This window comes from Myripristis murdjan, chromosome 21 (assembly GCF_902150065.1).
Source record: "Myripristis murdjan chromosome 21, fMyrMur1.1, whole genome shotgun sequence".
In the NCBI taxonomy this organism is placed as follows: Eukaryota; Metazoa; Chordata; class Actinopteri; order Holocentriformes; family Holocentridae; genus Myripristis; species Myripristis murdjan.
The window spans coordinates 19,362,501-19,629,402 of record NC_044000.1 but is presented as its reverse complement, the minus strand read 5'-3'; the positions used below and the strand labels follow the sequence as shown (position 1 = coordinate 19,629,402).

The 266,902-nt window shown below is 42.1% G+C and overlaps 19 protein-coding genes across 31 annotated transcripts in view; 8 read left to right on the top strand and 11 right to left on the bottom strand.

The window, feature by feature from the left end:
- Nucleotides 1-316: 316 nt before the first annotated feature.
- Nucleotides 317-30,967, bottom strand: sytl5 (synaptotagmin-like 5). Its single transcript, XM_030081509.1, has 18 exons — nt 30,858-30,967; nt 14,539-14,941; nt 14,212-14,427; nt 12,718-12,833; nt 12,475-12,607; nt 11,804-11,944; nt 11,091-11,193; nt 10,782-10,911; nt 9,139-9,239; nt 8,375-8,470; nt 4,748-4,813; nt 3,586-3,764; nt 2,975-3,077; nt 2,731-2,892; nt 2,531-2,639; nt 2,156-2,294; nt 1,823-2,031; nt 317-1,269 (listed from the first exon to the last, which is right to left on the bottom strand). The coding sequence occupies exons 2-18, from the start codon at nt 14,655-14,657 to the stop codon at nt 1,127-1,129; spliced, it is 2,265 nt and encodes a 754-aa protein (XP_029937369.1). The 5' UTR covers nt 14,658-14,941; nt 30,858-30,967; the 3' UTR covers nt 317-1,126.
- Nucleotides 30,968-32,042: 1,075 nt separating this feature from the next.
- On the top strand, nt 32,043-37,677 carry dynlt3 (dynein light chain Tctex-type 3). Its single transcript, XM_030081431.1, has 5 exons — nt 32,043-32,174; nt 34,951-34,992; nt 35,112-35,235; nt 35,360-35,437; nt 36,730-37,677. The coding sequence occupies exons 1-5, from the start codon at nt 32,148-32,150 to the stop codon at nt 36,804-36,806; spliced, it is 348 nt and encodes a 115-aa protein (XP_029937291.1). The 5' UTR covers nt 32,043-32,147; the 3' UTR covers nt 36,807-37,677.
- A 256-nt stretch (nt 37,678-37,933) lies between these two features.
- xk (X-linked Kx blood group (McLeod syndrome)) lies at nt 37,934-45,971 on the bottom strand. Its single transcript, XM_030081507.1, has 3 exons — nt 45,556-45,971; nt 41,113-41,375; nt 37,934-40,438 (listed from the first exon to the last, which is right to left on the bottom strand). The coding sequence occupies exons 1-3, from the start codon at nt 45,798-45,800 to the stop codon at nt 39,504-39,506; spliced, it is 1,443 nt and encodes a 480-aa protein (XP_029937367.1). The 5' UTR covers nt 45,801-45,971; the 3' UTR covers nt 37,934-39,503.
- Nucleotides 45,972-47,416: 1,445 nt separating this feature from the next.
- Nucleotides 47,417-51,177, bottom strand: LOC115380361 (lanC-like protein 3). The gene is made up of 5 exons (XM_030081503.1): nt 50,514-51,177; nt 50,249-50,372; nt 48,496-48,693; nt 48,155-48,362; nt 47,417-48,051 (listed from the first exon to the last, which is right to left on the bottom strand). Exons 1-5 carry the CDS (start codon nt 51,045-51,047, stop codon nt 47,892-47,894), a joined length of 1,224 nt encoding a protein of 407 aa, XP_029937363.1. The 5' UTR covers nt 51,048-51,177; the 3' UTR covers nt 47,417-47,891.
- A 6,391-nt stretch (nt 51,178-57,568) lies between these two features.
- Nucleotides 57,569-60,778, top strand: LOC115380360 (gastrin-releasing peptide receptor-like). The gene is made up of 4 exons (XM_030081502.1): nt 57,569-57,682; nt 57,786-58,190; nt 58,778-59,123; nt 59,584-60,778. Exons 2-4 carry the CDS (start codon nt 57,799-57,801, stop codon nt 59,896-59,898), a joined length of 1,053 nt encoding a protein of 350 aa, XP_029937362.1. The 5' UTR covers nt 57,569-57,682; nt 57,786-57,798; the 3' UTR covers nt 59,899-60,778.
- An 819-nt stretch (nt 60,779-61,597) lies between these two features.
- Nucleotides 61,598-65,841, bottom strand: asb11 (ankyrin repeat and SOCS box containing 11). Its single transcript, XM_030080801.1, has 7 exons — nt 65,708-65,841; nt 65,149-65,228; nt 64,594-64,701; nt 64,286-64,436; nt 63,991-64,125; nt 63,576-63,764; nt 61,598-63,028 (listed from the first exon to the last, which is right to left on the bottom strand). The coding sequence occupies exons 1-7, from the start codon at nt 65,802-65,804 to the stop codon at nt 62,904-62,906; spliced, it is 885 nt and encodes a 294-aa protein (XP_029936661.1). The 5' UTR covers nt 65,805-65,841; the 3' UTR covers nt 61,598-62,903.
- A 2,610-nt stretch (nt 65,842-68,451) lies between these two features.
- Nucleotides 68,452-73,845, bottom strand: piga (phosphatidylinositol glycan anchor biosynthesis, class A). The gene is made up of 8 exons (XM_030081487.1): nt 73,712-73,845; nt 72,011-72,517; nt 71,626-71,896; nt 70,834-70,966; nt 70,613-70,745; nt 69,626-69,832; nt 68,890-69,167; nt 68,452-68,837 (listed from the first exon to the last, which is right to left on the bottom strand). The coding sequence occupies exons 2-8, from the start codon at nt 72,470-72,472 to the stop codon at nt 68,810-68,812; spliced, it is 1,512 nt and encodes a 503-aa protein (XP_029937347.1). The 5' UTR covers nt 72,473-72,517; nt 73,712-73,845; the 3' UTR covers nt 68,452-68,809.
- A 6,295-nt stretch (nt 73,846-80,140) lies between these two features.
- On the bottom strand, nt 80,141-85,926 carry LOC115379407 (sodium channel subunit beta-4). Of its 4 annotated transcripts, none has more exons than XR_003930246.1 (4): nt 84,510-84,539; nt 83,301-83,609; nt 81,855-81,985; nt 80,141-81,611 (listed from the first exon to the last, which is right to left on the bottom strand). XR_003930246.1 is itself a non-coding variant. In XM_030080049.1 (4 exons), exons 1-4 carry the CDS (start codon nt 85,637-85,639, stop codon nt 81,573-81,575), a joined length of 609 nt encoding a protein of 202 aa, XP_029935909.1. In that variant the 5' UTR covers nt 85,640-85,926; the 3' UTR covers nt 80,141-81,572. The 4 variants fall into 4 exon arrangements, 2 of the variants coding, with proteins under 2 accessions (XP_029935909.1, XP_029935911.1); XR_003930245.1 differs by having other exon boundaries at nt 84,418-84,538; XM_030080049.1 differs by lacking the exon at nt 84,510-84,539 and adding an exon at nt 85,510-85,926.
- Nucleotides 85,927-88,521: 2,595 nt separating this feature from the next.
- appb (amyloid beta (A4) precursor protein b) lies at nt 88,522-104,409 on the top strand. 2 transcript variants are annotated; one of them, XM_030081688.1, is made up of 18 exons: nt 88,522-88,779; nt 92,166-92,333; nt 92,598-92,727; nt 92,824-92,936; nt 93,290-93,480; nt 93,568-93,809; nt 94,053-94,220; nt 96,835-96,968; nt 97,151-97,225; nt 97,943-98,101; nt 98,637-98,765; nt 99,119-99,218; nt 100,058-100,125; nt 100,635-100,773; nt 101,088-101,141; nt 101,482-101,573; nt 101,690-101,836; nt 102,009-104,409. In XM_030081688.1, the coding sequence occupies exons 1-18, from the start codon at nt 88,720-88,722 to the stop codon at nt 102,108-102,110; spliced, it is 2,271 nt and encodes a 756-aa protein (XP_029937548.1). In that variant the 5' UTR covers nt 88,522-88,719; the 3' UTR covers nt 102,111-104,409. The 2 variants fall into 2 exon arrangements, with proteins under 2 accessions (XP_029937548.1, XP_029937549.1); XM_030081689.1 differs by lacking the exon at nt 94,053-94,220 and having other exon boundaries at nt 88,525-88,779; nt 102,009-104,406.
- Nucleotides 104,410-104,488: 79 nt separating this feature from the next.
- On the bottom strand, nt 104,489-111,060 carry gabpa (GA binding protein transcription factor subunit alpha). Of its 3 annotated transcripts, none has more exons than XM_030081692.1 (10): nt 110,922-111,060; nt 108,904-109,008; nt 108,513-108,657; nt 108,044-108,128; nt 107,637-107,861; nt 107,333-107,527; nt 107,139-107,195; nt 106,542-106,667; nt 105,637-105,829; nt 104,489-105,319 (listed from the first exon to the last, which is right to left on the bottom strand). In XM_030081692.1, the coding sequence occupies exons 2-10, from the start codon at nt 108,978-108,980 to the stop codon at nt 105,097-105,099; spliced, it is 1,326 nt and encodes a 441-aa protein (XP_029937552.1). In that variant the 5' UTR covers nt 108,981-109,008; nt 110,922-111,060; the 3' UTR covers nt 104,489-105,096. The 3 variants fall into 3 exon arrangements, with proteins under 3 accessions (XP_029937552.1, XP_029937550.1, XP_029937551.1); XM_030081690.1 differs by having other exon boundaries at nt 108,904-109,005; XM_030081691.1 differs by lacking the exon at nt 110,922-111,060 and adding an exon at nt 110,489-110,880 and having other exon boundaries at nt 108,904-109,005.
- A 2,366-nt stretch (nt 111,061-113,426) lies between these two features.
- On the top strand, nt 113,427-120,504 carry u2af1 (U2 small nuclear RNA auxiliary factor 1). Its single transcript, XM_030081475.1, has 8 exons — nt 113,427-113,531; nt 114,358-114,445; nt 116,413-116,479; nt 117,418-117,467; nt 118,109-118,207; nt 118,301-118,434; nt 119,899-119,991; nt 120,136-120,504. The coding sequence occupies exons 1-8, from the start codon at nt 113,488-113,490 to the stop codon at nt 120,263-120,265; spliced, it is 705 nt and encodes a 234-aa protein (XP_029937335.1). The 5' UTR covers nt 113,427-113,487; the 3' UTR covers nt 120,266-120,504.
- Nucleotides 120,505-122,746: 2,242 nt separating this feature from the next.
- cbsb (cystathionine beta-synthase b) lies at nt 122,747-138,823 on the top strand. The gene is made up of 15 exons (XM_030080870.1): nt 122,747-122,862; nt 127,361-127,795; nt 128,395-128,501; nt 130,530-130,664; nt 131,013-131,092; nt 131,744-131,948; nt 132,066-132,157; nt 132,954-133,079; nt 133,323-133,407; nt 133,490-133,595; nt 135,227-135,304; nt 135,424-135,558; nt 135,654-135,762; nt 135,888-135,972; nt 137,252-138,823. The coding sequence occupies exons 2-15, from the start codon at nt 127,368-127,370 to the stop codon at nt 137,392-137,394; spliced, it is 1,914 nt and encodes a 637-aa protein (XP_029936730.1). The 5' UTR covers nt 122,747-122,862; nt 127,361-127,367; the 3' UTR covers nt 137,395-138,823.
- An 18,993-nt stretch (nt 138,824-157,816) lies between these two features.
- On the bottom strand, nt 157,817-169,056 carry sik1 (salt-inducible kinase 1). The gene is made up of 14 exons (XM_030080784.1): nt 168,611-169,056; nt 167,844-168,049; nt 167,618-167,734; nt 164,498-164,561; nt 164,146-164,307; nt 163,447-163,571; nt 163,209-163,332; nt 162,881-163,101; nt 162,292-162,441; nt 162,071-162,181; nt 161,373-161,598; nt 161,021-161,275; nt 160,686-160,875; nt 157,817-160,570 (listed from the first exon to the last, which is right to left on the bottom strand). The coding sequence occupies exons 2-14, from the start codon at nt 167,994-167,996 to the stop codon at nt 160,036-160,038; spliced, it is 2,433 nt and encodes an 810-aa protein (XP_029936644.1). The 5' UTR covers nt 167,997-168,049; nt 168,611-169,056; the 3' UTR covers nt 157,817-160,035.
- A 27,179-nt stretch (nt 169,057-196,235) lies between these two features.
- On the top strand, nt 196,236-214,611 carry ankrd10b (ankyrin repeat domain 10b). The gene is made up of 6 exons (XM_030080300.1): nt 196,236-196,652; nt 197,481-197,633; nt 199,274-199,365; nt 210,292-210,566; nt 211,315-211,422; nt 213,951-214,611. Exons 1-6 carry the CDS (start codon nt 196,437-196,439, stop codon nt 214,190-214,192), a joined length of 1,086 nt encoding a protein of 361 aa, XP_029936160.1. The 5' UTR covers nt 196,236-196,436; the 3' UTR covers nt 214,193-214,611.
- A 718-nt stretch (nt 214,612-215,329) lies between these two features.
- Nucleotides 215,330-219,717, top strand: ube2al (ubiquitin conjugating enzyme E2 A, like). The gene is made up of 6 exons (XM_030081142.1): nt 215,330-215,551; nt 217,213-217,293; nt 217,421-217,446; nt 218,176-218,265; nt 218,356-218,444; nt 218,890-219,717. Exons 1-6 carry the CDS (start codon nt 215,508-215,510, stop codon nt 219,016-219,018), a joined length of 459 nt encoding a protein of 152 aa, XP_029937002.1. The 5' UTR covers nt 215,330-215,507; the 3' UTR covers nt 219,019-219,717.
- Nucleotides 219,718-220,638: 921 nt separating this feature from the next.
- Nucleotides 220,639-225,523, bottom strand: ing1 (inhibitor of growth family, member 1). Its single transcript, XM_030081072.1, has 4 exons — nt 225,135-225,523; nt 223,140-223,319; nt 222,480-222,628; nt 220,639-221,617 (listed from the first exon to the last, which is right to left on the bottom strand). Exons 2-4 carry the CDS (start codon nt 223,276-223,278, stop codon nt 220,985-220,987), a joined length of 921 nt encoding a protein of 306 aa, XP_029936932.1. The 5' UTR covers nt 223,279-223,319; nt 225,135-225,523; the 3' UTR covers nt 220,639-220,984.
- A 99-nt stretch (nt 225,524-225,622) lies between these two features.
- On the bottom strand, nt 225,623-233,633 carry naxd (NAD(P)HX dehydratase). Of its 6 annotated transcripts, XM_030081065.1 has the most exons (11): nt 230,638-231,800; nt 230,075-230,521; nt 229,618-229,768; nt 229,453-229,498; nt 229,246-229,334; nt 228,552-228,660; nt 227,776-227,826; nt 227,558-227,662; nt 227,324-227,444; nt 226,977-227,097; nt 225,623-226,826 (listed from the first exon to the last, which is right to left on the bottom strand). In XM_030081065.1, the coding sequence occupies exons 1-11, from the start codon at nt 231,149-231,151 to the stop codon at nt 226,676-226,678; spliced, it is 1,905 nt and encodes a 634-aa protein (XP_029936925.1). In that variant the 5' UTR covers nt 231,152-231,800; the 3' UTR covers nt 225,623-226,675. The 6 variants fall into 6 exon arrangements, with proteins under 6 accessions (XP_029936925.1, XP_029936927.1, XP_029936930.1 ...); XM_030081067.1 differs by lacking the exons at nt 230,075-230,521; nt 230,638-231,800 and adding an exon at nt 233,586-233,633; XM_030081070.1 differs by lacking the exons at nt 230,075-230,521; nt 230,638-231,800 and adding an exon at nt 233,001-233,022.
- Nucleotides 226,081-266,902, bottom strand: part of col4a2 (collagen, type IV, alpha 2) — an 80,481-nt gene continuing 39,659 nt past the window's right edge. The window contains exons 5-49 of the mRNA XM_030081063.1: nt 263,156-263,290; nt 263,022-263,066; nt 262,797-262,913; nt 262,596-262,664; nt 262,424-262,459; nt 262,167-262,220; nt 262,007-262,042; nt 261,822-261,863; nt 261,569-261,640; nt 261,335-261,379; nt 261,093-261,140; nt 260,963-260,998; nt 260,799-260,843; nt 259,486-259,546; nt 259,179-259,292; nt 258,545-258,694; nt 257,415-257,486; nt 257,020-257,171; nt 256,809-256,881; nt 256,494-256,600; nt 255,258-255,441; nt 254,769-254,813; nt 254,405-254,479; nt 254,191-254,289; nt 253,809-254,030; nt 253,454-253,615; nt 253,133-253,303; nt 250,020-250,163; nt 249,786-249,911; nt 249,509-249,690; nt 249,069-249,132; nt 248,873-248,947; nt 248,681-248,788; nt 248,422-248,529; nt 248,188-248,259; nt 247,625-247,750; nt 247,330-247,446; nt 246,378-246,539; nt 245,856-245,954; nt 245,572-245,718; nt 245,366-245,482; nt 244,698-244,889; nt 243,437-243,723; nt 241,882-242,261; nt 226,081-226,092 (exon numbers count right to left, since the gene is read on the bottom strand). Coding sequence (XP_029936923.1) covers nt 242,007-242,261; nt 243,437-243,723; nt 244,698-244,889; nt 245,366-245,482; nt 245,572-245,718; nt 245,856-245,954; nt 246,378-246,539; nt 247,330-247,446; nt 247,625-247,750; nt 248,188-248,259; nt 248,422-248,529; nt 248,681-248,788; nt 248,873-248,947; nt 249,069-249,132; nt 249,509-249,690; nt 249,786-249,911; nt 250,020-250,163; nt 253,133-253,303; nt 253,454-253,615; nt 253,809-254,030; nt 254,191-254,289; nt 254,405-254,479; nt 254,769-254,813; nt 255,258-255,441; nt 256,494-256,600; nt 256,809-256,881; nt 257,020-257,171; nt 257,415-257,486; nt 258,545-258,694; nt 259,179-259,292; nt 259,486-259,546; nt 260,799-260,843; nt 260,963-260,998; nt 261,093-261,140; nt 261,335-261,379; nt 261,569-261,640; nt 261,822-261,863; nt 262,007-262,042; nt 262,167-262,220; nt 262,424-262,459; nt 262,596-262,664; nt 262,797-262,913; nt 263,022-263,066; nt 263,156-263,290 — 4,848 coding nt within the window. The 3' untranslated portion in view covers nt 226,081-226,092; nt 241,882-242,006. The remainder of the gene's footprint in view (nt 226,093-241,881; nt 242,262-243,436; nt 243,724-244,697; nt 244,890-245,365; nt 245,483-245,571; nt 245,719-245,855; nt 245,955-246,377; nt 246,540-247,329; nt 247,447-247,624; nt 247,751-248,187; nt 248,260-248,421; nt 248,530-248,680; nt 248,789-248,872; nt 248,948-249,068; nt 249,133-249,508; nt 249,691-249,785; nt 249,912-250,019; nt 250,164-253,132; nt 253,304-253,453; nt 253,616-253,808; nt 254,031-254,190; nt 254,290-254,404; nt 254,480-254,768; nt 254,814-255,257; nt 255,442-256,493; nt 256,601-256,808; nt 256,882-257,019; nt 257,172-257,414; nt 257,487-258,544; nt 258,695-259,178; nt 259,293-259,485; nt 259,547-260,798; nt 260,844-260,962; nt 260,999-261,092; nt 261,141-261,334; nt 261,380-261,568; nt 261,641-261,821; nt 261,864-262,006; nt 262,043-262,166; nt 262,221-262,423; nt 262,460-262,595; nt 262,665-262,796; nt 262,914-263,021; nt 263,067-263,155; nt 263,291-266,902) is intronic.
- Nucleotides 232,970-256,657, top strand: rab20 (RAB20, member RAS oncogene family). 2 transcript variants are annotated; one of them, XM_030081073.1, is made up of 3 exons: nt 232,970-233,245; nt 233,294-233,481; nt 237,020-238,311. In XM_030081073.1, coding segments are annotated over exons 1-3 (789 nt in total). In that variant the 5' UTR covers nt 232,970-233,243; the 3' UTR covers nt 237,619-238,311. The 2 variants fall into 2 exon arrangements, 1 of the variants encoding a protein (XP_029936933.1); XR_003930290.1 differs by adding an exon at nt 256,628-256,657 and having other exon boundaries at nt 232,972-233,481; nt 237,020-237,796.

Sequence of the window (266,902 nt, the reverse complement as noted above, 5' to 3'; positions counted from 1 at the left end):
GTGGCTCACCGGTTAAGAGCAGCACATATCATGTATCAGGGCCTAGACCTGATCACAGCGGCCGGGGTTCAAATCCGACCTCAGGTCCTTTGCTGCATGTCGTCCCCTCTCTCTTCCCTGCCTTTCCTGTCTATCTCCAGTGTGACTGGCAAATAAAGCAGAAATGCTAAAAAAAAAAAAAATCTTAAAAAAAAAATAGTTCCCAAAGAAATTCTTCATCCCTTAGAGCTGTGGATTATGCAGGGTATCCATGTCATAAATTTAGAAAATAAATATAAATACATACCCATCCATTGTGGCAGACCGAAAACCTTGCCAAATCTAAAAAACAAACAAACAAACAAACAAAAAACCCCCCAAAAAAACTGTCTGAATGCTAGACTGCACAAGAGGCAAGAAGAAAAATCATTAAAAATACATTTTTTTTAATAGTTTGGATGCACTGTTCCTTTAAATCATAGCTATTTTCAGTATTCACTGTTGACCTTGTGATTTTTCTCCCAAGTGGGTGAAGGGATAATTGTCAACATGTGCTTCATTGTGTGCTTCAGGAACGTAGGTATGTATGTTTGGTTACCTGTTAAGGGAATGTATTAGTCTGTGCATGCATTGATCAGCGCCTCGCCTAATGCCTTGTAAATGGTCTCTGTCAGCTGCTACCACAAGCAGAAATGACTGTTGTACAGGAACAGGAACCACAGAGACGTGGACAGACAAATCAGGGGTCACACCATGTGCTTAGTCAGTACAGGAAGTTACATACAGTACATGTATCTAATATACAGTAGTAAGTAGCAGTGCTTGGTCATGATTTGATGCTTTTGGGGGAAGGGGGAAGCATGAGGACGAGCGTGTAAGGCATGACTGGCTGTTCTGGACGGGCGGAGGGATCTGAACGGGATAGGGAGGAGGGACTGGAATGGCATCAGCTCTGTATTGCAGAACAGCGCATCAAACTCTGGCAGCTGCCGTTTCCTCTCTCAGGTTTCTCCGTCCGGGTTTGTTCTTGGATCCTCTGTTGTTCCACTTCCTCTCGCTCCCCAGCCGTCATCGCCTGATTCACCTCTCCACCGACGCTTTCTCCTCGCCGCTCTCTTTTTACTCTCCATTTCCGCCTCAGTTCGCCTCATGTGCTGTGCTTGTGCATGCTGGATCTGAGCATCACCGTGCACTCCTGAGGAACTTCTGGGTGCTCAATCATGCGTTGCCATACCCGCTGTTCCTCCCCAAATGAGTCCATCCAGTCCACCTCGTTCCCATAGCTGTTTCCTGAGGGGGGGAGAGGGGTATGGATGAGAACAAAAAAAAATCATTTGTTCTATTTTATTAATATGAGAGAGCCCTGGGGAAACTTCATTATGAGTGCTATCACAACACAGTGGAGCCTCCAGCAACTGAGACGTGCCTCGCCTGGATAGCAGATTAATTTGAAATGCATGATAAACATTAAAATATGAAGAGCAAAACTGTTTGGAGGGGCTGGTGCACAAACACAAAAATCTGACTAAGGGCTTCGCTTTCCAGCACAGACACACATATACACACCACTGCAAAAAAAATATCTTCACCTTCAAGTCATCAAATTACTTAGTCTCATATTTAGTGTTTTGAATCTTATTCTGCCTTGTTTCAACATTTATACGTGTTTCCAGAAAAACACCTGAAACAAGTGAAACTGCATTGGAAACAAGAGGGATTATCTCCTCCCACTGACAGATTTTTTTCACTTGTCTTAAGACAGACTCAATATGACACTATCACATGTTAAGATGGAGATTTTTTGCACACACACACACACACACACACACACACACACACACACCTGTGCCAGCTCCCAGTCGGACTCCTCCCAAAAACACATTGCTGGCCAGGGCTTCCTTGTCCCAGACGGTGAGCTCCAGACAGACGTTGTTCAGGTCTCCAGGCTGCAGGCCGCAGTAGGTGAAGGTGTGGTTCCACTTGGGGTTCACCGTGCGTCGCTCCACCGCCGTCTTGTGCTTTGTGGACTTATTATTATCAGGGAGCAGGTACCTGGGTTAAAAAAACACAACTTTGATGTAGCTATTTCACACTTTTGTATGAAAACATGCATGCTGAATGCTAAGGCTGTTTTTTTTGTTTTTGTTTTTTGTAACTGCATCATATTGCATCTCACCCTTTTACAAAAGGATCCGAAGTGCCTCCAGACTTGACAGCAGTCAAATTCCTGGCCTCTTTGACCAGCAGCTCAACCATGCCCCCTTTAGGCAGTGTGAAGCTGCTGGTTTTCTTTCCTTTCAGGAATCCTTTCTTTACTGAAAAGGAAGGGAGACAGAGGAATGTCACTTAGTGAAAGAAAAAACCCTCTCAACTCAACATGCGCATCTGCCAGTCTGTCAGCCAGGCATCTCACATCGGCACCGCCATTTATTTCACTTCATTTATAAACAAACAGCCGAAAAAGCATTTCCCCATTCAGATTCCAGACAGAGTTTAACAAACTGTGAGGCAGAGTGTGATAGAAAATGCACATCGCACTGCAAAGATTTACCTTGCACTTGGTCCAGAGGCAGCATGAGGTTTTTCTCTGCAGGAATGTACTTCAACACGATAGTCAGTTCTCCTTTATACTGCATTGTGGAGTCCATATTGCTCTCCGCCTGCACAAACATCATTCACATACCTCTCACACATTTATCCTTGTGTTTATGTGGGAAACACAGCACATGCAACCCTGACTCCTGTTCCTACCTTGGGCTGGAGAGAGTACCACTCCTCGATCTGGGAATCAAACTCCCAGGAGTCAAAGGTCAGCTCCACCTCGCCCAGGAAGCTGTTGTGCCCAAATCTATCGTGATGCCACACAGACACCTGCAGGGTTCGTGTCTCCAGCTGCGAGTGGCTGATCACGTACTGCACAGCACGAGAAAATGAGAGTTTTGAATTCAGTCAGGCCTAACAGAGCTATGCTTATTCAGACTGAACGGCGCTTTACCCTCAGATTCTCATTGAAGACAGGGTTAATGGTGTTGGCCTTGATGCTCGTCTTTCTTTTGCTCTGGCGGGATTTGTCTGGCAGCAGGTAAGTCTTGACATAACTGCAACACACAGGCAGCAACAGAGTCATGGATGTTTGTTCCCGTAAGGCTCTGGCTTAATAAAAGACAGCTACTGTTAAGTTGCCTAAGGATGCCAACTAGCAAGGTGCATTAGTGTGTGCACTGAAAAAACAAAATAAATAAATAAATACATCTTAACAAGCCATTTGGTGTCATATTCCGTCTTAAAGTCTTGGTTTTCTTGCAACAACTGAAAAAAATGAGAGAGAATGCCACTTGTTTCCAATGCTAATCAACATGTTTCCAGAATTTTCTTAAATCAAGTCATTTTGATTGATATTATTGAACTGGTCTGCCTTACTCTACCTTGTTTCAACAGATTTATTGAAACAAGTGAGACTACATTGGGGAAAAAAAAAACGGATTATTTAAGGAGTAATCAGATTTTTTCACTTGTTTTATGTAAAAAAAGATTTTAAAACTGAATACAACACTTAATGGCTTGCGAGGTTTGTGTGTGTGTGTGTGTGTGTGTGTGTTAACTCACGCATCCGTGCGTTGCTTCCTCTCATCCCCCGTGGCCAGGTTGTGGCACTCCTTCACCAGGACGTTGAGTGCACCAGTTTTGTAGCTGTAGCTGATGTTCAACAGTATCTCGCCGCTCACCCTGGCGTTGCCATAGTCACCGGTCTCACTGTAGATGCTCATCATGCTGTTTATACTGCTCTGTTAGGCAAAGACAATAGACAGACACAGAGATGTGAGAGGAACAGCGGGTCAGGAGGGGAGCAGAAAGTTGACGAGGCAGGGGAATGAAAATGGAGATGCGAGACATGCAATACGGAGCAGAAAGAGAGAGAGGAGATGCACAAAACAAAGGAAAAAGGGAAAGGTGTCATAAGGGAAAAAAACAAGGAGAAACTCTGAAGAGAAACATGAAAATAAAGACAAAAGCTCCTTCCAGATGGCAGGTTTTTACACAGGGAGTGTGGGAAAAGTGATAATTGCTTTTAGTGTGGTAAATTTAAATGTATTTCTGAACATTTTTATTATTACCAGAAATACCCAGAGAACTGACATGGCGTGTATCTGACAGCAGCTGAGAAGAACGGACCTGCAGGCACTTTTTTGAGTCTAACAGATTATCACAGTGAGACTCAAATGTGAATGCCACAAGCCCTGGTAGCCTGAAAAGCAAATAAATTGTGCTGCCTCATTTTGTGTGCCTTCAATAGTGAGTGGGAAAAAGCTTCATGAATGTAAAAAAAGACAGTAGGTTATTATTACTGGGGTTTGGTACAGAGGCTGAACCAAACAAAAACCACTGATGCGGTTGCTCTGGACAGGATAAAACTGGTTGTGCACAGGAAAAAAAATACAATCCATCCAGCTTCCCTGGTAATAATATTGCTGTCCAGAAAGGGATTAAGTTGGGAGGGCAGAATGGAGCCATGCTGTGCTACCTCAATTGTAAAGTCTAACTCATTTATTTTCCTAGGGAGTGTGAAAAATGACCAGGTCAGTCTGGGGAGCTTAGTCTTGATGGAAAATTATGTGGCTGCTATCCCATTAGAAAAGATGTACATTACACACACATGCACACACGATGCAATAAATAATATATTTCTGCTCCAGTAATGTCTATGGGGTTTGTTGCTGCTGTACTTTTTATGATGATGTTGAACGTAAATGTGCACACAAAAACTTACAGTCTCGGCATCCGAGTCAGGGACATTGAGGTAGCCCCACCTCCGCTCTGAGCCAGGAGTTGAGGACTAGCAGCCAGTAATTCAAGAAAAGAGGTAAAGCGTGAAGGAAAAGGAGAGAGAAGTGAAGGAGATGTGACTGAGCTCCAGCTGGACCCCGAGCACAGACCCCTGGCCCCCGAGGAGCCGCTGCAGAAAACCCGTCTGCAGCAGCCTAGCCAGAAACCACATAACTGGGTTACCATGGTGACTATCAGATGAGACTGTCGAGATTACAAGTCATCTGGCATCGACTGTGATACAAGCACAATGGACATGCAGGCAACACAAGCAAACACACAGCAAGGCCTTGGAAAAATGTTCTCCAGTCTATCGCAAGTCATAGGACACAGATGGTGGAAAGTGAACAAAATCCTCTTCCATCGTATACATGATGTCTGCTTGCCCAATTATTAAAAATTTCCTTTAATTCTTCCACAATATTGTCTTGATTTATTGTCTCCGCCTGCATTTCAGTAAAGATACCGAGTTTTCTCAACTCATGAGACTGTTGGAGCTGTTCTGTTATTTGCCCCTGCTTGGTCATTATAACCACTTTACTAACATCTCTTGTATGCAAATAACTTAGAAAAGCACCAAAAATCATCCCTACAATATTGTCGCATCAATATTCCACTGCATCACCTATGACTATCATACTGATGATAGGTTAATAGTTTTTGATGGTAATGAGAGTCAACTTTTCATTTTCCTAAATATTTGAACTCTATTAATCTCAATAATAGGCTCTCTATTGAGTACTCAGCATAGCATTATTTTGGGGGATTTAACTATTTTCAGAAGGAGCTGAGGGACAGGTGGGTCAAGAACCTAATGCAACAGCCCCGCCGCCTCAAAGAAAACACTCCATATGGCCGAAAAGCAATAGCATATTTGTGATTGAGAGGCTGATTCTGTTGAACCGGCTGAGGCCATGTCCAGTTTTCAGATCGAGCTTACACACCCAGGACGATACAGCCGGCACAGTCACTTGAGCAGGATACTTTTCTTTAAAGACAGATGTGAGCCTGCACGTGAGCCTCGTCTTTGTCCCTTTGTCACCATGTACGGTACACACGCTGGACAAATTCGAACACATTGTCAAAAGAAAATAAGCCGTCATTGAGAGCGACGTCCTTTTATATAAAGTTTTCCCTGGACGCCCTATTATTTCTTTAAGATGCATCCCACCCTCAGGGACAGAGCCGTGCACTCACATCTTCCAGCTGATAGTAAATGACCAAAACCTGCTTTCAAATGTCTGCATGGCCCTCACTGTGATAATGTGCTATCTAAATCAAACAAAATGGTTTCATTAACTGTAACACCACTTTTACAATGAACCGCCTGTCTCGTGGAAGTGTGGAGGGTTTTTTCTACACAGGCCACAGAGAAAGACGCCCAAGGGATGGCCTTGCCGAGCATAAATATGCCATTAGAGTTAGAATCGATTAACCCGTGGCTAGACACTTTAGAGAATTTCACAGCGCTAATGATTCCTTACTGTGTGTGTGTGTGTGTGTGTGTGTGTGTGTGTGGAATATAGAGACTTAACCAGGCTTTAACCAGCTTTTTGGATTCATAGACTGGCTGTGTTAAAGTATCCTGTTCCCAATGAGGATATAGCCTTCACATGATTTCTGCGATCATTTCTGCATGGGCCCTCTATTCATTTATGTTCTACATGTGCATATTTCTGTGTAATCTTATTTTTTGTTTGTTTTTTCATTATTTCCAATTTGTTTATTTGTCATGATATCGTCTGGGTCGCGTGATTGCCTCCCATTGGCTGTTGAATCATTTTGGCCTTTTAATGAATTACTTGCTACAATAAAGCTTTTCCTTCCTTGTGGTTCATTTTCTTATATTTGGAGTGCCTGGATTGCCTTTTTGTTTGATTCGCTCTTGTTTTCCAAGAGCACCCGACATATTTTTTGATCCGTGTTTCATCATTTAGAGCCACCAGTCATGTTTTTCCTTTATTCTGTTTGCCAAGACATTGTGATATTTGATTTTGTCTATATATCTCCCAATTCGCCCTATTCTGAAGTTTGAGAAGCTTTAGAAGAAAAGGTAATGGTTTACAAAAATAAAAGCAATTTCATCTGTGCTCCAAACCCCAAACCCTCCATAAAGTGAATCATTTGACACCGGGCAGAAAATAGAGCTTGGTCCAGCAATAACAGACTCATCCATCTGCATAATCTTCCTCATCACCTCCTCCCGTCCATATTGACAACAGCGCACCACAATGACTGCTATTAGTCATCGCTGCAATGAAATGATAAATGTCAGACAAGCAGGATATCTGTGTCGCATGTTGACCTATACAGTACAAGAAACGGCCCGCACACACACACACACACACACAAAAGCAAATGGGAACTCAATAACTAGAATGGTGTACACAGCATGATTTATGATATAAACCAATTGTTTAAGTCATTTGTATAAGTAGATTTGGAGCCAGACGAGTAATAATAACAGTTACACACAGACACACATTCAGCTTTGTTAAAAAAAAAAAAAAGTTAGTTTAGGCAAATGTAAGCGTGCTGTGTCAGCAGCAGGTAGCTGTGACACAAGCCGGCTGCCCCTGAGCACTGAGGCGAGCACCTTGTTTATACAGACAACAAACTGGCTGGGACATCGAGCACTGACTCACTCATCAGGTGATGATGAGTGTAAGTGTATAAACACAGTGCGCACGTATGTTTTCAAATTTCACATGAAATCCTTGTCAATTTTTCAGGAACAAAGAAAAATAGACTCGATTTGATTGATCACCATGCATTTTTCACTTTATCAAATGGGGTTTTGAAAGGATTTCATACTGTAAGCCCGACGATGGTCGACTCATAAATCCAGTCTTTAAACTACAAAAAACAGAGTCAGACGGATTGTCAATAAAGCCAGTTACACCGACCCAACCAGCTTTAAAATTCACGGACCTGAAAGATTTTTTAAATGGCAGAAATGATGTTCAGAGCTGTTTTCACCAAGTGAAGGCTGCCAGGGGCATGTCAAGGTTTGAAATTTGTAGGTCTGAAGTGTACAAATGTATAAAATAGATTTGGATCAGTTTTTTGGATCAGAGGTTAAATTGTGAAATTTATGTAAAAATGAACTAAAGATGTGTTGCACATTATGTTAAAAAAAATCTATGTTTTACAGAACAAATGAATGAACAATGTTAGGAAACAACTGTGGTATTTTTTTATGTTTTGCTTTTGTTCGGTCTTTCTCCATTCAAGGATACTGTGGCAGGAAATTTCTTTGTGAAGGACAGGCGTAATAAGCTTTGGCTTCAGCCTGTACCTTTTTGGTCAGTCGAAATTTTTGTTGCTTTTTTCAGTATTTATCTCGACTGATGAACTATTGCTAATGAATTTGAATGTTTAAACTTATGCTGAACTCTCTAATATTGTACAACTGACCAAAATGAGTGAACCCAAACTACAATTCCCCCAAATTGCAGTCATGAGGTTTTCATATGACAACACTGATGTATTTGTGTGTGTGTGTGTGTGTGTGCCTCCAACTGTTGTCTTTAAACACTGTGTGTTGTGTTTGCACGAGCATGGGCGTTACCGTGGACACTGCATTGCTGAGGCGTCGGCTGGCTGTTTTACTGTGGGCCGACATCAGAGCGTCGATGTCTTCCTCCCCTTCCTCGTCAGAAAACTCCTGCAGACAACAGCATTCAGATTTAATCAAAAGGCAGACAGCGACTTGGGAGCTGGCCGGAGATCCTTTGAGCTAGTGCGATTCACGTTAAACGTGGCGTATCTGCGTGGGCGGATGCGGCCAGCTTCTTTAAATTCAATGAGACAAGTCAGAGCAGAGTATGCTCATTTGTTTACTCTGTTGTCACACACAAAAAGCTGGAGCGTACAACACTCAGCAGTGCAGGTCTGTGTGTGCGGTGTGTGTGTGCACATGTACGTCTGAGTGCATCCATGTGGCTGTTTTTGCACAAATAGCTCTGGAAGCAAATGAACACAAAATACAGAGACAAAACAGTCCAATGTTGAGTGTCAGATGTTCCACCTGTTACAGGCTGCAGCCATTTCACCGCTCTTTGAAGTGAGCTCTGAGGCGAAATTAAAATTCAGCCGCCTATCTGATGCGTCATGTCGACTTAATCAGCTCACAGCCCGTGACGGTGATGGATGTATAGATTACAAGAGGTCTGGAGGGTGTGTATTCTGAAAACATGAGGGACTTTGTTGAAACCTGCACAACACAGGGTTTGATGATGTGACTGTGGTGAGAGCTGTGGTGGAGATCAAATGTGTCCTACAGCGCACAGGGAGAAGAACTAAGTGGAGGAAGAGGGCGCTGAGGCCGCTTACTGTTTCGTTGAGCCCGGGGACCGAGCGGCTTCTGAGGCTGAAGGCGTCATCGCTCGGTTCAGAGCCGGGAGCTGACAGGTCCATCTCTGAGCGACTGTGGTCTGTCAGAGAGAGAGGGGCGAGAGGGCGTTGGGGAACGGCAGAGGAACAAAGAGGAAGATTTACTTTCATAGATACCGTTTGAAGAGGAGAATGAGCCCGGGAGAGAACGGGAACCTAAACACAAAACGGAGAAACAGAGACAGACAACACCGGGGAGGGAGGGAGGAAACAGTGAAATTCATGATGCGTTATCTGCTTAACCTCTTCAACTGTGCGGCGCCCACGGGTGAGTTTGTCATTGCTGCGTGGAAAAGCTTTTTCAAACCCACAGAACTCTATTTTAAATTCTAGTGGAGAACCCAAGGTTTCCAAAATGTGTCCTGCTGAATTACCAGGAAATGTGTATAACATGATGAACAAGACATATACTAGATATTAGGCATTTTCTATTTGATGTAATAGTGTAGCCTTAAAACAGTGGCATCGTGGTCTTTAACAGCTTACTCAATTTAAGTGTGTAAAGTTAAGGTTACTTTGTTGTTTCCCATAAGAGAAAATTGTGTTGGATTATGGGAACTGCTGCATCAAACCAGAAATTAAAATAAAAACACATTAAATAGTGCAAACATTAGCCTGAGATGAAACAACCGAACAAATTAGTCACACAGCCATTCGGATGGTTAAAACTTACAAAGATTGGAAGGCATACTTCTGTAGCTTTTATATGTGACACTGTCGTACAATATGGGAAAATTTTTTTTTTTTTTTCTAAGCTAGCTGAGGGGTAATTTAAGGATAAATCAGAGTTAAAGGCATTAAATAAATTGCTGAACATCATAATGGCACACAAGTGACTCTGAGTCTGCGACCACATGCTGTTATAGTGTCTCTGATGCAGATCCAATGCATCTGCAGGGGCAATGAAACACAACGAAAAGCACCGCTCACGATTAAAGCGTGCGCGGGAGTTTCTCTGTGTATATTAAACAGTAAACATTATCATGCATGTAACATCTGTGCACACAAGCGGAGATCCGGTCCCTCAAGAGCCTCTGGGGCCTCGGTAGATCTTTCACAGCTCAGGGTAACGACACTAACTGGGGGAGTTTGATATGTGCCAGAGCGCCATATGCTGCTACTAGAGCCAGCTGTTCCCGCCGGAGATAAGAGTCTGAGTTAGTGACACCAGGAGAGACGAGGTGCACAAGAAGAGGAGAGTTTAACGCACAAAGACAAGGCACGGACAGCGACGGGGGATTTTGCATAAGTGCAGAGGAGATATCTGCCCCTGACAGGGTGCTGCTTAAATGAGACATTTTGGCCTTTTACAAGATACTTAACAGTCCGGGTTGAGGTGCGAGCTCAAGCTTTAGTCGGACGCTCTACCCTCACCTCAGACACGCTCCGTTTTCAAATCACCGCTGCACCGCTTGCAACGAAACAAAACTGTGACTCAACGACTGAAATGTTTTTACTCGAGCCGCGAAACTGTGAAACAAAAGCCGGCATTCTGGACAGACACGTCTCATTCAGATAAATAAATTAGTAAAAATATGACAGGCACTGGGTGTGAGGAGCCTGTTAGGTTGTCATGGAGATACCTGAGGAGACCGAGGCCCGGGACACAGAAATGGTGGGGGTGCCAGATTCTGTCCTGCGATGCCCAGCAGCCGACTTCCCGGACACACTGTCACTGGAGTGAAAGCTGACAACGCTCTCTGCTCCGTCCGGCTGAGTGCGCACACACACACACACACACACACACACACACACACACACACACACATATATACCTACCATGTTAAAATAAATACTCGGTCTGTGTAGCTTATTTTCTCATGATATGTCTGTGTGTGTGTTTGTGTGCGTGTGCATGTGTGCTTGTGTGTGTGTGTGAGTGAGTTGCTGACCCTGACCCTCCGGCTGGGTGTGGACGATCTGTCCGGAGTTGGGGTTCGCAGGTTGTTGGGCACTGTGGGCATCCCTGAGGACTCCAAGGCCACAGTGCTGCCCCTGAGCACAGAGCAGAAACCATTTAAACACAAGCAGACAAATATTACCCTTATTACAAATATCAAACATTTAACTGAGTATTTACGATACATTATTTAACTAAAAAAAAAAGGGGGGCCCCAAAACAGGAGGAGCATTCTGCCTAAGGCACTCATGCCGACTCATTTAGCATCACTGACATCATTTCTTCACATGAAACTCACTTTTCAATTTTCCAATAATTGTCCTCGACCTGGCTTTTCCAGCTTTACTTCTGTACCAAGCTCTGCTTACATACCAAGCAAGCATTTTGACATCGAACAGATGCTGAAACAACCACCTGCACCAGCTATGAAAACACCTGCACTGTCAAAATTAAACCTGACGCGGCATCCATATCTGCTAGACTAACTTCAAAACAGTTTCCAAAGCAGCAATCTGGGTTGCATTTTGCTTTTAATGTCACTTTTTTATTTATTTATTTAATAATTACTGTGTACACTATCTTGTCGCTGTGTTTTGAGCGGTGTTATGAATGCAGGTTATTATCTGAGATCTGAAACATCTGTAACTGTTTGCTGACTCATGGTTTACCCAGTCTGATGGCGGTAATGGTGATTTAAACAGGCACCTTTGTGAGTGTGGAACAGGAGCAGATCGGACACTTCGTACGCTGTGAGTGTCTCCATCAGGGACACAATGAACACTACCGCTGTCAACTCCATTTTCTGGTTTCAAGCTGGGCCGGCTGCCCCTTTTATCCATCTTCAGCCTTAATCACACACAAACACACACACATTTAAGCTTGGAGGATATATTCAATCACGCTCTTAACTGCATAAACAGGTTCATTACACTGTGTCTCTGCTCCCTCTGCACTTGTTAGTATCATCTAATCCGCTTACAGTTTGCAGTTTGCAAAAGAAAAGACGCTCCAGGGTTCATCAGAGCTCAAATGCGCGTTCATTCCAGAAGGTGCTTCTGTTTTATGCGACTGCATTGTTTGAGACGCGGTGTTTGGAAACACTGACATTACCTTTGGGAACTATAATAAGTGAGTGTGCAACCAAGCCAAGCGCTGAAGTTTGCAGCGGGACTTGAAGAAAATCCAATTACAGCTGTGTTGCCATACCAAATGTGTTTTAAAATGACATTTAGGGGTTTTGAAAAATCCCATATGTCTGCAGGCGCTGCTTATGAATGCTTTTGTAGAGCAGTGTGTCCTCTACACTCTGCGCATTTTTACAAATTTGATCAAATTTAGAGATGATTTTACAAGTTTTGCATGCATCAGCTCTTTACCCTTTCCTCCTGGCCCCATCCACGAGGCTCTGTATTGCACTTTTGCCTGATTTGGGTGTGTCCGACCTCTCCGATTCAGTGGTGGTTCGTTTATCTTGGGTTTGCACGCTCTCTGGAGACTTCTTGTCTGAAGCTTGTGATCAAAAACACCAATGATAAATTCATGAAGCCTGCCCACATATGATTTCCAAAATAATCATCATCGCTTGAGTACCTTTGCAGTACATTAGTGGTCACACTCACCAGTGGGACTGCTCATGATCGTCTGTTTGACCACATCGCTGCTGAGCACCGTGCCCTGCTCAAAGCGCTTGGACCGCTCCTCCAGGAACCACTCGCCTGTCACCACCTTCAGCTCCCTGCCAAACACATCAGCCCCGTCAGGCTCACACTGAGTCATTTTGTGATCAAGTATTATAATTTGAATTTTTTGGCAAACCCACTTTCCCTCAATCTGCTGAGTTCTATTCAATTGTGGGTTTCTACTGTGTAGGTGGAGAGAGCAATAACAATACTGATATCTACAGTTTTTGTTGAGGTGAGAATGGTATTTTATTACTCAAAATGCAACATGTTTTGCAACTACATGAAAATCTGGTCTATTAAGGCTTCTGTTTTTGTTTAAGGGTTTTTGGGAGGATTTTTCCTTCTAAGTATGAACCCTGGCTCTGAAAAACCTGATGCCCTCAGAGGCACACGCACACAGATTTGGTGTCATTAAGCGTCCAATCCAAACCATCTGGAGTTGATTCTAGTCATGGAAGCATTGTCCCAATTCAGGGGCAGTCTCCCTCAAAGGTCGCATTTCAACACCACATGTGTCACTCAACAAGGCCGCCCCAATCCAAAGTGTCCTTTCACTGTGACCCAGTTATGCAGCCTTCTTTTGACAGAATTTGGAGGTCATTAAATCCATTTTGCACACTCGTCACTGTGGAAAGCTGCAGTGGCAGCAGGTGCAAAGGGAAAGTGAAGACTTCACAGACAAATGTGAGTCGCAAATGTAGCAAAGGAGCAATGTAAGCAAATTGTTTTTTTTGTTTTTTTTTTTATGAGGTTAGCCATGCTCATTTAAAATAAATGCAAAATCAAAAGATGAAATTTGTAACCTCATCTCACCTCTGTCATTAGCCAAAGTCAAACCCGCAGTACAGAACGTTCCAGTTCTGTATGATTTGCTGCTGCTGTGACAGTACATTAAATGTGTGAAAATACTCCTCTGGGTGTTTGCCTTTAAGCCTTCATTTGCAAAGAGACAAGGTAATTAGCCAAGTTATAATTTCAGCTATACAATTCCCGTGGATATTGTGAGGTGCAATTGTGATAAAACACATCACTAAAAGTCAACTGTGCACTATGCAATGATGCAAAATGCAGGGAGATTTATTGATGGGTGATCATTATTGTGTGAGCTTGTTTGGCATTAAATTGAACATTTATTTTATAAATCCTATTAAGATTTCATTGATCCTTTTAATCTTTTTTAAAGCTTTAACTTGCATAAATAAAAGTTAAGGTAGGCTAAGGTAGTGATTAAAAGCTGTTAAATTTCAGTTACATCTAATTTTTGAGCGTCAACATAATTTTTTTGCTGGGCAGCATTACAAAGGTGTTTCATCCCTGACACACTGGGAATCATCTAAAATAGCAACTAGCTAGAAGACTGCATCTTCTCACCTCATCCTTTGAACGAGGCATTCTCTGACGTGGGACAAAGCTAGAGACCATCACACTTACGAGATCTTGGCGCAGACGTTACACTTCCACTGGCGTCCTTTGGGGGGCGTCACGCGGCACTCGTTGCAGACACGCTGCTGACACTCCTCACAGAAATCTCCACGGTCGAAGATCAGGCCCAAGGTCTTCAGGCAGCGAGCACACTGGCGTTCCCCGACCTCCTGGGGCCGACGGGAACCTTTCCGTTTGATCTCCAGCAACTCATTCTTCAGCTTCCTGGCGGCGGTAGAAGAGGAGTGAGAGGAGAACAGGTAGAGGTATTAAGAGCGGTTTCAAAAGCAATAACAGCATAATCATAGGCTTGCGATAGTTAATAGCAGCTCTCACCGTATCCTCTTTTCCTCTCGTTTCCTCAGTTTCTCATCTTTCTGGAGCACCTTCAGGATCATTTCTCTCTCGTGTTCCAGCAGAAAGGAGAGATTCAGATCCTGCGCGGCCTGCTCCATTGGTCCGTCAGTCTACACCCAGACAATCAAACCAGCCAATGCAAGGTGTGATGATGTCACATGCAGGGAGTCAGAGGGACCTACATGACCCTTTAAAGCACTTAGGGTATGTTATGCCCCGTTAATGCTTGGGTCGCTGTTCTTCTGGCATGATCATAGCCTGAATCTGCGATTTGGAAAGCTGCCCAGGTCCCTCCAGTTCTCCTCTTCTGATCACAGGCGGAGTGTTTCTCTGGCGTGGCAGGGAAATTACAATCAGCAGTCACTTTCGTGTCGCAGGAAGCCTAAACAGAGTCAGACACAAGGGACATGGGCTTTAGTCAGTAAAATCTGGTTAATGTTACCGACTCAGAAAATGCCGCTGACGGTTAATCGCGGCTTTGCAGTGCAAGAGCTGCCGGTTAGCGTGCTTGTCTTTTCACATCGCCGGTGTGAAAAGTTCTAATTAAAACAAGACATTGATTGGCAGGATTACAAGAGGAAGTACAATTAATTGGTGGACATCTGACAGCTCCTCCACGGCGTAGCAACCTCCCAATTAGTCTCTGTGGCTGACTTTCACAGCCCAGCACCCACATATCTCAACCAAGTACAACATTAATCAGCTTCTGTGAGTGAACTGCTATCTTTCCATAAAATTGAATACAAAGACCAGTTATTATTAGTGCACACATGCGGGGACACACACACATGCCAGTCTTGTGTTAATTATTTCCTCACTAGTGATAAATGATCCACGGGGTACAAGGTGTTAAACAGTGCAAATGTCACTCCTGGCGCCGCTGTGGTGCACTGAGGGAATGTTAACTGGGCCCTTTGTGGAATACCTCTAATATTGCTGTCAGTAGTCAGGCGATCGCTGTGCTTTACACGCACACACACACACACACACACACACACACATACGAAATTCTCTATCAAACTGCACAGTCTGATTAAATACAGTCTCAAGATGGTGCCGTGAAAAAGACTCTGTGATGCCTATTATACAGAGAGTGATCTGTGACCCTCTAGGGGGATGAATGGAAATGGTATCATGATTTGTTTTTCATGTCTTTTTTTTTTTTTCTATGACAAACCGCATAAAATGTCAGTACGGTTAACGCCGCAATTATGATTCAGCATTTCAAGTGCCACTGTTCCTCTTTCCAGTATCTTTATGAGGGAGGAAATGAGATGATGATGTAGCAGCAAAACACAAGTGGAAAAAAAAGAGACAATGCTCTGGGAGAGGCAGGCGAAGGAGGGTAGATGGAGAAACTGATTACGAGAGTGAGAGAAGGAATATTCATTGAACAGACAGACCTAGGGGAAAATGGGAGGGTGAAATGGGGGAAGTGAGACAGGCTTGGGTTTATTCATGGACTGGGAGAAGTGGAGGGAGGCACAGAGAGAGAAATCCTGGGAGGATTCATATAATTGGTCTAAGTATAGCCCTGATAAGAATAATACTCCTGCCTTATCATTAATCTGAGCAAACACAGTAAAATTTACAATGCTGCAATGTGATTTATCACTGTATTTTAATGAGTCAGGGACATTATGCAGTGAGGTTATGCTGACATTGATGTATAGCTTGAGCAAAGGGCTACTGACAAAGGCATATGACTTTAGTAAATGCATAATAACACAAATAACCACTGACGTTTGAGTTAGCCATACAAGGAAAATTTCATATCACAGTGGGAATGGGGCAAAGTTTGCCTCTGCTTGTAACTCGAGTTGAGATGAAATGATTGGAGATTAAAAGGGAATAATATAATAAGTGAACAGAGTGGGGAGATCTGCAGGAGCCCACGCCAAATCTCCCTCAGTCCTTATTCATTACTGTCTCTTTCATCCTCATCCTGTCTTCTCTTGCCTCTTCTCTTTGCTTTACATGAATTACTTCTAATGAGCCGGCAGACACTCTTCAAGCTTCAGTTGCAGCCCAAGACACATCCAAACATCAGTAATTAGCATTTTAAGCTGCACTGCAGCTGCATTGTAACTGATGAAGAAATATTCCTTTCTCTTTAAGAGGCGAGGCGGGGGTGAAGTGAGCAAATAATGAAGATTTACAGATTTATCTCTTTAAACCAACAAGACTCAAATTGATTCATACAAAACTGCCTTTCTACACTATTCATTCCCTGTATCTTGATTTGGAAGAACAGCACAGCTAGATAATGAACACTGTTTTTGCTTCATTTCTTCCACAGTCACTGAGTTTAAACTCACACTTCACAAAACAAACACACACATGAGCATGCAGTAGCTACCCTCAAACAAACACAGGCTTTCAAAGACTGATCTACAGTCCAGGTGACTTCAGGTAAACTGAACCACCTCAGCAAACATTCAGACAATACACCCAAATGCGTCATGAGAGCATCAATAAAAATCCACAGCTGAGTGTGAAACATTAGTCTACCTTCTGAGGCAAACTGGCCACGATCTGAAGTTAGGATTCACTGCCATCCATCCAGCATTGGGAAACCTGCTTAGAGTGCAACTGTTTGTGTAAACACTCCACCATATGGACAGAGAAGTATGTCAAAAATGTGTTTCATAATCATGTAAAGCTCAGACACAACATGGAGCAATCTGAACAGCTGCACAACTGTGTCACATGATGCTCCTGAGACAAAAAGTGCATATGACTAATGTTGGATCAACAGTGTCAATCATTTGAAATCAATATTTGTCTCAACTGGCATCACAGCTTTGTCATATTGCGAGAACCGTTCTTATCTCAGAGTTTCAAAAGTGTGCTGCAGTGGGCGTGGTGTCCTGACAGAGCCCTCCCTGAGTACACACAACACACATTCCCGCTGCCCTTCCCTCTGCCCTGAGTAAATACAACACAGAGGAGCTGCTGAAACCTCCGTGTGTAAGCACAGGAAATGCACTCAGTCAGGCCTGCACTAATAATGTAGCTTCAAGGGAAGCACAGTGACTCACTGCTTTCTCAATGGAGAATAGGAGAGGTATTTATCTTTTTCACCATGTTATGTTTTTCAACAATATGGTTCCAGCAGGAGTGATTTGTCTTGAAGTCTCTGCTACATCGAGTGCACATAAAACAAGAAGGCACTATAAAGCCAAGTTATGGTCTTCCCCTCCTTTTATCATGGTCTTTAAAGACGTTAGGCTTCCTCCTGGTATTTATTCTATCACTGCAGGGTTTATAGCACCAGACTTGTGCTTGAATCCAGGACTCAGACTCCAATCGACTTTTTGTCACTCGTGACTTTATTCAGACTCGAGTACCGAGGACTCAGACTTGGACTCGTGCATCAACTGTCGCTGGACTCCGCTGAGGCAGTGGGAATGACATTTATCTGTCAAAGATGTCATGGTTTCCTCTTCCAGTCCTGTTTTGTGAAGCCTTGTCACCTGTGTCCTGTTAACCCAGTCTGCTAGTCCCGCTTCCTGTGGCTTCCTGTGTCTCTGCTTGCCACCTGTGCCTGCTTGTGTTAATTGCCCTTGTTTGTATTTAAGCCCTCTGTCCAATCATTGTCTTTGTCAGATCCTACTGTTTGTCTTTCCAATGTATGCCAGTTGCCAGTTTATCAGCCCAGCCTGTTCCCTTTGTGTTTCCAGACTGTTTTGCATTTACTTAAGTATTAAAGTCATTTTCACAACTCATCCTGCTGCTGCTTCTGCATTTGGGTCCTCTTATCAACACTCAGTGTGACAGAAAGATCTGGCAAACCACACATCCGGCGGAGCAGTCTCTCTACATAAACAGGGTTTGGAGTTTGGTGAAGCCGCTGCGATGGCTACGTCAAGACCAGCTGAGGGAGACCTATGACCAGATTTGGTAGTTCAGTACCAGGCTTTCCCCGTATTATGGCATCCATCATGACATAAGTCTCTAATCTGAACTCCGGACAAGCCTCCCCAGCTCCAGCTCAGCCAGTGCTCCTAAGCCCTGCTCCTTCAACTCTGTCAGTGACTCCAGAGACTCTGCTTTCCAAAACTGCAGTGGCCCCACTCCCACGTCTCCAGTGGCTGCACTCACCAAGCCTCCAGTGGCTCTGCTCATCGAGCCTCCAGCGGCATCAATCTCTTCCTCCAGCTCGGTGTCCTGGGTGCCGGCACACTGGCCGTCCCCTAGAGCTCTGTGTCCTCAGCCTCTGGCACTTTGGGCGCACCCCCCTAACCTTGTCTCCCCAGCCTCCAATGCCCTGGTCAACCCCCTGTGTCCTATCTCCCTGGGAGGCCGGGGGATTCCTGTTAGCCCAGTCTGCCAGTCCTGCCTCCTGTCTTCCCCCGGCCTGTGAGCTCTCGATGTCAGTTCCCTGAGTCACTCCTTGCCACCTGTGCCTACTTGTGTTAATTGCCCTTGTGTGTCTTTAAGTCCTTTGTCAAGTCATTGTCTTTTGTCAGATCCTACTGTTTGTCTTGCCAGCTTGACTCTCTAAATCTTTAAAAATCTGTAATTAAGAGATAAAACACACCCTCCACTAAGTATGAGCCAATGTACCAATGACGCTGACATCAGTTAACAACAAACAGAGCCGCTCCAAGCCCAGCTCGTAAATCAGCTCAGATACGGAAGGTGACTGAGGCTCAGGTAATGCAGACCAGACTCGGATGTGACCGAGACACAGCGCTGGTGGCTTGGACTCCACTCCCACACCGAGGACTTGTGACTTGACTCGGACTTGAAGTCTAGTGACTCACACTGAATAGTACAACCACAGACTTTGGCATTTTATGTTCTGCTTAGTTTGGCTGTGAGGGGCAGTTTTCTGCAGGGAGCCAAGCTCAGTGACAGGAGAATCAATCTGGCCGTTAAACACAACAGGTGTCTCAGAGCGTGGCTGGGCTCCAGTTGGCAGGAAGGCAAAAGATACACGGATGACAAAGGGATAGAGGGCGCCAATAAAACACTAATTAGTGACCATACAGAGGGTGAACAGAATAACTGAAATACCGAACATGTACATGATTTTCCAGTAAAGGGTGGGGCTCTCCTTGGCCTTCAGAACAACTTAATTTCTCCTTGGCTCTCAGTTAAGTTCCAAACAGTGTGAAGCTGGATATTGAACTGTTTTTCAAGAAGGTAAAAGTAAATGTCTTTGAAGGATAAAAAGTGTAGACACACTCTGGAGTCCAGATTTTCCCAGAGAGGTTTAATGATGTTTGCACCTGATAACTGAGGAGGCCACTGAAGGTGTTTGACTTCATCCTGGAAGCTATGAAACCAGTCTTGAATTTGATTAGTGATGTGCACGGGAGTGATATTATCTTGGAATATGGGAACATTTTGAGAGAAGAGATCTTACCGCTTTCATAAAATGGCCTCATGTCCTTTCACCCTCTCATACCCATGCAAAGAAATCATCGCACCTAAAGACTCCGAGATGAGATGGCTGCTGAAGCCCCTGCAGATCCATGTTCACCAGCTGGTCACAGACTTTTACAGGCTGAATGCATCCTTTAGCTTCGTCCAAATGCAAACCCAACCAAATATAGAAAAAACGGTGACAGACAACTCCCTCAAAACAATTTTATTTTCATTACTCAAAGGTTCAATTTTTTGAACTTCTCACACCAGGTTATGCAACTTTGCGCATTTGCCTTGCATCCACGTAGTTTTGCAAGCGGCAGCCCTGTTATAAACACCAGCTTCGTGAAGCTTGAAAGACACAGTTTTGCTCAGACTGTATCAAAGACGTGTTGATGATTAACTCTGGGAATTTTTGAGGCAGTAGTGTTGTGGGTTTCAGCTGCTGACATACAAAGCATTTGTCTATTTCAGTCGCCGAGCTTTGACTTGTGATTTCTGTTGGTCTTTGCTGATGCAGCTTGTCCATGTTTGGTGCACTGTCTCGATTTCAGGCACTGACTGTTTGGCCTCTTTGGAGCTCGTTATCTGCCTCACGCTGCTTTGAAAACTTACAGATAAAAGTGGTGATTCTCAGGCCTCAGCTGGTACATACTGCTAATTGAAATTCCACTTAAATGACTGGTTCGTCTAACTGCCTTTGTAATAGGAGTGTAGTTAAAGCTGCATGATACACTTTTATGTAAGTATACAATCGTATACACTCATCTCATCAGCCTAAATCACCAAATGAGGCTGCAATAAAGAACAGTGACCCATTCTGCTAATTGAGGCCCAAATGAGATTCTGGTGATGAGTATGGCCACTAGTTCAACATCATCTGTATGTGCATGAAGTCATGAACTGAAATATAATAAATGGAAATGAGCATTCGATTAGGAAAAAGCTGGATTAACAAGCGTCTTTTGCCGCTCTTGTCCCTTTAATATACTAAGGTAGTCACTCTGGATTACACACTACATAAGCATTTACAATAGAACCACACATTTTCCCCTACACCAGATGCTCTCGTCTTTGTGTTCATCTTGTTGCTGAGCTTCCTTCCTCTTGTCCTTTTTTCCCCCCATCTCATCTTCAATATGCTCTCAGCCCCCTCTGGGCACTGCAACAACCTCTGGTGGAAAGGCTATGAATGCATGAAGCCTAATGCACCTTTTACTCCGGGTGAACGAGTGTGCACAGCTGTGTGCATCTATGAAAGAGTTAAAGCAAAATGAGGGGGGGGTGGAGAGAATATTATATGGGGTCTTACAGGGAGTTGGTGTGTGTGAGTGAGTGTATTTGCACAGGAATGTGGGTCAGCCTCCATCCGCCACCGATTGAAAATTCAGCTTCAGTAGCAGCTTTAGCCCAGTTATATCAGCAAAGATCAGCAGAGAAATCTGACTTCAGTGATCTATGCCTTTAAAAGCAGTGGTCATTTATAAATAAAAGATACAGCAACTCAGCCCTGCTTTTACCTTATATCAGCATACTCTTTATCTCCCCGGAGGCTGATATTTTACCACATAATTTCCCTAAGGGCTACCATTACTGGCCTGTACAGTATCACCCAACGCTCTGAGAGGCAGAGGAGCAGCTGGAGGGTTTGAACTGGCAGTTAAGGTCATTAATAAATGATACTACCTGCCTTCTCCATTCAGAGCTCAACTGATCCACTCTACTAAACATTACTCTGGTCTTCGTGCGAGGTCTAGAGAAGGTTTTGCTGATGCTTGTGCTATTGTAGAAAGTTTTTGGGAATCAATCTTTAATGCACCATGGCTGCATTGTTTTGCTCTTATGTATCGCTTCATGGTAATTTGCACGCCGTTGTGTGGTTGCCTCCTTAATCATCTCTGCTGACCGCTAAATGGCAAGAGGCCTCCACTCTGGCTGCACCACTGACCACAAACCTCTTTCAGATGGCCAACCCAGCAACAGGGTGACAGGCACACAATGGAAATGGAGGATATGATGCAACTGTACAACACATAAATCATTCATCAGCATATGGCCAATTACGGCACAGTGCACAATTCAGTACTTCCAACTGAGCTGTGGCATATAATATAGGACATAAAATACATCCAAACAGTGCTATTTTCTGGTTCAATTAGTAGGAACTATTTTCAGGCCCCCTGTTAAACCTGGGCCAGAATTCTCTACTAAAAACATCCATTACTTGGCCACCGCCTCAAATTATGCAAGATAGCAGAACGAACTGGACTTCAGAGCCAAGCAGGATGTTTAATGGCTATACATCCTTTATTCAGGGGATAAAACTGTCTGGAAATATCACGAGCAATGACAGATGGAGCAGTGGGTCATAGCACAGCAAGACTCAATAGACATAAAATGGCATTGCCCTCCTCAGCGAGATGACATGGAGCACAAAGCCCTCAAGATGGATTTCTGCAAATAAAACCCAGAGAGCTGGGCCGATTTGCCATGAGTGATTTTAACACTGTGTCAACAGACTGGGAAGGTCATTTATAAAGCAGCCAGCGAGCAGGTTTGCTTAAGCAGTATCTTTCTTAATGTGTAGTTCTGCATGTGCATGGATTCACACACACACACACACACACACACACACACACACACACACACACACAAATGTCGACCTTTTAGACCTGTCTGTGGAGGGTTGTTTGTGGAGGTCGACCTTTTAGAATTTCCTTAGTGGAAAACAAGCAACCTATATGGCTGGTATGAGGTCTCAAATTGGTTCTCAATTCACTCATCTCTCTACTTTATCTAAATGTCAAGGAAATGAACCAAATTGAATTTATCCCGGTATCTCAGCTGTATATCTCGCTGCGTATAATCCACTTCCTGGGATCGGACGTGGACCTCTGTGCACAGCGAGGTGAAATCAATAGGCAGCCTTTGCAGACAGCTAGAGATGAGATCTGGCTTGTTACAAGAGATTGGAAAGGCGTCTGGGAAGGGACGTGGGTTGGGTGTGGGCACGGAAGAGACACCACATTCAATGATACATGACATGTTTGTCCAAGTGGAAACTATCCCTGCCTCTGTGTACTGTGGAACTATGTAGGAAGCTCTCTCTTTTTCTCTTGCTCTCTTGTTTTTTTTTTTTTTTTCTCATACTCCCTCTCTCCTCAGCCTTGCCCCTCTTTGTCTCTCTCACAAACACACACACACACACACACACACAAACACACACACACACAGTGCCTCAGGCTCAGAACCGATAACACATCAGCACTGGTGCACTGCACAAATGACCCTCTCTGCTGCTTGGAGACCCATCAGTCACACTCTCCATGTCACTGCCAATCAAGCAAGGCCCTGGCAGCACACACCCATCACTCCTGCTCATTCTGTGGGAGGTCTGCATGTCAGTAACTCTGGAAAAACAGCCTATCATACTTTGTCAATCAGAATTCAATATGAAATGCTAATTACTTTGACACCTCCTCAATGGAAATGAAGCGGCGTCAGACTGTGATATGAATAGCTCATCCCTTCCAAGGCCAGGACTCTGTGTGTGGCGGTAACTAACATTCTTTCCTCACTAGATCTGGCCTTTTGTCTCTGATTATGAGCTACGGAGAGGGCACCGAAGGACAGCTGAACCCACACAGCAGCAGGCCCCCCGATCTGATCTCATTTGCAGCCGAGTGCTAACCAGCAGTCAGATGGCTGTTTAGCACAGCTCTCCTCCATGTTCCCACTGGAACGTCAATATGTGTGCAAGGCAGACAGACATTTTGTAAAACATGTGGCAAAGGCAAATTTAAAGCCTTTTTCACTGAGGACTACAGTCCTGGGCAGACTGTAGTTTCAGAATTCAACTTCAAATATGGGATGTATCCCCACTTTTAGCCCAGGGCTTACTAAACCAATCTTACTAATCTGTATCGGGTTATCTCAGTTCCCAGTATCCCGTTTTTGGTGATATCCCAGATTTTTTGGAGATATCCCCAAAAATCAGCACAAAAGCAATCAAAACTGTGTTACACGAGTTCCTGAGACAATAACCCTGTGCTTTGATTTTCAAGTGTAAATCCTAACCTGAGGCTTTACTGTTAGGTCTGGGTTAACAAGTATGACTGTGAATCAAGGTTAACCTAAGCCCTGGGGTATAGTAAGATCGGGGCTTAGGTTAGCCAGGGTTAAGATATGAGTGTGTGAAAACGGCTTATGTCTGGAATCCCAGGAACAAATGTCACTGTAACATTACCCATCCTTTCACAAATGCCAAGCATTTAACCATCACCTTTGCTGAGAATGACAGGCTCAGCCATGACACACAGAGCAAGCCCTGCCCTTTCAGCCATGTAGTGCGCATGGCACAGCCACAGTAACATTACAACTCTCAGAGGAGCCATCATCAAGAATATAACCCATCAGACCTGCAGGCCTCTGCAGTTTCTGACAGGGCTCAATGGAGCAGAAAATAGGAAAAACAAACCAACTGAGTGAGCACCTCTAAAACCTTATCTAGGACTTGCTGTGTCACCTGTCCTGCCGTCCTCACAGCGCTCCTCCTCCATGTCATTTTTCACTCTCTGTGACCTCTCTTGCATTCTGCTTCATTTCTATCATCCTTACCTGCAGCCTGTGCCACTGGCAGAAAGCAGCATCTTGCCCAATCATTGATATGCTGCTTGTGCGGTTTTTCCCACTAATTGAGAAAGGCCAGTGTGAGCGCAGGCGTCCTGTGATTTTCAGAGATGGTCTCACAGCCACAGACAGAGGGTTTTCTCCTCCAACTAAAACCACACCGATAGAGGTGAAGAGCAAAAGACTGACAGGTAAAGTGGGTGAATTGTACTTGTGGTGTTGGGGGTGATTGGTAGAATAAAGGCTGCCAGGCAGAGAAAGGCAGAAATGGATTGAAAGGTGGAGGAAGAGGGAGGGGAGGAAGGAGAGTTAAACTATGCGCTAAACAATGGCTTCTGCATCGCTGAGGTCTAACCTTGAATCATTATCCATGCCTCTGGACAAAGCTCAGTGCATCAGAAATGCTACAAGTGAAGCTCAAGACTTTTCTTTCCTGCCTCAAGCCGATGAAACTGAACTATGAGGAAAGAAAAAATGGTATTATCATCGCTGCTGCATAACACATACAGTTTATGTTAATCCAATATATTGATTTTTTTCCACAAACACTTTGCAGTATATCAGTTTATAAGTATTTTTTGCTACAGCCTCGTTGCAGCAACTTAACTGTGTTACAAAAGCTTGTCATTTTACAAAATAAAACAAATTTGGTATCTAGAACTGAAATACGTCCATCAAAGAGGAAAAACAGCCCACACTCATAATTACTATAGTTCAGTTTACATATTAATAAATAATTCAAAAACTGAAAACAAACTGCTTTTTCAATTTTAAGAAGCAGCCGTTGCATTTTTCCGTTATTACAGCAGTGACCTTGAAATCTGTTTAGATCAAACACGGAGCTGATGACAGCAAACCAAACTACTGCAAAGGAAAATAAAAGAGTACTATAATAATTATCTTTTTAGAATAAATAATTAAATAAGTGCTTATGATTAATTAAGACATAACATGTCATATCAGGGACCCCGTGTGCTCTAAATTGAGACATCCTAGACATGTTAGTTTAATTATGCAGTCCTTTATTTTTCTTCTCTCTCTTTTTTTTTTTTTTTTTGGTCTTTATATTTCCATTAGTGCCTTCCGCGCTGCACTCAGACCTTTAACAAAAAGGCATGCAATTAAAATCAACTCATATAATTCTTTCCCTCCTTGCCTACTTCTCTCTCTGCGATCAATCTGCATCTTTCCCAATGCATGTTCTAGTAATCAGCTCGTACGGTTATTAACTGTGTTAATTACTCACATAATGAGAGCCTCTGTGTGCGAGGCGACAGAGACAGGAATACTACACACCAAAGAGTGGGGTACTATAATTGATGACTGCAGGGACCCTTCCTCCCTCAGCAATCAATGTAATCAGCCATTGCCATGTCCATCCTGTGAGATACACTACAGTGATGTCTCTATCGGAGAAAAGGAAAGGAGCAGTGTGAAGGTCCTGGTCACCTGGTTGGTTGTCCGTCCTCATCTAGACACAGTCAACTTTCTACCCAAAGGATCAGGCACCATTTAGGATTGCAAAGCAAAGTCTAAGCAGAGCCAAGTGCAGCCAAGGAGGCTGGTTGTTGGATAAACGCACATCTACACAAAATGTAAAATCTCCAGCTTTAGAGAATGAAATTAAATGCTCTTTTGCCTCTGAATGGACAGCTCCCCAGAAGAGGAAAGATGGAAAGATGGAAGCCAAATAACTTAAAGATTTATAAACTTCTGGCGAGCACATCCTTGAGGACCCTGGTGAGAAAACAGCAACCTCTGAGCAGCGGTAAGAGGTTACGAGCAGTAATAAAACTATAACCGAAAAGAAGGCTTTGTGTACACCTTTGATCTTTTACGGCGTAAGATGCGTCTCTTCTGAAAACTTAACATGACGAAAGCCTTTGTTCCTCAACCAAACATCTAATGATCACTGTGCTGTTGCTGTGTTCTTCTCTTTTGAGTGCTTTCAGAACAAGAGATGAGAGAGAAACACAGACTCTGGATCTTATTAACCCACTTTCAGGGACGGCTTCTGCTGCTGCCTCACAAAGAGACGCCGTGGTTATAAACAGCCTCCCCTCTTTCACCAGCAAACCTGAATATTTCATAGGAGTCATCTCTGTTTTACTGCTGCTTGCCTGGTGCTTTTGAGCAGAAGCAGGGCTGATGGGGAATCCTCTGTGTCTGTGTCCTAAAATAATCCTGTCATTATTACTGTGCTGAACAGCACGTGGATGTTTTTTTTTTTTTAGATTAGCTCTATGGTATTTCTGCTTCATTAAACTGTATACATTAGAATTGCAGGTGCAGCAAAGAGAAGAGTTAAACAGAAAAAGACAAAATGTACTGAGCACATGAGAGGCACCTTGGCTGGCTGAGCAACCAGGACAGATCAATGAGTCTTTGCAGCCAAAACAAAACTGTTGCCTCAGATCAGTAATTCTTGAATGTGGTCCTCGGGGTCCAGAGTTCTACTCCTTTTCTATTCTGCTGGGTCAATAATTATGTTTTCCTGTTGAAACTACCTGGCAGAATCATAAACGAGCTTTACTCTAGAACCCGAGGGCTGCGTCTGAGGATCACTGGTTTCGTTTCAGAGGTGCTAAAAATCTCAAAGTTGCAGCTAACATATGCGCTGTGGGTATGGGGAAAACAAATCTGCTTCTCGCTGAGTCCAACACAGCGCCTGATGTTCCAACTAGATCTCCAGCTGGAGGATGTTGTGCATATCAGTGTTAAAGTCTGATGTCAAACCACGCTTTGAAGTTTTCAAATGATAACAATATTTCTGAATGTCTGTTTCTCAGTCCGTTATACTTGAAACATCATTTTGCTGGTGAAATAGTTTTTAATAGTAATTTTAGAAAGCACAGTCACAGTGTCATCATATCATCATGATGTGACTGTGCGATAAGACTAAAGTATAACCTATGTCGCTGTGTTTCGTTATTCGTTATAAACTCTGCGTGTTGTCACGCTTCGCTCAGCCGACTGCTTGTATCTCCTGATGTCACTGCAGCTGGCCTTAATGTATCGTCACTGCTGCATGGCCGTGCTTTGCTCAAACACACACACCTTTATTTAAATTCCAGTGGACATCCCAAGGTCTCCAAAGTCACCAAACATATCCTGCTGAACTACAGGGAAATGTGTATACAATGATACACAAGACAACAAGATATTTTCTACTCTATTATCTGTTTCTAGATAGATAGATAGATAGATAGATTTACTTTATTGATCCCAAACTGGGAAATTCCCATGATGGATTCTATGATGGAGTGCTGCATCCATAAAACATCTTGCCATCTTGGATTGGATATTTTACTCAATATAACTGTGATGCAGCTTCAGTGACGCGTTGTTGATTGTTAATTAGACGTCATCACAGTTTATTATGAGACACCTTGAAATGCATGCATCACTGTTGGTGAATGTGATTAATGATGCCTTTAATGTAACTCACACACACACACACACAAACAACTCCCCGTCCTCTTTCTGTGGGACGTGTCCTTAGACATTAGAGGTTGGGAGAGGGTGACAGCATGGCATCACTCCCTGAACGGGGACCTATTATCCAGTTGAGTCATTCCTCTCTGCACCACCTCCAAATTACATTTCAGCTTTGGGTTTTTTTTTTTTTCTTCTCCTCATCTGCGGAGTCCGTGTGGGGACGGGGTTCCACTGATTGCCTGGCTGTGGCTGCGATTGAATGGGGACGCGACATATCTCTGAGCCCGCATGGGTCTACAGGCTGCATACCAAATGGGCACGCTGCATGCACTTGAGAGTTGGAGTGCGACGGATGAAAGCGGATCAGGGAAGCATCAGTGAGTGGGAGGGGAGGGGAAACCCAGCACAACATCGCGAAGGCACAGACACATTTCAACGCAGCGGCACAGCAGATGTATGTAATGCATTTCGAAAACTCATGTCAGCGATGACTCACGCAGCGTTTTCCTCTGCTCAAGGCAGGCTGAGTCTCCACCTCCGTAACTCCTGTCCACCCATAGCACCAAGAGTCATTGTTTGTGGAAATACAAGGAAACGTCCAGAGTAAATAGGATTTGTGTGGCAGACTGAGAGAGTGGCAACATAACCTCATTACATCAGACTGGCACCATTGGTAGCAGCATGTCTGGGTTAGCAGAAATGCCTGCCAAATAATGCTTACATGTGTGAATGCATGTGCGCACTCACTCACAAAACACACACACACACACACACACACACACACTTCCCACCCTTCTCCCTCTTGCAGGATCTTCGAGAAGCTGACCTCTAATGCTATGTGACTGCGTTCCCTGGGGCTGCTTTCTGCTGCTGTGCTGGATGTGCTCTCGGCTTGCCTGCGTGTACAGAAACCAGGGAATCCCTTTTTTCCCCTGTTCCTCTCCTCCTTTATTCACCCATTTCTTCTCCTCTAGCCTTGCATGTGTGTTATAAAAAAAAGCTCAGTTAATGTCGAGGGGAGGGCGCTTTATGTGACAGTGATAAATACCCTCATCGTCTTCAATATCAACAATATCTCTGGCTCATAAGGACCAAATGAGGCAATTTAGAGACGGCTTACAATCACAAATTATATTCTGGACAGATAACATAGATAGAAAAGGCTTGGCATTTATGAAATGGACTTGCCATGTAACAAAACGAGTTCAAAGTATTTGTTAGGGATATTCCTTCAATCAGTCATTCTCTTTTTTTTTTGGTTTCAAATAGCAGCAAATAGTTGTTTGAGCTTTGACATTTCCAAGCAAGGATAAATTCACATATCCAGACGACTGGTTAGTTTAAAATGTCATTAACTTTCATTGCTTTGTAATAAAACTAATGACAATGCCTTAGCTCCCATTTGTCATTCATAACCTGAAGGAGAACAAATTCATTTTAACTTCCCCGTCTTAAACCCATGGATTTTATACCTTGCAGCAGAGCTCAAGGCGAAATTAATGAGTAAGTTAATGAATGAATTTTGGCTGTGATGAGCTTGTCAATATTACTGGTCGCTTTGTAAAGCAACCAAGCTGTCTGTCAAGACTAAGAGCCATGAAGAGAGATTGAATCAGTCTTTTTTATATTAAAACTGTTGTGTCTGCTAGGAAATCCAACTGGCAAGTAAAATCTGAATCCAAAAGCCACTGGAGGAGGGTACGTAATGAACTCTATAGATTCCTGACGCACTTGAAAAATACACTGTGGGATTAGTTGAGGTGTTTTGACCAGAGAAACGGTCAACTCACGTTCACCCAGGAAAGCTATCACGATCAGGCAGAATCCACGCTGCTTCACCTGTGCCACAAAACCTATCCTGCAACCATTTAGCAGCATCCCAGGAGGAGAGCTACAGTCTGCAGGGCTTAACAGAGACACACTGATAAGAGGACTGCCTGTCTGTCACCTGTTCCCCTCAGCCAAAAACAACTTGATACAGCAGCAAGATGGCTCAGTAGATCTCATACAACATAAGAACAGTAATCCTTTAATACATTTCACCATTGGGATTTAGTGGTACCACAAAACAATAGAAAATACAACAAATTAAGACAAAGTCACCATAAATCTCCTTTTAAGTACCAGCCAAAATTATAAGAATATTACTGAGATTTCTTATTGGCTTTTTGGAAATGCTTAAAGAGCAAATTCCACAAGCTAACCCAGATTAATATTTGATGTGAACGACTGCAATTTGGCTTTAATAATGCAACTGGAGCAATAAGAAGCCAACCCCGCGGAACTGTGTGTTGTTACTTATTGTTATGACAATTATAATAATAAGTAACCCCCACCCGGTTAGGCTATGGTTATAGGTTAACTGATGGAACCTATTCTCAGCATGAGTCAAACATTTATTTTCTCGCCTGGTTGATGGATTAATAGTTGGTTAATGTGCGGTTAAACCAGCGGAGCTCCGCCGGCGGAAAAATACAAAAAATGAGCTTTTTGCTGCATTGCACCTGCCCAAATGCGCCTATAACTTTGGCTGGGAAGTGAGCTGTCTGGTCCCACGGACTTGTGATTAATTCTGAGGTCATTGTTGTGCTGGTGTAAAAAAAAAAAAAACAGGGAAAAAGAGAATACTATTCACCCAAAAGCCTCGGCTCCACCGGCGTCAACGGGAAATCCAAGTGTAATTCAACAAGCTGTAAACGGGCTGTTTGCGCTGTCGGTGATCGGCGCCGCATGTCACCACGGAGAGAGAGACATGTTACAGTGTCAGGCTGCATGTTGACTGTGCCATATGCTAGCACACGGGCTGGGTTTCGTGTGAAAGTAAGGCTAGTAGAGGCACAGAGCGGGGATCTTACCTGGGGAGCTCAGCGGGCGGTGAGGTGCCACCGGAGCACGGAGGATTCAGGGAGCGGGCGGCTCACGACACACAGCTGGGTTGCGGATGTTGGTGCGCCTCGGCACCGTCTGAACGCAAAAATCCAGCCAGGGTGTTCCCGAGAGGAGGGGGCGTGGTGTGTGTGTGTGTGTGTGTGTGTGTGTGTGTGTGTGTGTGTGTGTGTGTGTGTGTGTGTGGGAGAGAGAGAGAGAGAGAGAGACTCTGTGCGTACAAGTGCAGGCGATGTCATGCAACGCGCACACTCAGTCCCTATAAACGGACTTTACATCTGACAATGCGACAGCTGTGCGTGCAGCGCGCATTCTGGCTCCTGTTGTCCATTAAAAACTAATTAACATTAAAGGAGAACTCGGGCCATAAACGCCCAAAAAGGCACACACGTGGGCTACATCATCTATGTTGAATTAAAGGCAGATGTGCAGGTCGAGGAGATGTAGCCTATGTGATGCTCCCTTCTCCATGTACTGTTGTGCCAAAAGCTCCAGTTTCCTCAGCACCTCACCCAGACAGCACTCTGCCAGAGCATTTCATATTAACACTTAATATGATTTTCCAGTTGACTGTGTGCGTGTAAATGCGGTGGCAAGTTTGTGACATGTAGAATAATTGAGATTACTCGATACCATCTCAACAACGATAATAAAAAAAAACATGGGTGGGTCATCCAGGACGGGCTGTGCTGCACATCCTCCTGAGCACAGAAGCCCTGGAGTCATGCTCTGAGCGACTGAAGTTTGTTTCTAAGCTGTGAGCTTCCGGGGTTAATTACAATATAAATAAACATTTGGATAGCTGGAAGGAAGGTTGTTGCACCATATAAAACGGGATGTTTCTATCATACAGAATGCATCACTCACAATTCATTTGTTCCTGAAAATTTTCAAATGGGCTACAGGGAGCGCAATTTCAACAGTGCAAATCTAGGCCTATCAATAAAATAAATTATGTAAAAAAAAAAAAAAAAAAAAAAAAAAAAAAAAAAAAAAAAATTGAGTGCGTATTTTGTTTAAATGTTTTCAATGAATGCCCTTTAATGCTGTCTGAGGGTTTGCCTCGGAGAAAATACTTGTAGTATTAAAATTCAGCCACTGGGCGGCGATATATATTTTAATCGTCACTTATCAGACGGTAGCGGTGTGTGTTTCCTCCGCTCGTTGACTTTGCACAGAAGCAGCTCAACAGGAACAATACAGCATCCTCACAGCGGTGTTATTGTCACAACCAGCAGGGAAAGACTGTGTCAGTGAGAATGGAGGAGTATAATTCCGGAGATGAGGTAAAATTATTACAATAATACAGAATTCAGATGAAGCTCATGTCAAGTGCAAAGAGAGAAAAGCTGAAGCCGAGCGGCTTTGTGGGCTAACAACAACTGAAGCTAAGCTAACGGGATTATCAGGGCGTGGTCTCTCTGCTGTCTGTTTAGCCACATGCAACTTGTATTCATTCATTATTACACCTCTTAATTATCATCTGTCTTAATTTACACTCATAACGTACTGTAAAGTTGTGATATACGTGTGTGAGCTACGGCATGCTCGACATTCATGTTCCTAAGTTACAACATGGCCAGGTTAGTTGTAGGAAACATAAATTAGAAATTGTAAATAATAGGTGCCTGATTTTGTCCGATTTACGAGTCGTGGCCCTGAACGTCGCACCTTGAAACAGGTCCTCATCTCTGATTGGTTGAACCCTTAAAGACATAATTGGAAAGAAAATTCACTCTTATGTCAATGAAGGATACATGAATTGGCTTCTAGGGATTATATATAATGTGAATTATTTTTAACTGTATGTTTTACTGATAATCAAGTGTCAAATGTTTAAAATACTGTTACAGTTAAACACATGTTCACTGTAAAAGCTGCATAGATTCCATCAACAATCAACTACCTTAAAAAAGCAAGTTTATGTGTTCAGGATGTCAGTGTGGTCAACAGGTTGTGCTGTATAATCATAAAACTAATTTAAAACATGACGTCACTGCACTCCACTGTGCTAAAACCTTCATTCATTTGCTGTAGGTATTATTTTTACAGGCACTGGTTTTGCACACAGCCGTTCACTTTTGCTGTCTTTGCCACGTGGACAGCTCTGATTGGCACATGTCCTCGCTGTCTTCCCGTGTACATAGATATAAGAAACCCGTGCATCACATGCCCAGAAGATTTTAAAGCTACACTTGGCTCCAGTTGTTCATCAGTGGTCACAGTCACAGGGGAGGAACCACTGTTTGCAGTTTATAGGGAACAGATCACATATGTGGCTTAGAGTTTGAAAGAAAAGAGGAGAAATGAAATAAATTACTTATTGCACAATCTTGGTTTATCATCTAATGTTATGGAATAAAATACTTATTTAGATAGTGTTTTTCATATCTATACATCTTTGCAAGGACACTGTAAATGGTTTAAGAAACTGAAATAAAAGCAATCACTCAATCAGTAAACACATTCTGTGCCTGAAAGCTGCTGTGTGGTCAGTTTGCCAGCAGTAGTCTCGTGTCTTTTGTCATAAAACCCCAGGAAGCACTGAATATCTTTAAATCTGGTGAGGCCGATAGTAGCCTTGTACATTGGAGTAGAAAGGGGGGACTGTAAGCAGCTCCTGTCTGGATGCATCACAACTTCTATCGCTCCCTGCTACACGAGCAAGGCCGATGAAAGCTGTCAGCTCATGTCTTGTGTCATCCTTCCAGCTGGTGCAGATCACAACCTCAGCAGTTATGTCGTCTGTGGTTAACAGACTGTGATGAACCATCTTTCAGTGATGTTGTCATCGGCCCTGCTGCAGGCCCCGGACAGCTCCTCATTATATTACAACTCTGAGCAGGAGGCAACTCAGTCCTTCTGTTGTCCTGCTGAGGCGGTTTTGCCTCCTCTGTCCTGCACAATACCTGGAACACCTCTCTGTTGCACATCCTGAGGCACATAATCTGGATTATAATCCTCTGAGCTGCTGTGTATCTGGCAGCAGATCTGTCATGTCATGCTCTGTGTGAAGAGAGACGAATAAATAGTGTTGAATTGATGCAGCCTGTTCACGTACACTATATTATTACTGTGTAATTAAACCAGCATTAACGTGGAGTGTGGGTTAGGTTTGATGGGATACAGTGTCAGGGGGTTAGGGTTAGAAGTTGAGTGAGAATTTAGGATTCCAGGTACAGGAGCTCACCACCGTGCTTAAACTGAGCACTGAGGACGTAATGATCATTATTAAACTGTCGGGTGACAAAGCTCATTTGCTTCTCGTTAAATTAGAACAGAGTGGAAAATGAGTACATGATAAGTTTTACTATAACGGCCAAAATCCATGTCTATGAATGTAATTTTACTAGTAAAAAAAACCCTGCTTATTGCCTTTAGTATAGAGTTCAAACAATATATTTATTCAATTTCACACTATAAAACAAAATTAAAACTAATAGCTCATGTTGTGTTAAAAATCTTTGTATTGATCTGTATTCCCCTAGTGTAAAAATATGTAAATTGTTCATATGTATTTTATACGTTACATACATTTTGTTTGTACTATTGTTAATTTAAAGGAAATAGCACAAACTGAGCAGTGTGTAATGTTACATCTTAATCGGTATTTCATCACTTATTTGAATTGAAGAAACTTATTCGGTGGCTTAATGTAGGTGTTCGATTAGAGAAACACGTCCTACATAGCAGAAAAACTGTAGACTGCCTACTCATCGGGTCTCAAGAAATGTCTCTGTATTTGGGTTCACTTATGCTAAAGGAACCACTCATCTGCAAGGCACACACTTGACATTCATAAAATCTGAAAAGTTTCCTCCTATGCAGCAGCTGTCGTATTAAAATATGACCCATAGTTGTGAACCACTTGCCGCCCCAAATGACACTGATGAGTAATTCAGTCTTCCTACCCATGGCACAGTCACTGCCTGACTGTAAACATTTCACTCTCTAAGACTCTGTGTCTCCAGGCACCAGAAAAAGGAAGCAAAAATATCTCCATGGTTACACTTCCCACATGCCGCTAATTAATCACTTTTTTAAAAAAAATTCCTGTTGCAGGTGCTCTTCAATGCTGATGAGGCCAGCGCGTCTGTTAAAGAGGTAGCATTTTTTTTTTTTTTTTATCACTGGAAGCCTTCATAAAACATTGCTGAAGCTTTTGTGTATCGTAAAAGCACTCTTTGATATGATGCAACTTTCTCTCCATGCCTTTGTCTCAGTGTATTGAAGGTGTCATCGGTGGGACGGATTATAACCAGAACAAAGTGAACCAGTGGACGGCCAGTATAGTGGAGCACACTCTCACTCACCTGGTTAAACAAGGGAGGTCCTTCAAATACATAGGTGAAGCACCCAGCTGTTACATGCGGGGTCAATATGATCTCAGCAGATGATGTTGACAAAATATATCTCTCGTACTAACAGACAAACATGGATGCTAATGGCACTGCTCTCTGGTGTCTTGCAGTAAATTGTGCCATCATGCAAAAGAGCGGCGCTGGTCTCCACACGGCCAATTCCTGCTACTGGGACACTGCCACTGATGGTGAGAGGCAACACGTAGTAGCAAGGCTTCATTCAGCTGTTTCTTCAACGGGATGATATGTTTCTGCAAAGTCTGTTTTCCGGAATTAGATTTGCTCTAATGAGAATAGATGACCATGATAATGCAGGTCTGGATTTTTTGTTTACAGACTAAAATATTTAACCAATATCAAAACCACTTTGACATCGTTTGGCAGGCTTTACATGGTGCAGCCGATGAAAATCACATGTTTGGGGTACATTATCACCTGGAAGGTTCAGATGGGTTTGATGATTTATGCCTTGGGATGTGAAGATTTTATTGATATCAGTGCTGTTATTGATTCTGCTTATTGGTCCGATTCCGTTGTTGATTCCTGATCAATTTTCTGTGTGTGGGGGGGAAAAGGCCTACAAAGGTTTTCAGTGTCAACACAACTGAAAATACACAGGCAGTGCCTCTGTGTTTTCCCTTCTCCTGGTGTTTGAAATCCTCCTGTAATCAACCTTTTTTTGGTCCCTGGGAAAAGGGAAGCTGCAGAGGTACTGCCCTCATTTTTCGGTGCCTTTTCCCCACATACTGGGAGAAGGGAAAATACGGAGGACATGCCTGTGTACTATCTCCCCCTCTCCAGTGCTTGGACTCGGGCAAAAAAAAAACTCCTTCCTGGCATTTAAATAAGGAACTGATAAGCTTGGAGGGAGACAGCTCTGGTTCTCAAGTGGAACTGGTCGTCTCCACATCGTACAACAACTGAGAATCTTGTATTTGTCTTAAAGCTCTGATATATGTGACTAGATGGCAAAAAACATGGACGTACCTGGAAAATGGTGACCATTAGATCACCATTTTCACCATTAGATCACATTAAATAAGCGAATAAGCATGCATTTTCAACCAGCAAACTAACTCTGGCTATCGTAAAACTGGGCATGTTTTGTTGAATTAAGGGTTTATTAGTGTTACATTTTGGCGTACAGTAGACTTTAAGAATTGTAATGTTAGCTGACTTTACTTTCCTGCTCATTTATTTCCCTTTCCAAATGACTCAAACTCTTACAAGTCATGTTGATGAGAGTCTTTCTGATCTCTACCTTCCTTCCTATGTGAGGTCAAGGTGGCAGTAGCAACACGAAATCTTTCATTTGCAATCTGCCAGTAATTGCTGGGAGGTCATGTTGTGTAAACTAAAGCCAGCCTTACCCTTTTCTGTCTTTCATGGGAAACTGACTCTCTACTAAATTATGACTGGGAAAGTTGTTCTTCCCTGATTCCCTAACCCCTGAATGGCTCCTTTTGCGATTGTTTCCTAGGAAGCTGCACAGTCAGGTGGGAGAACCGCACCATGTACTGCGTGGTCAGCGTCTTCGCTGTCGCTGTGACTCTGTAACGGAGCAGATCTACAGCTTGCTCTCCTGACGTCCAGAGCTGCACTTTGAAACGGCACGCACCGCGACCAACAAGCCTTGAAGATCCTATGTTGATAATATATGATTGAAATTAACATACAAGTAGCTTATCTCTCCCCACAGGCATGAGCAGGTGAAAGCTATGGTTTTTATGAGTTGAAAGCCTGTGTCTGTTCCTCTGCACTTTGAGAAATTGTAGAGCTAAAACACGCTGCTGCTCTGTAGGGACCAAGGCAGGGGCACAACCCGAGCCTGACGCAGACAACTGCTTGGATCAACAATTGTAATTTGAACATCTTGATGTTTCTAGAAAGGGCATATTCTCTTGATCAACTGTTTCCAGTTGTTGCTATCATCTTTCCACACTGTAAAATACAGCATTAGTTACTGTCATGTTGTCTGGTTCAGTGCATTCCCAACTAGGTAGGTCCTTGTCAGCTGAGCTGTAATTTAAGAGTACTGTATAGAAAAGCTCACTATTTATTTAAGGAACTGCCCCTTTAAATGTAGTGTTTCTTGTTTTATTAGGTATTGCCAGCTTGCTACTTGTATAAAATGTTTTTATTAGACCACATTGACATTTTAATGTTTTATATTGACTTGTAACTTAAATGGTTTATTAAGATTTGTGTTTTTATGGCTGTGTTGATGTGAAGTTACAGGCCGGAGTCCAACACTGGGGATGTTTTTATGTCGGATCCTAAACGGTCTTCTCAGCTTTTCCCTGCAGAATTTCTGGAACTCTGTTGCAACCAAACACTATGTGTCTTTTCCTTTGTGGAGGCTGTTTGATGAATTAATTGACGAAACATGTCTTGTGGTCAGTAAATGTATTTAACAAGATACAAATTTTGCCTTGTGTCAGTGTTGATCTTTGCAAACTAGGAGTAGGAATTGGATATTTTAATGGGACATTTTTTTTTTTTTTTTTTGCCTGACTTGGCAGGACAGTGAAGGGAAAAAAAAGTGAGCTGGAATTTAACTCAAATGTGAAAAAGCTCTCATGAGATCATAGGAGCTAGATGAATTCCTCAAGTCAAAAAAAAAAGAAGTGTTTGCTGTGAAAAGTTTATTTAGCTGAGGTTGAGTCAAATGTTGAAATGGTGTCAGATGGATGGCTCTATTTCTGTTTTCCAGGTGGGGTCCCATATCCAGCTGAGTCATAGAGGGTCAGGCTGTCTTCACCAGACTGCACTGGCACACAATTTATTACCATTACCAGTGAGAGCTATTTGTGCTGTGGCCACTAGAGGTCACCATAAGGCAGTATGAAAGGTCTGACTGCTCAAAGCAAAACAACTCAGACAGTTTTCACATATAAATATAAATTTTACTTCGAGTTTTCAGTAGGATTTCCATCTTTAAAATACCTCTCTTTAACTCTTAGCATGTATGAGAATGTTCACAATGTGTACATAATAGGCTTTAAATATTCTGTTTGGCTTCAAAGGATGTTTGTCTTATTTGTACAAAGGAGCATTCACGTGATAGCCGAGGTTGTCATCCCTCTACAGTGACATTGTAAAAAAAAATATATAATAGTGTGAAAAGGAAACAACAAAAAAAATGACATTCACACACAGACAGGTATACATTACAGGTTGATACTAAGACACTTTACCATTCCAAATAATGAAATGTTTTCAATTAGATAATACCTAATTTTATGTGTAGTCAGTGGAAATATCCTAACTAATGAAACACACTGGTACTGGTGTAGAAAAACAGACTCAGAGCTGACAAGAGACAACACAGCGTGAATTAGCAAAACCCCAAAACATCCAAACAAAGCATTTCACATCAACAACTGGTGTTGCTGCTCAAGGTTTGAACCAAAGCCACTTAAATCCCTTGTAAAAGTGCAAAAACATGACAGAGAAATGCCCATGCCTTCACAACAACGTGTTGAATGAGAGAATAGGCTCTTAACATACAATGGAGTGTGGAGATTCACAACTTGTCTTTCACTGCAAGCACAAATACACCACAGAAGCAGCGCATATCAATGATAAAGCTCTTATCAAGAAGTAAAAAAGCAGATTTGCTTGCAGCCATAAAACTAGGGAGGGTTAAGAAAAAACCTTGTACAAAATAGACTCAACCCCAGTAAATTATTAACAATAATACAGCGCCCTCGTTTGACGCACCGCACATGCAAACTTCCATGCCAAAGTGAAATACTAAATACAATCAATCCACATTCATGGCTCCTTGTGATCAGTAATGCAGCATATATTGTAAGTGGATACTGTTATGAGAACTGAATATTTTATGAACCTAGGAAGAGTTATGGTACTGGACAGGGGCTTTCATTTGATTTAAAAGGCTGCAGTTTCACAGGTTAAAGTCCCTGGTGAGACGAGTGAACACTGCATCGCCACTATTTCTGATTGTACATTGCCTGCCAAATTCAAGTCATCAACACATTGTGTCTTTGCAGCCACTATGCGTTTCAAGTTAAGGTCACATTTGCATCATTTCTTTGAGGACAGCAAGGATTATGGAGAGTACAGAATCAAGAAGGATACATGAGATTAAGATCATTCCAAGTGTAAACTTAACTGATAGCACAGAAGGATCCATGTGGCACTTAAAGGGTTACGGAGGGTAAGATACCGGTCAGAGTTTCTCCATGCAACTTGGCTCCTCTGAATGGCACATCAAGCAAATGTGATGCTTTAAGGATTGCAGGATACACTGTGGCTAACGCCACCGTTCATTTCACTCCCTATATTATGACCCATGTCATTAGGAATGTCATAGATTGTGTCATTGAGCATGTCATAAGTTGTGTCATTGGGGATGTCATAGGTGGTGTCATTGGGTGTCTCGTAGGCTCCTTCATTTGCTGGCTCTTTAGGTGAGGTGGGGCTAGGTGGCTCCAGGGCAGCGTTTCCTATTGGCCTGCTCTGTGGTGAAGGAGTGCAGAGCAGACAGAGAAGGGAGGGGCAGTCCCAAAGCCCCTGGGTCATGCTAGAGGAGAATAGCTTCCGACATGGATGACAAAACTGATAGAACACCAGCATGAAGAAGATGGCGATGGCATACGCCACCAGCAGCTGCAGCACCAGCAGCGGGGCACAGATGAACTTGTAGAAGTCTGTTTTATAGACGTACCAGAGCAGCAGCAGCGAGGCGTTCTCCACAAAGCGCAGCATGTAGTACACAGCCATGCGATACCAGTTCTGGGACTTGTTGATGAGGTCTGGGTCGTTGAGTTTCAGCTGCACGGCCGACCAGCAGAACATATTGATGCCGGCGTAGAGGAAGGTGAGCAGGCAGAGCACGATGGTCGTTCCCACCCTCGTCAGAGTCTTTTCAATATTCTCAGGGAACGGCGAGTGGCTCTTCCAGAACAGGACCCAGGGGTAGAGGAAGAAAATGAGGAAGTTGAGCAGAACCACAGGCAGGACCCAGAGCTGCAGCACAGAGCTGAACAGCACCAGGACCACTACACGTGTGGCAATCTCAAAGCTCCGCCACAGGAAAATGCAGAAGTACGCCATGGGCCGGACATCGACTTCATAGTCATCATATTTAATCTTGATGGCCAGGATGTTGCAGCGAAGGGCCCCGTACACGATGGACAGGAGCGAGATCACCATTAGCGTGCCTGGCATGAGGAGATACAGAGAAATATGAGGACAGGATCACAGAGACTGTGCTCACATTCATCACATTTAAGTTGTTACGCTGGTGAGCGTGAAATAGAAGTGTCAGACTGATACTAGTAGAGAAAATAATGGCATGGGTTTTGAACATCTTTTTAATATTTGTCCTAATTCTAAGACCAGATGTCCCAGTTTGACTTTGTGTGAACCTTTACTTAATCTCTCAATCCCTCAGGAGTGGAAGTACAGGCTCCAAAATACACAAATAAACACACTCACACACACACATGCACACACACAGATAGCCGAACCCCAGATCTACATCAGTTGGCAGACAGAATCACTGTTTTCCATCCTCAATATCCGAGGTGGTTATATAATACCACTTTGACTCATGAAAACACCATCCTCTTATTTTCCAATATGGCACTTAGCTAATCAGCCCACGCCACAGTGAGGCTGCTTTGTGGTGACTGAGGGACAGACTGCCGTCTCAGTGGAAAGGGACGGAGGACACTGTGGTGGCTGCATCCCTGCGGAGGGGACCGGCTGATAACTGTATCATCAGCTCTGAGGATGAGGCCACTTCAAGTTAGACACATGAATGTAAACAGGATGACGGCTGGAGGAGGGAGAGACGTGCAGGGGCAATGAGTCAGACGTGTTTGGACCTCACCTCTCCCGATCGACACGCCTTGTTGCAGGACGCAGATGTAGAGCTGCAGGGTCAGCTGGGGGGCAGAGCCCAGGAAGGCTTGAATGACAGAGGTGCGGGCGAAGGCTGCTCGGTGCGTGAACAGCTTCCCCTCCGCCTGCCCCACCTGCCGTTCCACCTCCTCAGACTGGCCCCCGCGAGGCATCTGCTTCTTCCTGGTGATGCTGACATAGGGCTCCTCCACTCGGCCCACGCTGCCATAGATGCAGAACGCCTCCAGGCACCTACAGCGGCAGAGAGGGGGGGACAATGGCGGTCATCAGCTGATGCATTCTCCTCTTTTGTCATTTCTGCTGAATGTGAGGGGCAGTGAACACAACACGAACCCCCGCAAGCACATACCGACATGAACACCCACACGCTCAATATAAACAGCTACCACACCATGCATTTAGAAACAGTGAAGTGCAGCCACCAGGATTAGCTGTACAAGCCCAACACCAACGAGCATCATCAATATCTGTGATTAGCAAGCAGAGAATACCTCATATATTTATCACCCAAACAACATTTTAACATGCATGTCCTCGTTTAGCAATCTGCTACTCTGCAAAACATATCCACTCTAACAAGTCCTTTAGTGTCATATTCAGTGTTGAAATCCTGTTTTTCTAAGCGGAAAAAAACGAAAGTGAAAAAATTAGGGCTGGGCAAGTTAACGCGTTATTATCACGTTAATTTATTAGACTATTGACGCCGATATTTACTTTATCGCGCATTAACGCACGTTGCTCACATGCTTTTATTTTGTAAAAGTCTGTTGCACTCACATTACCTAAAGGCCAAACGCGCCCAAGCACGATTGCCCCCGGTGTGCACGTCATCACGTTGAAACAGACACAGGCATGGCCCGACGACATTATAAATCAGTGTAGTTCAAATACATTCATCATGTCTTCCTTTTAACTAAAAGACGTTTTTGGTTCTTTTAATCAGACATGGGATGTTTATTTACCGTGACAGTTTCGGAGGTAACTTCCTCCTTCTTCAGAAAGGTCCAACTGACAGCCGGAGCGGCACCTGGCAGATCCAGCAGAATAGACCTGACCGGGTTGCCCCACACCGCGCGGTGCCGCGGCCGGTGTTGGCCGGTACTGACGCGGTGCCGGCCAGCACCAGGTCTGCCGGATCCCCGCGCACACAGACTGCTGTACTTTCATTATAAACAGACTTTTGTTTATACGCGGTTGCAGCAGCACAACGGACAGCGACACAGACAACATGGTTGATTATTGATTGCGCAACAATCGCTTGTGAAAGGTTGTTTTCTCTTGCTGGTCACATTGTGCAAAATAAAAAAGAGAGCTTCTTTATCTTATGAAAATGTAAATAATCGTGTGTGCCTTAGCAACTGGCTTAGTGCAGAGGAATAGAAAAAAAAACAGAAGTCCAGTAAAACATGCGCTTTACATTCTAGTCCCCTGTAAAGGAAGTTTCAGTAGTGAACTTTTTTGTGCTTCACACTTTGGTATTGAACATAGACTGGTAATGCTGCTCCCTGTTAAAAGTTTCTGCTGTTACCTCAGAAATTGCCTGTTTGTCCTGATTGTGGCTCAGGATTTTGTTGGTAGATTTTTTTTTTTCATAAAGAGAATGTCCTGGCAGTGGCAATAAGCTTTAATTTATTATTATTACTATTATTATTTATTTTATTTATTTATTTAATATTATTATTATTATTATGACATTTTTTAAGTTGAGATTTACACTAAATATGTGTTACTGATAAGTGGTGATGTTAAAAGTGTTTGCACAACAAATGTTATGGCACTTTCGTTTATATGGCAGCAGAACATTGAAATAAAAGTGCTCTTTACACTACTTATTGGATTTTGCGAATACAATGCGATTAATTGTGATTAATCAGGCAAATTATGCAATTAATTGCGATTAAAGATTTTAATTGTTGCCCAGCCCTAGAAAAAATCAATGTGTCCCCTGCAAAACATCTTACAAGCCATTTACTGTCATAATGAGTCTTGAAAATCCTGTTTTTCTCAGAATGAGTGAAAAAAAAATCTACCACTAGGATGAGATATCCCAATTATTTTCAATAGTTTAACTTGTTTCAGATTTTTTTTTTCTGTGAACAAGTTTAAATATGTTGAAACAAGGAAGAGTAAGGCAGACCAGCCCACTAGTATTAGGAAAATGACATTTGATTCAAGAAAATTCTGGAAACATGTTAAATAGCTTTGAAAGTGGGATTATCTCATCCCATTGGCACATTTTGTTTTATGAAAAATAAGATTTTAAGACTCAATGTGACACTGAATGTCTTATGCTACAGAGGCTGTAGATTTTGAAACAGGATGTTTAAAAACCTCCGTGTAACAATGACTTATGCTACAGAGGCTGTAGATTTTGAAACAGGATGTTTAAAAACCTCCATGTAACAATGACTAGAGGCCTGTCCTCTCCCAACGTGACACTAAAGAGACTGAAGCGCTGAATGTGGGCAGAGGGCCAAGGGCCAAGGCAATGCTGTCAGGGTAAAGCAGCACTGATCCACAGTGCAAATAAAAAAAAAAGTAAGGGGGATTTAAACCACAGGGGTGGTAAGGGACAGACTGTTTATCAGCCTAAACTCCACTGGGGCAGCACACACACACACCCAAGCTGCACTGCTGCTAAAAACACGGGCAACACACTTATCAAACAGGAAATTAAATGGACTACTGTCTATGAACAACTTTTGAAATATCTCAAGGCGTCTCAAGGATGATGAGATGAGTAATCATCCCACGCTGTCTGTCAGACAGATTCACTGTTTTTTTAGTGTTAATGGATATGTGTATGTGTATGTGTGTGTGTAGGTGCAGGGGCAACTCTAGACTGCAGACAGTAGATAGAATACATGTGTAGTGCAAAGTAGAAAGGAATGATTGCACATGCCCAACCATGACCTAATTAAGAGGAACTGGAGTAGGGTTGGAAAATAGGGATAATTCTAGAATTAAAAATTTAAGAAGTAAACCAGCCAGTGTGTTATCTGCATAGCAACGCTGCGTATGTCGCCATGATGGCAAACTAATGAAATCCACTCCAGGCTGACATTAGAAGAGTTGCTTTGTATGTGACTTTCACTTTGCGAGGAGGAAATGCTACAATTCTGGCAAAGTTAGAGACGGACATTCCCCTCTCTGGTTGTGTTGTCAAGAGATAAGAGACCGGCAGCGACACGTGCTATTCTTAGATGTGCTCTTCACTTGGGAAGAAGCAGAAACTCGCACACTAATCATTCGACAGCACACTGTAGGGGAAGCAGGGCCTGGCAGGGTCAGGTCCTCGGAGGCCCTTGGTGGGGAATCAACCAGTGTGCTGTGTGAGATACGACATCACATGTTCATCTGTTCGAACTGGTCAACAAAACATAGGCCTGCAGCCTCAGCAAAGTCCAAATTAATGTCACTTAGATGAAGACCCTCACTTGGATGAGGGTCAAGATAAACATTATTGTCTCTTGAGTGAACCAACTGGGTCAGAGGGAGGCAGCGAATGGATTTTACTGCTTTCTCTGGTGGGGGTTTATCACAGCCGGACCTCCTGTTGGTTGTACATTCAATGGCACTGTGATTGCCATATTGCATAGATGTGAGTGGGCTATGGGGCTCATAGCCCACTGTGGGATTAGGCTCAGATTCCTATAGAGAGCAGGAGCAGATGGCCCGGACAGTGCAGGGCTTATTCAGGGCAGGACCAGGCCTTTCATGAGCCGGGTTAACAGAAACTGAAAGGTTCCTCCATCACATATCAGGATATAACCATCTGATGTCATCTTCCTCTTTGGCTCCAACTGGGTTTGATGATGGGCCCTTTCACATGACACAGCATTATGAGGAAATCAATGATCATCAACAAAGGAGACCTACAAAATTACAGAAGGTGACAAAAAAAAAAAAAAAAAAAAAAAATGCATCCTCCAGTTTGTCTAGACGTGTGATCCTGGCTCTATGAGAAGTCAGGGAAGTGTTCATGGAGCCAGTGAGTGGCTGAGCAACATATAGTAGCTTGTTTGATGCGGCAGCTGTGAGTTGCGTTACATAGATTAGACTACCATCGATAGGCAATGGGCATATTGATCAGTGGTGCCTTTATTTCCGCACTAAATGGGGCAGACATACATTGCACCAGCCGGGATACATGCATGTGACAGACCAGAAAGGGGAAAAACAAAGACATGTGCGTAACGAATTCATCAAACACTCTGTAAGCAGCTTATGGGCACACAGGCCGGATATGTTATACAGAAAAAACAAAAAATTATGGGCACCGCACCTGTGGCCAATAACACACCCTCCATTGTGGGCTTCAGAGATATCAGTGGGTCTGCGTGTGACTCAGTGCCGTTTTGGGTCGAGAATTTCTCAAGATAAATAAGGGAGGACTCGACAGCTCACTAACCTGACGATGGGTCCGAGCTGCAGAATATGCAGCAGAAGCACAAGCGGCCTGTCTCTGCTCAGGTCCCGGTGGATGAACGTGAGAGTCAGCTGCACGAGCACGGACGGTACGAGCGTAAAGAGGAGCGTGAGCCCTTGCCAGATTTGGTCGCCCGCTGAGCGGTACGTGGAGCTGAGGTAGAGAGCTGCCGTGGTCTCGGCCGTGAAGAGAGACACCGACACAAATATGGAACTGGGGAGTCGCATCCTCACTCAGTCCGCCATCGGGGAAAGCGGCGCGCTGCTTTCCTCACGGTCCACAGATCCATAACATCCAGCAGACGCCAAAAGACAAGACGGGCTTGTGTCGGACGCACGCCGCCGCAGCGCATCAATTAGAAATGGCAGGATGTTTTCCCTGGCAAATGTTGCTGTCCCGCAGAGAGCCTGCAGGTGGCGCAGCGGGCGCCTTGCGTGACAGGTAATGCGTCCCATTCCCATGAGGGATGCAAGACTACGCCCTGCACTCAGTGATGCGATGGTAATGAAAGGCAATTACCTTATGATATTCACCCGGTCATAAGGAAATACAAACACCAGTATAAAAAATGTGGCGAGTTGTCAATAATGTGCGATGTATGTATTTTAAAGACCTTACTGATTTGATATCACTTAGGCTACTCTGATGCGTGCTATCTACACCTGTCTTTGAGGTTTAGCCCTATTAGTTAGATCATTATTTTATTGACACAAATATATAAAATATTTAGGTCCAAACAATATACAAAAATCATATATAAAATAAACTGAATAAATCCATTATATGCCAGAAAGTAACTTCTGCTAAACAAATAAGAACCTGAGTTCACATGTTTGCCAAAAGAAAACAGACTTTTCCTTCCATCTTAACACTTTAATACTCATCATCATTGTGACAGATATCTCTGACTGCAAATGCAAAAAGCAGCACACATACAGCTTATAAATACATTTAGATATTTCAAAATGTTCCACAACAGGCACAATAAGCATTGGGAAACTGTTTTGGTTTGGTAATTTCACAGGCCTATTTTCCCCAGTACCAGACACAAGTCCCAAACCCAGCCCGAAGAATTTTCAGTTTCCAATGTCGTCTTGTCATTTAGCCTACTCTGAAAATATGAGAAAGAAAAGAGTACTAATATTCAAATGTTAGAAATTTGTTGTTAAGGCCCCATTTTTAGCATTTATGTAAAGAACTGATTGATCATAACTGAGCTGCAAAATGTATCTTAAATAGATGACTAGCCTACATTGGGAAAAAACTGAAATTCTCCTGATGTTGACGTGTTTGCTCTTACAAATGTTTTCAGCCCCCCAACCTGCTGGATAGACTTTCACGAGTCTACAGTCTAACATACTCAGTTTCTTTACACAGGGTAAACATTTGGGAGTGGTAACAAGTCACAAGAAATAGAACATTTCAAAGGTCCCTAAAGCTAACACAGTTTGAAACATCAAATAGATACAAATAGATAATGTAACATTTCTGTGCGGTGCAACCTTGGTTCAGTTAATTCAGCTGCTAATCCTTAGGGACAAAAAGCTAAATTTGACCTATTCTGTATCTCCATCAGCATCTGTTCGTTGTACCTCTGTCTGGCCGATGTGATTTCGCAACGTCATTGCCCCAAACCTTGCAAGGTCGTCAGTATCTGGTGATCAAGTATCGTAATATCAAAGGACTTGTATCTCATATTGATTTGAAACTTGAACTTAGTGAGACGTCAACTCAAAAATTTGGGATTGGATCTAGACTGAGCGGTGCTGAGCTGGTGAAGTGGTAGAAAATTTTAAAGGCATTAATGTGGTACTGTAGTGAGTGTTTTTTTGTTTTTTTTTTTAGTCGGTTTTGCGTGAATTAGGTGCAACTACCTTTTTTCTTTTTTTAGATACATCTATGCTGTGTGTTTTTCTGACCTGAGAGCAGCATCAAGGCAGAGTATGCTGCAATTCATCCACCAAAGCTGCATACCACCTCCAAAACTCCCAACACACAGGTTTTAGTGCAACTGCCTACACTGTAAAGTGAAGTGAGTAATGTTAAGTGAAATAAATATACTGAAGCCTAGAAGCTGAACATCCACTTCATACTAGAGACAAAACGATAACATATTCTACTCTAAGCCAGGCTTAGACCAAATGTCATCTTCTGAACCCCACACAGATACCATCCATCCCTCCACACCTGTTCTAATAACCAATTAAATCTACAATCTAAAATACTAACTTTTTGCCAGTCTAGTTGTTAAGTTGAGGGAAAGGAGAGAGAGAATGATGTCTGATGAGGCCAGCGAATGCCAGTGACCCTGGGTCCGTTCAAACAAAGACACTAAAAAGAGGGAACTCTGATTGGTCGGGCTGCAGGAGGTCGACCAGGAAGCAAACTGTCCCTGACAGGCCTTCAAAGAGACTGTAAACACTGGTCACCGAGCAAGAGCCTGCTTTGAACTCCTCGGTGTACAGGAACTCAGCAAACCTTTGGGAAGGAAAGAAGAATGGAAACAGTGAATATTTAAGTAGACACAATACAGTTGTAGAAGAAGGGAAATGCAGCCAGAATAGTAGCTCAGATCTCTTGCCTTTGAGCACGGTAGATATATTTGGAGTTGCCTGTGAGGCGATAGAGCAAGAGGAAGACATAAGCACTGCCTGCAACGCCATGACAAATCCCCGGTCCCTTCTTCAGCAAACCCTTCTGCCACACCATCTCACCACTGCGGATACATGTGTCCAGATACTGAGGTTTCTTATTGATCAGATAGGCTTTTGCAAAAAGATATGCCACACCTGCATGAGGAGAGAAAAGTGCAAATACAGGGACAGTTTATTATCTGAGATATGAATTAATCTTCTGTTACCTTGATTACAAATGACAGGAAATGCTGAGACGTTTCATTTGCATGTGTGTTTGTGTGTGTACCTGGTGCTCCGTGGCACCAGTGCACCAGTTCGTTCTCCCTCTCGATCATGGCGCCCAGCTCTGCAGGCCAGTTGCAGTTCTGCTCCTGGTTCATCAGGAAGTCGACACTTTGCCACACCAGGTCCTTTTCTGACGCGCTGAGCACGTCCTGGTAGCACAGCAGCATCTGCAGCACTGACGAGAGGCCGTGGGCTGCACCTGGGAGGAGGCGGTGCGGGGACACACATGCACCCACCCAACCAGGTATGCAAGGAAGCATCATGCCAAGCACGCGCAAACAGACAGCACTCTAAGCATACGAGCACAAAACATCCACAAAGCACTCCTAAAGGACTTTTTTTTTTAAACTCTAGCTCACTATACATACTTGACAGTGTTGTTCAACAGCAAATATTTGGTAAACAGAAAAAAGATGACTGGTTGCTCCATACGATTAAGATCAATAATTTGTTGGGTGATCTTGGAAACAGGTCTTCTACTTCAGGCATTTGCCCTGGTCAGTACAGCAGCTGAAACATGTAGCTTCTACAATAAAGGCTTTTTAATATTTCCTTCCTTGTTGAAATTTTTTCTTACATTTGGATAACCTGGATTGCCTTCTTGTTTGAAGCAAATGCATGTTTTTCCAGCATTGAAGAAGTCACCTCAATTCAGAAAGTTAATTATAAAACCATAATCTTGATAATTACCAGAAGAGCTGAGCTCCTGTCAAGTACATAAAGCAGCTGCACAACCATCATCCAACTAAAGCACAGTTACAGACCACTCTGTGGGGATGCAAATTAGATCAGAATTTAAATACTGAACTACAGATTGAAAAGATCAGAAATGAAGATAGGTATTATTAAAGTGTATGGGTAACCAATTAATACATAATGACTTTATAAATAGTTGTCAAAAACTGTTAGAATCAAAAGGAAATTGCGTCTGTAAAATGAATGCTAGATTTCTGAGGTTGGGTGAACTGAACTCTTTGAGCATGACTTTGTCTAATCCCTGAGAGTGATCGAGTCACACACATGCTTTCATGAGAAAATGCAGGATAAAAATTCAGAAAGTAGAGCAGCCCTTTGTGGCCATCCGTTGTGGACACATGCAGGAAATCACGGCTCTCAGAGACAGGAGAGCTTGTGTGTATGTATCCCTTCTGATCTGAAGCTCATTTGTGTATGAGCAAATGAAATGAGAAAGCCCTTGGTGAAAGATTTTGACAGTACAGGCAAATCTCAACACATGCAACACCCTTAACCGTGTGTACACATCAACATCACTACATTGTTTAGATTCAAAATGATTCGGTATTTCACTACTTCACTTCAGATTCCTCAGTGTCCTCATCCTCAAGGTAGTTGCTATATCCATGCAAATGTGGCCACAGGGGCTATGCTTACTATGAACTTTGTGTTGGTGTGATAGTTACTGAGGAGCTCCAACCCTGACGGATCTCTTCGTCTGATGCAATCAAGGAAAAGGAAAGTTAGCTTCACATAGCTTAGTACACCAGTACTTCAGCAACATCTCCCTCTAAAGTCTTCTGAGTGACAACAGATGGAAGAAGACCTTCCCGATGGTAGTAGGATAGTGGGCAGCAAAACCTATCCTATAATCTTACTCGCTTAATGACAGTATTAATTCTCACTGGGACTCACAAAGGATACAGGATATCAAGGGAGGTCATTCACAGACTGATAGGAGGGGGATACATTTCTCCATCAGCAGCCTAGAATAGCCTGCTCAAAGCCACTTTTCTTACCAAGGTACTCCGTTCCATAGTAGGAGTACATGAGGGGGAAAGGCTTTCTCTTTCTCCTGGCATATTGTTTTCCCGACTCAATGATGGCATGGCAAATAGACTTAATCTGGTCCTTGCTCAGAATCTGCAAAATAACAACAGCACATATTGCAAAGTGCGTCTCATGATGTAAAAACGAGAATAGGTAAATGGGCGTTGTGTAAAGAGGTTACATCTTTGAGGATGGCATTAATGCTGCACACCATCTTCATCTCGAGGTGCTCACCTCTATGCCCAGCTTCTGTTTGAGGACCAGGGCAGCGCACAGGTACCCTGCCCGTCCCACAAACAGCTCATCCGAGCCGCACTCCAGAAAACTGATGGGCGCGCACACCTCCCACAGGTTACGAAATTTGGTCAGGGGCTTAACGAAATCAGCCAAGCCCATGGATTTGTAGATCATAGCCGCGACCGCGTAGATGCCCGCCCCGCCGAGGAGGAAGGCGGCACGCATGTTTTTGTCCTGCTCCGCGTCCACATATCTCACGGACACGTCGATGATCTGCTTGGCTGTCTTGAGATAGGCGTCCCTCTGCTCGGAGAACAAAGCGCACTCGCTGACATGAAACAACATGTAGGCCACCCCGGCCGGCCCATCGTACAGCCCTCCGTCGCAGTCGCTGGAGTCCAGGGGAACCTTTTTAAGGATTTTGTCAACGGTGGCGATGACGGCGGGCACCACAGTTTCGGCGCCTTGGCCTGGGAGAAGCGCACCTTTGTAGTCGGAGAAGCGGTTGGCAAAACAGCGGGTGTTTTCCATCACCGACGAGAAGACGACGAGCACAACACCGCTACAGGCCCACGCAAATAACGCAAGATGTGTTGTGTCAGCCTGGGCTCAAGGTGTCTAGGGATGGATACAAAAAAAAACTTTGATTGCTCATCCAATCCCGGCGACCCCTCAGCTGATTGGGTGTCGGTGAGAAGCGGGTTGACTTAACTGCACCCGGAAATAAATAAAAAGCTCTGGCAGATGAGAGGAGCTGCCTCCCTCCTCCACCCAGCTCTCCAATGAGGTGCAATTTTTGGGACAACGTTTTAATCCTAAATCTATCCGCAGAAACTGATTTGAATGGTTGGATTTGCTTCGCCCTGTGCACATAACAGGAGAGGGCCAATAAAGACAAACATTTAGCAAATATTTAGGCTTTGAACAGATATTAAAAGTAGACTGGAGAAGTTTGCTGTTGTTTGGGATATTGGAAAATAAGATAAAATAAAAAGGAGCAAATGTCAGTATGCATAGCTATCGTCTACACCATATAAGATATGCAAATAGCAAAAATATTGCAAACTATGGAAAACTAAAGTTTCAGTTTTATTTATTAGTCGATGTATAGAAGCAGCGCGTATAGGCTTTGGAGAAACTATAATTGTACATGTTTGAATTGATTTCTATACTTGAAGAGGGGTAAATTTGAGTTTAATTTCGAAAAATAATCTGTGAGAGTCATTTATTTAGTTAGTTAGTTATTTTTGGAGGCATACAGATCTATAATCTGGATGTAGGCCACTTTGTTTCCTTAACACCCGCTGTTTGACACTTGTTCCATGTTATTGTGAGTGTTTTTAGACATAAAAGTGTGTAATTAGCAGGATACAGGACAGAGCAAAAAACTATAGCCTACCTTTTATTTGGACAGTCTGTTGTTAATACTGAATAATCAGGTGGCAGTAAGGTTATTTTTCTGGTGTCTGTCTCGTGCATTTTTGCACTTTCCCCCATCTTGCTGAACCGGCTCAGTCATCAAGACCTTTTACCGCTTTCGGCGCCCTGATCTCCCCAGAGGAAAGAATAAAGTTTGAGCATGAAGGCTGTTCACTTTGCAGCATCTCGCCTCAGCAGCAGCGCCGACAGATGGCAACAGAAGTCCACAGGGACCGGCGGCCGCTGTCCGCGGTGCTGAAACCAAACCTGCAGCTGGATGTCGTTTGTAGTTTTCAGTGAAGTATCCGGTGAAGACGTTTATGAACTTTTGATATCCTGCCGCCGAGGCTTCCTCCTGCTTTGAATTGACCTCTAACATGATATTCCTGTCACCTGCCGTAGCCGCGCTCCTCTTGACTGAGCAATATCAGGCTAGCGCACTTCTAACGCCTACAAATTAAAAGATGACCCCAGGAGTAAAGTGTGGGACAGTCTTGACACTCCTGACAAACACGCCAGTGCAGGCAATGACATTTTTTTACTGTAATGAACAAGGGATGCCAGGCTTTTGTTGCGAGTATACACTCAGATTTACAGATGATGCTATAATCCCGACGATATCCCGTCTTATGCAGGGGTGCCTGCTCGAGTTTACAAAGCAAGAAAGGATAGGGGAAAATGCAAAAGGACTTCGTTTTTCATATTCTTATTTGTATAGCCTAACTAAGTAAATAAATAAGATTAGTTGATAATTATTGTATAGGAAAATAAAATCTTTATTTCTTTTCAAACGTGTCCTGGTCTGATTACAGCTGGACTGCTTTGTTTTTTGTTTGTTGTGTTTAGCCAAGGATTATAATACCACTTACTTCCAATACTAAATTCAGGCTCTAATTGCTCCTATAAGCAACTATGAATTGGAATGTTGGTTGAAAATAAGATTTTTTCCCCTGCATATTGTACTTTCTATCATCTCTAAAACTAAAAATATATCAAACTTCATTCAGATGCTTTAGGACTTTTATAAGTTGCAACCAGTGTCTATTACTGCCTGATCACACCGCCTGACATTTCTAATAAGACAGAAGTGATGATGTGAGCTGAGATTATGTGCGGAAATATGGAGGACTAAAAGGGACAGAATGAAATAAATAAATACATCTTTAAATAAATACTTAAAAGTGTCATTAATTAATTAAAATGGGAATTAAATAAATAAATGTGTCATTAAATAAATAAATATGTCATTAAATAAATAAATGTGTCATTAAATGTGTCATTAATTCATTAAAATACCAGTTCATTTAATGTAAAAACATATATATAATTATTTCATTATTTATTTAATTATTTCATGGACCGGTGTTGCAGTGCTTCATGAATTAATTTTATCTGTCAAAGTCACCCATCAAAGTCAGTGGGCGGATCCTAACACCTGATTGGTTACCCAGCACAGCAAGCCAAGACAGATCGACTTCAGATAATCGATTGATGCAGAGCAAGTAAACATATTCTAGAGTGAAAGTTTTTAACTGTTTTGCTTAACCCAGACGCTCAGGTTGCATAACCTACAGCCGAGAGACTTTACTAAACATCAGGTAAAGCACGCTGCAAGAACTGAGGCACTCTGCTTTGATGTGGACACACTACGCCAGCACGGGATTTTACCTGCGTCTACACCGGCCGTCACCAGGGAGAGGAGGGAGCGCAAGCGGTGCAAACGTAGACAAAGGAGGGGGAAGAGAGCCGGGATCCACGCTAGGCTAAAGGCTAAAGGCTACAGGCTACAGGCTAAAGGCTACAGGCTACAGGCTAAAGGCTATAGGCTAACCCCTCCAGACCAGCAGGACCGTGGCTCTTGCTCTCTAATGTTCGCTCCCTCGACAACAAGCTGGACGAGCTCCGCTTGCTAAGAGACACCCGCAGGAGAGAGACTGCTGTGTGCTTGCTTTTGCGGAGACATGGCTCCATGGAAACATCCCATCCCTGCAGGAGTAGAGCACTGAACATTGCCAGAGACCCCTTTCCCCCGCTCCACAAATACTTTGAGCTGCTTCCATCAGGCAAACGGTGAAAAGCAAAACCGCTAGAATGAGCAACAGCTTCCTCCAGAAAGCTGTTAGACTTTTAAACTGCTGACTTTACCATCAGTCAGGGATCCTAAGTGAAAAACTCTATCTCATTTTGTGTGCACTACTACTGTATGTGTAGCTTAATGACAATAAAGCTTGATTTGATTTGATATTCTGACACACTTGGTGGCGCAACCTTTACTCGGTTCAAGCAAATGGGGCACCTGCAGGAGCAAATGTTACTGCGGTGCGCGATGCGTGCTAGATAGGTGCAGCCACAAAATGTCGAGAAGTTGCCCAGAACTACTCAGAGAAGCAGTAACTTTAACTGGAGAGGCTCTCAGCAGAACTCCTCCGGCTCCGGCAGACTTCCAGGCTTCAGACCTAAGCAATCGATTGGGCTAGATTCACGTTAGTCCCGCCCACTGACTTTGATGGGTGACTTTGACAGATAAAATTAATTCATGAAGCACTGCAACACCGGTCCATGAAATAATTAAATAAATAATGAAATAATTATATATATGTTTTTACATTAAATGAACTGGTATTTTAATGAATTAATGACACATTTAATGGCACATTTATTTATTTAATGACACATTTATTTATTTAATTCCCATTTTAATTAATTAATGACACTTTTAAGTATTTATTTAAAGATGTATTTATTTATTTCATTCTGTCCCTTTTAGTCCTCCATACGGAAAGCTCTGGATCACATTTTCATTTGAAACTGATTCTTATGCCGCCGTGGTGTTATGAAGAAAGAGATTAGACAGGTTGAATGGCATGGAGATTTGAATGTAGAAGCAAAGGTCATCTTTTAAATGTAATTTACAGCATAACCATACAGTATCTGTAATTAACTCTCTGACCTTAAAGCTGGGAATGATTTTCACACGTTTTCTTTAAAAGAGAGGAAAAAAAACCTTTGAACAAATCCTGCCTGTCTTTGACCTTTGTTTTTAAGTATTTAAGCCTTCCTTGGGCATGTGCAAGATTACAGTGAGACAGTTCACACCGCAGCACAATGTTCATCATTTGGTTCAACCTGTGCCACCCAGTGAAGACGTCATGTAGCAGGACAGGCGCTGGCACCAGTGTCAAATTTTGTCAAGTGTTCCTCATCAGTCAAGTGAAGGAGAAATCAGCTATTATCTTTCAACGGACCTATTTTGAGTTCCTCGGTCATCCTGCATCAGCAACTGCACCAAATGAATTGTATCCATTTGAAATTAATATTTTTTATTGTGCGCTAACCACTTTGCAACCATTCTATTGAGAGAAAACATAATAAAGAATAAATTAAGCGATTTCAATTAAGTTCAAAGACATGGACAACAGGAGAGCTAGAAAAAATAAATAAATAAAGTGAGTCATGCATAAGATGACAGAGTTGCACATCTCTCATAAAAGCATATTTGCATCTGTCACATCCATTGTCTTGATACTGGAAAACTCAATTTGCATTTATATTAGATGTATTTGGTCTTGGAGCCATCTGGGTGCATGACTAAGACATTATGACCCTCCATGCTCCATATGTCTCAGATATGAGATGGGGGGGGCAGGCATCGGGGCAGTGCATCAGAAATAAGCACTAAAATGCAGGTGAAGGGTTTAGTGGAGGCTTTAACGCGTCACTGTTACTGCTGTCTGGATTACTTTTCAGGTAACACAGACAAAGACAAGGGCTCAATAATGAACGGAGTCTAATTCTTCCTTCTCCCTCATGGGCTGACACAGCAACAAATTTTAGTTGGATTTCATCAGGGAATAATGCTAATAGGTATAAGATAGCTATTGGGCATAAAGCAACTGGTTCACAGGATTAAATTCCTTATTATTTATTCAGATTCTTGATTTGTGTAATCATATAGGCATCCTGTTCAGCCACTATCACTCATCACACACTTTCACATCTTACACCAAAATGTTGCTGATTCATAGGTCTATTAATTAGAAGTAAATATATATATATATATATACACTATATTACCAAAAGTATTCGCTCACCTGCCTTTACTCATACTATGAACTGAAGTGCCATCCCATTCCTAACCCATAGAGTTCAATATGATGTCGGTCCACCTTTTGCAGCTATTACAGCTTCAACTCTTCTGGGAAGACTGTCCACAAGGTTGAGGAGAGTGTTTCTAGGAATTTTTGACCATTCTTCCAAAAGCGCATTGGTGAGGTCACACACTGATGTTGGTCGAGAAGGCCTGGCTCTCAGTCTCCGCTCTAATTCATCCCAAAGGTGTTCTATCGGGTTCAGGTCAGGACTCTGTGCAGGCCAGTCAAGTTCATCCACACCAGACTCTGTCATCCATGTCTTTATGGACCTTGCTTTGTGCACTGGTGCACAGTCATGTTGGAAGAGGAAGGGGCCCGCTCCAAACTGTTCCCACAAGGTTGGGAGCATGGAATTGTCCAAAATGTTTTGGTATCCTGAAGCATTCAAAGTTCCTTTCACTGGAACTAAGGGGCCAAGCCCAGCTCCTGAAAAACAACCCCACACCATAATTCCTCCTCCACCAAATTTCACAGTCGGCACAATGCAGTCTGAAATGTACCGTTCTCCTGGCAACCTCCAAACCCAGACTCGTCCATCAGATTGCCAGATGGAAAAGCGTGATTCATCACTCCAGAGAACGCTTCTCCACTGCTCTAGAGGCCAGTGGCGGCGTGCCTTACACCATTGCATCCGACGCTTTGCATTGCACTTGGTGATGTGTGGCTTGGCTGCAGCTGCTCGGCCATGGAAACCCATTCCATGAAGCTCTCTGTGTACTGTACTTGGGCTAATCTGAAGGTCACATGAAGTTTGTAGCTCTGTAGCAATTGACTGTGCAGAAAGTCGGCGACCTCTTTGCACTATGCGCTTCAGCATCCGCTGACCCCTCTCCGTCACTTTACGTGGCCTACCACTTCGTGGCTGAGTTGCTGTTGTTCCCAAACGCTTCCATTTTGTTATAATAGAGCTGACAGTTGACTGTGGAATATTTAGGAGCGAGGAAATTTCACGACTGGATTTGTTGCACAGGTGGCATCCTATGACAGTTCCACGCTGGAATTCACTGAGCTCCTGAGAGCGGCCCATTCTTTCACAAATGTCTTGTTTCACAGTCTGCATGCCTGAGTGCTTGATTTTATACACCTGTGGCCAGGCCAAGTGATTAGGACACCTGATTCTGATCATTTGAATGGGTGAGCGAATACTTTTGGTAATATAGTGTATCTCTAACACAGTTTTACAATACTTTTAGTCCAGAGACCACTTTAAAAAAAAAAAAAAAAAAAAAAAAAAAATGATACTGAAATGTTACCCTTGCCAAGAAAGCTGAGTGACTTTGTTGCTGTGACCTTCAAAGCACCAGAAACTACTTGTGTGCCAGCCAACCCGGGATCCCTTTACATGTCACAAGATTTAAAAATAACACTTTAATTGTGCCAAAATGAACTCTATCGGCGAGAGAAGCTCTGAATGTGAAGTCTGTAAGTCCTGGTCCAGTGGAAGAAGTTATTGTCAACATGCTCAAACCTGTGCGACACTATATTGTGAATGTAAAAGTAAAAGTTCGGCTCGGTATGTTTCCTATAGGCGGCTGCACCGCTCTGTCGTGCTCATCATGACACTATAGGCTGCGGCGCAGGCGACGCACGCAGCAGGTGGTTTATAAAGCCCGTCCACACCAGACGCATCAGTTGAGCAGCTGGAAAATTACCGCAGATTTCAGGAATTCATATAATTTATGAAGCTCTTTTGTTTCAGCTTTTAATTTGCGATGTCTTTGGAGGATTCGTTCGTTTTAAACCCCGAGGAGAACAGGCTCTGGTCCACTTTGAACCACACAGACCTGCAGGAGTACATCTGGCTCCCCGGCATCGGGATTGCTGCCATCTATGGACTCATCATCCTCATCGGTCTGATGGGAAACGTGACTTTAATGAAGACGTGTCTCTCCGTCAAGTCCATGCGGACGGTGCCCAACTTGTTCCTGTCCAGCCTGGCTCTCGGTGACCTGGTCCTGCTGGTCACCTGCGCCCCGGTGGACGCCAGCCGCTACCTGGTGGACGAGTGGCTCTTCGGCCGGGTTGGATGCAAACTCATCCCGTTCATCCAGCTCACATCAGTGGGGGTCTCAGTCTTCACCCTCACTGCTCTCTCCGCAGACCGGTACTCTATAACCATAAAGTGTTTGGCAATCTGGTGTAAAAGGGCCAAAATTGTTGCTCCTGCGCAGTGGTTTGGCTTTCAGAATGTGCATTTTAGTAAATATCAGTTGGTATAGATGGTTTTGGATTCTTATCGTGATAGCCTATTTAAACTGCCTTTTAACAGTAGTTTGGTTTACAAATGATAAAAACTTGATTGAAACCATTATCTTTGAAATGTTCATTCTTTTTAATTTCCATGGCTACAGCTTTCTTTAATGTGAAGGAGCACTTGGCAGCGTATTCCATCTTTTTGGAGAGCTGCACATAAATCATGAATAAAACTACATCTTCCTGCAGCCTGCAGCCAATTGTCTTTTATCTTTGACTGCATGCACTTTTCTTTACAGTGACCAGTGTCCATTCTTCCACATAATCTGCAGACTTTGATGAAGTATCAACTTTGAGATAGGAAGAATTTTGTCTGCACAAAGTAAAATGTTGGATTTAAATCCTCTTTGATGATCTAGTCATTATAAACAGTAGATGTAGTACCCTATAAGCTTTTCAGGCTGCATGTTGGACCATAGATTTCTCCTCTCCACCCAGATACCGAGCTATTGTCAAGCCCATGGAAATCCAGAGGTCTACAGCCAGTTTCTATTTCCAGGCAGCTGTGATCTGGCTCATCTCCATCACCCTGGCTATTCCTGAAGCCGTCTTCTCTGACCTGCACACTTTCAACATCAGCCAGACTAATGAGATGCTTGTCACCTGTGCTCCATACCCTCACGCCGGGGAGCTGCACCCTAAAATCCACTCCATGGCCTCCTTCCTGATCTTCTACATCATCCCTCTCCTCATCATTTCGGTTTACTACAGCTTAATCGCCCGCAGTCTGCTCAGGAGCACCTTGGGCATACCTGTGGAGGAACACTTGCATATAAAGAAACAGGTGAGGAAGGCTGTGCATGTGATGATGTGTGTGCCACTGCAAGGGTATACCATTAAACAAATTCATACTCTGATTATACTTTTTTATTTGCAATTTCAATTTCTGACCCAGTCTTTACATTCTAAGAGCATTCATTAAAAAGGAATAAAAGTAACGAAGCAAACACACACAAAATATAATTCTCTCCATATAATCTTGAATATACAGAATATTTTTCATATGCATCCAGTTTGCACCCCCACCATGTCCCCATTTATCTACACACATCCTCACTAACAAGTTATAGTTCAATATTTTTCAACCTTGTTTGTACATTTTATCACGGCCAAATCTCTTCCTAGATCTGCACTTAAGACGGCTATGAATTTAGAGATATTATACATATTATGTGGATTCATTTTGTTTTTTTTTTTGTGAGTCAGAGCCACTGATTTCATCTCTCTCTGCTCTCTCCCCTCAGATTCAATCGAGGAAGCGTCTGGCCAAAACCGTGCTGGTGTTTGTAGCGTTATTTGCTGTCTGTTGGCTCCCCAGTCATGCAATCTACCTGTATCGCTCCTACCACTATAGCCAGGTGGACACGTCACTCGGCCATTTCATCGCCAGTGTGTGTGCTCGCATCTTGGCCTTCACCAATTCCTGTGTGAACCCCTTTGCCCTATACTTGATGAGCAAACGCTTCAACAAGCACTTCAACAAGCAGCTCCTGTGCTGCCGTACATCAACTGGATTTGACAGCCACAATCCTGGAAGTACAAATATAACCTCCGTCTAAAAGTGTTTCATCACCATGTGGGCAGCTCTGGCTTCATCTGTTTTTAGGGGGATTGTGTTGCTGTGTTGATGTGATGTGCCAATCTGTGAATATTTTCTGAAAATGCTATTCTTACATCGACTCAAACAGGCCGCGTGTTTTGCTCTGACTAAGCAGCTTCAGTGTGAGCTGTCACAGGATTACATATTTCTGCAATATTATTCAGACCTATGAATGTCTACAAAATATGCACTAAATACTGCAGAAATGTATATATTTAATGTCTCAATTTTTGATTGGAAACAAAAGCTATTTAACTGTCTATTGCAGTGATTGTCATGTAACAGGGATACAGGAGTTGATACAATAGCATTCAAAGAGATTGGAGGAAACTTTTCATTAAAAGAAAAAAAGACAGTTGCATGACATATAAAAAGTCATGATTTGTATAATTACTCTTTATATATCTTAATATGTTTGATATCGAACTCAGAGCCAAACAGATGCAAAAATATACAATATATCACATACATAAAGTCAGCATGATGTGATGTCAAAGGGCACTGTGTCAGAGATATAATAAATCATATATACTGTATGTAGAGAGGTATTTGTTAAATCTAAAAAGCTGTAGCAAACCACATAGGATAGTAAATAAACTCTGTTCTGTTTGTTGGATTTGATTACTTCTGTGTGAGAACAGAAGTTAGCAATTCCTTAGTTTATTGAGACAACAGCCTGTTTAACACTAAGTTTCATGTTGATGCTTGTTAATATGTAATATACTGGTGCTATAATCATTTATAGTTTATCAATGTGTTCACAATGTAAGATAATACTATATATATCTTGGACAAATTACAGTGTGTAGCAGCATGTGCTCATTTCTTATTATTGTGATTTTTTTTTTCATGTCTTCACCTTCCACAGGTATTGACAGGTGAGGGTTTTCTGTAATAGAAAAAATGACCATGCTTTGGTGAAAAATCAGATCCATTGAAAGCTGTCTCTAATGTCATTGAGGCCAGGATTATACTTGAAATTTGAAATTACCACCATCTACAAACATGCTGTCCATGGTCTTTTCCCTCTTGGTCTGTAGTTTGTTGCGGTAAATATCAGAGAATCATCGCGTTAAAGATACTTGAATGCTTTTACACCTTTTAATTTTCATGTGTAGCACCTTTCGGTATTTATCTTTATTAGTAATCCCCATTGCATCAGTCAGTTGATACAATGGGGATTAATCAGTTTATTCTACTGTGATTTTAGGATGAAATTGTAGGACTCAAGGTGTTATTGTGTCAGTTTGAGCCTAACCTGGTCCTTCTTTGGCTGATTGGCCACTGTGAACTGTGGCCTAATAGAAACAGGAGAATATCACATGGTCACACACACTGCAGCTCCCATTTTGTAGCTTTGTTGTCGTACCTGAAGTGATTTTCCCTCAGACTTGATTGACTTGACTGAAATCAGTCAACATCCAGGCTGCTTGATCATATGTGCCATTTATATATGCCACCTCTGAATGTCAGTATTGTCATGATGTAAAGTTCAATGAAGATGAGATTATGGACAGTCAAGTCATGAATTCCTTCATTTGCTCACTGTGAGATAACTGGAATGGATGCTGTCAGAACTGGGCATGATTGTACATTCAAAAGCAAGAAACCCATTAACACATACATAAAAAAGCAAACAAACATGTGTCGTGAGGACCTATTTTATTTTGTTTTATTTATTTCCTATTGTTTGGGTAACGGTGTGTCCAGGTGATCAAGCTTGTGGGTGACCTTCAGTGTGAATATGATATATTATGGAATATTATATACTCAGTTTTTCCTCCTTAATAGCACTGTGTGTGTCTGTTTTGACAAATGTTATTCCACCTTGGTGTCTTTCTGTGTGTCCTAAGCCATTACAGAGCCACTGTAGCTGCTTAAAACAGTCATGAAATCCAGCTTTGTGCTCTTTTTATTGCCTCCATTGTGAAATGAGTATCACTTGCTACTGCATGATATCACATAATATCACAGTGTTAGCGCCTTATATGCATTCTAGTACAATGGAAAACTCATTAAACATTTTATTAAAAGTATAAAAATACATTACATTCATTGGTGAAGCTGGTTTGAATGAACACAGTATAAATGTGACTTGACTCACCAGCTCTAACTTGTTATGTTTGTGTCCGCAATATTTTCTTAGAGTCAGCTTTACAAGGCTTAAATTAGTAACCCTAATGTTATTATAGTAATTAAAAAACAGCAGTAATTGACAAAACAAAACTAATAAAACCCTTTTCTCATTCCTAGAGGAGGTGTAGAGGCACCTACATAATCCTCCTTGTTCAGGAGCAGCTTCACAGAAGAAAGGACTCAGAAAGATGAAGAATGTAATTGCACACCTGCAGCTCTCATGTGAAACTCATTATTCTGATGGAAACCAGCAAAGAAGTCTTTGTCAGGGCCATCTAGTCAGACCTGGCCCTTAACCCTTTTAGACATGACAAGACAGATGCTGGTGATTACATGGGCTAATAAATGAAGATTACACATAGAAATAAAACATTATACTGCAAACATCAAAGAGCAGTACAATGTTAAGCTCATACAGATGCTGAGATACTTAGCAAAGTGTATATTCTGGGCAAGTATTGTGTAATATAGAAAACTCTGAGGTCTTGTGACTGCAATATGCGACTTTTCCAGAGTGTATATTTTTGTGTGGTAATTTCAAATTAATGGACTATGTGATCACTGGCAGCTGTCTAGCAACTAGACAGCACATGACCCATTTAAAATGATTAAGAAACGGGTCTGACTCAGTTCTCCTAACAAGATGTTGAAACGCCGGCATCCCTTTGGATAATAACATTTTTTGCATCTGAATTATGGGTATGTGTCTGCTCCCTTTGTCTTTTTCAGCCCTTGGTAAGTGACACTGCAAATATGTAAGACACAAACTAGTGTATGAGGCACCCAGGCAAAAACACAGATGGTCATGCAAGGCAGAGTGGAGGAGTCTCACTGGAAGAGAAGGAACTCCGTCAGACTGTGAGGAAGGAAGAGGCTGGAGGCTCTGTGGAGGCGGCTCCGTCCCAGACTACGACGAATGGAGAGCCGACACTGCTGAGACAGAGAGCAGGGGCCTGTGCGGGGTCACAGACAGAGAGTGGAGTTGTTATTCTGTCTTACTTTTCCCTCATGAAAACTTCCAGTTTTGCTTGTGTCCATCATGAGTGTCCAACATTTCATATGTGAACATTTGAATTTCACAGGTGAATTCACCATTTTCACATGTGACTGGCAACATTCGCATGTGGACTAGTATTTTCACATAATGTCACAAATTATGTCACATGTGAATTTGAACTTTTCATCGTGATTTTCAGTTTGCACGAGAAATAATATGTAGTTCCAGACCGCATGTGGAAAAACCAACATGGGAATCACATGAGAAATAATGAAATGAAATGAAATGTGGTTGTAGATCTCATGTTCCAAAACAACATGCATTTTATTTCATGTGATTTCTGTGTTATTTTTTTCATAAAGTTAAACATAAAATTGACAGACTAAGAGTCAATAGTGTGAAACCTATGAACAGAGAATTCGTTAGGGGACTCTCTGGAAGCCCCTCAAGGACCCATGGGGGTCCACAGACCCTGGGTTGAGAGCCGCTGCTCTACAACATACCTCTTTTCTGCAGTACAGTCCTCACTGTGCTGTTTGGTGCTGCCAAATCCAGAGGAGTCTTTCCTTCTGCGTTCCTACAACTCCCATCAGCCCCGTAATCCATCAGCAGCTCCACCACATCGGCTCCACCTCCTCGAACCGCAGCGTGTAACGGGCTGTCCTGCCCACACCCCAGCCGAACATCTGCTCCTGCAGGTAGACATGGTTACAAATGGTTAATTATCCTGACCCAAAGCAGTTCACCAGCAGTTGCTGGAGATTTGAAGAGAGAATTGAAATCAAAAATCCCAAAATGAGAGAAAAGTGAGGAGCAACTCTTTGAAGCAGGTCTCATTAGAGACCTGCATTGTCACTCAAACACTTCTTGTTTAGTTTGATGGAGGCATGTCCCCTGTTGTGATGTAGTTGTTCTAACCTGAGTGCAGCAGCCTCTCCACACACTCTGTGGCCTGGGCCACACAGGCAGAGTACAGCGGTGTCCCCACGCCTGGCAGCTCCAGGTCAATGTGAGCTCCATGGGACAGCAACAGCTCTAGACACTCTCTGTGACCTGAGGAACAAACAACTTTGTATTAAAACTCAGCAACTGACATACAACTGTCCCTGCTACCCCAACTCGAATACACATTCACACACACACACACACACACACACACACACACACACACACACACACACACACACACACACACACACACACACACACACACCTTTCTTTGCAGCTTCATGAATGGGTGATGCCAGATGGTATGTAGTGTGGACGGAGGAGCTGTGCTGCAAGATCAGCCTGACACAAGCGGCACTCCCGCTGCTGCAAGCGTTGAATAGAGGTGTGGCGCCATCTGTTGATACTGTGTCCACCTGTGGAGGGATGTGTGATGAATGCTGTGATTACTGGTATTCACGCCAAGCCGGATCTGTGGTATCCATCATTTGTTCTGTTGTTTCTCTGTGTCTAGATCACAAAGCCCCCAAACAAGTCCCTCTTTGTACATAGAAAAGACACAAAACACCTTACATTTGCACCATGATCCACTAGAAACTTGGCACAGGCGTAACGGCCGCCCAGACATGCCTCATGCAGAGGAGACACTCTGTCCACGGTCATCATGTCCACATGGAAGCCCTGGAGGGGACATGATGGGGGACAATGCTGTCATAACAGGCTTTTGTTTGTGTTTCACAACACAAGTAAATGAAATTGCCTGCAATTTTATTTCTTGAGTTTATGGAGAAAATGTTGCAGGTGTGTCTATTCAGAAGCTCCCAAAATGGAAAGGAACTGGCACACAATTAAGAGGCTTCATGATGCCAAAAGGACATAAAGTGATTTATTCCATAGTGCTGTTGTGACAAAACGTGCAAAAAAAATTGTCCTTTTGGCCTCAGCTGGCCTCTTTGCAGTGTATGGGTTCTTTTTTTTTTTTTTTTTTTTTTTTTTTTTTTTTCTATTGCATGATACGACCATTCATTTCCAGCAGGCTTCTGTGTAACTAAGTTGTCTTCTTAGTTGTGTGTATTTGGTGTAGACCTACATGCAAGGAAAGTTAAAAAGGAGCTTTACTGGCTTTACCTGAGCAATGAGGGTTCTCACGTTGAGCAGTCTGCCCTGGTAGGCTGCTTCATGGAGAGGAGTCCTGTCTGACCAGGAGTCTGAGACACAAAGACACATTCAGAAAGCACATAGATATGCGCATGGCCAGTGCCTCTTGCTCCCATTTTGATGTTAAGCTGCATTTATTCGAAAACATCTTTATCTTGTTTCAGGGTCATCCCAACCCAGAGCAAAACTGGCCACACTGGAATAACAAAGACTGAGGACTCTGTTAGCTGTTGGGGAGCTCGCTGCACAATCTTTGTAAGCATATTTTTCAGGTATCGGTCACCCTGATCACAAACATTTAACTTAGCTGAACAAAACACTGAAGGCTCCCTGCACAGAAATGGAGACCTCAAAACCAAACCAGACATCTTTAGTTTTTTTTGGCCATGTTTGTTTAAAAAGATAAGAAAAGTATTATTTGTCTGACTACCTGTGTGACTCCTTAGCTTTTGCCATCATACAACTCTGCAGAACTGTTAACTCAGTTCTCAAAAGACTCAAGAGACTCAAAAGACAAAGAAACGCTTACCAGCCATGAGGGAGTTGCACGCCAGCCCGCCATAGATGTGGAAAGGCCTCAGCCAAGGTTGGGAGCACGGAGCGACCTCTGTTTGAACAACAGCCATGATGAAAACAAAACAGTAGCAGACTCCTCTCTCTTCCTCAGCTCCACTGTACGCAAACCTGGGCTCGGCCTTCCTCCCCATCTTATCACCTCGGGGTCACCTCCCCCACACCACCGCACCCCGCCCACTCCTGTCCCGGGCCATGGAGGTCCTGCATGTGCATAACAATGGATGGTAGAATGGGGGTCCAACAACTGGAAATGAAGGATACACACACAGACACACACACACTTGTACAGTCTTATATAGAAGAAGGGACACTGGTTTGGATAATTTTATCATCTTGTAAACTGCGTGATAAAGTAAGAAAATTTCAGCTTGCCCATTCCTTAAAAGGGTTAAATGGAAAAAAGTGTGTGTCCCGTGGATGTGGGCCATTTCCTTTTGTAATACATATTCTCAGCTGCAAGATTTTATCCCTGATAAAGAATCTTTTTTTTTGTGATCAACTTTTTCTTCTAATTCTGTGACCGTATGGAATCTAAAATTACAGAAACACGGAATTAGCATTCTTTCTGTAAACATACATACAACAGGCCTGAGACATGAGAATGTGTCATGGGATGCAGTAGAATTAACAATAATGAAAAACCAAATAACAATTTACAAAAAGGGATAATTAAAGAAACTGTGAAAAGAAAAACAAGGCACACCGGCACATACATAACACACAAATACACACACACACACACACACACACACACACACAAACAAAACAGAGGAAACTAAACGTCTCAACACTAAATTGAGAAGCCCAGTGAGGAATCTAGAGGTGAAAATGTTGAAAAACTCAAATCCCTGCTTCACTCTTACCAGTTGCCATAGTAAATAAAACTATGAGTCACTATTTATTTTATCAGATGTTTAACCTTTTTGTCCAAAATGGCTTGACCTTGCACTTGAAAAGTTGCAGTCACTCACGTCGAGGTGAAGTCTTGTTTTCATGTCAACGTTCAGACCCCGGTAATGACGATGTGCAAATGGAGCCTCATTGTTTGCCTTGAAAAGCCACGCATCTCGTCCTATCACCTCCCGTTTCACAGCTATGTTTTGTCTGGCATTCCTGCATTTCAGAGCGCCCCGGCTCTTTGTAAAAAAACAGTTTCAAGGAAAGCAGTCATTTACTGTTCCAAACTGCCAAAAAGATTGTCAGTGTCAGGAAGATAAAACTGTCACGAGTTGAGATAACATAATAAAATATTGGGAAAAGAAATACAAGGGAAACAGAATGAACTTTATCAACAATGTTTTATTTTCCGGAGTAGTCACTAGCTTGTGACCACAGGATCATGTCAAAAAACCCCATGATCTCATATAAATAAGCAACATCTTAGAAGATAAAAATGAAATCATACAGAGCCATGTACAAAGAATACATCGTATCAAAAGAAGGCAAAAGGAAAACATTATGCATTGCTATTAAGCTGCACACAAACAATGAATTTGATAAAACCGTTGTCCTAAATGAGGTGTGCATTCAGTGGACCAGTCGCAGAGTTTACATCAGCCTTATACTAGCCTTTTCTCATTTCCCCCCAGCTGTTGAGTTGATTTTAAATTCCTCTTTAAACTTGTAAAAACAGACTGCATGGTCAAAATCTCATTTACATAACTGCTGTGGCCTAAAAGCCCGACTGCGTCATATCTTCCAAAAGCATCTTCAACTTCATTTTCACTGGGCTTTTGTAATTATCACATTTATATTATTTGTATTATGTTATTACACTTTTATTTGTAGCACCACTGCACATTGTTTGTGTTCTATTATATAGCGCCTCGAAGCAATTTGTACTCTATTTTCTGTGCTTTTCATTCTGAGCTCCACTTGCTAACTTAGAGGCCACTCACACTGGCAAGTTTGATCCGCGCCCAAGCACGATTGCCCTTAAAATCCGGATTCTTTGACCAGTGTGATCGCTCCGTATCGTGCTTGAATACAGTACACTTCCCCCGCTCTGGCACGGTTGGAAGGGGTGTGCTTCAGCGCGGTACGGGCGCGTACATGAGCACATGCACGGTCACGCACGCAGTGCGCGGACGTAAATCATGCAACTTTCCTCCTGCCTCTGCAAAACTGTTTAATGTGCGCAGCGTGATTACCGGCGAATGGCCGCGTTGCGCAATCAATAATCAACCATGTTGTCTGTGTCATTGTCCGTTGTGCTGCTGCAACCGCGTATAAACAAAAGTCGGTTTATAATGAAAGTACAGCAGTCTGTGTGCGGAGATCCGGCAGACCTGGTGCTGGCCGCGGCACCGCGTCGGCACCGGCCACCCGGTCACCCGGTCTGCCGGATCTGCCAGGTGCCGCTCCGGCTGTCAGTTGGACCTTTCTGAAGAAGGAGGAAGTTACCTCCGAAACTGTCAAGGTAAATAAACACCCCATGTCTGATTAAAAGGACCAAAAACGTTTTCTAGTTAAAAGGAAGACATGATGTATTTGAACTACATTGATTTATAATGATGTCGGGCTATGCCTGTTGTTGTCGTATTTCAACGTGATGACGCGCACACCGGGGGCAATCGTGCTTGGGCGCGTTTGGGAAAAAGGCAATGTGAGTGCAGGCCAGCCGGGGACTGGAGAGGGGGGGATTTTGGCTTTAGCACGATACGGACTCAAACTTGCCAATGTGAGTGGGCCCTTACTGCTGAGGCTATAAGAGATTTATTCACTCATTGAAACTTTATCCCCATATAGCCACACCATCTACTTGGCATTGTATAAGTCTGTGTACAATCAACGAGCCTTTTTTTACCGCATCTGTGTGTAGTGCAATGCAATACACAACAAAAACAAAACAAAACAAAACAAAAAGTGCTTAACAAAGCCCAAATGGGTGCCATGGTTTCCCAATTTTATCAGTAGTATAGATTCCAAATGCTCAGTGCTTTCACTCAAGCTCTATCAAGTCCCTTTTTACAATAAAATGTAAACAATATCCAAGTTAGGATGAGTAGATTCCACATCTGATATTCAGCATGATATAGTGGTTAGGAAGATCTCCTCAGTCGCCATAATGAAGACTGAAGTCTAAAACCAGGCCAGCAGCTGAGAGTGGAGAGTAGATGACTGGATCAGTGCGATGAAATTTCTGTTTCTGCTGTTGGCATCCTGGCCCATTTAGAGTGAGCTCTTTTTTCGCAGTCCCGTCCCGAGCTCCACAGTCCACGAAGGCCTGTGGCGTCCACAGCGACATCCATGACCCGGTCTGGCACCAGCCACTGGAGGAGGAGCAGGAAGAGGAAGTCTAAAACAGCTACAAAAGCGAAGATGGAGCCCGCCACTGGTCCACAGTGAGCCCGCAGCCTGAGCAAGCGTCTGTCCAGGGGAAGCACCGCCTCCCCGGCCACCCTGTCATAGACCTGAGAGGGAAAACACTGAGATTAGAGGCAATAAACACTTGACAAGCTATCGATTCATGGGAACAAACATAGGGATCATTCAACTGTGTGAACTTTGGCTCAACATACTCTTCTGCTAACAAAGGATCCAATTTACCCATTTCTTTTATTTTTAAAGATATAATCAACAGGCTAAGTTCATAATGCATAACATTAACAGTTTCAAAATACAAAATGACATTCGGTCTGTGGCAAGTTTTCATCTTTCATCATCTTATTCTGTACTAATTCATAAAGACATTTAAATGCGCTTCCTTCCAGAGAACATAAAAAAATATCAACACAGAACAAAAAAAACTGTTAATTAAACGCACATTGTCAACTGTAAATTCACTGCGTTTGAGATAACACAGATAGCTACACAACAGCAGACACTGGCTTATAAATTAAGAATGTTAAAACGTGCTGGTGAAACTTGCCTTTTCAGTCCTCTCCGCAACATTTCTCCAGGTGTAGAGGTTTCTCACACGGGCATGGACAGAAGCGGGGGAGGGCACAGACCCTGAACGCTGCCTGGCAATGACCGTCTCCAGACCAGCACACAAAGACCGTACAGTAGGCTCACACAGAGTGATTAAGTCTTCAGGCAACACTTCAGGAATTCCCCCGACACGGGTGCTGACGACCTAAACGAAGACGAAAGCCAAAATCTGTATGTACACATCCATACATGCACAAATCTGTACTTCACCTTTAACAGAGAAAGTAAACTTCATATCTGAATGCTGCTGACAACGGTTGTCTTATCAGGATTAAGATAACACCGGTTATCTAGTAAGGTCACTGATATTAGACTAAAATGAAGTGTCATCATCAGAGATATTCATCCCATGCAAATACCTGATACCAAATGCCTATGTAATATGTGAGAAAAAAACTTTATTGTCTTTATTTCCCACATTTCCGAACCATGCATTTCCTAAATGGTGCGAAAAAGAACGATTTTATATTCCTTTACATTATTTAGTGACCCAGAAGTAATCATCCAAGTCTCACTGTTCTGTAAAAGCAATGGATCAGATCAGCACTCGGTATCAGCATTGAAAAAAGTGGAACTGGTGCATCCAAGTTCAAGTTCAAGTCACATTTACCAGCTGTCCCAGGCTCAATCCTCATAGCAGGCGAAAGAAAACTTCCACCAGGGGAAAAAATGGAGGAAATGTTACCAAGGACCATAGAGAGGGAGACCCCTTCATGGCCAGACAGGTGCGCGATAAGTGCCAAAGTATTGAGCAAAAAAACAAACAATAAAGTCACCATGCAAAGGAAGAAAAAATAAGACAGTAAGAGCAGCAGGGCAGGTACAGCAGCACAGGAGAAGAGTGGTGTTGGTATCCCTTCTGTCTTCAACTCTGTGAAGGACACTACATTGTCAGCTGAGTTACTGTATATAAATGAGATCAAACCTGCAGTCCACAGCTGGCTCCCTCTACTATGGCCATGCAGAAAGCTTCAGTCAGAGAGGTGTTGAGGAAGATGTGACCCTGCACCAAAACTCCACGTACATCTTTATGCTCCAGAGCCCCCAGGAGGCGAACCCTGTGACAACACCATCGGGAAAGTGACTTAGGCACATCTAAGAGTTAGTCACCATATAATATCAGGAAACAGGAGAAACCAACGCTACCTGTCATGCAGCTGGTATTTCTCTCTCACTTCTTCCAGCACGATTCTTTTCGGCCCCTCTCCGCCAATTAGGAAGTGCAAATCAGGATGTTTGAGACAGAGCTCTGGGATTATTCCACTGAGAAGATCAATTCCTTAAAAAAGGCCAAATGAAGAGGTGAAGTTACTTTCACAATTTATGTACAATGTAACATTTTATCAGTGCTTATTGGGAAATTCTCTATTAGGTTTGTCTATGCAGACTGGTCATAATGCAGGGGCAATAACAATGGCAGCCCTGTGACCGGAGAAGATACTTCAAAACACGAAACAAAATGCAGTGTTACAAACAAACCAACTGTAAAAGAGCCATCTAACCTCACACTTTGCTGATGAATAAACAAGTATACCGCAAGTATTTTTAAGTTTGTTTTAAATAGTCTAGGTACACTTTTGCCTTTGGAAGAATATGTGCTGAAATCACATTGTTATCTCAAATCTCTGGATGAAGAAAGGCATTTTTGTAAATAAGACAAAAATACAGAGAACATTAGAAATGGTGGTGTTTTTTTTTTTTTTTCCTAAACAAACCAAACCAAAATCGAAATCATGACCCAAAAGCAGCAATGCAAACCAAACCATGGGTTTACTGAACGGCTACACTTCTACTTAAGACACGTGAATGTTTGCAGAAACGATGGCTTGAACCTGGGTCATCTAATTGAAGGATAGTCTCCAACTCCCCGCAGCACCCTGATACCTGTAATTACAGCCTGTACTGTAATTTCTTGATGCATAAATAGCCTGTTCTCACCTTTGCGGTAGACAAGTCGACTAATCACAACAATAGTAATCCTGTCGTCTTGGCGCTGAGAGGGGTCAGGAGTGAAGTCTGTGGGGTCGACAGCATTAGGAATGACAGACACTATCTCTGGGTTGAGTGCTGCACGGAGGACTGTGTTCTCCTTGCTGGTGTATGACACACACACAATATGGTTGGTGTCACACAACGACACAGTCAGAAGCTTATTGGTGAGCACCGAGCTCACATCCGCAAAGCCAAAGAGGGAGTGGTCAGTGAACACCTGTGGATGAGAATGTTTAGGCTTAAATCAGTGAACTATGTCTAGATGTTGTGATTTTAAACACACCAGCAGGTTTGTAATAATTCCTGTCCTGGTTCATTAACAAATACACACCGTGTTAAGGCCCATTGTCTTTGCATGGAACAGTGCATCATGAGCCATGGCGGAGAAGGAGCTGTGCGCGTGCACAACAGTGATGCGCTCCCTGACAAACACACAGCGCAGCAGCGGCAGGCTGTGGAAGCAGGTGGTGGCTGTCGACTGGTTGTACATGACCTGCAGGGGGAGGTAGTACACCTTCAGTCCATTGGTCAGGTAGCGGATGCCCTTCCTCCTGCCATAGGCGTGGGTGGCTATCACCACCTTGTGTCCCTTTTCGATCAGGCACTGGGACAGCTGGTAAATGTGGCTTTCCACTCCGCCCATATTGGGATAAAAGAAGTCAGACACCATGCAGATGTTGTGTTTCCGGGTGGTGACCTTGGGGGGGGCCTCTGTGAGGTCTGGGGGGACAGTCTTGGATGAGGGGCCACTGACATCCGCCCCCCTCCTTCGACGCCTCGAAGTTGATTCCATGTGTGGCAGAGCAAGTCACTCATACGCAGTCTGCAAATCATACACCTGGAGGAGATACAACAGCTAGTCTCACTTGATGTGCATGTGTATACTGATCACTTTTTAAAGTAAAGATATCGCTATCATATGAAACTAGATGACCTAAGAAATCTGTTAGCCAAAAGCATGTCATGTTGCAGCAAGGAGATTAAATATCGCTCTGAAGTTAGGCTCAATTTTGGCAAGGGAAAATCTGGCATGGCCGTATTCAAAGGGGTGCCTTGACCTCTCACCTCCAGATATCTGAATGAAAATGGGTTCTCTGGGCACTCATGGGTCTCCCCTTTGCAGACATGCCCTCCTTATGCTAATCCCATGAAGTTCGGCACAAAACCATGCAGGATTTTGACTGCAGTACAAATGTGTTACTTTCACCTTTAAATACACCATTTTAAAATGGTGTATTTCTGCATGATGGGACCTAAACAGACTTGGAGGTTTATACATTGGGTTTGACTGCAATGTTGAGACTCTTGAGGTTTCAGTGAGCCCATTTTAATTCATGTGTGATGATGTTAGATCCCACAGTAGCCTCTTAACTATAGTGAGACCATTAAAACAAACAAACAAACAAACAAAAAAACTTGACATCACTGTATAAATAACCCACTGTGACCTTTAGGATAATCAGAGCCTCATGAAACTTTACAACCACAAACTAGAGGATAATTCAAAGTTGCAATAAATCGTAGCATCGAATCGCAATACATGTAGGACAGCTAATACTTAAGAATGGCAATACATATCAAATCAGCACCCAAGAATCATGATCGTACCGAACCAGGAGAAAGTCAAATCGTCCCAGCCATAACCCTCCTCCTAATCATTTTGGTTTGCATGTTTCCATTGTTATCGAAGCAGATCTGCATGATTTCACTTCCACTGAAGGCTCTGTCACTGCGATCACAAACTGAGCAGAAAGCTGTTTTGTTAAGCTTGTGGGTTGACATTTACTGAATGTACAGGATCAAGCACCACACAGTTTTGCGGTAATGTTACTTGGCTATTTAAGTGACTAAAATAGGCGTCCATAGCGCTATAATGATCAACATTAACAGTAACCAGCTCCCTTCGTACAAGTTATCTTCCTTAGCTAAGTCAGCTAACGTTAAGCTAACGCTATCCGACTGATATCCATGTCCACCACTTACATTTTCACCACCGGAACATACAAATAGTTTATAGCTACAGTGGCCTTACCAGGTACAAGAAGTACAACTTGTTTCCACCTGTGGGAAAACATAGCAGCAACTTTTACATGCACAGAGTTGTGGAATGACTAGCTATTTAGCTGTATGTACTAATCACTTCCTGTTCCTTGTAGCGAACTTCTTCTTTCCGCTATTCCGCTAATCTAAAAGCCCATTGGTGTGATGCTGCCGCCAACAGGTCGTAATGGTGAACGACAAGTCTTTTCAGAAAACCAAAAAACAACAGAAATACTTTATTTATCCTCTAGGGGAAACTGGGTCAGCCGCAGTTAACCAAATTCTCAAAATAAGAGTATATTATAAACTTAAATTAAAGTGCAGTTAAAGGCCTGGTTAGATATCTCTGTTCCTTTACATGCAACGCTCATTTCCAATGCATAGGCCTATATCACAGAATGACAAGGAGAGACTGTTTTCAGTTTGCTTTATATTTTTCTCTTTATTTGCAGTGAGTTATTGAGTGTTTTCTTTATTATAAGTCTCCCTTGTGTGTGTATATGTGTGTGGAGGACCTCCCCTACTTGACAGCAGTGCACCTGCTACCACCTACCCAATCAAGCCATGATTACAGGACGGACAATTAAAGGCAGTCGGGACACAGGTGCGAGGCAGGCTGGCTCAGGGACAACCACAGACGAGGGCAGAGAGAGTTACAACGGAGTGTGCGGGACGGAACGAACCGCCAGGACTGATAGAGGCGAGTAACCAAACCTCTGGATTTGTTTAATGTGCCTCCTGCTGTGAGCCGGTGCGGCACGTTTACCTGTGCTTCGTCCCTCTCTCTTTTCCTCCTGCCCGAGGCTCGACCGCTGCGGACCCAGCGCGGAGTCGGGCGGCTCGCTGTCTCCGCAGAGAGCACCGACCCTGGCCGCCACCTGAGGCTCGCCACAACAGCGACCCTGCGCGCCCCCCGCTTCTTCCTTCCTTCCCCTGGAGCTAAGGACTAAAGACTCTTTTTTTCATTTTATCAAATTGAACTTTCAGCTACTGTGTAAACTGTTTTTTTTTTTTTTTTTTTTTTTTGGACTTGCTTCCAAAACCTGTGACACATATTTCCATTTTTGTTATACCAAAGTATTAATCACCACTTCCTCTCCCCATTGTTTCTGCCACCACATTTTTTCCCCTTAACAACTGACACACTCATTTTTTTCACAGGTGAACAATGGGCTGAAGCTGTCTCACAGCCAACGCTGTGAGAAAATTCCTGGAATTCCCCGCACATAATTATTGCCTGTGTGATTTCACTTTTATGTGCAGCAGTCAGACGTGAGCATGGGATCCAGACTGACTAAACATGTTGCTATCTTAATGTGGCTTCTTAAAGCATGATTTAATCTTCAACCCTTGAACCATTTGTTCTCCACAAAAATAGGCTTCACAGTCGGGATTGTTGCACGTCCGTGGATTTATTGACACATACAGGAAACACTTTAACTTCAGTTTGAGCAAAGAAAAGTTTACAGACACACACACGCACACATAGGCTACACACCCCTGCCCCCGCTCAAACGAAGCCTTGTCTTGTAAACAGCGGCTCTGACTCTCTGATGATGGCTTCAAGATGCTGATTCGGAATTAAAAGAATTAAACAATGGAGAACACGAGATCACTGGCCCTCCTGGCCTTTCTCAGGCAGTCTCAACAAGACTGGATCTCCAGATGCTTGTGTAAGTGATATTGAGCAATGTTTACTCCTCAGTTAACTCAAAACATAATGTCTCTTGTGACACAATGCTAAACCAGATTCCAGATCCCATGAGAAGGTGCTCTCCTCATGACCTCGCATAATCTACAACAGACCTTTAAAAACTGGAGGAAAATGTTGAGACATGATAATCCACCACTTCTGCAGCAAGAAATTACAGGCGTGCAAACAGCAAAAAAGTGTAAATTCAAATGTCCATGTTGACTCATTTACATTTTGGGTATCAGACCACAGACCACAATTAAGACATGAGGGCAGGAGGAGCCCAGTAGAAGTTCATTTTAATCACAATTTACAGAATATTACCTCAGATACTTTGCCTCCATAACCGGAACAGGACACTTTTTAAATTAGACATCCACACAACCCATTTGAATAAGCACATTGATTCAGGATCACCACCATCCCTCTTTTTTTCTCTAATAACCTAAAAATCTTCTGTTTTACGTTTATATTCTTATTTGGGTGGTAGACCTATAGAGCCTCCTCTAAGAGACAGGAGAGTATTTTTACATTTTGACTGTAAAAATAAGATTGTGATGGTTTATGTAATGTGACGATAATCTCAGATAATGTCCATGCATACGAGGCATTTTATGAAGAGTATATCATATTTGTGAATGTAGCACACAACACATCAGCTCGCACTGGCGGCGGGGATTTCTGCTGTCAGGACACACCTTCGGGAATTTCCTAGGCACATTAACTAAGACTCCTCCCGCCGGCCCGAGAGAAACAAATGAACGTGCGAGGTCGACCTTTGGAAGACTGAGGGAGTGGATCAACAACGATAGTCGCTCCTAAGGTTTATATTAACCGCAATGTTTTATCGCAGTTCTCAAATATTTATGATGCCGCAAGGATAGGAGATAGAAGCGACCAACCAACAGAGAGAGGAAAATGACATAAGCCAAGATCCCATATCCATGTAGTTTTAATGGAAATTTAACCCTTCTGTACTGTGCTGTACTCCGCACTACCTGTGTAGAATAATAATAATAATAATAATAATAATAATAATAATAATAATAATAATAATAATAATAATTGAAAATTCAAACCTTAAAATCAGTGCAGACCACATTAGGTACGGTTCTGTGAGGGTAACTGCCTTCCTTTGTTTTTGCAGCCTCAGCTGAAATTTGATCAATACATGCGTCATCATTTATTAACAACGTATGTCAGCTGAACTTTCGTTTCCTGCTTAGGCTAATAACCGACGTGTCTCCTCAAACACCAGGCTTACACCACAGAGGGGAGCAAAAGACGCACATCTACGTCATGCATGCGCGTGGCACCCTGTATGACCTGGTAATCCACATCACCGGTAGGTCGGTAAGTGTGGCCAATTGTACAGAGGGACGTGAATGCAGCGCAGCCTGTTGTCAAGCTAAGTCAAGCTTAGTAGAATTAGAACAAGACCAGAAATTTAGGGATACTGCCCTCGAACAGTAAGTGAGTAAGACAGTAAGACAGTAAGTAAGTCGGTATAGGTCAGTAAGTAAGTAGGTAAGTAAGTAAGTCTATAAAGAATTAAATCTGTATAAATAAGTAAGTCAGTAAGTAAGCAAGTAAGTCTGTAAGTAAGTAAGTAAATATATGTGTCACTTGAGAACAAAAATACAAGCGTAAGTCAGTCTGTTCAGTAATCTGTCAAAACATCAAGTAGACTTGTTAAAGGTAGGTAGAGTGGTATCACAGGTGGCACTGGTAGATTACTCTGTGATATGATTGAGGAAATTGACATTTTTTATTTAATTTTGAAAAACATGTCTGGATCTGTGACGTTTTGTTATTCTGAGTGGTTTTACACATTCACTGAATGGCACCCCTCTGTTAACCAACACACACACACACACACACACACACACACAGACAAATATCTGAAATATGCATGACAAATCTGATGAAAGTATCCGCCGTTCTGGAGTGTTTGCCGGTTTAGATGTCAGTTTAGTTGGAATTAAATTTATGCTCTCCTACTGACACAACTGATGTATCACCTTAGCCTAACACATATTATATATCAGCCCGGTGACTTGGCCAATGTACATTTCTTAATTGATATTACAGCTGATAATGATTTGATATTATATTGATCACAAAGAAATTGGGCTACAAATAATTATTGATCAGAACAGGTTATCAGTCCAAGTCCACTGCACCATTTCATACTTTTTTTGCCATGCAATAGGCAAATCCTTGTTTTTTTCATAGTTAATGTTTGCTTTAAAGAACAATTTTGACCCCATAAAGCAATCAAACTGTTTTATAAATGCAACGTGATGTGAGATCAGATGTGTATTGGATACATTAGTAGAATATTTGTTGTTAGGCTAAATAAAAAGGCCTGTTTAGAATAAGTGCATAGCCATTTGTCATGAGGCCTGTGTGTGAGTGGCTGAATGGACTGACTATGGACTGAGTCATACAGAGAAAATTTGCTGAAGACAAACAACACACTGTATTCACTTTCTACTGTTTACAACTTTTTTCAGCTGTGTATAATCTGGCCATCGCCCACAATAAGGATGGTATCAGGATACAGGCGATTCTGCTATATGCAATATATTGTAGATAATCAGCCTAAAATACAATGGAAAAGGCTAAATATTTTCTTAATAAGTAGGAATCAGTTATGTTTTCCAGTGTTTTAATATGCCCAGCAATATGTACATGACAGAGCAGCTCCACTTAAAATACCAAAAAGCAGGGAACACACACACCTCATAGTAACTTGAATCTGCATCTATGCAAATTAAGTTGAAAACTCAAATATTGATTCTTGGCACAAGTGTATTGATAATGTATCACAAGACAAAGTATCACAATATATTGCATATCAATTTATTGCTGCATTCCCAACTATTACCTTTATAAATGTGGTTAAAAATAGAGAAGCTCATTCTGTCATGTAAGAAATTACTGGAATTGAAATGAACTACTATAAATATGGATCAAAGTAGAGTAGCTTATAATGAGCAGCCATCACATGTACATAAAACACACACGTTTATCACTTCTCAACACACATACACACTTTGTACACTGTAGCTAGTGCATCCCCAGAGATTTCAGGTGCACCCTTAATCATTTTGTTGTGGAACTGGGCCTGGGCCAGATTAGCAAATACCAGCAATCATCCCAGGAAATAGTGTGACCCCTTTGAATCAGCAGGTATTTTTACTTGTAAGAGGCAACAAAACATGGGCTGACTGCACACAATTACAGCTCCTTTCTCTCTCACTTTCCCTCTGATCTCCAGCGGCTTTTTGACTGCAAGAACTTAACTGAGCATTGCCGTGCTGTGCCATGTTGTCACTTTCACTAGTTCTGAAATCGTTCAGATTAAGTTCCTCAAACCTGATTTAATCCCGGCTCAGGATGAGAAATTTACATCTGAGTTTCAGGAACATTCAGCAGCGCCACTGAGATTGAGGACAACCTCACTGGTGCCTGCCAGCACACCACTCAAGTATTTGGTTAACGCTTGAGGACTGCAAGCAGCCAGCAGAGAACAAGCTGCATAAACAAATAGCCAAACAGTGCAAACTGCAAGTTGTACTAATAGTTTCAAGCCCTCATCAGTATTTGAATAGAGTGTCTATCTTGAATGTCTTGAGTGCACAGTTTCATGAAAGAAATTATAACATTGGAGCGATTGATCTATTTATCTATGCATGCACACATATCTACATACACGCATTGTAGATCTATGATAAAGATCAGTGATTAGAAATAAAAAAACAAGAAAAAAAATCACTGCATTTGAGAACAGGGTGTTCAAAAATACGGTAAAAATACGGTTCAGTTTTCAAAAAGATAAATTCTGGAGCACTTTCAAGTCTCTATGCAATGGGAAAGAAAACCAAATGCAGTGTCTGCCAAGAGCATTCCAGACCTTCTCTGTTGACAACTGGAAAGAAGCCACATCTGGTAAGCTGTGCGTCACACATGCTGTCCTGTATCACAGATGTCCAAGGGGAAGTGAATTAGGGGAAATGAAACAACTTGCAAAGGGGAGTGTTGCAATTAGCAGATTCTTCTTCTTCTTCTTTTTTTTTTTTTTTTTTTTTTTTTAAATTAGATCCAGTAATATCAGAACTGTATGTCAGGTACAGATTATCTGCAGTAGGAGTGTAAATGTGTCATGGGACAACTGGGCGTATACAGGGAAACTAGTCCACGCATTTGTTACTTCCTCCAGCTATCAGGCTTCTTTTCTGTGGAACCATCTTCTTTATACAGCCCTGTGTTGAACTTGCATCGTTGTATGTCCGCAGTCTGCTCCTCCCTCCTCCCACCTCCCTGCTCCCTCTCTCTATCTGTCCATCTCTCAACCCCTCCGGCAGACGGCCGCCCACCCAGACCAGGGTTTTTGGCCCTGTTACAAGGGTTTTTCCTCACCACTGTCATCCTTGGGGGGGATTTGCTCCATGTATTTGGCCAATATCTCCTGGGTTTCTGTAAAGCCCCTTGACATAACTTTCGTTATGATTTGACTGTATACAAATAAAATTGATCTTAATTGAATCAAATCCCATGACAGTGGGTGCAGCTGACAAGTGAATATCCCGAAAAAAATGACATAATCCTTTAAGAAGCTACATTATAAAAATATGATAAAAACAAAACAAAACAAAACAAAATACTCATTTCTGTTCTGCAATGAGCTGAACTGTTCCATACAAAGTAACTCTAGGGACCACAACATGTTGATACTTTTTATTAATACAAAAGGTGTGAAAGTAAAAAAAATATATATTCAAAAACACCACAAGTTTTATTTGGACAACATCATTCATGTAGTTATTGCACGCACCAAATAAGTATATACTTATAAGCCAGTTGTCTATAGCCACTAGTGCATTATTCAGATGAATGAAACTACTACAAACAGTAACACATAATGACTTTGAATTTTAGCGCACAGCATTATGAGGGAATGAATGCAAGCCTAACCTACCCATGCTCTAGCAAGTATTACCCATATGAAGATTAATCTCATCACAGTAACATGTTTATACAGGGGAAAAAATGATATTAGCTGATGAATTCACAGGTAAGGACAGAAGGATGGCAAATGATTGGAGCAGTAACTTCACTTGTTGCTGATGTCACACAGGAAATAAAAAAAAAAGCTGACCAGCAGCTGCCACTAGAACTGGGAACTGATGTCAGGGCCAACAGCAATAGCTTATAAAATTAGTTACAATCATCCTATTTTTTTCACTGTTTATGAGATCTGGTCTACATCTAATTGCACTACAAAGTGCAGTCTACTTGTCTTAAGAAGGTGACAATAAATAGTATGGATACAACAAGTAGTTATTTTAGTTCACATTTCAGAGGGGAAATTCATTGCATGTGTTTATTAATGAATGTGAAGTTTTGGTTAAAAATACTGCATTAAATCAATCACTCTATTTGTGCTTTACAAATCTGAATAAAGTTGTCCTATGAAAAGAAAAATCACTCCAACTGATCAATAGAGAGCCAATTATTCATGCCCCACAACAGCTATGTACACAGTATCTTTGTCTCACATTGTCAGTATGATGTGTATGTAAAGATAATTCACAAGTTTTTTTTTTTTAAGTCAGCAGCATAGCTGAGGGTCAGAGAGGAATTTCACAATTACAGTCACCTGCCCCAAGAGGCCCTCTTCCTGCCCAACAACCACAGAGAGCTGCATTAAATGACTAGATGCATTGCTATTGACAATTATAACATTCAGCAGTCAGTAAGGAAATACATCACAATCAGGTAACACATTTTTTGCACACTTAAAAAACAATGTGTGATGATTTCTATATATGTGTTTTGAATGTAGATGATAATGTTTACAGTACATGACACCATTCATTAATTCACCATTCAGCATACACAGTATGGTGCCATTAAGGACCACTGCCCCATTGGATTATGAGCAAAAATGCACAGACATGTATGAATGCACAAAATGGCACGTCTTTCTTTCCCCAGAAGCAACTTTCCATGACCAGTATTGACACAAGAACACAACATGCCTGCAAAGGGACTGTGGCACGATGCCCGCTTCATGATGAGTTTGTCTCTGTCCGAATTAAATAGAAATCACTTTCAGGCTTTGGTGTGCACTGATGCGTCAATCTTCTCCAGATCAGATGATAAAATTGTCTGTGTTCTCACGCTTTGCTCTCTTGAGAGATAGAAGATAGAAAAAACATCAATCAAAAACCCAGTGGCAGGAAATGTTGAATCAGAAACTAAAGCTGATTGTGTTGAAGCTTCATATCTGCCCTTACCATCATGCAGGCTGTCAATTCAACATTTAAGGATCACTGGTTTTAAGTGCCAAAACAGAATACTTTTGATACTTTGTGGCAAACTGAGAATGAGTAAAGCCTTCAGGCGTTATGACAGACCTATGACTAAAACTTACCAATCTTTTGTACGTAATGAAAGAAACTACAAGCAGCAACACGCTGGCAGCCGTAACTGATGGGATGATAACCGAGGCTTGTAGTCCATCAGCCTTGGTGGCCGGGTCCTGCATCTGATGGTAGGAAACGTCTGGTGGTGGAAAATAAAGAGAATGAAGAAAGCAAGTATAGCAAGTATAGCCCTCTTTTAAAGCAATCACACTCCATCATGCTGAGTTAACAGTCAGTATCCCTACTGAATTATTTGATGTTAAGGACTTTATTTCAAACATTAAGTTTCATTAAGTTTTTTTTTTTCAAATTTACTGTGTTGTAACATAATTATCATTATTATCAGTAGCCACTGTCTTTGCATTTGTGCCCTAATCTGCGTAATTTAGGTATAATCCTCGTAGTATAATCCAAATCACATCATTTGACACCCATGAAAAGCGGCGGACCACTTCCTGCTTTTGTCATGTAAACTGAGAACAGCAGTGTCATTCCCTGCACCCATCTCACATTGCAACACTCTCTTCTGGGCACTTACTGTCTGCTCTTTTTTTTTTTTTTTTTTAAAAAAGGTTATTTTTCCAGCATTTTATTTGACAGTCACAATGAAGATAGAGAGGAAGGGCAGGGACAGGGAGGGGGGATGACATGCAGCAAAGGACCCGAGGTCGGATTCGAACCCCAGTCATTGCAATCGGGACTAAGCCCTGGCACATGGTATGCACTCTTTACCAGTGAGTCACTGGTGCGCCCCTACTATCTGCTCTTGACTGCCTGCAGGCAATCCAAAATATTGCTCACATTATCCCTTTACCAACAACTCTGTGCTGGTACAGCATTAAACATAAAATTCTTGCTCTCACTTGTGGAGCGCTGCATGGACAGGCTCTGCATACCTGTATGAGCAACTTTAGCCTTATTCACGAGCTCACACTCTTAGGTTTACCACATCAAATCTGTTATCTGTTCTACACACCCGCCTCAAGCCTATTTATATCTATATTTACTGTGCTTTTATGTGTACTTGACGCAATGTTCTTTTTATGCATTATTCTTTGTGTTTTGTATTTGTATTACTCTCTCTGTAATTCTGTGATGCCACTGTAAAGCACTTTGTGACCTACGTCTGTGAGAGGCACTATACAAGTTAATCTAATTATTATCATTGTTATTATACCACATGACAGAGTCCCATAGAGGGATTGGGATGGGGTTGGATTTTTGTGGAAGATATTTTGAGAGGCTTTCTGTCCAGGTGCCACTGAACCTGGTCCTCTGCTGTGCCACCTTACGCTGGAAGACTTTCACTTTTATATTACTGTTTGAATGACATGTCAGATGCTGTGACTCAATGGGGGGACCTATGTTAGTATTGTGAAATATTTTATAGATTTCCACTGTTAAAGAATAGGTGAGTGAACAAGTGTGTGAGTGTAAATGAATGAATGACTTACCAGAAACATTCAGAGTAACATATCTGGTTGTCAATGGTTTGCCAAAGTAGCACTCGTATTTCCCTTGGTCACCAAGTGTGACGTCTGACAGGAGGAGAGAACAGTCAGTGTTGTTCTTGGCCAGGAATATTTCTGCTCTCTTCTTGTAAGACTCAGTGAAATCTGATGTGGTCTCATTGTATATGACGACTGGACTGCTGTTGGAAAACTCAACCTGCCACTGAACGTCCACAGGGTTTGGGCAGTAGCATGGCAGAATGATATCCTGTCCGGAGACGGCACTGATTACCACTAATTTGTCTTCATTACCTGGAACAGAAACAATTCAGGTCTTAAGCTCTCTGCAGCATTTATGTTTTCAACAGAAAACCTTTTCTGATGGTACACGAGAGACACACACACACACCACCCCCGTTCTTAACTGGAAGGATGACGTTAATATCTCTCATCCTTCCTCTCTCAGATACACACACTCACACACAAATGCACACCGATGCCCGTTTTCAATTCCCTTTATGCTTTTCCCAAGAAGACATTTTTGCTTACCAACACAATGATCCTAGCACTCTAAAATTTGTCTGTTGTGTCAAACTTAACCCCTTGAACTCTGATTTCCCCTTACATTTCTTCTAAAGTAGCTTCAAAGTTAGAAGAAAAAAACCCCTTCTTTATTGTATGATGATGCCTATATATTCTTATTCTATATCTGCTGGCTGCAATGCTTCACTGAATTTACATCACACTTCAACTGAATGAAATATTAAAAACAGAAATGCTACTTATTAATGTCTGCACCATTGCATCACACTTTCCAGTCTCTGTGTGTGGGTGTTTGAATCCGAGTGAATGGGTGTGTTTTCACTGACTTAGTAAGTGGACATATGACTCACTCCACACAAACCTTTGTTCAAATTTGGGTCAAGAACCATCACAGTCATTAAGTAAATGATTTACTCCAAAGCTGCCCTGGTCAAGTAAAATATGCAGTTCAATAACACAATCGCACGTGACTGAAACAAACCCAGACCTTACCCATATTTAGAAGGGAATCAAAGTTAATTACACCATTGTACAATCTGGTAAAGCTTGTTTGTAATCCAAACTCATAGTCACATACCAGGAAATAAATGCCAACTGTCACTGGCACTGTTTATCACTGGTATGTGGCACCAAGCAGGAACACCTAGATCAGGGGTGTCAAACTCGTACCATGGAGGCCCAAGAGGCTGAAGGTTTTCATTCCAACCAAAAACTCCACCAGGTGATTTCACTGATCACCCTACCTCCAAACAGAGAGGCGGGACTAATCAGTGAAATCACCTGGTGGAGTTGTTGGTTGAAATGAAAACCTGCAGCCTCTTGGGCCTCCATGGCACGAGTTTGACACCCCCGATCTAGATAAATGATGTGACCTAATGGACTGGCCAGCCAGTCAGCAGCGACACAGAGTAATGGCATGCATAATACTGTTACAGTCACTGCAAAACACATAGGGCCTACAAGGACAACAGCAACTGAACCATATACATAAAGGAATATGTTATTGTACATGTATGTTTTCTTACCTTTGGAAAGCTTGTCAGACTCATTTGCATGTTGAAAACCTTAATATCTCCATGTATGTGTGTGTGTGTGTGTGTGTGTGTGTTTGTGACAGTCCCACTGACCAACAGACGTGGTTTAACTCTATCTGCTTTAGCCCTGATACAGACCAGCTCTCACCACCCATGCCTCTAACCACCTCCATTTATTAATGTGCCATTGCTGTTCAATTCTCCACTTGTTTTAATTGATCTACTTTACATTCTTTGTTGCATTGTAATTTAATGTAATTTTTTATGGTAAAGTGTCTTTGAGTACCAAGAAAAACCCTATACAAATAAAATGTATTATTATTGTCATTATTATTATTAAAGTTTTATTGATTGATTCATTGCTTGGACTGGTCTACATAGAGAACCGTGTTAGACCATATAAGTAAGGCATTATCAGCCTCCGTTTTTGAAAATGCATTCAAATGTGTTTCAGGTATTAGACATATTTAAATGTCTAATGCTCTAAGCACCACCGTGTTTACAGTACAATTGTTCATGCACACACTGATTCAGTTTGCCGTTTCTCTCTCCAAGCATTTTATTAATTTTTTCCCCGTCTGGCCAACTGAGTATCTCTCAGCTCAAAAAGAAAGAAAGAAAAAAGGCTGACTTACCTGAGACAGTAATTGACATTATTAATAATCCCAGGAGCGTCCTCATGACAAACTGCGCTCTGCTGCTGAGGAGAGCTGACTGATCAGCAGAGTTCCCTGAGTAATACCGGTGGTGTGAACACATCGTCATTCCTTAGTCTGCTCTATATCATACTGACATTTACTCTGACACTACACACTCTGTCAGGCTGTTGCAGACTGTGGTGTCGCTGCAGCCCGGCAACGTTTGAACCGCAGCCTGTCTAAACCGCGTCCTCCAACTCTCTCAGTCCTGACCGCATGGAAACTTAAAGGAGCACTCACGACACAGCCTTGAAGCCGATAATGCCACATCCACTGTTATTTCCGGGAAAAAAACATGCTCTGATCACCGATGATACCAGCAGAGCCGCATGGGAATCCGCCGCCTACGGTGGAAACTGTGTTGCATGCTTTTGCCATATCTTGTTTATGTAGCAGCTCGCCCCAGGGTCTTACGTCGAGTATGGTAATGGTCACAATCTGGTAAAAGTCAAATACCAGTTTATAGCCTGCAATACTGCCCGTGAACCTACAATTTCTTCATTGTATGAGCACACTAGATGGCAGAGTAGACTCGTCTAGAATTAATCCTGAAAAGCCCGAACCATCAAATAAATGCCAGAAACTAGAGTGTTTAGTGAACCTACTGACAAATTAAACAAACAAACAAACAAACAAACAAACAAACAAACAAACAAACAAACAACTAAAACACTCTACACATAAGAGTTTTGTTTTGTATCGTATTTGATACCGAAATTTATTGCAGTTTATAGTGCACAAACAAAAATATTCAGAACATTTTTAACCCCTTAAACTCTGAGTTTCCTTTACATTTTTCCTGCAGTAAGACTTTTTTTTTTTTTTTTTTTCAAATTGTAAGACAATGTCATACATATTTTCTATCTGCTACACTGAAGCTACCTCACCCCTACATCACATAAACTTTTTCACAACTGGCAAAAATATCCATGGAAAACCAGGATCGGTCACTGATTGACAGAAGCCTCTTGTTCTGCAGTGCATCGATCATCCACCAGGGGGCAAAAGACGTATCAGTTTGTATACATTTTTTTTTTTTTTTTTTTTTTTTTTTTTTACCACACTGATGGTGTCGAGTTCTCAGAAACTCATGTATCAAATATACTTTATGTGGTGTCACAGGGTTACCACGTAGGTTAGGATTTTTTTTGTGTGTGTGTATCTCACATGTGCTTTATTCTGTCATTACAGTTTTTCATGACTGTCAATCATTTTGTTTCTAAAGACTTCATATCATTGTTTTCTGTTTCTGCTTTAATTAGAGCTTTTCAAAAATACCAGTCAATTTGAAGAAGACATGATCTCACCACCTAGCAAAGACAGAGCCGTCGATTGAGGGTTGAGGAAATGGTGGGACGATTCCTTACAAAAACAAGTGATTACATCCATTTCTCATTTACAGCTGAGTTTCCTCTGTTTTCCCTGGGCCGGAATGCGGGGGCGTCTCATTGCAGAGGAGGTCTGCTGGCAGCGGGAGGAGCTGCCTCTGCTCCCCCACAGTGACTGCTCAGGTTGCCTCCTGCTGCTAGCTGGGAAAGCATTCAGCCTGCAAGTGGCGCTAGAGGAAAGCCCATGGAGCCGTGGCAGAGGCGTTTTCCTACAGGATGAGCTCACCAAAATTGTCAGGTTTCATCCCCTCCCTGGGCAAAGCGTTGTCACCAAATTTCATGGCAGTGCAAAAACTTTAGATATTAGATATTTTACAGTCAATGTTATCAGTGTGGTTATTAACAGTTTGACCTGGTGGCGCTAGAGAGTCCATCATACAGTCACCAAAAGATTTTACTTTCTGGCCAAATTGTTGTCACCAAAATCCATGGTGAGCCATCAAAACTGATAAGAGACTGACCGACATAGAGACTTAAAATGAATAATGATTTTTTTTTTTTTAAAGGCTAAACTCCTGTACTATCAGAACAGAGACAGCCCCCCGTTTTCAGTTCTAAGTTAACAAGTCATAACAGATGAAAGTCAGAATTCTGACATAAATTTGCAAATTTGTGGGGAAAAAAACTATCACAGCTGCAAGAAAAAAAAAAACAAAAAAACATCAGACTTTTGAGACAGAAAATCTCAACTGTGAGGGAAAAATGCACAGCTCTGAGTTATAAAGCTACAACTGTGAGAGGAAAAACAAACTCACACATCACCCGTTTTTATTTTTATTTTTATGTGGTATGAATGGACTCAAAAGCTCGAAAAGAAACAAGGCTACAACAACCAAACAACTGTGAAAATGAAAAAGTTAAAGGTGCAGTGTACAAAAATGCAGAGGTTAGATTCAAGCAAAGAGCCTTTAGACCCAACTAACAAAAAACGAAAACAACAAACAAACAAACAAACAAACAAAAACAAACAACCAAACCAAACAAACAAACCAAAAAAGTGGAATAAGCCTGTAATTTGATGATTGGCTCTCATCTTCAGTTCAACTCAGACGGATTATGGCTTATTCCACTTTTTTGTCAGTTTAGTCGAAATGGTCCTCATTTTAATTGAGCCTAACTAACCCTAACCCAAACAAAACAGATCAACACAATGAAAACTACCTACCCTAAAAAAAAATCTATCTATAAAGATAGATTAAAACACCTCTGTGAAAAATCCAAAATAAAGATGTATTACAGCCTATAAGCTCAAAGGGTAAATTATGGGGCTAGTTAAGTTGGTGGTTTCTTGCAGCGTCTTCCATTTGGTAATAATTTAAATAAATAATAATAATAATAAAACATACAAACAAACAAACAAACAAACAAAAACAAACGAACTGGCAGACACCATGACCAAAATTCGACCTCATGGAGACGGCATATAAAAATACCATCAGTCATGAAAGAGTGTCTTACGGATATTTTTCCCCAGGCATGAAAAAAAGTTTGAAACCCCTAACCTTAACTCCCCTCCTCCCCCGACACACAGACACACACACAAACACACTCACACAGACGCGCGCGGTCAGGTGACCACCTTCGGAACGGCCGGCCAGCCTCGCTCTCGCTGCGCATCATCCAAACACATCCCCTCACCGCCGTCACCGTCGGGACTACAGGATCTGAGCAGTTCATCCGCAACGTCAATCCTCCACAATTAGCTTTTTAAAAAACGGAAATAGCGAACACATAAGGAGCTGGATACAAGGTGGACGGCATGGGGGAGCACACGGCGTTTATGCTGTTACTGCTGGCGACCTTGACGCTCTCGTCTGAGGTGAGTAAACGTGAGAAATCTCAGCCTGGGAGCTGAGTGAGCCATTTCCCCTGCTCGCCTGCAGGCCCAGAGGACACATCAGAGGGGAAACTCGTCCACTCCCCGCCTCAAATTTGTCCAATGCACACTGAAACGAAGAGGAAAATGTAGCCGTTAAAGGGTTGTTGACGCTGCGTAGACCCGTGTTAAGACTGATTACGCGGAGGCTACAGTATGAGTGCGCAATCCTGCTGCCAAAGATAGCAGTATCACTGCACTCAGCCCGGGCCTACACCCTGGACACACAGCCTAAACCGATTATTTTAACCCGTTTCACACGACAGTTTCGTTTGTATTATTCAATGAATGTTTAGGACTATGGTGTCACGTTCACATAAAGGCGTAAAATATCACCGACAAACCAGGCGCTAACGGCACCAGGGCCACCAAGGCCTACCGTTAGATGTCAGTGATTGACAGCTTGGCACTGCCATGGTGGACATGTTTTGTTTTGGGGCTTTTTAAACTCTGACATGTCGTTTTTGTTAAATACGTAGTGTTGCATATTTGCTGTTTGCTACTGTTTAATATTTGTTTCTCACCGGTAACGCAGTAAACAGATAACGTTAGAGGCTGAGGGAGCTAGCCTTTGCTGGAAAAATCATCTAAATGGCATGCTAACGGTACTCGCCTGTATGAGCAGCTAATATAACGTCAGTAGAGTTGACTTTAAAGTGCTTTTTTGTTCAAAGCGTAACAATCAAGCTTGTCAGCATGATAGTGTTGCCAGGTTACGCCAAACACCCCACTGTGTGAAATCTGCCCTTTCAGCTGATGGTGGCAGTCTGTGTCGGGTGGAGGTTTAGCGCTTTGCTCGGCTCATATGCCTCAGTGTTTGTGCTGCGTCGACCGAGCCCAGTTGCTCCAGCTCTCCAGCTACAGGCTGCTGATAGTGCTGAGGAGAACGGAAAAGGATGCAGCCTGGCTTGACACAAGCAAGATGGCGTCTGCTGCTTGCTGCTGCGCTGGACCACGACAAAACACTCTGCTCGGTCCCAGCTGGAGGCAGCGTGCACCGGGCCTGCCCTGCAACACACGAGGCGTTAGATGACTATTTTTGTTTTCTCACTTGTTCACGCTGGGTGCGGGACGGAGTGTTCCTGGAGCTGCAGGGTCAACATAATAACATCCCTTGGTATATTCCCAGCCAAACCCTGCATATTGCAGTAAAACAATCTCTACTGGGGAATTATGCAGGAGGCAATCACTGTACGAGTCCTATAATGTTCCTCTAGAGACAGAGTGTCCCAGTGGGACTCAGTAGTGGGTTCATAATGACCTTATCCTATTTCTATATTTATGCCTCATGTTAGCTCTGTCACAATTCCTAAAATATTACTGTAGGTTATGTGTTGTTTATATTGTACTGTTTGTAAAGTATGCCTCTTAAATGTGCTAAAGGATAACAGAGGTTCTTTATAATAAAGGGCATATGATGCTAATACAAACAAACAAACAAACAACAACAAAAAAAGTGTTTCGCATAGTGTTGTGGTTTGGGCGATAATCATATTTTTGTCCCATTTCTTCCAGTGTTTGTGTCTAAGTTATGTTTCAAGTTGAGGTTCTATTGTTAAAATGTTGCTCATACTACAAGTAATAAATTCATTAGTTCTGGAACATCTGGATTAGACTTTAATTCAGTTTTAGGTAATTGTGAGAATAATTACAGTGTTTTATTTTAAATTCACATTTCCTCTTACTGTAGTGGTAATTTCCTTGCTGTGGTGGTGCACCGCTGCTGTAGGACGTCTGCAGCTGATCTATTCCACCTCTCAGACTTGAGCGTCAGGTATAGGCTGAGTCATGCTGGACGGACAGAGTGGTACCCAGATAACCTCTGCACATTGCCAGAGCCTGCCGTGCTCCCCTAAAGTCTTAACTAGATCTTTTTTAGTATTAATCTGTTTTTCTGTGAGATCAAATTGGTTATAAGTCACTGTAGCACAGGAATAATTTCCCAGTATAGAGTGTCTGGGCAATTAGACGTTGTGCTATATCTATTTCTGTTGTGAAGTGACATCAAGACTCAGGCCATACCAGTGATAGGGTTTGCATTTATTTAGAGGGTATGGCATGTGTCAGGTGTCAAGGCTATCTCTACAAGATTTTATTAGAAATGAGTTTAACACAATTATGCCTGATATTCTGTGATGAAACAGACAGTCTCATAGGCTAACACTCACTGGGTTCAGCTGGTGCTTTGTTCATGCACTCATTGCTTATGTTTTTGTGTTATTGTTGTTGCGATTTAAGCAGAAAGGGCAGAATAGTTGTAATATATGATGCAACGCATGTGAAAACAGAAGAGATGCAAACACAGTCTGCAGTAGGGCACAGTCTGCTGCAGGCTGATAAGGTAGGAAGCCTGGACTTTCTTCAGAGTGTGACATTGGGCAATCCCATCATGACTCACAGGAGGCTAATATTACACATTACATTACAACCAAATACACAGCATCAACTCTGAATTAGTCATTTTGCCACCAAATAGGCAACAGAAGGCTTGGTGGCTAGCATTATGTCAGCTTGCAACAACAGTTGTTTTTTTCTTTTTTTTCCTGACGTCTGCTAGAAAAATAGACGGCCCAGAAGGCGAGGCACATTGAGACTTCCTCCAATTGAATCTGCAAACAAAAAAAGGAAAACGAGAGTAGGGGGTTTCATGTCCCGTTGGACACAAGAAGGTAGATTTTTCTCTTGTGGCCCATAAGGCCAAAGCGAGGTCAGTGGGAAGAAGAGGTTGTTTGTGCCTTATATGTATTCATAGCTTCATTCTGGTAGCTTATAATGCCTGTAAAGCTGATGACATTCTTTCCTCTTTGCTGTGGTAGTCTATATGATATAATGTGATATTTCTTTCTCTCTGGACTCTCCTATTGCCTCTCATATGGGCAATAAATAAAACCTCACAGATTTAGCCAGACATGCTAAGAAAGCATAGTTATAATGCTGAGCTGTCTGGTCTTTGGTCTCTAAGTGATACAGCAAAATGCCTTGCCTGGCTCAAACTCAAAGCAGTGTTTATTAATTAATTTATTTTTTGTAGAGTAAGTGAAATACTCAGTGGTGTTAAACTAATTCATGGAGACCCTGACCCATATAGCCTTCTAATCCTGATGCTGCATAGAGAGGCAAATTTATGCGCAGGATTGTGTGTGATAGATAGAAATACAACTAAAGTGAAAGGGAATAAAAGCTAGCTAATACAAGCTAGTATTTAAAGTCAAAATACTTGTTTGCCAAACATTTTTTATGAACTCAAGACTTCTCTCTCCTTCTTCTGTTTCATTTGTTTATTTAGTCCCCATTCACCTTCACTCCTCTCTTTTCCCTTGTCTGTCTAGGTGCCTGCTGATGACGCTGTGGGTCTGCTAGCCGAGCCCCAGGTGGCCATGTTCTGCGGAAAGCTCAACATGCACATCAGTGTGCAGAGTGGCAAATGGGAGCCGGACCCCTCTGGCACCAAGAGCTGCATCGGCACCAAGGAGGGCATCCTGCAGTACTGCCAAGAGGTATGAAACGAGAGGGAGAGAGGAGTACAGGGACGCTGAAACAGAAAGAGACTGTGAGCAGAGAGGGTCAAATGAGGTGAAACGGACAGAGAAGGAAGTCCGGAACAAATGACATGGGGGTTGTAAGACAGAGGATGATAGTTTTAGGTCTATATGAACAATGGAAGTATGAATAGGAAAGCTGGGGGAAGGGGAATCAAAAGTAGAGACTGGATAGGGTGTTTGTGCAGAAACCCAGAGCGCTCTTTTTTTTTTTTTTTTCAGGTGTATCCTGAGCTGCAGATCACTAACGTTGTAGAGGCCAACCAGCCTGTCAGCATCCAGAACTGGTGCAAGAAGGGCCGCAAGCAATGCCGCAGTCACACACACATTGTGGTGCCATACCGCTGTCTAGGTAAGCATTTTTGATGCTGTGCGTGTGTGTGATATCAAGTCAAGTGTGTGCTCGTACAAGTACCTGAGAAGAACAAAAGCATGTTTTTTGTCGCAGTCGGGGAGTTTGTGAGCGACGCCCTGCTCGTTCCTGACAAGTGCAAGTTCCTGCACCAGGAACGCATGGACCAGTGTGAGAGCCACCTGCACTGGCACACTGTAGCCAAAGAGGTGAGGAAGGGCAGTATATTGTGTGGAATGCATGGTAGCATGCCTCCTACCATCATAAAATCTGCTTGCCACCCTTATCTGTTGTCTATTGTCTTCTAGAGGAGTCAGCTCTAGTGACATTGCACTCCTTCTGTCCATCCACCCACAAGTCATATCTGCTCTCAACTTGCTCTACCACCTCATTCTGTTCGTTTCTCGTTGTTCATTCACCACAACAATCCCAAGTTCTCACAAGGCTTGAGATTGTGATTTATTATTTCACATTTTCATTTTGGATGCCGTTGATAGATGACTGGTAAAAGTCAGTGGAGCACCATAAGAGCAGTATGATTAATGGCTGTTATTACAATTAGTCCTGCGGCGACCGCTCCATGAATCTCCATGACTACGGGATGCTGTTGCCGTGTGGTATCGATCGTTTCCGAGGGGTGGAATTTGTCTGCTGTCCAGCGGAGGCGGAGCGAGAGTCAGACAGTGTGGAGCTGGAGGGGGAGGAGTCAGACGTCTGGTGGGGAGGAGCCGAGACTGAATACTCTGATAACAGGTATCGTCATTCACACATGTGACATCATCAGTCCATCCAATCACATGATCACCGAGACATATTCACTGACAGTCACTCTGTCCACAGCATGTCCCGTCAGGCTGATACAGAGCCGGCCACCACTGAGGACGACGAAGATGAAGATGAAGAGGCCGAGGCTTTCGACAGGGATGAGAACGGAGATGGTGATGAAGATGATGAGGACGATGAGGAGGATGAGGATGAGGACGACACAACTGATGAGCGGGACAGTGATGAGCGCAGCGCTAACTTTGCCATGACAACCACCACGACCACCACCACAGAATCGGTCGAGGAGGTCGTTAGAGGTAAGAACGCGAGGAAGGCTCATGCGTTTGAATGCACACTTTTTGTTTACATTTTCTCATTTGCTCAGTTTTGTTTTTTCATCCCTTTTGTGTTGATCTTAATTTGATATCAGGTGGGATATTTTTTAAAATCCTTTATGGTTTTCACATGTTGCATTCATTTTTTTGTTTGTTTGTTTGTTTGTTTGTTTTTTAATATTTGATTTGCGTGTGTGTGTTGCTGCCTGTGTGTACACACCTCAGCGGTATGTTGGGCACGTGCTGAGTCCGGCCCATGCCATGCCATGCTGGAGCGTTGGTACTTCGTGCCTGAGAAGGGTCGCTGTGCCCCCTTCTTGTTTGGGGGCTGTGGGGGCAACAGGAATAACTTTGAGTCGGAGGAGTACTGCCTAGCTGTCTGCAGCAGCTCGTGTAAGTCCAGGAGCCGGAGCCGTGTGAGACCTGAACTGTCCACGCCGCTAGCTTGATTCCTCTCATCAGGCTGGTGCAGACTGTCTCTGTCACTCTCATTCACTCTCTCTCCATGGATCTTCTTGTCTATTTTCTGAGTGTCTGATGGCTCTTAACCACTCGGAGCACTGACAAGCGTGCCCATTTGTTCAATCAGCTATTGAAGTATAGCGTATTTTAAGACTTACTTGTCTTTGGATGGAGGGGGAAAGGTCGAAACACTGATGAATACACTGCAGGAAATAAAAGGATGGCCCCAAACTCTCCCCTCCTCGTGGAATAACATTTATTGTTGGTATACCTTTCATTGAAACCACATGAAAAGGCATTGAAAATTTTCTCATTTCAAAATTTGAGATACGACCCTTTGCTCGAGAGGTTTCAACAGCAGATGTCTTTCTCTTGATGGGGACAAAAGGTTGGCTAGTGGTGATTAAGCACTCCAGTGGTAGGAAAATCAAAAGAAAGATGTGTATTCAAGTGGATTGAGCGAGTGTCCCTGGTGGGAAGCAGCCATGACGCTCAGGTCTTTCACTCTCACATGAAGCATTCATTTGACTCAATCCATCTCTCCATCATTTACTAACCAGCACGGTAACACAAACAGAAATTTCTTACAGTATGTGGCCGAAAGCTGTGTAAACACTTAACTCTGTGTATCAGTATGCATTTGTGTGCGTTTGTGCACATGTGTATGTGTGTATGTGCATGCACTGCAGTGTATTGTGTATTAGTAAGCTCTCATGTGTGCAGCTCTGGAGTAGACTCACCTGGCAGTTGATTGTGTTTATTAATGAGGTCATCATGTCTTAACTAGCTGAGTGGTGCAGTGTCTGAATAACCACTGTGTCTGTATATGTGTGTGTGTGTTTGTGTATGTGTGTGTGTGTTTGTGGGAGGAGAAGTAGGGACAAGGGGTGAATGAGTTGATTCTTTTCTTTTCCCAGTTTCCCTCTCTTCTTTTTTTTTTTTTTTTTGTTCTGGCACTTTCCATCCAGTTAAGCACAACACTCCTCAGTGGGAGAGGATGACGCAGCGCCTGCCCTGATCCTGAATCAGCAGTTTTTCATCTTATCTCAAGTCTCCCACATAAAACAAAGACAGACAGGACAGACAGACAGATAGACACAGACATGCTTTCTTGGAAGCTGAACCCCCCACCCCCGTCCTCTGATAACCTGTCTGTGTTTTATACCAGTATGTGTGTACTAATTTGTGTTTTTGCCTAACCTGTTATATGTTTTACTTCTGACATAATGATGTTCTTACTAACTGTATGTGAACGAGGAATGGTTAACCTGCCTTTCTCTCTGTGTTGAGTAGGGTTGGGTATTGTTTGGCTTTCATTTCTTATTCTGATCAAACCTGGTTCATATCAAATCTCTGTCTCAGTTCTTATGATTGGGGAAAATATGCAGCTTTTGAAGAACCAAAACTACCATTATTCATTTTTTGATATTTACAGTAACTACAAATGAAATGTACTTAAATAAATAACAGATGAATGTAATGCAGTATCACAAAAATCTAATTAGACACCACTGGTTAGTTGTGTGATTTATTTAAGTACATTCATATCTGTCCCTCTCAGTTGACTTGGATGCAGGAGGGATCAAGAAGGATTGCTTTTTGCAGTGGGTGACCTTTTCATTCTGACAATCACATCAAGGATCTTTGCTTTCTATTTCCCACAGGCTTTATTTTGTGCGTAAACTTGGTGCCCCAAGATGCAATACCTGTGCAAAACCTGTCCAGTTATTGTTATATCCATATTGTATGCATCATCCACAGTAACAGACAGACCTTGTTGTAAATTATTAGATTATCCTCATCTGCCACTACCTCTAAATGGTTATTTGTAATTATCTGTAATTAATCTGTAATAACAAAGGCCAAAATATCAGCTGTTTAAGTTCGTGTGTGTGGGGTGCTACCAGTAGCCGTATCTGTAGTCTTTTCAGATGCCTGCAACATGTCAAAAATTGCATTTTGTTAACTTTCAGGTCATGCTGGAACAATATTCTTCATCATATTCCCTATTCGCCTCCCCCTTGCAGAAAATCATCCACTGCAGGTGTTACATTTGGTTGAATCTTCATCTTTTTCTTGAGAGTCCCAGGCAGACTTTCGGTTACTTGCAGTGGTCAGCAGTGGTGCAGCATGTACCTCAGCTAGTAAACAGTCTCACATGCTAAGTCGACGCATGATGTAATCAGTGGTGTCATGTTAGGTCACTCTAAGGATTCAGTAAACAGACTCAAAACTCTTATTTCTCACCGGATCCTTGGTACTTGACAATTTAAAACCTGTCTCTGTTATTGAACCAGTTCTTGATACCCAACCCTAGTCCTTTAGCTGAAATCTAAAAACTGAAACTTTTTTGTAATGCAGTACAGGTTTTAGACTCGAGGGGATCAATATGTTTCCCCCTCTTTTCCCTTTCATCCATCATTCACGCTTTCTTTTCCTACCATCCTTTGTGTCTCTGCTTTATTTTGTCCTGTCTGAATTTTCTACCCCTGACTCGACCTTCCTCTACCCTATCTTTGATTCCTCCCTCTTTGTCGTCCTGCAGTGCCCACCATGGCTCCCAGTCCTCCAGATGCTGTGGATCGGTACCTCGAGTCTCCCGGGGACGACAACGAGCACACCGACTTCCAGAGGGCCAAAGAAAGCCTGGAGGCCAAGCACCGTGAAAGGATGTCGCAGGTATGAGTGTGCCAGGGCTAAATTTGCCGCATAGCCATTAGTGTAAGCTCCGTGACTCACTTTAATTCCCGTCACCTGGTACATCGTCCTGTCAGGGCACCCAAAAAGTTTGTGTATCACAGCCTAAATCTGGAAGCAGAAAAGGTTATATTTTGCCCTGACGTGACACTCTGTTTGTGTAGGTGATGAGGGAGTGGGAGGAGGCTGAGAGGCAGGCCAAGAACCTTCCTCGTGCTGACAAGAAGGCTGTCATCCAGGTAGGACACACACACACACACACACACACACACACAAACATACATACAGCATGGTGTCCTCTGTGTTTGTGTATGATTTTATATCAGTATTTTTGTATGGGCTATCACTGCTATATTTTTTACCTGTTGCATTGTTAAACCCATGGGTGTAACCAGTGGTATAGTGGACGGTGTACTTGGGGATACAGACTAGACGCAACATTTTTTGGGGAATTTAGACTGTACCCACCTATCAGCCTCATACCCTATAAAATATATTGGAGAATATAACCACATTCTTCTAAGTAATTTATCCTCCCACTTAGTAATATACCCACCTCATCAACAATAACACTGGGGTGTAATCATTTATTAATTGTATTGATGCATCAACTGTAAATTCTGCCAATTCAGCTGCATCAGTCTGCTAAAAGAAAGAAACAGAATGAATCACTCACACTTTGGCCTGAATTAATGTGAAATGCTTTGAATCAAATCATATATGATTCTTTAAACAAATGGTTGTGGTGATCTAACAACATTGTGAATTGCAATATTTTTTTTCCCATAATGTTACAAAGTGCACATTTATATAATGAGAAAATGACTGAATCAAGTTGTTGAATTAAAATGCCAGCTAGTGAATATCGAATCAGATTGAATCTTTGAGCCAGATTTCAGACACCCGAATCAAACCTGTTTGCCCCTGTATTAAATGTGTTTGCACCACTATTACAGCACTTCCAGGAGAAGGTGGAGGCTCTGGAGCAGGAGGCAGCAGGAGAGAGGCAGCAGCTGGTGGAAACCCACATGGCCCGGGTGGAGGCCTTGCTCAACAGCCGCCGGCGCCTGGCTCTGGAAAATTACCTCAGCGCCCTGCAGGCCAACCCTCCACGGGTACATACACACACACACTCACAGATAAGCATACATGAAGAAAGGAATCTCACACCACTCAAACTTTCTCACTCCACACCTTTCACTGCATGAAGTCGTGGGTGTTTGGACAGTGAAGCAATATCAGTACAGTACAGGGTACGGTGTAAAAATCACCACAAATCACAACAGTTCAGTGGATGTTGTATATTTGTGTTAAGTTATCACATAGTCATTGTCCTATGGCCATAATAGCTATATAAGATATGTATATATAGTGTCTTTCATTACCTTAAATAATGAAGTTGTCTGTGTACCAGAATTAAAAAAAGGCTGCCAACAAAACTCTTCCAAGACAGAAAAAAAATCTGTCTATTTTTAACAGACTTTAGTTTACCACGTTCATCTTTTTAATCTGAAGATTTACTTGAGCTTTATGTTTATCTATTAAACAGTAGCCCTCTCTCAAAAGCATAAAACATACACTTTAGACATACATAATGCATCACTGACTGTAATAATCCCAACAAACATTATAAAACGCTGCCACCTCCAGCCCCGTCAGGTGTTGAGCCTGTTGAAGAAGTATGTGCGTGCAGAGCAGAAGGACAGGCAGCACACCCTGAAACACTACGAGCACGTCCGCACAGTCGACCCCAAGAAGGCTGCACAGATCCGACCTCAGGTAAACTCTCACACACGCAGTCAAAATTTTTATCCACGTTAATCTGTCTGAGTGTGAACAGGAGCTGATGCGCCTCTAATGGGTAACAGTTACAGCATGATCATAAAATTCAGCAGTGTATCCTGTTGGCTTTTCACAAATTTCTATTATGGACTGAAACCTTGTATGTCCAAAACTACAACTCTTCCCAAACAAAACTAAAACATGCAAATCACCTAAACTGGAGTTATGAGGTTTTCACTTGACAGCCACAATGAATCTGTGTAGAAGAAGCATGGCTGGAGTAAACTTGCACTTTCTAACCAGTGTTATTTTTGCGTTTTGTTTTACACACTGTTTCTGCCGGCCCTCAGGTTCTGACCCACCTACGTGTGATTGATGAGAGGATGAACCAGTCACTGGGGCTGCTCTACAAGGTGCCTGGTGTGGCTAATGAGATCCAAGATCAAGTTTGTAAGTGTTGCCTTCAGTGACTACTTCATTCTTACTGTAAATTACTGTACACATACCCCTAGTCTCCATCAGTCTGCATGGACTGCTTCCATGCAACAATGCATGGTAAGACAACACATATTTTGGGGTTACAGTGTGTGCCAGTTTTCATTAAAATGAAATGTACTGCATCTATAAGGAAAGAGAAACATGTCAAATAATTGATGGAGGTGGTTTAATAGATACAAATATTTTTGTATACATCGTAAGAGGGAAGCAAGTCTTCAACGTATGGAGAATTATAGGTAAAAACAAATATATAAGAATGAATATCATCATATATTCCCACACTGGCAGTTGATAATAAATCACATTATAATATAAGCAAGACTTGAATGTATGGTATATGTTATAAGCTAAGTTCATTAGTAGTTCAGTTTCTTATATTTACAAGCAAATCAAGTAAACTAAGGTTGCTGCATTCTCCATAGACGCTATTAGAGAGATTAAAGAAACCGATCAATAAGACAACCAGAGATGAGATCCCATTCAAATAAATGGCTAATTAATTAGGCCTATATATCATCGTAGTAAAGGTGGATTGGGACTGCACAGAATCTGCACTTATTAAGTGAATTAACCTTACAGCCTCTGTAGTGCTGACGTTGGAATGGAGTATTGAAACGTGTTTTGTGGCAAGACTGAATTATGGTGATGGATGGCCTGCTGACGATACAACATCTCTATAGTTAGCCTACCTTTTGTGTTAAGGGCAGGAGTATTGTAGACTTTGCGTGCATTTTTCCTGCTGCTCTCACTGTATCTCTCTCCCCCATCTATTTGTTTCGTTTTCTCCATAGTTGTTATAAAGCAGAGAATCCAGGCTGAGCTGTCTCAGCAAGTCTCCTCCCTGCAGAGCGATGGGCGGGTGAGTTGAGTTGCACCCACTCACATATGCTGTGGCTCACTCTTTCTTGTACAAACTGCACTCTCTCACGTATATGCAAATAACTTACCTCTCTTTTTCAAGGTTAACACTAAAGGAAGGCAATTACAACATGGGACATGCCCATCCATACATACTGTGTACAAATTCTTGGGGAGTAACGGATGTAATGCAAAAGGAATACATTTATTTGATTACAAAAACTGTAACTCATAAATCATAGATACAATTGGAAAAATGCTCAAAAAGCAAAAAGGCACACAAAATCATGGCTGTTGAAGATGATAATTACAGTTAACAGATTTTGGATTGCATGCAAAGTAATTAAAAACCTTCAGACAGACTAAATTGGTCAGTTTTTATCCTATGGTTGATGGTAGCCTGGCCACTTTTCAGCAGGTAATCAATAATGTGGAGTTGATTAGGTTTTGAAAGTAAGCTTCCTCATGCTGCACAGACACACATACGGAGTGATGCTCCTTTGTTTCCAGGCTGATGGCAGGGTGAGTTACGGCAACGACGCTCTGATGCCTGACCAGGCGTACAGCTCTGCTCCCATGGACCCTGGTCTGGACGGCCTGGGCTTCATCCACCCTGAGAGCTTCAACCAGCCGAACACAGAGAACCATGGTAGGAGACAAATGTACCCACCCACACACACACACACATGCTCAATGGATTGATCTATAGAGGTTAATGTTATAAAATGAGGTGTCTACCATTTGAATTAAAGATCCTGAAATGAAAGAGCAGAAAGGGATTATTCTTTTTGTGGAGTGAGATTGGTTGTTAGAAAAACATATGAATTATTGACAGGATAAATATTTTGGACTTTGTAATGAAACCCCTCTCTCTCTCTCTCTCTCTCTCTCTCTCTCTCTCTCTCTCTCTCTCTCTCTCTCTCTCTCTCTCTCTCTCTCTTCCCTCTTTGCATTTTGCTGCAGTTGAGCCTGTTGATGCACGTCCAGTTCCAGACAGGGGCCTTCCCACACGACCTGGTATGTGTCTGTGTTTGTGTTGGTGTGTTTGCGTGTGTGTTTGTGTGTGTTTACCACAACTAGTTTGTCCAGTACGGGAGAGAGCGAGTAAACCACTTTTCAGCTTTGGACATCTGTCTGTGTCTTTGTGTGTTCAGTCTGTGTAAACCATAGAAATTCAGTTTCTATGGTGTAAACAGAATCACATCATAGTTTGTTTGCATCAGCAAGAGAACACAGTGGCAATTTTCTGCAAATGGAAAAAACTCTCATATCACCAGTAAACGTCTGTGTTTCTGTATGCATGTGTATGTGGTTGTTAATATTAACATATTTTCTTTGCATTTTCCTTTGTGTCCAGTGTCTGCTCTAAAGCCAGAGGAGATGCCAGAAGTGCGGATGGAGACTGAGGAGAGGCAAAGTGCTGGTTACGAAGTTCATCATGAAAAGCTGGTATGGAAACCAGGCTTGATCACATCAAATGACATTAAATGCATCATCATGTCATTAATTTGATACTGCATTGGTTAGTGGTGCGGCTGATCGGCAGGGTGTGTTTTGACTGACAGGTGTTCTTTGCTGAGGATGTGGGGTCCAATAAGGGTGCCATCATCGGGCTGATGGTCGGCGGGGTTGTCATAGCAACCGTCATTGTCATTACCTTGGTCATGCTGAGGAAGAAACAATACACCTCCATTCATCATGGCGTCATCGAGGTAAGGGAGAGAGTTTGGCTTTTTAAATAAGTGGCATTTGGTGAGATTTGGTAGATTATTGGTAGATTAAAGGGGCGGAGTAACAAAAAATGTGAAAGTACACTAATAAACAACTCAGCTCAGTTGAATACAGCACACTGGAACCATTTTTGTTTGTTGTCTGTCTTTGTAGGTGGATGCGGCAGTGACACCAGAGGAGCGTCATCTGACCAAAATGCAGCAGAATGGCTATGAGAATCCCACCTACAAATTCTTTGAGCAGATGCAGAACTAAAGAGCTGCTCCTCAACATTTTCTCTAGGCTCCCCCCCTCCACCCCCCTCCACTCTCTTGCTTGTCGGTTCTGTTCCATTGTGGCTCCTTGCCTTTTTCCTCAGCTCCTGCCCCTTAGATGCTGACAGTGTTAAGGCAGATTGGATAGGTGTAAATAGTACTGCAAAGGCTGATTTTTATCCTGTTTGAAAATAAGGAGAGCTAGGTGAAGCCTTTGTGCTGATATATTCCTATTTGAGGGGTTTGAGACAAAGGAAGTGGCACTGAGCTGAAATGGAACATGGCCTTATTAATTCCCTCTCTCTTAATTGTAGAGTGCAGCACTTGAACATCCATTTACCTGCAACCGATCAGACAAGGGTACCCTACTTCACCTGCACATTTTAGCCAGTAGCAGAGGAAATGTTATAGTGTTTGTACAGAAAAGCCAACACTATATCGACTATTTATATCAAGTCATTTGTCAGGAGCTTGGCTCTCCCGTGCAGTACTGCGCTCACAGCTCAAAGATAAACCAGAAACTTGTAGACCCCAGCGTTTCAATTCCCCCTCACTGTTCCAGCTCTCTGCCCATTTCCCCCATCCTCTCCTGCTCCCCTGATGACAGCTGTGCTGCGTTTGATGACATAACAGCTCTTAGAGCTGGTGGTGGGAGGAGGGGCTCTCTGAGCGCCTCTCCGCAGGATTAAAGCCCAAGTGTTTCAGGTTTGTTTTTCAAAAAAGGAGAAAAAAGCAGAAAAAAATTCATCATCTGAATATGTAAAAGCTGAAAAATATTGAATGTTTTCTGATTTTTTTTATTTTATGTGTAATGTATTAAGACAGAGATTAGCTGTAAGTATATAGTGCATGGCAATATTGATGACAGATACAGTATACTGTATGTTGAGGTCCTCAGCTTCACTTGTTGGAGTGCTCCTCTTACTAGACGTTTTAGCAGGATTGTACATTTCTAGTGTCTTCTTTGTGATCTTGTGATATGAAGACAAAAAAACAAACAAAAAAAAGAGTATTTAGAATCTGGTCTGCTTCGTTGTCACAGATTTGCTTTAACTAAATCTTTGCTCTTTACGTTCATCTCCATGCCTCACTCTGTGTTAGCTGCATGGGCAGAATGCTCTATCTATATGTAATATAATATCAAGTGTAATAGCATCCGAAAGGAAGTTGATTGTGTTACTGTTTGCGTTCTATGCACTCTGAGTTTCATTTAGGAAGTCTATTATTACCACCAAATATTATTGCTGTTATGTTACTTCCCTGTTGCCATATTCCACTGCTGTTGCACATTGAGTTTTAGTTAGTTAAGATGTAGGGATGGAGGAGGTTTCTTCCACTCCTAATTGTGTCATTCCAGATTTTGCATTCCACTCTCCCTCTTTGCGTGTAAATATTTGGATCATTCAGATCCAGGTCTGAAGGGCCAATCTCATTATCAAGCTCAAACTCTCCATCTCTCTCTGTTTGTGTTTCCTTCAGTCCTCATTTCCTAAAACCTTTCAACCCTTTTCTTTCCCACTTTCTAGCTGTGTCGGTAATATTGTACAGTACAGCACTGTGGAGTCTGTGTGTGAGAATGTGATTAGCCGATGGGACTCGGTGGGCCTAGAGAGATTAGTCTCATACATACTCTAGTCTGTCCTGTTCCTCTTACACGCTCACTCTGTCATACACACATTCCATTCACCATATCTCACATACACATTCTATTTTTCTATATTTACTGTCTATACATGTACAGTGTTTGTTTGTCCTGTGGTGGATTATCCTTTGCCTGCCTATCTGTCGTCAAGTCTCTCTTAATTAAGTCTCAGGCTTCCTGCTCTTAAAGCAGAGGCCGCACACCACCTGTATGTGGACCTCGTAGGCACAAGAAGTCAGAAATGAACACTAATTGAATGGCCTCTAAATTTAAGGAGGATAAATGTCACATCGGTTTATAGAGACAAGAGACAAGACATCCCTTCTCCCTGAATTAAGTCAAATGCCACCTCCAATGAACATGAATGTGACATGCATATTGTGCAATTATACCATAGAAATACAACACTCATCACCTCTACACTCTTTATCCACATCTGTACAGACACACTATTTGAAGCTCTTAATCAGGTGAATGTTTAAAATTTGTATTGATACTCACTCCGGGTGTCTTTGGAGGCTAGTGGTAAAAATGCTTTTTTTCTCTCATTGATTCAGTGACTTTTCTCCCTGTGTAGCTAAATGAACCATTTGCTTAGACTGAGAAAAAGCTTTCTACACTCACTATCCCATGAATAAAATTTTGAATGTACATAAAACTGGCTGGCTTTGAGTGATGTTTGAATCTCTTACTGTGTGGGTGTACACAATGGCTAGATGAGAAATGAATCTCAGACCTTTAGGAAAAATGCTTGCCACTTTATTCCCCCTGGTGGACAAAAAGGGTCCAGCAATTTAGGGAACAAACACTAAATAAAATACAAAACAGATCCTCTATAAATGGAAAATATGAAAATACAGTTGCCCTTGTGGCTATCAAAAACATGGAGTACCGGTATATACAATGGAAACAACTCTAAACTACAGACAAAGAACACATTATGCAAAGCTCGTAACTGGGTTTTCAGTCTCTCTCCCACACACACACTCACACTCACTCAGACATCCAGACACATGCACACAACAATAACATTTTGGATCTCATTATTTCACACGCGTACATATTCTCCCTCTCTTCCTGAATACAGGTTTCTCCCCTTGGTTAGAGTTTAAAAAAAAAAAAAAAAAAAAACACAAAGCACTTTCCAACTGCCTCAGTCCAACTCTGATAAAACTGTAACGAGAAGGACAAAGTTGTCAATCTACACTGATCAATGATCAGCCTTGTATTTCTGCGCCTAATGAGTACAATTATGTCAAAAGGAGGGCAGTCGACTGATTTTCAATCAGCGGTGGACAGCAACGTCTACCCGCGGCAGCTGGAGAGCGCCATGCCCCTGCTTCCTTCAGCTGTCCTTGTCTAGTGTGGTGGTGGCCAGGGTCACTGTAGTGATGGGCTGAGCGATGCCGTGCAGCTGCATGCGAGCCAGCTTCTTCTGCTCACACTCGGTCACCAGGGTGTTGAGCTCAGCGGCACTGTAGCCAATCAGAGTCCTCAGGTCGCACACAAACTTGTATACGAAGCGCTTGCCCTGCACCTTGCTGATCATGTCCCCGTCGTAGTAATACCTAAGAATATTAAACCACACATACAAAGCCTGATTAAAATCCTATGGAAGGAGGTTGAAACTTGACAGCAGAAGTCGAGATTTTAAATATCCAGTGCCCTGTTTGTAAACACACACTTACACATGATTGTCATTTTAACACTTGCAAAAATAGAAAAAGATGTTTAAAAACGATAATGTTGGCTGACAACATTTTTAAAGGCACTGTTAATGCTCCTACAGTCTCTGTGCAGCACTTACTTTCCTGTCCTAACACAGACACACACACACGCATTACAACAACACCAACAACAAAAAAAAAAAACAAAAGACACAAACCTGAGGGCTCGGCTGAGTTTCTCATAGTTCATCGTGGGCTTGTTCTTGCGCTGGCCCCATTTCTGTGCTACGAGCTCGGGCTGGTTGAGCTTGAACTCACCCTCCTCGCCCACCCAGGAGATGCAGTCCCTTGCATCTTTGTCTGTCAGCAGCTCCAGCAGGAACTGCCACAGCTGGATCTGACCGTTGTTGCCTAGCACAGGAGAAAATATACATTTACTGTTAATGAGGAAAATCTTATTTTATAAACATGTAATAATTATGCTCTTGTGAGTTCCTGTGAAGAATGTGCCACCGTTTATTTTAGCCATAGAGAACCATTCTCAATGAAACACACCCTAAAATACAATGTGAAATAAATAATTTCTTGCATTGGAAAGGCACATGTTGCCAAGTCTGTTATGTGTTAAAGGAACAGCAGAGCAATGCATATATTATGGGTAACATTAATTAAGGTTCTGTTTCATGTTGGTCTCATAGAGACTGAGTCTTGCTATGCTTAAATGGAACAAAACCTTCATTAATGTGATTAGTAACACGTGTGTACCTGCTATTTCATGCCAAAAATGCTGGAATGAAGGTCTATGGCAAATAGAAACAAAAACACTCTGAGAATCGAGGTGATTTAGTGCCGTTCCTGGTCAGCGATTTTGAGAGTTTGTGGTTAAATGTGTGAGGACTTTATGTGGAAGTATGCAAACCAACTCTGTCGTTTCAGTGAATTATTTCTTTTACAAGTCAAGATCAGTAATAACTATATAATGAAAAATTTGATGTAGATTGAACAACCGTTCTGACAAAGAAAGATGTAGTCTCTTTCTCACACAAAGGGACAGCACCCATGGGAAATGACCGCTGATTAAAAATGACCAGCATACAGAGTCCTTGTGTGTAGTGTAGATCACCTGTGCGGTTGCCAGGTGAACTGCGCTCCTCTCCTCCTGAAATGCGGGGCGCTCTGGGGCCGCGGCTCTGCTTCAATACCTTTATGGTGGTGGGTGTACTCACTGGGGCTGGGATTATCTGCACAGCTGGAGAGACCAATAGGAAAGTCAGAGTCAGGTACAGTGCATCAATGAGCAAAACTACAGGCAGGATGCTGGCTCACACTTTACTCTCTGGTGAAGTGGCTAGATACCCTCTTCTTTTTAATAATAATAATAATAATAATAAGTAACATATTCCATCTATAAGAAAAGGACAGTTTTACCATCTGATACTGTGGTTCTTCAAACATCTATATTGTGCACGTGATCAAAGTGATTCCCTGAACAATATCTACAAACAAACCGTGATAACCTGTAAGCTCATTATCACTAACCAAATCCTATTGATAATGTCTGCAGACTGCATCAACTTAAAGCTTTTAAAGACTTTTTAAATTCCTTCTACAACTAAATATATAAAAACCCCACTTTTGAAGTTAACAGAAGAACAATAGGAGGAAAGGGGAGAAACGGTAAACTCTTGTATTTATTCTTTTTCCACTCAAACAAACTCACGTTGATCAATGGTGACAGTGCCGTCCTGGCCAGTCTGGTCCTGACTGGCTAACACATCTGAAGGAAACACAAGGGATTGGGACAAGTCAGATTCACATTGGTCAGGCTGTGATTACTCTGCTTAAAGAAACCAGGTTGTAACATTAGCCTACGCTGCCAACCATCAATCACACACACACACACACTTAACTTACATTTGCGTAGGAGTTCCAGGTGGCTCCAGAGTATCTCTCCGTTAGGCACTTTCTGAAGGAACTCTTCCTGGCTGTAGGCGCAGAGGTCGCGACCTGGGATGTGGATGCCTCCTATTTCCATCTCATCGATGTTAAACTCCTTCATCACCCACACAGCCCAGTGGATTACCTGATCAGCTGACCAGAGCACCGGGTCTAAGGAGAGAGACAGAAACCCCTTAAGCTAAAAGAAAGTAGGAATATATTTCTCATCATATTAAGTTTTATTTTCGCCACAGCACAATATTTTTAGGGTGCTCCTCACCATATGGTATGCCCAGGCGGACCTGCTCCTTGCGGTAGCCCTCTAGGGCTGCGGCCCAGCGTGTGACCTGCTCTGAGGTGTCGTCAGACAGGGCAGATCGCTCCACAGCAATGAGCTGCCCCTCTTCCACCAGGGCGCCATCCTCTCCTGCGGCATCCGGATCGATCACCACCTCTACGGTTTCTACAGGCTTCACAATTTCCAGGATATTTAACTTCTCCTCACCTGGACGAGAGCATTAAGACACAGAAGTGAGTGTCCATGTATCTAACAACACTTAAGTTGTTGTCAAATAGATTTGGTTGGTGAGAGCACTTAAACAGCAATGTATGTCTGTATATCTCCTCTACACAGCATGTTATCAGCATGTCACAGGGTTATGTTATGGTGTTTAGGTAAATCTGTACCTGGTTTGGTTATGATCTGCAGGCTGAGCTGCACCGTGCCATCCGTCTTCACTCCTTGATCAAAGAGGCTATGATCAGGATGCAGCTGAAAAGAGGGACACAAGAGATGAGCTGACTGAGAGGTGAAGAGAGAAAAAACTCAACAGACTTACAGTTCAACAAGAAGATTGCTGCCCCAACTCATTCCTGCAAAGTTTGTTTTTTTTGGGTGCTAAATTGACATTACTTCCAAATGTATCTCTGACTTCAAAATGGACCTCGTCATTCACCTGGCAGCGATGATTATTTCACACAATATTACAAGATTATAGCTATTCAAAATCGGGTGACAATTACATATTATCCTTTAAATGTTACAATTACACCCAAAGCTCTGAACTTATATTTTTTTGTGTAACAGCTTCAAAAATTTCCAAATATTCAATACCATAAAGGACCATTGCCATCCTGTACTTATGTGCATTGTTACCTGAATGTCCTGCAAGCAGATGTCATAAGCATCCAGCGACACTGCAATACGAGGCTCCAGAAGCTTCTTCAAATTGCCGATTGGCTCATTGATGTCAATATCTTGTTGAATCAAATCTGACGCTGTGAGGGTCTGTTCTTCAATGCTGAGGATAAAATGAATATGAGTGAATTTGAGGACACAGGTACACACACACACACACACACACACACACACGTATATGATATGTCAATATAAGTAATATAGAATATATAGTATAAATATAAATATGAACATGTATTTGATATTTCTTTGAAAGTGTGGATAAAATGAGTTACACACTGAAAGAAGCCATAAATGTATACTTCCTCTAGATGCAACAATACAGAAGTCAAAAGCAAACATTACTCACCCTTCCTCCAGGCATGCCTGTTTCTCCTGCCCATCAATCTCGATCTCTATCATCTCTTCCGATTCACTTTTAGCCATTCTCTTTTCGACACCAAGAGGCAAACTGCAGTAGGAGGGTAAGTGGGAAAAATGTTTGCATGCCACTCATTAATCCAACGAAACAAGCACCAAAAAGAACTGAACAGATCCAAAAGCATCAAGGAGTTGATCAGTTTTAGTGTTTATTAAATAAACAAAGTAGCAGCCTCCAATAAAGTGCTAAGAAATGGCATTAAAATCAACTGAGCTGTTACAAAAAAAATCACAACTACATGTCTCATTTTGACATTCTTTACATTAAGATGAAAATGCACTCCCTATGGCTAATGATCTGAATGCCTTGGACTGAGTGGACATCACATAGGCTGAACCATACAGCCAAACCCAATATTTAGCGTATCAACGTGAGATTTTAGCAACTGTCATCCAGAGATGTCTAAAATGCTGAGCCATAAATTGAATACATGTAATCAATTAGTACTCTAATGAAAAAATTAAACAAGGTAATACTGACATAATACCATACAAATCTCACAGCTTGTGTTTTATAGATATCTTGGTTTGGAAAACTACTAGGTAAAAACACACATTATAAAGTGCTGAATTCTCACGACTTCTGAGTACCATAGACATCCTAAAACCTACTATTGATTTTTTAATATAGGTGTAACTGTAGGGGCAATCTGGCAAGCATAAGCACCTAAAAGATAACATAAAAAAGTTTCTGGACAAAGGCAGCAGTCTAATATGTTTTTAATACAAAATACTGAGGTTTTAATGATTAGTGCAGGCAGTGGAGGATCACAGCAGGACTGTTTTTTAGCATGCAGCTGTCAGCACACAGCACTTTGTGGCTCTCAGATGGAAAAGGCCTCTGAAGCCTCGACTTCTCATTGGCCGTCTGGGACAGTTCAGACAAGAGCTCCAGCTGGTATCGTTAGCCAACTCGAGGGCGAGGCTTCACTCTCATCTAAAGGCCAAATGATAGGCCATTAGTTACCATTACTTTAAAAAAAATGGTCAACCATCAAAAAACTACACGCAAACTTTCCCCCCACAGGCATTAACACGTGTCGCTAAGCCCAGCCTGGTCTCCGGTAAACCAAGTTAACGTTAGCCACAATTTCGTAGGCAACTCCACCGCGGGGCGAGGCAACGCGAAACACGCCCGAGTAGGAAAGGGCGCTTATTTTTTACCACATAAACACATTGCGCTTTTTAACTTTGACAAATACTCGATAAATCACACTGTAACGCTGCCCGTAGAAAACTTTTGAAACGGAAATGGAATAAACGGAAACAAAACAGCATAGGGCAAATGGAAAAGGAGCCGGAAATCCTGGCTAAGGTTTACAGCGTTATTAGACTTCCGAGAGCGGTCGTGATAAATACGTTACCGGACGAGTTTTCGCGGTGCGCCTTGAAAAAAGCGCAAAAATGCAGCAGTGTCGCGGTTATATCACTGAAAACGACCGGTTAAACTGGATATACCGGGGATACGTGGATTAAAACGTGGCATTTATCGACTTTTTGGGGCTCATACGTACGGTTTGTTGTTGCTCAGCGAGCCAGCTCCGCGACGGCAACCGCTCCACAAGAACTGGGTCAACGTTAGCTACGTTAGCTAACACTAACTTGTCCAAAAACAGCGTTGTGTGTTTTCCAATCGGTGTAAAAAGGGAAAAAAAAACAACTTAATCCAGTCTGCTGAGCTGTATTAGCCACCAGTTAGCCTAGCGTTATCCGGTGCTAGCTAGAGACGTGTTGGCTTGGAGGTAGGCGGCCTCTTCCCACGATGCTAACGCTAGGCTAGGCTAGCACATAAGGGCTGGCTTCAGCTGTGGATCAACAACAGCAAGTCAGTGGCACAAAATAGCGGGAAGAGCTCAGCCACGGTAAACACGTCTATCATGGGCTGCGACCTGGTAGACTTTAATAAGAATAATAAAATAAGAACACCATCTCTCTAAGTAGACATACCTCTTGAAATTTCAGGCCTCAAAACATCTGAATGTGTGCACAAGTGTTGGTAGCAAAACAGCCGAGCCAGGATTCACAGGCGAATCATGCAAGTTTTTGGTCAACACACACTCACACACACACACATAGGAGGGGCGGAGACTAAACTAGGCTGAAGTTAGTTGTATGGAGCATATTTCTTGTGTAATATTAGTTTATAAAATCCTCTGTGTAAGGTAAGACACAGGTAGTATTGTTGTTAAAGGTAATATTTGTCATTTCTTCCCAGCTGTAAACAAGACAAGGGGATTTTTGTGACTGGGGGTGGGGGCTTTGTGTGTCTTTGTGGATTGTTTTCATACAGTATTACGTCTTTTTGGTTTGATTTATTTTTATTTACATATATATTTTTTTTCATAAAATTTAGATTTCATACTAACAAAGACTGATAGACACTCTTTATTAGGTCCTTGTGTATAATATAATACAATCCACATCAAATGTGTCATAAAGTTAACTTTTATGATGCCTATAATGCTCAGGTTTTCTTTTTGTCACAGTAATAAGACAAATGTTTGGCATTGAGCTCATAGTGCTGCTGTTGGACTAGACTGCATTTTATTGAGAGGTGTTCCCACTATTCTCTCCCCCTTCATGTGTATACATAGTGAGGACAAAAAATTAGAAATACTTCTCAGTATAATGTAGTCCAGTACAAGACCTCTGCAAACTACAACCTCAGTAATAAACACAGAATAAAATTTGCACATTCGCCACAATGTCAACAAAAACTGAGCATTATAAACTTTGTTAAAAGGTAGAATTGATGGCAGAGCTGTTGACCTGAACTACATTAGACTGTACAGGTGAAGCTGATAAAGTGGCCACTGAGTGTGTGTTACTCATTTAACAACTTCACGTTTTCAGCAGATTAAATTTATTATAATTAACTTATTATTATTATTTAGGCTAACTATTGTATCCATAAAATAATTTAGCTTAAAAAAGTCCTCCTTTTCATATTTTGAAAGATTTTAAAACAAATTTGACTACTATCAAAAATTTAAAACTCAGAAATCATCATTTGGCATCATTTTTTTTTTTTTTTTTTTGTTTAAGACATTTAAAACTTACTCCAATTACTTAGCAGACCCTGGAGGTGTTTTTGTTTGTTTGTTTCCCTACATTTTGTTATTTGTTGTTCATTGTCATTTATTTTTACACTTTTTCAGTAATTCTAATGAAAAAAAGTGTGTACCATGTATATGTCATGAACTTGAATTTACTAAAAAAAAAAAAGTTTATAAAATGATTGAATGTTGCATTATGAGAGACACAACTAATAGGAGTAAAATGTGTTTTCTTTTGTTTTGTCATACTTTGTGAAATGAAAAAATATGTTTTTTCCACTCTTGAAATGTTGAGGCAGTGTTTGCCCTCTTGACTGCAGTAAATTACAGCCCAGCATCTGCACACACTGTTTATGATTGTGCTGAGATTTTTGCAGATGTTTTGGTATGGTTATTGTGCAAGATAGAGACAAAGTAAATATCTAGAAACAGATGAAGGAGCAAATACCAAGAAGCTTGCAATGACGTATCAGTTTTTAAGCATTTGTAAACTTTTACTGCGTCCTGGAATTGTCCAAATATCCAAGGAAAGTGCCAAAATATTTTGCAATGTCGCTTTTGCTCAATAATAAAACCAGCTGTGCCAGTTTATCAACACATTTTTTTTTTTTTTTTTTTTTTTTTTTTTATTATTTTCCTTTCATTGAATCATGGCTTTTAGCTCAGCCTTTCTGACCTCATGCTCACCTCTCTTGAAATAACATTATATAGACAAACTTGTGTTTTCACGTGTAATTTGCAAGAACAACATGTTTTGTCTATGTTTTGGCTCACATCATACACTTTTTATTTCCCAGAGAATAAAATGTAAAGAATTTTGTGCACCCAAGTGTCACCTTTACAAAATAAAATGTTCTTCAAAAGTCTGAACTGGTGTCATGTGATTTTTTTTTTTTTTTTTTTTTTTTTTTAATTTTGTGATATAGAATGTTTGATTTTAGTCTTGGTCTTTTGATTTGTGTCAACATTTTGGTTGTGGGGAACACCACCACACATGCACATGAAATAAGCACATAAAAACCCTCAGTGTAGCAGAGCTGTGAGTTTAAAGAAAAAGATCATGAAAATACCTAAGTGCACTTGGTCTGCAGTCATTAGGCCTTTTGTATGGGGTCTATTTGCTTTTACGTATTTACATGTACAGCAGAGGAATAGTGGGGCAGTGTGATGTATTCGACCTGCAGGTTAACCCAAAATTAACTATTAAAATTATTTTATTTTATTTTTTGGGGGGTACCAGTAAGTGAGCGTTTCACTTTTATTTTAAATGACTACCTTTTTGGGTATTTTTTAAGTCATGTCTTATTGTATTTCCAGCAGAAATATTTAATTTCTGATTGTTTATGATTTATTATTATGTAAGTAAACACATTTAGCATGAAAAGTTGCTCCGCATGCTATTTGGCTCTTGTTTCGAAAGTCACGGACCGGAAGTGACTGTTGCAGCGCGATCCAAGATGGCGGAGTACTTGGCGTCCATTTTCGGCACAGAAAAAGATAAGTAAGTAACTCTGATTTAATTCACTTTTTATGAATTATGAAACGTCCAATCTGCTGTCGGTAGCCCAGTGCACACATTGAGAATAAATACGTGGGTTTAAAAAATGGCCAAAGTTACTTAGTTAGCTCCATGTAATGTGGGCTGTGAGCTAGCGCTGGTCAGTTACCGCGTTGGGCTAACGTTACGGCTCCGGGCTGCTGCCACATCTGGAGCTCAACGATGCTAGATTCAACATTTAGCTTGCACAAACCTGGCTTCTTTAATTTATTGGGGCAATATTTTCGACGTTAGTAACTCGCTGGTTAAGCCCTACATGCAATATTCCTAAGATTTAGCCACCATAGCGGGAAATGCTAACGCTAGCATCCGTGTCTGTGGGATGTTAGCAAGCATGGTGGAGAACAATGCAATAGCAGACGAGCTCAGACTTGGGAGGGTTTTATAGTATCCTTAAAGACCCTCAAGTTTATAAAAACCTACCTTTTGTAACGTGTATTTCCAGCTTCGTGAATAATCTGCTTTTTGACACAAATTATGGAGTTGCCTAGTTTATTTATAGGAATATATCAGCGAAAACACCTCGTTTGGTTTGTTTACTGTAGTGGTGTAAAGACATGAGCACAGCTGGATTATGTCCATTCATTCCAAATCAACTCTGAATAATTTGTAATCTGAAATTAAAATAAACTAAAACACAATATGTCAGTTTATTAAGTTTGGCTCATGTAAATAATTGTGTCCCAGATATTAATGGTCATAATGAATGGTGATTACAGTACCTACATTAATTATGCTACCCTCTCATCTTCATTGCATTTTTTGATAGGGTGAACTGCTCTTTCTACTTTAAAATTGGTGCCTGCCGACATGGAGACCGCTGCTCCAGGTTACACAACAAGCCAACCTTCAGCCAGGTGAGATCAGAGGTGTTCCTGTCCAAAACACGTTTGACTTGAAGTGCTAGGTAGCTATGGTTTTGCCTTTTAGTATAATTCTGCTTTTTGGGAGGCCGCTTATCACGCACTGAAGAACAGTATTATGGTAGCTTTTAGACAGCTGATTTTTATTGGATTAATTTAGCCTGGTGTCAAAAATCATTACATGCTACAAACTCCACTCCTTTGGCGCTTTTTAAGTGTGCCAAAAAGGACACAAAACAAACAGCAGAATTTGCAATTAATATTTGGCGCAGATCTGGTAGACGGAGGAGGTGATCAGTTTTTTTAAAAAGTTAAAGGAATTTTCAGCAAGGTTACTTTAAACTGTTTGATATTACATGAGCAAGTAATTACTCAATTTATTTTCCATTTTAAGTATTGCATCTCCTTCAGCACCTTTTTCTCTGTCTTTAACTTTTGACTTCCTTTTGTAGAGAGGACCTTGGCTTATGACTGGAAGTTGCCCCTCAAACTATATCTAATATCTAATGTGTCCCACTTTAATGCAGAACATACAGCTTCATATTCTGCTATACACTTTGCTACTGTAATGCTTGAAATTTCCCCACTGTGGGACTAATAAAGGAATATCTTATCTTATCTTACAGCTTCATTTAATTTATATCACCTGAAACATAGTTTTTTTTTGTTGTTTTTTTTTAAACAATTTAAAGTTAATAACCATGAAGCAGTTTATGCACTCATTTATGTACAATATTGTTACTGTAGTCTTAGTATGGACAGAACCCCATACGTTTTGCAGCAAATATAGCACGCAGTCCTCAACACCATGTGTGGGATCTGTAAATCAAAGTATGCATTTTCATTTTAAAAATATCATTGTGACACATATTTTCTAGTTTCCCCTCTGCAGACCATCTTGAATCAGAACATCTAGTTTAACCCCCAAATTAGAGCCCAGACGGCGAGCGGCTCCCACTGTGAGTGCCTCGGCTCCAGTCCTCCTCAGACGTGTAGGTCGGTGTCTCTGCTGACGGCTGGCAGATACTGCCTATAGACCAGGGGGTGTCCAATCATGTGCCATGGAGGGCCAAGAGGCTGCAGGTTTTCATTCCAACCAAGACCTCCACCAGGTGATTTCACTGATTAGTTCCTCTTTTCTGATACAAGGTGAGGTGATCATCAGTGAAGTCACCTGGTGGAGTTTTTGGTTGGAATGAAAACCTGCAGCTTCTGGGCCCTCCATGACACACGATTGGACACCCCTGCTGTAGGCTGATACGTACACGACCCCCGTTCCCTCTGACTGTGTAGAGTAAAAAATTACTGCTTTTTAGATTCTAGCCTCTTGTGTGAAAAATGTTAGGAAAAGGTGCATTAAAAAACATTTTTAATGCCCCTCTATGTTGTAAGGAGAAGAGAAGACTTAGTCAGTTGAAGTCTTATTCTGTTTTGTCATGATATAAAGGTTAATAACGAGGCATCAGTATAGCAGACTGTTTTCTTGCACCGGGAGTCCAGTAGATGAAAACATGGAAATACAGACTTTTTTTGTTTTGTTTTAAATTGTTTGTTGTTGTTAAATTGTTTACCTTGATTTTTGAATCTACTTTGATGGGTGATTTTCTTGAAGGCTTTAAGCATTCCATCAAACACTAACATAAGGTTTCAGCAGTAATTCCAATCAAAACGTTGTTAGTATTTGATATAGTCCTTAAGCCCAGTATAATGTCTCAATGGCAGTTTTGTGTTTCATATTTTGAGATCTGAGATATTCACTGTTGCTTGCTAACTTTTGTTTTTGCAGTGCCGGCCAGCTCAGAAGCTCTTAATAACCTTTCTTTCTTTCTTTTCTTTTCTTTTCTTTTCTTTGTTTTTTTTTTTTTTTTAAATCTATCCTCTCACACCCTTTTTGGGGGTTGTTTGATGAAAACCAAAGTTCAGTATATGATCCTAAAACAAACTCGCATTTTGTATTTCAGACAATTGCCCTCTTGAACATTTACCGCAACCCTCAAAACAGTGCCCAGTCTGCTGATGGTTTGAACTGTAAGTTTTCCAACCCTGAACTCTGTCCATACACCCACCTCTCTATGTATCTGACATTATCCCCTGTGCAGGAAATGGTAGAGGTCTCGTATTTGCAGCCTATAGCATATTTCACTGACTGTAAAGTTAAACTGAAAATGCACACCTTAAATTATGTCATTTCCATGATTCTGTACAGTTTGAGCCATCATTTATGCACTTGAACATTTTGTCCTAAAACCATAAACGAGGGCAAAGCCAAAGCTGCTGTAACGTCAGTTCATTTCAGACTTCAGTTTTTTTTGGACATATTTCCGGTGATCGCATGAAACAGGAACAACTTTGTGCAACAATGAGTATATTTACATACATACCAGTATTCTGTGTACTGGGAACAATCATCCCAAGGCAAAAAAGGCAGTGTTTATCATTTAAGTGGTTTGAAGTAATGCAGTTTCTTTGATAACCTGGTTTACATTGATTAATTCAGTAACTGGGCTGTTGCCCTCCACTCCAGTGAACTTCACAGTATTATCTGCTTTGTAAATATATCATCTGGGTCAGTGCATTTGGTGACTAACATGCACAGTTTTGGGAAAAATAAAATAACAAAGAAAAGATCTCAAGTGTCTGCATGCCCTAGTAAACTGAAAGATTGAGCAGAAATGTAGATTTGTTACATTTATTGTGCTAAGATAAACACTGATGGAAATGTTAACATGACAGTTTGGGTAGCCAGAGTTCTGCCTTCATAGGTTCAAAATAGGAGCTATAGAAAAATATTAGTGTGCATCCCAATAGTGTACTAAACTTGAAGTAATTGTCACCCACGTTTCTTAATCAGCAGGACAGAATTTTCCTTTCTTAGTTTTAGTATGTGTAACAGTTACCATGTTGAGCTTTTGTGAATAATTATGGTGAAGTGACTGAGTGTTGTCATTCTGTGTTGCCTCCACTAGGTGCTGTCAGTGATGTTGAGATGCAGGAGCACTACGATGAGTTCTTCGAGGTCAGTGTGATGTCCTGAACCCTGTGTACCTTTTTATAGAGCAGGCTGCCCCAAGCCGTGACCACAACTCCTGGCTTTATTGTGCCAGACAATGAATAGTATTGACTCACAGCAATGTAAATATTTTAATATGTTAACATTACTGAGAAAAATAAACTCAGACCGAATTGTCTTTAACTCAGAGGGCTGGTTTGTATTAGATCATATCAATTTATTCAAACAAAATTAATGAAAAAGTGCATTCAGCTTTTTGACAAAGATTAACTGATTTATAAACACTGTATTAAGTGAAATCCCAATATGGAAATCCCAGTATCCTAGTGTTTTGTTTTGTTTTGGGTTTTTTTCCTCCATATTGCTTGTTTATATATTGCTCTGGTAACCAAGATTGTATTCCCTCTTGCTGTCATGTTACAGTGCAAATCCTAGACCAATCAGTTACCAGTGAATGCATCTTAAACAATGACATTATAGACTATCCTTGGAAAAAAAAAATATCCGTCTTGATTTAGTGTGTGATACGATGTCACAAAAGTCAGCATAGCGGCTTCAAAAATGAAAAATTGAAGATATTTGTTCATAACATTATGTAGGCTCATCGACTCAATCTTTCTCTGCTTCCTGTGATTCCTGTGTGACAGGAGGTTTTCACAGAGATGGAGGAAAAGTACGGAGAGGTGGAGGAGATGAATGTATGTGATAACCTGGGAGACCACCTCGTCGGGAACGTGTACGTGAAGGTGGGTTCAGTTTGTCTGTCACACATGTGCTGCTGTTGTCATGCCTTATGTTTTTGCTTGGATCACAGCTTTTTTTTTTTTAATCCCTTGTAGTTCCGTCGTGAGGAGGATGCTGAGAAGGCTGTGATCGACCTGAATAATCGGTGGTTCAACGCACAGCCCATCCATGCTGAACTGTCTCCAGTCACAGACTTCAGAGAAGCCTGTTGTCGCCAGTATGAAATGGGGTCAGTGCTACACCTCAGCATCCAGCTCAGGCCAAAGCCCTTTTACTGCTTGAGCTGCACACATTTCAGTCTAAAGGTGTTTGTTGAGGTCTGTTTTGTGCATGGCACCACTATAACACTCCAGAGAGTTTCTCCTCCACATACCATGTTGGCTTTGGGCGAGTGGACCTATAGATTAAGGAATTATCGATGGGCTAAATTCATCACCAGTGGAAATTCCTTGACATTTTTCAACTGAAATTTTCCACTGAAATAACCTTGATACTTGTTAAAATGAAGTCTGTGCCTAAGATGAAGTGTCTCTCAGCGCTCGATAAGCACCAATCGCTGCCCAAAACAAAACCCCATTTTGACTGTAAACCCTTACAAAAAACTCAAAGTAAAATTGTTAAGGAGGTTTGTTCATTTGCACATCTCTTAACTGCAACAAGTACTGGATAAAAATGACATCCAAGTCAACAAGGAGCATGTTCTTGGAGACAGCATTGCAGTGTGTGACACAAGTTAATTGTTCCAGCTTACGCTAAACACAGAGGAGCAAGTCCACAGTAAAACTCTTATCTTGGAGTTCTAAATTGGGATTGCCCAGTTTGCCTTCCAGTTGTTAAAATCAGCAGCCAGTGTTCCTCTGGAAATGCAGCTGTGTTCAAGGACAGTCGTCCTCATGCTGAGTTCACATGGGGTAGTGTCGATAGCAACTGGCAAAACTGCATTTTTGTGGTAGCGCAGGGGCAAAACAACTGTAAGGGAGTAGGACAGCACAACGACACAACAAGATTTTCCCTTTGGCATTATGCAGAATTCCAGAAATGCAGTAAAATTTGGTAAATAAAATGAGTATAAAGGCTTATGCGGATGATTGTTTTTATAAGAATTCTAGTAGTTTCAAATATAAAAATACAGTTTACCTTTAATATTAAACCAGCTTGTTAGTGCTGATCACCTGCCATGTCAACCTCTGGCGATATCTTGGTATCTTTCCAACACATTGTATTGTACCACTTAACTTTTGTTTGTTTCATACCACTGCAATTCATTCACATGGTGGCTGTGTAACATCTGGATGTAATTGTGTGATGGCAGAGGGCAAAAAGTTGCATTTGTTTGTTCTTTGACAACAAGTGCTGTTTATTCTCTGCCGTTCTCCAGTCTGACATCCGGTCACACGTGAACATGGCATTAGAAGCAGCAGAGAAAAGCTCAAACTTGGCACAAAATTAACTCTGTAAAGCGGCAATATGAGCAGTCTATCATTTAAAATATAGAAATCATCCTTTATTTTGTCCATTTAAAAATTACAGTATAACACATGTGATCGTGCCTCCTTGGAATAGTGTACATGATTGATTCAGGAGTACAAAAGCTATCACTCAACCTTAGACCATATCTAAACTCTGCTGTCTGTGGCCGTGTGCGGTGTCTCATCTCAGCAGAGTAACATTTCTGTATTTGCTCTCTCCACAGAGAGTGCACTCGAGGTGGCTTCTGTAACTTCATGCACCTGAAGCCCATTTCCCGTGAACTGAGGAGAGAGCTGTACGGGCGCCGGAGGAAGGGGTATGGACCTTTACATTCAGTTTCATGCCTAGGGCACCTTCCATTGCAGGAATTCTGTTAGAAACCTTTTGCAAAGCATAACGCACTGGGATTCATTACTTTGTTTGCACCAGCAGTTCATAATCTTTCACCTCTTTCTCACAGCCGACACAGGTCTCGGTCTCGGTCCAGAGAAAGGCGATCCCGCTCAAGGGACCGAGGGCGAGGAGGCGGCGGCGGCCGTGACCGCGAGCGACGTCGCTCCAGAGACAGAGAGCGCTCAGGACGTTTCTGAAGCAGAGCTGCGGCCCCACATCCCTCCCTTTTCTCTGTATCTCTGTACGCCCTGGATGTTTTAGTTTGTAACCCTGCAAGTCTGGTCCAGATGTGATGGAAAGATGTCATTAATGATGAAAATGTGACAGAACTGATTAATTGTTTTGTTTTTGTGTTTTTTTTTTTCTTCTTTTATTGACTTCTAAAGAGTTCCACCTCCATTAAATTTAACATTTGTACTGAACAAGGCTGATCTAATTCCTGACTACATAAAGTTTTTTTTTTTGGATCTACATTGGTTTCATTTTTTGAAACACTTCTCAGTAACAGTACTACTTCCTCTTTCAGTGGAATGTTTTACTCTCTGAAGTATTTTACTCTATTATAAAACTGTCATAATAAGCACAATGTCACAATCAGTCCCGTTGTTAAAATATATTGCTGACGGACATCTCCTAAAACCATCTCCAGCCAATTATTTCATATTAAGACTGTTGCGCAAGCTTGTAAGCTGTGCGTCGTCACATTTATTGCTCAGCAGTGGTGTGTCAGCCACAGACTCTGAACACATTTCCTGAGGAGTCGTGTCTTCATTTGCTTTAAGGGATGTGTAGAAGTCTGCGCTCCATGCCTCAGTGGTTTACTGCATCCAATAAAGGAAGCGAGTTCTTGCTGCTGTTTAATCACACCCACCATCAGTGCTGTGTGCCCAGTAGTTACTGTATTTTCTCCTTCCTCCATAAGACAGCCCACGATAAACTCCACAGTGGTGAGGCCTGACACTAAGCCAATCAAGATGCAATAAATTACACTTCACTGGCTCTGAACTTCAGATTGGTACACAGTGTATAATGCGTTCCCTCTTAAGTAAAGAGCTTATCTATAGAGAGGTGTAAGCCTGATAGTTATGATTAGATTTCCTTTTGGTGAGCACCGGTGACTGCCAAAAAAACTTTGAGTTGGCATGCCCAGACACTCAGATGACTAATGGAAAAGTTTTTCCTCCCTATTCTGCCTTAAAGTCCACTATCATTTATTAATTTTGTGGCTATGAGACCAACTGTTTGATTAGCTGATTCTTCCCTTTGTTCAGCGGCTACAAAAAAAGTACAAAAGTTGCCCAAAACTAGTCCTTGAATAAATTACAAGCATTACTGAGTAGTGCCATAGACACATTAAATCTCTGATCATTTGAGGTCATTTTGAGTTGTCTACAGGGCACAGTGGCTGCTGGAAGGCTGCATAAATATTTTCTTATCAATGACATACAAAGTTTTTAATGGTAATAATAGGTTGCACAATTATTAAATCAGCTGCTTTCTTAACCTGCTGACAAGTGACACATTTTTAAAACCAAGAACAGCTGGTTTGCTGCCTAAAAAGTTTCATGTTCTCACCACACAAAAAGTGTCATGAACTGTCCATTAGTACATTTTATCAATTTGCTCATGGAATGTAAGAACATGTTACATTTACCTACAAAAACATGAATGACATTGCTGTTGTGCGAAAGTTTCATTCTTTCTGAATCACAAATTTTGTTGCAGAAGCCAACATTGCCCAAAAATGATTCTCCTCCTATGAGAGGAGTTTATTATCTGGAAAAGCAAACATGGTTTATAGGAATAAGTACAACTGGACATGTTTTTGCAAATATCCACTTCAAATACGGATCACGAGGATTCACTACAACGTTGGCTGAAAGTTCACCCAGTGTTTTTAATTAATTTCACCCCCAGAAATATTTGGTGGGTCATGGGACAAACAGTACTTCCACATGTGGGTCCTGGCATGGAAAAGTTTGGGAACCACTGCTTTAAAGGAAGATCACACGGAGAAATGAATGCTGAGCAAAGCAGCTTTTTTTTTTTTTTTTTTTTTTTCTTTGGTTACAGGGCAGTTCTGGCTCTGATGTTTTTACCTGGGGTCTGTGAAAGTGCCTGCATACAACACTTGGGAAGCAAATCTTAATCAACATGTTTTTGTTTTTGATGTGGCTCTCAGTGCTGCAGCTACATCTGGCAACAACCACTGGTTATAGGTTGGCTCAGGCTGCAACTGGGTGGGATTTTTTTTTTTTTTTTTTTTTGCTTTGTTTTGTTTTTTCCTGTGCATGTCAGGAAATGGGTTAGCGACCAGGCAGCAGACAGTGTGCATCTGATATTATACCAAGAATTTGTTCAGTCAATATCTCAGTCACCTAGTTCATGAAAACCGTTCAGGCCAGTCTCGTCTCATCAATGGAGATGTGATAACGACTGAGGTGGAAGAGACGCTGGTAAATATTTGAGAACATTACGCACAGCAAAAAAAAAAAAAAAAAAAAAAAAAAGGGGGTTGTTTTTGTTTTCCATAACAAATGTCTGCAGGCTAACCTCAGCCGTTCAAATTGGCCCTTTATGGGAGAACACAGTGGGCAAGGCGGGGGCGGGGCCAAAGAAACGCCCTCGCACCACCCAATTGACATCCAGATCAAGAAAGGCTCCGTCCAATCAGGTGGACTCTCGCTGATTCCCTTTATATCGTGGACTGCGGCGCTGGTGTAGGCTGTCTGCGCTAGACTGGAGGTCAGGTCCGCTCTTGAACCCATCTTCTGATACCTTCACTGACGACAAGGTGAGTGCACATGGCTGGGATTAAAGCAGATAAATCTATAGGTAAAATATACCGGGATTACACATCAGTGGGATTCATCTGACGTGCCTTATGCTGTGTGCAGATTATGACACTGTCCGATCTTTTGATGCGGCTCTATCACTGTGGTTTCTACATTAGCCCATATTCGAGCCGCTTACTGATCTATTACAGCTGTAATGTGATTTAAGGCTCCCAAAGCAAGATGCTGAGAAACCACATACAGTGAGGATGAAATGAAACTACGCCACAGCATCCTCAGCGGCTCGCGTCCGTAACGTTAATCTTTTCAGTTATTGCATCATCTTCAAGTCTGATGACATAGTCGGTACACTCATGATCATGCTCGGAAATTTCACGTGTCTGCTTTATTTTTTCCCCCCCATTAAATCACAAGAACTACTAAAGTTGTAAGATTGCAATATGGCTTTAATATTTCTCGTCTATAATTGAAGAAAATGTATACCACTACAAGGCAATTTTGCTGCTATAATCTCAGTTAGGTGCTGTGAGTTTGATTAAATAGCTCATTAAATGAAGTGATGGAGTGATTAAAGGGTGGTATGGTGTGATGACAGTCAAATCTATGGCTTACTTATTCAGGTTGACCACTGCTGGTTCATTTTCTATTACTAATTAAATAAGTAAGTGAATACGTAATGATAGTCTGGTGAAAGGTGAACCTAGGCTGTGACTAATACTGATAGCATACTAGTGGGACATTTTCTATCACTGATTAAATCTGAAACTCCTTTGTACAGAGAGAGCTTTGAAATAAGGGGAAGTGTCCCAGTGTGGTGATTGATCAGCATAGGCTCCTGCTAAGGAAATGTGTAGATTACTGAGGTGGAGGCGTGGATATTCTCCTGTATATTTCAGTGGCTGATGGATCAATATAATCCAAATTAACCGAAAAGAGGTGCAGCCTCTACAGATGAGTGTAGTTTCTACTGTATCACTGAAATATTCACATCCCGTTGCATGTGTTAAAGAAATTAAAGCCTAAATGTACACATGCATTCAAGACTTAAAGCCTAAGTTTACGCACTGGCAAGAAGTTTGAGAAGTATATGCCTGTTATGAAAAAGAAATTAAGATTGGGCAATCAATTTGTTCACTTGGTTTAGTCATATTGCCAGCAGGTCTGTGTAATTTCATTTCAACTGGATTTTTTTTTTTTTTTTTTTTTTTTGACTGGATTACCCCAGTTGAAAACAAAAACAAACAATCAGGCATGGGCACAGGACCAGGAGACTGCATTTCACTCTGCTTTTCTAAAGCTGCATTAACGCATTTCAGATACTTTGGCTTTGGATGTGAGGCAATCACCAAAGAAGATAAAGCCCACACATTCTTTGCAGTTCATCTGATTTGTATACAAAAAAAAAAAAAAAAAAAAAAAAAAAAAAATGTTGCCCCTCTTCTATAGACCTCAACGTCACATAAAAGGGAAAGCTGCAACACGATTAAAATGTGTGACCGTCTAAATACTTCTGAAGCTCAGCAGATAATCTCCTATTAGTCCTCTGGTATTTTCTGATTCTGTTTCAGTCAAAGCCCCACCACCCCAGCCCCAAAAGTTAGAGCCTGGTTGGAGTGTCGAGAAACTTTTAGAGGTCCTGCTCAGGGGGAATTTGCTGCAACAAAGCATTCAAACTGATTAAACAGTCTAAACAGCAAAAACAAAATCCTCAGTCAGGGCATGGCTTGGATCTTTTTTTTTTTTTTTTTTTCATAGCCAGCAACCACAGAAGATTGGCCTGTTAAACAAGAGACAACTTTTTATACCTTTGTTTTCGAGGAGGGCTGCACCCTGTTGGTTGTTTCTCCCTGTGTATTATATAATTGTGTAATGATTAGTTTCCTGTTAGAACACATTTACTACTGTCTGTGACGGGCAAAAATGAGTGAAGAAATAGTCCCACTGTCTAACCTTTTAAAGTGATGCTGGCGGACAATGCTGCACAGAATGAAGTTGAGAATTTGAAAAAGTCAATCAATCAATCTTCATTTATATAGCGTCAAATCACAACAAAGGTTATCTCATGGCGCTTTGCAGGTAGAGCAGGTAAAGACCACACTCTACAAATTACAGAAGAAAAAAAACAAAGAAACCCAACAGATTTCCTCCTGAGCATGCTCTTGGCGACAGTGGCAAGGTGAAACTCCCCTCTAAGGTACCTTTTAAGGTAGAACCAGACTCAGGGCGGGCGGTCATCTACCTCTACCGGTTGGGTGGAGAGGGGAGAGAGAGAGAGAGAGAGAGACAAAGAGACAGAAAAGTGATCGTGTCTGTGATGATTAAAGGATATTAACTTCACTCAGTAGCTCTGTGCTCACATAGTCAAACATTACAGATAAGCATCTTGGCTCATCATGCACACAAATGGAGCTCGGCCCGTCTTCAGTGACAGAGGGAGGGCCTAATCTGTATTAGCTCATCTAATTTGATTCAATCCCCTCAGCGTCTCCTCTCTGCACACGGCCGAGAAGGTTTTGATAACCTTCACATGTTTGAGGCTTCGTGAATCTGTTTGGTGGCCTCTGCAGTATCAATTTCTGCACATTGCGTTATTGCCACACTCACGAGGAGTGCTATCTGTTACAGTGCAGGGACACACCCCTAGGTGCCATTGCATCAGGGGTCCAGGCGGTTCAGATTGCAAGGCCATGACACCGTCCAAGCTACTTAAAGAGGGTTGTCACGGAGTAAATCTATTCATAGTGCGTATAGTAAAAGGGAATGTTTTGTTGGTTAGGGCTCTGTTGTTATTGGCTGTAACACAAGTTCACCTACAAAGAGAAGTTGTTGTCAGCACAAATATGTTGTTTCTTTGTGTTATTTTGGGGGGTCAGCGCGTGTGTGTGTATGTGTGTGTATATGTGTGTGTGCACATGGATTGCCCCAGAGGATTTCAGACAGCTGCTCTGGCTGGTGGATCCTGTGTGCTGTGTTATGTAACAGCCTCATCTTAAGTCCACGGGCCCTCAAGAAAACCTTTGGGGTGGTATTTTCTACAATCTGCACTACGGAGTGTCATAAACCAGCAGATTTCGAGTAACTCCTCCTAGAGAAAAGTCTCTTTGTGGCACGAAGGTCATCGAGGACAACCACCTGTATCAGAAGTGACTCCATGTGGAGTACATGGAGTGATATTGATCCTTTTTTTTTTCCACTGCCACCCAGCATATCATGTTTCCTGCCTGCACTGTGTAATGTCTGTCAGTGTGTTTAATGTGCTTGGATTGCTGCTAAAGAAAGTTTTTTATAAGACTTGCTCAGATAGCATATCTCACCTTGACCCCTGGCAAGGCCATCATGGGGGAATACGAACCCACACCTCCAACAGTGAGGACGTGTTTATTTTATTTTATTTTATTTTTAATTTTAGTTGTCTTGTTTCATTTGTTCATTTCTTTGTTTAAATTTTCAGATATTATAAAAGGCATAATAATAGAATTGAACTTCAGTATGTGAATCTGCTTTGACCTAATGTGCTTTTTATTTTGCCCGCTTGAGCTCTCAGCCACATATCTTACCGTTGATGCAAAAAGAGGTGCAGCACTGTAATCAAGGACACAATGACAGTTTAGGTCTAGTTTCTTCCTGCCTGATAAATTTCCCCAGGGGTAAATAACTGGATGAACTTGTGCTGGGGCGATAAAGTGTCTGTAACTCTGTAACTTTCTGATGATGGCATTTCTCATTCGATATTTTCTGGCGCCGTCGTTTGACCAGTTGATTGTGTATTATGCACTCTTGTGTTTTGTTGCATTAGACTGGAGAGGAACTGTGCTGGGTTTGTTATTTGAGATCTGTTATCATGACTCAGCATTAGGCACACCTTAAACTGATGACTGTGAATCATTATTGTTGTACTTGATCATGCAAAGAAGGTGTGCAAAGATGTAACCATTGAAGTGAATAATTCAGTCAAACGCTGATGCCGCTAGCAGTTTATCAGGTTTGCAACTCAGAGGAGACTGTTCCCTGTTATCTGACTGTCCCACAGGTCAGTGTGGTCTTAACACAGGTATCCTGTTTTTTCCCAACCATTTTCTACAAGATGACACTGTTGTGATGAATAAGATTGCAGCCCTGCCTGTCAGATAACGCTGAACTTGAAGAGGAGTTGCATCACATTTATTTTTCTTAGACAACCAGAAGAGTTGTGTACATATAGTTTACATACAGATGGCTAGATGTTAAAAGATACTGTGCGATACTGGAACCCATTCCACAGTCCTGAATGGGCCTGCTAGACCTCTTGGGTCTTAATACCACTAACAAGTTTCAGATTTCACTTAGAATATTGAATATTATGAGCTGAAACACTTAATCAAAAAGTACATGTAAGCTGTCTGTGTTTCTCTGTTGAGACATCGTCTCTTTTCAGTCTCCCTCAGGGTTAGCTCAGACTTGTTAGATTGTCTAGGGCGTGTGTGTGCTGGTTATAACATGTGTCCTGTCTGTTTACAGGTGAGCCATGCCCTCTGTTCCTTCCAGTACAGACTCGGGACCTGTTCCCGCTATCTGCCCCCATGCCGCTAAAGTCCTAAATACACAGACTCGCCACAGTGGAGATGCCATGCCGAATTCGGTGGCCATCATTTCTGCAGACACCCTTCTGGGACAGAAGTCCTTTTCTGAGACCCACATGAATGGCGCTGCTAAAACCGTGAACAGCAGTTACAAGTTGTCTGCAAAGGAGTCAGCCCAAGCAAACGGAGACCAGGACGGCCACAAGGCTAAGAACGGGTCGTCCCATGAGAACGGGGGCAGCAGTGAGAATGAGCTGGACAACGGAGACGTGGCCATCGGTGAGAGGAACTGGATCCGCCCCGACTTGCCCAGTAAATGCACCTGGAGGCTGGGCATATCCAATGCTGAGTCACCCCATAGTCACATGACACGGTGAGACACAAACACTCCAGGAACACCTCTGAAAATAAACACATGGTAGTTAAATAAAATATAATCCACAGTGGACGCAAGCTGAGAGGGTGTGTGTAAATCAAATCTCAGCTTGTGTGAGAAAATCAAGAGTGATACACTCTATATTCCAAAATAATATAGAGAATATGAAGATGTTCTTTCACTTTAAACTTCAACTACTTAAACTTGCTAAGTGTCTTAGCAAGTTTAAGTAAACAGTGAAGTTTAAAAAACAGCCTGAAGCTTAATGGTTAAATAATTGGTAATGTTTGATGGATAGTTAACTGTTTCATGCGTCTTCAAGTCCAGAGATCCTTCCTATTTGTTTGGGTATTGTAAGGAATTTAAATCAATATAAATAATAACAAAGTACCTAATGAACTAGAGACAGGGCTCAAGAGAGTTCAGATGTACAATAGTTGAAATACACTTTTTAATACTGAATGGACAGGTAAATTTTATTCATTGTAGGTCTTGCTTTTGAGGAGTATTTGGGAGTTTGAATCTCTATAATTAAATATGTTATGAGATTACAAATGGTCTCTTTTTAAATGTCCACTCTGCCCTCTACTTCACAGCACCAAGACTCCCAGTATCCTCCCCAACATCCTCAAGCGGATCGGAGACACACCTCTTGTTCGTCTGAACAACATCCCCAAAGCCTACGGCCTCAAGTGTGACATTTGTGAGTAGCTGCATCCATATGGCCAGTACACAGAGACGGGACGCGACACCCCCACACACAGACACACATGTGAATGCTCCCAAAATGTATGCAACATACCCAGTGCATGCCCTTAAAAAGCGTTGCACCTGCCAGTCACAAAAGAAATAGAATATATAATAGCAATAGATATATCTGATTTTTTTTTTTTTTTTTTTTTACAAAACTTTTAATAAAACATTTCAGTTTTTTTGTTTGTATGAAATCGTATTTTTAAACGGCTGTCTGTGAATTGAAATCTTTTTTACATGCTCCCGTTCATGTGCCTGTTTGACTTGGTCGTGCCCCTTGTGCACTCCTTGCACCGCTTGCTGCCTAAAATAGCTCGGCTGCGTGTGCTTGTGCATGTGTGTGTCAACATAAGTGGTTTCACACATTGTGCAGGATCAGCTGGCTGTCTTACTGTTATGTCAGAAAGCCAACAGGTGTCAAATAACCCAGACTCGTAGTAATGTAAATAGTAAGGGGAACATAAACGTGGCTGGTAGTGGTACACTTTTTCTTTTCAGGGAGGGAAGGCACTCCTCTGAAATCTCTCTTTTTCTCTTCTGCTGGTGCAGTGAGAAAGCTGAGAAGGTTACCGAGTGTAGGGGATTTAGGAAAAATGCCCCGGTTGGGCTGGATCACGGCTCAGCAGGGGAACAAAGTGAGATTACAAAGTGAAATGAAGTCTCTCAGCCACCGTACCATCTTTGGCCAAAAGGCGATGAAAGCCTTCCTTCAAGCCGAAATGGCATGCAGACAAACGTAACAAATGGAGGAATTGCTGAAGTGACACATGCAAGCCAGAGAGTCCTCGTTGCTTTTATTGGGAAGTCTTGATACCTTCTCCCTAATGGTTCACTGCCTCCTGGTTGCCAGTTTAAAGGGAACATTAAAGTATCATGTAGCTTGTTCGCGTCCTTCTGTTTGCCACCGTGTGACTGCGGGGTTTTTCAGCTGAGGTGGTGAGCTCCTGTCGACAAGGACGTAAACATGAAAGACTTGTTGTTCTTTTGGTTGGCAGAGTTCGAGCCAGAATGGTCAAAACGGGGGCGAGAGGGGAGGGCACGGAGCGGCGACTGGTATAGGGTGCCGCCAAGCTGAAATGTGACAGCCACATGATTTGTCTGTGTTCCGAAGCTGAGGTGCGATTTGAAAACGAAATCGCAGGAGAAAAGAAAAGCGTCCGGTCCTTAACAGCCGGCGTGTTCTTTCAGACTTCGCCGCACGTTTTGTACGACGATGCTCGACATTGTTTCTGCATCAGGTACACTCTTTCCACCAGCCAAAGTGTTTGTGCCAGTGGTCCAGACATGACCAGTGCAGTATTTCATTCAGCGGTGCCACTTTGTACTGGCAGCCCGGTGAGGTTTTTGGGTTCACCGAGGATGAGCCCTGTCATAGGCATCAGTTTAAGCCTCCCAAAGAATGCCTTTTTACACTCCCTTAATTGTTGGAAGTCAAACCCTAGTTTGTTCCCATGGCTTAATGAGACAAAGGACCTTGTTCCATTACTTCCATGGTTTTCACGTGACTGGGATTACTCTTTGCTCTGTCTACTTCATAGCGGATTTGTAGCTGTTAAGAATGTGTGCCAATTGGCCATTGTGTTGGTGTACGTGTGCGAGGAAAGTTTCCCCGCATAGCTATGGATTTCTTTGCAAGCGCGAGTTAGCGACAGAATGTATGAGAAGTTCTGGACCTTTGGATGACCTCCCCCTTCTTGAATTTCCAAAATCGGCTCATGGTAGCTCAGTCATCTCCCGTAATTACCCTCTGGCTTGGTCAGTTCTCACCGTGGCGGCTGTCTGGTGTTGCAAAGAATAAAGTGGGCTGACTGATTGTGCAGGGATTTGAAGATCATCTTAACAAGGGCGTTTAGTTTAATCGGTTAATTTTCCCTAGCCCCGCTGCCCTGCTTTCGTAACAATAAGTCTTAATAAAATGTAAGCATTATAAGTCAATTTCCTTTTGTGTGTGTCTGTGCGTGTGTGTGTGTGTGTTCAGTGGCCAAGTGCGAGTTCTTCAACGCGGGAGGCAGTGTGAAAGACAGGATTGCCTTGCGGATGGTGGAGGATGCCGAGAGAGAGGGGCTCCTCAAACCAGGAGACACAATCATCGAGCCCACATCCGGCAACACAGGTACATGACAGGGAAACGCTCAGGAGGCAAAGTATGCATTCACTTAATGACTATGTACCATGATATCAGGGCAAATCAAAGACAATGCACAGAAAAGTTGGTGCAGTATAGCTTTTGACAGCAGGGAAGCCTAGTGGCTACAGAGACCATACCATAAGTGGAAGATTACGGGTTTGATCCCTGCAGCAACCACATGCAGTGACTTGTTAGCTGTCAGCTGCTCTAACATAACACTGGTTCATCATCCATAGATTATAGTTCCACATATGTCATGAAAACACACTCCACTTGTAAGCATCCATTTGCAACACGGCCAAACCATGACCACCTCCCGCTGGTTGATTGCAGGTATTGGCCTGGCCCTGGCAGCTGCAGTGAAAGGCTATCGCTGCATCATCGTCATGCCTGAGAAGATGAGCATGGAGAAGGTGAGGCAGCGCTTTTCATACGAGGAGTCCTGTTCGTGAGCTCTGTGGAGATTTGTAGATTTATTTTTAAAAGAAATGGGACAATACATGTTAATGCACATATACATGTAAACATGTGAGATTATAGCCGTGTGGCTAATTTCCTTCTCTAGTCCCATTGGCAAGTTGGTGTTGTACATAGTGTTCACATTATTATTAATAAAACACAATATAATCAAAAAATAAAAAGCCAAGAAAAACAGCATAGTTGATCATGAAACATATAGGCCAAGGGTCAGGGGATCATACGCATTTCACCACTGCTTAAACGCTACATTAGATGTTGAAAGGCTGATTAAAGTGCAGAGTGCTAAAGTGTAGAGTGCGTAATTATATTGCATATTGCCCAATTGCACTATAAAAATGAAGTGCTATTTTAATTGCACAATACTCAGTGCATATTACAATATTTAAATACCAACAATGGTAATTTATGATACTGAGAGTACCTAGTTGTATAGAAATATAAAGTGCTTGTTGCATTGCACCTTGCCCTACTGCCTAATAATAAATGATGATAGAATTGCACACTACTCGATTACATATTACAATAATTATATTTTTAGTAAATGTAGACACTGTGTCGGCATCTAACATAAACCTGTGCTCTAGGTGGATGTGTTGAGAGCTCTTGGGGCAGAAATTGTGCGCACCCCCACCGCTGCACGCTTCGATTCACCAGAGTCTCACGTGGGTGTCGCCTGGCGTCTCAAGAACGAGATCCCCAACTCGCACATCCTCGACCAGTACCGTAACCCCAGCAACCCCCTGGCTCACTATGACACCACGGCCGAGGAGATCCTGGAGCAGTGCGATGGTTTGTGATCAAAACAGATGGCAGAATATTTCATTGTTCATTGTAAACACATAATCGTGCACCAAATGATCAGTTTTGTTATGCAGATTATAAAGGCCAGTGTGCTTTTCCCTCCAGGCAAATTGGACATGTTGGTGGCTGGAGCCGGCACAGGCGGCACCATCACTGGTATCGCCCGGAAGTTGAAGGAGAGATGCCCCAACATCAAGGCAAGGCACACATTACAGCACATTACACGGAGTTTCACTGAAGCTGACCAATAATATCAAAACACAAAATGCAGAGATCTAGACTTTACCCATAACCACAACCCATAACCATTAATTTAAACTTGGTTTGGCTTGTCTTTTGAAAGGTTGCATGTCAGCCTCTTAGCAAAATTCACTTCATATTTTCTTATTTGGAATTTTTGATGTGACTTCTATGGTAATTTGATATATATATATATATATATATATATATATATATATAATTATTTTTAAAAAATATTTGGAATTTTTGACTTTTTGTTTTGCATTTTTTCTGTGTTTTCCCCTGATTTTTTTGATCATTTTCTGTTCATTTTCTGGCAATTTTTTGTATCTTTTTTACTAATTTCTTGAAATTTCTTTCTAGTTTCCTCACCACCTTTTTTCTGGTGTTTTTGAAAAACCTCTAAAGTGAATTTGGTTTCAAAGGGTTAAAGGGTGTCTGTTGCCAGAGACACGTATTCATATAGTTTAATAAATATTAATGTCACAAGTAAAACCAAAACCTTAGTTAGAGGTGATCTAATTTAGATCACAGTACCATGGAGAGCTGAGGATCTTGGTCATGACTGTTTGCATCTACACCTCATGCAGCAGAACTGGCCCCTCTTGCCCCCTCACACCACATAATAATACGTTTAAAATGCCCATCAGTGGCCATGTGCTTACATCCTGCTCAAACAAACATCAATAAGCCTGGCAGGGGTGGATTCATGTAGCAGTGTGCCAACAGGATCCTCTGTGTTGTGTGCTTTAGATTGTGGGCGTGGACCCCGAGGGCTCGATACTTGCTGAACCAGAACATTTGAACATCACCAATAAGACTCAATATGAAGTGGAGGGCATTGGATACGACTTCATCCCCACAGTGCTGGACCGATCTGTGAGTGCTCATGTCTTTGTGTATGTGCATACACAATAAGAGGCACTTTTTAACCCCAGGTTTTGAAAAGTCATATTAAAAATATGTTACTTATAAAAAATGTGTTACATCACTGTGATTGAGTAACTTCTTTGTAAACTTAAACTTTTTGCTTGAGGGCATTTTTACAGAGTTAGTCAATTATTAAAAGTTATTTTGTGTGAAAGTAGGACTCATTCTCTTTTCCCATAACCACATTTGCAGCTGATTGACTTGTGGTACAAATCCACTGACGAAGAGTCCTTTGCCATGTCACGCAAGCTGATCAGGGAGGAGGGGCTTCTGTGCGGTAGGTTTTATGTCACTGTTCAACTGATAGCATTCAGGTTTGGCACGCAGCTTCTAAGGTTATGCAAACTTCTCTTCTGCAGGTGGCAGCTCTGGCACAGCCATGGCAGCGGCCGTGAAGATGGCCCAGGAGCTGAAGGAGGGCCAGCGCTGTGTGGTCATCCTGCCCGACTCCATTCGCAACTACATGTAAGAGACAGGCAGCAGGAGACGAAGAGAGAAAGACAGAACAGTTGAATAGGGGTTTCTAGGAGACTCCAACCTGGCAGGTTTTGGCAGGTTTTATGTAATTGTGCACACACTTTGTTTTACACACCCTGTCCTTTATAAATCCCAGTCAGTTCATAATTAAAGAGCTTCACATCCCAACCCCGTGAACTCAACAAGTCAATGTTGATACGCATGTGTATGTGCTTGTCATTTCATTTTCTTTGACTGAGAAAATGAGGACGTTGTAGAACCAGATGTCTGCACAGCCTGGCATCCTGTAATTCAATGTTCAGACTCAGGATGTATTTCTCTCAGCACACCCTAACGCCTGGGTTTGAATTACACCTTTACTTCCCCTTTAGTAAATTCATTATCTGTCTCTAAGCACCGTGGAAGTGTTACACAGCGCCATAAGCAGACACTCAGGAACTGAGTCTCAATTTGCAAATGAGGAGAGCTGTGAGAGCATTAGGGAAATTGAGGTGTGAATCAAGCTTGCACTACAAATGGGAGGCGAACAGGCTCTTCCTCTGGACTCACAAATGCGTCGGGGAGGGAGGGAGGCATCTCTGGCTTTGGTTAATCTTGTGAGGGTGCAGCACAGTGTTCAGACATATTGCCAAATAAGCAGTCAGATGTGAGTAATTCTAAAGCAAGCTGATTGATTTAAATTTTGCATTCGTCCCTCTTATATAAATACTTGGGCTTATTCCACAAAGTCATGTTAGAGAAAAATCCAGTGATTCTCATACACCCTAATCCGCTCTGTCCCATTATCAGTTATCATATTTTGTCTGTGTAGAGCTGTGAAAATACAAATTCACCATTTTTATTTGTTTTGCTGAAGTTTTTCCGCCACCAGTAGGTCATCAAAATCAGACAGCTGCATTATTCAAGTACTAAAACATTTGATTCAAGAGACATCAAGTCGGAAATAAATCTGGGCTCGACTTGAGTGAAATGTTTCTGTGTTCGGTGTCGAGCTGAAGCCCAGTCTAATATGTCAGTTTGGGATCCACGTGACTCGGAAGTCTCTTATTTTCCCTGTTTCACTTATTTGAGTAGTATTTTTTTTAATAATAATAATAATAGATCCTTGTTATTTTTGTAATTTTTAGAGCATAGAACGGGGAGACCATTTTAGAGCTAGCCTATTTTAGTTTTAGTTGTTTATTGTATTTCCCTCTTTCATACGAATTGATTGAAAGACACCATGTTGTCCACTTTAAAGAGTGACTAGACTGCCCTCTAGTGTTGATCAGTCAACATGACATCACAACTCTGTCTCGAAAAAACTCTTACTTTTTACTTGTTGCTTTTGCATCTTTTTCATTGTTCAGTGGCAGAGTTCTCTGCCTCCCCTGTGCATTATGGCCAAATCAGTCACTTAAAAAAACAATCAAACAAAAAAAAAAAAAAAAACAAGAAAAAAACAAAACACCGATCTTGTGTTTTAAACTGAGTGTCTCATAAAAAAGCTAAATTTCAGAGCTGAACCTGCCTCCTCTCAAACGTCCATGTCACATGATTGTACACTGCTGACTGAAGACGTTTACTTTGAAACCCTGAATGTGCTGCTCACATTTCTTGCTGTGTTTTTTCCCCTCCAGGTCCAAGTTCCTGAGTGATAAGTGGATGTGCGAGAAAGGTTTCCTCAGCCCAGAGGACCTGATGGTCTCCAAACCCTGGTGAGATGTTTGAAACATAATCATAATCATACAACCAGTCCAAACCATGGATGAATTTTAAATCTCACTTTTCTCTGTCTACCCCTCTTTCTCCTTTCCTTCCTCTGTCTTTTAATAAGGTGGTGGAACTTGACTCTGCAGGGTCTGAACCTGTCTGCCCCCCTCACCGTCCTGCCCTCAGTGTCCTGCCAGAAGACGATTAAGATCCTGAAGGAGAAGGCCTTCGACCAGGCCCCAGTTGTTGACGAATCAGGGTATGTCTCCTCAACAACATTATTTTATCACAAGGACATTCACTAGTTGCTAATCGTTGCCAGGTGATAAAGCGTTTATCTGTGTTTGCGTGCAGTACGATCCTGGGAATGGTGACTCTGGGGAACATGCTGTCCTCTGTGCTGGCGGGGAGGGTCAGGCCCTCAGATCCTGTCAGCAAGGTGCTCTACAAGCAGTTCAAACAGGTGAGTCAACACATGCACGTGAGAGGAAACATGCTTGATCGCATGGATGGAAAGACAGATGTGTGTGACTAATATTTCATCTTTCATTGTCTATATTTTAAGTCCCTTTACATTTTTGCTCTCAGGTGCGCCTGACAGACAACCTTGGAAAGCTGTCCCGTATCCTCGAGACAGACCACTTTGCTCTGGTGGTGCACGAGCAGATCCAGTGTAAGCTGCTTTTTTCCTTCATATGACCCCAGTATTATTGTCTTTCTCCTCCAACAACCCCAGTATTATTGTCTTTCTCCTCCAACAACCCCAGTATTATTGTCTTTCTCCTCCAACAACCCCATCCCAGCATTTTCAACTCTTCTCTCTACATCCTTTCAACATGTTCTCACTTGCCTTAGCGCACATCTTCTCCACCTCGCTCTTGATTGGTTCCTCTTAAACCCTGTCTCGGTCTCCCCTTTCACTCTTTGAGAGCCACTGTGAGTACAGCACTCATTTCCCAGGGACACTTGCTCTGTTCTGTTGGCCAGGTGACCGTCCCCTCGCGACCAATAAAAACCCAGAGCTGCAAGGTTCAGGCATCTTTAATAAAACATCTCCCGGTTCATCTTCAGCTAAGAGTAAGTCATCAAGTTGGTCACCAAATTGACATCCCTGGCCAATTCAAATGCTACTGGGGTGACAGTCACCAGACTCCCTCTGTACTCTAACAAGGCAGACAGTGACCTTCACACACGTGTCGCCCATGCATGACCTTATCGACTGACTTTTCTCCTTGCTCTGTCAAATGTACACATGATAAAGTCTGGAAAACCTTAGTCATGTTCTCACGACCTTGAGAACATAAGGTGTAATCACCAATGCGTTCTGCAGCTTTCTGTGGGGTGACTTAATTGTCTGTAAGCTAACACTAACCCAGAATCCTCCAGTCCACACCAGCAGCTTCAAAAAATTAACACTCACACTCACAAATGTTGTGCTTAAAACCAGTATCGGTATCAGTGAGTTAAAACACAGGATTAGGGTGGAGGGTTAGAGATAGATTTTTTTTTTTTTAAATCATTAGCCGTTATTAGTTTCCAAGAAAGCAATCACACAGAGGAAAAGAAACACAGTCTCTTGACGTCTGGCAAACCGATAGGATTCATCCAATTCCATTGATTCATCATTCATCATTCCATCTCAAATCCATTCAGCCAAAAACAAGCAGGAAGATGATCATTTCCTCACACTCCCTTGTCAGTCAGCTAAATGCTGGAGCTTTGTCAATCCTTTCCTTTGCAAATGAGTCATAGGTATCCGGGTGTCACATTCTTTGTCTTGTTGTCGTCTTTTTAATGTTGGGTAGAAAAATCCGATGGTGTAATTTTCAGGAATTGTCTCAGATGTTCTTGCCCTCCAGGCTTCGTTGTAATTTCTCTCCACCTGTTTGTTTGAACGGATGCACGGTCAGTAATGTACGTATTAACCACAGCCGGCTGTATTTCTCCTGTAGATATGGCTGACGGGTTGGCTTGCTCGAGGCAGATGGTGTTTGGCGTGGTGACAGCGATTGATCTCCTGAACTACATCACCACACGTGAGCGGCGGGAGCGCTCGCTGTCAGAGTGCTCCCTTTCTGACGACATGTCTCAGTGACCACTTCCTGTTTCAGCCATCAGGCATGGTGACGGCCACTTGTAAGGATATACGTACAGTAGCTTGATGATGCGCACCTAGGAGAGGCCGCGATTAATAGTCTTAAATCATATTTCTAATGCACCTTGTTTGGGTTACAACTGTTATTTTACCATCTCTGAAGGTAATTTACTGTATCCTGCAGTTTAGGTTTATGCTTTGGTTGTAAATATACAATAGTGCCATATGTAGTTTTCAGCTAAGATTTAAGGTATTGAAATCAAAGACTCCATCTGTCTTGCCTTGATTATTTCATCTTGAATGTAACTTGATTCTCATCACTATGGTATTACTTTTTTTTTTTTTTTTTTTTTTTTTTTTAACACAAATCAGTAGGAATGCCTTTAACCTGGAATGCTGTGGTTTTATGTTTCTGTTTACCGTGTAGTTAATGGTTATCATGTTGCCAAACATTGTTGATGAAGTAACGATTGTGCATACTGTAAAACATCCACATTTCTTGGCATCAAAACATATGAGAATGATTTATTTGAGAACAGGTGTTGGTGAATGGCCATAATTGAACATATGGCACAATTATGTTTTATTTTCCTCAAACACATTTGGACAGCTGGCATTCCCATGTGTTCTCATTGATTCTCGGATGCCTGCTTGTATTTCCTGGCAGCACAACCAAGCAGAAAAAGGTTATGTAAAGAGGCATGGCACTACACTCTGTGCATTATGCACTTTTTTTTAGTCTGTAGTTTGGCTTGAAGGCTCATTTGTAGCTCTATACAGGCAGGTGGAGTAATGTCGCCACCTAGTGGTTCAAAATGCAAAAAAAAAAAAAAAAAAAAAAAAAAAAAAAAAATCAAGTACTACTAATCAATGACAAGACACGAAATGATTAAAGTTAAGATGAAATTACAGGGTAGCTGAATGTACAGACTGATGTGTTTGGCCTAAAACCAAACTAGAACCCAAACATTTAGATTGGTGTTGGGTATTTTCTTTTGTATTGAAAGGAGACTAACTGAGCTGATGGTGGCTGATGCAAAAAGGTTTGGCAGGTCTTTTATAGAGGCCTGCCTGCACCTCGGGCAGGATGATAGACGGGTTATTATGCGTATGAATTTTGCCTGAACTATGTTGTTGTTGTTTTTTTTTTTTTTTAAAGTGAAATCACTATGTGTGGCGGAAGCTGAAGCGAAGTACAGAACGTCCAAAGGAACTTAGAAATATGGAAATATGAGAGGGATATGTTTGTTGAAAGGTAATGTTTTGTTTTGTTTTGTTTTTCCAAGCCAAATATTACCTGCCTGTTATTTATCTCTTTGCTTAGGGTCCAACTTTAAGCTGTTTATTTTCTGTTCTCTCCAGCCCATGAGTGTTGTGATGTAATTATTTTATCGCTGCTTCCAATAAAGATTTGTTTCTGTACTGCTGATTTTTTTGTGAAGTATGCATGCCATCATGATGATAGTCTCTTTTTCTATTTGTGTTTCTGTGCGAGAGGGAAACTGAATTATTTATATTTTACAGAACATTTGATTTTGCTTACCTTCACATAGCACATTATATTTAGTTTAGGTATTTCTGAACTTCATGAGTACATAATGCACAAAAAACAATACATTAACATGGGCAGACAAATTTCAAGGCTGTTTACATCATCAACTGCAAAAAGTATCTAAAAGGAGCAAAGGTACAATGGAAATAATAAAAGGCCTGCAGCCAGGCTTTCTTGTATAGAAGCCATGCTGATGTCACATCAAGTTTCTCTGTCAAAATTTCAAAAACATTACTGGGACACGAGCCTTTCCTTAACAATATGTAAGAACCAAAACATTGTCTCTCTTTCTTTTTGTGTTTGCTTTTGCCTTTTTTTCTCTTCTTTACTGTTGTGTTGCATTTGTAGCAGAGAATAATTAGACTACAATGAGTAATGACCCATTTCCCTTTTGTGATATGGTCAAAAGTGAGGTTAATATTACTGAAAGCAAATGTTTGTGTTTCTTTGGATGTGGCCCCTAATACTCCTTATATGTAGTACTTCAGTAGACCAGTGGGGGGCAGTACTAACACATGTTTTCAACAGTTTCTTAATCACTCTTTGGAGCAGCTCAGTGCCTGTTTCCTCTCTGTACTTTTCTACAAGGTTCACAGTAACTCGGTCAACTTTCTGTCTGCTGTCAGGGTTAGGGTTAGGGATCCAACAACGAGCTCCTTTCACACTCACCGACAGTATGAACGTGTCTGTCAACAGCTGAGTGAAATCTCAGGTGGCATCCAGCTGACAATAATGAGATGCACGAGCATCTTGCATTGATTTTTCTTTTTTTTTTCTGGTGAGTTACTAGGAAATGTTGAGTGTTGCACTGAAACTCACAAAGCGCTGGACTCCCATGAGAGCAGCAGGATGTGGACGACCGGGCAGCTCTTACCTCAGCGGCTGGAAACAAAGATCAGCTCTGCTACTCTGAGAAAAACATGACATTCAGAAATGTCGCAAACAGATAATTACATTTGGGAGAATCGTCAGCAATTCAGAAGAAGTAATAAGAGTGACGTGCACTCACAGCTAAAATAAATTTTGGGAGGGTTTGAAATCTGTGAGGGCAGCTTCACAGATTTCAGTAAAACCTCACTATGTGCACTGCGTTCAGAATAGAAACTTAACAAATCTAATATCAGCGGGCTCAGTGACTAGTTGAGGATTATTCAATATCTTTTAAGTTGGACAGAATAATATTAGTGATCCTTTTTTGCTTGAAATTCCAATATGCCTTTTCAGCGCGCAGCCACATCACCTCACTTTCTGTCAGTCTGAAATTCAGGAAATCTTTCTGCTGCTGCCTTCACTTTTAATGAATCAAATTTTCCCCAGAGCACCATGAAATATTTTGAAAAATGCTTTCCAGCAGTAGATGAGTGGTATTTTACATTCAGCTGTCATGAAGTGCAGTCACTGGCAGACACACTAACACCAGAGTTGCTGTGAAACTCCCACATCTTCCTTGTGCCTTTCAGCACCGGACTCTTCTCGCCAAAACTAAGAACATTGTCTCTCCATGGTGTGTGTGTGTGTGTGTATATATTACTGTGGTCTGACAGCCTTATTACTCTGTTCATGAGCTGACATTATATTAAGGTTTCAGAGCAGCGCCTGTTCAAAGACACCTAATGACCTTCTTTGAGGGATTTGCTTTTTATCCCACCATCATCCCTGACAAAGATAATCATACAACAGCGAGTGGGAGCAGGCAAAAGTGTACTCCACGGTGAAATGACATTTTCAAGTGACTAAGCGCTCACTGCCGCTGAACAGTGGCTGTACGTGGAAGTCACACTCGGAGATGGAAACTGTAACTGGCAACTTCATTAGTAACTCGAGTGGCAACAAAGAAGCAAGCGAGTCATAATGAGCATAACACTGAGGAGCAGCAGAATGTCTTGTCCTTGGCTGTCCTCTGAGCGGGGTCCATTGATCTGTCATCATCCATCCCGGGCAGACAGACAGAACATCCCATGCAGGATAACGCCGGGCTCTTCCACTGACTCAGTGGTTGACTCAGTGGTTTAGTCATTATAATACGTCCCTCTCCGATATCTGGTCTGATCTACCCCTTCCTCACTGCCATGCACACACAGAGCTGGATTCACTAACGCGCTCTTGACATAGAAGTGACCTGATAAGAAATTCTTGGAAGCTGTTGAGCGAGCTTCAGTGAAACTTGTCAGCGTTGCCGTAACATTGGCCTCATCTCTGACAAACTTCTCTTGGCTTCCTGCTCAGAAACTTCTCAAACAGGGCAGAGTAAACAAGCATTCGAGGTTTGAACATTTATTTTTTCAGGGATTTTAGTGTGTTTGACTGTAGAGGCTCATGCACACCTTCAGATTCTTGTAGGTGCATTGGAAACCAAACAGGCAAGAGAGGAGAAAATTCCCAAATGCTTGAATGTACATATATTGAATATGCAATGTTTTGGTACTTAAACCTTCATCGGGTAAAATTATGTTTGAAATTGTGTTTGAAAATGCACCTTTAAGAATAAAAAATGTGGAAATCATCAGCTAATGCAAACCTTCGGTATCTCACCTACATAAATTTACATATAAATTTAATTAAAAAATACAAATAGGCTGTGTAAAGTATAAAATGCTGTGATTAAAACAAAATAAGAAGAAGCAAAGAAAACCACATAAGACTAAAGTTATCAAAAAAGCACTTCAGGAGGGTTTTTTTTTCCCCCCCTAAGAAGATTTTGTGAATCCCCCACTGTGTTGTGTCGTGTCGTGTTCTCTTCTGTTCTGTCCCGCTTGTTCAGAAACTGCATTCTCACATTTCACCCCTCATCCCCAGATGACGTGCAGCATGTATCCCAAAGGTGTCACATCACCTTATTTTCCCTTGCGCTGGTCAGCCCTGTCTGAGTCACATATCTGCACTGAACAGAACATGCAATTCCTCAATGACAAAGACTTCCAGAGAAGAGCTCAATTAAGTGTCGGCTGTGCTTCAGGTGATAGAGCAGATTCTACCGAGCGAGATCTGGACATCCTGGCCTGAGCCGCGCATTTAAACAGCCGGAGCATTAACCCATGACCTTTACACCCGTCTCTCTCTCTCTTCTGTGGAAAAACATCACGTCCAGTTTTCCAGTAACATCATCATGTCAACATTGCTTTTTCATCTTCCTCTCCATTTCCAGCATCTTGAATCTTTTCTTCCCCCTCTCCTCCTGGTTTTCTATTTATCCTCCCTCCGCGTGTTATGGGAAAGCCCTGAGCCTGACCCTCGTGTTGGTGAACCACTTTACAAGCACGTACAACCTCTCCTCAAACAGGACATACATGCAGATGCACACACAGCGCTGTTTGAACAGACGCAACCTCGGAGTGTGTAACACATGCCCTTTTCCAGCGCAAACACAGAGCTGCCAGCGTCCCAGTTATGGCAAAATGTAGCCACAACTCTTTGTTTACAGAAAAATTGAATTGGATAGCGTGTGGTTATTTATTTAAATGCAGTTTATTACCAAAAAAATGTGTGTCATTTATCAAATCAGACAACACCAGTGGAAAGGGTGACCTCCCCTAACTCCAATCATGATGGCTACGAGCCTAACCTGATTTCTAATATTAACCGCTGACACAAACATCAGCTTGTGTCCCCAGGTGGACAAACTGTCCCAAGTTAACTGGTCTGAAGTCCGCTGTGTGTCTCCGAAAGTATTAAAAAAATACACCCACACACAAACACACACGTTGACCCAGGTCACTCATTGATTGTATTCTTTTTTTAAAATATTTAGCTTTTACCACAACTCTGTCTCCTTATATTTGATCTCTTTTTGCTTTTATGTTCTTTTTGTTTTTGTGTTTTTTTACTGCAAAGCTCTGCAAGCATTTTTAATATTTTGTGTGAGGCACTTTGAGCTGCACTTTATGTAAGAGAAGTGTGATAGAAATAAAATACATTATTGTTATTATTATTTTGGGGACATTACATAGTCTTTCATTCATTTCCTGGAGACTTATCCTGAACCACTACATGCCTAACCCTAACCCTGACCCTGACCCTGACCCTGACCCTGACCCTAACCCTAACCCTAACCACTGACTCAAAAATCAGCCTGGGGACACAGCAATAGGACAAATCATCCCCAGTTAACTGGTTTGTAATGTGAAGTTTGTCCTCAGCAGTATAGCTAAGTTAGTCTCTCTATCACACACACACACACACACACACACACACACACAGACACACACACACACACACAATTGTGCTATGGTGTGAATGACACGTCCCTGTAGTGGCACTAACTGAACCCTATCAGTTTCTGCGCCAGTGCACAGCTATGGGCGATGACGGAGAGCCCCCGTCACTGCTCCGTTGCCCACGGTTATGTCATCAGGGTCAGATGTGGGCCTCTTGTCCCTCGGTGCCACCGCCAGTGTCGGTAACAGCCCTGCTGGTACAGCAGATCACGGCTCCCGGCTACCATTACCTAACGCACCGGATTGGAGTCACCGGGTCACAGCACCCGCAGAAACGACCCCGCGCCTAAAAAGCTGCACCTACGTCAATGCTCCAGATGATTCACAGTCAAAGCTGTCACTCAACTCAGGCAAATCAATAGGGATGAAAATAGCACAGCTGCCACACCCAACAGCATAATGATGTAGATCACTTCCTGTGCAATCATCCACTCCATGTGTACCCTACATACAGGATGCTGTGTGGTCTGTGCTGCAAAGCTCACAGGGCCAGCACAACAGCAAAACAATAAAACCTGAAAGAGCAGGTGCTGACATGTACTGACATAATATCATTTATTGAAATGTCCTTATTTAGCTCATGCCTGGGTTGTTTGCCCCTCTGTCTCCTGTCCAGTCCTGTCGTCCGTCCAGCTGAATGGATGAATGAATGAGCAAAAGGACCAAAGCTGCAGGATGAAAGTGAAATGTGAGAAATGAGAGATGAAGGCCATTGAGTGGTCCTCAATTAAAATGCAAAATTAAAACACAATCTCACAGGCATCTTGCAGAGATTAAAGGGAAGGGGCGAGACAGAGAGAGCGAGAGAGTGGGAGTGAGATTCACTTCCTGTGTGGATGTTGCATGCCATCACAGCGCTCAGGCTGTGGGCTCTATCAGCTGCAATATTGACATCAGTTCTGGTATCACATTGAGCTGGCAGGGTCATGCAAGAGGCAACTTTTCATACAGTCCAGTCTGGGTTATGTGCCAAAAAAACAATATTTTTGTCTTTATTGCCTTCGCCTGATGATCAAATGATGCATGGCTTTTCTATGAGCTTTTTAACCCAATTGCAATTGGTATGCATATTTTAAAAGATATTGATACAGGCGGTGAGGTTCTATGTTCAGAAGAAGTTTTTTGCAATAAATAGAGTGGAGAGACAGCTTAGAGTGTCAAAGCTCTGGAAATTAAGATTTGTTGCAAAATGCCATGCCAGATTTTATCAGTCATTATCAAATTTTATGCATCAGCCGAAGCATAAACTTAGATTGTGTATGTTGAATATCATGTGAATCCATGTGGCTTAATATGAGGTATTTTGCACTGGTGGTGCTCCCTGAGGGTAAAGCTTCATCAGATTTACTAAGTCTTTAACATATAATGTCAGCTTTTGTTTTTTGATTAATTCAGTTATGGCCAAATTTGTGTTGGGCCCATAGAAATAGAGCTGAGTAGAAAAGGGTCTTTGGTTGATGCTTCAGTATATTTCCAGGTGGTTCCCTTTGTGTGTGTTTGCCCAGTCGTACATTCACTGATGTCACCATGTCCTCAGAAGACTTTAGGTTACTTTGGTGAAGCTTGTCACATCAGTGGGTGTGCTGAAAAAAATTCAGCTCTCTTGGACCCGTGATGTAAATTTAATGATGTTTTGACTGCAGTTTTGATTAAAAAAAAAAAAAAAAAAAATTGTTTATGCTTGTAAACCATGCCCCTTCTCGCCAATCATGACCTAATCTAATGAGATGAATTGAACACAACCCCAGAGCATGTGGAAAGAGTTTCACTCTAATTCCTACGGAAGCGTAGAGCTGCCAGACAAAGAAAATAAAAACCGGGAGGCTCAGTATCACGTAATTACGTAAAAAGTTTATTGTTATAACAATATATTTTCACGTTATAACGTGAAATTATCACGTTATTTCATTATATGGTTTTTTTTCACGTTATAACGTGAAAATATCACGTTATTTCATGATATGCTTTCACGTTATAACATGAAAGTATCACGTTATTTCGTGATACGACTTTTTCACGTTATAACGTGATAGGTATCACGTTATTTCGTGATACGAATTTTTCACGTTATAACGTGAAAGTATCACATTATTTCGTGAAACGTGTTTTTGTTTACTGTCTACTGGCCATCTGTAAATCATGGCTGCTTTACATGATGCCATTAGATCATATTTCATGCTTGGCTTGAGACATGGGGAGATTTTACAGTTATTGGGCTCCGTGGATGACATCCATATAAGCATGCGTACCCTGAGAAGAATTTTGAAAACAATGGCATTATACCGGAGGAAAAACGAGTCGGACCCTCTTGAGGTAGCGTCATTCCTCATTGATCAGCTGGAGGGACACGGCCGGCTGCATGGATACAAGCTCCATCACCTCAACTGCATCCAAGCTGGATATGATGTCATCCAAAGTAGGCTACAGTGAGGCAAGTACAGTGAGAAACTTTAACAAATGCCTCACTGTACTTTGGGTGACAACATATCCAGCTTGGATGCAGTTGAGGTGATGGAGCTTGTATCCATGCAGCCGGCCGTGTCCCTCCAGCTGATCAATGAGGAATGACGCTCCCTCAAGAGGGTCCGACTCGTTTTTCCTCCGGTATAATCCCATTGTTTTCAAAATTCTTCTCAGGGTACGCATGCTTATATGGATGTCATCCACGGAGCCCAATAACTGTAAAATCTCCCCATGTCTCAAGCCAAGCATGAAATATGATCTAATGGCATCATGTAAAGCAGCCATGATTTACAGATGGCCAGCAGACAGTAAACAAAAACACGTTTCACGAAATAATGTGATACTTTCACGTTATAACGTGAAAATTTCCTATCTTGAAATAACGTGATACCTATCACGTTATAACGTGAAAAATTCGTATCACGAAATAACGTGATACCTATCACGTTATAACGTGAAAAAGTCGTATCACGAAATAACGTGATACTTTCATGTTATAACGTGAAAGCATATCATGAAATAACGTGATATTTTCACGTTATAACGTGAAAAAAATCATATAATGAAATAACGTGATAATTTCACGTTATAACGTGAAAATATATTGTTATAACAATAAACTTTTTACGTAATTACGTGATACTGAGCCTCTCGGTTTTTATTTTCTTGGTCTGGCAGCTCTACGCTTCCGTAAATTCCTGCAGCTGATTCTTAGATATAAACTTTTCTGTTTCAGCGCCACCTGTTGTTGATACTGGAAGTGTTTTTAGATTTTTAAATTGACAAAAGGTTGATGAGTTACAAGTTGTATGAGTTAAAAGCGAACACTTCACACAAACTTTGAAAGCCAATAGCAAGTGAATGGTATGAGAGTCAAATTTGGTGTTACTGTAACTGGGCAACATCTGTAGGAGAAGAAACATAAAAAAATATTTTGCACACTAGCTGACAAAGTAGTAGGGAGCAAATGTGCAGGATTTGCGTGGATAGATGCGACCCAGGAAATCCAAATACTTTTAGAAGTCAGAATAATAATAAAAAATCCTAACGAGGGCCTCTTGATAAAAACACAGTTAAAGTGATAATATACAGTAAAATTATAAAAATACATTCCTAGCAGCAGCAATGTTTTTGTCTGCTGTCTTGCATGACCACAAGTGACCTATGAACAGATGTCTGGGTCTCGAGCGGTCGACACAGGCACGTAGGTCCTCCTGGTTCAGAGTGTGAGAGGCCACATCACATCCCCAGAGTCTGTTTCACATTTATGTTTGCGTGTTTTCATTGTTTCCGCATACATACAGTGAATAATCCTTCTGTTTAAATGTACCAGGTGAAGGTCAACTCCATCAGACAGACCAACCACTGAGCCTCACTGATTTCCACTCCTGATGACTGGCCCCATAAAAACATATTGCGTTAAGAGAGGGAGCCCACTTCCAGGGTAGATCCCTGGCGGGAAATACCTCTTTAGCCGACAGGAACACGGCACAATGGGGAGCATTGTGTGGAATCACAGGGTTTTTATAAGGCTATGGAGCGGGAGCGGGAGGTAGCGGAGAGGAAAAGAGCACGTCTTGGTTTTAATTTTCTCATTTTGCGTCATTCCTCCACAAAACATATAAATCATCACCATGACATCTCATGCAATGATGGAGACCTCAGCCCCTCCCCTCTCTAATCTGTCCTGCCTTTCGTGTGTCCTCTCCGGTTTCCTCCCGCCTGTTTCCCTGCAAGAGATAGATAGATAGATAGATAGATAGACGGCATGAATTCTAGAGAAACAGTTCAAATACATAGAGGGCAGAGCAGCTGTTCAAACCGTTTGCTCTGATTTGTCTCTTTTGCGTCACACTCAGGCCCCTGAGGGAGAGCAGAATAGTTTGGAGCTAACCTTTGACCTTTATTGCTTCAGGGTTGTGCTGTTTGCAGAAGCCAAAATCTATACATCCACATATATTGCTTCCTATACTTTCCTCCAGCATCCCTTTGGCTTACACACATCTCAGTTTCTGTCTGGCTCTAATTTATCTCTCAGGTCCGGTTTGTCAGATCCTGAATTGTTTTCCTTCCATAAAAAATAGTGAAATTTTCAAATGACCTTTATTGTTGTTCTTGTTGTTTTATTTGTTCTTTTAAATTACGTCAGTTTTGTTCCAGTTTGCCGCTCCATCATTTAACCTGCTGTGACCCCGGTGGCAGCAAGCACCAATAGGAGCTTTGTAAGCTGGAGAGGACACAGCCAAACGCATACAAACCCGCGCTGTCAGGCTGGCTGCAGTTAATAACACACCCACATGCTGCCAGACAGATAAGAATCTGGAAAAGCGAAAATGATGGGTGGAGGCATTTAAGGCTCATTTATTTTTTAGCACTGCTATTTGTCTTAAAGGATGATTGCACAGACAAAATAGACCTAAAAAAAAAATAAATGAAATATCCGGGACACTGAGCACAAGTGCACAAGATCAGTGGCACACAAACCTGTACGTACACAAATACACAAACCCAGTCACGCCTCTGCAAGGGATTTGATGCTGATGTGCAGTGAAAGGCTGAGGTATTGCATTAGACGGAGTTCAGAGCTGCTGTGAGTCAGACTGCGCTGCCGTGTCAGCTCTCCCAGACAACCACTGCTCTCCAGGCTGTGTGTAGGTGTCTGCCTCTCAGGGGACAGCCAGACTTTCTGTTCACTGTTATGAAACGGGGAGTTCAGGGCAGCAGCCACTGCAGCTCTTCAATACTTTATGGCATGCAAGGGCAGCCTGCCTGGTAACAGAGTATTGCACTTTATCTGAGCGTCACGGTGCTTTAATATTACAAAATGTTTTGTCCACAATCAGACGTCCATTAACAGGCGACCTCCAAATGTTGTGCTGAGTATTTTATGAAGGCTTCATCGCCTGATGCATATATTAACCCTCTAAACTCTGATTAGACTCTAAACTCTGATTCTGTACCTGCTGGTTGCAATGCTTTATTGATGCTGCATCACACTTGTGTTGAGTGAAATATTCAAACCCAAGATGCCACTGTCTTATGGCGGCAGCATTACATCTGACAGAAAATATCTAGATGTCTTGTGCATCATTGTGCACATTTCCCTGTAATTCAGCAGAACATGTTTGGGATCTTGGGATGTCTGCTGGAATGTAAAATAAAGTTCTGTGGGTTTGAACAAAACACAAAGTCAGAAGACAAAAAAACACTTTATTCATTGTGAAGTTAAATTAAAGGTGTCTGGCTGGTCTGAGCACAGTTACCTACAGATAATCGAAGTCCTATAGAGTATTATTTTGTGTGCAGCTGCAGTCACCATGAAGAACGTGATGCTACTGAAGAAAAGAAAAACAACAGCAGCTGTCCAACTGTGGCAAATCCAACTCTATCTTGAATATCAGTTATTAGGAGCATGATTTTTTTTGCTTGACATCAATTCAGTTTGATCCACAATCCATCAGCTGGTGATTAGATTTAAGAAAGATTTTTTTCTTTTTGGAAAGATTCAATTTGATTTGAATATTCAAGTATTCAAGTTTTTTTAATCGGTATAAAACTTTCCTTAGGACTTTTTAAAATCATGACTGAATCATATCAACTCAGACTGAAGTCAGAGCGATCCATTCAATTGATTTCTTTTAGCAGATCATTTCAGTTGAATTGGCACAATTTATAGTGGTTGCGATGACAATGACTAATAGTTTTATTATTGATATAATTGTTATTAAACAGAGAGCAGTTTTCAGCCTTAATGTGGACAACAGCATTGCAGCGTCATCCAGTGCAGACACCCAAGTTCCTGATGTCAGTGGACTTCACTGAAGTGTCTCTTCTGGCTGCATTTACACTGTCAGAGACTTTGTTAATCGCTGCAGGGGCTCCGACATTTGTCAGCGATCTGTTGCCATGCCACTTTCTGCACCGCTATCAGTGACCTTGTATACTGGAGGCTTACGTAACAGTCTCTCTTCACAGAGGTGTAATGTGAGCCCCTGACACGAGAGAAGCAGCGGTCTGTGAGGGCTGTATGTATAGTGTATGAGTGTGAGATCATTCACACACACGTGGATGTGTCTGTTCTTGGGGGCCGGGGAGACTACCTGGACCACATGGAGCTGCACGCTTACTAAAGCCTAAATGTCACAGGGGAAACATACCAGATGGATGTGAAGCATCTGCATGTGTGTGCGTGCATGTGAGTTCAAGTGTGTATTTGTGTGTGTGTGTGTGTGTGTGTGTGTGTGTGTGTGTGTGCTTATGAGAGCATCTGTGTGAGAGTGTGTGTATATATACGGGTGCACTTTGTGCAAGATGACAGGGTGAGTGCACTCTGTCATTCCATTTTGGGAGCTCCCGTCCAACCACCTGGCTTTTCCATCTCTTACGTCAATGCCCCCGGTCTGTCATGACAGAGAGGGTTTTCCTGCTCAATTCCCCCCAAGAGAATCAGCTGCTGCATGGTGCGTCTTTATTTTAGCTCCTGCAACGTTACAGGCTGATGGTCTGCAGTACAGGATGAAGAGAAAACTTCACTTGGAGCAATGAATAAACTTCCTGCCTTATCCACCCACTTCCTTTTCTTCTTTGTTCAGCTCTGGCAGTTTTCAAGCAGGCGTTTGTCCGGCAAAGCTGTGAATGAAAGTCCATGTCCACCCTCTCACCCCACCCCCCTAAAATAAAACAGCACAATGAATGTCAGCTTATGAAAGTAACAGGATGTGTGCTCGCTTCGGCCGAACAAAGTGCTAATTCCTGTCAGGCTGCAGTCATTTGACCCGAGGTCATGCGAGGACTACGAGCAGGAGAATAACAGAGACGGCAGATGATGCAAAAATGTTCTGGAAAAGTGGGGGGAATTAACTAAGACGAGGCTGGGAAGATCATTCAAACGCAAACAAAAAGTCAGAAAGAATCTGTGTACGTGAGAGCGAGCAGACACACCAGTGGTGAAGGCAAAGACGAGACATGAAGGAGAGGAGCAAGAGGCGAGACACTGTGAGAAGTGGCTGGTGATGACCTCACCAAACTCAGCAGAGCCACATGACCGTTTGGGCAAGGGCAAAATATTGCCTCTTGTCTCGACCAATCAAATCCACTGGAGCCCCCCTTCACCCTCACTCGACCTATTTCCCTACCCTCTCTGCCCGGTTGTGCTAACACAGACGACCCACTTACGGAAGCACACACACACACACACACACACAAACACAAACACACACTCACACCAACATGCACACACACAGAGAAGCAACGGAATTTCTCCAAACTTACAAGTGTTTCTAAGAAGCCGACAGACGTGAAAAAAAAATGTTGCATCCTATTGGCTGAGCGAGGGAGCCGGACTAGCTGACGTCAGTGCAGGCTGATGTCATTGTGTGTCCGCTGCAGCCCTGGGAGGTGACAGACGGACAGACAAACAAACAAACGAGCTGACACCAGACAGACAGCAGAGGAGAGACCATTTGAGAGGGGGAATGATAAGAGAGCTGCTGTGGCTTTTAAGTGATAGGTAACAGCAGCCGTTTATCTGTGTGTGTGTGTGTGTGTGTGTGTGTGTGTGTGTCTACACGCTCATTATTTCATTATTAATGTGGGTAAATGCCCTCAGTGATATAGTGTTGCAGATTTCTAACCATCCGGTAGCTTTCGTGGTTAATAGAGAAACGATGAACTCTGGATCATGCGTCATCTTCATTCTTCCTGCTCCCCAGCTGAAATCATACGTCATCCCTGCCTCATCTGCCCCTTTTTTCCCGAAACACACACAAGCCAATCATAGGAGGAGGAAGGCCGTATGTGTGTGCACGGCATTGTGTGTGTGTGATCAGCTGAGTGAGACCTAATTAATATTACACAATGCCTGCCTTCTCAGTTTTTGGCATTATATCCTTGAATGCTCCATTAACTCATTACTCAGAGGCAACAATGCGCCCTGATAGAGGCGGCGATGACGACGACAGAGGGTTTCCTCTTGGAAAAGAGCCACATCGGAGGGGCAAAGTCAAGCAGATGTCTGCCCGCTTACAACACGTGTGTGGCAACAAAGTACAGCTGCAGTGGCCTCGGTGTCACAAGTCAAAAGTAACTGGAGCTGGAAAGCCACCGAGTCTGACTGGGCTCAGTGACGCACCCGCAGTCTGTCTTCAAGCTGCTCCAAGTTTCCACCGAGGCACGGCTTCTCGCACCCCCGATGTCATGATGTGATCTGGCCACATGGTGCACAGGCCTCTGTAATCCTATCTGACGGTTAATCTTTTTTATGTTTCATCATCTCGCTTACACAAACTCTGCAAAAGCCCAGCAAAGATAACGCACACACACTCACACACACAGACTCTGAAATGAGAGGCTATGCGAGATGTTTTTTTTTTTTTAAAGGTAAAAAAGAAGACAAAACAAACAAAAGCTGCCCCAGATGAGGCCATTTGATACAGAGGCCAAATGCAGGTGTCCAGGACAAGAACACAGGGTGTGGCGAAAGCCCATGCAATCCAGCTCCCTTTTCACTTGTTGAGAAAAGCGCCTTTTCCTCTCTGTTTTCTCAGGTGACAATTGCTCGCCTATTGACGTTTTCCTCCTCATGGTTGTGGCAGGTGGAGGCGGACAGGTAAAGAAACCGAGTAAATGATCTTTCAGAGCCCAGAGAACTTAAGAGGTCAGGAGACAATGAGCAAGGACTCGAGTAGACAGAACAATTAATGAAGAATATGTGTGTGCATGTGTGTGTATGTGTGTGTGTGTACTTACAGAGAAAGTGGCTAATTCAGCACACAGCTGCTTAGTGAACTCTGTGTGAGCAGCCTGTAATGGAATGCTCACACAGACGCCAGAGCCTGCTGTACAATATTAACTGAGCCCAACGTGCGTCATAGCTCTCGCAGCTGACACAGTGTGTGTATGTCGGGGAGAGATAGATAGATAGAGAGGGTGAGTGAGTGACCGAGTGAGAGAAAGTGTGTGTGTGTGTGTGTGTGTGTGTGGGTGGGTGAGCATATCTGTGTGTTCATATACACTTTCCTTTTGTCTCGGTGTAACGTCGCTCAACACCTGTCTGGTGCTTTTGGCCTCTCGTTTCTCTCCCTGGTATATAATCTCCCGTTTCAAAGCACTGGGTGGCATTGTATAAGAACAATGGCAGCCCTGCACAGTCTTATAATGACGCATTTGAAAGGTTAGTGCACTACAAATATAGCATATGATCGTGAGTGCAATCACTTCATGTGCTGTTTTTACGGTGCCCTGGTTGCTTATGTGTCATCTCAAACATAAGAGCTTTTGGTAATTTGATTTTGATGGTGGAGGATGAAAAAGGTGAATGACAGTTCCTCTCCAAAATGAGGTATATCTCTTTTGGGGCTTAAAACAAACCATGATTTGCTCTTCTGTCGAGGATGTAGTGTGTAGAAGTGTGTATTCTCGTAGTCTATTAAGAGCTTAAAGGACCATACCAGTGTTTTAGCCCATTTACTACAATGCTTACATACTTCAAGATAATAGTGACCATTGTTCAGGTTGTAGAGACTGCTATTTATGTTATTTATTTATTTTTTTTAATAAATAAAAACATTCAAAGCAGAGCAAAATTGTGTGACACTTGATGTTTTTTGTGTTCCGCTGATTTTTTAGGATTAGCCTGGCCATACTGAATCAGTCGTCCAAATGTCTGTCATTCATTCAAAAATAGGTATTTGGGATGATGTACAGGAAGGAAGCAAACATGAAGATTTTGGATGCGTCACACAATATCGTGCAAGGTGTGTGTGTCACTTTAGAAGGCAACGCAAGTTTATTAGACCGACCTGGTATTTGGTCAGAACAAACAAAAAGCAAACATGAACATAATGGATGTAAATTTTGCTTGACAGGTAGTCTGGCTAATGAGCAATTAAGTTGTGTTTTTTTTTTTTTTTTTTCCAATTTATGTGATAACATGTGAATGGTCCATTTTTCCCATCCAATTCTGCACTGCTTCCCATTCAGTGTCTCTGCCAGAAAATAGTTCCCACTTTATCAGCTAAATTCAAGTGTCTACGGCTGAAGTAAATATATATCCATCCAGGACTGCCCCGGGCCTTTTTGGGACCATAGCCAAGATTTCACTCTGGGCCCTGACCCATCAGTTTTCGAATCTAGTTTTTTTCTTACCCTCGTCAGCATTCATTTATTTCAATTTCCAATCTCTGAATTTTTATTATTATATCTTTTATATATAAAGCTCGTTGAATTGCCTTGTTGTTGAAATAAGCTATACAAATTCTGTCTGGCAGCCAACTGTGAAGTCCCAGATTTCAGAGCGTCCCACCAGCCAGCCAACACACCAGCAGAGCGTGCACTTCTCAAATCAATGCTTGCATTAAACTAAACTACCAAACAACAGTTAGGTACCTTTGACAAAATAAACCTGTGATGGATTATTTGACTCAAGCAAGTTGTTTTTTTTACTCAAATGAATGGAAACAAATGGCTGCCTGGAAGGCAGGAAGCATGCCTTCAAACATTTGGAAAGCAGTTGGCAGTAAAACTGAAGTGTATGTGACTTGCAGTAAATGGGCTAAAACATCTGAATGGTCCTCTCAGTTAGCTAATTCCCTTCATAAAACAGTCAGAATTTATTGTAGTTTCATGCTGTAAGCCAAGTAATAAGAGTAGGTGTACACTGTAGCATTTATTTATGTTTTCAAATTGTAGATATTTCATTTAGAGTGATTATTTACAAATGCTGAATCATTTTACACTTGCAAACTCATGTCAGGATTCCTATCAGGTGACGTCTTTTTCCTTCAGTTTTTTTTTTTTTTTTGTTGATGTCTGAAGTCTCAATTTATTTTCTTTGTCTGTTCGGCCACAGTGGCCACCGCTGCTCATGTTAACTCCCCACTTCATCTGTTTGTTTGAAATAAGCCAATTATTGCTTGAAAGCTCAATATCTGAAAATCAATCTCCATTAAAGGCTTGTGCTGTCGCCTCTGTTCCCTGGTGAATGTGTAAATTGAGGAGTGTAATCTGTTATGCAAACTCCTGTCATGCACTTCCGAAAGTTGTTTATTGGCTTTGCTCTGAACCTCCGAAAAGTTCCACAAATCCTCTGGTATTCATGCTCCTCCTGCCAGAGAGCTTGATTATTGGCAGTGACGCATGTACACTTTCTCGCTCACGTACACACAATTAGGAGGGTGCTAATCTCGCTGCAGGGAGAGAGGATCTAAAAGCCCCTACAGTGGCTTCTTGTTGATTCTGCTGTGTGTACATGTGGTGGTACGTGTGTGTGTATGAAGTTGTTTTGAATGAATAAATTTGCCCTCAGTGTTCATTGCATCACGTTCCCACCCCAGTGGGTTTTTTTTTTTTTTGGTGTGCTGTAATTGTGGTGCTTAACATGATATTATGGAATAATGTTTGTGGTGAACCTCTGAATCTCTGACTGTACGGGTCTGAATTTCCAGTTTATCATCACACATGAAGTTCCTCTCTCGGTCATTGCTGCTCTGCTCTCACTCGGCTCTCACTGAGGTGGGAAGTTATTTTCACATTTCTTCTGAGAAGAGTAACACTATTCTCCACTGCCTCTAGTCTTTCATTCTTGTCTTTTTTTCCCCTCCATCTCGCTCGCCTGCTTTCATATACACAAGGAAATTCTGGAAACCGTCTCTCCTCAATGCACTTTCACTTTGGTGACTGAGTTACTTATTCAAAGTGCTCTGAATGTTTTATGACAGGTTGTCTGTGGAACCACGGAACCTGATTCACTTCCTGTGTGTGTGTGTGTGTGTGTGTGTGTGTGTGATACAGAGAAAGAGAGTGAAAGGGAGAGAGAGAGAGAGAGCAGAAAGTGAGATGGGAAAAGTCCATCCAAGTGCTCTTCACACCGCAGTGTGTAATCCTTCAGTCCCAAATCCTTGCAAGTTTCATTTCAGTCCCTGAGCTCAGACGGGGAACTCTCCTCTTACCTCTGTAGAGTCAAACACCCAGATCAGCTGTCTTTTGCCCTTTCTCCACGCCTGACACAGCGTTCACTAAATAACTGCCTGCTGAATTAGACTCACTCTCCCTTTCTCCTCTCAGTTCTTGGACAGTATTTTCATTCTGCTATGCTCCATCCACAATCTGCATTTTGAAGATGGTCGAGTGAAGTTATTCCTTCTCTGCAGCTCACATTACATATGAGGCCATGTAGCACTGCAAAAGTTCACAGATGGTCGTTATTGACTAGTTAGTCATATGTTTCTCTGGACAAGATGACCCAGACGGAATTATCTTGACCCTCCAGCTCAGTTTACATGCATGGATACACAACGAACTTTGGCGAGTTATAAACAGAATCACCTCCGGTTATCTGGCACCGAGATGTTTACTTGGAAGAGGCAGAGGAGGTCGTTCCCATCACTGGCATCTCTAACCAGTAGGCCACCTAAGAAATGTAGGTGCACACACATACACACACATACACATACATACACACACACAGAGCTATAAATCCACCCACTAGTCATTGTTATGAGGAGATAACAAAGAGCTCAAACACCAGTTAGTCCACCGCCTGCAACAGGCGGCAGCTGCTGATTGACACACTTGTGGTGGCTGGATGTCAAATTTCACTGTGGACCCTCACCAAACCCCCCTAGGGCCACATGCTAACAGTCAAGCTGTATTGAGTCTGTGTGCATGTGTTTGTGTGTGAGTGGTGAAGCAGGTCCTTTAACCTTTTAACACTGCAGACCTTGTGTAGCTTTAAGTTAGAAAAAAAAAAAAAGTGAAATATTCAGACTCAAGATGCCATTGTTTTGTGGCTGCACCTTTACATCAAATTGAAAACATCTAGATGTCTTGTGCATCATTTTATAAACATCGCCCTGTAATTCAGAGGGAACATGTTTCTTTGGAAACCCAGGAATCTCCACAAGAATTTTGCATAAAGTTCTGTGGGTTTGAACAAAGCCTGACCATGCAGTGTGAATTTACAATGACATGCCTGCCACAGTTTAAGAGGTAAAAATCTTACAAACTGAGTCTTGGCTGATGCTGTTGTGGCTGAGGCGCAGCGGGCCAGTTAAGCAGGTGATTATCCTGTCACTGATTTATTATCTGTGTGGAGACGGAGCTACTGCACAGGGGAGGTGAGGAGAGGAGTGGTGCAGTCCAGCACTTGCATAGTTCACATGCAACTGAATCATGGGTGGCTTAGACCCTCATTTTGCTGCGACGTCATCTTCCTCCCACATAGCAACTCCCGTCAGGGATCAGACACCTATCCTTTCTCTCTTTGCGTTATGAATCACCAGCCAACAGGAGGGTCAGCAGAGTCACTGTGCATCATCATTCTGCATCAGAGCGTCAGCAAAGGAGGCTTCTGCATCATCAGGGTGCATCACCAGCAGGTGGAGAGGAATGAGGCATTAAGAGGCTTTTTGTCCGGCGTTACATCCTCATGAAGCACGTCTTTGTATCTTTAAAACGTTTTTGCAAAGATATCTGATTAATGAGTAAAGTGAGATAATCACAAAATGTCAACTGTTTATATGCGCTGAATTATGATTGATTTGGTCTATATATCAGATAAAAACAGAATTGAGCATTGCATAAAGATGTGTAGAAAAGATGCCTGTGTTAAACTGTGAACATGAGACAGAACTGTCTCCAATGCTAATTTTCATACTTTGACATTTAGCACTATTCATAATAAAACAATTTTTCATATCAAGAGTTCTGCAGAAAAAGTACATTAAGTGCATTACGTAAACAGAAAAGAATCCAAACTACCACTTTTAAAAAAGCACAACACAGATAGTTTAGGAAGTGAACTTTATTCAAATAAATAGCCACATAAATAAACAATCTTTCTTGAACTAACATTCTCCCCCTCCTGCCGTCTCCCTCATTCACTCACATGCACACACTCACGCAGTCAAGTAACAAATCAGACCAAAAAAAAAAAAAAAAGAAACAAAAAACTTCTCATTATCCAAAGATTATCAAAAGGGTCATTTTACAGATTTGCATCAAGAGTAATTAGTGTTTTGATAGTTTTGTGAATCTTTTCCAACATGAGAAACAAAACACTTCAGAAATAAGAAATATTAATAAAGTGCAATGCTTGTTTTTCTTTACACAGCAAAGTTAAAAAGTCAAACAACATATCAAAAGGGGCTTTTGAATGAATGGCCTCTGACGGAGCCATCAGTTTTTCTTCATTTCACTGTGCTGAACAGAGAAATCCTTCCTCTGCTCACGGGAGTTTGTTCAGAAAAAGGCACAAGTGTTGGTGGTGAGTGCAATCAACCAAAAATATTGAACAGAAATATCAACACTGCTCGCTTTTTACGTGACACTATCAAACATTTGAGAATCGGGCTTGGAAAAACACTGTTCCTTTACATGTTTTTCATAACCATTGGAGTTTTCACAGATATGCTAAAACTAACCAGCTTACAATGTTACACAGCTATCACGGCTTTCTAAAACATTGTCTGAATAGACTGCACAAATAAACCAATATTTGCTGCAGGAAATATCCATCTATTGCTAGCTATCTCAACCACTTATGGACAATATAAGATCAGCTTCCAGCACAACATGGTATTGCTACGCTTTATTTTTTTTTTCCTGTTGTTTTATCTTCCATCTTTTTATTTTGTTTTGCTTTGTTTTTTTGTTTTTTTCAGATGTTTTTTCTTAGAAAAGTACAAAAATGAATACCATCATGGTCCTGCTAACAACTAGAGATATTACAACACAATAGCTTTAGCATTTGGTGGCAGAGGAAGCTTTCTCATAGCGAAAAAAAAAAAGAAGCTAAAGAGACGATGTAAAAAGTGCCAGCTAACCAGCATGCTACATTTTGAGCCACAGCATTCAAAGTGAAAAATCAGTAGTGTATCTGTGGTGGATCATCTCTCTCTCTTGTGCTGTTTGCACTTTGGTACGACCCAAACTCTGCTGTTCACTGAAGGAACGGCAAGCATGCTGCGTGGAGAAACAGCGTTTTCAACTGCCTTGAGTCTTTCTTCTCAATTTCTACAGTATCATGTTTTTTTATATGTCACATAACTAGTACCTGTGCTAATCAGCTAGCTAGAAGTAAGGTCAAACAATCATATAAAAATGACAAATGAAAATAATAATGACAAAAACCTCAGGCAAGTGCACGTGTAAGCCTGTTGGCCATCCTATGTAGATCCTTTACCTCATATTTCTTTTGTATTTCAACGTAAAATATTGCACTGTTCCCACAACTATTGTTCTGTCCATGTGAAAAGTGACAAGAAAAAAAAAAGAGAGGAGCAATTAATCACTCCTCTGATATTCTGTTGTTTTTTTTTTTTGCAATGTCTTGGGACTGACAACATGTTTTCAAAGGATTTTTAAGTTGATGATGATTTCAAATTGAAACAGGTTTCACACACGGTTTACCTGAGGAGGTAGTAATGAAAGAAATGATTTGAAAAGCACACACACACAATGTGGCTAAAGGATGAAGGGAATATGGACTGATGTATCCACATTGGTAAGGTGCTACCAAGCTGACTGATGTACCTATTTGTGCTTTAGTCAATCAGCTAGACAGTTTTTTTTTTTCTTCAGTTTTGGCTGATGAAGATGTAGCAGTCTGTTTGTAGCTTGAGGTAAAAGCAGCATAAGCTCAGCTATAGACTCGCACAAAAAAATGTCACAGTTTCAATCACAAATCAGCTCATTCCGTACAAGTTTGTAAGCGTAGGGCTCTCTGATACTACATGTTCGTGGGACTGCTACAAACTAATGTCTCTTTAGAAAGGCGCACAAAGTGGGCGAAATGAAAAAAAGAAAAAAAACTTTGGTCTTCTCTCCAATTAAGTGAAAAACATTGAGAAATAATATTTTTCAAAGTTGACACACTGGAAACATGACACACAAAAAAATAACTAAAAAGTACAAAAAAAAAAAAAAAAAGTCAGTCATTTTCAAATAATAATTTAAAAAATGACTTGAAACGTAAGCATTGAAATGTGACGTAATGGTATCTGGCTAATGTCAGTTCTCGTTGTATTCAAGTGAGTCCATAAGCATGACAAAGGTACATCAGGATGCCCCGTCAGGAGTGTGATGGGGGTCTTTCAAAGGGTCCTGGTTGAGGCCCAGTCCATTATTGCTTCTCTGGCAGTCTGATAAGAATTCAAAGCCTTGTCCAGAGTTTGGTTATTGCTTAGTCTTTAGCTTATATGATATCAAAAGTACTCACACAACCTACATGTGTGCTGACACACTCTCACATGTGTACCCTATGTTGCTGAATTTGTCACTTGCATGTTGTTCTTCAGTCTCTATCCTTCTCTGACGAGGATCAAGTGACCTTTCGTCAGATGACACTCTGTCGTTTTGCTCTGGATGTCTTCCAGGGGGAGAACAATCATTGGTCTCGCTGTGTGGCTGCTGTTTTTACTTGACCATGACACAGCTGCTCAGCTGCTGCTGCCCAGCCAGGCTCAGCTCCTGCCTGTCAGACTCTGTGCTGGAGGACGAGCCCCGGGTCCACACCACTGGTCTGGACACAAGGGAGAAGGCGTCCTGTGTGGGTGCCTGGTGCTGTTGGTGGAGGTTGTTTTGTCGGTGAATGTGGGGTTGCTGGCTGATGTGCAGACGAGCCTCAAGAAGGTAAGCAGCAGAGGCCACAGGGGAGAGAGTGGAGGAGTAGCAAGAGGGGGAGGAGGATGAGCAGCCGGATGAAGACGCCTCAAGGGGCTGCTGCCAGGGGCCGTGCTGTAGACCCACTGGAGCTTGCTGAGGAGGCAGGGAGTGCTGAGGCTTGCTCTGGAGGAGGGAGGTAGTCGGGGTGTCGAACAGGGACGAGGAAGGAAATACTGTAGTGGGAGGAGGGGAGGGTGGCTTCTGCTGGGTCAAGAAGAGCAAGGGATTCTGGGTAGGTCCTGTCTGAGAGGCCTGCGCCTGAGGCTGGTGCTGGATCTGCAGCATCCTGGAAAGCAGACAGAGAGAAAAATCAGACTCTAAACGTGCATGATGTGAACCGTGCATAGTTTAAATGATCTGTGTGCTTTGTGTACACAGGTGCCTGCATGTGCCATATTTACCTCTGCTGGTGCAGCACCTCCTCCAGCATGCTACGGTGTTCAGAAAGTGCTGGACCCAGTGACCCGCGGCTGCCTCGGTTACAGGTGGGCGGGGGAACAGTCTGCCTTGTCAGACCCTTGATCTTGTTTAATCCTAGAAGCCCTTTTGTGCGGGTGTTCTTCCTCAGCTGCTGGCGGAAGGCTTTGAGGCCTGCAGAAAGACACAGGAAACGGTTACACAATGCTCCTCTGATGTTATGACGGTGGCAGAGTCAGAAAGGAGAAGAGAGGGGTAAAGCAATCACATAGTGAACACTGTAGCAGCAATATGGCACAAAGAGGTCTAACTCTTCTACCTTGTGTAAGAGAGGTGTCAGAGGCTCTGCGACCCTCCTGAAAGCTGGCGGCAGGGAGGCTACCCTGGGCCTGGGGCAGCAGGTGGGATGAGAGGGCCAGAGGGGTTCCCGCAGGCACCAGGGCTCCACCTTCAGCCCCGGAGGCCAGAAGGGTCGACACGCCACCCATAGCGGCCTGCAAGGTGGGTTTGGGACTAGACGAGGATTTCAGACAGCTGTCAGAAGAGGCACCATCTGAGGGACTGACCACAATACCTATAAACACCGGAGAGAGAAGAAATTAGAAATCAGTCACAAAGCTGGCAGGGTGGGCGTCAGTGTGTGCTCATCTATGTGTGCGTGGCATACTCACACGGGGGGTTGCACTGGTGGAAGCGGGCGGACACTTCAGCCAGAGTGTGTCTGCGGGAGGTGGTGGTGGGAAGGAGCAGGGGCCCGACGGCTGCTGTGCCTTCCTCCTCCTCCAGGTCCCTGGGCCGCACCTCCTCGCTGATGCTCGTCTCCAGCAGGCTGTTGGGTGAAATGGAGCGGTTCCACAGAAGCCGGTTCAGACTGGCCTCCACCGGAAACACCACGCGCTGGACACAGGAAGGAGGAGAACGAACTGTTAGCCGCTGACTGACAGGAGACAGAGGGGGTGGGTGGTCACTGTGAGCTTCGGGTCTTTTAGTCGACCAGCACAGGGGTCGAGGTTGAAGTCCGCTAACCTCTGATTTGATAATGAGGTGCTGATAGGGCTGTAAGGGCTCACGCTTTACATGGTTCAGTCTGAGCCTTGGTTTTTACGCCAGATTATATCACGGTGTGGCTTGAAAAATTTGACGCTCTCGCGGTTCAAATTCTTTTTGTTTGATTGTAACATGCCAACAATTCAACACAAAAAGTTAAATGGGGCCAAAAGGATGTGCAATGCATCAACAGGATGCCTGTGCATGTGGTTAGTGGAAAAGTCGGTTATGTACGGTTTGTGGTTTGCATCGTTCCCCATGCTGGTGAAGTCTTCACGCTGTCAAGCCTTAAAAAAATAAACAAAACACGAACACAGCTTACCTGGAAAAGTCCTCCTTGGTCACACTCCATCTCTGAGTACACAGGAGGGTTGCTCTTAGCTGGAATTGGAAATCCTGTGGCTCGAAAGCTGTCAGCGGACTCCATGATCACCTGGAGACGAACAGAGCACAGAGGTTTCAATGTTTTTGTCACACAAGTAGAAGCTGAAGACTGGGATTAGGCCGAGACTGAAGCCTGGTACGCCAAGCTGGACCACTGACCTCTGGGGGGGTGGTGTCCGAGGTGCTGCGAGGTCTCTGGTTCCAGCTTCCACACTGGCGGCTAAGCTGCTGGGCCCGGTGCTCTCTGACTCGCTCCAGCAGCAGGTAGTAGATAGCGGAGAAGTGATTGTAGCTGCTGCTCTGCAGGGACTGAGGACGAGGATAGGCATAGATTAGTGCCTTTGCCGCTTTGCTTAGCTCTTTCCCCTTTATGTGTCTTTTTTAGCTCCTACATCTCTGTCTATTTGTTTGAAAAGGAAGCCAGACATAAATATGCAGTCGCTCTCATGGCCTCTCTTCTGCATAATCTCTTTGTAGACAGCGGAGGGAGAAATCGTCTCTGCAGTGCTCAGCATGTTAGCTTTTAAAAGCAGATGCCACTAATTCTCCCAACAAAATGAGCAGTAAGCCTTGAGGCATGTGGGGATGCATGGTGGGTTTGACGCTGGCGGCGGGAAGATAGCATACCTTCATTTTATGCCAGACATGACTAACTGTCTCAAACCTCCATCTCCTTACGGCTCCATACTAAGAAATGGGTCTCTTAAAGCTCAACATAATTCTACTGCTTAATCCCCTCAACAGTCACCTCAATAGTCCTCTGGCGGTCGATGCCCAGGGTATTCATGATGCCCAGCACAGGCTCGCTGTAGTCTCCCAGGTTGGAGTTGTAGTCTGTCAGGGAATGGCTGAGGGTCTGGTGGGGGGCTGTTGGGTCAGCCAGCATCCAGCGGTGCTGCTTGATCTGGGCCACGCTGATCCTCTTGGCTGGGTCCACCACCAGCATCTTACGGATCAAGTTCTCACAATCTGGAGGATGCAAACAGGCAAGGAGTCTCTGATTATGAGCACTTTGGATTTAAATGGGACTGGTAATTAGCAGTAATTCCTGCGATTTGTTTCGCAGCAGTGTGTACCTTGAGACATGAAGAATGGGATTCTGAAACGTCCCTCGGTGACTCTCTGTCTGAGGGCAGGAAGGCTGGGCCCGTCAAATGGAAGGGAACCGCACACGAGAACATAGAGCACCACACCAAGGCTCTGTGGGAGGAGAGGAACAAGGAGAATGTCAGAAGAATTGTTTTGAAAATGCTCAAAATGCCAGTGATATTGTCCTTGTATAATATGGCTTTTAATTTGCTTGGACAAACTTACCCAAATGTCCAGCTGAGGCCCCTCATACTCTTTCCCCTCAAACACCTCAGGGGCGGCGTACGGTGGGCTGCCACACCATGTGGACAGAGGCTCGCCTGCATTGTAGAAGTTTCCAAATCCAAAGTCTACGGGAAACAAGAGGGATGCCGAGCGATTTAGTTTGTTACTAAAACTTATTTGTTTCCCCTGCATTCCAACGCTGGGAGCTCAAGGCATTAGAATGAACATTTGTTTTCCTTTTCTTTAACCACAGAATGTGTTATGTAAGTTAGATTCATGACCTCAAGAGCCCAGTTCAAGCTAATATTACCATGTCCTCGAGTGCACAAAAGACTAATTGCCGTGTCTAGATCTGAGAGTGAGACACACATTTGTGCCAAATGTGTGCCTGTGTTCATTTCCCCTGGTGGATATTAGTCTTAATAAAACAGATGAATTATTGGCACTTAATTAGCGCAGAGACACTGCCATGATCATTTAATTAGACGAATCCATGCCTTGAGAATCCCAAAGCTGCAAATTCTTTTTCAGGCGAAACGGAGAAAATACCAGCAGGGACACAGTGAGAAACAGTGTCAGGTTCACTGCATTCATATCTAATGTACATGAATTCAGTGAAAGAAGCTATAATAAAGAAACCACAGAAACCATTGTATGTCCTTGTACCCTACAAGTTTGTGTGGTATATGGGGGACTCACCAGCAAGTTTGATATTCATATTAGCATCCAGCAACAGATTTTCAGTCTTGAGGTCGCGGTGAACAATGTGGTGCCGGTGGCAGTAGTCCACTGCTGTCAGAATCTGCCAAAACTTTTTGCGTGCCTCGTCTTCACTCATATGGCCCTTTGAGGTCAGGTGGTCTGCAGGGAGAAGATATTTCAGTGGAGGTCCACATTTCAGACAGAGGTGATCCACTATTTTAGGATGTTCTATCTGGGCTAAGGTAGAATAAATTGGTTTACATAAATTTGACTTAAAATGTAAAGTAAGATGTTTATTCTAAACTGTTTTTATTGTGAATGACAACTGAAATTTGGATGCTGAACTCACCAAACATCTCCCCGTTCTTTGCATACTCTGTCACAATGTACAGCATGTCTTTGGTCTCCATGACCTAAGAGAAACAGAGAGGGGGGGGGGATGAAGAGGCTTTAGAAACTAGGTTTAACCAAACTAGATTTAAGCAAACTGGGTCACTGGCAGCTGTTGATGACAAAGAATACATTTCCTGAGTAAAACCCTCTTTGCTGGGGATATTTTCTGCCAACAAAATTCCCCCGATCGTACTTCTCCATCTACTTGATCCACAGTTACTTTAAATTGCAAAAGGAAAGGCACACACACACGCACTCCCATGCACAAAATACCAGCACCCTGACTTGCCACGATATGCCCTGTTGCATAAGAGAACTGTCAATAACTTCCTGCATGCTTTTTATACATGAGATATATAAACACCCATGTATACATTACACATACACGCAAACAGAGAACACACACACACACACACACACACACACACACACACACACACACACACACACACACACACACACACACACACACACACACACAGAAACCCATATCCACTTCTAATAAACATTTTCAGTAAGGGTGAACTAGCTGGCAACAGAAACCAGGGTTGAATTTCATGCTAGCCCATATCTCTTTTCTTTCTGGGAAATAGAAAGGCACATTCACACGGGCCGTTCACATGGGTCCCTCTTTGTGTATCAAGGACACCATAAACGGAATCACTCGACACCAGACGTTAAATGTGGGACGGAAAGACGCAGTTCCCATCCCCTTCCTGGATCCCACAGAAACCTTCCATGTCTCAAGCGAGCCCCCAGGGACAGAGTGTTTCAAAAGAGAGGTTGCACAACAAAGCAATTTTCATCAAATAACAAAGTCCTGTCTGAGTAATACTTTCGGCCAACATAGAATTAAATGTCATATGATTCCACTGAATGGGGAGGCTTAATTCTTTTCAGACACCAGTCCTTTTTTTTTTTTTTTTTTGTGGACAAGAATGACTCAATACACAGATGCCCTCAAACTGGGAATAGTCTTTATCTTTGAGATAACGCGGCACTCTGAGGCTCTGTCACCTTGAGGTGCAGCTGACGTCAGAGCGCTAAAGTACTGGCCGGGCACGTTAAGGGCACTAACCCTCCTACCCATACTTCAAACACACACACACACACACACACACACACACACACACCCACGCACTCACACATACACCGCCTGGAGAGGGATAAGGGGGGAGTGTGTGATTGATAGAAGGTCAAAAGGAGTAGCTAAGACAAACAGAAAAAAAAAGAAAAAAGTAGCCTTTGATGATACCCGACTTTGGGGGAAAAGGCATTTTGTTCACATGGGACCAGTGAGAGCGGAAGCAGCAGCTTATCATAAGGCCAGAGGTGTCAGACTGAGGGTTATAACCCCCCTCCCCTTCCCTTAACCTTTCCATGACTTGGTTCTTCCGACACATTACTAGTGGCACGGCGACTGATGGTAAGCCACTCCTGTTATTGGAACAGAGAGATGACACAGAGAGGATGTAACCCTTGGATCACAAGACTGCCTTACGCCACTACCTTCCCGTTTTACAAGGAGGAGGAAGAGGGGGAGGGCTTTTGATAGCAAAAAAGCATTGCCTTGGGGGGAAAAAACCCTACTCTTTCTGTCATCAATAGCAACCACCTGACTACCGTCACCTCACACAACCCCAGGGCATTGAGACAGAAAACAGATGGATAGAAAGAGGGAAACAAAGGGAGATGGAAGTACAGGATCCAAGGAAATACCAACCACTTTAGACTACTGAGCACTGACAGCATCTTTAACTCCAAATATTAATTTCCTGACAGTGTAAAGTTGGAATGATGTCGGGTCTTTGAAGACTGAAGGCCTTGACTGGACACACTGATTAGTTTTAATAGGTAATTACAGTACACTAGTATTTCATCGACTCATTTCATTTTTACTTTCAGTTTGAAGAGCAAATGAAACACCACACTTTCCTAGCTAACTGAAAATTATCATTAATCTGGGAGTGTGCAAGAGATTTCGAGGAAATCTTATTTTTGCAGGATTTTTGGTACTGAGATATGGTTTTGCAGTCTTAGCAAAGATCAGGCGCTTAAATCCGGACGTGAATAATCCTCCGAACCAGCAAAACAGCTGATCAAAGTGCAGAAAAACTTCTGAGCAAATTAAAAAAAAAAAAAAAAAAATCACTGTGTTTATGTGAGTTTGTGCTTGTGTGTGTGTGTGTGTGTGTGTGTGTGTGTGTGCGTGTGTGTGTGTGCCATGGTATCTGCATCCTAGCAAGACCTGCTGAGCGGAAAAAGCGGATTCTTTGTGCTAAGTCTTCAATTTGATTAGGAGTAAAGCAGCACTTGGCGGGGTGGCCTTCACGTGATTTGCAGACACATTGCACTTGACACCCACTGATGCTAATTGGGCTTGACATTCAGACCTGTAGAGAATGATTCATCCTTAAGCATAACTCTCTAAGCCATTGTCTCTCACCAGCCACAATTTCACCAGCTCTTTCTTTATATCACTAAAAACATGACATAAATGCATGTAGTCCCTGCACTGACCAGTGACTATCTTTATTCTCACTGTGCCTCTTTGTGTCTCCTTCTCTTAATCACACACACACACACACACACACATACGCACGCACACTCAGTAGATGGCAGAGGTAGGTCAAAAGGGATTGCACTAATGCTGTTGTACTGTACTTATGATTCAACGTGCTCTAGGAGTCAGCAGCTCACCACAAGCCAGTATAAACCATTAAGATAGTAAATGCGCCTTATTACTTATCACTCCATGACGATGCTGCTACATCCACATACCTACAGTAATGAGACGCTGCAATGCACCACATCAATGCATTGTGGGCAATAGATTCCCCTATTCATGCACGAATTTAGATATTTAGACTGCCCCTCTGTAGACACATCTCAACACATGGCACCGCCGTTCATCAGCGGCAGGCCAGGCTGCACAGTGTACAGTGTCAGTAGACACATAACACAGGTCGAATAACACACGCATGCACACAAACAGCCAACTGCAGGCACATGCATGGACACAGTGGCACGCACAGGCAGCAGCAAAACCACGATCGCAGGAAAACACAATACACACCTGGTAGAGTTTGATGATATGGGGGTGGTTCAGCAGCTTCATAATCTGCACCTCTCTGTAAATCTTCTCCAGGTTTGAGGGGTTCAGTCTTGTCTTATCGATGATCTTTATGGCCACCTGTTAAACAATAATTCACACAGTTTATTGGTAATTCGAGATTTTAATCGCCAAATTAATTCAGTTAAAGAATGTAAATCTAATCACATATAGGAGCAGAGCTGCTGACCTGTGTTTTTGTGACTTTATGCCTGGCCAATTTGACCACTGCAAAGTTTCCTTTCCCCAGGGTGCGGATGATCTCATAGAAGCCGACCTGCAGGGGCCTTCCCTGGGCAGGGCTGGGCTGGGCCCCAGGGCTGCTCTCTGTCATGATCACCATGGTGCACCAACACTTTGGAGTTATATTGCGTGAGGATAATTCAAGTGTAGTACCTGCAAGAAAAAAAATTAAAATAAAAATAACATTACAGACCTGCATATCATATTTAGCCTGCATGTCCACAATTACACAGACAGGTGGTTTTACACAATGACACACTAAGCTACCAAATCGCATTCCAATCCAAACAATTCACTGTAAAAGTGTTAGGCAGCGTCTTAGTAAGTAGCCAATTACTGAACAGAGTAAATAAAGGTGCCATCACAGCTATTACAATTGCTCTTCGCTATGGGGCCAAAGAACGAAAGAGAATCGGTTTGAAAGCGTAAACCTGTAACATATTCTAGATATAAACACGATTTGGAAACTGGCAAAATATATTTTCAAAATTTAATATTCCCAGGCCTTCAACTGAAGTCATAATTAGGTTACAGAAATGGGTTAGTAACTGGTAAAAAGTTAAAATTTAGATTAGAAAATCGACTTGCCTAACAAGTCATTGTGTGTCATTAGGTTATCAAATTAGGTAGTCTAATTTAAAGGGGGAAAAAACTAAATAAATGATAAAAGAGCAAAAGTTCTTTGTACAAAATTAGACAGCCCTGAAGTCTTACCTTATAAAGCGTACATACACCACCCTCCCTCACAGTTCAGACGGTTCTCACAAACAGTGCAAACCATTCCACATGAGCGACGCAAATCGCAGCCAAGGAAATTCTTTTTCTTTCCAGAAAAGTTCGCTCGGAACAACTTTTTCCCTCCGTGTGTTTTGTTTTCACACTTTGTGTCCAGCCTGCCTGCACACAACAAGTCTTAAAGCGTGGGACTCGGCTCCGGCCGCGGCTCGGTGTGTTTGTGCGCTCCGCTGGAATGCAGAGAGCTGCGGCGCTCGCAGGGGAACTCCTCCTTCTCTCTCCGCCACCATAACAAATTGATACCCACCTTATTAACGTCACACCCGCGTCAGAGCTTCGAGCGGGGTGCAAGGCAGGGCTCGAGCGCAAGGCATGGGTTGCCGAGCAACCGCGCGGCTCGGGCGCACCGTGACGCGAGTGCTGATGGATGGGTTGCTGGGAGATGGGAACGATGACGTCAGTCGTAGAGATGTGTCACCACGTGATTTTTCCCTCCCCAAGCTGTTGCTCTGGGCTGGCCTCGTTCATATACCCTGGCGGAACGCAGTGCGCGCGCTTCCAGCTCCACAGATGAAACAGAAAGCAACTGGTGGCCCTCAGCGAGCCCGGGTTCCCCGAGCCAACACTGTCTGTTCTATTCTATTCTATTCTATTCTATTCTAAAGTTCCATTTAAAAAATCTATTCTATTCTATTTCTTTCTGTTCTATTCTATTCCAAAATTCCAGTCTAAAATCCCATTCGACTCAATTTTAAAATTCCATTCTAAACTTCTATTCTGTTTTATTCTATTCTACTCTATTCTATTTTAAAGTTCAATTCTGAAGTTCTCTTCTCTTCTCTTCTCTTCTCTTCTCTTCTCTTCTCTTCTCTTCTCTTCTCTTCTACCTGCTCTGCCTGTTTCTTTAAAAATTATATGAAATTGCCTCCATTAAATCTACTTTTTTTCTATTTGAAACCCGTGATGACTTGCAGAATAGTGATCTTGCATGCTTGGTTTTTGTTTTATGTTTTTGTGTGTAAATCTGAAAGTTATTTGCTCATATAACCTTGCACGCCACGTCTCATAATGCAGGTAGAGCACAGCAAGTCCAGCAAAGTCTTTCTCGCCTCTGCTCACTGCCCATGGCAGAGAGGGGGGTGGGGAGGTAATATCAACAGCACATTATCTCAGCAGGAGTAGTGATGTGAAGTAACGAAGGATAGCCTGGAAAGGCAGGAAAGAATGGAGGGAGGAGGGAGGAGCCTGGGAAACTGGGCAGGCAACACACAAAACTGAGCAGGAGAACCAGGAGACTGGCTGATACACACAAATACACAAGTGGGCAAATCTTGTGCACACAGGCATAAACTTCCATATGCACACAATCCAACATTACACTACATTTTAAATAAAAGTCATGCCTGAGCACTGTGTAGGTGAAATGAACAGGGCAAAGTTTTTGTACGTCTATTGTCTGTGACAGTCTGGGATGTGCCATTGGTTTGGGCAGACGTGGTTACACGTCTGGCTGTCTCTGTCAAGGAGTGCATCAGCAGAATAATTCACACCTCATACTTACTGAACCTGCCAGCCAGGACTGTCCTGCCCTGCCTGTGTCAAAACCAACCCAGGGACATTTTGAGCATCAACACATTTGTCACCTTCCCTTAAAAGGCATGTCAGAATCTATGAGTTATGACTCAGAAATCACTTTCTAGCCTCGTATACTGTCCTGATTGATGGAAGTGAATGAATACATTTGTTCTTATTGTTTTTCTGCATGCCAAGCCATTGATTTACATTGTAAGAAACTTGAACATGTGTCATGCTCTCTGCTGCCGCCCATGTGATTGATGTTCCCATACTTGTGCTGATTATGGGAGAGAACTTGTTACACCAAGTCAGTGATTTTTAGTCATTGTGGCAGAGCTGCTGTGTGTGGCTTGTGTCCCCTTTCTCTTCTCATGCTGAGCCTTCAGAGCAGCAGCTTAGCACAAATTGGGGATATCCCTGCGGACATGTCAAAGATGTCAAATGATGTGGGGAGAAAAACACAGCCCACACTGTAGTGAAAGGTCAGTGCTACAATATCTGAGAACAAAGGTGATAGCCAAAGGTTTCAGAGCAGAGGTGATGAGGGGGTGGGACATAATCCGGCAAGCCCTGACAGGTCCGGATAAAAGCTGGATAAAACAGATCTGATAAAAGTGAAAGAACAAAATAGACTCCCAAGTAATTACCTAATAGGCAGCCTGTCTGAAAAAAAAAAGCTCTTTAGATCAGTAATTTGTACCATTACACACAGATTTCTGCCACTGGGCCCTCTGACTTGCAAGAAACGACTTAATAAAGCATTGTCACTGTGCCAGAGATCATGAGGAAATCCACTCAAAACAAGATCAAAGTCTCACACAATCAACCATAACTCAGCGAGGAGAATACTCATAAAATCTGACAGCTTAGAGAGACTGAAAGTCATTGTGGGAGAGTGTAAATACCAAACGTCAACCTCAACAGAGGGAGGGATTCTACCCGCCCACAATCTAGAATGCTAGAAGAATGCAAACTGCATGCAAAACATATAAACCAAAAGGTCACGCAATGTTTTGATGCACACTTACAGCAAAACCGCACAGCCCCCTCTGCTACCGACAGAACTGTTTTCTTAACTAAATGTCTGTACCATGCCTCTCGATTTGAACATCCCCCTTGACTCGCATGACACATTTGATGTATCTTCCGAGCAGGCGAAGTAGTCCAGTTATATAATCTGGGTTTACCTGAGTCAGATTAACTTGGCATGATGACAGGCCTGTGGTGAATTCAAAAGAATGAGTGGTGCTGACAGTATTCTGACGTGAGGTCGAGTGGTGATGGGATCTGGCTCCAGCTTTGTTTCTGTAAAAGAATAACCTTGGAAAACTATGTTCAGGAGGATTGAGAAATGTGTTGAATGCTTGTCACTCAGGTCGGGCGCCAAACCACAATCTGCTGTCCCACACTTTTTTCCCATGTTGACCTGAACAGCTTCTTATTTGTAATCATTCCTGGAAATGAAAATGAGGTACATATGGGGACATGAACACCCGCCCTCTATCTCACTCTCTCTCTATCTCTCTCTCTCTCTCACACACACACACACACACACACTGTAAACTGGCATTATCTGGCTTACATCTACAACCACTAACCATACACACACTACCACATGGCTTCTTATGATTCTTATTACTAAGTTCAATAAATGGAGAGGGACGGGCACACCTGGGAGGAAGACAGTCACATTCACACAGGGCATTCATACTCAAGCAAATGCAACACACACACACACACACACACACACACACACACACACACAGAAGAAAATCATTTGTGGGATGCCAGAACTTAATAAAGCATAGACACAATATGTTGCATAAATGCATGAATGAAGCAAAGCTAACGATTGTGGAAAGCGCAGGAGGAGCAGGGCCATGTGGGGCCGCCGACCTACTTATTCATCGGGTCACATAATTATTTGTGTGGGTGTATTTGTGTTTGTCAGTGTACTGTATGTGTGTGTGGTTGTGTGTTTATCAGTCCCAACTCCTGACTCCTGGCATCGCTGACAGAGCAAAGACTTAATTATATTTTGGAGAGTTCTCTGTGTGTGTAAAAAAAAAAAAAAGACGTGACAAATACAAAAAAACAAGGTCTGATTTAACCAGACGCTGCAATGTCTGGTCTCACTGACTTTCTTCTAAACTCAGACATGAAGGGGTCAAGGCAAGCACTGCTTAGTCCTTAAGATCCATCAATATTTGCTGAAAAAGCAGCCTCTTATCAGGCTTGTTCCAATGCTGTGCTGTTATTTCTGCTTTAATCCTGCAAATGCAACATGTTATCTGGGAGAAAGGGCCACGCGAAGAGCAATGAGCATATGTGCTCTGCTTGTGTTGCTCATTTGTTTAATGCAATGTCATCAGGCTCAAGGCAATATTCCCCTTTTATTAGACACTGGTGTACATAGTCGACTCAGTGAGGCATTCCATACTATTTCCACGCTCACTTTAAGGGCTGACAGTAAACAGAGAAGGTATGACAGGATTTAATGAGTCATTTTTTTAACCAGTGGAATGCTGTTTGCCCTGGTAAACACGCTGAGACACATGCAGCTGGCATCACCCCTTTTAGCGAATGCGTCAATCCGTTGGCCTCTCCCACAAGATCATCAAAAATGTCAGAAATGGCGAGAATGCAAGCTTCAAAGGGAGCAGTTGAAGCGTTTCCTTCTGAAGAGACCACACATAGTTTTGTCAGCATAATATAATTAAACATCTAATTAAGCCATTAATCATATGATTAAGCCAGAGTCTAACATCTAATGAAATTCAAATGGTCACTTGCTTCAGTGCAGGCTTCAAGGTCAGGATCAGGACAAACCAGGAAATCCTTTGATGATGAAATACAGTTTGTGTGTGTACATAACAAGATTAAACCTTAAACCCAGGAGGGGCAAACAAACCCCACGTCTTTAAATCCAGGGTCAATCCACACGTCATTTAAGGTCGCCTGTCTGCACACCTGAAGGTACACACAAATCAATACACGGACCATAAATTAGTTCCTAGTTTCTCCCAGGTCACTCCCTTCTCTGCTCCCTCCACTGGCTCTCAGGAGCTGCCTGCACACAATTTAAACCTTTGACGCAGGCCTGCAGAGCAACAAAGGGAATCGTTTTTGCCTATGCCCACAGGTGAAACATTCGCACGCAAACATGAACTTCTCCTCCAACTTAGTTTGATTATGCCTGGTTTGCATGTGTAGCCATTAAAAGTATGTGAGTGATGTTAAACTTTGCAACTATGTAAGCCTGCTTATTCTCTGATTAAACAGGATTTTTTTTAAAGTCTGCCCACTCTGCATCATGTGGCACCTCATCATGGCTCCGCTAATGCTTGTGTATCATACACTGCGTGCACAATGCGGTCCTCTAGGTTCTTTTGTTGATCGACTGCTCTGTTAAAGGAGCGTATCTAACAAACTACCTGGCTTGACCAATGGTTGATTTCAGTCCATCTGTTCGTTTATTTTACCCGGCGCCTCTGCATTGTGCAACAGTCTCTCAAAAGCTCCTTTGTGTGATTATTTGGTGTCATTGTGTTGTCTTGGCGAGGACAGAAGTACCATTCTTCCATGGTAATTAACGCTGGTCTGTCTCCGCTTGTTGACTTTGGCAGGCGGCTGCTGTCCTCGTGAGCTTGTGCGTCAAGCTATCGTCCAGCACTCCCCCTCCCCCAAACAAGCAATATCAGTGATGAAGGCCTCGCAACCCTCTCTCTCTCTCTCTCTCTCTCTCTCTCTCTGTCTCTCTCTCTTTTTCACACACACACACATACACAAACTCACAAGTTTTGTGATGGTCCTTAGGGTCAAGAAAGGGTTAGTGATTTGAATTCCTCATGTAGATGATGTTGTTTAAGTCATAAGATGTTTCTTAGAACAACACATACATTTCTAAGGAAGTGTTTTTCACTTTGAAACACGAAATGAGTGTTGTGTTGACAGAAAATATGCACAGTGTGGGCTACAGGGCTGCTGTACAGCACAGTTTTTTCTGTGCGGTTTACTGTAAACAAGATACAGTGTGGTAGGCAACTGATCACTTGGATGTTTTATCAGATCATCAGGGCTTCACTTGGGATACAGTAGCCCGCAGGGGTGCCAGCAAAACCAAGAATGCACTGTTTTACCATCCTTTTGTCTATTAATGCAGCGTTTTCTGAAGTGGCATGCAAGGAATCCTAGGGGTCCTTTAGGGGCCTCCGGGTGATCCTCAGCAAAAAGAATAATAGTTTATTTTATTTTTTTTCACTGTCATTGCATTTGTTCAATACAATAACATGCATGAGCGATTATTTAACACTTTAAGCTCACCAAACTGAAACTAGATGTCTCACCAGTGACATGACATGACATCGTAGCAATTTAATACTTGAAACTAAATATGTAAATATGTAATTTCTCATTCAAAAGTTTGTACGGTCATCATTGGGTTTAGAAAACATCATGTGAGAATTTAAAGTCCTTTCTGTACAGAGGGAGGCCTATCAGGTGATTTCTCCAGAGTCATACCGGCATTTCTGAGGATTAAAGGTTTCTTTCACATATGATATGATAGTTTACCACCCCTTTAACACAAATCAAAATACCCTCTCATATCGGGGTCCAAAGGGAAAATCACTTGCAATAGGGGTCCATGGCTTCATGAAAGTCAACTGTGGGGTGCAGAGCATAAATGTTTGAGACCTCCTGAAGTATCGTGAGCAACCGATTAACAATAAGTCCTGTTCTGTACACATTCATAATGCCCAGTATGTGGCTTTATAGCAGCTTATCACACATTTAAAAAAGTAACTCAAGTGTTTTGTTCACAAGGTAAATGTGTAAATCCATGTTGTTTTAGTCATACACATTTATTATAAATGTTAAATGGTCTGCTTATTTACCTTGTAGACTCGTGAAAATAAAAACCTTTGGGACAGAAAAAAACATTCAAGAATGGATTGATGTGTTTGTGTTGCTGGTGTGGCAAGTTCATGCTGCTGCTCCTTTCAGAGCAAGATTTGCATAGCCCACAACATTTTCTGCACATTTTACTATGTAGGCCAACAGCATATCATTTTATTAGGCGTGGGTGAATTTGTCTTTTTCTTGGCTTATAAGGCTTAGAGGTAAGCGGGTCACAGTGAACTCAGGATATAGGGCATTATAAAATGATGATTATATGGAACGTTACACCACTGCGTGACACAATACCTGGTGGCCGCAGATACACAGTCATGTTTTTATGATCGCTATAACAGTAACCTTTTCTACTGAAGAATGTACTGTACTGTCCTATCAACAGAGCCATTGATATAGCAGTCCTGTGGTGTCAGTTATCTCAGGATTGTAAATACTAGTCTGACCACTGCCTGAAGCTGCACACCAGTCTGCATGGAGCCTGTATGAATACCTGTGTGCGCAAAAGCCCCTCTGGAGACAGAGCCATGTGCGTCATACCACAGACCAGTCTATTATCTGGAGCTGAGGGTGGCAAGGGAATGGGATGTCGGGTACCCAAAAATGAGATATGCCTGAAACAGCGGAAGAATTGGAAAATAAAATAAAGCAGAGAATGGTGGGAAAGGGCTGCATGTGCAGATTAAATTCAAAAGAACACAGTAAGGAAGCAAAAGAGAGACCCAAACACAGAAACGGAAGGTGGAACAGGGGGATGATAATACAGGAGCAAAGGTGGCGTGCAAAAGTAGAGCAAGAGAGTGACGGGAAGACACTGGAAAGAGGTCAGCTTCGAGTGGAGCAGGATGATGTGGAGCTCTTGGTGATGTAATGCTCTTTTTCTACTGTTCCCAAAAACAAGGTGAGTGAATGAAAAAAAAAAAAGGTTTGGGTCACTGTTACCTCTCACTCTCTCCCTCTCTCTCTCTCACTCTCTCTCTCTCTCTCTAACACAAGCAGAGTCCACATTTAACTGCAATGCAGATGCATGCATAAACACACACTGAAGAAATAGGGGATTTACAAAATTGAGCTGCTTGTAATGAAATGGATTTCATACATATATGTAGGACAGTGGAAAATCAGATGGGCTGCAGGACCTGATTGAAATCATGCATAAACCAAGAGCAAATAAAGCCATTAAAATTCTACGAGACCGTGGAATGTAGAGAGGGCGTAAGTATGCGACTGATGAGCGCTGAAGACGATGATCATGTGGACTTGCAACATGCCACATTTTGAAGTAATTTACTAACAGTGAAAACGAACGTAGGGAAGAAGAAGAGTGAGAAGTGATATTGCAAGAGGGCAGATGGAAAGAAAGTTGCAAGTTATCCCTCCAGGTGTTGTTGCATCTTGTCCTCCTGATCGTGCGGCTCTGCGTCCATATGGTCTCTCAGCTGGCCCCCTAAAGCCGGATAACTCTCCTTGGCACACAGAGGGAGGAGAAGGAAGGAGAGAGAGAGAGAGAGCTGAGCCAGATTGATGCACAGAGGGCTTAAGGGGTGACGCAGTGGTGTGATAAATGCTGAGGAAGTGGGAATAGCATGACCTCACCATCTAATAAACAGAAATGGGAAAAGATTTAAAGGTGAGCATGTTTATTATGCTCCAGAGAAAGAAGCTGGTACTTGTAAATATACTCAGTTGCACATTAGGTGAGAAATGGGGGGCCGTGGAATAAAATAGTGCAAAGAATTACAGAGAAAGTGGGAGGGAGGACCCACCCCTTGTTAACCCAAGCTGCCTTGCACTACTTTACCTTCTGTTTACAGTCTTCCACCCCCCCACCCCCCCTTTGTTTACCCCTAACTTGTTGCTTCCTAATTCGTTTTGCTCTCATTTTCTCATTTTCTCTCCTTGATTGCTCCCTCCTGACCTCCGTCCTCTCCTTCTCTCTGCGCCCATCCACGAGCTGTCCATTCCTGTGCAGATTAGCAACAGGTTGCGGCGAACCACAATGTGTTTTTGATTCACCGGTGAAGAGTTTGAGAGAAGTCTGCCAAAGAAAAGAACAGCTCAGCGTGGATTAAGAGGTCTAAGCTGGGTGAAGCTGGGCGTCTGAGGGGCAGAAATGACAATCAGGACAATCTGTGTTCGCCTGCTCCAGCCATGTGAGCTCTGACACTTCCAGACAAGGGGAGGTGGGGTAGGGATCTGTTTTTGCATCATGCCTAAAAAGGAAAGCTTGAGCTGGGGTCAAGAGGTCAGCCTGCATAGGCTGTAGGATGAGTTGTAAGGTGGTCTGGTTTTTAAAATGTAGATAATGAAATGAAGTTGTTATAGTTGTTAAAGCTTCAATTGGGGTCCAATAACCAGCTAAGAAGCAAACTCAAATATATGTATATTCATTCAGAATATGCACAACATAACAATGTTCTTACAAGCTGCACAGATACATCAATATATTGATCATGTGGTGGTGGTGGTGGTGCCCAATAACCTGTAAAGCAATCTGACATTTTCATTGGAATGACTTGGATAAATGATGCAGCACCACAGAAAGAGATGTGATCATCATCTTTCACTCTGTGCAAAGCTCCCTTATCTCCCCCCTGCGCAAGTATGCTTATGCACTCAGAGCAAATGAATGTGCATTTGCAGGGACACACACACACACACACACACCACAACAAGTGCAGGATGTACTGTTTCTCTTCTCTCTTATGCCTGTGATTCTCTGTGCCAGAGCAATAAATCCAGAAAATGTTTTCCAGCTTCCTGTGGAGTTGCAGGACTGTAGGATCACAGCAGTCTCAGAAACAAAGAGAAGGAGTGAGACAAGAAGTGCGGGATTCATTCATTTTCTATGCTGTGTATGAATGACTCCATCCATTTAAGTACAAATTGCGCATAATAAAGAAAACAAGACAATACAGAACACAAGACAGAGGGCAATATATGAGAAAACACAAGCACACCCATGCACACAGACACAAACTCAGGTGTGTGTGGACGGTTGTATTATCCTTAGCGCTATTCAAAAGCACTGTTTTGAATTGCCTCAGCTGGTAGCATGCAAAAGAGAGTAAAGCCTGCACACTGCCACCTCTATATGTGCACCTTTTGTTTAAGAAGAACACAATGTGGGTCTTTGTCAGGTCAGCTAATACAGGATGTTCCCATTCACCTGTACATACCTGGTCTAGAGTTACCTAATGTAGTGTAACCGTGATGTGCCATGCCAGAATAGGTGTGGTTAATTAAATCAACTGGAGCCCATCTCATTCAACAGGTGAGAGGTCACCATCTCATAGTAGGAAACAGTTTTTCTACAAAATTCATATTCTACACCATAAAACAGTATCATCAAATAAATGTAACCTACCATCCAGCCTGGTACCTTTTTTGATGTGTGTATCATGACCTGCTTCATTTGCCTAGTAGCTTGGCCATTTATCTTGCTGGCAGACAAACAACTAGTTGATTTGAGCCTGGAGACTGAAATATTAAGTGAGGGAGCATGAAGTGAAGAAATATCATTTTTCAGATGTGTTCACTCACTGGTGATGCAGTCCATCATGCTGAGAGCAGTAGCCCACATGTGTGTGCGCTGCAAAGTGTTTTGCATTGTGTTTGGTTTTGTTGCTAGGGCTGCTGTGTGATAATGGGAAACAGGAGATACTCTGACAGAGTTCACCCTCTGTTCCTTGTCCAACTTCACTACCTCACCTCCATATCTATATCACTTGCATATCTCTATCTTCTCTCTCATCCAACCGCAGACCACCCGCTGTTCACTTGGATGCTTAACCTCAGATTAACAATAGTGCCAAGACACCCCCTTGTGTCCACCTCCTATCAGCCAACCCCCCTTTCTCCATTCCCTCAGTAAATGTCAGCCACTTAAAGGAGGAAAATAAACATCCAAGAGAGTGAAGCAGCCAAGGGAGTCACTAGCCACACTCCAGCAGCATCTGCTCATCCAGCTTAAAGTGCATGATCCACAGCTAGACCTTATGCCATATTTAGCATTAAAGATAAGAGAGCTGCAACACTCCAGTTCAACACAAACTTATTTAATGCTCCCTGTAAAGACTCTATGATGGATCGGAAAAACAAATTTGACATAGATTTTCGGCCATAAACTTTTACTTGCAAGCCTCTTTTTGCAGAACAGAATCATCTCAGGCTACAGGGTGTGTGAAGTCAGCTTGGTGACGTGCACTGCATGCAGTCCTGTGGCGCTTCATTCATTTATTCCTGATGCCTCCCACACAATGAGTCAAATATCATTATTGCAGTGCAACACTGGCTCACTCAGAGTACTGTATATAATTAGTGTCAGGTGCATGGTGACATTCAAGTGGCTCTAATGACACTCTGTAGGTATATGGAAGAAAGCAGAACAATTGTCTCTCCACAGGAGGGGCGTATAAATATCTCGGTCACTGAGGGTGGGCGTTTATTCGTTTTTAGGTTAGCCATGGTAAAAATTCACATATTTCTACCTCAGTTCAAAATATCCCCTTGTCATTGTTCTGTCAGGCAACATCTGTTTCTTAATGTTCTCCTGTCAAGACCGAATTCATTTAAGCTCTTTAGCTGTTCTTCTATCACTTAAAATCTCTTCTCTCCCGGATTTAAGACTCTCTGTCACAGTATTTCTCTCTTCCTCTCCCTCTGTCACTCTCCCCCACCTCCCCACCGACATCCTCTGTGGCAGTGAGCAGTGAGCAGACTGCTTGGTCAAATGGAGGTATGGGCAGTGATGTCAGCAGCCTGCGTCAAAGACTCAGGAGCACGTTTACAATCCCCTTAGCTTAACTGAGCCTTCCATCAAGATCGCTGCACACTAATCAAATCTGCACAGCCAGCGGTGTGTATTTGTGCATGTACGCCAATTTGCTCTTTGAGTTCAATCCTGCAGTTCATACAGAGGCAGACGAGAACAATGACACTGCAGTGTTAATTGTCCTCAGCCAAACTGGCATGTGATAAGCACACATGCATGTGGACGGAGCGATAGATGATGAACAGAGAGAGAGAGAGAGAGAGAGAGAGACTTGCACTCTGGGGTAAAAACAATTTGTAATTTGTAACCTTGCAGTAGCTTATTACAAAAATTTCCCTGCTGATCAATGGGGGTGACTTCGTCCTTCTCAGGCTCACCCATCCATCATAGTTCTCCCCGTCGGTTTTGGCTGCTACTGAGACACAAAAAAAAATCACTTGAGGGCAATTTATCCCTGAAAGGCTGTGGAGCAAAATAGTTCAAACAGTTCTCAGCCGTTAAGGACTCTGGGTTCACAGTGTTCATGGGCACAGATAATGTTGTTTTGTTATGCTGCTGGATGTGCTGGGCTTCCAGTGAAGTGAGTCAGTTGGCTTATGACTTGCATTGATGCTTGACTGCATCATAAAGTGGCATAAACACTGACTTCAGTCATTAACTTAAAACCTGATTGGGCCCCTGCTGCTTCTGGGCCAGAATCCGGTATTAGGTGCTCTCTCTCTCTCTCTCTCTCTCTCTCACACACACACACACACACACACACGCACGCATGCACACACACAAGTTTTTTGTAATTATTCTTATGTAAATAAGCTTTGCAGCAAGATTATATGGACTCTCAGCAGCCTTAACAGACCTCATCAGAGCCTTTACAGACAGATGACAAAGTGTTCCTGTTCTTTCCATTCTGATAGCTGCTAGATTCTCAACATCTGTTTAGGCCCGACTGTGACATCCATCAGTAAGATTCGGTGAGACTGGCAAAGTGTGGGGAGGGCAGAGGAAAGGAGTGTGAAGTAACCTATTAACTGGTTAGAGCTGTCAGTGGGGCTGTGACCACACAAACAGAGCATTTGTGCTGCATTTACGTCAGACAGCAGCTGTGGTTCACCCCCCCCCCCCCCCCCCCCCCCCCCTCCCTACCCCTCCACCCCACCCTCCCTGCAGTACTATGAGAGTCAGCCAGACAGGCATCAGGACCGGGAAAGAAAAACACTGGAAGGAGCAGTGTGTGTAAATGAACAAATTTTGCTATTCTCTCTCACACACAAGCTCAAACACACAGGCACACAAATTCGATGAAAGTGGTTGCCCATGGCATTCTCAGGGAGGTGAGATGGGGAAGACCCATATACGTACATACATAAAGCCTACATAATCCGTGACTTGACAAACGCTATAATCCCCCCTGGCATTTAGTGCACATGGCTGAGCGATTATGACAGGTGTAATGTCATGTTTAAGACAGGATTATGCAGGCTTTGGCTTGCATGTGTTTACAGAGAAAGTGCGTCCCCTCCAATAGTAGCAGACGTAAGTGTGCACAGGGGTGTAAAATCACTGGGCTGCTGTCTCATAAATGGTGTTTATTGGTTTCATTGGAGTATGTAGGGTGACACTGTCTACTGGTTTTTGCATCATGGAGTTGGAGTCACAACACTTTCCATGGTTCCATCCTGTGAGGGTTTACAAGACTCAGAGCTTAAGCACAGTAATAAAACAATATATGCGGTTTTAAAGTTAAAGGTTTTAACAGGAAAAATCATTGGGAGAAACTGATCATTTCCATCTAAAAAAGCAATGGAAACCCATGATACACTAAATCAACTGTTATTCATATAGTTCCTTATTTATTTCACGTTTTTCTCCAGAAAGCATTTTCCCACTAATATCATTCTCAAATAATGTAAGAGAGGAGACTACACCATTGATTTATGTGCAGGTGTGTGTGTGTGTATGTGTGTTTGTAGCACAGATCTTTGTCCGATTTGGCAGACAAAGCAAATGCTATTTACTAACTAGGTCAAACTCCCTGGACAGTCTGTAGCTTTGTAGCCTGCATGGTGACAGCATAAACATTCCTTCACAATTATAGCATTGTAAATGAACATTTCTTTCACACAGAAGGGGCCTTTGATAGGCGGTTTAATGGTTACAGCTTTTTCACACAAAAGTTGAAAGTAAATAAGCCGGGAAAGAACATGGGAGCATATTAAAACAGCAATTACATTGACTAACTTGACATGCAACATTGTGATAAACTTCACATAGAGGAGGATGAATGGTGTTGTTCTGCTTGAGAGGCAGAGGTATTTAGTTGACAGGTATCTGAATACAAGAGCATCCACCTGCTCTCAGCTCAGGTCATTTGAGGTGAAGATTCACAGCCTCAAAGAGTTTAGGGTGGCATAAGCATAGTTTATGGTTGCTATGAAGGCTTTCCTTTCCATCTGTAATGTTCTGGAAGTGTTCTAGGAAAGAACAGCCTTTGCATAACTAAAACTGAGGTCCTTTGAGGTCACAGTTGGGAAAGTTGTGCTGCTGAATCAAATGTGGTGATACTGAAATGAAACAAGGAAAGGGATTCTTCTTCACATACACTCAACTGGGGCAATCTTTAAGCTTTCAAGGATTCGGACCACAGAATTACCATTAAGCACATGGCTGCAAGCAAAACCAGGCAAAGCAAATGGGATTCAGAATGTTAAGTTTATGGCCTATGTAATGCAATGGTGGGGATCTAATTATGAAGAAATGTTCTAGTTATTCTAACTTCCTTTCTTGACCCCGAAACACAACTCTGCCTCAAGTTTTCTGTTGTTTGATATAACCTTCATGAGCATTTTCTTCTAGTCAAACTGACTAAGCCAGTCCCTAACATGAAATGTGAATCTTATTACACTGAACTTTCTCTTCAATCAACCTTAAACTGGCTCAAGTCTCCTCAAAGGTGCCAGCACAGTTACTACTAGTTTCTGACTTACCCAGAGACAAGATGTTTGATACCATTTTCACCTCTGTACATCCAGTGGTTCAGTTCCTATAGCATCTCATATTAGTTTAGCATAAAGACTTGAGGTAAATGGGAGTCATTAGCCTAGCTCCATCAAAGCGAAAAAATAAAACTTACAGCAACTCCAAAACTGTCTTATTTACACAGCACAGTGTATCACGTGTATTTGAAATACATATCTTAGAATAAAACGAGTAGTTTTAGGAGAAGTTAGATAGCGTAACTGTAACCACTGAACATGTTTATCCTTCCATCTATTGCAATAGGCCCGTTTCCACCGCAGGAACTTCGGGGTAATTTTACGGGGCCGGGGCCATTGTTGCATGTCTCCACCGCCGGAACCACCCTCGAAGGAGAGAGTTCCTGAACTTTTATAGGGGCTAAAAAAAAAAGGCCCTGCCTCGGGGTAGGGACTCTGAGCGGCCCCGAAAAACTCCTGGGTGGGGCTTGGGGTTTACTTGGTGCTGATTGGATATACTCACGGCGCGATGTGGTGTCAACAGAAAGCAACAAAATAGCCGGCATTTTTAGGGATGCTAGCTAACGTTAGCTTTCGTCAACGTTAGTGGCAACATTAACTAGCACCAATGTTAGCGCCAACGTTAACTACCATTCCTAGCAACAAGACCAACACTACCAAGCTAACGCTAACATGCTAGCTAACGTTAGTTAACGCTAACAACGCACTTTTTTAACAACACGCATTTTGACACTCCAGTCAAAATGGTTGCGCAACGATTATGTCACATCCAGAGCCCGGTAACTTTACAGGAACCTTCCTCCTCCTCCGTTCTCTCAGTGGAGACACAGCAGGTGAGAGGGCCGAGCGAGAGGACGTTCCTGTAGCAGCTCCTGACCCCCAAATACTACCAGGAACTTTTCAGTGGAAACGGGTCTGATGATCCACACAAGTAGATATAGGAAGATCTGTACCCGCGGGGGCTGAACCATTGATTATAGAGGTGAAAATGGTATCGAACATCTTGTCTGAGTCTCGGTAAGTCGGAAAAAGGGAATTTTGCCCTTTATGTTGGAGTATTGCATTAATGTATACAAACACGGTGTGCAAAACCATGTTTTGATGTGCTGGAATAAGGATGGTAAATGGACTGCGTTTCTTCAGCGCTTTTCTATTCTACTGACCACTCAAAGCACTTTACAAAGTTTGCCTCACATTCACCCATTCATACACACATTCACACACTGAGTAGGAAACAAAGAATAAATCAATGAGTTTATAACACAAGAAGAGAGTGAGGCGTGTGAATCTTAACAACTCCTTGAAACTTCAGATCTGCTATCAAACAGCTTTAAATTAGAGACGGAAGTACAGATACAGAGGCAAAGACAGACTGTTGGACACACCGATTCAAAGAAAGAAAATGAAAGAAAGAAAGAAAGAAAGAAAGAGGAGAAAAACTCGTCATCTCTCCACGTGAGTGCTCGTGCTGCACTGGCGTCAGAAGCAACTGATGTCACCGCCAGAGCTGCCCCCCTCCGCTACTGCTCGCCTGATGAAGCCGCATCACTGCTGGGCACATTGATCTCTAAACCTCACTGCTCCTCGGCAGGGCGTTACACTCACCGCATAAATTACTACAGATCTCCTCCTACAGGTATATCTCAGTTGTCTGGTGTTTTGCAGGAGATTTGTGCATCTAATGAACATACACTGCAGTCCCAGGTGTTCCACAGTGGATTGTAGACAAAGACTCTGTCATGCAGAGACATTAACAATGCAGTGAAAGAACAGTGCGTGCCTGTGTGTGTGTGTGTGTGTCAGTACAGTGCACCTCTGCAGTGACAGAGGAATGAAATCACACAAAGGCAAGAATGGCAGGAGTAGATTTGTCTTCCTTGAGTGGCAAATGTAAAGAACATGCGACAATCCAACGCAAGTGCTTACGAGCGAGGAATTTGCGCCATAAACATTCCAGTCCAACCTCTGCACCACCATCCCACCAGATTCCTCTGTCACGTTCAGACGATTATGTGGAGGTGTGCTGTCGTGGGGTGGGTTGGGGTAGGGGTGGGGACGGTGGCGGGGGGGATAAAACGTCAGAGAAAGGAACAATCATTCTAATACACTGGGAATGTGAGAGAGATTTAGCTCCAGCAGGTGCAGCTCTGAGATAAGACAGTGAAGGGGAGAAAAGGCAGGAAACACAAATATAGCAGCTTACGCACAGAGATGAATGACCACAGCCTTGCATATAGAGTCTTGGCTGAGAATCTCTGTACGCAGCTTGCATATTTTTTTTTTTTGTCATGAGGGTTGTGATAGACAGTGCTAAACTTTAAAAAAAGAAAAATGATAAAACTAAATCCTATGGATACAGCATTGTGCAGTCAGACATAAAAGCATATTGCTGCCTGAAAGACTCATTCATTTCATTTTATGTCAGATTTTCCACCATTCAGATTCAGGCGTGTTTCATTCCTCATAATACCCTCTCCGAACCCACTCATCCTACAATGTGTGTTTATTGCACTTACCACAACTCCTTTAAAGCCACAAAAGAAGAAAGCTGCAAAGATAAAGCATCCAAAAATGTCAACGAAGGTACATAACCACAGAGAATTCCTATTCAGTTTATCAGTCAAGTATGATAATTCAGAAACTGCGTTGGTGCATACAGTCACCACTAAGCAGTCCATATACATGCATATGAAGAAGTGAGGTTAGGTGGAAAAAACAAGCTTGCTCAGTACCACATAACTTTAATGACACTATCTATTGTCAGTTTGGTAGCCTGTCATGGTGCTTACTCTATCCATTCCTCTACATTAGACCCCGCTCTGCATTTATGCCATACTCGGTTGTCCTTCCTCAGAACCGGTTTGGTCGTCACGCCATCAAACATCTCAAATCTCGATCCTCCTGCCTCCTCAGTGGTGGAACGACATTCCCATTCCATTCCATTACTCTCATAAAAGGTCTCTCAAAATTAAAAGCAAAATATTTTGTACAGCTCCCCGAAGCTCTTTTTAGTTCTTTTCCAGCACTTCTCTCTTCCGTGGTCATTTTGGCCAGGGCACAACGGTTCTGACCCTTACACTCTCTACTATTGACTGATCATAATCTTACTTTGTTTCATTTAAGCTTACTTTACCTTTGCACTCATTGTAAGCTGGTAAAGGCAGCTTACCCTGTTTAAATGTAAAATGGTAACACTGATTTTAGACATACATGGTCATTTTTGCTGTCAAGACACTAATCTAATGCTAATGGTCCAATGATATGCTATTAGTAATAATAGTGGTATGATTCATGCGATGAATTTTGAAATGGCTTGATAATCATGTAGCCACCTCTCAATTAGAGGAGATACATCAAGCTGTGGGTGTTGAGAACCACCACAGTTTTACACCAGTGATTTACACAGAGCTGAATATGCATCTGAAGCAGCAAATTATTTACAACACGCCCAGAACATTTTCCTAACCTTAACCTGAGCAAACCCACAGCTAAAACTGTGGATGGGAAGCCTGTGCCTGCAGCTCGATGGTATTGTGCTAGAGAGCACATGACTTTTGAGTTTCAGACAGGACTTAGGTGAAAAGACAAAAACTATATATGAATTAACACTAATGTGATGTTTTGAGTGAGTGTTAAGGGGTGAATATGATGCTGCTGAAGAAGCTGGTTAAACTCAACCTCTTGTCTCACTCAAGAGTCCACCCCTACGCCGGCTCAGTCAGCGTATCACTTGTGTGGCCGCTTGTAATGCTGGCAGCGACGAGACTCGTGGCTCTGAGACTGAGAAAAGACTCACTCCAAGAGGAAGCTACAGTATGAGGGGAAGGGTTTTACTTTTGACCCAGATAAACAAAAGCAGGAAGAAGGAAACACTCAAAGCACAGGCTTGTTACAGTATATTCCACACATGCTGTCTGTTCCACTGTGCTCTTTATACAGACAGCTACATGTGTAATGAGGAAACAACTGCTCTGTTCCAGTGTACGTCTGAAGTGTAAACACACAAACACACACACACACACACACATACACAGTGGCACACAAGCCCCCACAGTGCTATAATATCTGTATTCATTATAGGAATGGCCTTCAAGGCTTTACAGCCAAAACATTTCTGCAAAATGAAGGTTGAGGGCATTGACAATATACCATATATTGTCAATGCCCTCAACCTTCATTTTCAATCTTCTCATAAGAAAGCTTGTTTAACTGGTGTATGCACACAAATCATGCATCTGACATTTGTAGAAAACTTTGAGCAACATAAATATCTTTTTAAATGTACATAGCAGTGTTTATAGGGATACATTTAAAGCAAAAAAGTCACCTTGAAACAGATCCCATATCTAAAAATAAAGGAGCCAAGAGTCCCAGGGACAAGACAAGGCCTGCTTCACTGGAGCTGCTTCGCCGACAGTGAAAAGGGAGATTAACTGTGTGCAAACAGCGACAGTAAAATGACAAGTTTACACACAGCCAGAACCACATGACTATTTGCAAAGGATCAGAACACATACTGTTGATGGGAGCATTACTTGATTGAGAGGGAGTCTGTGTGGGGAAGGGGTCCAACTAAATGTTCTGACTCATTTCCAACTCACCGGTCCTATATCCCCAACCCCTCAACCCCTCTGTTGTTTGCCAGAGTGATGTCTACCGGCTTTGCGTCATCCTCCCTCCAGCAGTGGGGAGTTGACTCAGAGAAGAGGTGTTTTTTCAGAGAAAAGCAAACAATTACTTGTACTGGTGTAGCATTAATAAAGAAAAAAAAGTGAAGCAAGACTGGGATGACCATCTACGCATATAAAGAAAACTGCGACGTGCACCACCTCTTTAATGCCTAAAAAAAGACACACACCCACACACAGATTCACGCACGCAAATGCATGCATACACACAAACGCAAAATTTGCCACACAGTCTAATATGGTCTTGTCAGAGCTGCAGCAGTGCTTCCCTCTGCTCAGGAGGCTGATAGGAATAACGGAGACATGAGGGGGTTGGACTGATGTCACTGTGAGGACTGTCTCGTGGGTCTGCCTGACTGGTCTGAGCAAACACACAGTTGTCAGGTAGGATATTGACCGAGGCTGATAAGTAATCAGTGAAAATTCCAGTGTAGTTGTGCAGTCAAGGTCAGAGGCAAGGATCAAAACACAGGAGCTGGGACCACGTCCATAAATGGAGGGTGCAGTGATGTCATGAAGAGACAGAAAGATTAGTCATGATGACTTGGTACTTAACAGGACTGAAGATGATCCATCCAGAAAAATAAGGGGAAAAAAACATCAGCAGTTCAGCAATAAATACAACTTTGATGTACAACCAACTGTTATTTTAAGGTGCTGACCTTACAAAGTGATTTTCCATGTCTACGGACCATTATAGTCTCATATCATACTCAAGCAGGCTGGCAAGATTAAGTGACAACAGGCACACACAGATATGGCCTACAGAGAGCCCTTTTTTTTTTCATTGTGACCATCTCTTGCACTCAGAGATTTTAACCCTACCCTCTGGCATTTGGTTCAAGCTGCCAAAAGTCAGAACCAGCAGATACAAATGCGTAATTGTTCCAGCTGGCGCCCCACTGGAGAATGTTGCAGATAAACTCTCAGTATGAACAGCACAGGCACTTGAGACACTTTTCTGACCTCGGTAATATTAGATTGAGGACTGAGCTGCACTGAGAGACATAGGAAAAGAAGTAATAATGTTACAGACTGATTGGCTTATACAGTTCAAATTTTAATACAACGCAAAATTTGCGAGGGTGGCGCAAAGTGAGGATATTTAGACACAACTGACAAAAATGTGGAGTAACCATGTAATCTATCAGCGAATCAGGGTGGTCATTGGACCATGTTGACTCAGCCAAGAGGTGCTTATTCTGCGTTCACATCCTCATCATGGCATGAGATATCATCAGATCAAATTTATCATCATTCACAATAAACTCCATGCAGATATTTTGAAATGTCACAAATGGACCAATTTATGTTATATCTTCTAGGTGGAGCATCATCCTGCTGGGAAACTGGAATATGCAATCATCCTGACAGCACATGAAAGGGGCATTATTCCACATTTTTGTCAGCTGAGGCTCCTCACTTCAGTTTAGCTTTGAGATTTTTGCATGGCGCTCCTTTAATACTTTGTCAGAAGAACAGAAACTATTTTCTGCAGCATGAGGAGGCTGCGGGCAATCCACAGCGGCCAACACTGTGTTCTCATTGTTAACTCCAGACAGTCATAAGGGATTCCCTCTCTCCATTGTGATCTTTTTTTTTTTTTTTTTTAAACACGAAGTTAGTGATGTTCCCAAATTGAGGAACTGATTCTGACTTAAAGCTCAGAATGAGATTCCTTAAGAGACCTATGAGCTAACCTGTGAGCCAACCACTGAATAACACTGTATAACCAACTAACGATACTCTTAGTGGTGCACAGAGGCTGCTTCAGTAATAGGTAGCCTACACCTACCAAGAATATCTGCTGAGAGGCTTAAAAAGTGCATGGTGTTCCCACTGCAGTGACGCTCGGGAATGAGCAAGCATAATGCAGCATTTTTGGATATCTAACTTAAATCGTACTCCCTTTTAGCAGAGAACAGTGTGCTGTAGGCCACAGTATTTTTGGCTTGCACATTTTGTTTAACACATGACGAGATGTTAGAATCTCTCCCAAACAGAATCAAAATATAGCACCGCCGAAACTGTTATCGCTTCACCAGCCGCAGCGTGACAACCTTCAAAACAGGAAAGAAGCGAGAGATATCTGAGTTTAGAAGGACATGTGGGGCATGGGAGGTGTAAAATTCAAAGGAGGCTATCAGTATGACAGCACAATCTAATAGAGGATTCGGTTTAAAAAATATTTGAGTGTGCAATACAGCCCACATCTTTTCTGTGGTGTGTCTGAGCCTCATCTTTAGCCCTGAGTTGTACTTTCCAGAGAGAGGGCTCCACTGGATAGGGTGGAGTCACTTGCTGGTGGAGAGCCTTCACCACCCAGACACAGGCGATATTGCTCAAAAGAATAGTAAATGCTGTTATTTTATCAGTTGTTGCTAAAAAGTAAAATTCCTTTACAATCATATGTGATAGAGAGCCAACTTATGGTATCGGCCTTGAAAGATAAGAGTGTGGTATTGCTGCATTAAGGATGGGATGACCTCTCAGGGCCAGATTGTTGTACTGACCTCTAAGGGTCAGCTGTGTTTTTTGTATTAATTTTACGTTGACATTTCAGTTCACACTAGACAACAGGGTCGGATCACATCAAACAATATGAGACATTCAGAAGTCTGCCATCTGTCTGTCCTCGCTCCAGAATGGACAATGCTCTTTTTGTGTTTCTTGCGCTCGCAGCACAAACAAGATTGGATAAATATACAATTGGCAGTGAGAACGGGACAGTTCTTGGGTTTGTAGAAGACAGTCTAACAGCAGGAAACCAAGTGCCACATTCAAACGGAGACAAAGTGGGTCTTAGCAAAACATCTAGCTTGTGGAAAACTAATACATTGCCACTGTGCTGACGTAATCAACAATCAGTGTTTTAAGGATTTTTAGTTGTGTCCTAGAATGTTTATTTTCAACCACAGTACAAGTAACTCAATTTGTCAGCCATAAATGTTTTCACTTTAGTTTTATGTCAAGCCACAGCAATTACTTTTGTACGGCTGTCATCTCATACAAAAAAAAAAAGCAGCTACACCCAAAGATATACATCCATTTCACCAATCTGTGTCAGTGAGATTAGAGGGAGTCAAGATAAAGAGAGGCAAAAGAAGAGGGGAAAAATATGGGAACAAATGCACAGAGCTTACTAGATGGCTGGCCAATGAAATAAGGCATTACATCATCATAGTGAGACCAGGATGACGCACATCACTGAGGTTCATTAACATTCTCTTCATTCCCAGCCCTTTGTGATAACCCAAATCAGCCTGGGAGTGACAGAAGAGGACAACAAAGGAGGTTCATGCAATTAGGCCATTTTCATTAAAAGAGAAGCTGCCTGTGCACAAAAAGGAAAATGATATAATGATAATACGAATGCTTAGGCTACTAGTACTACTACTACGACTAATAATAGGCACATTTCATCACCTTGCTTAAACACCGTCACTATGAAAGCAAGCAAATAATAGAAGTTTATGGTGTACTAGATTATTTTGTAATTAATATCTAAGATTGCTCCGAGTCAGAAAAATGGCATGTATTGGTATAAAACCATTCTTGACTTCTAGGCACCATATGGCTTACTACTCAGATGGGCCTCATAAAAGCCGTGCCATGTGGTACAGGTGCGTTACTGTGGCCAATATCTCCCTCCAGTGGACAGAAACACCTCTTCACAATAAGAAGACGTAATGTTAATAAAATGATTTGTCATGGATAGTAAGTGAAGTGCAAATCTTGTTTGTATAAATGTACAATACACCGGGAATTGGCATAAAGTAAGTTAGATGAAGCAACTACTCTGACGTCTTCAGCTCTAACATATTCTTCCACTGTCTACATTTTGGTCATGACCTCGTTTTGTGTCCACTTCTTGTTCTCTACTTCCATCTTGTGGAAAAAAAGAAACATGACATGAGTAGCAGAAGGTCTCCGTACATGTGTTTGGCATGTACTCAGTTTCCATCTCAGGTGCTGTGTGTGAACACTGATTTTACTTCATGCCCGAATCCTTTGTGAATTTAGACAAAGGAGACAGCTGATATATTCAGTCAGTAAAAGTGTCTGTCAGAAACTGTTGGATTCAGTCTTGTATTGGGCTACAGGTGTGCGCTTCCTCTTACTGCAACCAATAGTATATGAGGACATACATGAACCATAATACATCTTAAATCTATTTTGTCTAAGTGTACTTGATGTTCTGAATAAAGTCTTTACTTTTATAAAATTTTCAATTTTCTTTCAGTTTTTATGCCAGGTAGTTTTCAGTGTGTCTTCATTTGGTGTTTTTACAGACAGATCCACTATGCAAAATTGCCAACGGTCGGTTAAAGCGAGGACCATTATTTAGACTCAACTGGCAAAACGTGGATCATTTGCCCTATATGGGTTTAGTAACATAACAACAGTAAACATCGGCCTAAAAGATCTCTTTAATTGACCCTCTGTAATTTTGTATAGTGTACCTTTAAGTTTTTATTTCTCACAATTATCTGTATTCATTTAGTTTCAGTTCTACTTTTTATGGAAGCCAATTCATGCCACATAATATATATTTAAAAAACAGTTAAATTGTGAGTTTTTTCCCCTCACTGGTAAATTTCTATCTAAATTCTATTCTATTTTCTCACAATTGTAACATCAAAACTAATAAATGATAAGATTTGCAACTTTATGTGTTGGAATTCTGACTTTTTGTTAATTGTAACTTCATAACTCAGGATTGAGAATGGAAAAAAAATCTTCGCTCTGAGTCAAAGATTTTAGTGTTTTATTTATTTTTATATGGCAGAAATGGGCTTCCATATGTTTTTGGTATGTTAATTTTCAAAGATATAATTGTAGAAGAGGTATGAAGGTTATGTATTTGCAATAGATTTTGTGTTAAAATATTAAATTGACATTAACTTTTCAGTCCATTGTCCATTTTCTGCCTTTTATCTGGGACCGGGTTGCTGTGGTAGCAGGCAGAGGAAGGCAGCTCAGACATCTTTTTCCCCAGCCAGGTCCACCAGCTCCTCCTGTGGTTTTCCCCAGGGATGTATAGTCCCCCTAGAGTGTTCTGGGTCTACCCTGGGGTCTCCACTGGGTCGCCTCCACATGGGGGCGCCAGGGAGGGATCCTAATTTGATGTCCATACATCCTCAACTGCTTCCTGTCAGTGATGAGGAGCAGCAGCAGCACTCTGAGCTAAGACTAACTAATTTAATATTAGGACTACCTGAGTCCATGCTGTACAAATGGAATGCATTGGCAGGTGCAACTGCAGTCTGAGCTCTGACCATTTAGCTCAAAATAATCACTAAGGAGGAATTTCCTCCCTCATTATGGGGATTTGTGGGATAGTACAGCATTCAGTAAAACTGTCTTTGCCCAACCTAAGTAGTCTATATAAGCAACGCACAAAGCACCTCGTTCTGTCTGTTAATCTCCCTGCATCTGCTCAGCATCAAACTGTGTAGATATTTTCAAATTAGACATTTGTTTTCCCTCAGAAGATCCTTGGTGTGCAGTCCAAACTTGTCACAGTCGGATTTTATTGGACATGCACCATCCTGTTGTTTCAAGCAGTGTCCTAGGATGTTTTCTCTATCTATCTATCTATCTATCTATCTATCTATCTATCTATCTATCTATCTATCTATCTATCTATCTATCTATATGTATGTGTGTATAGACATATATAGACACACACACACACACACACACACACACACACTAATGCATTTTGTTATTTGTTATTTCTGTTTCAGCATATTTTAATTTTAATTTTTTATTTATTTTAACTCTTCATATTGCATAAGTGCAGCATTAGTGTTTTTACTGTTCTAATTAACCTTTCCAGACCTATTTCTATTATAATGCATTACATTGTTCCCACAGTAATTTTTGTGCAGCTATGGTGCTTTGAGCTAATGGTGTTTTTAATCATATTAAAATCATAGTGTCTTCAACAATGCATTTGTTTTTTTGCGGTTTTAGAAAATAGTAAGACCCAATTACAATATTTATTTTAATTTAACATTATCTCTTGCAGTGGTGGTAATTGCCTTGATATGGTGGTGCACCACTGCTACATGAACACAGAGGAAACACTGCGTTAGAATTATATGTGGTAGATGAGTGTGTTTAAAATGTTGTTTGATGTGGGCTACTGAGCTGTTGCTTTGGTGTGTTGACTTTTGATAAGAGCCTGGACACCCAGAGAGGAAGGAATGTCTACAGCCATGGAGGCAGATATCCACCCAATATCCACCCGAAGGCCCAAGCAGCACTCACACACTCTGCCTGACGTCACCTGCATGCTCAGCGTAAATGCATGAATGTAGGGCGCAAGGTCTTGAAATGCTATAAATATAAGGAATAGAACAGCACTTTGCAGTGTTGTGTGTTGCCTTAATGACAACAGAGGGCTGCTATTTCCTGTGCAAGATGTTTGTTCCATTTATTTAGGAGTTATAAAACAGTAGCTAATTATTGACTCACATCAGATAAAAACACATGGGAAATCATATCCAACAGAAAACAGACAAACAACTGTATACACAAGTGCCAGCTATGAATCACCAGCAGTGCACCATATGTTTATGCTTGTTTGTTCTCTCCAGCTGGAGCCATGTGTGGTTTGTTTACTTTTTTTCAGGGCTCCCGAGGATCTTTATTTGTCATGTCATAAGCACTTTGATCTCTAGGAAATTGATTTTGAAGTGGGACAGCCGTGAGCCCTGTGAACTCATCTGGGAACGTGCCTCAAAGTCCATGAGAGGCTGCTGGTGCAGACATGGAGTTTGGGCCAAGTTGTAAACACAAGAGATGAACCGACTGGGACAAAATGACTAACTGGTAAGGATTTTGTGTTTTTGTTGTTGTTGTTGTTGTTGTTGTTGTCTTTTCTTACTATGATTTCCATCCAGTCATTTTAGGTGTACATCTGTGATGAAAAAAAAAATTGTTTGTGGATGGGACAAGGAGGTGAGAACTCAGTGTACCTCACTGAGGAATCTATTCTACTAGTAGGCTTTGATTAATCAACTTGTATGAGCAAACCTTTCACTTTTCTTCTTTTTCATCTTTTTTGTGGCAGTTTAAAGGAACAGGTCAACCAATACAAAAAAAAAAAAAAAAAAAAAAAAATTCCCATTTAACTCTGGTGCAATCTGTTCATACCTATTCTTCCATATTGCTTCTATGTGATTTGGTGAGGTTTCCAATCTATCACAATCTTACTCGTCCACAGTGAACTGCATCCATACCATTTCATATATACAGTTTGCTGTTACTCCTTGACAGGAAATTGTTCCCAAATAAACTCTTTGCTTATAAGGGCTGTGGATTACGACATGTACCTACGTCATTGTCTTTGGAAAAATAATGTTGTGAAGTGAATATTGTAGAAAAGAGTAGTTATCTGTACAGTGGAAACCTCACCAAAACACTCAGAGATTAACTGCAGGAGGGGTAAGTAGCAAATATATCTATATATCTATATCTATATCTATAGCTATCTATCTATCTATCTATCTATACATATAGATAGATACATATATATAGATATATCTATATCTATATCTATCTATCTATCTATCTATCTATCTATCTCTATCTCTCTCTCTCTCTCTCTCTCTATATATATATCTATATATATATATATCTATATCTATATATATCTATATCTATCTATCTATCTATATCTATATCTATATCTATATATATATATATATATATATATATATAGATATATATATATTGTATTTTGGGTGACCTGTTACTTTAAATGCGTTGAAGTATAGGCCTATATAGTCCAGTCATTTTATGAAAAAACCTAGGACAAATTGCAAGAGAAAAAAACTCAACTGATTTTGTATCCTCAGTTTGGCCTGAGTGAGGGAAAAAAAGTCCCAAGAAATCCCACTGGTGGAAAGTTTCACCTATTTAAACACAGTTTTTAACACACAGGGGAAAGGGGTTCAAAATTTGACTTTCAGATATCACTATAAAAATTCACAAGCTGATTACACACACAAAGACAAGAAAAAAAGTCAATTACAAGTTCTTGAATTATTCTGTTTACACATGCATATCACACATTATCTGATTTGATATGCGCTAATAAGGAATATCAGGAATAAATGCCAGAACAGATATTTAAACAGTGAATTAAAAGGTTACGATATATACAGTAACCTTTTAATTCACTGTTATGTAGTAACCTTTTAATTCAAGGTTACTATATATATATAGTAATCTTTTAATTCACTGTTTAAATGTCTCTCTTAAATGTCTCCACAAAAAAAAAAAAAAAAAACATGGGCTCACTTCTTTTAGAGAGTATATGAGAGCCTAAATTTCCTTGCCTGAGAAAAGAAAAAGGCAAGTTTTCAGTCATAATTAACATCATAATTAACTGATAGTAAGTAAAAAGAACATTGTTTTGTAAGTAGATAAACAGAATTATGGCAAAGCAGTTGATCATTTTAATCATATGCAGATTTTTTTCGGCTTAGCGCATTAATTTGGGGGGTGTCACACGGTCACAGATGACGGCTTCCCACAGATCCGACAACTGGAGCGGCGCCTGCCTTTGTAACATGCCTTCCCATGTCTTGCTCAGACACTCTCGCAGGATCCGGCAGCGGAAGGATCCACTCCGCAGTTTGCGGCTCACTCGCCGCTTCTCAAGTTTCACTTCGGCGTGTGTGTGCGCGTGTGTGTGTGCGCTCTGCTTTCTGCTTTGTGTTGTCAGGCAGAAACACATACCAACGCAGTCGGGGTGGCGCATGTGTCCTGATTTACGGGCACTGGGTCAAACAAAAGCGTTCTCCTTCTCTATCTGTGCTCCTGTTGATAGTGAATAACCTTCTTTAGCGATGCTTCCTTTCGCTACCATGTCGGTGGGAACTGAATCGGGATTTTCCAGCGAGGAGGTGCTGAACGTCCGCTTCCCCCTCCACCGGGCGTGCAGGGACGGAGATGTCGGCGCCTTGTGCTCCCTCCTCCAGTGCATCTCCAACCCGGCCGACTTGGCGGTAGAAGACACCTTCTACGGCTGGACACCCATACACTGGGCTGCTCATTTTGGAAAGGTAATTCACCCGCTTGCTACTCGACGTCTCATTTTGTCTCCAGTGGACATTTTTTTTTTTTCCCCATGAAACGCGGTGCTCAGTCGACACCGATAGGGTTAACGCTAATGCTTTCCGGATGAACCTCGTCTCGGCCATTTGCTAATGTTAACTGTTTCCACTAGCATAAAGAGCTAATAGAAAGCAGCGGTTCCGACGTGAATACAGTCGGTGTTAATTGATATGTTGCTGTAACATTAGCCGTGTTATATTTTTAATTTCTGAGGAGTATGGCCGCACCATGTTTGATAACGAGGCTGTTAGCGCGAAACATTTGCAGGCGTGGAGCGGCAACAATGATTAGGGCCGTTCAATAAAAACACCACTCACTGACTACATAAAAAAAAAACAACGGGCAAATCAGGTTATACTTTAAGAACATAAATTAGAAATTGATAGTTGCTCACACTAGTAAACGTTAGGTACATCTCGGGTTAATTTTCTAGAGCTTGGCAGTGAGAGCTTAAAAAAAAAAAAAAAAAAAAAAAAAAAAATGTATGGCTGAGTGACAACAACACAAAACGTGGATGACATTTACAAATGCCCAGGCTGTCAACGTGTCGCAAACGCACATGTATGCATGCTACATCAGGTTGCTAGATTTACACCACAGCTGCACTTGTCACTCCCACAGTTTGCAGAGGAATTACTTGCATGCTCAAAGTGTGTTGACTGAGTCGGTGTATACTCTAGCATGTGTCCATACCCCCCTGACTTGTTGCATTTAGCATTTGATGAATGAAATCACTACCTGTCTGTGTCCCTGTGCCTTGCTTGTGTCTCCCACAGCTGGAGTGTGTCATGCGTCTGGTTCAAGTGGGCTGTGGTGTGAACTCTGTGACCTCCAGGTTTGCACAGACTCCCACCCACATTGCTGCATTTGGAGGCCACCCTGAGTGCTTGTTATGGCTACTTCAAACCGGTGCAGATATCAACAGACAGGTATGCCAGTTTGCACGCTGAATAAATAAAATTTGCAGCACTTGAGAATGAAACAGTGGCTGCATCAGAAACAATAATAGCCAAGCAGATTAAGTGTACTGGATTTGCTTTAGTGACACTGAGGGTGAGGCTTATCAACACCACGCAGTTTAACATAGTTCAAACTGGTACAACAACAGTACCTTATATACAGCCACTCCCTCCATAAAACCACAAATCTATACTGTCTGGCACACACGCATGTATGCTTGAGTGAAAAAGGCAAAGCAGCTGGTGTGAGGTTGAGCTCAGACTGATCTCATCAAGAGGGGATCATCCTAACTTTGGGTCACAACCCCGACAGTGTGCTGTTTTCTGCTGTGTGCTCCACCTGACCTAGGCTGTACTTGCAATGTGTGTATGTTAACAGGGTTTTCACAGGTTTGGTTTCCACTCACCCCTCTGTGTTTGTTATAATATGTCTCTTTGTGTGTTTTCATGCACAGACTTAAGCACTAGGTTATGTTTTATGCTCCGCCGCACTGCTGAGAGAAATCAGATTAGTAGGTCATGGTTACATAATGTGTCGTCATCATGAAACGCATCGCTGGCATTTAGTTAGTACTAATGTCCTTTGATAGTCCTGTATCCCAGTCTGGGAAAACAGACTGTCTGTAACCCCAGCCCCTCTATCTATCCCTTATGTTCCTTAGAGTAAAATATAATGTACGTCTAGTCATGTTGCCCAGTACTGGAAAACAGACTTCTCTCCTTTACATATCTCCTCTCACACTTGCATATCTCTGATGGCACTACCTCTTACTAAATATCTCAACTGTGCAATACAAAGGTAATTAGCCCAGATGTGCAATATAAATGTACAACGGTAAAGGCGTGCAGCTGCTTTGCATTGGTCATAAAACACTTCTGTATAGATGTGGCATACCTTGTTGTGCATACTTACCTTCAGTATAGTATTAATTATTACTGTTTAGTTCTTTTTGTTTTCATTTGTTTTCTTTTTTTGTTTGTTTTTGAGTGATGTATGTAAATACCGGAGGCTGCTGTAAACCATACAATTGTAAACTGTAAAATTCCATGTATGCATAAAGACACTCAGCCAGTAAAGTTGATTCTGAATGTTCTGAGCGTATGCAAAAAAAAAAAAAAAAAAAAAAAAGCTCAGTCTGAGAACTTTTTGGATGTTTGTTATGCTTCCCCTCCTCCTCTGGCTTTTAAAATATTGGAGCTGTTGTTGGACAGGAAAAGCACAGCATTTAAGCGTGGCCTACATTTACAGTGTGTGGTTAGTAGTGAGTTGGCTGAGTATCTTTTTGCCTGACAGCCTTCTGGCTTTATTGTTGTCCTTTTCTCCACCCTCCTCACTAATGTGTAACTGTAAATCTGTGTGGGTGTTGAAGTCTGGTTGAAAAGTTCAAGCTCTGCCCTGCAGAGACACACCCTGCTTTCTCATTGTAATCTGGTTTTAACCTTGGTATTGTTAAAGGAGAAACTAGGAGAGGGTAAATTTGATAAATACTTAGTTATGTATTCAGTGATGGAAAGAATTTACAAGATCATTCCTCATATTTGTGTTTTGGCTTCTGTTCTGCACAGCACTCATTTTTTCCCCCCATAACTGTGGTCTCCTCATCTCTCAGGACTATGTGGGCGAGGCGCCCATCCACAAGGCTGCTCGTGCGGGCAGTCTGGAGTGTATCAACGCTCTCTTGATTCAGGGAGCGAAAGCTGAGTAAGTCCTGTTAGATCACTCCTGTGTCCTGTTTTTTTCCTTTCCCTCTGTACTATCAAACATCTCAGTTACACCTTTACAAGGGATCACCACCAAAACCCAAATAAGAGCAGCAATGAAATTTTAACAAGTAGATGTACTCTTCTGCAGTTTCTATATTGTTACAGACAGATAAGATTAGTCAGACAATCTTGAGGGTTTAAACATTAGATTTGACAAATATTCATATGTGAAACATGCAGATGTAACAATTTTCATATGTGTAATTTGCAATAGCCACAGGTAATTATCATATGCTGTCTATTTTTTAAAAATATGTAGTATGTAGTATCTCATGTGAAATGGAGTTGACCAGGAAAGATCACTAAATGAAGCTTCTTTATTATATCCCAACATAAGAGGACACCATGCTGCCCTGAAACTGTGCATTCAGTAAAGAAAAATATAAATAAATAAACCTCTAAACCTCTTGCAGCAGGATGTAGATAATCATGGTGTCGCAACTTGTTAATCAGTGAGGAGGTTTAGTCAGAGGGTGGATTGCTAGGTAGGTGGAAATAATGTGTGATGTAAATGTCCCCATATGATTATCACATTGTTACAAAACATAATGACGGGGTTGATCACATTGATATGTGGTTCGGCTTGTGCTCCAAACACTCAGGTCATGAGATGCATCAGTCAGTGATTATTAGCAGTTTTGGTGGAGCTCCCTTGAAAATGTGACACATTTTGATAAATCCTTGAAATTGTTGTTTAATGTTGCAACAATTCACATTAAATTGCCCTCTGTGTGTAATAATATTACTAGTACATCTACTAGGCTTCATAAAGATTGATTTTTAACCACTTTTCTTATAGAATATTTTTTTTTACACTGAAATTGAAATAAAACATGTAATTTGTAATTTGAGTAAGAACTAAGTTTGTGTTAAACTTTAAACAATTAACTCATCAAATTGGCTTGGAACTAAACTGGAAAGATGCTTTAAATTGAGCGAAATTATTACACATTCATCAGAGCAACTTAATGTAAAGGTTGATAAACTGTTTTTTAGCTCAGTAGGCCATATTGCATGATCTTTGTTGAATCTAGAGTGTGTTTTTCTTTGTTAACCTTTTGTTTTGTTAGTGTCTTACACACAGCTGGATCTGATGACCAAATGCACATTTCCCCCCTATATTGAATCCCTGTTGTGCTGTCATCGTGAAGAGGCTACGCTCTGTTGCATTGAATGAAAAGGCATGAATCAAAATTGGATGCACCTCTGTTAGTATAGCTCCTAGGTTGCTTGGAGATGATGGACAAGAATTTGGAAAATTATGTATTGTTTCCTGGTTGGACCAGGGAATTTTTGATGAGGCTGTTGACACAAATAAGGCAAGACCTGCTGAGCCTGTAACCCACAGCCTGTCCACCCTGCTGAGGTTCTTTGAAATGAATAAGCAATGGACTGCTGTCGCATACAGGCACACACTTTTAGTTGGCAGCTGTTTACATAGCTTGATAAGGACTATTGCATTTAAAGAATGCTTTTTGTTGTGGTTGGTGTGTCTCTGAAGCATCAACAAAAGCAGAATGCAGCACAACCCATCAACCCTGTTTCTTGAATTTGATGGTTTTGGAATTTGGAAAGCTCACTTGCTTACATTGAGTTAACGAACACATCCAGTCTAACATATCTGAGACTTGGAGATTGGGGTTTATCAAGAATCTGCTAGTTACCTAATCAGGTAACTTTAAAATTATTGTAAATAAATAGACTTTTGCAACATCTTGCCCTGCTAGTAATGACCTTAGCACAGCATAGTTGTTGTATGTCCCAAAGGTGAAATGATGCAGTCAATGCAGCAAATGTAAATTAACCTAATTTACAAATGAGAAAATTGCCAAGATTATCCTGCACTTAATTTACTGACTTTCAGAATCATCCTCTACACACAAACAGATCAATGTTTCTTGTAGTTAATTGATAGTCATCCTCAATTGGAATCTCAGAAATCAGTCTGTTGTCTAGACTAGAATAACAAGGTGCCATGAAACTTGACATTGTACAAAATTAGACACATCTGTGCATATTATTTAATTCTAGGAGGCTGTCATTGAAAGCAACAGCACACTCTGATAATAAATTTATGCATCAGTTTATTTTAATATCACCTTCCCCTCTCCGTGTAACTGTTAACATTTCATTTGCATTTCATCTCTGGAACAAGCTGTATGCCTTTTCATTTTGACACCATCAGTGCCCAGTGACCAGAAACTCCCAGGGAATAGACATGGTGTGTTAAATTAGTATTTGGTTACCCTGTCATCAATTGTGGACAATCTTTTCTTTCATGATTTGGTGTAATAATGAGTGTGCCAAGTGCTATCAGCAGGAAAGGTTACACTCAGGTGTCCCACAGTGAAAACTTGGCAGTTGTCTGTATGTGTGAGGCACTTGTCACACTGTGGAGGAAAACTCTGTGTTTTCAGTTTTAGTAACCAAAACAAACAAACAAACAAACAAACAAAAACCTCACCTCAGCATTGTTAGTGTTCCCCAGAATAAACTGAAAGTGACTGCTGGCAGCAACTTAACTCATTTACCTTCAGCTACCAGTTCCCTTTTGGTTTAAGCGAGGAATGCAAACAGTGCTAACAAGCCTTTTGAATATTTTTCCTCACAGTTTGACAAGTACTGGATGAAGGAGAATAAAAGAAAAATGACAAAATAGTCTTGTGAGGAATTTAAAGTGAGTATGCAAGAATGCTGCACACTCAGGAGTCTGGGGCACATTAATTTTTTATGGTCAGACTATAAACTAAGGAGATATGTTTTTTACTGTTCAGACTTCATTTTCCATGGCATTTGAAACCCTGGTTGCATTGGCTGTTTTTATCAAATTAAAATACAGTGCTTCAGTACTGGTTGAGATAATGTGATGTAATGTGCATTTGGTCATCAGCCGCTGAGTAATATTGATAAGTAATGAAAATGATGTATGAATTTTTTCCCCTGCAGATCTGAAAGAATGTATTTTATTTATTATGTTATTTCTTTTAATTCATGACCCAGAAATAGAGGGGCACAGCTGGGAGGGAAACTTAAGGCAAAGTAGTTGGGGAAGAGGCTCATGACATAAAATAATTTAAGTTTTCAGCTCAATTTTCCAACGGAAATTAGAAAATGTTAGCATCTAAAATAGTCTCTAGTCATTACCAACAACTTAAAACGGGTTTAAATGTGTTATTTTTCAGTAATGTCTCTTATTAGTGATACACGCACCCTTATTTGGGATTTTAAAATGGAATAGATAATGTTAAATACCTGAAAATGAATCACTTTCAGCCCTTTACAAGAGTTGATAAACCATTTATTTAATAATATAGGTGCACACAATTCAGTGACCCCCAAAGCTGAACTGACCCATTTAGATGGTGAAAGAAAAATACACAGTGTAATAATCCTGCTTGTGGATTGAAGCAGTTTGTCATTAGTGGTTGGTACGTTACATCAGACAACCCTTTGGCCTGATAAACTGAAGCTTCAAACTGGAATGTTGTTTGGAAAGTCTTGACAAAGGTTATATAGCCAGAGGTTAATTGATTTGTCTCATGCTTACTTTCATTAATGACTAAAGGTCTGTTATAATAAAATTCTTAACTATGTAAATGCGCACAAAATTAATACAAACTCAAAATACATATGTAACCTATTTGTCAAAGAATTGCCATGTCCTGCCTGAGTGCCTCACAACAGGGCAATAAATATCCATTCTGAAATTATCTTTATTCCGGGTTAGTAGTTAAATGACCGTTCTTTACCAGGGGTTGCTGACTGGGTCTAGGCAGCAGGAGTATCACATGGGTCCTTCAAGTTTTTATTTGCCTCAGATTTAAGTAGTTGACCTCAACAAATAGTTTCAGTGAGATTTATTACTTAGCAGTTATTAATATTTAATGATGGCAAGTTTACCAGCAATCATTAATATTTAATGATAGCACGTTTACCTAATTCCTTCCTCTATAATATTGAAAAAAAAATCTCCTTGGATGTTGATGTCACATTAGGGTAACGTTGATTCATCACCATAAATGGGTAAATATAATAATTTTTGTTAATACCATATATAATAAGGTAACTACATATGGGACTGCATATAGCACAGTAATTTTAACTAGGAATGTAAATACAAACCAGGTTTTCTTTTTAACTTAACTCATCATAATCCAATATTTAAGTTCTTAGAAAATCCAGGTAACTCAAAATGCACTTGATAATAAATTTCAATTGTCCCTCAGTTACATCAGCAATACATATTATCCAGCCAATTTCCCAGAGATGAAGTGTTTTCTTCATGCAAATATTACACAAATAATTTCTGACCTCTTCATAATATAAGCAAAATTAAAGCAAAATGAAATGAACCAGTAGGGTTTGATCTTAAATTCCAGCTTTTGCCATTCTGGCAGCTGTCTTCAAATATCAAGCATATTCTCCCACATCCTCCACCTCAGTATGGCTCAATAAAGGATGGTGTGTTTCTCAACTGACCATTTCAGCTCCATGAATACTGCGTTTTATCTTTACGCTTTGCTCTTGCAATTTCCTCCTGTTCCATTGCACCAAGGAGAGTCTTCACTTAATCCCAGATTCAGTCTTTGATCTGGTATCATGTTGCTCTCCTTCCTGGAAAAAAGTCAGTGCACCGTCTTAACCGTCAGGCTCCCCTTCGAGACCTTTGTTATTTAGCTGACCGTGCCTGCAGTATCTCACTGCCTTGGTGTTCAGTTTGACCCTCAACCAAAGCCCTAAATATATAATCTCGACCCCAATATGTGGACTCTTAATTCCCTTTGTGGTTGTCCTGTAATCATCTTAGATATTGAGTGAGGGCCTAGTGCCGACTGTAATGTCACATGGGTCTTACACGGATTGAGATACATGCGTTTAAGCTGTTCCTACTCTAACTTTTCAGTGAACGCACTGAGGATTTCGGTTGTGCGTTTCCTTGTACGTGTTTGCCACGGCTTCTTTGTCCTTCTCACTAATATAATGGATAATCGGGTTGTGGATTTCTCTCCTTTTCAAGTCTCTCTGCAGAGGCATTACCATGTGACTTTTAATTCAGTTTTTGACGATACACAAATAATGAATTAGCAGCACAACGGCTGGACAGTTAATTGGATATTACGATTGTGAAACAACACAGTGGAATCTGTCAGTATCTGACCACTAGATTCTTTCTTCTGCTCTTTGTAATGAAGAATTGCACCAGGCAGCAAGAGACAGAGACCTCACATAGTCTCACTTTATCCTCGGATACCCTGTCTTGCTGACACAAGCTCCGTCGCTATGATGGAAAGGTCTCCTGCTGCGTTGAGTAACACAAGAAGATGTTGACTGTGCGATCTGGCTCTGCAAGCTAAGCAGCAGCAGCACAGCTTCATTTAATTATCTTCTTGGTGACCTCTGTGGGCCCTGTTAGTGCCATCTCCTCTGATGAGCCCCTGAAATCTCAAGCAGATAAAAACCCAGACGCTTCTCGTTTGCTTAAATGTAGAGTAGTCACGTTGCTTTGAATACTGTCCCATTTGTTTTGAGACCATGTAACAGCATTGGACAGCACAATTTCCCTTACTTAGTTTTGTGACTCAGCAATTCATGTCCCATTGGATTACTTTGGGTACTTTTTTCCTCAGGAGATTTATTCTTGTACGTCAAGCAGTGGGAGCACCTGACAGGAAAGAAGCATCCAAATGGACTTCAGGGTCATAATTTGCATATCATAATGTGAACATAGATCTGCCTTGACCAAGATGCTTACTACTGCAAACGTACTTCTTACATGCCACGTATCCCTGATAAATCCATGGGTGGGATTTTTTAAAAAGCAAAAATGCGGGAGCACCACTGGATGTTGAATGATGAAGATAATCTCATGAGAAAGGGGCTTGCTTACGCTCAAATGATTCTCGTCTTGTTTGCTAACACCCGGTGAAGAAAGTCATGCTTTTCCTTTCCACATTCCTCTTCTTGACAGCATACCTTTCCCAAGAAAACCTTTTTTCCCCCTTGGTTTATGAGTAGGCAATTTGTTTAACAGGAGACAACACACTTCTTTCTGTCACTGCCTCTGTTCTCATGGAATTTCAGATCAAACTCAAACATTTTTACACTTATGAGTTGAATTACTTATAAATGTTATCACAAGTATGTAAATTATGAATAGTCGTGAAACAAAATATTAGAAATAAAGTACATTTTCCAGTCTCTGTATCACTCCAAAAAAACAAACAAACATAAAATACTCAAACAGTTTTATACCTTTTTTTATTATTTGTCATGAGCCTCCAAGGTTTTATGGTTGTCCATTAGTAAATTAGGAAGAAGTAGGAGTAGAGCGTAGAGGCTGCCACTGGATAGGGTAGAGCAAAGAGATCAGCTTAGAGCAGCTTAATAAGATGGGTTAGATTTGCACAGCAACACTAGCCGAGCTTATTAACTGTATAATGCTAACTATCATCCTGTTGAAATGGTTATTCACTGTCATTTTCTTGTACCAAATATTTCACCTTCTACAAAGAACTGTTTTTATTTTGTTATTTGTCACAGCATTAACCCTATACAATGATTATCATACAGTCTGTTTTGACATCTAATCTTTGTCACCTTTTCCTTTATGAAAGTGACAATAAGTTTAAAAAAAAGTTTTCTGTACTGTTAACAGAAACAGAACCGTACGTCTTAATGTTTTGCAGCCATTGAATTGGAAATGACTTGGTTTTTTCAAGTAATCCTAGAAAGGGGGAGAATAGACACTGCTGAGTCTGCCCCGTTCCCTGGGATAGCCGCACTGTTGTGGCATTGAGTGTTCTCACTATCGCTTCCTATCTACACACTGGCAAACTGTTGAGGTATTTCTTGCGGTGATTGGTTTTAATGCTAGGACTTTATGAAACAAAACTAAAAAAAAGTTTTAGACCTGCATGCTTTGCTTATTATCCATGACTGTTCTTGTACCTAGATTTTCTGTTGTTTTTTTTTATTTGTTTGTTTTTTTATATTATTTTTTTGTTTGTTTTTGATTTTTATGAACTAACCATAGGAGCCCCTTATATGGACAGGTTTAATCATGTGAGTCCCATGTCAACATGTAGCATGATAATAGGTTGCCTCTGGAAGGTTAGAAGATAGTGAGAGAAGATACTTATTGTGTACATAGGACGGAAAAGCAAAGCATACCAGGCTTTTACAAAGAATTAACGCTTCCTTTGTAATTTTCATACCAAACTTGGGTCTGTCAGTAAACCCACTTATCCATTTTGTTGGACCAATGCATAGATGTCAGGTCTCACTAAAGGAATAACTGGGATTTTCAGGATTTTCTGAAGCAGGGTTTTCTCTAATAATAAGCTTACCTTTTCATCTCGGCAGGTCATCTAAATTTTGAAGACGGACAAAAGTTGTTAAAGAAAAGTTAAAATTAGACGTGAAGCCTGAGAATAGAATTGTCCGAATATAGCCATTATAGAAAGTTTAAGATTTACTAAAAAAAAAGTCTTGATGGTGAAGACTCTTATTGGAAAATATGTAGGTGTTCCAAATATGTAACACATGCTTTGTTTGTGGAATAATTGCGCATTTGTATATTTTGCCTGAAATTACAGCTCTATTTTCTTGAGGTGGATTTGGCTGATAATAACCCCCCAAAAATGTTAAGAAAGATCCCACAAGGCATTTTAATAGTAATTAACTTGAAACCCACCACTGCCAACAAGCAGATAGTTTTCCTTACCTTTTGCCAGTTAAGTGACAAATCATTGTGTGTGTATTCTTCTATCAGTGATCAAAAGTGGCTCAGAAACATGCAGACTCACTGACATTTGGTTGCTCAGCTGCTTGTATCACCTCAAGGTTTGGTTTCGTGTATCAGATGGCCCAGCTGATCTATTTGTGAATGCTCCAGAACGTCCTCTGTTGTAATGCAACTTTAAACCCTCATTTATTTTTTGCTCCCAGTTTAGAAGAAGCAGCAACTAAATTTAGTTTAGTTATGACAACTGCATTGTCAACAGTGACAATTTCTCGACAATCCGTTCATGTTCGGTGTTTGTTTCCCCAGATGGTTGGAAAGCAGGAAGGCTGAGGAGGGGATGCGTTCAGGGGGATTTGATCCGTGTTCATCAATGACATTGTGGCCGCTTGATTATGTTGGGACAACAAAGACAAAATTGACTTATTTCAGCTTGTAGGTAAAAGAGTGACTGTTAATTTGACAGCACCCAATAATTAATAAAAGTAGAAAGCAAAGCAATTCATTCCTTAACGTTTCTTTGCTTGGGGTGCTGCTGTTACTCATTTACTTCAGTTTAATTTTCTTTGTTATTGTACCTTTTAGCCCAGGGAACTGCTTCAATTAAAAAAAAAAAAATAAATAAATAGGGAGATTTGTTGTTAGAGCACCAAATTGTTGAATTAATTGAATCAAAGCAGCTGCTAAATTTTGAGCCGTACAGTTTGTATCACTTAGATTAATTTGAACGGTACAGTTTTTTATTCCTTAGAGTGAGACCGGTCCATCTAACCTACCACAAAATGGTTTTTGGTTTAAACATTTTCCACATCACATTTCCAAAAGAGCAATCTAATTGGAAGCGTTAATTTAAAGGGGACGGGTAATGTGTATGCAAGTTAATGTGTGATTTTTTAATTTTGATTCTTCAGAAAATGTTTTTTCATGTGTACTAGTTCTGTCTCTTTTTGCACACCTGTTTAGATAGGGATTCAGAGAAAGAACAGTGACTAAACAACATGAATGAGCAAAACGCCACCATGTACTTAAATTGTTGTTTTAATACCAATGTATGGAAGACAGTGTCACTTGGTTTTATGAGCTTAACAGTAAATTATTTAGCATGAAACCCGCCATTTTATGTCAAGCACTGATTAAAGCACTGGACAAATATGCCTTAATTTAACTAGAAATGTATTTTAGACAACCTAGTCCTGCTGCATTTCAATTTTTATGAGATGGCCTGCATATAGTTAAGTATTCATTTTCCCCTTCCCACTTCCAATTGGAGGTGCAAGCACAGGCACGTGGACCAGAAGCCTCGTTTCGTTGACAAAGACTTAGTTGTTTCCCCTGAAACTCATTTTGCAACACAGCGCCATGACATTTAGCCTCAGAACAAGTGCAGCAGTGTTTTCTAATTGGCCTTTGAAAATATGCTCTGCTTGGCATCCCAGTAATCAAACTGAAAGGCATCTATTGGTTAGTGGGATATTTTGTAGGATCTTCTTCAAGAGTTGCTTGGCAGACATTTATCACTGGGTCTTATTTTTCATAGCAGCAGGACACAAATTTATTGTTCCATGTTTGCCAACTTGAATGACACATGGCTATAGCGACCTGCTTGAGGCAAGATGTACCGATATATACAGTTTATTTGAATTTCTGTTATTCATTTTTTGGGTATAACCAGTAGATTCATGGTAGGATTGCTTGTCCTTTGCTGTGTTTGTCATCCAGTGACATTGCTTCCATACTGACTACTAATTTTAAAATGTATTAGTCTGAAAATCACAATTAAAACATTTGGCTACTCCATTTGAGTAAAGCGGGGAAAACAGTCCCACTTAAAAGATTGTTTGCTCATTCATAAACCCACATAGAAAAAAAAAAATCAAGATTCCTGCTGCAACTGGACATGATTAACACAACTGTATGTGATGCACACACTCAGTTTCAGATTAGCAATGGCTGAACAGATAGCTGTTCATAATGTTGAGGTTTCTCTTGCTCACCTCTCTTTCTTAACATAAGATGTAGGCTACTTAGGCTCGGCCCCAAGAGCTCCAACATGTGGAGAGAAGACTTCTGATTTCTGATACTTGAAGGTTGCGTTCCAACACATGGATGTCCTTATTTCATTCATCATCTTAACGATTTGACCTTTTTATGTCAAATTTCCCATGAAGTCATAGCCTTGTTGCATACCGGACCCTATTTGGATCTTGAATCTCTGAATCCTGTGTTTGTTCCTTGAAAAAAAAAAAAAGCCTTTAATCTAACCTTGCCAGACTCTCTTAGTTCATTTTCCTCAAATTTATTATTATTTTTTTCCTTTTAGTGCCCCACTTTATGCACATTCAGATCGTCTGAGAACACGTACTGTTTCGGCTGTTTGTGATGTACTTTTCCATGCTTGTCGGTGCCAGTCTGGAACATTGCAACGCTACTGCCTGGAATTTTTGTCAGCATTGCAAACATCCTCCAGCTGTATCATTGGTGTGTGATGACTGCAGCCTTTTACCTTCTGCTGAATCTTCCTTGATGTCCAATCTGCATGCAGACAATGTTCTCCAAGTCTTAACATCAGCTCAAAAAATGGATCTCCTTTGGCTTCAGTGGATCATGTACTATAAATAACTTTATTTCTCATCATAACCAGGAGGTCAGGTTGTTTCAGGTATTTATTAAAGTAGCTGGTGCATACTTCCAGTGATCTTAACCATGTCCTTTTGCAGCAGATGTTTCCCACTTACTTTGGAAACTTGGTTTCCAGATTTTATTTTGATTATGGACGATGAAATGATCCAAAAAGGATCAGTCGTCATCTCTCATGAGGATGACGAAGAGGATGTCACAGGGTAGAGCAGCACAGGCAGTTTGTATACATTCCTGTATGTGTGTGTGTTTGTGCATATATGAGTGTAAGTGAGTGTGTGTGTGTGTGTGTGAGAGAGAGAAAGAAAGAGTGCGTGCGTGTGTAAGTGTCTGTCTATGTGTGTGTTTGTGTGTGTGAAAGAGTGAATTGGCTTGTTGAGTGTGTGTATGTGGGTGTATGAGTGAGTGTGAGTGTGTGTCTTGTTTTGTGTTAAGCAAAAACAAACTGTCAGGGTCTCTCTAACACTGTCCTTTCCCGTTGTGCAGTATGAGGAATGCCAGTGGGCTGACAGCTGCTGACCTGGCCCATGCCCAGGGATTCCAGGAGTGCGCTGAGATTCTCTCCAATGCCCAGAACCTTCAGCAGAACCTGGCTCAGTCCCAGACTCAGCCCTCTGGGTTTTTTCTGAATGGCACTGCCCAGAATGGGGACCACTCTCATACCACTATCCAGGGACGTAGCTTCCTAAATGGGGTGCCTAACAGAAAGAGGTCCTTTGAAGGCATGGAAGTCAGTCAAATTAAAAAAGCAAGAACTAACGGTAGGTCCCCTGGCAAGAGAAGACTGATCTTTAATGTTCATTTACAGTTGTAGCATGTCTTTGATTCCACTTCAGCTCCTCATGTGGACTAATACCACTGACTTCTCAAATTTTGGACATGTGTAAGCATGCCAAACAAAGTCAGACCCTCCCAAAAAAAAAAAAAAAAAAAAAGAACTGAACTGAGACCGTCTCAAAGGTTCGTCTTAGTGGTGACCACAAGCGTGACCAAAAAGTGGCCCCAGTCCGTTTCGCATTTTGCTTCGCTCTCGAGGCTTGTCATACATACAGCACACATTACATACAGTAACCATGGTAACCACACACAAGAAAACAAAAGGAAAATGGTGAGCTGTGGAAAGCGAGGGGTTATGTGTACTCGAGAGGAGACCGCTGCACTCAGCTCTTTCGCACTCCTCTGGTAATTCAGTATAATGTTGTGTTTCCTGTATTTCTCATAAGATTCTTGAAGAAGAAACAAAACAAAATGTTCAAAACATTTGAGATGGTGATTCTTGAGGAACGCTGTTGGGGACGTAGTTATAATTTTAGTTTGGTTGTTTAAGTTCTAATAAAGTTATAGCATGAACAAAAAGTGGTCTGACATCTCATCTATATTTGTAGACCAGGAAACTTCCATTTAGTACACTGACATGTTGGTTATATCTGAGCCTGACAAATGAGGTTGCACTCAAACATAAACTATCCACTCCATTTTTATCCACATAGTGTCTCTGTTGACTCCTAGGTCTGGGTATGCCACCAGAAATGCTGAACGGGAACAGGCCACTGGATGGTGCTGGAGACATCCAAATGGAAAGCATGAATGTGGAGCAAGCAGCAAACATGAGCTCAGGTGGGCCAGGACCCTTTGCATTTGGGCTGAATGGGTTTACTCCACCACAGGGGCCAGGCCCTATGGACCAGAGTGACAACAAAGGGGGAGAGGACAGGTCAAGCCATGCACCTAAAGAGCAGGAGATCATCACTGTGGCATCAATGCAGATCCCTTGTCGCTGCACCAACTCCTATGCCTACCTGTAGAGGGCCTGTGTATGCCTTGGCACACTGTTACTATTTGTGCAGAATGTCTTTTGGGCACCATCTGGCTATGGTTTCCTGCCAATTGTATGCATAGAGGCATACATTTTTTTTGACATGGTGTAGGGGCTGTATTTGAGAGACATCCGTCAGTTTGTGTGTACTGTATTTTCTCCTTTTCTTTGTAATATAATATTTACCCGATTATACTTTCATGGAGGAAATTATTGAGATTTTTGTGTCATAGGTAGATTTGACAATTCAGTTTTCAACAGAAAATTGTTGTACAATCCTTGATGTTTTAGTTGGGTAATAAAAGGATGAATTTTGTTTTGCACAATATTACAACATGTCCTAGACTACACATGATTGGCATTCCTCTGACACCTGTCGGCCCACCAGTACATGCATAGGTCATGACTGCTATGAGGGAGAAAAATTTGCCTTAGGCTGAGGACAAATCAGAGAGGCTGCGTTGTTGCATTTGTGCTTGTTGCACAATGAGAGAGGAAACACTTCAAACGATCGTCTGAATATCTCAAATTGGCCTGTATACACTTACTAAGGCATTAGGGTTGTTAGTGCAAATGAAATTAGCCTTGTTATTAATTTACATATTAGATGTATTTACATTCTGGTGGGATGGCTAAAAAATGTTGTAATGCCCAGCAGACAGAAGAGAAAGTCCGTGTTTTCTTTGACTGAATTTTATTGGTTAGTGAAAGAGGAAAGGACAGAGCCATTGGGATACACATCAAATGTGATATCGAAATAGTGAATGGAAAGTGATCTTAAGTGATTTTCAGGTGGTTTTCAGTTGAAATCCACTGCATAAAACAGTTTTGGCACACTTCACTTTTAAATAACGTCACATTTCTAAAGGCAAAAATGAAGTGTGTGTAAGTTCCCCCCCCACCCCCTCTTTTTTAACACATAATTTTTCACTTCATGTTAAACTAATCGTGCATTAGCTGATGCTGTTTTATATTCCAGAATTATCTTATGCCAAAGCATATCCTAATATGAATGTAGCTTATAACATATAAACTATTCACGATGCGGCTTTTCTGTAGCGTGTAGGTGTCCTGTAGTAGGACATGTAGTGACCCAGGGGCTTGGTATTTGGTTATTCCTGTTCTGTTTTGCCTCTGTCTCCATTCTGGCAGAGGAGACCATGTGCTTTATTGTTTTCTTCTGTATAGTGAATATCGGTGTTTTGTTTTTTTTGTGTAATGGCAAAGGCCTAAATGTTATCCTTTTCAAAGTTACAAGGCTTGCGCATCTGTACATATGATTTGGTAACCCTTACACTTTTGAAATTGGTAATTGGTTATTTTACATTCAGAATTACTGCTCAAGAAAGTGTGCATGAATTTCTAAACTTTGCTAAAAGCCTGATTTCTTCAGCTGTTTTGATTAGTTAACTGGCAACTTGACATGTTACTTCCAAATCTTTTACATATAAGGGAAATTTTGTTCAGAATTTTTTTTGTAGTATCTTACATTACTGGTGGTGCCTGTTGATTTAGTTAAAAATGTCAGAAGCTGAGTGCACATTAATGCAAGTTGGAACTTCCGATGTTTAGTACTGAGCAGTTTTAGTTTTGTATGTGCTCGTGTGAACTCATTAAATGTTAATTAATTTGATAAATATGATTGTAATTGGTTTGTGTGGTTTCTTGATTTGTTTTCATGCACTGGTCAGGGTCTTAATGTCTATTTTAGTTTCTGGACTTATCAGATAGCCTGGAGGGGGGATTTTATTTAAAGTGATTTAAAGGTTTAAAATTAGACGAATAGAAAGAAAAAGGGTGATGTTCCTTATAGATTGGTAAGTCCCCATTTTAAAGTTCCTGCGCTTGATCAACCTAGCTCTAGTTTGTGACACTCGCTGACATCTGTAAAAGACTGTGGATTTTCTTGACTTGGTGCTGGAGCTAAACCAATATTAGTGGGAACAGAACAAGGGCAGTGTGCCACTACTGTGCAGCACCAGTTGTGTGCCAGCACAACCAAATGGATCAGGATGTGACCCATTTCAGTCAAGCTCTGAGGTCAAAACTTGTGCAGTTGTGTAAGGCTCTCTGGGGCTATTTTGCAATCTATTGGTCAACATTTGTGCGTTACCTAGAGTAGCATGAGATCTCTCCAGGTTGCTTGAAATGGTAGTTAAACAATAGGTTCCACATTAACTGTATATCTGCTTATATAATGGGCCTTCAAGGAATAGTTGTGCAAAACAAAATGAATCCACTAGTGTTTGATGCTTTTCTTAACACTAATAACTGGCAGGAATGTGGTCACATTTTCAGTATGCCCTTTGACCGTTTGTCTCATTTCCAGTGGCAGGTGACTCTCAGTGTGGGGCTATTCCCTCAAATGGTCACAACCAACCAGAACTCCCAATTGGGTGTGGCTCAGCACCAGAAATCATCCATTACCAACACCATATCTACAGTGACATGCCTGAGACCGTGTCCAACAGCACTGCAGGCAGCCAAGTGGAGCACCAGAAGTCTGTGAAAGCAGAGCAGTTGTACGACCACGCTCTCTTTAGCACCATGCTTCTTTACCATGGTTCCTAAAGTCCAAAGGAGTGTGTTGAGTGTCCGTCTGTCCTCCTCACTAAGCCTCATGCAAGCCTACGTAAACATTCATCCGCCTTAAAGCCAGCGAGTGGTTCAGTTCATATAAATTATTTGTGATTGTAATGGGCAGGCCCATTTTTTTTTTCCATTAAACTACAATTGTTTTTTTTTTTTTTTTTATTAAGTGGATTTCTGTTTGCATCATAAAAGAACAAGTGCTAAATGAATCTCAAGTTTTGTTTATCATATAACTTGTGTTCAGCTGTAAATAGCTTTGAAGTTCTATACATCCTAGCTCTGTCGCTGAAACAAGCATCTTTGTTGTAACAATGCCTACTAGTAATGGGGTGATGTCATTTGTCTTTTTTTCCCCCAACTTATTTCTCAATGTTAATAAAAACGAATTCTGAAATGTATCCCATGTTTTGCCACTAATGTTAAATAATAATTTTGTGAAAGTTGATCTAATCACACCAACCACTTTATTTTTGGACTACACACAAAACTGAGAAAAAAAAAAAAAATCCCATTACAACTACATTAGCCATGTGGAAAATTGTTTTTATATTCCCCCCTCATACATTAGTATTTAATTGCCTCCTGATTTTTAAACTTGATCCAGTCAGCTTTACTTACCAGGGCTATAGGTATTAAATGTTTTATCTGTAAATGTCTGTGAGAGATATAATTGAATTAGCCCCTTCTATCCAAAATATGAATTCCCTAACCTCACTATACGGACTATACGGTCACTATATGGACCACTGACTGACACAACTAATATTAGGTATCACCAGGCCCTACTTTATTTTTTTTTTCCAGCAGGCCCGACCTTGGTCACATCCTGTACTGCACAAACACACGTCACTTCGGCCACGCCCCCTGATAAACGCTGCCCCATGATAAGAATGGCGGGGGGCAACACAGAAAAAGCATGAAATTTAAAAATACACTTTCATCACGTATTGCAGTATAATCTAACCCTAGGATTTTTTTGCTTGGGCTGAATCATATCGCTTTCTCCAAAAATGGATATCCATGCATTCCTTGGCTTGTTCGCGAAACAATGCAATGTGTGCTCCCCTCTTTTGATAAGTGGTATCGCCTGATAAACCCAGTTACTTCCACAGGCTGAGGCTCGGCAAACTCAGGATTATAACCGAGAGAGAGACATAGAGAATTGGGTAGCAACAGCCCACTGATAGTGTGATGCTGTTAAAAAAATAATTAATACAGTTTAACGATTCGATTAAAAGAAGCTCCAGGTAACCTCTCGGTGTTTTCAGGAGGCACATTAACTCAAAAATTAAGCATGTCAACTCCGGCAAGAAGGCGACTTATGAGGGATTTTAAACGGTGAGTCGGTTTGCCCAGGAGCTGTGGTGATGGTGGTATGATGTGTCAAAAACAGCTAACGTTAGCCGAGCTAGCTGTTAGCTGCCAAGAGCTACCGGATAACCCGTAAATTATCAGTATACACCTACTAACTTGAAAACATCCAGTGTAAAAAAGGCGTACGCTAACTCAAGCGACATTTAAGTTTGTTAAGTATGCTTACAAACGTGAGATAATTACGAAAACACTCCAGGTTTAACGTTGTACGCGTAGAAGCTAGCTGGTATTTGTTAGCGGGTCAGCTAACCAGTGGATAATTGTGTTGTAGCGTTAACAGATTACGGCTGCTGGCTAACAGCCAGTCGGCAAATTAACATTTAAGAGTCCACAGCTAGTTAAACAGCAGTTCGTTTCGTCGCCATTTCATCTTTTATTTAAGACGTAGTTTATCTCAATATCACATAAAGTTAGCTGTAATTGATATACACGCCAGATAATCGAGTAGTCCCATGTTACAGACTAACGCGTAGTCCTTTGACCTCTTTCTGGTCATTAGCTGGCTGCGTTTGGTTTCGGCCACTTAAAAGTAGACAAACCCGGACATATGTCCCCTCGGGCGCGATTTATGGTGCACACTTTGTTTGTAAAATGCCTGTGAACCTGGCAATTTTGGCAAAACTATGCCGAGTCAGGAAGTCACAGAGACGATCGTTTGTATTTCTGATGCCATGAAACCGGTTGTAGCTGTTCTTCTGTGACGGCTTCGCCACGGGACTAATGTTTGATCAATATTTAATCAGTAATCAGTGTACTGCTAACACGTATGAACCAATAAACATGTGGAAACTGCTCTAAAACCAACCCGGGCACTACACAAATTCAGTTTATTGCTATTAACAGGACAAGTCAAAATGCTTAATGCTGAGACTGTCCAAAGCATTAACTGTGATTATTCAGCCAAACCGAGTAGCCATGCTTCAAACCAGGGAGGCCTGTTTTAAATCTTTAACCGTAGTACAAAAGAGTTTCATCACCTCTGTACTGAACCACTTAGGTAACGTTGTTACCTCAGTAGGTGGAGGTTAGACGTCATAGCCAGCATTTAGGTAGTTCAGAGCCTCTGTTCTTTGCTTCATAACGAAAGTTCAATAATGATGTTCTATTTGTAAACTAGTAGTACTTTTTAGAATGAATCAAAATACAGTGGTGATTGTTTTTATACTGCATACACCACTGGGATAATTTGAAGAGGCCAAGGAATAGTTAAAACAATGCGTCTGTATGCTCTAGCCCAATGCCAGCCTAAATGCCATTTCATGAATAAAGCCATTGCAGGCAGACTGTTGGTTGGCACAACCATCAAACAGATGTTAATGAACCTTTTGGCTGTTGCTACTTTTTACTCTACTGGTTACTTTGGCAGATGTCGTTATTGAGATTATACTTTTCTGATTCAATGTTGAAAGTGCCCAGCAGATTGTGAAATTCATCTGTCACTATGGCTGGTCTAAGAAATTTAGTTTCCTATCTTTGTTACATCCTGCTGATAGAAAATAATCCCTCATTTTAGAGGTCCTGCTGTAACTTGAATAGTGGGTCAGCATTTGTTTAAAATACAGTGTCATGCTGAGTTTCTGCATCAGCTTTTAAAACGGAGCCTTTTAAATTATTTGTTTGTTTAGGCTACAAGAGGATCCTCCAGCTGGTGTCAGTGGTGCCCCATCTGAAAACAACATCATGGTGTGGAATGCAGTCATATTTGGGTAAGATTTTGATGGACATCCAGATTCTTTTTTTGTGTAATGTACATAATATTTAAACTTACATGTGGAATGGAGGTGTTTGACTGAAAAGATTTCATTATTTTTCTTTTTGTTTAAAACCTCACAGCCCTGAGGGAACACCTTTCGAGGATGGTGAGTATCCCATTGTTTGTTGTCAGTGAACTTGTAAGGTGTAATGTTATCTAGTAAAGTTTGTTTACGGCATCAGAGCCTTGTATTCACAATATATTGGCTGGTAAGCGCCACTCACCAGTATCACCCAGCCTCATGGTTTGTTTTTTGTATATGCTATTGAGAATTATTCTTCTCAGAATAAATAATCTGTTCTTATACAGCTATAAGAGAGAAAGTGTATTGTTAGTTTCACCCTCTGCCTATGTCATTCAGTCAAGTTCCCTCTTCAACACGTCTTTCATGTTTATGAGCTGTCTACATAGAAACAGCATCTAGCCTGAGGCTGAGGTAATCGGCATCTGTAAAGCCCCCACATGTGTTGATGAAGCAGATGATGAACTCAGCCATTCTACAGTCAAAGTAGCAAAGCTAATTTTCATGTTTTTGAAGTGGTCTTTAGTGCTGCTGTTCTTTTGTTTCTTACTGCTTTCTGCCATTGTTGTTGTTGCTATGGCTGCCCTGTACTTGATAGTCACAACCCAGCTCGGTTCTTGCCACACCCACTGCAAAGTGTCCCGAAAGGCATTTAAAACCTACTCTCAGTATATCACTTATAATTTACTTTAATGTTAAAAAATTGCACTTTGTAGCTTTAACATTCCTGACTACAGGCGTACTTTGGTGAGTCAGATTTAATGGCTTGTAAGTAATGGCTTGTTTTTCCCTTCTCTCTCCTCTTTGTTGCAGGTACATTTAAACTCACTGTAGAGTTCACAGAAGAATATCCCAACAAACCTCCCACAGTACGATTTGTGTCAAAAATGTTCCATCCAAATGGTATGATTGTTGTCCCATCCCATTTTAAGGCTGATATTATGACTGTATCATATCATGGTGCAGGGTCTTTAATGGTGTTTTTATCCACAGTCTATGCAGATGGCAGTATATGTTTGGACATCTTACAGAATCGTTGGAGTCCCACCTATGATGTGTCCTCTATTCTTACATCTATCCAGGTAAGGAGTGTTAACACAATACACCCAAATAATATAACTCCTAATTACTCAAGATTATTGCTTAAATTGGGGACATCATCATAAAAATTTCCCTGCTCAGTGTCTTGTTGACTTTTGTAGAAAAAACAATGTACAGTCTCATTCTTGTTCTGATGGGTACATAATGGCTCAAACCTGATTTCATAACTCAGACCCTTGTTAAATTGTTTTCATGTCAATGATGACGTGTCTGCTGCCACAGAGGAATTTATTGCCTGCTGTAGCTATAATTGAATCAACGTAAGGATACATTGAAATTTAAAAGGCTGCAAAAATATGTTGTTTACTTGTACTTGTTCTCTATACTGCATGGAGATTTTCTGCTTTGAACTTGCAAGTGCGCTGGTTTATTATTTGATATAATGTGAAGGTATAACCTGTCACATCCACTCTTTCTTTCTCCCAGTCCCTGCTTGATGAACCAAACCCAAACAGTCCAGCAAACAGTCAGGCAGCTCAGCTCTACCAGGAGAACAAGCGGGAGTATGAGAAGCGTGTGTCTGCCATTGTAGAACAAAGCTGGAGAGACAGTTGACCATACAGTGCTGATGGCTGTTCTCTCCAGCATTGAGCTGTGTGTGCTGCAAGTTTTAGTGGAGTACCTCTCAATTTTTGGAACCCTCACACCTTTTTTGATTTTAAGCTTTTATGCACTTTACCTTCACGTTCCCTTCATAGAAGCTGTCTTTTCTTGCCTGCCAGGAGCATTGTTTTTTTGTATTCTCTGCTTTTTTTTGGTCTATCAGGGGAAATGTGCTGAATCTCGCCTTGGTTTTTGTCAATATGGACTGGCTGGGGCCATCAGCCAACAATGGTGGTGTGTGCTGTCTTGCTGTAATAAATCCACATGACTGGTTACTTAAAATATTTTGGAGGATGTATCAAGAGGTCATGATGGGTCCCTTTTTCTATTGTGCCCCTGATCTGTCATCAGTTTATTTTTCCAAGCAGTGTCTCTGGGCTCCAATATGTGATCACTCATCTTTCCTTGGGTAAAAAAATGCAGTCTGAGCATCATGGACTACAACTAAATCTGACTGACATCTTTACACCCTGTTTTTGCTGTGTTGTGAACTCTTGTTACATGCATGACAGAGAGCACTGACATTGCTCTTCAGTACTCATGTATATAAGAATCTTGCATCTGAATTTATGTACAGATTTTGCACTGGTTAACCCCCCCATGTCATTTTTTCAGCACTTGTAAATAAAAGAAAAAGACGTTCACTCTTCACTCGCGTCAAAGTTCTTTGTACAATTTTGCTGTTCATACATGAAAATAAAGAATGCTAGCTCACTGGTTTAGGTGTATTTGAACATAACTCTCTCCCAAGCCAGCGAATGTAAAAATAAGAATTAACTTGTGATATCCTTTTATTGTAGACTATGAAAGTGACTAGCAGACACAAAACCACTATTGATATTGGAAAATTATGCCCAACAAGCCTGAGGAATTACCACCAAGACCTGTCTAATACTTACAAGACCCCCAGAGAAAAAAAAATACTGCCTACCAAGTTACTGTTGAGTGTAAGAGAAAAACACCAGTGTAAACGTGAGCCTGTATCCATGGTATTAAATAGCACTTGTGGTTACACGTGAGGAGTTATTGCCCTGCTATTTTTGAATACAAGTGCAGGCGACTGGTAGGGGGAGCGCTGTCACGGAGAACCTCTTTGCAAAGGCCAAATGATTTCATAATGCATGACACTTTCAGATGCAAGATCTAGGATAGAGACCAGCTTGAGCTGTGTGCCACTGGACTCAAGATACATTCTCACATTTAACATCTTGCAGCTAAAAGTAACAGGCCAGACATGCCATTTTAAAAGTGATGTAGTCTTAAGGGATGCATGTCATGTGATGAGCAGCTATGTAGCTTTTAAAATCTCACCAGTGCTTCCAAAGCAACACAGTAGATCAAGTTGCTGCAGACCACAACACTTCCAATCTAGACTCCATTATGACTGCACCTCACCCAGAAGTCTTCTGTCATAGGTGTTCTTGTTGCAGGTTTCCCCAAAAACTCCTCATTGTCTGTTGCTCAAACAAAGTTCTACAGATGCAACTCTGCATTATGACATCATTCTGAGAATCTTTCCTTTGTACAAGCATCACCTGAAGCATCACCATATGATACCACAATGAGATGAAATTCATTTTTCTAAATATTTTATTTGTTAACTGAACATGGACAGTGAGGTGGGTAATGTTGCATGCATGACAAAGCTGAGCCAATTACAACTATGCGGGAGTCAAGTGTGGGACAGTTGGTTCAAAACATGCAGGCTGCATTGTATTGTGTCCATTTACTATTAATCCTGAACAGGAGGGAGTGACCTTGTTTTACAGCTATGTCGCAATTACAAAAATAACTATGTACAAGACCTCCCTCGACAATCCGTCACTCATGTTAAACAACATTGGAAGAGAATGAATACAAAAATTCAACACACAAAATGAACATTTATACATTAATAGTGTTCAATGGGCCAGAGCAGCTACCTGTTGTATGCCCGCTCCTTCTTAGCCCTCTCTAAGGCCTTGTCCATGGTCTTCTCATTCTCTCCTCTACACTTGGGGCAGAACCACTTTCCTTTGGGCTTATGATGGAGCCCCACACAGGAGAAATGGAACCACTCAATGGGACATTCATCATTATCACAGCCAATCATTTCCCCATAGGAAACCTGCTCACACAGGCAGTACGTTGGCTCATCTGGATCGATGGGAAGGTCTGGGGGTGACACCTCTCTCTCTGACTTTCCTTTTGACCTCTTCTTCTTCTTAGAAGACGTTTTGGCCCTCTTTTCCCGGGATGCCCCCACTCCCACATCCTCAGAGTGATCTAAACCCCCATAGCTTTCCCGATTTTCTCCATTTTTCTGCCGTCTTGACCGTTTCCCTCCAGCCTTGTCTCCTCCACCTGAACCTGGGGTAACCTCATCACGCCTCTTATCATGGTGGCCTGCTTTGCCTGGAGTGATAGTTGCTGATGATGAGGACATCATGGATGCTGCAGTGGTAGTCATGGTGGTTGCTGTAGGGATGTGGCTCTCTGGGCTTTCCTGAGAGGACTGGAGGAGCTCAGAATGCCATTCTACTTGTCGTGTTCGGTTCTCAACCAACTCCACCTGAAACAAAGCATCATGTTAATGTTTTTGTTGTATGGGTCTGTTTGCCGTTACTTAAAAACTAAATGCATATTGCAGCATCAGAACCATCTTTTCCTCACCACTGTGACAAAGAGGTCTTAGTTAACTTTAAAAACAGAGTGTAGCACTGAGAAAGCAGTTTGTTTCACACAGTCAAGTCAGCATATTTCAATATTATTTGTAGTAAGAATGTTAACTAAAGTGACTTGAATGAAACTGTAGCTTGCAGGCTACAATATGGCTTCTACTTCGATCTGCCTTGTACGTGGTGGCAGATTGTGTGCATGTTCAACTGAAAATGGTGATTTAGGTCAAGTCAGAGTGACAGCTAAGGCTGGGAACACACTACAAGACTTCCAGAACCTATTATGAAAATAAGTCATCATGCATACCCATTGATAGACTTCACATTTCTTCCCCCTGTCTCAACTGTAACAACAATATGCTCACACTCGACAGATAATGATGAGTCTTCAAACAATTCATTACTGATAGTTTCCAGTTGACTCTTGGACCTCTAATATCATGAGAACCTGCGCAGTCCAGTGTGACACCAATCTACACAACAGTGGAGACGGACAACCACATAGATTGCTCCAAAAACTTCAACGCAAACTTGGGTCCGAATGCGTACTGGCTATATCCCTTTTGGAATGAAAATGTTCAGCGCACACTGAATTCAGTCCCAAACAAATATCAGTTCCATTCCAGTTGTTGGAGTGGTTAAATATGGTATAAATGCACCTCCACTGCTGGAGTTCTGAAAAAGACTAAAGAAATACGCCCTTCTACGGTTTTCACTGAAACTCATATCACACGTTATAGGTTGTTCTTTACACACCATTTGACCAGCAATCTGGATCTTTTCATCTCCAAGCTCTTGACTGCGGATCAGTGCCCTCTGAATGGACAACAGCAGCTTCCGCCGCTGGAGGGAGTCTGATTCCCGGCGATATCGTTCATAGGCATCATCAAGCTCCTTCAGAACATCTGCCAAAACACACAATTAAAAATACTGTCAAGTAGAGGTAATGACAAGAATAACACAAATTTTTCAGACAGATTATAGCTTCTACAGACAACTGGTCTTAACCACGCCTCAGATTGGGCAGCATCCTGCCAACTATCAGGATGTTAACCGGCCTGCAAATCTTCAACTGAGCCCAAGACTTAACAAGTGACAGACTGCTTGGAGACTTTATATATATATATTTTTAAACCATTGATGTCATTTTATGTCAAAATACCACAGGATCAGTCGCTCATAATCTACAAATCAATATTACCACCAACACTGCTAAATAAGCTCTTAAGGTATCATTTTCTTTCAAACAACTAGATAACCTTTTCACTTTAAACAACATTGTGAGTGTTGACATGACTAAAGTATGCTATTTATGTCACAGTAAGGTTTGACTTTTTTGGTGTATAGTTTTGATGTAGAAAGAGTTTAGAGACAAAGGTTTAACAATGTAAAAACAACACTGTCAAGCTTTTTTACCTTGATATTTTGCATCAATTTCCTTCATAAGAGACACACTCCTTTGCAAATCAAAAGGCAGTGACTCCACCAGATCCAAATATTCCTCAACGTAATTTGCAACAACATGGCCTGGATCGCCATTGGTCGGGTTCAACATTGTTGATCAGTCTTGATCACAGCAAAATCCACCCACAGTACCTGTCAACCAAAAAACAAATATAAAAAACATGCAAGTGTTGTCTAAAAAAAAAAATTACACTGACATCAGTTCATAATATTATCCCTTATTGGTACAAAGATAAAAAAAAAAAAATCCCTTTTCCAAAGAATACCACTTGTTATCTCTAACGGACATAGTTCAATGGCTCTAGTCTATTCTTGATGCATGTGGTGACAAGGTGCGCATGTAAAATTAAGTTATGTTGACGCTGCATTGTTTGTATCACCTGTGTCTTGCTTGCTGCCAGAACATGACTTAGGAACTGGATCATTTTAAATATTTGTTGCATCTAGTTAATTTTGTACTCAAATCCAGTATATTTTAAGCCAAACATCAGCCAAATCAGTTTCCAGCATGTAAAAAAGCTATGCACAGATGTTCACCTCCTAATTAATAATGATGTACAAAATTAAGAGGTGGTCTGTCTATAATTCACGCCGTATTCCATATGATTGATACTTTAACAGCATAGGATGACACTGTTTAATAAAAACACATGACGTTAAGCAGCAATTTCTTCTTCTGCTAAATTTTCAGCAGACTCAGTAATGATTTCTGTATTTTGTACAGATTTTGACACATACACATTGTAGTTCTAGGGCGCCACCTCTGGCCGCTCTCGCCTACACCTCCCTTCAAAGCCAAAGAGGCCTTGCAGTGTTTTGGTGTGCTATTAGAAGACGTACCCACACTTGCAGCAGACGTCACCCGTGTACCATTGTTGTACGTGTCATCTCATATAATCTACTGAATTCTAATTTCTTTTTTCGTGTATGAAAAAGTCCCGTTTTCGTCAAGTTTCCAACTTTGGTGATCCGAGATGTGTCTGGAAACACTATCCGTGTTAGTCAAAACATGGCAGGGGGAGGGGGTGGCTGACAATCAATGGTGACAATCGGTGACAGTGACTATGTGTAGTGGAATACATGTGCCAGGAGAGAGCTGGTTTGTGACCCGTGTGTATTGCTAATAACAGAAAATGTTCAAGTTAAATACACACACGGTGATTCCAATAAACATCACAAAAACTCTGAACTACGATTTAGCTGTTGTGGCTGCCCGTCAAGGTCTTCGCCGCGATAGAGGTTGACGTCTGGTAGCCTATTCCTAATGTCACACAAGAAACAAAGCTGGGAAAACATAAATAAACAAATAACTAAAAAATACTGGCCAAATTAGCTAAGTGGTGTGTACAGCTGACACACCAACATCGCGACAGAACAACCAGAAAACAAGAGCTTGGAAATTTTTTCATCCAACTTACCACACTGGCGTTTCAGTAAGTTAGCTAGCGAGCGTAATTAAAGCTAACGAGAAAGCTAATCATCTATTTGTGGTGCTCTGTGAAGTTAACCACCATTAAGTGGAGTGTGGAAATCTTTTGCTTAGCCTACATGTAACATTAGCTGACTTTTTTTTTTACGCTGGCCGATGCACCCTAGCTTAGCTGTTATGGAAACGACGTCCCGCTGTGAGAAACACTAACATCAGGTTAACAGCCATTTCATTCACCCGCCCGGGACATAACATCGGGCAACAAGGCACAAAGACAACAAGCTAACAGTTACGTTACCTCAACAAAAAACTGCTGCAAATACATGTTAGCTATCACTATTCTTAAAACCTGATTTTTGTTCCTGTCAATCTTAAGTAACGGTCACCCAAGTTATCCTTGCTCATGGTAGCTTTTACTACCGAGCTAGGCTAACACCACTGCTAGCCACAGCTAGGCTAACACTTGAGAACACCAGTTAAGTTCACTTAGCTAGCCGGTGGTTCACAGAAAACTTTACCTGAGTGGATATTCGCCCTTCTCTCTGTCTTCTGTGATATACGGCACTATTATGTGACGCTGGTTGTGTCCTTACAGCGAGCATTTACTGTTAGCTCGGCGTGTGGACTGCAGAGCGTATTAGCCCAGCGGCTGCTAACGTTAACTGCGTTAATGTTAGCCGCAGCACGGGCTCAATCAGTCCGTGCAGTTGTGCGCATGCACTTCATCTACAGTAGGTACTGAATGACTGAATGAAACCAATAGACCAATATTCTTATTTTTTTTCGCTGTGCACCACTACTGCCACACTGTCTCCTATCTGTAGTGAGGATGTATACATGTGGGAATGAATACAAGCTCAGTTTCTCCTCTTGCTGGGTGTGTGAAGTGTTTGAAGTGTGTGAGTGATAAAAGTGACTCGTGGTACGTCTGCTGGGTCAACATTGCCACCAAGTGGTGATAGTTATACCACTACTGTTGAGATAGGTTTCAAAAACTGGCAGGAGGTGTTCACACAAAATCAAATTTATTTAGTCTTTATTTGAGAATTCCAACAGGTTTATGGTTTTACTAAGCACCGATTTCTCTTACCATCTTAAAGCAACGAGAGGGTTTAGGAACACATTTGCCTGTGGTGAATCTGGTCTAGAGCAGTGGCTCCAAGTCCTGCAGGTTTTTGTTTCGGCTCTACGCTCTCACCCCTGATCCATTTAAGGTCTTCATGCTGACTGGCTGAAACACATCTACCTGTGTGTGCATGAAGGTGCAAGGGCCTTAACTGTGATATTGGTTTCTTAATACACCTGAACTTGAACTTAACTGGGTCAGGTGTGTGAGAGTAGAGGTGGAACAAAAACCTGCAGGTCAGGGGGTCCTTGAGGTCTGGTTTGGGAGCCACTGGTCTAGAGCTCTTTATAAGCTTTGCCAATATTCTGTTATTCTATTATGACACTGGGCTTCACTGTGAGGTTAGCTTTCTATATATAACCATCGCTTCCTTATGTGACACTTGCTGAGTTGTATTTGTAAAGTGTTCATATTTTAATTAGAACTATATTTTTGAGGGCAGTTTTGTGAACACAGGTCCTGGTGAACCTGAGTGTAAAAATATAGATTTACATTGAGCTGAGGAACATATATTACAGGCAAATGTCAGTAAACATCCATGTTGCTTTAATTTCTTGGGTGGGCTGTTAAAATTTGGCCTCAACATGTTTCATGGATCAACAACTTATGTCCAGAATTTACGCAGGTAGCGTGCTGTTGAATGGGGTTCATGTCATACACCTCAAACAAGACATCAGTAAGCTATATCCATACAAATATTATCTGAACATTATTTGAATTGTATTTTGGTACTATCTTGGAGGGTGAGACCTTTCAAATTCTTACTGCTGAGGACATTTTCCACCAGCCCAGCCACAAGCTGGCAAGCAAAGTAAAGTTTTCATCCCTGCGTGAAAAATAGTGTTTTATATTGACAGTGTTCGTATGAAAGCAAAACTGGTACATATAGGCTTATAAACAATGTTGTACAATTTGGATTTCAGGTGGCAGCTTTTAGCTTTCGAAGAGCTTTTTGAAGGCCGAGCCAATCTCCTGGATCATGTCTGAGGTGGTGGTGGATCTGCCATGTCGGTGGAAAGCTTGACTGTTGCACTGTCTGGTAAGAGAGCAGGCCCCGAACGCTGCCACCATCGCTGGATTCACACTGAGAGAAGATAAGACTGATTAGGAAACATATAACCACAAACAACATACAAATGGTGTCATTATTTGTAAAATAGGATTCACTTTAAGTGTTCTACATTCTAGTGTCTCTGCATGAACCCTGTGCCTTGACAGCCAATAACATCTGTACCTTTTCACCATTCCGGTAGAGGAGGTATAGGCCCAGTGTGCCAGTACACCCATTGATCCAGAGAGGAGATCACCTTGTCCGCCACATCTTCTCCCACTGCCCTCAACACTGCATGAGATCACTGAAAACAGGAGGTAAAGATCTGCTAAAGATCTGTGTTTGTGTGTATGAGTGTGAAGTTTCTGCAGGGCGCAGTTCCAAAAGCAAAACAGCTAAGGAGTGTGAGAGAATGAATTTCTGTAGATGCAGTTACACTAATGTTAAAAGTGAATTTAGAAGAGTTGAATGTATGTCTTATGCAGGTATATGTGTGTGTGTGTGTGTGTGTACATGGGCTTAATACTAACCCTTGTTGCCATCTGTGATGACATCCTGTTCCCCTTTAAGCACAACAGTGAGGTTGCCCATAGCTACACTGAGCTGCATGGCACTGCGTTGGTGATCACTGCTGTCCATAGGCTCATGGTGCTGTGAGGCAGCATAGTTAACACACACACAAGGACAGATACATAAAACTGTGCTTGAATGCAGACTGATATGCTATCAGTTGGTATTTGACTGAGCATTGCTGGGTGACGTACCAGTGCCTCGTACAGTCGGGTGAACTCCATGAAGTTAGGTGTAAGGATGCCCTTCTGGTACCCTTGAATGACAGATGGTTGCTGCGAGACTAGCCATAATCCATCCTGTTGAAAACAAGCACATCACAGACACACAATCAGTGAATATGGCTGTCTTTGCAAATAAAACCCAGTCGCTTCCACAGCCAGAAGCTTAGTTTATCAAGAGAAATACTCACAGCATCAATGACTATAGGAATGTCTCTCGCTTTAGACTTTTCTATCACCTCCTAAAAGAAAGAGAAATTCTATTAGAGATTATATAAAATTAAAAGTCAATCATAAGTAAAATACTAAAGTGGTTCTGGTTCTGTAAATGGGCACTATGCAAGCCGTTATGAATAAATAAATGGGCAGCATTTCTATAGCGCTTTTCTAGTCTGCCGACCACTCAAAACGCTTCACAATGTTTGCTTACATTCACCCATTCACACACACACACACACACACACACACACACACACACACACACACACACACACACAGATGGCAGATGCTACCATGCAAAGTGCCAAGCTGCCCATCAGGAGTTGTTTGGGGTTCAGTGTCTTGCTCAAGGACACTTTGATACGCTCTCTGGAGGAGCGGGGATTGAACCAGGAACCCTCCATATACCAAACGACTGCTCTACCACCTGATTTTTATGTAAAAAGACCCTAAAATATTTACACTTCTCCACACAAAGGAATTAAAAAATTGAAACTCAAGTGCCAATCACAAACTGTCTTCTAAACAGCAGTGCAGTGTCTTTCTCCCAAAGGATACCAAAGGGACGACAGGGGCCAAGGACCTAGTGTCTGCTGCCTGTCGCTTGCTACCAAAGATACTGCAGATTGTCGGTGGGTTGGTAAACATGAGTGTGCTGAGTGCATGATGTCATGTTCATATGGACAAGTGGTTAGTTAGACTGACTATCCTGCTTGGATGCAGTAGAGTGAAAGAGTATCCAACATGCCTTGGCTGTTTTCAGTAGTGAGTCTTCTCTCCCGAGCCCTGGTCCCACCACAAGGCCATGCAGTCTTGGGAGCCATTTCTCTATCTCTTCCACTGCATTAGGGCTGTCCCTTCACACACACACACACACACACACACACACACACACACACAAATCAGTGTGTTACACTCACAGTGTTTACATGCACACTATTATCGATAATAACTCCTAACCTGGTTAAGCTCTTATTCAGATAAGCTATTTATATGCATCTTCATGCCTTGTGCATCAATAATCCTGGTTTACATAGATGAAAAAGACTTATGAATGTTGCCATGGCAACTGAGCACACACACATACACCGTGAAAACCAACAGTAAAAAGGATAAGTTATATATGCCTCAACATCTGAATTAGTGGTATATCCCATGTTTGCTATTTGGATTTCAGTAATGATCTGGTCTTCGTTATTGACAGTAGAATATGCTGTTTGCACACAGGAACACAAAAAGTATGTTTTTTTTTGTTTTTTTTTTTTGCTACTACACTAAACTAAAAGTTTGCATAGTATTGATGTGCTTATAAAGACACTCAGTAGATATTATAATCAATATAAAACAAACAAACAAACAAATAAAAAACAGTCCACAAAAGGCAAGGTCTCCTCACAATATAGTACACGATTATTCAATGTTCCAATCAATAGTGTACTTACAGGACAGGGTGAACTATGAGCTCAGGGCTGTATGATTTGATTACAGTTGCAGCATCCCTGGTGCAGAATACGTGAGAAAGGTCAGCACCCTAGAGAGAGCAAACAGGCACTGTCACTGTACTACCGCTGGACATAAAAAGCATCATGTTAGAATGGTTACGATGAGTTACAAATGTATGTGCAAGCTTAAAAATGCAGACTGTTTACCACTTTCAGTGCAGAGATGGCAGCAAAGTATGGAGCTCCAGTGTACCTTTAGAGGATATTCAGAGGAAAGGAAAGAATATGAGGAATGAGAATTGAAAATGTAGTTAACTAGGTAATAATGTTTATAGTGTAAACCAAACCAGAATTTGGTTTTGCCCAACATACTCTTGGCATCCTCCGATGATCCCAATTCGTCCATCTTGTCCCTTGTGCTTTTTGGATGACAGAGGAGGGACTATGCTCTTAACCAGTGACAGGAAGTCATCACCCATTCCTCTGTGTGCTGAGGACCCGAAGCTGTAGTACCGCTCAAACGCTGGGGAAATAAACATGGCAGCAATTTAATGTGTAGAAAGCTTGATTAGCTTGAGCCATTATTAGTCTAGTTTACCAGGTGTCCCTCTAGGACACAATTCTATTAGATATGGTCAACCAAACACCAGGTATACAACTAACATAAGTGTCAAAAACTAACAAGCCACCGATCTCATGTACAATTTAGGTGTAATGGAGTGATGGCTCTCTCTTTGAGCCTGGACATTATTGCGGATACAGCTTCCATTTCCTCTTTCTCTTCACACATTTCACCCTGAGGCTCCACATGTGACACCAAAGCTAATACCTAATGCCTGCGGATCTGTGTTCAACAGTTGACTTTGCTGGGTGACACAGTCTGCCTGGGGCGAAGGATGTCTGAGGTGGCTGGACTGGCCACGTGTACATGTGGGGGAGGCACTGGTGCACACAGGGACGCGAGCAGGTGGCGCAGTCCTCGAGGGAGCAGCTGCGGAGCCGTGGCTGGCAGAGGAAATGTTGGAGAACATCTGACCAAGCATCTGGAGCATGTGCAGCTCCCTGGCGTGTTCGGCCTCTCTCCGACGGTCCTCGGCCTGCAAGCGTTGCTCCTCCATTCGGTAGAAGCTCTCCTCGGCCTGGGCGCTCTGCTCCAGGAACTGCTCCATCAGCTTCTCCATGGGGAAGTTAGCACGCCGCTTCCTTGTCCTTTTCGGTCTGCTGGATGACAAGTTACTGGTCGGCTGGCTGCTGTTATTTGGTCTCACTGAAGCACCTGAAGCAGAAGGGAGTAAGACATTACAGGATGCATCATTTAGCAAAAACATTAATATAAATGGCCTGTTCTAAGGTGAAAACCCCACTGCGTGTGGACAATGAAGGTGCACTTACTATTATTTCCCACTGTGACTTTCACAGGGATAGGAATGGGAATAGATGGATATTCCAACTTCACTTCCGTCTCTGCAGGAACAGGGCATTCCCCCGTGCTCTCCGAGTACGCATCCTGAGCATCCTCTCCATCCTCCTCCACGCCATCGCCGGGCTCCTCTCCTCCCGCCCCGCTGTCCATCAACTCCTGAGGGTCAATAGCGGGCCGGTTGCTCAAGATCCTCTCCATGGTGTCATAAAACTTACAGATCTTGTGGTACTGCCCGTTGTTCCGTAGGTTACCCTCTTTCGCTAACAAGTACTGTCTCTTGAGGCTCTTAATCCGCACCCTGCATTGTTCCGGGGTCCTCTCAAAGCCCATCACCCCCAGTCTCCGCGCAACATCGCGGTACACGAAGCTGTTTCGGAAGTTTCCATCCAGCGCCGTCTGGATATCCTGCTCACCCCAGATATTTAATAAGGTCCTCGTCTCCACATCCGACCACAGAAAGCCCCGTGTTGTATTTGCATGCATAGTTGATCCCAGCCAAGCTCTCCTGTGCACTAACCTCCAAGACAGCGACTTGAATGGAGATGTTAACACTGCGGATTATGATAGACGTCTGGGCTGGATCTTTGCTCTTAGCTGCATCAAAGCCGCGGGGCGACGTTATTCCAAACAACGTCAACAACAACTACAAAACAACTGATCGCTCGGGTAGCTTACTATTACTTGGAAGGGGGATACTTTAAGTTTTAAGCTCTAGGACCATTACAATAGCTTATACAGAGCAATTCTTTGTATATTAACCAAAGCCTAAACCCGTGTCTAATGTATTTATCCTCTACGTCGTTGGCGAAATGCGTAGCTGCTTACTACGTTTCTGTGAGAAACTGACTGGGGATCAGCATTCCCGGCCTTGTCACAACCTTAAGCTACATTTGGGTAAATTACAGAACTGACCTCTGATCAGTCCTCTGAGGGTAACTTCACCTTCTCCGCCCGCTACACCGCCCATACTAGGTGTCTGCCAGGTCCTAAAGACCCCGGCTTAGTTCCGTCTGCAACATGTCAACTCTTAGACATTGGGTGCTGATGTTATGGGAATGCACTGACACACCGAGGGTTACTCAGCTGGCATCAACAAGGAAGTCTAGCATCAGATCAGAGAGCTGGCATGGAAATGAACACCGTTTTCACGTTACCTTTCTGATTCAAACACACCAATGTTACGAGAATCGGCAGCGCAACCGTGATAAAGCAAAGGGCGGCCGTCTGAGTCTCTTGCGGCATCCTGTCACTGATTCTGTGCCCTTAAACTGTCAGTGTTTTTCACTGACCCCCGCAGCCAAGCAGATATGCAGCTCTCACCGAAAGCAAGCCTGGTGCGCAGCTCTTCTTACCTAAACTGGAGCTGCGTGTCAACGCTGGGAACAGCGCAAAAACACTCTTGATCATGAGGCGACTCTGATCTGTGCAGGACAGGAAGAAAGCTTGTGCTGCGTTTAATGACTCCTCGTACTCCTCAGCACCCAGCCAGGGAGGTCGTAAACAATACACTTGTCGCGCATGGCAGATCCTTTGCCCGGGAATAGTACCAAGATGAACTCAGAGAGAAATGTAACCCATCTGCTTTGCATGCTCCAATAAACATCCGGAAAACTGCATTCGCCATTAATAGATTTTAATTAATGCAGTAGCCAAACACAATTTTAGACACGTTTGAGGAAAAAGATGAAAGCATAAATATACCAAAAACTGTTTACAATGAATAACATAATAAAACGAATTTCTTAACATGCCCACATGAATTCAATTTTAGGGACTGAAAATCCCCTCTTTTCCATTCATTTATACCTCTTTGCGGGTTGTTTATGTACGTCCGAAACGTAAAATTCATATATACGATAGTTCCTTAAGGCAGCACAAGAATTCAATTGGTTGGAGCGCTTAAAGTTACAGTAGTCATGTTTCTGTCAAGTCCACAAGCATCACACCTTCTATAATGAATAATAAATCTCACTTTTATCACTTAGCACAATATAAAATATATTTTGCGCTAATTGGCAAACTGACTAACCCACGTGATAATGGCAGAGCTCACATGGGATGAGAGTTTTACCTCTGTGGCTTATTCAAAAATGTTTTTGAGACACGGGGAAATTTGTTTGAAGAAAAAAAAAAAAAGACTCGTGATATTTACTTACTCCGATACAATGACATTTTTTAGAAGACAGAAGGAATTAAAACAATAGCGCCAGTGTGCCCTACTTATGTGTATAACTTACCATCCGCCTACCGGGGCGCACCGATTTAGAAACCAAGCGCACCCTGCTCTACCTACAGAGTTGGTTTAGCCTACTTCCTGATTCATCTCACTTACTTTTTGAAGTTCAGTTAAGAGACGTGATCAAGAGTGAGCTATTTCGGCCACGGCAAACGTCAGCGAGTCACATTATCACCTCCTCTTTTTCACTTGTAGGATGGCGTGTACCCAAAACTACTTGCCCCTTTCCTTCCGACGGGCTTTCGAGAGCAAACCGGAGTTAAATTAAACACTTGAGGCTGTTTCCTTTCGACACGGCGAAGGAAAAGCTCCCCTGCGGCGCGACGCGGAGTCAGCATCATCATCACCATCATCATCATCATCATCATCATCATCATCATCATCATCATGCCCGAAGGGTCGAAGATGAAGAAGCCCGATGTCAAGGTTGTAATCCTGGGGGACATGAACGTGGGGAAGACGTCCCTGCTCCACAGGTACACGGAGAGGAAGTTCAAAGACACCATCAGCACCGTCGGAGGGGCGTTTTACCTCAAACAGTGGGGACCCTACAACATCTCCATATGGGACACCGCCGGTAATACGACTTTCCCGTCATTTATCACACCTTTCCATGTGTGATTGACAGCTCGTTCGCTTCACATCTCTCGCTCCCTGACCTGGTTTATCAACTTTGTTTACCTGAGACCGCGTGAGCTCCGCACCTGAGGCAATCATTGGCACGTGACGGCCGGGTTCATTGTGTTTGTGTGTACAGAGGCAAACCGGATCTTATGAGAACGGTCCACATTCCTGAAACTGGTCCGATGCCTGTGATTAACCAAATAATATTATATAGATCACATTAAAAGCTGACAATTCCAGGCTTTATCAGTATTTAATTCGGGCACGTATAATGTCGCCGCAAAACTTGTGTATTTATGGTTGAAGTAGTATATTACGTGCTTTCCTCAGTGCGAGTACTAGTACTAGTACTCATTTCTTAACAGTCACTCCAAATTTAGTTTGTCAGTTAATTAGTTAGTTGGTTATGTCCCGTTTGATACTTTTAAAGGCGCATCACTTGAAGCATTACGGTAATGGAGGGGCTCCAGATGATTACAGAGCAGGGGTTTTCAAACTCTGACACACTGCGCAGCCCAAAGTTCACATCCTTTAACCCTCTTACCCACTTTTGGATTGATTTCGCGTCAGGCTTCCTGCTGTGAAAATGTATTTTGGTTTTGTCAAGTTTTTAATTGTGCATATGTCAGACTTGAGCACTCATAAATAGATTCAAAAATAGATTCAAATATGATGTTTAAGTGATTTTAAACCTTTTTGTATCATCACAATGTGTAGTGAAATAAATGATGAGAACCCCTTTGGGCCCCTGGACACTACTTTGAAAACCAGCTGGTGTAGAGCACATTAAGTGCTGATGCTCCTGTTCACTTATCACTGACTTAAAATAAAACCGTGCCACAATAAAGAATGTCAAGATTGTTAGTTACATTTATATTATTTGTTTTTAATACAATGACTTCAGTGGCACTTCATGAAAGCAGTGACCAACGCTGTGTCACCTGCTGCCAGATAACTCAGTTCTTATGAAATAACTGTGAATCCTAGACTTGTGGCTTGTTGCGTAAAATTGGAGAAATTTGACCTCATTGCCACGGTTGTCCCCTGTTTACCTGTGAAATAGCATGTACAAACACTAGATCCAGGAAAAAAGGCAGCTACGGATTCAGTAATAAGTGCCTCAGACAGCGGTTTCAGATGATCATACTGTTGTAACAAGTTTAGAAGAAGATGGCCTTGTTTTCCGTTAGTAGTCTTACCACTTATCTGTCATAAAATTATTAGTATAGTAAAGCATATTGTAGATCAGTGAGTCTGACTCATCACCCATTGGAAAGCCTCCAAACCTCCGCTCCACAGAAAGTCAGTCCAAAAACATGAATTGATTACAGGAGTTAAACTTGTTTGCTTGTACTTTAAACTAGATAACAACTGGTCTGGTGGAGAGACCGCTTTTTTTCAAGGACTTCCTATCAGAAAGCATGACTTTTAGCCTTTAATGCTCACAGGTCATAACCCCCTCCCTGCTTCTTAGTAAGTTAGTAAACATAATCCTCATATCCTCTCTATAGCTGAGAGGTCAGCATGTGAATTATTTGGTTAGGTAGGCTATATCTGATGGCGCCACAGGGAACCAGCCCCTTCTTGCATGTTCATGTAGTTTTCCAGACATACTCAATGGTCGGACGCCCCAGGATTACGGAACTGCATTGCGAAAGTTTTACTACATGTAAATTCACAGCTTGAGCCTATCTGGAGTGTCTAGATCTAGATCTCTAGTCTCTGATCAGGTGCTTGGTGTACTTACTGCTGGGGAATAATGTCAAAACTGTTGTAATTTCCCCAACATTGTATAAACATTAAATATATTAGACTTCCTCAGGCAAATACACATTAAGGAAATATGAAGAAGGTCATTGTGGTGAATTTTCAAAGATAAGAAATGACCAAGTCACTAGTATAGCACTTCCTGTCTGTGTTCCTTGTCCCCATGACCTCTGACAGGATACCGTTGCATTCTTTTATTTTAGTCAGTGGGGTGGAGGAAAGCTGGGTCAGCGCTGAGTCATCTCAGAGCCACAGTTGCAGAGCTATCAGTGCACATGAGAAACTGTGTGAGTGTGGACATTATAAGGGCTGTCCTGAAATCGGTTTGAATTTCTGCTGAGCGCTTTCAAAACAAGTTTCCCACTGCTGTTGCTCTGTTCACTGGAAGGTTTGTACAGTTGATGACTTAGTTTGAAAGCTCCAGGCATTCCAGCTGCCTGCCCTGTTCCTCTTATCAGTCACATGACAGGGTTATGATAGGACGACAGTTGTGACTCCACATTTACCCCCTTTTTCTCTTTTCCAGTCCTGACATGCGGCAGCATTTTCCAGAACACTTGGTGTCTTTCCAAAGAGGGAGGGTGCTAAGTTTTGTATAGTTTTGTTTTCTTATTTTTATTTTGTCATAACACACAATTATGTATCTCTTAACCAACTTTGGAGAGTCTTACACTGTTACACTGTAATGTTCAGTGTTTTCCACAAGGTATTTGGTGATAATGTGTTATGATTTAATATTTTGTTTTCCTCTTTATTTTTCAACATATGCAATCTACTTCTACCTCAGCAAGTGATACCCCACATTTCTCAGAGTGTTATTTGACATGTTGGCCTCATTTTATATTACATATTTTGATGTTTGTTTTCCACTTTCAGTAGTCTAACTTGCAAAGCAGTAAACCTGCAAAAGCTCATTAACAAATTCATTTGTGATTACTGGAAGGGGAAAACGACAACAACAATTTACCATCACTGTTGCAGTCTTTGAGAAAATGTCGCCCTCATATTTGCTCATGCATTATAGTTCATATGGGGAAACATGCTGTTGATATTTGAATGTTTTGTGTGTTTGTGTGTGTGTGTGTGTGTGTGTGTGTGTTGGGGGGAGATGCACCCTGTATTGCGGCCAAGTATTTTCAACAAATGAACCACCTTGTGTTTACAACATTGCAGTCCGTGTTTCATGAAAATGTCAGGAAGGAACTTAATCAGATCCCCATAAATGTTATTTTTTCTTTTCCCTCACTGACACAAGGGCTTTTTAGACTGCCAATCCAAAATTATTCTTCCACCTATCTCAGACCAGTGGTCCATTTCACTTGGACTATGATGAAAGAAATGCTGCTTTGCTTTATATTTTGCTGGTGCAGTTGATGTAATAAACATGGGGAACAAAGAACCCATGCATAACCTATATTAATAAAAAGGCGCCCACACTGCCAAATTATTCACACGCTGTGCACCCTCAAGAGTCTGGCATATTTCAACAACAAAGGTTGTCTCTGTTTTCCAACTGCTGACTGTCTCACCACAGTGCCATCTCAGTTACTCTTCTGCAGCATTTGCTCCTCTCCCTTCTTCCGGTATCTCTTGTTATTGTAAGATGGTTTAAAGCTGAATGATTTTGAATAGCTGCTTTGTCCTTTTTTTTTGCTCTGTGTGGATTTAACTCTTGTGTTGCATACATCAGTGGGTTTTGAACGGGTGTCCACTTGTCTCTCCAGGCCGTGAACAGTTCCACGGGCTGGGCTCCATGTACTGTCGAGGCGCAGCGGCCGTCATCCTCACTTACGACGTCACCAACTGGCAGAGCCTCGCTGAGCTGGAGGAGCGCTTCCTCTCCCTGACGGACACGGCTAACCATGACTGTATTTACGCCATCGTGGGCAACAAGGCCGACCTCACAGACCCTAAGGCGCAGCTGCCTCAGGACTCAGACAGAGTGTCAGAGGATCGAGCCGAGTGTGAGGAGGAGACCGGTTCACAGGTACTGTCCACCTGCCCCACGCCCCCGGCCTCGCCAGCCTCCCTCTCTGGAGTGATGGTGCACAAACAGGTTGGCCATGAGGACGCCATGGCCTTGTATGGGAGGATACTGCGCTATAAGGGCCTGGAGGAAAACGGCAGCCTGCCCGCGGAGAAGATGTGCTTCGAGACAAGTGCCAAGACGGGCTACAACGTGGACATTCTCTTTGAGACGCTGTTCGACCTGGTGCTGCCCTCCATCCTGAGGAAGAGGAACGAGAACCAACAATCCCCTACAGTAGACCTGGAGGACTGCAGGGGAGGCAACAACAAGCGGGGAAAGACTGCCTGCTGCTAGGGTCTGCCATGGGGAAAATGGAGGGGCTGCCACTAACAGAGAAGGACTGCTTTTGTTTTCTTTTAAGGACAATCAACAAGTTGATCTGAGCACTGAGGAGATGAGATAGTGCTCGCTTGGTTATCATGTTCAGCTCTGTTAACATTAACTGCCTGGTAACACTTACACACACACACACGTACATATGTACAACGCTATTAGACAATCAAAGTGAAGAAAAACAACTCTATTTCATGGTGTTCACTGATGTTTTAAGGACTGCTATGTGTGTCTAAGGGAGGAGGTTCATGATTGTTAGATTATCAATTTTGAAAACTTCCACCCAAATGACTGAAAATGCACTTCGCTCCCAAAGACGTGTAGGAGAGTAAAAAACACTTTTAATATACTTACATAATATCACATGAGATCACTGCTTTTGTTAATGTTTTGGAATGGGAATTTCACAGATTTCATGTTCTGATAGCACTAATTGTTACTTGGGAGGCACATTGCACTGTGTTTAGTTGTCCTAATTTTAAGGATTTCATAATTAATGAAAATCACTTTTTGGTGTTTGCTTTTATATGTTCTGTCAGCATTTATATATCTTTTTGGCAGATGAACGTGTAAATGAATGAATGAATTCCACACTGTAAATATTGCTGTTAAATTTGTAAAGTTGATATGATAATAAAGAGTTTTATTTTGAAATCATGTAAAGCAGTTTGCCTGGCATGTCCAAGTTGGATAACAGCACATAAGTAGGAGAGGAAATGGAAAAAGTCAAATGTATAACAAACAGCATTTAATGCATTTTTTCCAATGGGATGATAGTCACTTTGGACATCAAAAAATTACATCAGAACAAACTTTACAGGGCAAGAATTTATTTGTGTTAATTAAACATCTGAATCTCCAAAAGAATGTGTTTAGGTGGAAAAGAAGATTTGACCTACTTTCTATTTTCACTGTGTGAAAGAAAAGCTCTGAACCAGGAGTGCTCACCAAACAAAGATTTGCAACAGTAAAATCTCTGGATCAGACCTTTGAACGGAGCTGTTTACATTCTGTGCTGCTGGCAGCTTAGGGCAGCTAAATTATTAGTAGAAATTTGGAAAAGAAAAACAAGTGGCAGAATTAGACAAAAACGAACAAAAAACATGAAAGCTCTGAGGAGGAAAAAATCAAGTTCATTCAGCTGTTATAAATACATTTAAGAGAATCAGTGCATCATGTGTGATCAAACGGTATATGTATGAAACAATAAGATATACACCATTCAGAGATACAATGATAAATGTGTAAAAAAAAAAAATAAACAACTTGAAATGATACTGTTATTCTATAAAAATGTTTAGTTTTGTAAGAACATTGGAAGGAAAGTGGAATAATACTGTAAAGCGTGTTTTAAGACCTTCAACCTGACTTCATTTACAATTAGTTGAGAAAGAAAAGTTAGTGGCGTTTCTGGGCTGAGTGCCCTGAGCAAAAATGAAAACATACTTAGGAGGAGTACTAAATGAAGAAGTGCATACACACGGGCATCTTTGGTTCAGCTGTATGTTGTATGTGTATGTTCTCGGATCTGTTAACACAACGTATCATAGTAACTGAGGTAATAAGTTAAAGAATAAGCACCATTCCACATTAAACGTATAAAAATACACATTTCCATATTGCTGTTGACTTTATAGTGGGTTCTCTACTAGGGCTGGGCGATATGGACAAAATCAAATATCAGATATCTTTGAATACTTAAATATTGTGAGAAACTGACTGTTGGTGCCTTCATGAGATATTTACACGCTGGCGATTTCAGCTGAGCACTCATTAGTAATGAGGATTTTAGAATGGGCATTATGCAAAATGACCTAGGAAATTTACAACAGAAACTTTTCCAACTTTTTTAGTCTCATAAATCCCAGTGGTGGAAAGTATTGAAAAATGCTGAAATAGGTGATGTCCCAATTTTCCATTGATGCCCAAGTTAAAAAAATTATTTATGCATGTTTTCTTGTCTTAAGTCCCCAAAAACTTTCAGTACTGTCCACAATCAACCAGAAACTGTGTTGGATGCAGTACAGTGCTTGTGCAAAAGGAAATTATTAACCCTAAGAGTGCCAAGTCTGTATATTATGAATTTTATGAATTTTTGTTTTTGTACTCGGTACATGTAATTTCTTTGATGTAAAGCACGTTGTGCTGTAGTCCTGTTTGAAAGTGAAATAAAAAAAAAAAAAATTATGTGCTTGCCTTGAAAAGGCAACACATCTTAATTATTATTATTATTATTATTATGGTTGTTAGTATTATTAGTAGTAGTATTATTAATAATATTATTAGTATTACTAGTATTATTAGTATTATTATCATAAGTGGGTCAACATTTTTTTTTTTTTATCAGACCATTTACCTTTTTGTATTACTACTGGTATACAGGTATAAATTTACTGTGGACCAAATCCAATATCAGTAGTGTCACCATAAGATTTTTTCACACAGCAAGATTATAACATCATTATAGTAATTTATAATAAAAATGGCGGCACGCACAGATGCAGCGGCTTCTAGCCCTCCGTTACGGTGCAGTTTCTGCTGGTTTTTAGTAGTGTATGTCCAACCTGAAACCAAACTCATCAGAACTTGGCCAGAGGGAGCGCCCTCGCAACTGCAGGACTGTTTTGCAAACACTGCATGGGAATTGTTTGACCAGCTGGATCTTGAGGAACGAGCAGAGACTGTTTTATTTTACATTAAGAGCTGCACTGACACGGTCACAGAGAACAAGCGTATCCAGGTGTACCCTAATCGAAAACCCTGGATGACCGGCGAGGTGCAGTCTCTTCTGAGAACCCGCAACACCGTCTTCAGGACGGGTGACAGAGCCCAGTACAGGAGGGCCAGGGCAGACCTGAGAGGCCCCCAATCGCCATTGCCAGCCCACCCCCCTGCCTCCAGCTCTATACCACCTCTCACACTCCATGAACACCAGGTGAGGTGCATGCTGAGAAAGGTGGACCCGAAGAAAGCCGCAGGAACTGATGGTGTACTTGGAAAAATCCTGAGAGCCTGTGCTGACCAGCTCTCAGGGGTCCTCAAAGCCCTCCATACAGCTTTGAGCCACCTGGCAGTCCCAGGCAGGTATGTCAGAATGCTCTTTATTGATTTTAGCTCGGCTTTTAATACAATCATCCCTAACATACTCATTGACAAACTATTACGCCTAGACTTATCAGTGGAGGAGACGAGTCCACAAACTGTCTGTGTGGTGCTCAACCAATAATCTGCACCTCAACACCAGCAAAACCAAAGAGCTGGAGGAGACACCGGACAGATCCCGTCCCTCTCTTCATCAGGGGTGAGAAGGTGGAGAGAGTCCCCACCTTCAAGTTCCTAGGAGTCCAGATCTCCGAGGACCTCAGCTGGTACACCTCCGCCACCGTGAAGAAAGCCCAGCAGCGACTGCACTTCTTAAGACTGCTACGCAGACACGGTCTGAAGCAGAAGGTGCTGGTCACTTTCTATCACTCCACCATAGAAAGTGATTTGTTGTACTGCATATCGGTGTGGCACGCTGGCAGTACAAAGGGGGGACCGGAAAGCTCTGCAGAGGGTGATACAAAATGGCAGAGAGGATCATTGGATGCCCTCTGCCTTCACTTGAAAACATCGCCAGCCATCGATGCCTCTGCAGAGCAAAAAAAAAATCCTCAAGGACAGTCTCCATCCTGGCCACAACTTGTTCACTCTCCTGCCTTCTGGCAGAAGATACAGGTGTCTTAAAGCTCGCACAAACAGACTAAAGGACAGTTTTTATCCATGGGCCATCAGAATGCTCAAGCTGTACCTGCAGCCCATTTTATGTACACACACACTCACATATACATACATTTATTTATTATTCTTATTTTTATCTGGACATATTTATATTACTGTATTTTATTACTGTATATGTATATATATATATACTGTATACCAACATATTTATGAGACTAAAAAAGTTGAAAGAGTTTCTGTTGCAATTTTTTCTAGGTTCAAATTGCATTTAAAGGAAAAGACAACACTTCATGTCATGTCATACCTGAAACTCCAAACAATATCTAGTTTCATATCATGATATCGATAAGATATTGAAATATCGCCCAGCCCTAGTCTCTACTTGTTATTAACAGTGGGGCATCTCACTCATTGCTCGAGGCATCACACAGCCATCCCATCCTCAAGCCTGAGCTTCGTGGTCCAGAGATAGTTTCTCATTTGCACTGATCTACAGCTCAGCACTCAGCTCCTGTTTCATGGGTTTAGCACATGGACAGGTAAGGATGACACTAGATAACTTTCAGTGGAACAACTTCCTGTTGGCGATACTGAAAACACAGAGTCCAAGGTGAGCTGGGAAGCGCCGCTCACAGGTTCTTCATGCAGACCTGGCAACGGCTGATGCGTGACAGGAGCTGGCCCGCTTTTAGGGTCTCTGCTGCCGGCTTACTCTGGAACGAATGATCTATGGAGGTTAGCCAGAAGCTGTGTTTGTTAGCAAAATAGTGGCAAGAGCCTTTGGCGCCGTTACACTCAATAAAAGGTGTTGTACGGAAGTCTTCCAGGCAGGAGCCAGGCGATGACAGGGACTGACCTCCCCCTTCATCCCCTGCTGCTGTGTGCTGTGGAGACGAGAGAGGAAGGTGAGAATGAAAGAAATGAGACAGGCATGAAGCCAGATGACCACTAATGTATTTGGTCCTATATTTAAAGTTGATACTGTATGCATGGTATTTCAACACAAATAAATCATTATCTCGTTCATTTTGAGACTGTAATTACCAAAAACAAACAAGACCCCTGCCAAGAGGACTGGCAGCCTCCTCCTGCTGTAACTGCATTTTACATTATGTGATGCTTATTTTACAGGAAATTAGCTAGATTGCTTAATGATACCAAGGATGCTGTCAAACAAAATTATGGCAGAATGTGTGAAACATCCAATTCAGTGAAGTGAAAGAGGAAATAAATGCATGCTGAGACACTGGTCATAATGAAAGTAGCAGCATCCCCTTGGCAACAGGAAGGCTTGTCGTCTAAAGCATGGGAAATGTGGACAAAGAATCTCAGTCCAATTTAGAGTCATTGCCTTTTTAAAAGTGTCTACAGGTAGTTTTCATTACCCCCAGTATTTTTTATTTATGTAGTTTAGAAGCAGAGATGTTTTCTCATTTTCCCTTATTCCTATGCCTCACTTGAATTTAACTGTTACCTCCACTAACAGTTCTGTGATAAATAAGAAGCCAATAGATAAGAAATTGTTGATGTGATGTGAACATTTCTAGGGCGACATAAGAGAGAGTTGATTTTTGAGCAGACAATTTTGCAATTTTGATGGCGAGATGAAAATATATTCACACAAAATGTTTAAGGCAGGATGTTTACTGCGGTGGATTAACTTAAAATCAGACTTAAAGTCATGGTTTCTGCAGAAGGCAGCAAAATGAGACCTGACACCTAAAACCACCGCTAAGAACTATGTAAATAACCAATCAGCACAAACCTAGAAAAAAAAAAAAAAAAAAAAAAAGATTGGCATTGTCCTTTAATTTTGACATACACTTGCATTAACAATACAACTGGTGTGAGAAGAAGGCCACCAATAGTCTTAGCCACCATTTGTTATCAGTGATTATATGAAGGTATAACCATCATTTTGACAATGATGTGTTCATGTTTAAAAATTCTACATGTAACACTTTTATTTTGGTTTCGCCACTCCTGATCATTTTTAGAGTGATGGAAAAGAGGAACTCGTGTCTTTATTGTGTTGATCCAACAGGAAGAACAAACTCACCATGAGGAAGGAGTAGCCAATCCACAGGCTGCGCCAGCCCGCGGGGCACTGTGGGATGGTGATGTCCTGACTGTGGACTGCTATGGCAACAGACGGAGCCTCGCACACTGAGCAGCGGCTGATGTACGGTTTGATGTCTGCCTCCTCCACAGGCATCATAGGAAGAGGTGCAGTTGTTGACAGCCAGTAAGACTTATCATTTCTGCTGGCATAGTAGCATATATCTCCAGGGTTGCAGTACAGGAAGGGCATGGTGTTGAACCGCGGAAGGCAGGAACCAGCCAGTCCTGAAAAAGGCAGGCAGCCAATTAGATTATACCTTGCAGTACACACAAGTATTGCGCAAAAGGGCACAAAACAAGCCTGATTACTTTCCTTGCTTTCAGAATTGCATAAATTTAGTTAAAGATGGGCAAATAAAAACCTTCAAATGGAATGATCTCTGACTCTGTTTTCTGCCTCTAATGCGCAGTTGGTTTAATTACAGACAAAATCAGATTACATTCATCATTGATTTATTTATTTTTTTTAAAGTCGATGTTAAAAGCGTAGATTTTGCATGTGCCACTGAGCTGAGAGGTCAGAGGAACAGCCAGGGCAAAGGAAATTATCACAGAGGAGAGTTTGATTGTGCCACAGCAGACATGATGACTTTGACAGGAATGGGAGGATTCAACTGTTTGTCTTATGAGCTGCAAGTCTGCCCTTCAGTGTAACAGCTGATCATGATGATTTTTTAAAGGTCCTCTCCTTTCTTTCCTTTCTTTTCCTTCAGTCTTATCATAAATGGATGCATTTCTATTTGAAATGTGAGACTGAATGATAATAACCTAAAGTTTTTATTTGAACCCAACAGGAAGCAGGCAACAAATCAGTGTTCAGAAATCTCAATGCGACTTTTATCATCCTATCATGACAGGATGCTCTGGGACGTATGAATGCTGACAAATTAGATTTTGTTCACATTATGATCCAGTGAGCCTGACCTCTTTGGGATGTGCTCTGGCTCTTTGGATCACAATGTGAGAAAAATCCGATTCAAGAACATTGACAGACTTGTCCAGTTAATGCGTTCTGGCATGATCCAATGAAATAAAAGTCCCATTGAAAAGACAAGTAAAACCGTGGCATTATGTCCAGACTATAGATTGACAATAACAACAACAACAATTTTCCAGTGAAAGCAGCAACAAAATAAAGTAAACCTAGAACAACTTTATTGCCACTGTAGTTGTTGGACTTGATTTCCCCCCTGACGTACCGAGGTCCTGGTTGTGGGCCTTCTCCTGACCCTCAAAGTACAGCAGACTGTACCCATCCCACAGTTTAGACATGCCCACAGGACACATGGGGGTCTGCTGTGACTGGCTGTGCTTCACCAGCAGGTAACCCACACTGATGCTTCGGCCAGGCATACCAGGTAACCCAGGGATACCAGGGCTACCACGGCGACCTATGAAAGGGATGATATAAGTTCAGAATGATCTTTTATAGTAAAAAAAAAAAAACAACCCTAATTGTTTATAAATGTTGTATACACATAAATAAATATGAACATACTGTATGCATTTGATACCTCTTCTTTTATCAATGTAAATTTTACTTATGTAAACACAAACCTGAAAATAGGATCTTTGCATGTATACGTAGCCAAATTCTTTCATAACTGCCTTCAAGCCCTGGCAAACGTTCACTAAGCTAATTACACAATGATGTGATAAGACCCTAAGGGACTTTCTAGTCCTCAGTTTCTCTCTGGATAACTTTCAATTCTCAGACCTTAGCGGCTGAATCACTACTCTAACTAAAATAATGATCAAAAACCCTCTTGGTAAATGGCTCGCGGTCGTAAATCTCCACCTACTTCTAAATCCTTTAATCCAGGCTTAGTTTTCCTAATCCTAAATTGCCTCAGAGTGTCAGACACACCTTCCATGCCCTGCAGACCAGGGTGGCCCATTTGTCCAGCCTCTCCCCGGAATCCAGGGATACCTGGTGTGCCACCAATTCCAGGCATGCCCTTATGTCCTTTGGGTCCCACGAAACCTGTACAGAAATGTTATTTTACGATGGTATTATATAGAACCTTTCAATAAGAGATGTTTAGGATCCGGTGTTGTAGCAGGGCAATTAACCTGTATCCCCAGAGTATCCTTGCGGCCCTGGCCGGCCTTTGATCCCCTCAGGTCCTCGGATCCCATGTGGTCCCGGAGGGCCTCTCTCTCCAGGAAGCCTGAGGGGGAGTGGGGGTGGACCCTGGTCACCTCCTAGCCCACGATTACCTGCAGCATGGATGTATAATGTGAGGACATTGAAAGAATAAAGAAATAAAATGAGTAGCAACAGAGTCCCAGGGAGACCCAAGAGTAGTCTTATGTTAAAATGCTGGTATAACACAATATTGAAGCACATAATTTACCTGGGAGTCCAGTGTTTCCTTTTGGACCAACTGGTCCTCTCTCTCCATGCACACCAGACCTTCCAGGAACTCCCATCATCCCTTGCTCTCCTTTCACACCTGTAAGACAAAAGCAATTTGAGCCTGTGTGAACAGATGGTAGCTGACGGTGATATCATCGAGCTTTCTGTGCATACAGCATGAACGTCACAGGTGTGGTCAGACTGCAGGGGCAAGATGATCTTTAGTCAAATGCCAAACCATGCCATATAGATTATCAGATGCTGTAAAACATTTAGAAGAACATTATACTGTTACAATTTGATGTAATGTGTGCAGGTAGTTCACCTGTGTGACCATAATAGCCTAAGCCTCCCTTACTCAAAAAACATGCATTCCTGACCCAGAAAGGTAGGATGTTAGATTATCTTTAGGCTCTGCTGCTGAGAAAATCTGTACACGTATGACACCATAGGTAGATCTGGATAGAAGCTATTGTTAAATGACTTATCCATGTAAATTTTTTACACATTTTATCCACACCTTTCTTCCCAGACACACCACCAGGTCCCCTGTATCCTAGTGGGCCTTGATCTCCTTTGAATCCTTGTCTACCAGGGAATCCAGGGAATCCATATTGTCCAGCAATACCCTTTTCTCCAGCGGGTGCCTCAAAACCTGGACGTCCTCTGGCACCAGGGAAACCTGAGAAAAAAATCATTGCACGCAATAGATAGCAGGCCAACAAGAACTCATCAACAACATTTAGGTTTTAATTAAAATACAACTCTCCCAATTATAACCTAATTTGACAGAAATAAAGTGTAATAAAGAGTTGATTGTGCAGCATTATGAAGAAAGTTTTAAGAATGCAAGGAGGAGGCAGATTTCCAATTGTTTTTCCTTTCTATAATTTGTTTATATCTATAATGGCTGTTTACCATGTTTAAAGTTCCTAGGCCAATTAATCTGCAAGTATCTTAGTGTTGACTCATTTTCCAGTGAATTAAATCCTTTTCTTGTGAAACACAATGTACTCAAGTCCACATGAGGCAGGAAAATATTGAACAAAAATTCATTTGAAGTTACACAAGCTCTGGACCCTTATCGACTTGATGTTGAATTCAAACTATAACACAAACATTAGTTTCTGCATTCTTGATGTACACAGTCACCCTTCGTATGCGTTATACTTGCACATGGTCAAAAGTTGTTTCAGTCCAAACAAACATACTTTCACTAGTAACATGTTTTTGTATTGCTTGGACATGCTTAATAAAACCTTTTGGCACAATCCAATGCTGCAAATTATAAACTAAAAATGCATTCTAAAACCTAATAAACCTCAAAAGACATTTGACCTCACATATACCATTGATCAACTGTTGGATAAACTTAAATAATGTATTTAACTATGACAGAAACATTTAATTAGATAAAATTACATGTCGTAGTGGCTCTCACAAGGCCAAAGTGTAAACAAGCATCCTCTCACCTGCATATCCTTTGGGTCCAGGGAAACCAATGTCCCCTCTGGGTCCAGGTGTGTCTGAGGTCCCCTCTGGTCCTTGGGGCCCTTGGAACCCTGGAGATCCTGGTTGGCCCTGGTCACCTGAGCAAATCAAACACGAGATGGGATTTCAAACTTTATGTTGGTTTAATGGAGAAAAAAGCGCCTCTGTGTTGCTATTCATCATTTGTTATTTTATTGAGAACCCAGGCATCTTGCTTCCTAGATTACCTCTAGTCTTCCCGGGGCCCTGTTAGTTCAACAGAGTAGAGAGACTAACCTTGAGGTCCCTGGAAGCCTTTCAAACCCACTGTGCCTGGAGTACCAGCCTCAAAGTTGGGGATGCCGCTCTCTCCCCTCTCTCCTTTGGATCCCGGCTCTCCATCTGGTCCATAGCTATCCACACCTGACACCAGGTAACAGGTAACGTCAGAAAACATGCATCAGACTTGAAAAACAGAAAAGTGGTTTAAAAACACTTTGAAAAGTGTAGTACAGAAGAACACAGAAACCCACCTAAACCGAGTGAGCTCACCTAATGTTTACTTACTTTTCCATGCTAATAAATACCTTTATGATATTAATTCATAGTGTAGTGTTAACATTATGTTAACTGACATCAGACTAATGTTGAAGGTACATGCAAATGAAATAACACCTTTAAACAGCCGGTTGCTTTGTTGTTTGTTCACTTTACAGTGATTAGTAGCTGGAATTCACAATACAATTATCTTTTGATTAACCACACCACTAACTGTGTTACAGTTTTGCATTATATATGGTGCATTTGTAGTGATATGTGCCGAAATCATTCTAATGAATACTTGAAATTCTGTGGCATACCTGGAACTCCAGTGATACCCTTTTGACCCTTCAGTCCATGTAATCCGTAAAGGCCTTTCAGGCCGGGGAAACCTGCACACATTAGCACAGATACGATGGAATAGCTTTTATCCACTAGTGTGTCTGTGTGTGTGTGTTGTGTGTGTGCTTGCACAAAAGTGGATGAATTATGAGGGAGAGAGAGAGAGAGAATGGGAGAGAAACAATCACAGAGAAATGGGCTTATCTTCTTACCTTTCTCCCCTAGGAAGCCAGGTGAGCCCGGGGAACCGGCATTTCCAGGAATCCCAGGAAAGCCCTTTTGACCTTGGGTACCAGGAGATCCCCTCTGTCCATCTGAGCCTGATAAAAAATGACTGTTGAGCGCAAGTCTGCATACAAGTGAGGGCCAAAGCCATTGCCATTTAATGCTATTATGATGTGGGACTTTTAAGATAATGTATTATACTTTATTCAGAGGGTGTGTGATCGGGAATGAAGGAGAGGTTCATACCTGAATGTCCGCTTTCACCAGGATTACCTGCTGTTCCCTTCATCCCCCCAATACCATGGAAACCAGGGCTTCCTCTGTCCCCAGACTGTCCGATGACCCCTTTCTGGCCTGTAAGGAGGACATCATTCATTTCAGACTCTCTAACTGACACTGATCAACACCTGAAAAGAAACAGAAAACTCAGTAACTTACCCGACTGCCCAGGGAAACCAAGTTCCCCTCTCAGCCCTGTAGTTCCTGGGATGTCTATACGAGGACCTGCTTCTCCTGTAAAAGTATGCTAAAATTATTAACAGCTGCAACACTGGCAACTAATTCATTCCCTACTGCGTATCTACCAATCAGTACTTAGAATTATATCTGTGTCAGGTGTAAAGTGAGGCTGTACCTTTGGCTCCCTTGTGTCCTGTCTCTCCTGTAGCACCATAGGCACCAGGGCTTCCTTTTGTTCCCTGAAAAATAACAAACAAAATAATATTTGACCTCACAAGATTGCTGCTTTATAAAGCATGTCATTTGCCTATGCAGTTGCAAATTAAAGCTACAATAATTAAAACTGTCGATAGATTATTTTAGCCCAAGTCTAATAAATGATGTGTTTATTCCCATTTTCTCAGTTGAGTATAAATGATCCTTGACATCAATTATTGTAGCTTTAACAGTAATGATGACACAATGATTGCAGCATGAGTTTAAAATTGCAGTGGTAAGGAAAAATAAATTTTGCTAAAATTGTTTTGACAAGCCAGTGCAACAATATATAACAGGCGTGCTAATTTGGTTAAATAGCCACCGATTTATGTGAATTCCCATTAGGGCTCTGCACACCTTGTTGCCAAACATTCCTTGAAAGCCGCTAATGCCACGATTTCCGGTAATTCCCGGCATTCCTTTTGTCCCTGGAAGTCCTTGTGCACCTGATGTTCCTTGGGTGCCCTTCTCGTGGCTGGGATCTCCAGGAAGACCATGAGTTCCCTCATGCCCAGGTATACCAGGCATACCCTTAGCACCTGTGGAAAAGAAGAAGGTGTGAGGTGGCGAGGCGTGAGAAGACAAAGCACACTGAGAGGGAAAGTGTGATTGATACTCGGCTGTTGCTGCACACCTCTGGGACCAGTGAAACCTTGTTCCCCTAACCATCCATGGTCTCCCTTGAGTCCCTTCATGTCAGCAATTATCTGGCGAGGGATATGAGGCGTCTTTCCTGACGGCCCGGTCAAACCACGTTCACCTGGAAGAAAGTGATGGAGAGGAGGGGTAAGGAGTCAAATAAACATTCTTGTGACAGTGGCTAAATTAATCACTAAAATTCCAAAATTTTATGAAAGAATGGTCTCACCCTTCTCCCCATTCAGGCCCCTTTGCCCTTTCAGGCCAGTTTCACCCATCACTCCAGATTCTCCTTTTGGCCCGGCAAAGCCTGCCACTCCTGGATCACCAAAGCGCCCCTGAAAACCTGACATGCCGGAGGTACCCTTGCTACCTGGGGCAGAAACAAAACACCACAGGTCACAGAGAAGAAAATTCTGACCTTAGCAGGTTTTTAATTTCAGGTATGTACAGTAATAAAAACCACAGCAAAGATACAAACAACAGTGTTGCAGTCAAGACCGCACCAACCGAGACCAAGACATTAGAGAGACTAAAGAGTACCGAGACCGAGACGAGACCAAGACCATATGTATTAAGGAAAAATCCTAACAAAATAGAACAAAATGACAGGTATCTCTTTTAAACTAAGTTTGCTTTTAAACAAATGCAACAGCAACAAAAACAAAATGCTGTTGTTTTCTAACCAGCACAATGAAACAAATATCAAATATAAGGAAATTTGTTGTTTGACTTGTAAAAAGTACACCATCATACTTTTTAAAACTGCATTGACCTGACAAGCAATGAGAAATATTTCATTTCATAAAGAAAGATGAAAAGAAAAAGGAATAAGGCCTAAATTAAATGAACTAAGTGAAAAAAAAAAAAAAACATTTCAACGTTTCTTGAATATGGGTCTTTAACTTAAACAATTTGAGAACATTTTGCATTTTGGTGCTTTGACAGCTATAGTTTGACTCATTTCAAGCAATTAAGGCTTTTTTTTTGTTTATATCTTGAAATAAGATCTTCATCTGGATTTGTCAAGTGAATATGGCTTATAATGAGAGTAAAGAGATGAATACACCTTCATCTGAAATAAGATACACTTTCTTTTAGTTTTTGCATGGGTCTTATAAAAGACGCAAGTAGATTTCCAAAGATGCAAAAAAGTAAGCACACTCACACAGAAAAAGAAAAAACAACTTGGATGCATGGCTAGGGTTGCCACCTTTCAGAAATGAAAATAAGGGATGCCCACCTCGGCCCCCCGACCTCAGGGCCACGGCCACTAGTTATTTACTTATGTATGATTGTATGTATGTATACGGGCTCGGTTTTTTTCAGGATGATGAAATTGAATACTGAATATAAAATTCCCTTTATGAACTTCCATTTATATTTTAATGAATATTTATTAGGCTAAATAATGATTTTTAAGGAACCTTGCATGGATGCTATTTTTTAAACATATATTTAAGCATTATTACACGAGAGGGTCTGAAGTTACAATAATGACAGTCAAGCACACCCTTGAGTGTAATAGCGCGATTATACAACTATTACCAACAAAATAAAATGTATAATCAAAATGCATTCATACTGTGGGCATTTCGCTCTCAAAATATCAAAGTTTTTTGCTAGTATTCTCTCCGTTTCAGTGGAAATACATGAGATCTGACGTTAACTAGTCTTTGTCAGCCAGCCAACTCGGGCTTATCAAAACTGAATAAATACCACACACAGCAACACAAAACTGCTTTGCTAGCTCCAGGGGCGGCATATATGGGGGAAAAATTAGGACAATTCCAAGGGCCCTTGCCCGACAGGGGCCCCAAAAATAGGTAAAAACTAATATAAAATTATTAAACCATCATCGAGTAAACTGATTTTTTTTTTTTCATGGGGCCCAAAATTCCTGACAGTGCCCCTGGCTAGCTCAATCATGTTATAACTAGAATATCCACTGGAAAAAATCATTTTTTCATGGACTGATAGTTATACTTCTGCCGACTTCTCAGTCATTTTTAATCTTACAGGTGCCGTGACAACGACTCACCAGCACAGCTGATCTTTATCTTCAACCAACTTATATAAACAGTTATATTTAAATATAGGCTACTGCTTTCCAGTGTCGGTGCCACAACAAACATATATCTTTTCATAAACTCACTGGCAGATGTTTTATTTCAGCTAGGGGTGTGTCACTCCAATTTAACGTCAGCTCCGATTAATGTGGCTAAGCAGCAAAAGTAACAACGGTAAGCAGTAACATTAAGGCTGAACAGAGTTATATAATTTCAACCCCACCTTTCACGGGCTTTTGCTAATCACCTTTTCAGGCTATTATCAGTTTACCTCTGAAATAAAGATGACGCACGTCAGCCAGTCCACCATGAGCCACAGAAAACACTCACCGACACGTTTTGCAATTTGCCTTGTACTCACTGCCACTGACGATGTCAGGCCACGGGTTCACTTCTTCCCATTCACGTCTATATTTTTGCAAATGTTTTTGCTTTTTGGGACGTGGTGGAGTGTTGGGTGTAGCCAACATCTTTAAAACACGCGGGTGCCCTGGTGCGCGCAGTGTGCAGTGTCAGTGTGTGTAACTAGGCAACCCATGACAGGAGCTGGGAGGCAGGCAGACAGTCACACAGAGAGAAACGCAGCCACGAAAGGTGGAGCTCTAGCCGCTGTACCTCACGTCAGCTCCTCGCTACGCGGGTCCTGCCACAATTAAATTAGCTGCCTTTAACATTTCCTGTGTTTTATTTTGTTCATTATTCAGTGTTGTTATGTGTGTGACAGACGTGTATGGGGCATTTATGAAAATACGGGACAAATTGCGCAAAATTTCGTTGTCATTTTAAGGATGATTCCGTATTTTACGGGACGGGTGGCAACCCTATGCCTAGCCATAAAGAACTTATACAACAAGAGAGAAAGCCAGCCAGAGTTTGCCGACATCTTTCATGGCAATTTCCCGGGGACGCCAAACATAACCACCGCTTCTCCAGCCGTCTTTATCCACTCTGCATGTTCAGGGGGCGTGTCACTCAAGGTGTCGCAAAGGCTGTGTGACACCGGGAAGGCAGCACCTGCACTTTTCTTTTCCCTCTTATCAAAGTAGTGAGAGCCTGGTCTCGACCGGTCTTGATCAAAAATCATGAGTCCGCCCAGTCCGAGACCGAGACAAGACCGAGTGAAAATGCCTTTGATTCCGAGACGAGACCGAGACCCTCAAAAAGTGCTCTTGAGACCGGTCTCGAGACCAAGACCGATCTCGAGTACTACAACACTAACAAACAATATATGTTATTACTTTTTGATGGCTCAATACACTGTGTATAAACGAACCCTTTAGTCCTGGAAGTCCTGGAAATCCATCTGGCCCAGGCACTCCTGGGTCCCCTGGTGGACCTTGCTCTCCTAAAGGACCATCACTACCAAAAGTCCCTACAGTCCCCTTCAGTCCAATTGGACCTGGAGGTCCTGGGTCGCCCTCACTTCCCCTCTCGCCAGTGATGCCTGGAGCACAGGATGACAAAGACACAAGACACAGGTAATGCATCTTCCTCTCTGTGAGTGCATCTTTGCTGTGTGAAGAATATATCTGAGTGTGTGTGTGTGTGTGTAGGTGTTTACATGTGTGTAACAGACAGAGTGTGTTTGCCTAACCTGGCTGTCCAGGGCCCCCAGGTGGCCCAGGTAAGCCTGTTTTACCACGCAAACCAGGGTAGCCATATGTGCCAGGTGGCCCAGGTCTCCCTTCCTCCCCCTGAAGGCCTGCAGGGCCGTTCTCACCCTTGACACCTATCATGCCAGGCATGCCAGGCATTCCTGTAGGAGGTGGATGAACAAAAAACATGAAATTATACTTCTCAAATACTATTTTTTCAAAATATTAAATTCTTTCCTATACTGTTGAGAATGAAGCAAAAAATAACAGCAGTTATTACTGAATTGTCACAGATATTATAACAAATAATTGTTTCTGATGAATTGCAACTCCCTACATGAAAACCCAACATACCTGGATAGCCTGGTTCTCCTTGTTCTCCGGGTGAGCCTTTACTTCCCTGAAAACCTGGCTGTCCTTGGTTGCCAGGGAGTCCAGGTGATGCTCCTAAGATATCTCCATGAAGACCCTGCTCACCTTGTATCCCGTCACGACCAACCACACCCGGCAAGCCAGGGTTTCCTACTACACCCTTCGTACCAGGCAGACCAAAGTCTCCACGAGGGCCAGCAAAACCTGCACAGTAAATCCACTGGGTAAGAAATTACATTGACCTGGATGACAGAAAACTGCATTATGTTGATTTATTTATAGAATCTATTCCATGTCTAGGTATATTGTGCACTGAGGGATGTGGATAATCTTATTTGTGTTCTTTTTTTTTCATACTCTTTACCTGGCGGTCCCACGCGGCCACCTATGCCTTGATCTCCTCTCTCTCCTTTCTCTCCCTCTGCTCCACTAAGACCCTCTGGTCCTTTTTCACCTTTGGGGCCTGTTGTATCACAACATATACACAGCGGATAAAGTGTGGAAGCATTTCCACTGTGGCAACGGGAAGTACGTCTTATCATGTTACCTGGGAGGGAGGCACATTCTTATCATGTTACCTGGGAAACCTGGTAATCCACTGGGTCCTGGAGGTCCAGGCAACCCTGGAGGTCCTGGCACAGCTTCACAAGGGCCTGAGACAAAACAACAGAAAACACACTGATCAGGGTAAAATCATGGTTTCATGTAGCAATGACTGTTGTCAAGTCATTTAAATGGGAACTTGTGCTCTCTTGTTGCCCAGCGTGGATTATTATTCAGAACAGTGCATTATCATTACCTAAGGTGACTAAGTACACTAGAGGTCAAATTGTGAAGGGAAATCATGCACATTATCATGCCCATTGTTCAAATTACACAGAAGCAAAGCGCAAAGGAGTTGTCACAAAGGGAGTTGTAAAGTGAAAATGTTATACCAGCTACCTGTTACATCCCACTGTCCTCCATCTCTTCTTGGACTACAGCCTCCTTTCAGTTGCAGATGACAGAGAGAGAAAAACAGAGAGAGAACGAAAGAGAGAGGCATCCAGAATAAGTCAAGTTATTTAAAAGCAGAAGCATTATCTCAAACAAGCTCCGCCATAGCTGGTTTGAGGGATGCAGCTGCTGCATCAGGGCTTGTCTCAGAGGAAGACAGCGAGAACAGGAGGGGCGAGGAAAGGAAAAAAAGATTAATTACAGGAAAAAGACTCATTTGTCATGCTTACTTCCTTTAGATATTAATGTTCAACACCACCTTGCTGCTCTGCATTAAATGACAAAAAGAGAGTATGTAATGAAAGGCAGCATAATGGAATATTTAGGAGAGAGAAAAAATGTAAAGTCACTGGATTAGAGATGTTGTATTAATGAAGAAATAGTGTGTGAGATAATGAATAAAGGTGACGGATGAGGCAATCAGCTGCCTCTCACCTGGGCTGCCGGCGGGTCCAGGGACCCCATCATAGCCTGCTAGACCGTCATCACCAGGTAAGCCAGGCTGGCCTTTGGTGCCCCCAATGATCTGTCCTTCCTCTCCCCTCTCTCCAGGTACACCCGGTCGACCAGGCCTACCGGGGTAGCCCTTCAATCCAGGTTCTCCCACAGGGCCTTCACCCTATCAACAGGAACCAGCACAATCATTGTAGTATTGATGCTATATAATATCATCCAGTGGTCATTCACTGAGTGGTCAGACTCCAGAAAGGGAAGACTGGAAGAGATGCACTTAAGTCATCTCCAAAAGAAAACTGGGCCAGAGGAGGACAGAATGGATGATATTAAAAGACCACACCAGTGATTTAGCATGTTTAAATATATTAACTTCATGTTTCTGCTATTCTTTTCCTGAAGCAAAAAGTCATATTTTAGAACAAATATAATATTCCAACCTTTGATCAAGTGGTTGGATTCCACTCATTTTACTATAATTAGAAAATTTACTTTCCCAGACTTCAAACTTTTTTCACACCAGAATTCCATCACTGTAATGAAGACATCGCTGTTATTTTTCCTAAAAGCAGCAGCAATGTTGAGTTTTGATGATTTGAAATTGGGTGGAGTGAAACAGTTTCTCGGGGAAATGTTTGCTTTACACAGCCGATTACTAGTTCCTTGGTTTATGAATGGTAACAACTTTGTTAGGTATGGAAGCAAGATGTTATAAGGTGGGTGTTTCAACCAAATATTCAAATAAAAAAACTGAGGGATTTTGATAATATTTCGTGAAATGTTTAGGTATGATTTGCAAAATGGTTTCTTGTAAACGTAAATGTAGGTGAATTGTACTAAACAGGCCAAACATTCAAAATCACTGATATGGTCCTTTAAATATAACACAACTTAATGTATGTTGCAACAACAGAAAAAGAGTGTGTCGCAATACATGGGTCATGATGCGATTTGTATTGTAAAAAAATTACGAAAGAGCTTATAATACAACCTTCTCCATATCACATGGGTAGACTAATAAAATATAAAACACAAGATAAACTGGCTGACCAACTCACTCAAAACAATATAATGCAACAATTCTGTTCCGGTTCATAAAAACAGAATTAACACGGGTCACTAAAATGCAGATATCATAACTTGTGAAAAGTAATATTGCCAGACTCAGCTGTAATGAAAAATAAACCATGGATACATCATTATGACTGCTGGACTCACCTGAAGACCACGACTGCCAGGGAAGCCAGAGAGCCCACTTGGACCTGGAGCCCCCTTAGCTCCAGGCACACCAGGTGACCCAGCATCCCCTTGGTCACCAGGATATCCTGTGGAAATCACATGTATACATGCAGCCACACACACACACACACACACACACACACACACACAAACAAGCATGCACAAACAGGTACACACAATTGCACACACAAATATGCACAATCAGTCTTGGGTCTTATATTTGAGGGACTCCTCATCCCCACCCACCTACATCCCCCGTGCTGAAATGAAATGAAATAAGAGATTGCTCCGCACCTTTCTCTTTGGCCACAGTGAGGTCACCTTTTCTGCCTTTTGAGCCTTGCAAACCGTGAGGACCAGGAAATCCCTGCAAGATAACATATATAGATATGAGGGAACACAGATCATTCAAGCAAAACAAAGGAAATAAAAGAAGGGGGAAAATACTTGGTTAATTGATGGTTTAAAAGAATCCATCCAGGGAACTTCACATAGTTTCTCTTACAGGTAATCCATTGGGACCTTGGAGTCCTGGATCTCCTGAGTCGCCCTGCTGACCAAACTCCCCCGTCATCCCAACATCACCTCGGGCACCAGCAGGGCCAGGTGGGCCTGACTGAGGGTTTATAGTGGTACACTCACAGAGCCCATGGTCACCTACACACACACACACACACACACACACACACACACACAAAGATCAGCCACATGTTCTTGGGCATTTTAGGCATTTAGCTGATGCTTTTATCAGGAATGGGCTCGTAACTCTTGGTCAAGAAAACAGTGCTGTTGCTGGGATTGAACCTGCCATTTTCTTGGTTATGGGTTATGATCGGTAACCACCAGGTCATCCTGCTGCCCAAAGAATCCTCTTTGGTACGTACAATGCGCCTTTATTACCTTTCTGTCCTTTAAAGCCTGCATTGCCTGGCCTTCCTCTGTCGCCTGGAGCCCCCTTGAACAACTCTGCCCCTGTTGACACACAGAATAATATTCATATCATATATATATCGTATACTCACATATATAAGTCACTTTAGGGACAAAGAGAGAAATAATACATCATGTTACAATAACTTCTAGAAAAACAGGTATTGGCAGTGTCATATTCTCATGGAGGCACACAAAAAAGTTCCCAATCTCGATGTCCGCCCTTATGCACCAACAGGTTTTGGTGGAAGTTCCCGACAAGTCTGCGAGGGTTTAGGGCTGTCCTGCTGTGAAATCAGTGAGTGCATAAGAGCCCTTTATGAACACTTCCCCCAAATCCGTAATCCTGCAGACTTTGCTTAAGAGAATTCCCCATAATCCAGTGCACTTTGACATTAAACTGGGATGACCAGGGAATCCATTGTAGTGTATGGTTAAATGTATTAAGAAATTTGTGGTATTTCATCCCCAAGAATGTTTACAAGAACACTGGCAGTATAGAATTCCTTCTACAGTAATGCCGATGCCAGTAAAATTCCTATCAAGGTACTTTTCTAAAAGCAATGTTGCTTTTCTGACTTGATGCCTTCTGGAAACAATCGTGACAGGAAACAAAACATTTTATTTGTATAACGGCATCCTACTGAGAACACAATTATTGCACTAAAATGGACATTAAATCAGCTTCACAGAGTATCTTCAAAATATAGCTAGAAGTTCAGTCCCTATAAAATAATATTTCATTGATTTGCATTTGAAACAATACTTTATCTTCTACTTCATTCAGACTTTATCCAGGAGTTGATATAGTTAATAAACACTTGTCACAATGTAATTTTGTGTTAGAAAGAATAAGTTTTAAGAATGGCAAAAAATGCTGATCATTATATTGGGAAACAGAGTAGCAACAGCTGATGTTGTGATTTTTATAGTGGGCTGTCCCATGTTCCTAATATTTCTAACCCTTCAAGCCCTTAAACTCTCACACACGCTGACATTTAAATGCTGGTGACGTCATTTAAAGTCTGTGATGGCTCACACTCAGGGCTTAGGGCAAACCGGGCAAAACAGTCAGTCAGTCACCCAGTCACTCCACTCACATGATCCTTTGGGTCCTGGAGGGCCACTGATTCCTGGGAGGCCGTCGCGGCCGGGAGGTCCGGCAGTGATGGCAGGGATTCCTGGCTCACCTGGAAGGCCCTTCTCTCCTGCCTCCCCTTTTATGCCAAACGGTCCTGCAAAATCCCACACTGAAGGACAAAAAAAAGTTTTACCCACAGTTACTGATCAGTCAATCACAAGTTTAACAAGATTATTAGGGAGAACTTTGTTGTGATGCACCAAACATCCTTGACTCTTTTCTTTGCTCTCACTTACTGAAGCAGCAGGCGCTGTTTCTTGTTTATAGAGAAAAGTATTTTTAAAAAATGCCTGAGTGAGTGAGATTCTCTTGTGTGAGTTTTGTTTTGGTATATGCTGTTATAATTATCTGTATTTGTCTGCATTTAAAACTAACAAATATAATAGCACTAGAAAATTTTTTAGTTGATCTTTGATTAATTCAGTTTTATAATGTGGATGATCCACTCTGAGCATGACTGCTGTAATTGTGCAGAACTGCTTTCCTTTATGCTGAGGTTCGCTCGGTAGTAACAGCTACCTTCATCATATTTACTGAGTCTGTGCTGTAAGAATGTCTTATTGGGTCTCGTTGTATCACTAGAATTTACAGACCTAGTTGCTGAGATTCAGTAGCAGGACTTCCTGGGGGCCCGTGGAAACCTTTATCTCCCACCGGGCCCCTCTCTCCCTGTGGACCCGGATCACCAGGGGGACCAGGAAGACCACCTGAACGAGCCAAAAAAGACACAATTATTAGTATCTGTGCAACAACAACCAATGTCAAGTGTTTCCAGACAAGTACTGCTATCCTACACATCAGTCACTGAAGTTGCCTGTAACTGCTTGAATTCATCTTATTGTAGCTCTGTCACACATTATTATTATTTGACTGTTTCCCAGTTATTATTAATTACTGTACCATCTGGAGCCCATGGGGGACGTCCTGTTACAATCAACTCTCCAGGGTCTCCTCTGACTCCCTGAAACATAAAACATAAGTTAGTCAGTGTTTATTATGCCGTGGTTTCATTTGCATGTGTGTATTTGTGTGTGCGTGTGTGTGTGTTTTTTTATTATTATTTCATTTTTGCCTTACTAAGACAGTTTATAGTGTTGGATAGAGGGATGACATGCGACAAAGGCCCCTAGCCAAATTTTAATATGTGGACCATGACGACACCCTTTCACTTGTCATGTGAAGGTGGTTTCTGAGATCATCAGATGTGACTGACTGAGATCACGTTGCAGGATTTCCGCTCATGCTTACGTGTATCCTGTCATAATAGTCACTGTGCGTATTTTCATTTCCCTCTTTTTTTCTGCAGTCTTGTTTCATGTCTTTACAGTGCTTGTAAGTGTACTGTGACTGGATTTGGTTAAAGTGACAAAGAATTATGCTCATACTTTGGTCACAACGTGTGGGTGTGGAAAACTACAGATTTTTAAAATTCTAACTCAAAGGCGTTTTGCTACATAATTGGTGAAGTAATGCTAAAATAAACTAGAAAATTGTATCTACATTTTCTACATAAAAAAGATTTTATTTGAACAATATAAATTGAGTGCTATACATAAATTAATTTTCAGCTCTTTGCTTCATATGGAAATCAACTCAACAAACCCTTTCTAATTAAAATTTTTAGTGAGAGAGGTTCATCCTGCCATGACAACTAAACATTTTTAAGATTATTTTTTGGGCATTTCTGCTTTATTGGACAGACACGGTGTAGAGAAACAGGAAAGAGAAGGCAGAGAGGGATTGGAACCCAGGCTACGACAGCTAAATTAGCCTCAGTAGTCACTGGGCAGCGACTGGGGCACCCCACCTGAACCTTTCTGTCAACATTATGATAGAAACTGTATTTTCTGTGTGACATATTTTGTTGATCATTTACAAGCAGTAGTGAGAGAATAGAGCCAAGATTTTTCATTGAAGTGTGCGAGAGGAGGGGCATGAAGATTAAGAGTCTAACAGGAAAATTTGGGATGGTTGGCAAGCTACAGTCATCTGATAAATAAATAAAAAAAATGAATGAATGAATTAATAAATAAATAAATACATAAATAAACTTGCCTGATGCAGCTTTAATGCATGATCAGATCATAAAATTGGCATTGAAGTGAAAGTGTAACCATAGCCTGTGAGTCTTATCACTGTCAGTCATTTAGATTAACTGAGTATTCATATGTGCATGATTAATAATTAGCAATCATGATTAGCCGCATTATCACCTTAGGACCTTGTCTGCCAGTTGGTCCTCGTTCACCTGTATCCCCCTGAGCGAGAACAGACACAGAAACACAAATGTTGAGACCAGGAAATTAGAATAAGAGAACGGAAATTTACTTGAAGCTAATAATGCAATGACAACATCTCAGTTTCCACTCCAACATACCCTCTGTCCAAACTGCCCATCTTGACCAGGTGCACCCTAAAACAGCATTGACACATGAGAGGAAATGAACCCATCACATGCTTAAAGGACACTGTCAGGCTGAAATGTGTAGAAATGTGCTCATGCTTACCCGTGGTCCTGGAAATCCCATCACACCAGCTTCCCCTTTGTTGTCAGCCTGAGACAGACAGAAAAAAAGAAGAAGATCAGTGCTTTCATAGAAGAAGTGATATGCTGTGTGCATGAATGTGTTTGTGTGCATGTGTGAGAGAGTGAAGGAAAGAGAGAGACCGAGAAACAGTGTGTATGTGTGTGTGTATGTAGAGAGTGTGTATGTGAGTGGAAGTGTGTGGAAGCGTGCCCATGACATACCAGATCTCCTGCTTCTCCTTTCTCCCCCTTCTCTCCTTTTGATCCCTGAAATAATGAAAATGGGATAATTTTGTCATAAAATGTTTCATGAAATACACAAATTACTCGTAATATATATTGCCCCATATTTCCAAAACAAGTCCTGGATGCAACCATAACAATAAAAGTCTCTTCCACATTGAGGAAGAAATAAGATTAAATGATACATGGAGCAGAGGTCGCTGTTATTCTCACCTGTGGCCCATAAGGGGGCAATGTGTGGGGGTGGGTTGAGTTTCCTGGAGCCCCTGGCTCTCCAGCTTCACCCTGTGGTAAAAGAAGTGAAATAAAAAAAAGTGAAATGAAAATCACTTGTGTCAGAGAGAAGCAGGTGGTGGCATGAGGAAATATAGAGGTAGACCACAAACTAAAAGGGGGGCATATGAAACGTAGAAATGGTGGTTTGTTTGTCTAATAAATTCATGATTTGACAAAAATGGACACTTACTCGTTCTCCTTTGACACCCTTCAGCACTTTGGTCATGGTGCCCTGTGAAGAAAAATACAGCAGGTTAATGTGCAGCCTTACATTCAGGCTGATCTTTGCCACAAGCTTGATAGTATAACATTTTATTAACCTTTGATGTGGTGTTTACACATATTGATATTTATATTTGATTGTTGCAACATTACCTTTGGTCCAGGGGGACCTGGAGGCCCAGGGGGACCCTAAAAAAAGAAAGAGGATCCGTACTGACAATTTGCATAAGAATGTAGTTTAAAAGAGGAGTAGGTACTCATAAACATGACCTCCAACAAATCCACATGCACAAACACAAATAAACACACTTACCTTCGGCCCTGGAATGCCTCTGTTACCCGGCCATCCTGGGGGTCCTTGTGGCCCCTGAACAAAACAGAATGAAAGATATTAGATGTGAGAGATGCACAGTGGGAGAATTCAAATAAACTGAAGAAAATGTTGTAGAAATGGGAAAAGTGCCAGATGGAGAAATATTGATATGCCAATATCATATAAATTAACATTATCATCTCATGTCTGTGGGATCAAACTGTTTAGTAACACAGGATCTGAATGAGAAGTCTTACATATACTCCAGGGTACCCCGATGAACCTGGATCTCCCTGCAGAGAAATGACAAGGAATCACAGGAGCTTTTGATGGTTATGTACTCATGACAGCAATGACATGCCATAAATATATAAAGTCCTTCAGAACTACAGTCATTTATGGTGCGAACTCTTTGCCTTCGCTCCTCACCCTGAAACGCTCCATGTACACACTCAGCTCCAGAGACTCTCCCTTCTCTCCCTTCCTGCCTTGATCACCCTGATAGAGAGGAGAGAGGAACAGAGAGAAACAGGCAAACAGAGAGAAAAACGGTGACTGAGAGGGCTTTCAGGTGGATAACACCTCATGTATTTTACAAATGCTATCAAAGACAGTGTTGGAGTCACATACAGGAAAACCAGGCGAGCCGTCATAGCCGGGTCGTCCTGCTGATCCGGGGTCTCCTTGCGTCCCGTTGCAGCCATCTGCTCCTGGCCTCCCTCTGGGCCCAGCCTGGCCTGGGTGGCCCTGTACAGGAGATGACATCACATCAAAAGAGTCAGAATAAACCACAAACCAAATTGCTACAAAGCATGAATTTCTGTTGTGTTCATCCAACCTGCTGGAGGGACTTACAGGAATACCATCTGCTCCAGAAAACCCCGGAACGCCGGTCATTCCCTGCGGTGCGGCGACAATCACACAGTAAGTGACAGGAAGTGTCTCTGTGGCCACTGCTATCAAACTGACACGATAGATGACCAACTCACCACTGCTCCCTTAGGACCAGTGAAGCCTCCACGGCCACGGTCACCTCTCTCACCCTTGGGCCCTTGGATGCCCAGTTCCCCTGGTCTTCCTGGTGGCCCCTGAGGCCCCTGGGGGCCAAGAGGCCCAGGCTGGCCCTGAGATGGAGTTGGGGGGAGAAGATGTAATATACTAAGTAACCTCCCAAGCAAGACTGGCTTTCAATTTGAGGCATAATCTATCAGAGTGAGGTATGCCTTATGTTTAAATTTCTTGTTAATATTAATGTAATTAATAATACATTTTAATAAACTGCTCATACTGGAGAAAATTTGAACTCACCCGTTGGACACAAGAGGAATTAGAATAGAGGATATTCACAGTGCTGGAGATTTTGGCTCAAAGAGATTAAAGCATCACAACAAAGCAATCAAGACTCAATCAAATAGTTTCTAGTTTATAAATGTTCTGCTGCTCTGTAACACCTAGCTGTCACAAGGGGGAGACATAAACCTTTCCTTTACTGGTGAAATCCTATTGTGTCTCTCAGCATCTCAGGCTCTCTACACCCATCAAGTGGCCAAAGAGAAAATGTACAAGTGACTGCTGGCACAATAGACATGCTTGGCAATTAGAAATGACTGCCTGACTCAGTGAATTAAACCAAGAGCAACACATCAAACTGCTGTAGGCCAAAGGGTATGTACTGATACAGATCACAGATACAATAAGAGCTTTTGTTAATTACACAGCACATTTTGTCTGCTTGGCGTTTTCAGGGAGAGAAATCTGCCTGGGAACGGCTGAAAACCTGCATGGTGAAATATCCATTCTGACTTGCAATAACAAGTCATACCCTCTTTATCTTGAACGCACCTCAAGACCCTCGAAGACAGACAGACCCACAACCACACACATGCACAAACCACACAATGTTATTACACAGGACATATATACAGAGCCAGATAGTGCGGGGAAGAGATAAAGGTAAGGTAAATAGAGGCAGAATGTACCATCGGCTCTTTTCAAGAAAACAACAAAAAAGATGACGCTCACAATGCAGATACCATGCAGTCTGAGTTGAAAGGCAAATCAAATTGTTATTCAGAGAGGATATTTTGATTGTTGGCCACATGAGGCTGCAGAAAGGCCCCTAATCTGTTGGCTAAATATAACAGTTTGATTATGATACTTAGTGTGCTGAAAGAGAGGGGACAGACAGTCAGATAGGGAAGAGGAAAAACGCCTGCGAGCTCAGCAGTGGTAGAAATATGCTTCTACTCTCCACCCTACATTTTAATAGATCTCATTTTATCTTTTAATAGACTTGCAAGGCAGACATGCAGGCCTAGGCACAGGTCCAGCAGTGATATCTGTGACTTTTTTCACCTGCTTTTCAATAAAGAGAACAGCATGACACTCCTCAGTAATAACGCATTGCGACAGTCTTTCTGTGTCATTCTCATGGCTGAGTGGGACCGGACCACAGCCAGAAGAGATGCTAGCAGGGGTGGAGAGCACACGAGAGGTGGTGGGATGGAAATGGAATGGATGGGGAGAGCACTTAAAGAGCCGCAGGGTCACGAAACACGTGAGGCCAAAGATACCATGGGAAATGCGCCTGTTTGTATGGTTTGGGAGTTCGGGGAGGTTGTTTGGCGATGGCCTCTGAGGTTTGGGGCTCTGACAGTGTTACTGTGAGAACCAACAAACACAGTGATGTTTGTCCCCATACAGCAATGGTCTGGGCCACGCTGGTATGAAGCCCGAGCCAAGGGTCTCGGGGTAATGCAAAGGGAATTAATAAAACCAAAGAGAGCCTAAACACTGTCAGACAACAATTCAAACAAGCTCAGTGACAAATCAGATACTGTGAGATATAAAGGCCTACATGAGCTCGTTTCACTGATAGATGGATGTAAGTGTCTGTGTGTGTGTATGCGTGTGTGCGTGTGTGTGTGGATACATCCTATGTGGGTGGTAGACAAGGCATTGTCTTTGGGTGGCTTCTTGGAACAGGAGGTGTGTGTTTCGTCTGTGGTTGAGCCTTAAACCCTGCAGCTGTTCTCTATAGGGCAGACAACAGACAGACAACAGTCCTGTCAAAACAGCTCAACGTCTTTACGTGGACAAAGAACCGGTGGTGTTACAAAGAGAGAGAGAGAGAAAAAAAAACGAAAAAAAACAAAATGGCTAGAGTACATGACTGATGGCTGTTTGGAGTGTGTATCCATCTTAACAAAAGTATTAAGGCATGACCCCAATGCTGGTCATCAATCAAAGTACGCTCATATTCATTTTTACGCCAGCGTAATATCATAATGTTCACAGCGGCTGGATGCGGAAAAGTTTAGCTTCGAAAGGGAACTGCCACCTGTTTCCGTTGTGACAAGGCCCCGTGCTCTCTATTGTTATGCTGCTGAGAGAGAATAATGTACATGATGTAAGGGGAACTCTGCCCACACACACTCTTCAACTATTGCCCTCATAATAAAAGGGCAATTAATCAAGCTGACTAATTTATTGGAGATAAATGGCCCTGTCAAAGTAATAATTTGGCTAGAAGGAAAATAGACAGCAAGAGGAAGAAGTGGAGTGAGATGAAATAAAGGGTTGTAATTCTGTCCCCTGTCTGAAGTAGAGCGTGTGTATGCGTGTGTGTGAGTGTGTAAGCGCATAAGAGATTGCTGTCTAGAGCACTGCGATGGTATGTGTGCAGCTCGGTATCTTTCTGCATGGCTAAAACACTGGGCTGATAAATACCAGTCTTCATGTGAAGCTGATAACGGGGGAGATGTTTCTAAGTGCTTATTTGTGTGTGTGTGTGTGTGTGTGTGCATGTGTGTGTGTGCATATGCAGAGGAGTGGGCTTAAGGAACCAAAGGCTACAAAGCAGAGTTATGTCTATGTCAAGCCGACCAGACCTTTTCCCGGCTCTATAACGGTTTATTGTTCCATTAGCTCTTTCGACGCCTCCTGGCTCCCTGGTCGCTAATCATTTCCCTTCTCCATCCTCTCCTGAGCTAAATCTCTCTCCAGTCCTCCCCGTGCAGCTCGTCCTCCACCATAATTACCACTCTTCCACGGCCTCACTTCCTTCGTACCTCTATACTCCCCGCTCTTATCTGCTTACACTGCTTCCACCCTGCATTCACCCCCACCCCCCCACCTCCTCCTCCACCTCTCCCCGAAACTCTCGAGCCTCCTCACATCCCTTTGCATCTCTTCTTATCCTCCTTTTGTCTCCCTGTCTTCCTTTCCCTTCCTGTCCCCACTGGGAGGAGACTGACCCATATCTACCCCTGCTCGTCTGTCAGGGGAGAAAACTGGAATTTAAAGCCGAAACAGTGAGTTACAGTAAGAGGAGTCGTTCAAAAAAAATAAAGGCTGTTGTGAATAATAATGAGAGGTATTAAAGATGTAGTCTATCTGTATAAGTGTGCAAAGAGACTGAGAATGACAGGAACTATGGAAGAGAAAGCATTAAGGGGCCGGTTTAGACTCATAAAAAAAGGCCACCTGCATAAACAGAGAACCTGAAAACCAGACCGGAGGAAATGTGCTCTTCAAACGTTCTCCATGTCTTGGATTTACAAAAGACCTTGAACTTATGAGAAGTGTGTAAACATGTGTATATGTGTGTGTGTGTGCCTCTTTAGATCTAGATTCCTGTCTGTCTTTGAGTGCTGAACATGGCTTTTGCAGACTTTGAAGCTCGGGAGACCTACGCTGCCCTCTGCCTTTCTCGGCAACGGCGGCTGTGGCCTTTT

Bases quoted from the DNA above. Each gene is read 5' to 3' on its own strand.
- ube2al (XM_030081142.1), top strand. From the start codon at position 215,508: ATGTCAACTCCGGCAAGAAGGCGACTTATGAGGGATTTTAAACG. The intron at 218,266-218,355 runs GTATGATTGTTG...TTTTATCCACAG, and splicing joins AAAAATGTTCCATCCAAATG to TCTATGCAGATGGCAGTATA. The intron at 218,445-218,889 runs GTAAGGAGTGTT...TCTTTCTCCCAG, and splicing joins CTATTCTTACATCTATCCAG to TCCCTGCTTGATGAACCAAA.
- u2af1 (XM_030081475.1), top strand. From the start codon at position 113,488: ATGGCGGAGTACTTGGCGTCCATTTTCGGCACAGAAAAAGATAA. The intron at 114,446-116,412 runs GTGAGATCAGAG...TTTGTATTTCAG, and splicing joins ACAAGCCAACCTTCAGCCAG to ACAATTGCCCTCTTGAACAT. The intron at 118,435-119,898 runs GTCAGTGCTACA...CTCTCTCCACAG, and splicing joins TGTCGCCAGTATGAAATGGG to AGAGTGCACTCGAGGTGGCT.
- LOC115380360 (XM_030081502.1), top strand. From the start codon at position 57,799: ATGTCTTTGGAGGATTCGTTCGTTTTAAACCCCGAGGAGAACAGGCTC. The intron at 58,191-58,777 runs GTACTCTATAAC...CTCTCCACCCAG, and splicing joins ACTGCTCTCTCCGCAGACCG to ATACCGAGCTATTGTCAAGC. The intron at 59,124-59,583 runs GTGAGGAAGGCT...CTCTCCCCTCAG, and splicing joins ACTTGCATATAAAGAAACAG to ATTCAATCGAGGAAGCGTCT.
- xk (XM_030081507.1), bottom strand. From the start codon at position 45,800: ATGCGACTCCCCAGTTCCATATTTGTGTCGGTGTCTCTCTTCACGGCC. The intron at 41,376-45,555 runs GTTAGTGAGCTG...CTGCCGCTGTAG, and splicing joins CAGCTCGGACCCATCGTCAG to GTGCCTGGAGGCGTTCTGCA. The intron at 40,439-41,112 runs GTGAGGTCCAAA...TCCTCATGCCAG, and splicing joins AGGCGTGTCGATCGGGAGAG to GCACGCTAATGGTGATCTCG.
- naxd (XM_030081065.1), bottom strand. From the start codon at position 231,151: ATGCATGCAAATACAACACGGGGCTTTCTGTGGTCGGATGTGGAGACG. The intron at 229,335-229,452 runs GTAAACAGTCTG...TGCTCTCTCTAG, and splicing joins CCATCTCTGCACTGAAAGTG to GGTGCTGACCTTTCTCACGT. The intron at 226,827-226,976 runs GTACAGATGTTA...ATCTTCTCTCAG, and splicing joins TCTACCGGAATGGTGAAAAG to TGTGAATCCAGCGATGGTGG.
- rab20 (XM_030081073.1), top strand. The intron at 233,482-237,019 runs GTAATACGACTT...TTGTCTCTCCAG, and splicing joins CTCCATATGGGACACCGCCG to GCCGTGAACAGTTCCACGGG.
- LOC115380361 (XM_030081503.1), bottom strand. From the start codon at position 51,047: ATGGAAAACACCCGCTGTTTTGCCAACCGCTTCTCCGACTACAAAGGT. The intron at 50,373-50,513 runs GTGAGCACCTCG...GTTATTTTGCAG, and splicing joins AACAGAAGCTGGGCATAGAG to ATTCTGAGCAAGGACCAGAT. The intron at 48,694-50,248 runs GTAAGAAAAGTG...GCCTCCTCCCAG, and splicing joins CTATGGAACGGAGTACCTTG to GTGCAGCCCACGGCCTCTCG.
- piga (XM_030081487.1), bottom strand. From the start codon at position 72,472: ATGGAATCAACTTCGAGGCGTCGAAGGAGGGGGGCGGATGTCAGTGGC. The intron at 70,746-70,833 runs GTAGCGTTGGTT...GTGTTGTCACAG, and splicing joins AAATACCAGCTGCATGACAG to GGTTCGCCTCCTGGGGGCTC. The intron at 68,838-68,889 runs ATCGCACTGATC...TGGCCTGGTTTT, and splicing joins ACAGCAGAAACAGAAATTTC to AGACTTCAGTCTTCATTATG.
- LOC115379407 (XM_030080049.1), bottom strand. From the start codon at position 85,639: ATGACGATGTGTTCACACCACCGGTATTACTCAGGGAACTCTGCTGAT. The intron at 83,610-85,509 runs GTAAGTCAGCCT...TTTCTGTTCCAG, and splicing joins AATGTCAATTACTGTCTCAG to GTAATGAAGACAAATTAGTG. The intron at 81,986-83,300 runs GTAAGTCATTCA...TTCCACCACCAG, and splicing joins TGTTACTCTGAATGTTTCTG to ACGTTTCCTACCATCAGATG.
- gabpa (XM_030081692.1), bottom strand. From the start codon at position 108,980: ATGGCTAAAAGTGAATCGGAAGAGATGATAGAGATCGAGATTGATGGG. The intron at 108,658-108,903 runs GTGAGTAATGTT...TTTTATCCTCAG, and splicing joins CAGGCATGCCTGGAGGAAGG to CATTGAAGAACAGACCCTCA. The intron at 105,320-105,636 runs GTTTGTGTCTTT...TAATATTCTTAG, and splicing joins AAACTCAGCCGAGCCCTCAG to GTATTACTACGACGGGGACA.
- asb11 (XM_030080801.1), bottom strand. From the start codon at position 65,804: ATGGCTGTTGTTCAAACAGAGGTCGCTCCGTGCTCCCAACCTTGGCTG. The intron at 65,229-65,707 runs GTAAGCGTTTCT...TTTGTGTCTCAG, and splicing joins GTGCAACTCCCTCATGGCTG to ACTCCTGGTCAGACAGGACT. The intron at 64,437-64,593 runs GTAAGGTGTTTT...ATCCCTCCACAG, and splicing joins TAGTGGATCATGGTGCAAAT to GTGGACACAGTATCAACAGA.
- ing1 (XM_030081072.1), bottom strand. From the start codon at position 223,278: ATGTTGAACCCGACCAATGGCGATCCAGGCCATGTTGTTGCAAATTAC. The intron at 222,629-223,139 runs GTAAAAAAGCTT...GTGTTTTGGCAG, and splicing joins AATTGATGCAAAATATCAAG to ATGTTCTGAAGGAGCTTGAT. The intron at 221,618-222,479 runs GTGTGTAAAGAA...GCTTTGTTTCAG, and splicing joins TCCAGATTGCTGGTCAAATG to GTGGAGTTGGTTGAGAACCG.
- sytl5 (XM_030081509.1), bottom strand. From the start codon at position 14,657: ATGGAGCAGGCCGCGCAGGATCTGAATCTCTCCTTTCTGCTGGAACAC. The intron at 2,893-2,974 runs GTAAAGCGCCGT...CGTGCTGTGCAG, and splicing joins TCTTCAATGAGAATCTGAGG to TACGTGATCAGCCACTCGCA. The intron at 2,640-2,730 runs GTAGGAACAGGA...ATGTTTGTGCAG, and splicing joins GGTACTCTCTCCAGCCCAAG to GCGGAGAGCAATATGGACTC.
- dynlt3 (XM_030081431.1), top strand. From the start codon at position 32,148: ATGGAGGAGTATAATTCCGGAGATGAG. The intron at 32,175-34,950 runs GTAAAATTATTA...TTCCTGTTGCAG, and splicing joins AGTATAATTCCGGAGATGAG to GTGCTCTTCAATGCTGATGA. The intron at 35,236-35,359 runs GTGAAGCACCCA...GGTGTCTTGCAG, and splicing joins GAGGTCCTTCAAATACATAG to TAAATTGTGCCATCATGCAA.
- ankrd10b (XM_030080300.1), top strand. From the start codon at position 196,437: ATGCTTCCTTTCGCTACCATGTCGGTGGGAACTGAATCGGGATTTTCC. The intron at 197,634-199,273 runs GTATGCCAGTTT...CTCATCTCTCAG, and splicing joins GTGCAGATATCAACAGACAG to GACTATGTGGGCGAGGCGCC. The intron at 211,423-213,950 runs GTGGGCCAGGAC...TCTCATTTCCAG, and splicing joins AGCAGCAAACATGAGCTCAG to TGGCAGGTGACTCTCAGTGT.
- appb (XM_030081688.1), top strand. From the start codon at position 88,720: ATGGGGGAGCACACGGCGTTTATGCTGTTACTGCTGGCGACCTTGACG. The intron at 100,774-101,087 runs GTAGGAGACAAA...ATTTTGCTGCAG, and splicing joins GCCGAACACAGAGAACCATG to TTGAGCCTGTTGATGCACGT. The intron at 101,574-101,689 runs GTATGGAAACCA...TTTGACTGACAG, and splicing joins AAGTTCATCATGAAAAGCTG to GTGTTCTTTGCTGAGGATGT.
- cbsb (XM_030080870.1), top strand. From the start codon at position 127,368: ATGCCCTCTGTTCCTTCCAGTACAGACTCGGGACCTGTTCCCGCTATC. The intron at 133,408-133,489 runs GTAGGTTTTATG...TCTCTTCTGCAG, and splicing joins GGAGGAGGGGCTTCTGTGCG to GTGGCAGCTCTGGCACAGCC. The intron at 135,973-137,251 runs GTAAGCTGCTTT...TTTCTCCTGTAG, and splicing joins GGTGCACGAGCAGATCCAGT to ATATGGCTGACGGGTTGGCT.
- sik1 (XM_030080784.1), bottom strand. From the start codon at position 167,996: ATGGTGATCATGACAGAGAGCAGCCCTGGGGCCCAGCCCAGCCCTGCC. The intron at 164,308-164,497 runs GTGAGTTCAGCA...TTCTCCCTGCAG, and splicing joins AAAGAACGGGGAGATGTTTG to ACCACCTGACCTCAAAGGGC. The intron at 162,442-162,880 runs GTGACTGTTGAG...CCTCGTCCTCAG, and splicing joins ACCGCCAGAGGACTATTGAG to TCCCTGCAGAGCAGCAGCTA.